This window comes from Lagenorhynchus albirostris, chromosome 1, assembly GCF_949774975.1.
Source record: "Lagenorhynchus albirostris chromosome 1, mLagAlb1.1, whole genome shotgun sequence".
Lineage (NCBI taxonomy): Eukaryota > Metazoa > Chordata > Mammalia > Artiodactyla > Delphinidae > Lagenorhynchus > Lagenorhynchus albirostris.
This window is the reverse complement of record NC_083095.1, coordinates 67546451-67834808: the sequence shown is the minus strand read 5'-3', so window position 1 is coordinate 67834808 and position 288358 is coordinate 67546451. Positions and strand designations below refer to the sequence as shown.

The window sequence follows — 288358 nt, the reverse complement described above, 5'->3', positions numbered from 1 at the left end:
TTAAGGATCAACAATAGTACATGAGTTTGAAAGATGACTGTGCTTGCCAGAAGCAAGAACTCAAGGAAAAAACATCACAGATCCAGGGCACTGCAAGTACTTTATCATAACGGAACACAGTAAGGAAGTGCAGAATAACAGAAAATGAGACTAGAAGAGTAGATGGGGCCAAAAAAAAAAAAATAATGCCCTTGTGAATTATACTTGATATACAAGTATTATATCTGAATTTTATTCTGTGGATTATGGGAAGTCAGTGCAAAATTTTAAGCAGGAGTAATGATCATATCTGAGTTTTTGAAATATCATTCTGGCTGCAGAGAGGAGAAGGATTATGTCAGAGGTTGGCAAACTTTATCTATAGAGGGCCAGATCATAAATATTTTGGGCTTTGTGGGCCAGGCAGTCTCTGTCACAACTACTCAGCTGTGCTGCTGTAGCATAAAAACAACAGTAAACAACAGGTAAATAAATAAGGATAGCTGTGTTCCAATAAAATATTTTTTTAAAAAACGGGTAACAGACTGGATTTGGCCCATGAGCTATATAGTTTGCCAATCCGTGAATTAGATGATTTGTCCCAAAGCAACAAGATCAGTTAGGAAGTGATTGCAGTAATCCAAAGAGTGATAATGAGAGCTTGAACTGAAGCAGTGGATATGAAATTGCAGAGAAGGACATGATTCCAGAAGCATTAAGAAGATAGAAATGTCAGACTTGATAACAAATTGGATGTTGTGGCTGAGGGGGCAGAAGTCGGGGAGGACTCCAGAGTTTATAGTTTTAGTGATTGGAAAGATCATGTTGCCACCAATAAAAATGGAAAAAATAAAAGGTCAGGAGATTCAGTGATGCAAAGATTTCACCAGGTCATGAGTTATAGTTTTTTTAATTGTTGCAATACAATAAGTATTTTTAATCACAAAATATGTAATAAACATGTTTAATATAAAATTATATTTTTTCCACTTAATCTGTAGACTATTCTGTTCTAGGAAATTAAGTCTGCTCACTTAAGCTGTAAATGAACTCTCTCCCCAGTCCTGTATAACTTAGGTTCCCTTGATAAACAGAAAACTTTAGACTCTCTTGGCCTAACTTTTTCTTTTCATACTGTTTGAGATAAAGAATACTTCTAGCAGTTTCAAATCTACTAAAAACGTGTGAAAACACTTTCTCCTACACCTTGTAGGCCCTGTTTACACAAAATGCTGAATTGATGGACCATAAATCTCACCCAGTTGGCAGTTCCCAAGTTCCTATATAACACACTTGATCTCTATTGCTTTAGTATGAATGAGTATCAGATCATGTGAGAGGAGAATATGTGTGGTGTAAAAACTCAGAGGATAGGGGCTTCCCTGGTGGCACAGTGGGTAAGCATCCTCCTGCCAATGCAGGGAACATGGGTTTGATCCCTGGTCCGGGAAGATCCCACATGCTGCAGAGCAACTAATCCTGTGCGCCACAACTACTGAGCCTGCGCTCTTGAGCCTGTGCGCCACAACTACTGAAGCCCATGCACCCTAGAGCCCGCACACTGCAGCTACTGAGCCAATGTGCTGCAACTACTGAAGCCCGCGTACCTAGAACCCATGCTCTGCAACAAGACAAGCCACCGCAATGAGAAGCTCACGCACCGCAACGAAGAGTAGCCCCAGCTCACCGCAACTAGAGAAAGCCCACGCGCAGCAATGAAGACCCAATGCAGCCAAAAAAAGAAATAAAATTTTTTTAAAAAATTGAAAATAGTACACTTGGTATTAAGAGGGATATGAAAATAAAGTAAGAATAGTGTTTTAAAAAATAAATAAAAACATAGAGGATAAAACTCAGAAAGAAATAAAGCTCTGGAAAATAAATCATTACCCTATGTATCCTACTTATAGTGATTGTAATTTATAGAAGTCAGTTGTCAGTAACTATAAAGCCAGCTGGTATTATGTCCATCCTCGTTTCTTCTCTTGCTTTTTTTTTTTCTGTTCTCTGTTAGTTCCTTTCTTATTTCTCTTTTGCCATACCTTTCTTCTCCTTTTCAAGTTTCACTCTCTCTCTTTTCATCTTCTCATCATCTTCCTTATTTCTAGTCCTATTTTTAACTCCCTTTCTTCATCTAGTCAAACACATGTTTTTGTGAGGAACTATCACAACTTTTTTTAAAGTTAACCTTCATTAACTAAGCGTTCCTTTTAAACTGGAGAGAGACAAAGACAGATTGATGGAGAGAATTGTTTTCTGATTTTTTAAACCTAAAGCATGCTATATAATGAGAATATACAATAGAATACTACTTTAAGTCATTTTATGAGTAGTATATAAGGGATACATCCAGGGTTGGTGGTGCCTAAAGCTAAATAGTACAAAATTAAGTATGAGAGTAAATAATTACTTTTAACAAAAGCAATCAAAACACACTGAAAAATTTTTAAAGATTACAAATACTATATACATCTCAAATACCAGAAAAATAATGTAATATTTTTGTGAATTAACTATGTGACACACCTCTATGATAATTTCCCACCCCCCCATCCTTTGGCTTCATATTCTTCGACTCCTTCTTCAAATGGCAATGAGTTTACAATATTCCCTGTAGAAAGAATAATAGTCCAGCTACAAGTTTGTGCCCTAAAACAGGAACATGAAATAAGTCCTATCTCATGCAATTCCTATTAATAAAGAAGAAAATGAGTAGTACATTTGCAACTGCCTCTGCTCCATTATCAAATACGTTCCTGACAAGAGAAAAACTCCATTTTGATTGGAGTCTGATTGGAGTGAGTAACAAATCCTATAACTTTTTACATACGATGATTGGAAGAATTTTCCTAAGATCAGTTCTAGTCGATACATTTCCAGCATATTACTGGTGGAAGACTTCCATGATAATTCCAAGCAGAGGGGAAACGTTGCAGGCTTAGAGATAGGGCACGGAAGGACTCTGAACAGTGCTTACTCATCTAATTAATATTTCAAAGAAAGTTGATAGCAAGAAATTGTACTGTCCTGATGATTTACTGAAAATAGTTTACCAGGAGCAACACGCTACTGAGAATCTACTAAACTTCTCAAAAAGCAAACCATTTTCATTCTGAGGAAGGTTTTATTTTTTACATTTTTTTAGAAACTGCTTTTTTTCCGTCAACCTATTTCCATTTTAAGAGTTTGTAGAAGAACAGCTTAAGACCACTCAGTGGCTGTTCCTACTCACTCAGTGGCCTGAGCAGTGGGAGCTGCAGACCAGTCTTCAGTGGGGAACTGCTGAGTAGGCACAGAGGGCACCTGCACACCTTCAGACCAGTCTGCCACTTCAGGTTGGGCAGCAGTGAACTCAGGAGCTAGAGCGATCCATTCACCCTGAAATTCCTCCTTGGTCACAGCCTTCTCAGCTGCCGCCTGCTCTTCCTTTTCAATCTCTTCAGGATCTCTGTAGAAGTAGAGATCAGACATGACCTCCCATGGTTGTTCACAGAAGATGGTGCCACGCATGCGCAGAACTTCCCAGGCAAGCATCCACCACATCAAGCCCACTGAGTGAGCTCCCTTGTTGTTGCTTGGGATGGCAATGTCCACATAACACAGAGGAGAGTCTGTGTTACACAGAGCAATGGTAGGCAGGTTAATGTAAGAGGCCTCTGTGAGAGGCTGGTGGTCAGCCCTGGGATCAGTAATCACCAGAAATCTTGGCTCCCGGAAGGCTTCCTGGATATGGTTCGTGAAGGTTCCAGGAGTGAAGCGGCCAGCAATAGGAGTGGCTCCAATGGCAGCAGCAAACTTCAGCGCAGCTCACTCGCCAGTATTCCTGGAGGATATGACACTGACATCAGCTAGGTTTTCAATGGCAACAATGGCATGAGCTGCCAACAGAAGCTTCTCCCAGGTTCTCTTCAGATTTATGATGTAGATGCCATCACTTTTCCTTTTGTAGATGTACTGTTCCATTTGGAAGTCAAGGTTGGTGCTACCTAAGTGGGTTTCTGCTGCAAGCAATATGAAGACATCCTCCTCCTTCATTTGCAGGACATCAAGGGCTCCAAACATTGTGAACGTTTCCATTTAAGTTACGACGGGAATCCAGAACAATGCCGTATGGACCCCTGTCTGGGTAGTGGGGAAAGGAACAAGTTTTTGTTTTTAGTGGTGTTCTGATGTCAGCAAGATTTGGGAAAACAGTCTCCAGTAATACCAGGTTAACAAACTTTGCCTATTTCCCCCCTTTCCTTTGAAAATCCTGCTGACAGGTAACAATTATCAATTAGTGCACACCAAACTCTAAATAACTGAGAAGAGCATTTCTCAGTCTGTGTTCCTTGGAACACTAGTTTCCAGCAATGTTAGTCATGTTATATGAAATGCTGCACGCTCTCTCTTCTTTGAGTGTCAAAAGACATATTTGTATGTTAAAGACTCAGTGAATTTTGCATAGATAAGCCTATTTAACATTGTTTAACGAGGTTTTTCCCAAATGTGTATGACTGTGGAATCACACACACACACACACACACACACACACACACACTTACTTGTGGGGTTAGGGGGGCAGTTAGTGAAATAGCTAAAAGAGTATTCTGTAGTTTGGAAAATGCCCTCTCCCAAAGAAATCAAAACCAGAGCTAAAAGAATGAGACTTCAAGCCTAGAATTTTAGGTGAATGGAGACAGTAGGCATTTTATAGCTCCTAAAATCGTATCAGTAGGCAGTCATTTGTCATTATTCAATATAAAGACCCTGATCAAGGCTATTGCTATGTCAGTAATTGTAAAAGGATATGTCCAGTAGTTCAGTCCATCTGATTTCCCAGGCCTTGTAAATATCTGCTTCAATGTGGTACACAGAAAAGCTGTAGCAGATTGGGCATATTTTGAGCCACAGGCAAAATATTCTAAGTTCAAGCATTTATTGAATTTTACTTGCCAGTTTTCATGGCATGTGTGATATTTTTAGCTGACTAGTGATAGTCATTCAATCCAACAATATTACACATTTTATATGAGAAATGAGCTAGTATATTGACAAAGACTCTCTCCTTGACCAAACTTTAGTCAGGCTCCCCAGAACTCTCTTCTTATGTAGGTCTAGACCTTTGGACTTCCCTGTCTATCTTTATATCACCCAATTTTAGCAAAAACCCTGTTTAGTCAGTTTTGCAGGAATCTCCACCCTCAATAACTGATCAAATTCCTTATTCCGCCATCTTCCCCCAGGGGATATCTGATCACCCTGGCCTACCTTCAGCAAGAATCCTATCAAGTCAGTTTAGCCAAAATTCTCCCTTACCTTGATGTTTCCTCTAAGTAATTTTCCATCTACTGACCCCCACCCTGCTCCTTGGTTATAAATCTCCACTTCCGCGTATTGTTTTTAGAATTGAGCCCAGTTCTATATTGTGGTCTCTTTTCCCATATTGCAGTAGTTCCTGAATAAAATCTGTTTCTACTGCCTTAAGTACTCTCCATCTCTGGTTTTTCCTTGACAATATGCAAGATTGTAATCATTAATTTGCAGCAAAAAGTAAAGAACACTTGCATTAACTTGGGAAGGCCTTATTAAAAGTACTAGAGTATGTTGAAAAATTAGACTGACAGCTTTGAAACACAAAGTCCTCTGTTTATCCATAAAACAGCTATATGATTGCCACCAGCAATTCTAAGCTTCCTTTATGAGTGAACCTCTGTCTGCCCCTTTAGAGAGTGAGAAAAGGGCTCAGACTCCAGACCCGTTCAATTTTTGGCTCCTCTGCTCAGACTGCCAATTAGAGCATCTTGTGATATGGACATCTGTCCACTGGACTGAGACCAGCTCATTTCACAAAGCAGTTGTCAAATGATAGCAACTTTCTGTGACAACCTGTGTTAGATTCAGACCCATGCCCTTGGAGGTTATGTGGCTTCCTCTCCTATCTCTAAATCCTTTAAATGCCCAGAACTTAGGCACACTAATTTTCAAAGCTAACTAACTATAAAATCAGAGTCATCCTCATTTCCCTTAATTCATGGAAATTTTACTGGTGCTTGCATTTATTGTAGAAAAATGATCTCCTAAGCAAATTTTTGTTCTTGAAAATCTTGGCATTATTTCAAGTCATTTTGAAAGAAATGTATATGTTTAACATTGTTTCAGTGAGTGCTTTTTGAGCACCTACTACCTGTTAGGCAGTGTGAAAATGCTACCAGTTTCCCTTTTTGTTCCTGAATATATCTACTGAATAGCTGAGAAATTCATTTTAGCTCTTCACTATGACTAGTTTTTTTGTTTTTCTTTTGTTTGTTTTTGTTTTTAATTTAGTACAGTGCAGGTTAAGAGGAGCAAAAAGTTTTATAAGGGGAAAGGTAATGTTTGAAATTATATTAGTTTGAATTTAGTTTAGTTCCTCAACTATATATAATTACTTTGAAGAGGAAAAATCATAAGAATAACTTTATTGTTATATTTTTGCCAGTGGGTGTGTGAAGTGATTTAACTTACAGGTAATGATTATGTAATTGTATTGATACAGGGCATACAGCCTACCAAGCTTAGTGAGTCATCCAAACTGACAAGAGGAGGTGTAAAAATTCTGCCTGCTTCTTTTCTGTTTCATATCCCTGTCTTTACAAAGGAGAGAAGTCTTTCTCACAAGTGAGGGAGGGCGGTGGTAAGTGAGGCATCAAAGCTCCAAGATCACAGATATAAATGCATCAAGACAATGTGTCAATTTCTTGTGGTATAATTTAAAAATTAATTGGGTGGTGGTGAAACTACCCAGCCCAAATGATGACTGTGCCGTAAGAGATACAATTCAAATGGCTGTCAAAAGCTACCTACCATTCAGAAATGAAGTTCTAAACTTTACAGAGCGGAATTAAGAGACAAATTAATCTCACTGAACTGTTCCATGTTGTTTGTCCCTGTTTTACCTCTTTAGGACACATTTGTTGCATAAACCCAACCATTTATTTGGACAGGAAAAAGCAACACAAAATATGAAGGTCTAGTGATAGCACTGTATCCTGAGGTAATTAAAATTTCTATTTTTGCAGCCAATGGCCCCTGTAGCCATAGCTGATTAAAAGTACAAAAATTTAGATCTGGAGAATAATTGTGCCAAGGACAATGCTTGACCAAATGTAATTAGCTGAATTTAGATAAATTCTCAGTCTGGCTTTCTCTAACTTGAATAGAAAAATCACACACTTCATTGAACATGAATAGATTTGAAAATGAACATTTGGATTATATGTGAGGATATTTTTCCCAGAATAATAGGCCCAAGATTTTTCGATATGCTAAGTGGAAACTCTCTGTTGACCCAAAGACTAGATCAGCCTTCTGTTTTTACTCTGTAGTTCTATTTGCTGATTTTTGTTAATATTTATCATAAGAGAAATAGGAGGCAAGGGAAAGCAGGAGAATAACAGATCCAGTTAAATCCTTACTCTTTGTTTTTTCAGTGCTTCTTGTTCTTTTTCCTAGAGAGAATTAGAGATAAATGGTATGGTATTATATTTGCTCAGATAGCAATACAAAAATGCCTATTTCCATCATTTTGAGTAATAGACTTTCAAGCTATATTTTCCTCAAACTTGATCCTCATTATTCCAGTAATATTTAAGCTATTAATTTCTCCAGAGAGTGCTTTTTGAAAATGGTAAATTATAAGACAAATCCCCAAATTACATTTTCTTTAATTTACAGTATTGTTCAAGCTCTACTGTTAGCATAAATGAATAGTCTGAGCTGCAGTCTGAAATAAAGCCTTGCACGTTAAACAGTTGGCTTGGAAACGGAAACATTAAGAATATGATTGAAATTTTTTACAGAAGATGAAATAACAGCATGCGTAAAAGCTCATTTATGATAATTCTAACATTTCTGCTAGAGTTATATAAAAGTAACAACATTTACCAAAAGAAAAAAAAAAAGGAAGAAAGAAAGAAAGGTGAATGGTTTCACTTCTAACCAATTGCAATGATATCAATTTTGCCCTTAGTGAAAAGTGATTTTCACAGTTATATACATTTCATTTTTTTCTAAGTTGTAAGTTTACCCTCTTGAAGGAAGAAAAAAGGCTTTTCAAAACAGAAGTCAATTGAAGCAAAAGTTGTCGTGTTTGATGTCTAAAATGCAGTCATATTACAAACACGCTAAAATAGCAATAAATACAGTCAAAGAACATGTTACCCTGAAAGACATTGAGGTCTACAAAGGTCTAGAAACATCAGTACATTTATCTTATTATAAAAAGACATTAATTATGCTAATGTGCAATGAAATCATGTGAAATTTCTCTCAGAATCTAAAGGTATATATATATCTATATATATATCTATATATATATCTATATATAATTTTTTTTTAATTTTTATTTTTTGCAGTACGCGGGCCTCTCACTGTTGTGGCCTCTCCCGTTGCGGAGCACGGGCTCCGGACGCGCAGGCTCAGAGGCCATGGCTCACGGACCCAGCCTCTCCGCGGCATGTGGGATCTTCCCGGACCGGGGTGCGAACCCGTGTCCCCTGCATCGGCAGGCGGACTCTCAACCACTGCGCCACCAGGGAAGCCCTAAAGGTATATTTTAAATCACTTATTTAGGCAATCTCGTTTCACCCTAGTAGTTATATCTGTTTGCTTTATTTTTGTTTTTCCTTTGTTAGGGGTGGGGTCTTGAGAAAGGAAGATAGAAAATACTTTTTATAAAATTATGAAGAAAGCTGGTCTTCTTAAAGATATTGATAATCTGATGAATTGCCAATGATAACCATCTGAGGTCTAAGCAAGCATTTGTAATTCTTCAAGTGAAAAACTTTAAATTCACTCAGAGACTAAGAAAATCACTTCCTCCATCTAGTGGTAACTGATTGCAATTTCTCCCTAATTCTAAAACACATTTCAGCTTCTTAAAAATGTCATTTTGTTCTTATACCCATGCTTGTGTCAGATCATTGTATTTATGCGGAAAATTAAGCTAAATTTTGTTAGTTTTCTGAAAGACTTTACTACCGTCTGAAGAGATGTGGCATTACTATCTGCAATATTTCACCCTTAAGCCAAAATAAGTAAAGCATAGTCCCTGTTTACAATGTAGTCAGGGAGACCTGACATATATGTATAAAGCGGCGGGGGGGGGGGGATGGATAAAAGAGAGCACTTACTAATTATCAAATGAGTGATAAAGGCAGATACTATTGTACAAGAACTCTGAGGAAGGTGTGGTTTTTGATGGTCACCATTGATTGGAAAAGGCTTTTCATCATGGGATGACGGAATACATGGAACTGAAATGGCCTTTAAAGAGATGGTAGGAATTACATAACCAGTTAATAGGCAAATTTTAAGGGTTTTGAACAGAAACCTGACATATTGAGCTTTGGGAAGATCCTCTGGCATTGGTGTGTAGGATAGTTTGATGTGGGCAGAGAACTTATTATATATATTTGAACCCATATTTTCCCCCAGCACAAGCAATACTAAGACATCTGCTGCCCTGGTTACATGGTACTTTGTTCCTCACCTCTCTGGGCACATAATACTTCCTTATGAGATGTTATAAGTCTAGAATTAGCTCTATGATAATTTAGACTCATATAAGTGATCCCTTCAAAAAATATTCATAAGCATGTCTAAAATGTAGGTTTAGTAAGTATATCTTCCTCAACACTGATGTCCATTCCAACTGCATTTATATTTGGGATTCAGACCTCACAATGATAGTAGTAATCATTAAAATTTCCATTTGTTGAGGATAATATGCCAGGCACTAAGTTAGGTGCATTTGTTCAGTGAATACTTACTGAGTGCTTATTAGGTGCCAGGTAGTTTGTTAGTAATTCTTAGGATCATCTAATGAGTTAGTTATTTTCCTCCAATTTTACAGATGAGAAAAATAAAGATTAAAGGGGTTAAGTATCATTCCCATAGTTGATAGCTAGTATATCTTTGATTTCAACCCAGATCTCTCTGATTCAGTAAGATGTGTCAGAGGTGGAACTGAAGAAGTATTTGGCCAGGATGCAAGATTTCTGAATGCCTGTATCTCATTCTTTCATAGCAATACCTTTCTTTTCCCTCCCCTTCCCTCCATCCAAACCCTAGCCCCCTTGCAAGGGTTATAGACACAGAGCCCAAAGCCAGGTAAATGTGACTTCCTTATTACTATAAAACTTTTGTCCAAAGCCTCAGAGTATGAACTAAGCAGGAACCAGCAACCACATCCTTTTTCATAGCTTGGTGTTTCTCAAACTCTCTTCCTAAGAAACAGTTTAAAAGATGTTATTTCATTTGCCATATTGAAGTATCCTGTGACCAAAAATATCATGGAATTACTGAATTGTATATTTTCCTCTTGGTGTTTAAAAATACACATTAACAGATTAAGAACTGAGAAGTCCCACAGGAAAACAAAGATTGGGTAAGTCTGCTAGAGACAGTTTTTCTCAAATTTGTTTAACCAAGAATTCTCTTACCATAAAACTAATAACACACTGCAGAACAGTGTCCCATGGCCCAGCTATCACAATGACAGACTTAAGCAAGCTAAAAATATGCTAAAAATTAATCCCCTCCAATCTTCCACTGGAATTAATGTAGCTCCTTCAGCACCTATAAAATTGAGTTTCTCTGACCCCAAACATTTCATGTGCTCACTTTTCGTAAATGCCAGTGATGCAGCATGGTGCATAAAGAATATGATGGCAAGCCTCACACTCACAAAAAAAATTACAAAACACACTTCCAGAATAAATATGACCACTGCTTCAGCAATTTACAGTGCAAGAATCAATTACTTTTAAATAGCATTCCCCAAACAAAACCAATGCAATCAAATCAGGAAATACTGAAATCTAGAACCATGTGATTCTTAACCAGCCATAAACTATAACAAAGAAAACAGAAGAGAGGAAAAGAAAAAAAGCTTCTTGGTTTCAGCTTCACTAGGATGCCAGTCAATCCATGTCACTTGTCTCAAGTCTCCCATCTGTGAACTTAAATTTCACTTGGGAGAAAGAGCCCATGAGGTTAACTCTGACCCTAGAATTCCATATCCTGAGGGGAAAGGGGAGCAGATGGGAAATCTATCATTTATGCACACTGCTGCACTGCTACTCTCAGAGAGTACTTGAAACACTCCTGTTTTCTTTCAAATTTTAGAAATTACATTTTGGGCACTACCACTCATAAAGTCTTCTCTGAAGCCCCATTCTCCACCTACCGTCGATCCTGTATATCTAAAACCTCAAATTTTCTCTTTCTACCTCTCCTTGGTCCCTGCATTCCTAGCACCCGAGTCTGAATTGACAGTGGTCTCCCTCTAGGAAACAGCTTCTGTGCTTTCTTATGAGCAAAGAGCACCACATTTATATCATGCAGTTCACACAGTCCTAATCTCCTGTACTTCCTCCTGTGTTTCTTCTCCTCAGTGAGATCCCACAATATGATGGCCTAGGGCTGCCAAGATGCTGCTGCCCCTGCCTTCTCCTCTTAAATTCCTCAGGCCAGTCCTTCCATCTTCCTAGCAGAGGAAGCCCTTTTTTCCCCCCACATTTGCCCCAGCTGAAAAGAATCGCTCAACAGTTTTCTGAACTGGACCTGCTGGTGGTGATGCAGCTTAAAGGGTCTACTGATATATAATATCCATGTGCTCATAATACAACCTAGACCTGAATTGCTGTTTTCACCTGAAGTCCATAACAGAAGTCATCTGGAGAAAGCAGATAGATCCGCCAAAAATGAAAGAGAGAAGCCTAAGACGAACTTCATGCTTTCAAGCTTATGAAAATATTTGTCAAGTTGCCTGGACAAACAAACATCTTTGTGGTGAGAAACTCTAGAAGGAATTTATCATGAGAGTATTTTTATTTACCATTACTTGGCAACTAATGAACAGTGCTTTGATTCTTATTTTGTAGGAAATACAAGAAGAGCTGATGAGGTTCTCAGCTTTAAAAGACATGGTCTCCCACCTTCCATAATTTATTTTGATACTTACATGTGTCCTACAGTATTTGCTGCTAACACTACATGATGAGTAGCAAGCTCAAAGTTACAATAAATTATGCATAATATAGTCTCTTGGAAGGTCTATAAATACAGTGTGAAGTGTTCAGCTTGTTATTTGATGCAACATCTGAAATCAGATTGCTTTGATGCAAATGTTTATCTCAATATTATGATTGTGGCATGAATTCTGAATTTATTTTGTTTGTAAAGAACATTTTATTAATTAGTTACACTAGTCTCAAGGGTATTCGATTTTTCTAAAGATATCAGTGTCAAAACTTCTGCAAATATAAAATAATAACTCATTTTTAAAAGAAGAGAAGTTTTATTAAGTGATTTTAAAAATACCATTTGGAGAATGTAAGTACTCCCAGGGGGTATATTTTCTAAACATTTCTAGGCATTGAGGAATTTACTAATTTTATTATTTATTGTTTCTCATTATCATCCCTTGTAATTTCTTTTGACAAAATCAGAGTACAAGGATCTTATCTTTGTGTTCAGTTGTTATGAACTAAAGTATCCAAGAAATTTTCCTTTATGTTCTGATAAAATTATCTGTAATTCTTGCTTCTCTTGCATTCATATATATTGTCAAACTATTGATTGGGATGAATCTTTGTATAGGACAATATTGCCTTCATTTGTTCCCATTTAAGGGTATGACTTTCAAGAATGAAATTGAACTTTATGTATGAACTTTATGTATGAAATTTATTTGAGACTGAATTTAAGGTAAGATTCTTTCAACAGATTTGGGTTTTCCTCTAAAAAATATCTGTGGGGACTATAACCTAGAAGCACTTTTAAAAAAAATTCTCACCTTGGATTTTGGGGGTGAGGGCACATAGATAGTAGGAATTCCTGCTCCACAACCCCACTCTCAAGATCCCTTGTGTCAGTTCAGGTCTTCCAAAAATCAAATGCCCAAACAGGATTAGACACATAAGAAATTTATGGGAAAAACAAACAAAAACGCCTGGGGAATGAGAACAGGGGTAAATAGGGAGAGCCTTCAGAACATATTATCGGAAGATTTCAGATTATAGTGTCATTCTGAGAAAGCATTGGCCAAACCAATGGTGTGTCCCTGAGCAACAGTTGCCCTTAGAGGAGTCCCATGTTTGGCAGAAATAGCTCAGCTCTAGTACCTCTGCCAAGCTCAGTCATTGACTAAAAGCACCTCTTCGGGAGTGTGACCTCATCATATATGCCACAGTGGATCCAAAGGTACAGCAGGTGGAGGCTGTAAGTCAGCTAAGCACCCAAACAACAGATTCTCTTGAAGGGAGATCTGAGAGGTGCACCTCCACGGGCACCTCACAAGTGCTGGGGAGAGTATTTTTCTTATTTCATCATGATGGTGTCTCCTTAATTTGAATGGAAGAGCAACTATGCCACCTTCAGAAATTTTAGAGTTGTCATCTCAGCATTATCATGGGAGCCCAATGAGGTCCCCATAACGGATGTGAAAAATCAAGAAGTGAAACATAAACAGGAGCTGTCTTCAAAAGTCTGTGCTCAACCCGGAGGCCAGTTCATGATATTGGTGAAAGCAGGGGAAGACAGAGACAATGCTATAGGGCAGATGTAGGTGATTACCACCATGTGCTAGGACACATGAAACAGCTAGGAATGATCATTGAACCAGGAAGGAACAATGTGAAGCTAGATTTCCAGCTAGTTAGATAAGCTCCAATTGTAAGTCTCTTGTTTGAATATTATTTTATGAACCAGGCTGTGGGCTAGGAAAACTTGGGCTACACATAGTTTTAAATGGAAACCTGTCATCTCCCCTTCAATGTCCCACTCAAGGACCTAGTATATAATACATATAACTGAAGAGATTACATCACACACCCACACAAAACAAAGCATACAAAACGTATCCTGACCACTGTATCTTCTATCTCATTCAATGGCGTAATCATCATAATCATTATTTAGTCACCCAGCTAGAAAACTAAGAAGTATCCTCTCTTTCACTTTTACTTTGCATAATTTAATCAAGTTATCAAATCTTATTAATTCTGCCATAAAAACTCTTTTGTCTGTTCTCTCTTCCTCTTACACCTCTAATTGCAACATTTTCCTGTGTAAAAACCTCATATAGCTCCATAATGCATGTAGGACACACTTCAACATTCTTTATATGGCATGAAGAGTCACAACCCAACATAAACCTCACTTTTCTACATTGACCATCCAACACTCATCCTTCATTCATTTATTCAGCAAATATTTCTTAAGTGCCTACTCCGTACCAAGGATGTATATTAGCCGCAGAGTCATCTGAATTTTCCATTCTCTTAGTCATGGTCTTTCATGCTTCTATGTCATTGCACGTGATGTTTCTGATGCCCCTGACTTCACACTCTCAATCATTCAGGACGTAACTTAAATGCCACATCCTCTGTGAAGCTTTCCATGACTCCCTTATGGTATGTTACTCCCTCTTCTGTGCTTCTTTATATATTTGTATATAACTTAATACAACACTTATTACAATAGAATATTCAACTACCCAATGTTTATTGCAGGAACAGTGTTAGACACTGATAATATGTGAGTGAGACATGGGGTCTTCTATTGAAGACCTCAGGATCTCTTTGTCTGTTTTTTCTTCATTTGACAATGAGCTCCATCAGGACTTACACTTCTTGGTTCCTGAAATATGACAAGGATTCAGCCATTTGTTGGGGAAACAAATTATCAAGTTTGGTTCTGATGCTTTTTTTTTTAACCTTATATTTCACATGCTTTTGTTCCAAAACTATGTTCTCTTAAAGCCAGGCAAAGAAACTTTGTCCTTTCAAGGCCTAGAGATATTATTTAGGACATCCAGTCTGCCAACTCAGTTTGCCTCAGAGTGTGATTTGACATTCTTCCTATCAAAAAGTGGTGACTAATTCTCCACCTCTTGAATATGGGCCGGCCTTACAAACTTGCTTCTAATGAATAGAAGGCAGCAGAAGGGATGCTGCCTGACTTCTGAGGCTAGGTTAGAAAAGGTGATATCATTTCCACCTGGTTCATTCTTGGAACCCAGCCACCATTGGGATGCTGGCTCTTAGAACTAAGCCACCACTCTGTGAGGAAGCCAGGTAGCTACATGGAAAGATCACATGTAAGCATTCTGACCACAACTGCAGCCAAGGACCCTTGCTGACAGACAGCCTCAAATGCCAGATGTGAGTGACCCAGCCTTAGATGATTCCAGCCCTCTTAGGTGATGCCAAGGGAAGCAGAGAAGATCTGAACTGATGAGCCCTGCCAAAATGACAGGTTTGTGAGCAAAAACAAATGTCATTATTTTAAGGGTGATATTTATTAGGGTAGCAGTGGATAACTGTAATGACAAAGAAATAAATTGCAACCCAAATGCTAAGAGAAGCTCCTCAGAGAAGCTGCCAAATGGATACAAAGGCCACTTTGCAGAGCTGCAAACCCAGAAAGCTACAAAGTTTCATGGGTTCAGTTACTTTTTAAATATGCACTTGAATTATATTACCAGCAGAACACAAGATACATAGAGTTGATCTAAAGCTTTTCAATGTCATGTTATTTATCTTTGTAACAAGTCTCCCTGCTTCTTCTCTTGACCTCCATGCACTCTATTCTCAACACAGCAGCCAAAGTTTTATGTTTAAAACATTAGTCATATAATGTCCCTTTCCTGCTCCAAACCCTTCAGTACCTTTCCATCTCACACAAAATAAAATTCATATCATTATTATAGCCAAAAAGTCTACATAATCTGACCCTCCAGCTACTTCATCTCCTCCAGCTCTGTCTCATTCACTCTATTTCAGCCAGTTGACACCCTTCCTATCCCTACAACACACCAAGCACATTTCTGTCTCAGGGTATCATTCCCTCACTTTATTCGTATCTGTTTAAATGTCATTTTATTAGAGAGGACGTTAATGATCTCTCAATTTAAAATAAAACTCCCTCCTTTCTATTAATTTGCTTTGTTATATTTTTCTTCACTGCACTTACCATCATCTGACATATTACCTATATATGTTTACTTGTTTATTTTGTGTCTCCTTCCACTAGAACATGAGCTCCATGAGAATAGGGACTTTGTTTACTACTCTGTCCTCAGGGCTTAGAATAATACCTGGCACTTAATAATCATTGTTGATTATATGAATGAATGAATATTTTTAAAGAGGAGAGCCAAGACATAAATGGCTTTAAATCATGAATTATTAGATTTTGCTCAGGCAAGGTTCCATTTATGCTCAGATCATTAGTAAATGATGTTAGTCATATGACTTATATTTCTGTTTATAGAAACACAAGGGCTTGTAAAGTGATTTTACTAGGAAACATTGACTATGAATTACATATATGAGATGAAAAAAATCACATACTTAAAAGACATAGCTTGAAAAAGCTGAGGCGTAGAAAAATTAATTGGCACTGTTTCAGAGGATATAATAGGAAATGTTTTTTCATTTATTTTATTTATCATAAATTTGTTCAAAGATGCTTTAACTGTACTATAGTTAAAGGCTGAAGAGACACAAGTAACGGACAGTTCATGGAAACAACTTATAATGCTGTGATCATTGTTGACATTGTTTTACACATTTCCAGAACTCTTCATCTCTGTGCATAGATCCAAATTTCCATCTGGTATCATGCTCATGTTCTTTCTGTCTGGGAGAAGTTCCTTTAACGTTTCTTTTTTTTTTTTTTTTTTTGCGGTATGCGGGCCTCTCACCGCTGCGGCCTCTCCCGCTGTGGAGCACAGGCTCCGGACGCGCAGGCTCAGCGGCCATGGCTCACGGGCCCAGCCGCTCCGCGGCATGTGGGATCCTCCCAGACCGGGGCACGAACCCGTGTCCCCTGCCTCGGCAGGCGGACTCCCAACCACTGTGCCACCAGGGAAGCCCCCTTTAACGTTTCTTATAGTTAAAGTCTGAAAAAGTTTTGAAATATCTTTATTTCTTTTTCACTTTTGAAAAAGTTTTCATGGGTATAGAACTCTGGGTTGACTGTTTTTGTTTTTGTTTTTCTTTCAGTACTTAAAAGATTTTGCTCCATTGACCTCTGGCTTGTGTAGTTTCTGTGGGGAAGTAAAAAGACAGAAATAGATGTGTCATGCTTACAGTAAGCAAACAAACAAAAAAGCTATAGTGGCTATATTAATATATTAATAGCATACAGAGCAAACTTCAAAACAAAGATTACCAGAGATATAGAAGACTATTTCTTAAAGATAAAAGGGTCAATCGTAAAGATGATATAACAATCCTAAACATGTATGCTATACCTAGTAACAGAGTTTCAAAATAAATGAAGGAAAAACTGATAGACCAGCAAGGAGAAATAGATAAATTCACAATAACAGAGATTTCAATACCCTAGTCTCAATAGAAAGTGTACACGGAAAATAAGTAAGGATATGGAAGACCTGAACAATATAATCAACTGACTTGACCTAACTGATTTTATAAAAACACTACCAAAGAACTGCAGAGTACATATTCTTTACAAGTACACATGGAACATTTATTAAGACAGACCAAATTCTGGGGCATGATAAAAATCTCAATGAATTTTAAATGATTCAAGTCATACAAAGTATATTCTCTGACCACAGTGGAATTTAATTAGAAATTAATAACAGATGGTACTTCCCTGGTGGTCCAGTGGTTAAGACTCTGTGCTCCCAGTGCAAGGGGCCTGGGTTCAATCCCTGGTTAGAGAACTAGATCCTGCATGCCACAACTAAGAGCCTGCAGACTCCAACTAAAAGATCCCACAGGCCACAACTAAAGAGCCCACATGCTGCAACTAAAAAGGATACTGCATGCCACAACAAAGGTTCCACGTGCAGCAACAAAGATATCACGTGCCACAACTAAGACCTAGCGCAGCCAAATAAATAAATAAATATTTCTTAAAAAAGAAATTAATAACAGAATAAGATTTCTGGAAACCCCCCAAATATTGGAAATTAAGTAGCATAATTCTAAAGAACCCATGGTCAAAGGATAAATCAAAAAAGAAATTAGAAAATATTTTGAATTGAATGAAAATGAAAACATACATATCAAATTTTGTGGGAAGCCATTAAAACAGTACATAGGGAGACGTTTATAAAACTAAACAACCATGTTAAAAAAAGAGAAATGTCTCAAATGGCCTCAATATCTACCTTAAGAAGCTAAAAAGGGAGATCAAAGAAACACAAAGTAAGCAGAAGAAAGGAAATAATAAAGAAAAGAGCTGAAATTAATGAAATAATAACAAACACAATGGAGAATGAAACAAAAAATGATTATTTAAGAAGATCAATAAAATTAACAAACCTCTAGCAAGACTGACAAATAGAAGAAAGAACACACATTTTACCAGTATCAGGATTATCTTTATGTTACATCACTAAAGATACTACATATATGTAAAGAAATGTTATGAACAACACTATGAAATAAATTTGACAATTTAGACAAGATGGACAAATTCCTTGAAAAATACAAACTACCAAAACTTATTCAAGAAGAGATAAATAGCCCCCAATTATCCCATATTTATTAAAGAAACTGAATTTGAGGTTGAAAATCTTCCCAGAAACAAAACTTCAAAGCCATCACTGGTAAATTCTATCAAATATTTTAGAAGAATTAATACCAATTCTATAAAAACTTTCATAAAATTGAAAAGAAGGGAGTATTCCAGAATCATTCTATCAGAGGCCAACATTACCCTGATGCCAAATCTAACAAAGACATTACAAGAAAAGGAAACTGAAAAGGCCAATATGCCTCATGACCATAGATGTAAAAATTCTAAATAAAATTTTAGCAAATTAAATTAAACAATATATAAAAGAATTATTCAAGTAAGGTTTTTCCTAGGAATGCAAGGTTGTTTTAACATTCAAAAATCAATCTAATTCAGTTAATTAATAAATTTAAGAAGAAAACCATTCTGTCATCTAAAGAGATCATGAGGAGGCATTTGATGAAATCAAACATACATTCCTGATCAAAACTATCAGTGAGGGCTTCCCTGGTGGCGCAGTGGTTGAGAGTCCACGTGCCGATGCAGGGGACACGGGTTCGTGCCCCGGTCCGGGAGGATCCCACATGCCGCGGAGCGGCTGGGCCTGTGAGCCATGGCCGCCGAGCCTACGTGTCCAGAGCCTGTGTTCCACAATAGGAGAGGCCGCAGCAGTGAGAGGCCCGCGTCCCAAAAAAAAAAAAAAAACTAACAGCAAATTAGGAATAAAGGAGAACTTCCATAACCTGATAAAAAGCATCTACCAAAAAAAGGTCATCTAACGTCATATTTAATGGTGAGAGACTGAATGCTTTTTGCAGGATACAAAATTGATACATAAAAAAAATTATCTCTCTAAACACTAGAAATAAACAATTGGAAATTAAAATAAAAACAATACCATTTATACTAACACCAAAAAATATGAAATACTAAGGGGAAAATCTGAAAAGAAGATGTGCAAAACTCGTACACTGAAAACTATAAAACGTTGTGAGATGTATTTAGTATCTAACACCCACATATGTAGAGATATCTACAGTGTTCTGTGTTCATAGTCAGAAGACTCAATATTGTTAATATGTCTACTCTCCTCAGTTTGATCTATAAATTTAATGCAATCTCAACCAAAGTTCCAACAGGCTTTTCTTGTAGCTACTAGCAAGCTTATTCTAAAATTCATGTGGAGGACTTCCCTGGTGGTCCAGTGATAAAGAGTCCTTCCAATGCAGGGAACGGGGGTTAAATCCCTGGTCTGGGAACTAAGATCCCACACGCCACGGGCAACTAAGCCTGCATGCCACAACTACTGAGCTCGGGCGCCTCAATGAGAGAGTCCGCATGCCGCAAGACTACAGAGCCCACGGCCTCTGCACCCTGCACGCCACAACTACAGAGCCCACGCGCCCTGGAGCCCACGTGCCACAACTAAAGAGAGAAAACTCGCACACCACACCTAGAAAGAAACCTGCGCACCACAACAAAGAGCCCACGCTGCAACAAAAGATCCCACACGCCTCAATGAAGACCTGATGCAGCCAAAAAAATAAAGAAAATTAATTAATTACAATTAAATTAAATTAATGTGGAAATGAAAAGATCAAGTAAGAATGGCCAAAACAACTTCGTGAAAAAAAGAACAAAGTTGGAGAACCAAAGCTGCAGTAATAAAGAGAGTATGGTACTGACATCAAAATAGACAAATAGATCAATGGAATGGAATACAGAGTCCAGAATTAGAACCATATATGTATTGAAAACTGATTTTTGACAAAGCTACAAAGGCAATTCTGTGGAGAAAGGATAATCTTTTACTGGAACAATTGAATATCAATATACAAAAAATGAAATTCAGTTCATATTTCTCACCATATATAAAAGCTAGCTAGGACTTCCCTGGTGGCGCAGTGGTTGAGAGTCTGCCTGCCAATGCAGGGGACATGGGTTCGTGCCCCGGTCCGGGAGGATCCCACATGCCGCGGAGCGGCTGGGCCCATGAGCCATGGCCGCTGAGCCTGTGTGTCCAGAGCCTGTACTCTGCAACAAGAGAGGCCACAACACTGAGAGGCCCACGTACCACAAAAAAAAAGCTAGCTAAAAAATGGATTACAGAAAAAATGTAAAACCTAAAACTATAAAATTTCTAGAAGAAAACATCGAAAAGAGGTTAGTGACCTTGGGTTAGACAAAGATTAATTTGATACAACACCAAAAGCACAATCTACAAAAAAAAAAATTGATGAAGTGGACAAGATCAAATTTTAGAATTCTGCTTTTCAAAAGACACTGCTAGGACTTCCCTGGTGGTACAGTGTTTAAGAATCCGCCTGCCAATGCAAGGGACACGGATTGGAGCCCTGATCCAGGAAGATCACACCTGCCGCAGAGTAACTAAGTCCGTGTGCCACAACTACTGAGCCTGTGCTCTAGAGCACACAAGCCACAACTACTGAAGCCCGAGTGCCACAACTACTGAAGCCTGCATGCCCATGCCCTGCAACAGGAGAGACCACCGCAATGAGAAGCCCGCGCACCACAAGGAAAATTAGCCCCTGCTCGCTGCAGCTAGAGAAAGCCCACGCACAGCAACAAAGACCCAACACAGCCAAAAAATAAATAAATAATAATAAAGTTAGAAAAAAAAAATGAAGCTTAGAAGCATAGCATTAAAAAAAAAAAAAAAGGCACTGCTAAGGGACTTCCCTGGTGGTCCAGTGGTTAAGACTCGACGCTTCCAGTGCAAGGAGCGTGGGTTTGATCCCTGGTCAGGAAACTAAGATCCCACATGCCACATGGCACAGTGAAAAAATAAAAACAGAAAAACAAAAATAAAATAAAAAGACATTGCTAAGAGAATTAAAAGGCAAGTTATATCCTGGGAGAAAATATTTGAAAATTATACATCTGATAAATATAAGTTCAGAATATACAAAGAGCTCTCAAAACTCAGCAATAAGAAAATAAGCAACTCGATAAAAATGGATGAAATATTTGAGCATATACTTAATCAAAGGAAGAACATACATGGAAAGATGATCCATTATTAGTTATTAGAAGTGAAGTTCAATACCACAATGAGATGCCATTACACACCTATTAGAATGACTAAGCTTTTAAAAGACTGGAGTAATTGGAGCTTTCAGTCTACACACCTACTATAATAGGTAATATTTAAAAGCTTGATCATACCACGTGTTGATAAAAATATGGAAGAACTGAAACTCTCATACATTGCTGATGAAATGTAAAAAAATACTGCCATTTTTCAAAATTTAAAAAGTTAAACATACACCTACAATATCCTAGGTATTTATTTTACAGAATGAAATCTTCTGTCCATACTCGTGACTTGCACATAAATGTTATAGCAACTATATTTCTAATAGCCAAAAACTGGAAAAACATAAATGCCTGTCAGTAGGGTAAATTGTATATACAGCGGAATATGCAAAAACAAAACAAAACAAAAAAAATAAACCGTGGATGCATCTCCAAATAATTATGCTGAGTGAAAGAAACCATACAAAAAAAAGAGTGCATACTCTATGAATCCATTCTTATAAAATTCTAGAAAACATAAAAAATCTGTAGTGACAGGAAGCAGATCTTCAGTGCGTTGAGACAGGGTAGGACAGTAGAACAGGGAGGAACAAAAGGGAGGGATTACAAAAGGGTATAAGAGGAAACTTTGGGGATGGTGGATATGCCCCTGCTGTGTTAATATCTTGATTGTGGTGATGGTTTCACAAGTGTATACATAATATGTACAGTTTATTGTATGTCAATTATACCTCAATAAAGCTGTTAAAAATGGATTTAACAAGACAAAATAATAGCTTGGATTTTTTTTTTTAATTTTCCAGATTTACTGAAATATAACTGACAGAAAATGCTTGCATGTTATTTAAAGAAATACTCTTTTTTAAAATGTATTTTACTTACATATAGTTGATTTACAATGTTGTGTTAATTTCTAATGTACAGCAAAGTTATTCAGATATACATATATTTTTTTCATATTCTTTTCCATTATGATTTATCACAGGATATTGAATATATTTCCCTGTGCTATACAGTAAGACCTTGTTGTTTATCCATCCTTATATAATAATGTGCCTCTGCTAACCCCAAACTCCCACTCCATCTCTCCTCCATCTACGTTCCCCCTTGGCAACCACAAGTCTGTTCTCTATGTCTGTGAGTCTGTTTCTGTTTCATGGTAAGTTCATTTGTGTCATATTTTCGATTCTACATATAAGTGATATCATATGGTATTTGTCTTTCTCTTTCTGACTTACTTTACTTAGAATGATAATCTCTAGGTCCATCCATGTTGCTGCAAATGGCATTATTTCATTCTTTTTTATGGTTGAGTAGTATTCCTTTGTATATATATACCACATCTTGTTTATCCATTCATCTGTTGATATACATTTAGGTTGTTTCCATGTCTTGGCTATTGTAAATAGTGCTGCTATGAATATTAGGGTGCATGTATCTTTTCAAAGTAGTTTTCTCTGGATATATGCTCAGGAGTGGAATTGCAGAATCATATGGAAACTCTATTTTTAGTTTTTTGAGGAACCTCCATACTGTTCTCCATAGTGGCTGCACCAATTTACATTCCCACCAGTAGTGTAGGAGGGTTTCCTTTTCTCCACACCCTCTCCAGCATTTGTTATTTGTGAACTTTTAAATCATGGCCATTCTGACCAGTGTGAGGTGGTGCCTCATTGTAGTTTTGATTTGCATTTCTCTAATAATCAGTGATGTTAAGCATCTTTTCATGTGCCTTTTAGTCATCTGTGTATTTTATTTAGAGATATGTCTATTTAGGTCTTCTTCCCATTTTTCCATTGGGTTGTTTGTTTTTTTGTTATTGAGTTGTATAAGCTGTTTGTATATTTTGGAAATTAAGCCCTTGTCAGTCACATCATTTGCAAATATTTTCTCCCAGTTTGTAGATTGTCTTTTCATTTTTTATAGTTTCCTTTGCTGTACAAGAGCTTGTAAGTTTGATTAGGTCCCATTTGTTTATTTTTGCTTTTACTTCTATTGCTTTGTGAGACTGACCTAAGAAAATGTTGATACATTTTATGTCAGAGAATGTTTTGCCTATGTTCTCTTCTAAGAGTTTTATGGTGTCATGTCTTATATTTAAGTCTTTAAGCCATTCTGAGTTTATTTTTGTGTATGGTGTGAGAGTGCATTCTAAAGTCATTGATTTATATGTGGTTGTCCAAATTTTCCAACATCACTTGCTGAAGAAACTGTCTTTTCTCCATTGTATATTCCTGCCTCCTTTGTTGGAGATTAATTGACTGTAGGTGTGGGGGTTTACTTCTGGGTGCTCTATTCTGTTCCACTGATCCATATGTCTGTTTTTGTGCCAATATCACACTGTTTTGGTTACTGTAGCTTTGTATTATGGTCTGAAGTCTGGGAAGGTTATGCCTCTTGCTTTGTTCTTTTTTCTCAGGTTTTCCTTAGCAATTCTGGGTCTTTTATGGTTCCATATAAATTTTAGGATTATTTGTTCCAGTTCTGTGAAAAATGTCATAGGTAATTTGATAGGGATCACATTAAGTCTGTGGATTGCTTTGGGTAGTATGGCCATTTTAACAGTATTAATTCTTCCAATCCAAGGTCATGGGATATCTTTCCATTTCTTTGAATCATCATCAATTTCTTTTATTAACATTTTCTAGTTCTCAGCATATAAGTCCTTTACCACCTTTGTCAGGTTTATTCCTATATATTTTTTTGATGTGATTTTAAAAGGGGTTTGTTTTTTTTTTACATTCCCTTTCTGATATTTCATTGTTAGTGTAAAGAAGTGCAACTGATTTCTATACGTTAATCTTGTATCCTGCGACTTTGCTGAATTTGTTGATCAGTTCTAGTAGATTTTGTGTGGAGTCTTTAGGGTTTTCTATATGTAGTATCATGTCAACTGCATATGACAATTTTATCTCTTCCCTTCCAATTTGGATCTTTTATTTTAAAGAAATATTCTTTAAAAGGATTTTAAAGGGATTGAAGATGGAATTTCTGAAATTAAGGTAATTAAAATGTGTTTGACAAAATAATAGTTATAAATATATGTTTATTATGTAATATAAATATTTATATAAATATATGTATAGATATAATATAAATGTTTATTGTATTCTATTATTTGTTTATTTTAAATTTTATGATTTATTTCTTTTCATTATATTGCCAGCCCACTAACAGAAAATCATGACGTTAATAATTAAAATTTTATCTTTGATTTCTTCCTTTCAGTCATGCCAAAATAATAACTTTACACATTTAAAAATGTTTGTTGTAATGAGCAATATATTTCAAGGAGGTTATAATATGTTTTCTTTAGCAGTTATCTCTTAGTCCTAAATCATTTCAGTTGACAATGTGCTAGAAACACTTGTGCTATGTGAGGTCAAGGGCTATGGCCTATTTCAGTTACACCTATTAGGTAGAATGAGATTGAGAAGTGGCAAGAGTCCAGGCCCTCAAACACCCTACTCCCGTTATGTCACAGCTACACTTCATTGCCAAACTCCCCAGGGATGAATATGCAGAGAGGATGATACCAGACAAATATATACTTTTTGCTCCCATGAGCCTTTTGCTACAAACTCAAAGTCCTCAGTTGAGATGGGCATGCCCCACTGATGTCTTCCTTTGCCTAGGCTAGAAGCAGACTGTTTGACATTGTGATTTATAGTAAGAAATATATATATATATATATATATATATATATATTTGGTGTTCCTCCTGTTTCTTGCATAGAGCTCCTAAAATCCTTAGAGTTCTCTAAGTGATGAAAGCTAAAAGGTATCTTATGTTATCTTAAAGAGGTGACTTTCAGACCCCCACCTAAGGATGAGGACTGACTGCCAGGAGATCCAAGTATATGATTAGAGGAAAGGGGAGAGGGACTGGAGATTGAATGGATTGATGCCTATGTAAAAAAAGCATCCATAAAAACCCAAAATGATAAGGTTTGGACAGCTTTCCAGTTGGTGAACACATAGAGATTCCCAGAGAGTGGCACCTGGGGAAGCATGGAAGTTCTGAGCCCTTTTCCCCATACCTTGCCTTATGCATATCTTCGATCTGGCTGTTCCTGAGTTACAACCTTTTATATAAAACAATAATCTAGTGAGTAAACAGGTGCCCTGAGTTCTGTGAGCCACAGGAACCTCTGATTTATAACCAGCTGGGCAGAAGCACAGGTGAAAACCTGGACTTGGAACTAGTGTCTGAAGTTGGTGGAGGAGGACAGTATTAAGGAACTGAGCCCTTAATCTGTGGAAACCAATGCTCTCTTCACGTAGATAGTGTCAGAATTGAATTGAATTGCAGGACACCCACCTGGATCTGAGAGTTGCTTGGTAGTGTTGGAAACCACCACCACCACATACACGCGCACATTGGAATTGGGTCCAGAACATTTAGACCCCTTTGGACATCCTTTATGTCTCATTTTACATCCTCCTGGCTCACTTTTTGGTTCCAAAACTGTTGCCACAACAAACTGTAGGAAGGCGTAGCCTGGCAGCTCCTTGTCTGGGCTGCAGCAAGGGTCTCTTTCTTTCTATGAGACTTTTCTTCTGTCACCACGTAGGATGCCTTTGGAAGCCCTCTCAGCCATTCTGGCACACCTGAAAGAACCCTTGATAAAAGGAGGACAGGAGTTTGAGAATAAATACCCTCCTCTTCTATCTCTCCAGCAGGTAATTTTAAGGCACATTCTCCACAGTTCTTATCTCACCTGCCACATGATGGAGAGAGAAAAATCTCAGAGAAACTACAGCTCAGGAAAAACTTAGGTGGAGTAAGAAATGAAGTTGAGGAAGAGGAGAAGAGCCTGGCATTCTCTCTAGGCTACACACAAACTTTACACATCTTCATTACCCTCCAATGTTCAGCTGAATGTAGCTGGTTAATAGCTGTGTTGAAAAAATGAGTATGTGTACTACAGTAGGGGAAAAGTAAAGAAATACTTTTCTGGCATATATTTGACTAAATTCCTATGGATAATATAATGTATTAGCACTAGAAAAATCAGCTCTAAAATTTTCATTTAAAATCAGGAGCCTTAAAATCCTGCAGCCTGTGAAAGGAAAATCACATTCACAGAAAAATAGATAAGATGAAAAGGGAGAGGGCTATGTACCAGATGAAGGACCAATATAAAACCCCAGAAAAACAACTAAATGAAGTGGAGATAGGCAACCTTCTGGAAAAAGAATTCAGAAAAATGATAGTGAAGATGATCCAGGACCTCAGAAAAAGAATGGAGGCAAAGATCGAGAAGATGCAAGAAATGTTTAACAAAGACCTAGAAGAATTAAAGAACAAACAAACAGAGATGAACAATACAATAACTGAAATGAAAACTACACTAGAAGGAATCAATAGCAGAATAACTGAGGCAGAAGAACGGATAAGTGACATGGAAGACAGAATGGTGGAATTCACTGCTGCGGAACAGAATAAAGAAAAAGGAATGAAAAGAAATGAAGACAGCCTAAGAGACCTCTGGGACAACATTAAACACAACAACATTCACATTATAGCGGTTCCAGAAGGAGAAGAGAGAGAGAAAGGACCCGAGAAAATATTTGAAGAGATTATAATCGAAAACTTCCCTAACATGGGAAAAGAAATAGCCATCCAAGTCCAGGAAGCGCAGTGGGTCCCATACAGGATAAACCCAAGGAGAAACACGCCAAGACACATAGTAATCAAATTGGCAAAAAGTAAAGACAAAGACAAATTATTGAAAGCAGCAAGAGAAAAACAACAAATAACATACAAGGGAACTCCCATAAGGTTAACAGCTGATTTCTCAGCAGAAACTCTACAAGCCAGAAGGGAGTGGCATGATATACTTAAAGTGATGAAAGGGAAGGACCTAAAACCAAGATTGCTCTATCCCGCAAGGATCTCGTTCAGATTCGATGAAGAAATCAAAAGCTACACAGACAAGCAAAAGCTAAGAGAATTCAGCACCACCAAACCAGCTCTACAACAAATGCTAAAGGAACTTCTGTAAGTGGGAAACACAAGAGAAGAAAAGGACCTACAAAAACAAACCCAAAACAGTTAAGAAAATGGTAATAGGAACATACATATTGATAATTATCTTAAATGTGAATGGATTAAATGCTCCACCAAAAGACACAGGCTTGCTGAATGGATACAAAAACAAGACCCATCTACATGATGTCTATAAGAGCCACACTTCAGACCTAGGGACACATACAGACTGAAAGTGAGGGGATGGAAAAAGATATTCCATGCAAATGGAAATCAAAAGAAAGCTGGAGTAGCAATACTCATATCAGATAAAATAGACTTTAAAATAAAGAATGTTACAAGAGACAAGGAAGGACACCACATAATGATCAAGCGATCAATCCAAGAAGAAGATATAACAATTATAAATATATATGCACCCAACAGAGGACCACCTCAATACATAAGGCAACTGCTAACAGCTGTAAAAGAGGAAATTGACAGTAACACATTAACAGTGGGGGACTTTAACACCTCACTTACACCAATGGACAGATCATCCAAACAGAGAATTAATAAGGAAACACAAGCTTTAAATGATACAATAGACCAGATAGATTTCATTGATATTTATAGGACATTCCATCCAAAAACAGCAGATTACACTTTCTTCTCAAGTGCACATGGAATATTCTCCAGGATAGATCACATCTTAGGTCACAAATCAATCCTCAGTAAATTTAAGAAAATTGAAATCATATCAAGCATCTTTTCTGACCACAGCACTATGAGATCAGAAATGAATTACAGGGAAAAAAATGTAAAAAACACAAACACATGGAGGGTAAACAATACGGTATTAAATAACCAAGAGATCACTGAAGATATCAAAGAGGAAATCAAAAAATACCTAGAGACAAATGACAATGAAAACATGATGATCCAAAACCTATGCAGTGCAGCAAAAGGAGTTCTAAGAGGGACATTTATATCTATACAAGCCTACCTCAAGAAACAAGAAAAGTCTCAAATAAACAATCTAACCTTACACCTAAAGGAACTAGAGAAAGAAGAACAAACAAAACCCAAAGTTAGAATAAAGAAAGAAATCATAAAGATCAGAGCAGAAATAAATGAAACAGAAACAAAGCAAACGATAGCAAAGATCAATGAAACTAAAAGCTGGTTCATTGAGAAGACAAACAAAATTGATAAACCATTAGCCAGACTCATCAGGAAAAAGAGGGAGAGGATTCAAATCAATAAAATTAGAAATGAAAAAGGAGAAGTTACAACAGACACCGCAGAAATACAGAGCATCCTAAGAGACTACTACAAGCAACTCTATGCCAATAAAATGGACAACCTGGAGGAAATGAACAAATTCTTACAAAGGTATAACCTTCCAAGACTGAACCAGGAAGAAATAGAAAATATGAACAGTTCAATCACAAGTAATGAAATTGAAACTGTGATTAAAAATCTTCCAACATGGACTTCCCTGGTGGCACACTGGTTAAGAATCCTCCTACCAATGCAGGGGACAAGGGTTCGAGCCCTGGTGCAGGAAGATCCCACATGCCGCGGAGCAACTAAGCACATGTGCCACGACTACAGAGCCTGCGCTCTAGAGCCTGCGAGCCACAACTACTGAGCCCTCATGCCACAACTACTGAAGCCCATGCACCTAGAGCCCATGTGCCACAACAAGAGAAGCCACTGCAATGAGAAGCCCACACACCACAATGAAGAATAGCCCCGCTCACCACAACTAAAGAAAGCCCGCGCGCAGCAATGAAAACCCAACGCAGCCAAAAATAAACAAATAAATAAATTTATTAAAAAAAAATCTTCCAACAAACAAAAGTCCAGGACCAGATGGCTTCACAGGGGAATTCTATCAAACATTTAGAGAAGAGCTAACACCCATCCTTCTCAAACTCTTCCAGAAAATTGAGGAGGAAGACACACTCCCAAACTCATTCTATGAGGCCACCATCACCTTGATACCAAAACCAGACAAAGATACTACAAATAAAGAAAATTACAGACCAATATCACTGATGAATATAGAAGCAAAAATCCTCAACAAAATACTAGCAAACAGAATCCAACAACACATTAAAAGGATCATACACCATGATCAAGTGGGATTTAGCCCAGGGATGCAAGGATTCTTCAATATACACAAATCAATCAGTGCGATACACCATATTAACAAATTGAAGAATAAAAACCATATGATCATCTCAATAGATGCAGAAAAAGCTTTTGACAAAATTCAACACCCATTTATGATAAAAACCCTACAGAAAGTGGGCATAGAGGGAACCTACCTCAACATAATAAAGGCCATATAAAAGAAACCCACAGCAAACATCATTCTCAATGGTGAAAAACTGAAAGCATTTCCTCTAAGATCAGGAACAAGACAAGGATGTCCACTCTCACCACCATTATTCAACATAGTTTTGGAAGTCTTAGCCACGGCAACCAGAGAAGAAAAAGAAATAAAAGGAATACAAATTGGAAGAGAAGCAGTAAACCTGTCAGTTTGCAGATGACATGATACTATACATAGAGAATCCTAAAGATGCCACCAAAAAACTACTAGAGATAATCAATGAATTTGTTAAAGGTGCAGGATACAAAATTAATGCACAGAAATCTCTTGCATTCCTATACACTAATGATGAAAAATATGAAAGAGAAATTAAGGAAACACTCCCATTTACCATTGCAACAAAAAAAATAAAATACCTAGGAATAAACCTACCTAGGGAGACAAAAGACCTGTATGCAGAAAACTATAAGACACTGATGAAAGAAATTAAAGGTGATACCAACAGATGGAGAGATATACCATGTTCTTAGATTGGAAGAATCAATATTGTGAAAATGACTATAGAACCCAAAGCAATCTACAGATTCAGTGAAATCCCTATCAAATTACCAATGGCATTTTTTACGGAGCTAGAACAAAAAAATCTTAAAATTTGTACGGAAACACAAAAGACCCAAAATAGCCAAAGTGGTCTTGAGGGAAAAAAATGGAGTGGAGGAATCAGACTCCCTGACTTCAGACTATACTACAAAGCTACAGTAATCAAGACAATATGGCACTGGCACAAAAAAACAGAAACATAGATCAATGGAACAAGATAGAAAGCCCAGAGATAAACCCATGCACCTATGGTCAACTAATCTATGACAAAGGAGACAAGGATATACAATGGAGAAAAGACAGTCTCTTCAATAAGTGGTGCTGGAAAAACTGGACAGCTACATGTAAAAGAGTGAAATTAGAACACTTCCTAACACCATACACAAAAAGAAACTCAAAATGGATTAGAGTCCTAAATGTAAGGTCGGACACTATAAAACTCTTAGAGGAAAACATAGGAAGAAGATGAACACTCTTTGACATAAATCACAGCAAGATCTTTTTTGATCCACCTCCTCAAGTAATGGAAATAAAAACAAAAATAAATAAATGGGACCTAATGAAACTTAAAAGCTTTTACACAGCAAAGGAAACCATAAACAAGACAAAATGGGAGAAAGTATTTGCAAACGAATCAATGGACAAAGGATTAATCTCCAAAATATATAAACAGCTCATGCAGCTCAATATTAAAAAAACAGCCTAATCTAAAAATGGGCAGAAGACCTAAATAGACACTTCTCCAAAGAAGACATATGGATGGCCAAGAAGCACATGAAAAGCTGCTCAACATCACTAATTATTAGAGAAATGCAAATTAAAACTACAGTGAGGTATCACCTCATACCAGTTAGAATGGGCATCATCAGAAAATCCACAAACAACAAATGCTGGAGAGGGTGTGGAGAAAAGGGAACCCTCTGGCATTGTTGGTGGGACTGTAAATTGATACAGCCACTATGGAGAACAGTATGGAGGTTCCTTAAAAAACTAAAAATAGAATTACCATATAAGCCAGCAATCCCACTACTGGGCATATACCCAGAGAAAACCATAATTCAAAAAACACATGCACCCCAATGTTCATTGCAGCACTATTTACAATAGCCAGCTCATGGAAGCAACCTAAATGCCCATCGACAGACAAATGGATAAAAACGATGTGGTACATATATACAGTGGAATATTACTCAGCCATAAAAAAGAATGAAATTGGGTCATTTGTTTAGACGTGGATGGATCTGGAGAGTGTCATACAGAGTGAAGTAAGTCAGAAAGAGAAAAACAAATTTCATATATTAACGCATATATGTGGAACCTAGAAAATGGTACAGATGAACCAGTTTGCAGGGCAGAAATTGAGACACAGATGTAGAGAACAAACGTATGGACACCAAGGGGGGAAAGTGGCGGGGGGGTGTGAGGGGTGGTGGTGTGATGAATTGGGCGATTGGGATTGACGTGTATACACTGATGTGTATAAAATTGATGACTACTAAGAACCTGCTGTATTAAAATTTTTTTAATAAAAAAATATTAGGAGCCTTAGATGCAAGAGGGAGGAGATATGGGGATGTATGTATATGTATAACTGATTCACTTTGTTATACAGCAGAAACTAACACACCATTGTAAAACAATTGTACTACAATAAAGATGTTAAAATAATAATAATAATAATAAATATATAGGAGCAGATATTCAAGGAAAAAAATTAGGAGCCTTGAAAAACACCATGTGTAGTATTTGGCTTCTGATCAGAATTTTTATTGGAATAGGCCTATTATTTCTTCTACAATGAAAATTTTTACTTACATCTTCTTTTTGCAAACAAAACGCTAGCAAGAGTTAGCGTGGGTTGATTGGAGGCAAGAGAAGGAAAGCAGGAGGGAACCTGAATAAATGCTGGCAAGGACTTCCTTCCTGCTGATTTTACTATTTTCAAAAGGCAGATGAGGAAGTATGGAATTTATTTAGTGGAATGTTTGATAGTTTTTAAAGAGCTTACTTTCAGTTTACAACATTGACAAGGGCTATTGACATTAATTTACTTGAATAGATAGAAACATACTGAAACTTTTATTCCAGAATGTTATAAACAATAAATTTCATGTATATTTATTGCAAAATCTACCAAATTGTAATTCTTTACAGTGTATTGTTCACCTAAATTTTCACTGTCATAAAGTCATAGCACATTAAGAGTCTGGAATGCCTGGTATAAATATTTACTAAATGAATTAGAATCAGGGGTAGTTTCCCAACCATTCTGACTCCCTCTGATTCCACCAGGGCTTCTCCATCTATACCATCACACCCAGAGGGACTCTAGGAGGTAAAGGACCCCATCTTCCAATACAGGAAGGACCTTACTGGTGTTTTGTTAACAAGAGGTAAGTGTTCATTCAGTGCATTAAATTGGATCCTCAACAAAGTCTCAGGGCAGAAGTAGGTGTCCTGAGGAGGTGGCAAGGGGCCTTGGAAGGGATCAAGTATATCTGTATATATTTTAGTCTCTTATCTTTGATTTGGCACTAATTATGTACGTCTATCCTTTCAGGACCCTAATATTTCATTCTTAAGAGACTTAGCTGAAGTCTTAAAAATAATAAAACCTGCATTGATTTCTGCTATTACAGTTTTAGTTTTCCCCCAAGGTAATAAAGATAACACTGTCAACTAGATAGAGAACAAGTTGGGAAGTTCAAGAAAGAAAGAAAAGCACATGGAAAGAATGGATAGGTCAGAGAATCATAAAATCTTAGTGTTGGAAGATGCTGTACAATAGTGGTTCCTAACTACTGGTCAGTGGGCCAATGCAGAAGAGTGAGAGAGTTTTTACCAACCTTTGGTTAATGAGAGAGAGAGGGAAAGAAATAGAAGGAGAGCATAAAGAGGCGTCTCTATTTAGAAGGTTTCTTTTCAGGAAATCACAATATCTTAAAAAATGGATTATAGTGATTTTTGAGCAAATCTGTAAATATACTGTCATTACACTTTTTACCTAACATGAGTAAATTTTACAGCATGTGAATTACTTTTAAAAATAAAGATAATTTTAAAAGTTAAAATAAAAAGAAGCAAAGACTGATAAATTCAAGAGTTTGCTAAGCACTGACAAAGTAGAGAAATGCATTGTTCTGCTGTCTGGAGAGATGAGTGGATTTTGAAGAGTTAATTTAGGGTTTTAGAGACATATTGACTAATAAAGAGACCCCCACTTGCACTAGCTTTGCTGGAATGCTCTTCCCATTCTTCCACCCACCCCCACCTCCATCTTCACAAGCCTGGCTCTTCTTTGTCATTTCTATCTCTGCTTTAATATCACCTTTTCATAAAAGTCTTCTCTGACTGCTTAATCCAGACTAGCTACCCATTCATTCTCTATCACATACTATATTTTAGTTCTTGCACTGCTGTTTTAACTATCTAATGCATTTGTGATTTTAAAAGATATCTATTGGTTTTAAAAATTGAAACCGTATACAGCCATAAGTTACCGTCTACATAAATATGACTTTACTATTCTGCCGTCTTCACTAACAAAACTGTGTTCCTCCATCTTCATTGACATGGTTTATTTTTTCAGGAAACTCTTATCCAAAAAGATAAAAGTTACAAACAATATTTGTATAGTGGCTTTATTGAGATATAATTTACATACCGTAAAATTCACCCTTGCTAGATCTATAATGCAGTAGCAGTTATATTTATAGACTTGTACAAAAATCGCCACAATCTAATTTTAGGATGTTTTGGTCACTCCAGAAAGAAACCTTGTGCCCAGTCAATCTCCCTCTCCTCGTGACAGCCTTAGGCAACAACTAATCACTTTCTGTCTCTATAGATTGTCCTATTCTGGACATTTCATGTAAATGGATTCATATAGTATGTGATCTTTTGTGTCTACCTTCTTTCATTAAAGATAATGTCTTTGAGGCTCATCCATGTTGCAGCATGTATCAGTGCTTCATTCCTTTTAATTGCTAAATAGTGTTCTTTGTGTGGATATACTAAATTTTGTTTATCCATTCACCAGCTGATGGACATTTGTATTGTTTTTACCTTTTCGCTATTATGAATAATATTGCTATGAACATTTGTGTAAAAGTTTCTATATGAGCATATAATCTCACTTCTCTTACAGAAATTCCTAGGAGTAGAATTGTCAGTAACTCTGTTTAACACTGTAGGAAACTGCCAAACTGTTTTCCAAAAAGCTGCACCATTTTACATTCCCACCAGCAATGCATGAGAGTTCTCATTTCTCCACGTTTGCCAACACTTGTTATTTTCTATTTGTTTGTTTGTTTGTTTCATTATCACTATTCTAGTGGCTATATTTCTTGTGGTATCTTTTGTGGTTTTAATCAACATTTCCCTGCTGCCTGATATTGAGCATTCTTTCATGAGCTTATTGGCCATTGTGTATCTTCTTTGGAGAACTGTTTGTTCAAATCTTTTGTCCATCTTTTAGTTGGTTTGTCTTTTTATTGTTGAGTTATAAGTTCTTAATATATTCTGGATACAAGTCCCTTATCAAATTATATGATTTATAAATATTTTATTCTAGTTTGTGGGCTTGTCTTTTACCTTTCTTGTGGTATTCTTTGAAGTGCAAATGTTTTTAATAATGATGAAGTTCAGTTTATCAAATTTTTCTTTTATGCTTTGATGTTGAATCTAAGAAATCATTGCCTAACCTAGGTAATTTTATAAGTTTAAATTTCTAATTATTTGTTGCTAGTATATAAAAATACAATTCATTTTTGTGTACGGATCTTATGTGCAAAGATCTTGTTAAAGTCATGTATGAGCTCTAGTTGCTTATTTATAGATGCCTTCAGAACTTTAGGCAATCATGTCATCTGCAAACAAAGTTTTACTTCTTTCTTTTCTATCTAAATGCCTTTTATTTTTCTTTAAAGCCCTTCTTCTTAATATTAGTTTCTGTGCGTTTAGTCACTTGGTATGAATCTAACACCTGGCTGCAATTTACTCGTGACTTGACTAAAGTATACAATCTTCCTGACTCTTAGGTTTGTACGCATTTTCCTTTGCGAGACACTCAGCTTTCCTTGGCACCAGTTTATTGTAATGAATCAGTTGGTTTCCTGGGCAACTGGACTCAATCATTATGTGAATATTTACATGGTAAACAACATAATAGGCCAGACAGCCATAAATCTAAAATCCCCCATCATACTGTCCCTATGATAGGAATGGAGTTTTGTATCTTTGCTGAAACAATTGGGGTGCTTTCTTAGGAGTTAGCTTTTGTAGTCAATTGTTTACAGAAAAAGAACTTCAAAGAGCTCTAGGAGCAAGGAGTCTACTACCTCTTTTTTGCTTTAGATCTATCTCAGCATCTTAGCACTACAAAACAAATAGCATTGCTTGGTACCAGACCATGAGTGATGCCAAAATGTTACCACAGTATTTGACAGTTCTTCTGGGTATTTTGCCAGAAGACAGATCATCAAGTGGCCCTCAATGACTGGTATAGGGTTTGTGGTACAGAAGCCTATGGGCTTTTACCTAATAAATGGACAGGCATTGTACCTTGGTAAAATGATGTCAGACATCATTTGGGGTTCATTTTAGACATCAATACTGCCTCTTGGAAAAGGAAATCTTTAGATAACAATTAAATGAAGAGAAAAACTGGGGCTTAATTTGAGATCCAAACCCTATCTAATCAAGAGGAATTCTGGACTGCTTTCTTTTCACCTCAATTCCCTTGAATATGTGCTTTAAAAAAGGCCAGAGAATTGGGAGGATTTTACATGCTATGAGTTGGAGAATAGTGAAAGTGTTAGACAATGCCATCTGGACTATTGAACTCCTCACTTGAGAGGTTCATAAAATTGGACAGGCAGTACTTCAGAATAGAGCCACACAGATATGATATTGGCCTCTCAAGGGGAAACAAGTGCTGTTTTAAGGGAAGAATGTTGTGCTTACATGCTTACAGATATCTCTTGAATCTTTAACATTACAAAAATGATCAAGGAAATAAACATACAAATCTGTGATATCTTCACATTAGGGATGAGATCTAGTCTCTTGGGTTAACTGTGGCACTTTTGATTCTTGATGAGAAGTGGACTTCAAGCACTGATCATGTGTTTATCCGTGATGTAGAGTTCATATGTGTTGTCTGCAATGTGTTAAATGATGCTGCATAGCCAATGTGTCATCAAATGATTCAATAAATAATCATGCTAAAACAAAACAAAAACAACAGGGAACCCAGGTATTTATGGAGATTGAAAAACCAAAATCACAGCAGAAACCTAATTTGCATGCATGACACCTCAAATAGAGTGGAAAGTGTGGACTGATTTGTCCCCAAATGTGAATGCTCTTCCCTTCAGCTTAGACTGAAAATGACCACAAGGGGGGAATATTGAGAACAGGAACCGTCTACCCAGCTTACTGTCTACATTAATAAGACTTCACTAATATAACTTAACTTTTCCACTGTCTTCTTCAACTTGATTTTACAATTTCAGGCATCTCTTGCCCAGGAAGACAAATATTACAAATGACTTTAATTTTGTTTCAGAAACTTGCCAGAAAAATACATCTAAGTGAAATCAAACTCTTCAAATTTTCAGTAGATAGCATCAAATAACTATTAACCCACCAAATCTATTTGAAACCCTTGCTTCAACATCATCGCCTTGCTTTATCCACCAGTCTTAAACTGTTACATTATGATCCTTACCGAATCTTAACCAAGTCTCCTCATCTCCATTAAAAAACCTCCTTTTTTGTTGTTTTAATATTTATTTATTTATTTATTTATTTATTTATTTGGCTGTGCCAGGTCTCAGTTGCAGCCTGCAGGTTCTTCCTTGTGGCGTGCGGAATCTTTTAGTTGTGGCACGTGTAATCTAGTTCCCTGACCAGGTATCAAACCTGGGGCCCCTGCGTTGGGAGCATGGAGTCTTAACTGCTGGACCACCAGGGAAGTCTGAAAGACCTCCTTTAACACATCTCTAAAACCTCTTGCTCTCTTCCTGTGGAGATGGAATGAAGACTCAGTCAAGGTTTTGCCCTCCCTTACTATGGTAAAAATAAATCCAGTTTTGTCCTATCAACAAGTTGTTTCGCAATATTTGACGAGAGCCTTTCAACAGTTTGAGCATAGTCTTTCTCTTTCACTATTATGTATCCATGACAGTAGAGGCCTTGCCTTGCTTGTTCATTCTGAATCTACAATGCCTAGAATAGGCCCAGCAAATAGGGGAGCTGACTACTGTATACATTGTTCATTTATATACTCATATTACTGTACTTGGGAATTAATGGGAATTTTTTAGAATAATGTTTACGACACTTAATCTTAACCTTCTGTGCTAAATTTAAAACCTAATTCTCTTATAAAATATGATTTCACCAAATTGAATTTCTGCTAAATGATAAGCATATCGAAGTGTGGTCTTCTTAATTCTTTACAACTTTTTTGATGGTAAAATACCCTATATTTTGTAAAAAATATGCTCCTGATAATGATGGAAGAAGTTTCTTAATGTTCTTACTTGGTGTGATGGGTGGAATCATATGCCCCCCAGAATGGTGTGTTGGAGTCCTAACTCCCCATACCTCAGAATGTGACTTCATTTGGAGCTAGGATCTTTACAGAGGTAATCAAATTAAAATGAGATCATTCGTGTGGGGCCAGATCCAACATACCAAGCGTCCTTATAAAAAGGGGAAATTTGGACACAAACAAGCACACAGGGAGAATGCCATTTGAAGATGAAGCAGAGGTGCTTTCACAAACCAAGGAATGCAAAGAGAGCCAACAAATCACCAGAAAAAGGGGTATAGTCATAGAAAAGATTCTTCCTCACAGCCCTCAGAAGAAACCAACTCTGGCAACACCTTGATTTCAGATTTCTAGCTACCAGAACTGTAAGACAATTAATTTCTGTCATCTGAGCCACTCAGTGTATGGTACTTTGTGAACCGCAGCCCTAGGAAACTCATAACACTTGGAAAAATAAGGAGTGTTGGCTCTCAAAATTTGGGAAAGACTTACTGCTTCTTTTTAGCTTGTGTTTATTGGCCCTAAAAATCGAAAGCCTAGAAATTATGCTTTAGATATTATGTAATTCTTCAGCTCTTAACCTTTTTAGATTTCTTTTTGCTTTCATAAACTGGGGGCCCCAAAAGTTTTTTGTTTATGTGGTTTACACCTAATGACATTTACCATATTAGAAATTTTAAAATGGGTGTTTAATTCATTTAATAATAGTAGTAAACCCATTACATGTTAATATAAATATTTTTATCTTCCAGAACAAAAATAATTTAGTGAGAAGCATGACATTGTTTTATATTTATGCATTAATGTATGACTTAATAAAAATAATTAGATCCTTATATCAGTTATTGCATTCAATCTGTCACAATATTACACCACAGGTAGCCTCCAGAAAACTCGACTGTACACTTATGACAAAATTCAAGTGAAAAGAAGCAAAAAATCTTAGCATTATTATGTAAATGGTTTGATCTCATGGACCACATTTTAAGAATTGCTCTAACCTGGTACTGAAATCTTCTCTGTACTAATATTAATAATGCTTTTACCTATATATAGATTGCTATTTATATACCTCATGGTAACCACAAACCAAAAATCTGCAATAGAAACAAGCACAAAAAAGAGAAAGGAATCCAAACATAACACTAATGATAGTCATGAAATCACGAGGGAAGAGAACAAAAGAAGAAAGGAGCAAAAAAGGACTACAAAAACAATTAACAAAATGCAATAAGTTTATACCTATCAATAATTACTTTAATTGTAAATGGATTAATGCTCCAATCAAAAGCACAGAGTGGCTGAATGGATACAAAAACAAGATCTATATACATGCTGCCTGCAAGAAGCTCACTTCAAATCTAAAGACACACACAGACTGAAAATGAGGGGATGGAATAAGATTTTCCATGAAAATGGAAACAAAAAGAAAGCCACGGTAGCAATACTTATACAGACAAAACAGACTTTAAAACAAAGACTGTAACAAGAGACAAAGAAGGGCATTACATAATGATCAAGGGATCAATACAAGAAGAAGATATAACAATTGTAAATATATATGCACCCAACATAGGAGCACCTAAATGCACAAAGCAAATATTAACAGACATAAAGGGAGAAATTGACAGTAACACAATAATATTAGGGTACTTTAACATCCAAGGCAATCTACAGATTCAGTGTAATCCTTATCAAAATACCAATGGCATTTTTCACAGAAGTAGAACAAATAATTCTAAAATTTGTATGGAAACAAAAGACCCTGAATAGCCAAAACAATCTTGAGAAAGAAGAACACAACTGGAGGCATCTTGCTTCCTGATTTCAAACTAGACTACAAAGCTACAGTAATCAAAACAGTATGGTACTGACACCAAAACAGACACATAGACCAGTAGAACAGAATAGAGAGCCCAGAAATAAACCCACATGCTTATGGTCAGTTAACCTACAACAAAGAAAGCAAAAATATAGAGTGGGGAAATATAGTCCCTTCAATAAGTGGCACTGGGAAAACTGGACAGCTACATGTAAAAGAATGAGATTAGAACATTTTCTCACACCATTTGCAAATATAAACTCAAAATGGATTAAAGACCTAAATGTAAGACTGGAAACCATAAAATTCCTGGAAGAAAATATAGGCATAACACTCTGACATAAATCGTAGCAATATTTTTGGGTCTGTCTCCTAAGGCAAAGGAAACAAAAACAAAAATAAACTAATGGGACCTAATTAAACATAAAAGCTTTTGCTCAACAAAGGAAACAAATGAAAAGACAACCTACTGAATGGGAGAAAATATTTGCAAATGATATGACCAATAAAGGGTTAATATCCAAAATATATAAACAACTCATACAACTCAATATAAAAAAATTAAACAACCTGATTTAAATATGGGTAGAAGACCTGAATAGACAAAGAGGACATACAAACGGCCAATAGGCACACGCAATGATGCACAACATCTCTATCATCAGAGAAGTGCAATCAAAACCACAAAGAGGGGCTTCCCTGGTGGTGCAGTGTTTGGCAGTCCGCCTGCTGATGCAGGGGACACAGGTTCATGCCCCAGTCCGGGAGGATCCCACATGCTGCGGAGCAGCTGGGCCCGTGGGCCATGGCCGCTGAGCCTGCGCGTCTGGAGCCTGTACTCCGCGGCGGGAGAGGCCACAACAGTGAGAGGCCCACGTACCGCAAAAAAACAAACAAACAAAAAAAAAAACAAAGAGATATCACCTCACATCTGTCAGAATGGCTATCATCAAAAAGACCACAAATAATAAATGTTGGCGAGGATATGTAGAAACGGGAAACCTCTTACACTGTTGGTGGGAATGTAAACTGTTTCAGCCCCTATGGAAACCGTATGGGGGTTCTTCAAAAAACTAAAACAGAACTACTCAGGATGTATGAATCAAAATATTGTGAAGGAAAAAGAGCAGGCTTTATATACAAACAAGCTGGAATTAAAATATCAGTTCTGCCTACTGTGGCCTTGGGCAAATTACTTAGTCAAATTAAATCCTGGTTTCATCACCTATTATATTAGTCAGGATTATGTAAATCAACTTTTGGATAGTTTTAGCACAGTGTTTGGAATACAGAGAGTATTGAACAAATGTTAGTTCCCTTTCTCTTTTCCAATTTCCTTTTGTTAGTTTACATTTACAAGAAATCTGATTGCCATTTATGATCACTGTCCACATACTGAAATTTAATATCTGTTACTGTACAAATATCAAAGAAGACACAAGCCACTTCTGAGATACTAGAGTTGCAAACTGAAATTAGTGAAAAGAGGAGGACATAGCAAACATAACATCTGACTCCCCCAAATTCTCACTATCTACTTGAGCTGCAGATATAGCTTGTTAAAGCTAATCTATTATTAGCTCTGTATATGAAGGTGGTTAAAATTTTCAGGTTAGCTGCAAAGGCGGAAAGTAGAGAGTGAGTCACTGAGGAATCTACTGTAGGCACTGAAGGGAAGAAGAAAGGAGTGAGGCTAAGATCCACTTGGGAGGAGAGTCCTGGGTGACTCTAAAGTGGACCACCAGCCGAAAGGAACTGGACGTGGAATGCCACATGCCACCAAGGGGAGAAGGAAGGGTAAGTTGACTGTATGTTTTGCCTAATCATAATTATCATTAAAAATATTCTCTCATTTAAAGTTCACAACATTGCTCATAAAAAAGAATGAAATAATGCCATTTGCAACAACATGGATGGAACTAGAGATTATCACACTAAGTGAAGTAGGTCAGACAAAGACAAATATCATATGATATAGCTTATATGTGGAATTTAAAATACGATACAAATAAACTTATTTACAAAACAGAAACAGACTGACAGACATAGAATACAAATTTACAGTTACCAAAGGGAAAAGGTGGGGGAGGGATAAATTAGAAGTTTGGGATTAAAATATACACACTACTATATATAGAATCGATAACCAGTAAGGACCTACTGTATAGCACAGGGAACTATACTCAGTATTTTGTAATAACCTGTAAGGGAAAAGAATCTGAAAAGGAATATATATACGTGTATGTGTGTATGTACGTATAACTGAATCACTGTGCTGTACACCTGAAACTAACACGATATTGTAAATCAACTGTATTTCAATAAAAATTAAAAAAAATAAAGTTCACAACAAACCTGTGAGGTAGTTATTATGATTTACATTTTTTTTAACCAATAGTGATGCTCAGAGGGTCAGGTTGGGTTCTTCATACTTAGCTTGCAGGTAATACTGTTAGCATTTAAATCCCAGCCTGTCTAGATCTAAAGTCCAGGTTCTTAACATTGTACTCTGGTGTCCTTGAAGAATTTTCCCTAAAGAACAGCCATAAAGGTCTAAGCCAAACTTTAAGCAATTGCCTGCTTCCTAAATGGTAATTCTATGTCCTGGACTTTTGTGAGAATTTGGTCTTTTTCCACCTTCATCAGGATATGCTGGTGAGAATCGGGCTCATTATAACTGAATCACTTTATCGACACACTTGAGAAGTCATTTTCCTAGAGTATTCTGGCAGGGATTAAAAAATCAAAGTACACAAAATAAACTGAAAACAGTTTTGATTGCCAGCAATTGTATCCAAGAATTTTTAAGATTCACTTCAAACATGTTGTTCATGACTTGATTTTTTTTCTGGGTGGCATTACCAACGTGTATGCTTACATTTGGAGTTACTCTTAACTGGAAAGAGGCTCTGATTTCTGTGTAAACACTTCAGGCCAAAAGACAGCAATTAAGAAAAGCAATCCGGACAATCATTTGTTTGAAACACCAACGTGGAGAGGAGGAAAGTTAACATAAACATATCATACCTTAGACCTATATTGGAACACCATGTTTCATATTGGCTACAGGCAATCTTTGAGCCCTTTTTGCTAAAAATCATGTAGTTACCCAGCAGGAACGGTATCATTCCAAACACTGCTGTTAATAAACCTGCTTATTATCCAAACAACCCTGAAACAAGAGACCTGAAATTGATGTTTTGGGTGGTGCTTCCTGCTGCCAGGAGGTGGTGTGTTTGATTTAAAAGACACTGAACCAGGGTTAGATTAAAAATTTAGATCAAAACATTCATGTGAATGGGACATTGAGAAAAAGAATTCTGTTTGGTAGCAAACAACAACCCACGTTTCCTAAAATCTTTTTTTTTTTTTTTTTTTGCGGTATGCGGGCCTCTCGCTGCTGTGGCCTCTCCCGTCGCGGAGCACAGGCTCTGGACGCGCAAGCCCAGCAGCCATGGCTCACAGGCCCAGCCGCTCCACGACATGCGGCATCCTCCCAGCCCGGGGCACGAACCCACATCCCTGCATTGGCAGGCGGACCCTCAACCACTGCGCCACCAGGGAAGCCCCCTAAAATCTATTTTGATTCAAGTTCAAAATTGATGTAAAAATACTGGTCAGGCAAACTAATATAAGGAACATTTTAGTATACACTGTGAAAACTCCATTCAGAAATTTATTAACACTGCTGATAGCATAGAATATGCTTGACAAATACTTCTTGATCATGGAGCCATACACTAATAATGGTCATATGCTTATTTTGTACAGTATTCTCATTATGACCTGTTCACGAGGTGATCAGTTAAATCGACTAATTTGTTTTGCAACCGTGGGATGAAAACTCTGTAGCACTAATGCCATAATTATAGATGTTAAATATATTCCAAAGTATTCAAATACTTTGCTGAGAAATAGAGAAGAAAGCTTAAGGAATAGACAAGGAGAGTGAGAATAGAGAGGGTAAGAAAAAAATTCATTAGAGGAGGAAGTGAAAAAAACAAATCTGAGGTAAATATGGAAGCAGTGACAAGATCATGGTAGAGTAGGAATAATTAAAGTTGGGGGAAAGATAATTACTTCTATTTCATGCTTTCAAATGTTTGTTAGAAGTTGGTGAAATAGAATTTTGGGAACAGAGTCCCATGGTAGTCTGTATTCTTAGAAGGGAAAAATTGTGACATATTTTAAACTGTGCTGACCAGTATGGTAGCCATTACCCATGTGTGGCTAATGAACACTTGAAATGCGGCTAGTACAAATTGAGATGGGCTATAAATGTAAAATATATACCAATTTCAAGACTTAGTACAAAAAAATGTAAAATGTCTCAATAATCTATTTGATTGCATGTTAAAATGATAACATTATAGACATATTGGGTTAAATAAAATATATTACTTCAATTAACTTCACCTATTTCTTTCAATTTTTTTAAATATGACTACTAGAAAATTGCAAACTATATATGTGGCTAACACTCGTACTGGGCAGTGATGGTCTAAAGAATTGCTGAGGGGAGACTAGATGGACTCTATTCTAGAGTTCCTGAAAGGAGAAACAGTCACCTTGCCTACCTATTGTTTTTACCCCTGTCCTTTAGATGTTTTAGCGCCATTGCACATAGTAGACTAGTAAGTGGAACAGAGAAAAACTGGCATGTAAGGGACAGGAGTAGGAGGGAGTAGGGAAGCTATTTGTTGCTCCCCTTGCATAGCCTCCAAAAGAAGTACTTTTTTGTAAGGCAGTATATTGACATTAGACTTAAGTCTATAATGATATATTAAAAGATATTGAAGAAAGATGTGTGAAAGCAAAAGTGGGAAACATAAAAGTGTTTTTACATGTTTGCTCACTTCCTCAACATCTACCAACAGCCCCCTCCCTGGCCCCCTTCCCCCTCCCAACACACACCCACATTCCATTTCTAGGTCAAGTATCATGAGAACCTGACTAGGCTGCTAATTAGACTTTTTGAATGCTCCCTTTTATTTTATTTTATTTTATTTATTTATTATTTTTTTCCGGACGCGCAGGCTCAGTGGCCATGGCTCACGGGCCCAGCCGCTTCGCGGCATGTGGGATCTTAAGATCTTAAAAGTTCTTAAGTCTGGATTTACTCAGGCTCCTTGAAATAGTCAGTGGGTATTTATTGCAGATCTTCTTTGTTCATGAAATACTGTCACATTACTTGAATACTGATTGTATTCAAATTCACCTGCACTCATTCTCAGTAAAAAAGGGAATAACAGTTTAAATATGCAAATAACTTGATATTCCATTCAATAAACACTAGCCCTAGGCAATTTATACATTAAGCCTGACCAGTCCTACGAGAAAAATATGTCAATGACTTTAAGGCGCTCTCTATTGCTGAGGAGAAATTAATCTCATTAGACTGATTGATGGCAGGGCTGCTGGGTGATGATAACTTTGTCAACATTTTGGTGGAAGAAACTAAAGAATTCATTAAGGGTCCTAAAGAAGGACTGACTAAAAAAAAAAAGAGGACAAACATTAAAAATAAACCAAAACAAAACCTGCTTATATAGTCATATTTTAAAAATCATATACCTAGGGCTTCCCTGGTGGCGCAGTGGTTAAGAATCCACCTGCCAAGGCAGGGCACATGGGTTCGAGCCCTGGGCAGGGAAGATCCCACATGCCGTGGAGCAACGAAGCCCGTGTGCCACAACTACTGAGTCTGTGCTCTAGAGCCCGCGAGCCACAATTTCTGAGCCCACGTGTCACAACTACTGAAGCCAGCGCGCCTAGAGCCCGTGCTCCACAACAAGAGAAGCCACCGCATGAGAAGCCCGCGCACCACAATGAAGAGTAGCCTCCGCTTGCCGCAACCAGGGGAAAGCCCGTGCGCAGCAACAAAGACCCAACACAGCCAAAAATAAAATAAATAAAAATTTAAAAAAAATCATGTATCTATCCATTCTATCTATATATACTATACATATTTTTATGATTGTTTGGGGGAGTTTTTCAAGGGCAATTTGAGTACATTTAACTTTTTTTTTTTTTTGGCTGCACTGTGCAGCTAGCAGGATGTTAGTTCCCCGACCAGGGATTGAACCCTGGCCATGGCAGTGAAAGCTCCCAGTCTGGACCACCAGGGAATTCCCTGAGTACATTTAACTTTTTTTTGTTTTGTTTTGTTTTTGCAGTACGCGGGCCTCTCACTGTTGTGGCCTCTCCCGTTGCGGAGCACAGGCTCCGGATGCGCAGGCTCAGCGGCCACGGCTCACGGGCCCAGCCGCTCGGCGGCATGTGGGATCCTCCTGGACCGGGGCACGAAGCGGTGTCCCCTGTATCGGCAGGCGGACTCTCAACCACTGCGCCACCAAGGAAGCCCACATTTAACTTTTGCTTGCAGATTAACTTGAGAATTTAATTCCTGTGAAGGATGGAACTTAATGGTGGGAAGGTGCCAAGAATTATGAAAAATATAGGAAAATATATGACATAGTTTCTGCCTTCAAGGAACTTGAAACAGCAATATATTTAATGGGGCAGTATTAAAAATGTGGGACATTAAATAATACAGCATATTATGAATGACAAAATGTGTGGTCAAACCATTACTATATAACTGCTGAATGAATTGATGAATGAATGAATGGACACAGATTATTCAAACATTATACATTTCCACATTTATTAAACCTGATTCTTCATCTAGAATATACTCAATTTCTAGCAATCTTTTAAAAGCAATTAAAATTGCAAGAGTAAAACATGCTTATTTTAAAAATTCAGCTGGTTATAAAGCAAAAGTTTCTTCCCATCCCCATTCACCAATCTGACTCCCACAGGTAACATTTTACAGTTTATGTATCCAAATTTTGTATGCCATACACATACACATACTTTAAAAGGATGCTATATATATATATATATATATGTATAGTCTTTCTGAAGCTGATTTTCAATTGAGTACCTACTGATCTACATCATTATTTTTAGTGCCTGCAGTGTCAGTATATCAGCTACTAAATTATCATAACTTACAGTATTTAATCATTTCCTTATTGGTAAACACGTAGGTTATTTTCTACTTTCCACTGTTAAAAACAGTACATCACTTAATAGCTTTACACACCCTTATGTCAGATTATCTATAAAATAAATTCCCAGAAATCTAGTGAATCTTTCAAATTTCAGTTTGATAGAATCTGAAGATGTTGTGTTATGGCTTGGTTTGAACTGATCAGTTTAGGTCAATCAATGCTTTTAGATGTGAGGATGATCTGGTGGTAACGTCAAGATCAGGGTTAGAGAGGTTTTTTTTGTTCGTTTGTTTTTGCCTAACAACATGTTGTCCTTCCTTTCCTTTCTGTAGACTTTTCGGATCAAGGATACATTGTGTGGTCCTTGGCAAAGGAAAATGACACTGTTGTCCCAAGAATCTCATAGGACAACCACATAGTAATCTTGTAAAATGGTCTGTCAGAGGGGGAAAAAAAATTTGTCGCTTTCTAACACTTATCCTCAAAAATGTTATTTGGGACCAGGAACTTTTCCGACCACTCCATTTTCAATCTGTTGGTGGAATAAGGTGATTGGCGCACTTGGCTTTTTGTTTCCCTCAAACGGGGGAAGGAAAGAGGTTAAAAGTCCTGACTGCCGCGACAGGTCTCTGGAGACCCAAAGAAACCCCGTACTAAGTATGCGGAGGGTTCGTTTCTTCCTTCCGGCTGTAGCTCGTGTTTAGGCGACGGCGGAGGGGTAAAAACGTCCGGGCTCGGTTAGTGCTTTTATTTTCTCCTTTCCTGGAAGTGAAGAAAATTCAGCATGTCTCGATCCATTTAAGAAACAAGAGGATCCTCTCACGAGCCACCCAGCAGCAACACCAACCCCGCTCCCGCACTTCTCTCTGGACCTAAGTAGGGAGAGAGACAAAAGAAACAGAACGGAAAAAGACCGAGCAGAGAGGAGACCCCGCGGAATAAAAGCGCGGGGGTGCCTCTCCCTTCCCCAACTCCCGCGTCGCCGCGGGCCCCGCCTTTCAGGGGGCGGAGCTGAGCCCTCCTTCCGGGTTGCAGGCGGAAGTGGACGAATTTGAATTGTGTGGGCCGTTGGATGGGGCCGTTCCCGGATGGCGTGTGGCGCAGCGCGAGAAGGGAAAAGTGACACAGCCGCTCTGGAACTTCTGCCCAGCGCGCCTCGGTGAGTGGATGGCGGACGGGAAGGAACTGAGTATTCCAGGGGGAGAAGCGGAATTGTCGGATGGCACAGGGGGTCGGGAGGCGGCACAGTATAGCGGGGGCCTCGGAGTGCCTTTGGGGGTGTCGGGTGGGGGGGCCGGACGTGGGGACTTTGAGAAGTCGGGGCAGACGGTTGGTGCATACATGCCAACCCTATAGAGTACTGACGATTCAGAAGCCAGACCGCCCCCGAGATTAAACCTTGTTTAATCTCTGACTTTCTGGTAATCGCAGTTCAGTATTTACGCTAATTCGTTTCGAACGCTGAAGCTTCAAAAGTAGTTATTGAGAAACCTTTACCGTAAGCAAAAGAATCTTTCTTTATTAAAGATGGAAGGTTGGGGGCAGGTTTAGAATGAAGAGATGCTCTGTAGGGATCCGAGTTCCTCCTAAGAGGAGTAGTCTTTATTACTCTGGACCGCAGGGAATTGACAGTCTTTGAAATGCCTGGTGGGGATTTAAACTGAAATCTGAGTATCCTTTGTGTTCAAAACCCGGGTATTTTTCTTTCACGGTTGTCATTTTTCAGGTAACGCAAAAATCCGAGACTCTTGCTCATTTAAACTGGACATGTTGTAACAGCGGTGATTAACAGGGGTCTTAGTTTGCTAACAATAGGGATGAGTTTTAGTTCCACAGACCTGCCTTTTCACCCCCTTCATTCGTTGTTGAACTGGGTTATTGGGGAGTCATTTTGAAGGTACTCTACTAATGTTTCCAGCATCGGGTTTTCTCTGTTTCGGTTTTTTGTTTTGTTTTTAATGACTAACTACCTCAGATATCAAACTCTAACCTTCTAACAAAGTCATGCGTTCTGGAATAATTTAAATGTGTACCCTACATATAAACTATAAGTGAGCATTTAAGTGTGTAGAAATTTTATATCTTGCCTTATTGAAAACTTGCAGAGTAATTTTGTTGCTTTATAGGATCAAATATTTTATGCTTCTTTTAAGCTTTTAACACCAGAGTATCTTACCATATAAATGTATAAATTTCTTTTTAAAAGTAGGACTTAATAATATTCAGAATAAAGATTCCTTCATCCATGCTGGCTACTCCTACTCTCCCATCCCTGGTAATGAACTTTTGTTTCGTTATTAGCCAGGAAAAATAAATTTAAATATTCAGTAGTTATCGTTAAAAATTTAAACATTTTGTGTAGGACTGCAGTAAAGATATAAGCTATACTTTGTTAAGCTTTGCTTATTCAAACCTTAAGGTTCTGTTTATTTCATATAAGCTACCAGCAAATGGTAATTTCCAAAAAAAGTTAGTCTCTACATTTTAATCTGTTCCTTTTCCTTACCTGGACTCTTTTCTTTGGATTTTTGCTCTATCTACCTAAGTCAGTGAGTTTCAACTTTTATTGTGCACACATTACCTTGTAGGGTTTGTCAAGTGCTGATTCCTGTATTTCCGGTCTCAGAGATTCTGATCCCATAGGTCTGGAGGATGGAGTTCTGTAAATTTAACTTGAAGGTTAGAAAACTTGACCAGAATTTTTAAAACACTGACTTGATCTTTCCTAGAGAGGCATTGTAATATGTTGGTTAAGGGCAAGAAACTGGACCCAGATTGCTTGCATTTGAATTTCATCTCCATGACTTGGTAGTTGCCTGACCCTAAGGAAGCTGCTTAACCTTTCAATGCTTCAGATTCCCTCAACTATAGTGGAGATAATAACAATACCTATCTTGTAGGGCTGTTGGGAGAATCAAATGAATCAGTACTTATTAAAATCTTAGAATAGTGTGTGACACATAGTAAATGATACATGTATCTCCTATTATATTGAGTAAGCATTGTGCAGTATTTACATACATTATCTCATTAATCTTCACAAATAACACTGAGATATGTACTGGAATTTTCACATAAGAAAACTGAGGCTAAGAGGGGTTCTGTAAATTTGTTCTCACACAGCTAGTAAAATGTTTGAACTGGGGTCAAAAACTAGATTTAGTTAGAAAATTTATAACTCTTACTGATTGATTGTAATGCTTCCTGCCTCTATCTGCAATCTCTCCTTCCAAATATTTCTCTATAAAAATCTCTGATGGCTTCCCATTGTCTACCATATATATTTCAAATTTTTTAGCTTTTTCTTTTTTTTTTTTTTTTTTTTTACAAAGCCTTTCTCAATCTCGTTCCACCCTCTCTTTTTAAGAATCATCTTCCTGGGGGCTTCCCTGGTGGCACGTTGGTTGAGAGTCCGCCTGCCGATGCAGGGGACACGGGTTCGTGCCCCGGTCCGGGAAGATCCCACATGCTGCGGAGCAGCTAGGCCCCTGAGCCATGTCCGCTGAGCCTGCGCGTCCGGAGCCTGTGCTCTGCAACGGGAGAGGCCACAGCAGTGAGAGGCCCACGTACCGCAAAAAAAAAAAAAAAAAAAAGAATCATCTTCATAATTTTCCACCATTTTTTTCCAACCTGTGATGTTCTGTCATACTACCACAATTCTCCAAATCTATCCTCTGTCATGTTTATGCATATTTAGCCATTGACCTTTTTTATTTCTCCTTAAAATTTTATCCAGTGGGTTTCACATACTTTCCTAGACTTCCCCCAGTAGAGTGCTTCTTCCTCAGTGCAGTTTAGTTCTAAACAAAATAGCACTAGACTGAGCGCTCCCATCTTCTTTGTCTCTGTATCTGCAATTCTAGGTGCAGAACAGTAATTAAGTATCCTTACAGTCTGAAACTGTGTGTGTTCAGGGAGTGTAACAGTTTTAACACATTGTATCTTATTAAGCTGAAAAAGTTAAAAATTAAAAGATGACAATATAATTCTGTGTAGGTTAGTAGAGGGATTTTAGTGATAGCACATAGTTTGTAAATTTCACAACTATGGAAAAATAAGTATTGAAATTGTAGGCTCAGAAGACATGTCATATGGGAAAAAATTTAGAGCAGTATTTACTAATATTCACAGAACTCCAAAGGCTTTATACATATTTGTCACTTCACCTTTACAACCATTTTATTATTATCCCTATATTAAGGTGAAGAAACTGAAAGATTTAGTAACTTTAAAAAAAAAGCTTTTTTTGTCTGTTTGTTTTTGGGGTTTTTTTGCATTTCATTTCCTGTGCAGGATTTTTTTTATTATTATAAGAATGATATATGTTAAGTGTAATTTAAGAATTAACTTTATAACAGAGAATTAGCCTCATTTGTCCATGAGTGTTCACTTCTACAGTAATTCAATTCTCTCTCTCTCTCTCTCTCTCTATTTTTTGTTGTTGTTTGTTTGTTTGTTTTGGCCACGCCACACAGCATGCGGGATCTTAGTTCCCTGACCAGGGGTCGAACCCGCACCCCCTGCAGTGGAAGTACGGAGTCTTAACCACTGGACTGTCAGGGAAGTCCCAACATTAATTCAATTCTAAATTAAGGAAATATTGGGAAATTAAAACCAGAAAAGTTTGCCTTTCCTTTTCAGTTTGAACAGTTAAGACGGTTACCTGACCTCCTTGCCCACAACCTTTTCTTTAAAAACCTGCCAATGTTGTAGGCACATCATTCTAAGGACCAGTGGGCAGTGGGTAAGGGGTTGGGCTAAGGAGCAGATGATCCTAATATGCTCTCATCCCACATACCTTCTCCAGCCAAAGTAGCACCATGTATTTGAATCAGAGCTGAATATCTGATGCAGGCTAAACCATTCACATTGTTTCTTCTTGAATTTGGAATTGTGATACCAAGAAACTATTGGTAACCAAGCTGGAAAGGTCTTTATGTGCTGAGATGACAACGGAATGCTGAAGAAACATGAATAGTGGGCATAGGGAGCCAATATATAGAGAGGGAGGGAGGGAAAACCTATTTCTGGAGGACTAGCTATAAAGTAAGTCAATATAAACTTATAACTTGCTTTTACTTTTTCTTAAGACTATATTTTTATTTTTTATTTTTTAAGAAAAAACATATAACTTTTGAATATTTTTTTATAAACACATTTTACATGAAGCAAAAAAGTTTAGGGCTTCCCTGGTGGCGCAGTGGTTGAAAGTCCGCCTGCCGATGCAGGGGACACGGGTTCGTGTCCCGGTCTGGGAAGATCCCACAGGCCGCAGAGCGGCTAGGCCCGTGAGCCATGGCCGCTGAGCCTGCGCGTCCGGAGCCTGTGGTACGCAACGGGGGAGGCCACAACAGTGAGAGGCCCACGTACCGAAAAAAAAAAAAAAAGATGGACAGAAAAGTTTATTCATAACTGTATTAACTAATTAGGGTTTTCAACTTTTTTTTTTTAATTAATATTTATTGGAGGGCTTCCCTAGTGGCTCAGTGGTTGAGAGTCCGCCTGCCGATGCAGGGGACATGGGTTCGTGCCCCGGTTCGGGAAGATCCCACATGCCGCGGAGCGGCTGGGCCTGTGAGCCATGGCCGCTGAGCCTGCGCGTCCGGAGCTTGTGCTCCGCAACGGGAGCGGCCACAACAGTGAGAGCCCCACGTACCACACACACACAAAAAATATATATATATAGGAGTATAGTTGCTTTATAATGTGTGCTAGCTTCTGCCATACAACAAAGTGAATCAGCTATATGTATACGTATATCCCCTCTTTTTTGGAGTTCCTTCCCATTTAGGTCTCCACAGAGCATTGAGTAGAGTTCCCTGAGCTGTACAGTGGGTTCTCATTAGTTATCTATTTTATACATAGTATCAATAGTGTATTTATCGCAATCCCGATGTCCCAATTCATCCCACCCCCTTTCTTTCCCCCCTTGGTGTCCATATGTTTGTCCTCTACATCTTTGTCTCCAGTTCTGCTTTGCTAATAAGAAGGAGTATATTTTTAAAGGAGCAGTTTTAGGTTCACAGCAAAATTGAGGGGAAGATGGTAGAGATTTCCCGTGTACCCCACCCCCACACATGCATAACCTCTCCCATTATCAACATCCCACGCTAGGGTGGTACATTTGTTATAACTGATGAGCTTACATTGACACAAGGTAATCACTCAAAGTCTATAGTTTAAATTCTAGTTCACTCTGGGTGTTATACATTCTATGGGTTTGGACAAATGAATGATGACATATATCTATTATTATGGTATCATACACAGTATTTTCACTGTTCTAAAAATCATATGTGCTTCACCTACTAATCCCTCCTTTGCCCTTTGTAACCACTGATCTTTTTACTGTCTCCATAGTTTTGCCTCTTCCAGAATATCATATAGGTGGAATCATACAGTATGTAGCCTTTTCAGATTGGCTTCTTTAACTTAGTAATATGCATTTAGGTTTCCTCCTTGTCTTTTCATGGCTTGATAGCTTTTTTTTTTCTTTGCACTGAATAATATTTCATTGTCTGGGTGTACCATAGTTTGTTTATCTGTTCATCTACTGAAGGACATCTTAGGTGCTTCCAGGTTTTGGCAATTATGAATAAAGATGCTGTAAACATGTGTGAAGGTTTTGATGTGGACATAAGTTTTTACCGCCTTTGGGTAAACACCAAGGTGCCTGATTGCGTAACTGAGGTAAATCCTGCTTGGTCGTGGTATATAATTCTTTTTATACATTGTTGAATTTGATTTGCTAATATTTTATTGTGGCATCTATGTTCCTGAGAGAGATGATCTGTGATTTTTTTTTTTTTTTCTTGTGATGTTTTTGTCCGGTTTTGGTATTAGGGGAATGCTGGCCTAATGGAATGAGTTAGGAAGTAGTCCCTCTCCTTCTATCTTCTAAAGAGGTCATAGAGAATTGGTGTAATTTCTTCCTTAAATGTTTGGTAGAATTTTCCAGTGAACCCATCTGGGCCTAGTGCTCTCTGTTTTGAAAGATTATTAATTATTGATTCAGTTTCTTTGATGCAGATATATTCAGATTGTTTATTTTCATTGTGTGAATTTTGGCAAAAAATGTGTCTTTCAAGGAATTGGTCCATTTTATCTAGATTATCAAATTTGTGGGCGGGGAGTTGTTTACAGTATTCCTTTATTATACTTTTTGTTGTTTTTTTTTGGCCATGCTGCACAGTTTATGGGATCTTAGTTCCCCAACCAGGGATGGAACCGGTGGCCCTGCAGTGGAAGCACGGAGTCCTAACTACTGGACCGCCAGGGAATTCCCTCCTTTATTATACTTTTAATATCCATAGGATCTGTAGTGATACCACTTTTTTCAAATTAATTTCTTTTGGAGTATAGTTGATTTACAATGTTGTGTTAGTTTCTGCTGTACAGCAAAGTGGATAAGTTATACATATATCCACTCTTTTTTAGATTCTATTCCCATGTAGGTCATTACAGAGTACCGAGTAGAGTTCCCTGTGCTATACAGTAGGTTCTTATTATCTATTTTATATGTAGAAGTGGGTATATGTCAATCCCAATCTCCCAATTTATCCCTTCCCCCTTTCCCCCTTGGTAACCATATGTTTGTTTTCTACATTTGTGATTCTATTTCTTTTTTGTAAATAGGTTCATTTGTACCATTTTTTTAGATTCCACATGTAAGCGAGTGATATCATTTTTTTTGTTTCTGATATTCAGAAGTTGTGTCCTCATTTTTTCTTAGCTTGGCTGGAGGTTTACTGATCTTTCTATAGAACCAGCATTTGGTCTTGTTGATTTTTCTCTATTGATTTCTTATTTTCATTTTCATTGACTTCTGCTCTAATTCTTTTTACTTCTTTTCTTCTTAATTTGGATTTAATTTGCTCTTCTTTTTCTAGTTTCCTAAGGTAGAAACTTAGCTGATTGATTTCTTTTTTTTTTTTTTTTTTTTTTTGCGGTACGCGGGCCTCTCACTGTTGTGGCCTCTCCCATTGCAGAGCACAGGCTCCGGACGCGCAGGCTCAGCGGCCATGGCTCACGGGACCAGCCGCTCCGCGGCATGTGGGATCTTCCCAGATCGGGGCACGAACCCATGTCCCCTGTATCGGCAGGCGGACTCTCAACCACTGCGCCACCAGGGAAGCCCAACTGATTGATTTTATATCTTCTTTTCTAATATATGCATTTAATGCTATAAATTTGCCTCTAAGCATTACTTCCACAGGATCCCCCAAAATTTTGATAACTGTATTTTCATCTTCATTTAGTTCAAGATATTTTGTGTTTTCTCTTAAGATTTCTTTGACCCTTGTGTTATTTCATCTCCATATATTTGGGGATTTTCCAGTTATCCTTCTGTTATTGATTTCTACTTTAATTCTGTTGTGGTCTGGAGGCAGACAATGTATGATTTCTATTCTTTTAAATTTGTTAAGGTCTGTCTTATGGCCTAGAATGTGGTCTCTCATGGTGAATGTTCATGTAAGCTTGAGAAGAATGTATTCTGTTGTTGTTGGATGAAGTAGACCATTATATCTAGTTGATTGATGATGCTGAGTTCAGCAGTGTCCTTACTGATTTTCTTTGTGCTAGATCTATCCATTTCTGATAGAGGGGATGTTGAGGCCTCCAACTATGGCTGTGTATTCATCTGCCTCTCTTTGCAGTTCTATTAGTTTTTGCCTCATATATTTTAACATTCTGTTGTTAGGTACATACATGTTAAGTATTTTATACCTTCTTGGGAAATTGTCCCCTTTATCATTATGTAATGTCCTTCTTTATTCCTGATAAATTTCCTTACTTTGAAGTCTGCTGTTTCTGAAATTAATATAGCTACTCCTGCTTTCTTTTGATTAATGTTAGCATGGTATATTTTCTCCATCTGTTTACTTTTAATCTATGTATAAAGTGGACATCTTGAGACAACATATAGTTAGGTCTTATTTTTTTATCTACTCTGACAAATCTTTTTTTTTTAACATATTTATTGGAGTATAATTGCTTTACAATGGTGTGTTACTTTCTGCTTTATAAGTGAATCAGTTATACATATACATATATCCCCATATCTCTTCCCTCTTGTGTCTCCCTCCCTCCCACCCTCCCTATCCCACCCCTCTAGGTGGTCACAAAGCACCGAGCTGATCTCCCTGTGCTATGCGGCTGCTTCCCACTAGCTATCGGTTTTACATTTGATGCTGTATATATGTCCATGCCACTCTCTCACTTTGTCCCAGCTTACCCTTCCCCCTCCCCGAATCCTCAAGTCCATTCTCTAGTAGGTCTTCGTCTTTAAATCTGTCTTTTACTTTTTTTTTTTTTTTTGCACTACGCGGGCCTCTCACTGTTGTGGCCTCTCCCGTTGCCGGAGCACAGGCTCTGGACGCGCAGGCTCAGCGGCCATGGCTCACGGGCCCAGCCGCTCCGCGGCATGTGGGATCTTCCCGGACGGGGGCACGAATCTGTGTCCCCTGCATCGGCAGGCGGACTCTCAACCACTGCGCCACCAGGGAAGCCCTAAATCTGTCTTTTAATTGGTGCATTTAGACCATTGACATTCAAAATGATTATTGATATAGTTAGATTAATAACTACCATATTTGTTACTGTTTTCTATTTGTTACCCTTGTTCTTTGTTCCTATATCTGTCTCTACTCTTTTTCTGTCTTTCATAATTTTTTTTTAAACAGGATCTGTCTTTTCATTTATTTATTTTTATTTATTTATTTTTGGCTGCATTGGGTCTTCGTTGTGGCATGTGGGATCTTTGTTGCAGCATGCAGGATCTTTTTTTTTTTTTTTTTTTGCGGTATGTGGGCCTCTCACTGCTGTGGCCTCTCCCATGGCGGAGCACAGGCTCCGGACACGCAGGCCCAGCGGCCATGGCTCACGGGACCAGCCGCTCTGTGGCATGTGGGATCTTCCCGGACTGGGGCACGAACCCGTGTCCCCTGCATCGGCAGGCGGACTCTGAACCACTGCGCCACCAGGGAAGCCCAAGAATCTTTTTTTGTTGTTGCGGCACGTGGGCTCTTCGTTGCAGTGTGTGGGCTTCTCTCTAGTTGTGGCCTGTGGGTTTTCTCTCTCTAGTTGTGGTGCACGGGCTCCAGAGCGTGTGGGTTCTATAGGTTGCGGTACCTGGGCTCTCTAGTTGAGGTGCGCATGCTCAGTGGTTGTGGTGTGCATGGGCTTAGTTGCCCCGCGGCATGTGGCATCTTAGTTCCCCGACAAGGGATCGAACCTGTGTCCCCTGCATTTGAAGGCGGATTCTTTACCACTGGACAACCAGGGAAGTCCCTGCTTTTTGTGATTTTAACTGAGCATTTTATATGACTTTCTCTCCTTAAGATATCAGTTATACTCTTTTAACTTTTTTTAGTGGTTGCCCTAGAGTTTGCAGTACACAACTAATACATAATCAAATACATTGGTGCTATTGTTATTTTGAATAGACTATTAACTCATTATTAAGAATAAAAAAAATAAAAGTTTATTTTACCTTTACTTATTCTTTGCCTGATACTTTATGTAGATGAATTTCTGATCTATATCATTTTCTTTCTCTCTCAAGAACATTTAACATTTCTCGCAAGGCAGGTCTACTGGCAAAATATTCCATCAGTTTTTGTTTGAGGAAGTCTTTATTTCTCTTACATTTCTGAAAGGTAATTTCACAGGATACAGAACTCTGGGTTGGTTTTTCTCCTCCCTCCCACCCCCCAATGCTTTAAATATTTCACTCCACTCTCTTTTTGCTTGCATTGTTTCTGAGAAGTTGGATGTAATTCCTGCCTTTGTTCCTCTATAGGTAAGATTTTTTTTTCCCCTGTAGCTTTTTTCAGAATTTTTTTCTTTACCATTTATTTTCTGTAGTTTGAAATGATAGACCTAGGTGTAGTTTTTTGGCAGTTATCCTGCTTGGTTTTCTGGAACTTTCTGGATCTGTGGTTTGGTGCCTGACATTAATTTGTTATTGTTTCAAATATTTCTCCTGTTCCTTTCTCTCTTCTGGTATTCCTAGAACACTTTTGTTACACTGTCTGTGGTTGTCTTAGTACAGTCCTTGGATATTCTGTTGTTTTTTTCAGTTTTTGTCCTCTTTGCTTTTTAGTTTTCAACGTTTCTGTCGAGTTATCTTTAAGTTCAGAGGTCTCTCCTCAGCCTTGTCCCATCTACTAGTAATCCTATCAAACAATTCTTCATTTCCATTAGTATTTTTGATCTCTAGCATTTCTTTCTTAGAATTTCCATTTCTCTTCTTACATTGCCTGTCTGGTCTTGTGTATTGTCTACTTTATCCATTAGTGCCCTTAGCATATTAATCATAATTTCAAATTCCTGTTCTGATAAATCCAACATCCCTGCCATGTTTGGTTCTGATGTTTGCTCTGCCTTTTCAAATTGTGCTTTTTGCTCTTTGATATGTCTTGTAGGTTTTTTCTTGATAGCCAGACATGAGGTACTGAGTAAAAGGAATTGTTGTAAATAAGCCATTAGTACCATGTTGGTAAGGTGTGGAAGAAGGGGAAGTGTTTTATAGTCCTGTGATTTAAGTCTCAGTCTTTTTGTGAGCCTATGCCTCTGGACTTTGAAGTTTACAAGTATCTCAGCTTTTTTCTCCCCTCTTATGTGGGATGGCTACATTATGCTGGAGTTGGGTGTTTCCTTTTCCTGGGTCATTTAGGCTCTGATAATACCCCAGCAGCTTAGGCTCTGGTTAACTAGTTTCTCTTGAGGGCAGGCCTTAGTAAGAAGAACAGAGTGCTTTGATGTATTTCAAAATGGCACCTTTTCCCCTCCCCTTGCCAAAATCACAAGGGGATTTTTCTCTGATATTTACTGTGGACCCTCGAGTTCCTGGTGATAAATCTCACAGTATTGTGAGAGGCCCCATGATTGGATGCCCCTTGAGTTTTTAATTCTCAAAGTTTTCCACACTGAGCCTCCAGCAATCAATTAGTCAATTATAGTTCAGGTTTTCCCACTGCAGTGCTGGATCCAACAGCAGTTTCAGCTGGTAACTGCTCAGGTAAGCTGTGACTCCCTGTATTCACCTTTCTCTTCAGTCTTGGAGGCAGTGGCTTGCTGTGTCCTCCCTTCTTACAGATCCAAGAAGTGTTGTTGGTTTTTCAGTCTTTTCAGCTCTTGCTGTTAGGATGGAGGGGTGACTTACAAGCTTCTTACCTGGTGCTTTTCCTTTTAATTTAAATAAATATTTTTATTTTTTAATGGTGGTTAACTTTTAAACATCTGTCTGGTAATATAATAGTATAGAATAAAATTAACCCATTTTAAGAGTATATAGTTCAGTGGGTTTTAGTAATTGTATTTCATTATATGAATATTTCACAATTTGTTTTATCAGTTGTCTGTTGATGGGCATTTAGGTTGTTTATGTTTTTGGCTATTACAGGTAAAGCAGCTATGGACATTTGTGTACAGTGAACATATGCCTTTATTTCTCTTGGTTGCATCATATGGTAGATGTCCATTTAACTTTTTTATTGTAATAAAATTCACATTCATAAAATTAACCATTTTGAAGTATACAATTCAGTGCCATTTAGTACATTCACAGTGTTGGGCAACCATCACCTCTATCTAGTTCCAAAACATTTTCATCACCCCAAAAGGAAAACTCATACCCATTAGGCAGTCACTTCGCATTTCCCATTTCGCCATCCCTAGAAACCACAAATCTGCTTTATGTCTCTATGGATTTACCTATTCTAGATATTTCATATAAGTGTGATTATAAAATATCTGACCTTTGTTTCTGGCTTCTTTTACTTAGTATGTTTTTAGGTTCATCCATGTTGTCGCATAAATCAGTACTACATATTTTTTAATAGCAGAATAATATTCTATTGTATGGATATACCACATTTTGTATATCTGTTAATCAGTTGACAGATGAGTTGTATCAGTTTTTTAACTATTGTGAATATGCTGTTATGAACATCTTTGTACAAGTTTTTGTTTGAATACCTGTTTTCAAATCTTTTCAGTAAGTACAGGTTTCCGCAGCCATCTGAAAGTAGAACATTCCTGTGGAACCTTTTGTAGGCTGAAATGGCATAGAGTGAAGAAGTAATTATCTTTTTTTATAAAGGTGAAAATCTTTTTTTTGATTTCTTTGGTTAGCAAAAACAGGTATTAACATAGGCCTTTTGTAAAAGTGAAGTGGCATAAAGGGAACTTTCGACAAGTGGGGAATACCTGTACTTAGTGTGATTGTTGGGTGATGTGGCAACTCTCTGATGTGTTGAGCAACTGCCAAACTGTTGGTCCATAGTAGCTGTACCATTTTACATTCCCATTAGCAATGTATGAGGGTTCTAATTTCTCCATATCCTTTGCAGTGCTTATTTTCCTTTTTTTAAAAAATTATCATCACCTTAGCAGGCATCAAGTGGTATTCTCATTGTTGTTTTCATTTGCATATCCCTCAGGAGTAATGATGTTGAGCATTTTTTCATGTGCTTGTTGACCATTTAAATATTTTCTTTGGAGAAATGTCTATTCAGATCCTTTCCCTATTTTTAAGTTCTGTTATTTGTCTTTTTGTTGTTGAATTCTAATAGTTTCTTACATATTCTGGATATTAGATCCTTATCAAGTATATGATTTTCAAATATTTTCTTCCATTTTGGGGATTGTGTTTTCACTGTCTTGATTACGTAGTCCAGCTTATTTATTTATTTGCTGCTATGATTTTGGTGTCATACATAAGGAACTGTTGCCAAATCCAGGGTCATGAAGATTTACATAATACTATGTTTTCTTTTAAGATTTTTATAGTTTTGACTCTTACATACTAAATCTTGGATCCATTTTGAGTTAATTTTTGTATCTAGTGTGAGGTAGAGGTCCAACTTTATTCCTTTACATGAGGCTGCCCACTTGTCACAGCACCATTTGTTGAGGAGACTCTTCTTTCTCCATTGAATGGTTTTGACATCCTTGTTGAAAATTAATTGATCGTATATGTATGCGTTTATTTCTTGACTCTTAACTTTTTCTCTATGTTTTTCCTTATGCCAGTCCCATCCCACCTTTTTTAAATTACTGTAGTTTTGTAGTAAGTTTTCAAATTGGGAAGTATGATTCATTCAACTTTTTCTTCTTACATTGTTTTGACTATTCAAGGTCTCTTGTAATTTCTTATGAACTTTAGGATCAGGTTTTCCATTTCTACAAAAATGGCCATTGGATTTTGATAAGGATTACATTGAATCTGTAGATTGCTTTGGGGAGTATGGCCATCTTAACAATATTAAGTCTTTCAACCATGAACAGAGTTCTTTCCATTTATTTGGGTTCTTTAATTTCTTTTTGCAATATTTAATGGCTTTCAGTGTACAAATTCTTGCACCTCTTTGTTACATCTATTCCTAAGTAGTTCTCTTTTTGATGGTATTGTAAACGAAATGGATTTCTTAATTTTCTTTATGGATTGTTCTTTGCTATCGTGTAGAAATTTGTCTGATTTTTTGTGTGTTGACCTTGCATCCTGCCACTTTGCTGAATTTGTTTATTAACTCACAGTGTTTTATGAATTCATTAGGATTTCCTGCATATAAGATCATGGCTTCTGCAAGAAGAGCTGCTTCTTGCTTTAAGTTTGGATGCCTTTTATTTCTTTTCTTGCCTAATTGTTCTGGCTAGAACTTCAAGTACAATGTTGAATAGATATGGTGAGAGTGAACATCATTGTTTTGCTCTGGATCTTATGTGGAAAGTTTTCAGTTTTTCACCATTGAGTTTGATGTTAGCTGGGTTTTTCAAAGATGCTCTTTATCATGCTGAGGAAGTTGCCTTCTATTCCTAGATTGATGAGTATTTTTTATCATGAAAGAGTGTTGGATTTTGTCAAATGACTAGTCTAGCTAAAGGTTTGTCAATTTAGTTCATCTTTTTAAGGAACCAACTTTTGATTTTACTCTCCTGTTTTTCTTTTCTTTACATTTATCTCCACTCTAATCTTTATGAATTCCTTCCTTCTACTAGGTTTGGTTTTAGTTTGCTCTTCTTTTTCTAGCTCCTTGAGGTATAAAGTTAAGTTATTGATTTGGGATCTTCTATTTCAGTGTCTACATTACAGATATAAATTTCCCTCTGATCACTTTTCGCTGTATACTGTAGATTTTTAGTATGTTATGTTCTCATTTTCATTGGTCTCTAAGTATTTTCTAATTTCCCTGTGGTTTTTTCTTCCCTCTTTTTCTTGTTTAAGATTGTGTTGTTTAATCCCTACATTTTTTTTTTAATCCCTACATTTTTGAGAATTTTTCAGTGTTCCTTCTTTCATTTGCTTGTTGGCCATGTCCTATTTCTTTTCTGAAGTGTATGTTCAACTCCCAAGCTCATTTTTTGAGGCCAACATTACCCGGATACCAAAGCCAGCTAAAGGCACTACAAGAAAAGAAAACTATAGGCCAATATCCCTGATGAGTATAGATGCAGAAATTCTCAGCAAAACACTAGCAAACTAAATTCAGCAGCACATTAGAAGGATCATACATCATGATCAACCAGGATTTATCCCTGTGTGCACACTAATGGAAGGAGAAATAAAAATCAAAGTCATCTCAAAAGGTGCAGGAAAAACGTTTAACAAAATTTAACATCCCTTCATGATAAAAATTCTCAACAAATTGGGTATAGAAGGGATGTACCTCAACATTATAAGGGCCGTACATGACAAGCCCACAGCTAACATCATACCCAACAGTAAAAGGTTGAAAACTTTTCCTGCAAGATCAGGAACAAGATAGGGTAGCCACTCTCTCCACTCCTGTTCAGTATAGTACTGGAAGTCCTAGCCAGGGCAGCCAGGCAAGAAAAAGGCATCCATGTCGGAAAAGAGGAAGTAAAAATGTCTGTTTGCAGATGACATGACCTTATTTATTGAAAATCCTAAGGATCCTACCAAAAAAACTGTTAGAACAGCCACCCAGCTAGAATGAGAGGGAGTTTGGCTTACTTTATTGTGTTAGTTATCTATTGCTGTGTAACAAATCACTCCAAAACTTGGTGCCTTAAAACAACAGACATTTATTATCTGACAGTTTCTGTGGGTCAGAAATTCGGGAGCAGCTTAGCCTTGGGGTGTCCCATGAAGTTGCTCTCAGGCTGTCAGCCAGGCTGCAGTCTTATGAAGGCCTGAGTGGGGTTGGACAATTTACTTCTAAAACGGCTCACTCGTGTGACATGGGTAAATGCCTCAGTTCTTTGCCAAGTAGACATCTCCAAGGAGAACCTTAAAAGAAAGCATTAATGACGTGGCAGCCAGCTTCCACCAGTGCAAGTGATCATGACAGAGAGCAAGGAGGAAGTTATAATGCCTTTTATGACCTAGTTACACTTTGTCATTTCTGCCAGGCTTTTTGGTGGAAGTTACTAAGCACAGCCACAGTCAAGGAGAAGGAAATCAGGCTCCACCTTTTGAAGGGGGAGGAGTATCAAACTGAGTGTCACTGACCAAGTGGAGGTAAGCAGTGCAAGAGACTCAGAATACCTCTTGATAGTGGCTTCCTGGAGCTTTCTTCATTAAATTATTAATGATTTCTCAAGGAAGAGGGGAATGCTTTGATATTATTTCTAAGACCAAGACTGTTGTTAAGACTTGGGCTGTTATTGAGATATATACTTACCTAGCATTGTTTTCCTTCTTCCACTTAGGAAGTCTTAAAATTCATGTACTGGAAAGAAAAAAAATGATAAAATCCAACTAAAAATATGTGAATTTTTTTTTCCTGAAGTTTTGTTTTGGAGACTGTTGATTGAAATAAAGAAATTCATCACCAGGATTTAGCAACAAAAGTTTTATTTCAGATGCTGTGGATTAGTAAGAAAGCTGATGTGAACCAGTCAAAAATATGAATTTTGTAATATCTTTAGAACATTATCTGATTCGGGGATAACTTTTTTTTTCTTTTAATTAATTAATTTAATTTATTTATTTTTGGCTGCTATGGGTCTTTGTTGCTGTTCACAGGCTTTCTCTAGTTGTGGAGAGCAGGGGCTACTCTTCATTGTGGTGTGCGGGCTTCTCATCGCGGTGGCTTCTCTTGTTGCGGAGTACGGGCTCTAGGTGCGTGGGCTCCGTAGTTGTGGCTCTCGGGCTCTAGAGCCCAGACTCAGTAGTTGTGGTGCACGGGCTTAGTTGCTCCAGGGTATGTGGGATCTTCCCAGACCAGGGCTTGAACCCGCGTCCCCTGCATTGGCAGGTGGACTCCTAACCACTACACTACCAGGGAAGCCCTCAAGGGTAACTTTTAATTTGATGTAATCTTTTTTAAAAAAATTAATTTATTTATATTTTTGGCTGCGTTGGGTTTTTGTTGTGGTGCGTGGGCTTCTCACTGTGGTGGCCTCCTCCACTGTGGAGCACAGGCTCCAGGCGCATGGGCTTCAGCAGTTGCAGCACGCAGGCCCAGCAGCTATGGCTCGCGGGCTCCAGAGCGCAGGCTGAGCAGCTGTAGCACATGGGCCCAGCCGCTCCGTGGCATGTGGGATCCTTCCGGACTAGGGCCTGAACCCGAGTCCCCTGCACTGGCAGGGGGACTCCCAACCACTGTGCCACCAGGGAAGTCCCTAATTTGATATAATCTTAAACTTAGAAAAAAGTTATATGAATAGTGAAAGGAACTCCTATATACCCTTTAAACAGGTTCACTGATTATTTATGTTTTGTGACATTTGCCGTATTCTTTCACCTCTCCTAGCCTAGTCAGCCTAAAACCACCGGGGATAAATCTGTAATCTGATAAAGTTAGGTTTGTTGACTCATTGCAGTGAGAGAGGTTCCTGACCCGAGGAACCACAAGGCTTCGCACGGAGCAAAGGGTAAAATAGATTTCTTATAACATGTTGGAGAAGGGTGGCATTGATGTGAAATTTAAATGAAGTAGTGTTTTAATGGGGTCAAAGCGAAGCCAAGGCTGTGTGTGAAAGAGGCAACATCAGATCTGAGCTACGAAGTGGGCCTAGGGTGTTTCCTTGAAAACTACAAAAGGAAGAAGAGGAATGTTGTGTTCAGAAAGCTCTTATCTGTAGTTCTGTACCTCCGTTAGAAACCGAGATTTCTTCTCTCTATCAAAGTTGCTTACTTACATCCTCTTAGCAAAAGTAGGATATTTCGGAAAGTTTACTTAAGTCATTTCCAGTCTTCTTCCCACTTGAGAGACAAGCACTGTTCTAATATTTTTCATGATAGATTAGTTTTGCCTATCCTAGAACTTCATATGAATGGAATGATGTGGATAAGAAGAGTGTACAGTTTCTTTCACTTAGCATATTTATAAGATTCATCTGTTTTGTTGCATCTTGCAGCACTTGTTACCTTTTCATTGCTAAGTAGTATTGCATTTTATTAATATACTTCAGTTTGTTTATCCATTTTCCTGTTGATGGACTTCTAGGCTTCCAGTTTTGGAGTATCATGAAGGTGGCTACTATGAACTTTTTTGTATAAAGTTTTTTGTCTATATATTTTTTAATTTTTCTTGGATGTATACCTGGGTGTGAAATTCCTACATCAAAGGCTAGGTTCATGGGCATATATGTTTAACTTCTATGAAACTACTAAAACTTTTCAAAATGATTATTCCATTTTGATTATTGTTGATTATTCACATCAACAGTTAATGAGAGTTCCCCGGTTGCTTCATATCCTGTCCAGTGTTTCGTGTTGATAGTCTTTTTAATCTTAGCCATTATTATAGGTATAAAATAGTCTTTCATAGTCTTTCATTTTTATCATCCTAATTACTAATGATGTTGAACATCTTTTCATTTGTTTATTGGCCATTTGTATATCTTCCTTTATGATGTGTCTGTTCATGTCTTTTGCCCATTTCTTTAAATGTTTCCTTTATATTATTGTAAAAGTTCTTTATGTATTCTGGGTATAAGTCTTTGTCAGACACATCTTTTACAAATATTTTCTCCCAGTGTGTGGCATACATAATTCACTTTTTTTTTTTACATCTTTATTGGAGTATAATTGCATTACAATGGTGTGTTAGTTTCTGCTTTATAACAAAGTGAATCAGTTATACACATACATATGTTCCCATATCTCTTCCCTCTTGCGTCTCCCTCCCTCCCACCCTCCCTATCCCACCCATCCTGGCGGTCACAAAGCTCGGAGCTTATTTCCCTGTGCTATGCGGCTGCTTCCCACTAGCTATCTACCTTACGTTTGGTGGTGTATATATGTCCATGCCTCTCTCTTGCTTTGTCACAGCTTACCCTTATCCCTCTCCATATCCTCAAGTCCATTCTTTAGTAGGTCTGTGTCTTTATTCCTGTCTTACCCCTAGGTTCTTCATGACATATTTTTTCCCTTAAATTCCATATATATGTGTTAGCATACAGTATTTGTCTTTCTCTTTCTGACTTACTTCACTCTGTATGACAGACTCTAGGTCTATCCACCTCATTACAAATAGCTCAATTTCGTTTCTTTTTATGGCTGAGTAATATTCCATTGTATATATGTGCCACATCTTCTTCATACATTCATCCGATAATGGACACTTAGGTTGTTTCCATCTCCGGGCAGTTGTAAATAGAGCTGCAATGAACATTTTGGTACATGACTCTTTTTGAATTATGGTTTTCTCAGGGTATATGCCCAGTAGTGGGATTGCTGGTTAATATGGTAATTCTCTTTGTAGTTTTTTAAGGAACCTCCATACTGTTCTCCACAGTGGTTGTATCAATTTACATTCCCATCAGCAGTGCAAGAGGGTTCCCTTTTCTCCACACCCTCTCCAGCATCTATTGTTTCTAGATTTTTTGATGATGGCCATTCTGACTGGTGTGAGATGATATCTCATTGTAATTTTGATTTGCATTTCTCTAATGATTAATGAAGTTGAGCATTCTTTCATGTGTTTGTTGGCAGTCTGTATATCTTCTTTGGAGAAATGTCTATTTAGGTCTTCTGCCCATTTTTGGATTGGGTTGTTTGTTTTTTTGTTATTGAGCTGCATAAGCTGCTTGTAAATTTTGGAGATTAATTGTTTGTCACTTGCTTCATTTGCAAATATTTTCTCCCATTCTGAGGGTTGTCTTTTGGTCTTGTTTATGGTTTCCTTTGCTGTGCAAAAGCTTTGAAGTTTCATTAGGTCCCATTTGTTTATTTTTGTTTTTATTTCCATTACTCTGGGAGGTGGGTCAAAAAGGATCTTGCTGTGATTTATGTCATAGAGTGTTCTGCCTATGTTTTCCTCTAAGAGTTTGATAGCTTCTGGCCTTACATTTAGGTCTTCAATCCATTTTGAGCTTATTTTTGTGTATGGTGTTAGGGAGTGTTCTAATCTCGTACTTTTACATGTACCTGTCCAGTTTTCCCAGCACCACTTATTGAAGAGGCTGTCCTTTCTCCACTGTACATTCCTGCCTCCTTTATCAAAGATAAGGTGACCATATGTGCGTGGGTTTATATCTGGGCTTTCTATCCTGTTCCATAGATCTATCTTTCTGTTTTTGTGCCTGTACCATACTGTCTTGATTACTGTAGCTTTGTAGTATAGTCTGAAGTCAGGGAGCCTGATTCCTCCAGCTCCGTTTTTCGTTCTCAAGATTGCTTTGGCTATTCGGGGTCTTTTGTGTTTCCATACAAATTGTGAAATTTTTTGTTATAGTTCTGTGAAAAATGCCAGTGGTAGTTTGACAGGGATTGCATTGAATCTATAGATTGCTTTGGGTAGTAGTGTCATTTTCGCAATGTTGATTCTTCCAGTCCAAGAACATGGTATATCTCTCCATCTATTTGTATCATCTTTAATTTCTTTCATCAGGGTCTTATAATTTTCTGCATACAGGTCTTTTGTCACCTTAGGGGGGTTTATTCCTAGATATTTTATTCTTTTTGTTGCAATGGTAAATAGGAGTTTTTTCTTGATTTCACATTCAGATTTTTCATCATTAGTGTATAGGAATGCCAGAGATTTCTGTGCATGAATTTTGTATCCTGCTACTTTACCAAATTCATTGATTAGCTCTAGTAGTTTTCTGGTAGCATCTGTAGGATTCTCTATGTATAGTATCATGTCATCTGCAAACAGTGACAGCTTTACTTCTTCTTTTCCGATTTGGATTCCTTTTATTTCCTCTTCTTCTCTGATTGCTGTGGCTAAAACTTCCAAAACTATGTTGAATAAGAGTGGTGAGAGTGGGCAACCTCTTGTTCCTGATCTTAGTGGAAATGGTTTCAGTTTTTCACCATTGAGGACGATGTTGGCTGTGGGTTTTGTCATATATGGCCTTTATTATGTTGAGGAAAGTTCCCTCTATGCCTACTTTCTGCAGGGTTTTTATCATAAATGGGTGTTGAATTTTGTCGAAAGCTTTCTCTGCATCTATTGAGATGATCATATGTTTTTTCTCCTTCAATTTGTTAATATGGTTTATCACATTGATTGTTTTGTGTATATTGAAGAATCCTTGCATTCCTGGAATAAACCCCACTTGATCATGGTGTATGATCCTTTTAATGTGCTGTTGGATTCTGTCTGCTAGTATTTTGTTGAGGATTTTTGCATCTATGTTCATCAGTGATATTGGCCTGTAGTTTTCTTTCTTAGTGACATCTTTGTCTGGTTTTGGTATCAGGGTGATGGTGGCCTCGTAGAAGGAGTTTGGGAGTGTTCCTCCCTCTGCTATATTTTGGAAGAGTTTGAGAAGGATAGGTGTTAGCTCTTCTCTAAATGTTTGATAGAATTCGCCTGTGAAGCCATCTGGTCCTGGGCTTTTGTTTGTTGGAAGATTTTTAATCACAGTTTCAATTTCAGTACTTTTGATTGGTCTGTTCATATATTCTATTTCTTCCTGATTCAGTCTTGGCAGGTTGTGCATTTCTAAGAATTTGTCCATTTCTTCCAGGTTGTCCATTTTATTGGCATAGAGTTGCTTGTAGTAATCTCTCAGGATCTTTCGTATTTCTGCAGTGTCAGTTGTTACTTCTCCTTTTTCATTTCTAATTCTATTGACTTGAGTCTTCTCACTCTTTTTCTTGATGAGTCTGGCTAATGGTTTATCAATTTTGTTTATCTTCTCAAAGAACCAGATTTTAGTTTTATTGATCTTTGCTATCGTTTCCTTCATTTCTTTTTCATTTATTTCTGATCTGATTTTTATGATTTCTTTCCTTCTGCTAACTTTGGGGTTTTTTTGTTCTTCTTTCTCTAATTGCTTTAGGTGCAAGGTGAGGTTGTTTATTTGAGTTGTTTCCTGTTTCTTAATATAGGATTGTATTGCTATAAACTTCCCTATTAGAACTGCTTTTCCTGCATCCCATAGATTTTGGGTCGTCGTGTCTCCATTGTCATTTGTTTCTAGGTATTTTTTGATTTCCTCTTTGATTCCTTCAGTGATCACTTCGTTATTAAGTAGTGTATTGTTTAGCCTCCATGTGTTTGTATTTTTTACAGATCTTTTCCTGTAATTGATATCTAGTCTCATAGTGTTGTGGTCAGAAAAGATACTTGAAACAATTTCAATTTTCTTAAATGTACCAAGGCTTGACTTGTGACCCAAGATATGATCTGTCCTGGAGAATGTTCCATGAGCACTTGAGAAAAATGTGTATTCTGTTGTTTTTGGATGGAATGCCCTATAAATATCAATTAAGTCCATCTTGTGTAATGTATCATTTAAAGCTTGTGTTTCCTTATTTATATGGTATCTTTTGATGAGTGGAAGCTTTTAGTTTTGATGAAGTATAATGCATTACTTTTTCTTTTAAAACTTTTATAGTTTTAGCTTTTGCAGTAAGGTCTGTGATTCACTTGAAATTAATTTTTATTTATGGTGTAAAGTGTGAATCTCAAGGTTCATTTGTTTTCCATTTGGAGATCCATTTTTTCCAGCATCATTTGTTGAAAAGACTTTTCTTTTTCTCACTGAATTGCTTTGGTACCTTTGTTAAAAATCAAGTGACTGGAAAAGTCTGGGTCTGTTTCTAGGCTCTTTATTTTTGTTCCATTGGTCTATGTGGAATACTGTATATTAGTACACTTTGCAAAACTATATAGAATACTTATTAGATTGGTACAAATAGGAAAAACCTTTTCCGTTCACGTTTTGATAGCACTGGAGAGCGTTCGTATGATCATCCTGTAGCTGGTGATATTTGGAGCCTTTTCAGCATGGTACTTTATATATTCCTATGTTACTTTTTTTGTGATATGCGAGATTGATTTCACTTTTATTCTCTTCTGTTGTAAAGATGAGAAAGCACTTGTGTAGTACGGAGTTCTGAGGCTAGTAAGTAAGAAACTTCAGGTACCTTTCTTTAAATAGCATAGGTGTCTATACATATATTATAAATATCTAGACAGAACTTCATTTCACTGTGCAACCAAGAGAGATGCCTTGGGTCCTTGTATCGATAGTTTGAAGGGAAAGAGGAGGAGAAGACAGAGCCCCATAGAAATTGTGATTTCCTTATAAAGCAAAATTAGTCTATAACCGTGTAAGTTACCTATATTTTGGAACTCAATCATTATTCTGAATTACAGTAAACTTAAAAGTAAGCAGTAGTTGCAATTCATCCGCACAGGAGAGAGGGGTAAGAAATTAGAAGCTGGAGAGATTGGATCTCAAATACAAATCTGTGTTGTTGGGATACTAACTAAATATTATTTATAAGTTAAAATGTTTATGTTTACTCTAGGTGAAGGACTGTTATCGTGTGTTTATGGAATTTTCTTCAATAGATTTGTGAAACTGCTAGAAATTAGAAAGTGTAGGTCTCTGTTCCTGGTATGTTCTGCAGTCCTGGCTTCTTTCCAATATAAATGCCAGTAGTCATCTTAATCTTTTTGATAACTAAAAAACATTCCCTCCAATTTCAACACTGTCCCCAGAATTTACCACCCTTGTTGAGAATTACTGGTCTTAGATTTGGAAAGGTGAGGAAATTAAGTACTAGAGTAAGAAATGATGCAACGTATTTGTAATCATACACTGCCTAAATCTAATTAAAATGGATAATTTGAGAATTTTAAAATTAAAATGGCTGATTGTATATTCTTATTTTTCCTAGTAAAATGAATGAAAGTAAAACTGGAGGCTCACAGAATCCCAGTAAGTAACCATATTTAAAATATTTTCAAATTTATTTTAAAATGTTAAGATATTTTACTCTTGCTTTTTTATTACAATAAATCTTTTTAGACTGGTACTCAAACAATAGGAATGAATTTCCTGATATTCTTAGTTCATGTTTCTGTATACTAAAATAAAATGTTGTGTGTATTCATTTCAACAAAAATCTGCTAGAAAAGGATAATTTGCCGAATATTATTTGTATTCTCTGTGTATTTATCAAGTATGGTTTGTGTCTGAATAAAACAGTATTACTTATTTAATAAATATGATTCTTTTACCTTTTTGTGTGATTTTTTTCTTCTTACAAAAGATAAAATGCAGATGAGAACAGTTTAAACAACATATGGAAGTTTAACATGAAAAGGAAAACTTGCCTGTTAGCGCTCACAGCAGTCTTCTCAAACAGATGTAGACCTTTGCTTTTAGTTGTTTTCATTTATTAGTTATAAACAGTACATATTGATTAGCTACTATGGAAGATGGAAATTTTAAATTGTTACTTTATACTCCTTTGCCACTACTTCTCCCTGACCTACCCTTTATAAAATTTATTTTTTGATTCCCTCTCAAAGTATTACAGTTAAAACTCTGTATCTTGACTCTCACTTATAGAGTATCTGATAACTCCATATCATGTTGGATATGGAAATTTGTGCTCTTAAACCTCCTCTACTTTGCTTTCCTACTTTTACCTACAGACTTCTATCAACTGTGCTAATAGTTCTGAAACTTAGTAATTCATGAACTACCTTCACATATTTGCCAAATGGAAATACTACCTATTACTGTTATTTACTTAATATTTTTCTTAAGATTGACTCAGTTTTTTACTTACATGAATATGTTCATTTTATTATTGTAACATAACCAGTATCATTTGCTGGAGTATAATAGAAGATGGTCTTAATAAATATAATGAAGTCAGAACAATTTTACTGAATTTTAAACATTAAAATTAAACAACAGCAAAGTACAAATAAAAGAAATAAATAAAGTACAAATAAAATAAATAAAAGGTAACCTACTTATAAAAATGCATGCCTGAAACCTAGTCTGTTCTGTGTCCAAGGGTCTCGGTACTGGGCAAAGAGAGGAGGAGAACAGATGGAAAGCACAGGTCCACAGCATATAGCAGATGCAGCTCCATCCAGCATTCACCTTAAGGACTCCTCTTACATAATCTCAGCTAATTCCTTGTATTCCTCTTCCTCTTGATAGCTGCATGCACACTTACAGCTGGAAGTATAGGCACTGGGGATGAAGAAGTTAAGGCAGGAGCTGCTGGTGTAAGAGGTCCAATAAACAAATGGCAATTTGCTGCAATTGATGTGGTCAGGTACTCTGTATGGGGGAGGAAGGGGATCCGAAACCTTTTAAAAGATTGAGGGAAGGGCCTTTCAGTTACTGCTTATTAAGCTGGAGTGAGGGAGGACAAATATGGGGGGATGTTTCACAATACTAAGTATTAGCTCACGCTGTTTCTTTCCAGTCCTGCAGTCTATTTTCTGAGTAGCCTATTAAGAGATACAGTATATTTTCAACACATAACATCCATTCTTGATTACATGTATTAGTTAAGGTAAATATGATTAGCTGCTGCAATAGGTAAACCCTAAAGTTTTAATGGTTAATACAGTAAACGTTTATTACTTGGTCAAGTTACAGTTTAACGTGGATTGGTTAGGGGAGATTGGACAGATAGGGAGTTTCTGCTCCACGCAGTAACTTAGATTCACGTTCATTTCATCTTTTATTGGTTTGCCGCCTTGAGATGCTCAGAGTCTTTGCAGCTAGTGATTTTCTTATTGTTTTATTAGTATGGTATTAGAAATTTGCTGAACAGGTAAATATCATAAGATAGAAAGGATTGGTAATTATAGTACTAACATTCAGTTCTATCTGTGTGCCATACCCTTTTAATTATATTGCTGTATACTCTCTCATTTAATCCTCATTAAGGCATAGTTTGAGGTAGGTGCTGCTGTTGTCCTTATTTTTTTTTTTTGCGGTACATGGGCCTCTCACTGTTGTGGCCTCTCCCATTGCGGAGCACAGGCTCTGGACGCGCAGGCTCAGTGGCCATGGCTCACGGGCCCAGCTGCTCCGCGGCATGTGGGTTCTTCCCAGGCCGGAGCACGAACCCGTGTCCCCTGTATCGGCAGGCGGACTCTCAACCACTGCGCCACCAGGGAAGCCCGTATTATTTTTAAGATGAGGAACTGGAACGATAAAGTGTTTATGTGACTTGTTCAAGGTTACACAGCAAGAGTGTGGAGCCAAGTCTTAACTCAGATCTCCCTGACTCTACAATTTGCCTTAAAAAAATTTTTTTTATTATTGTGGTAAAATACATATAACATATCAATAGAATTCATCATCTTAACTATTTTGAAGGGTACAATTTGATGGCACTTCATACATTCACAGTGTTGTGCAACCGTTACCACTATCTAGTTCCAAAACATTATCATCCCCCCAAAAGAAAACTCTGTCCATTAGGCAATCACTTCTCATTTCCCCTGTCCTCAACCCGTGGAGACTACCAGCCTGCTTTTTGTCTGTCTCTGTGGATTAACTATTTTGGATAATGCAATCTATTGTATAAATGGAATCATATAATATGTGACCTTTTGTGCTTGTATTCTTAGATTTAGCATAATGTTTCTAGGCTCATCCGTGTTGTAGCATGTATCGGTATTTCATTGCTTTTTATAGCTGAAAGATACTCCATTGTATGGATATGGTATATTTTGTTTACCCATTCAGCCATCCATTGATGGAAATTTGATTTGTTTTCCTTTTTGGCTATTGTGAACAGTGCTACTGTGAACATTAGTGTACAAGTATTTGAACATCTGTTTTTAATTCTTTGGTATTATATATACTCAGGAATGGAATTGTTATATCACATGGTAATTGTGTTTAACTTTTTGAGGAACTGCTGACTATTTTCCAAAGTGGCTGTACCATTTTACATTTCAGCTAGCAGTATATGAGGGTTCTGATTTCACCAGCTCCTTGCCAGCATTTGTTATTATCTGACATTTTTATTGTAGCCATCTTAGTGGGTGTGAAGTGGTATCTCATTGTGGGATTTGCATTTCCCTGATGACTGATGATATTAAGCATCTTTTAATGTGCTTATTGGCTATTTTATATCTTCCTTGGAGAAATGTTTATTCAGATCCTTTGTCCCGTTTTAAAATTGAGTTGTGTGTTTATTGTTGGGTTGTAATACTTATATATTCTGGACACTAGACCCTTAAAAGGTATATGATTTCCAAGTATATTTAACCATTCTGTAGATTATCTTTTCACTTTGTTGATGGTGTTCTTTGATGCACAAAAATTTTAAACTTTGATGAAGTCCAATTTATCTATTATTACTTTTGCTTTTGGTGTCATGTGATATCTGAAAAACCATTCCCAAAGCAGCGTTTTGAAGATTTACCCCTGCATTTTCTTCTAAGAAAGAGTTTTATAGTTTCGGCTCTTATGTTTAAGTCTTTGATCTATTTTGAATTAATTTTTGTATAAGGTATGAGATAGGGATTTAATTTATTATCTTGCATGTGGCTATCCAATTGTCCCAGCCCCATTTGTTAAAGAGTCTATTCTTTACCCATGGAATGATCTTGGAATACTTGTTCAAAATTAATTGACCGTAGATGTATGGTCATTCTGGATTCTTTTCCATTGATCTATATGTCTAGCTGTATGTCATTACCACACTTTTGATTTGTGTAGCTTTGTTAATAAGTTTTGAGTCTTCTCTCTTTGTCTAGCTGAAGGTTTGCCAGTTTTGTTGACCTTTTCAAAGAACCAACTTTGTTTATATTTATTCTACTGTTTTCCTATTCTCTATGTCATTTATTCTAATCTCTATTATTTCCTTTCTTCTGCTAGTTTTGGGTTTAGTTTGTTCTTTTTCTGGTTCTTTAAGGTTAAAATAAAGTCATTGATTTGGGATCTTTCCTTTTTCATATAGGCTTGCTATATGAGTCTACAAGCCTAAAGATCAGCCAGAGGTGAAAGCTTGGAGTTTCTAGGGTCATTTCTGAGTATGCATCCAGTCCTGGGCATGTGGTGTCCTTCTAGATTCCCTGGTATATTTGGGAGCTTTTCAAAGCCCTTATTTTCCCATGTATCTTCCTTTTCCAGACTCTTCTTTCCTAGCCTTTTTGGTCTGTGACCTGCTTACCCTGTGTGTTATCCTTTGCTTCAAGCTGCTGCCTCTAGTATATTTGTCTTAAATGTTTTTGACAGTCAGACTCCAGCCCTGAGAAATTTCTGAGGCAGGTGAAACAAGGGCAGGCATTTGAGCCGGTCCCTTGGGGAGCCACCATACAGGTCAGAACACACATTTCTTTGACAAGGTCCATATTACCTCCTCTTAGACAATCCACACCAGGAACATGGCCCTAAGGAACAATACACATTGAACATGGGCCTAAGGCCATTGCCCAGCTGGAGAGTGGGGGATGGTTGGCAGGTAAGTTAAAATGCCACAAATCTCTCATCAAATTTTGGCAGCTTGTTTCTTTATGAAGCATTCTTCTGATTATTTTAAGTTTTTAAATCAGATTTCAGATTTTCTGAAAAGTTGATTCTGATGGTTTTGGCAGCATAACCAAATGCACAACCAGCATTTGGCAGGTTTTATTGCTTTAGAGAGATGGAGTTTCAGAGTTTCCTAATCTGTTGTTTTCAATGAGTTGCCATTTAAACAACACACTGGGATTCATCATTAAAGATTAATGAAAAAAATGTAAAGTCACATTATTGTTTTAGAAGTACGTATTGGAAGTTTTAATTTACTGATAACAATATAAAGTGATTTGCTCTCTCAAAAAGAATTGAACACATCAATTGAGAGAAGCACCAATTCCATAGGGTTTTTTTTTGTTTTTGTTTAAAATTTTTTTATATCTATTACTTTTTTCACTGTTAGCTTGTGTTTTCTGTCGAAAAAATGATGACTGTCCTATTAAATATGGAGAAAAGAAAACTAATGAGAAATGGAATCTCACTGTACATTACTATTGTTTGGTGAGTATAATTTTTAATTAAATCCTAGCAATCTGATATTCTTCTAAAGAAGAGAATTCGATCCTGATGGCTGGTTTCTGAGAAATGGATAAGTCATTTAACTTTTCTGGATCTCCTTTTGCTTATATGTAAAAATAAGATTTTTCATTTATCAAATTCTAAAATTCTGAAATTACTTGGTACGTAGAAATACCTGTCATCATTACCTGCTTATTTTTGTCTAACCCTTTAGGGCCTCAGTGGAAAAAACGAGAAAATGGTTAGGTCTCTAAGGGAGTTGTTCATTTTAGTACTTTGTTTTCATTGTTGCTAGTGATAAGTCTCAGAAAAGACTTGTTTGAAGGTTTAAGAAGTAAAAGAAAAGTATTTTATTTCACAGAGAACCTGGAAAGAAAAGTTCTGACTAAAGGTAATAAATACTTGTGTAAAAGGAAATAGGTTAATTTATGTGTCACTCAGAAGAAGAAAAAATGTCATATTGAGAATTAGTCTCTCATTTGTTCCCCATTCCCTCCACCAGCTTCTCACCTCACTGAATCTGCCTTAAGATATTAGTGGCACCATCACTGCCTTAGCATGCTAAGGTTGCATGAGCACATGCAGCATTTCTTGGCACTTGTATTAGTTATATATTGCTGCTTAACTATTTATCCTGAAATTTAGCAGCTTAAGCAACATTTATTGTCTCAAATGGTTTCTTTTTTTAAATTAATTTTTATTGGAGTATAGTTGATTTACAATGTTGTGTTAGTTTCTGCTGTACAGCAAAGTGAATCAGTTATACAGTGAATACATATATTCACTCTTTTTTAGATTCTTTTCCCATATAGGTCATTACAGATTATTGAGTAGAGTTCTCTGTGCTATGTGGTAGGTTCTTATTATCTATTTTATATATAGTAGTGTGTATGTGTCAATCCCAATCTCCCAATTTATCCCTCCCTCCCCCCCACTTCCCCCTTGGTAACCATAAGATTGTTTTCAACATCTGTGACTATTTCTGTTCTCAAATGGTTTCTGAAGGACAGGAATCTGGTATTGGGTGAGCTGGGTGGTTCTGGCTCAGGGTCTCTCATGAGGATGCAATTGATATGTCAGCCATGGTTCAGTCATCTGAAAGCTTGACTGGGCTGGAGTATCCATCTCCAATGGCTCACTCACGTGGCTTTTGGCCTCAGTTCCTCCTAACTGTTGGCAGAAGGTCTCAGTTCCGTACTTCCTGGGCTATAGGGCTGCTCACAGCATGGCATCTGCCTTCTCCCAGAGGAAGTGATAAAAGAGAGAGACAGAGGGATAGATATACACCAAGATGGAACCATATGACCTAGTTTTTACAGTTGCATACCACTGTTACTTTTGCTTTATTCTGTTAGAGGTGAGTCGTTAATTCTAGCCCACACTTAAGTGGAAGGAATTAGTTCCAACCACTTTAAGGAAGGAGTATCAACAAATTTGTGGACATATTTTTATACCCACAACAGCATCCATGTTAAAACTCTTTAGATGTTTCCTTGAGAAATCATCTAACATAAATTCTTGGTGTTTCTCTAAAATTTGTAGACTGGTCTAGGAACCTACTTACTTTGTACCAAGATTTAAGGGACCATGAAGTTGACATTCCAAACATATTTGTAAGTTAGAGCCTTATAGTCTGCATCACAAAAGAAAACCTTTTCATTTTTCTAAAGAGTGTGTTTTACTTTTTATGTAGTAGAGTTAAGACAACTATTTTATTAGTCAGTGGGTTATTTTTTCATAATTCTTAAGTAACATATATCACTTTTGGGTTTTTTTAAGGATATATTATACTGATTAAAATAAAACTCTGATCACAAATCTGAAGTATGTTGGAGTTATTTAATATGCTTAAGTTGGTCATATCAAAATTTCCCTTGTATTCTTTATTTTATTAATGAGTATAGTAATCCTGAAACATACTGACCCTAGGCTTAACACTTAAAAGATTCTGTTTCGTTGTGAACACGAAAGTATAGTAATGTTATAAATGGTAATGGAATGTTAGAGCTGAAAGAGACTTGGAAACAACCTAGTCTATTGTTTTTATTTTTGTGTTTAATGTCAGAAACACTAAATTACTTGCCTAGGCTTTCAGAAAGTTGGAAACAGAGCCTGGTTTGCAAAGTCAGGATTTCTTATTCACAGTCTCATGCTTTTTCTTGATTCATGCTCCTTTAACATATTTAAATTAAAGTTAAAACAGATTTTTTAAAATTCATTTGCATTAACTACAATTCAGTAGATTCCCTATAAATATGTCTTCTATGATTCAGAATCCAGCGAGATTTAAAGTTAACCTAAAATATCACTGATAATTATCTCCATAGTATTCATTATTATTACATATACGCCTTTAGGTATATGCCACTTTTTTTCCCCTAAAGCTTGATTGTAAGTGTTTTTTGTTGTTTTTCTTCCTTTCTTTTTCTGTTATTTTCTGTAATACTTTTTAGAAACCAGTTTGGTTACATGAACTGTTAATATACAGTGTCTTCCAAATCAAAGAATGTGAGTAGCCTCTTACTTTGACCATGAAAAATAACTATTATAGGTAAGAGATACTTAAAATTTGAATTGTTTTATGCCCATTTTTTATTGGAATATTATAGGTATATATTTTTTATTCCAAACTAGTTTCTTAGAGTTTATTTTCTAATTGAGAATATATTCATAGTTGATGTCAAGTGGAATTTGGCAGAGGGGTAAAGAAGAAGAAGGAGTTTATGGTTTTCTAATAGAAGATATCAGGAAAGAAGTGACTAGGGCTTCGAAACTGGTAAGTAAATTATTTTACTCATTACACCTAATACCATAAATATTGTCAATACTAAGGAAGTCTATTCTATCACTTTCTCTACTAGAAATCTGTAAGATATTGTTTTTATGTTCCAATGCTTATTTTTGTCAAATACAGTAAATTTTAGAAGAACATTTTGCTAAACCAACCCTGGATAAGATATGTGACGATACTGATTTCACTTCCTTATCTTCTTCTGACTTACCCATCATTTCATCCACTCTTACCATCAGAATTATGACCATACTTCCACTCAGCTGTTCTTCAGACCTCCAATCCTGAGGCAACCCAACTATTAACTTTCATTCTTATATCTCATTTGTTGGGTTGGAATGAAAGATTGACATGGAAATTACACAACTATACAGACTAATAATTTATGATCTCAACATCTCTTGTGGCTCTTCTGTGACATGGTGTTCTTGTGTTCCATGCCTTTTGTTCTCCAAGATAGATATTCTAAACCTTAACTCCTTATTCATTCAGTTATAATTTGTGAATCTTTTGTGTGATAGCTTACTATGTTATGCAATGAACAGACTGTAGGTCTCCATGTGGCCTGAGTAGAAATAATGAGAGTTAAGAGAATGAGAAGATTGGAAGTACAGGGGTTTCTGTTCAGAGAATGTGATAATGGAATTGATGATTTCCATGGTGGAGCAGTTTGGGGTGATGAGAGGATTCTTCATTACACTGGAGTGGTGATGAAGTGCATTGACACATTTTAGTTGAGGAAGTCAAAGAAAGGTTGTCCCATCAGTGCAGAAGTCATTTAGAATGACAGCAAGAATTAAAATACAGAGAAAGGTGCCAAAGTCTGGAGGTGGAGAACTGACCAGGAAATTATTAGATGGCAGAGAGTAGATGTCATTAGGTTCAAAGGACCATATCTTTTTAAGTCTGATAGAGTAGTGGCCTACAATCTGCCACACAGAACTAAAATAATGTTCTGCTTGTCCTCCTTCCTGCCTCTATCCATATCCCACTCCCACTCCTTGCCAAGTCTGGAAATTAAGGAGGCTGGAAAAATAAGCAGCTTCATTCAAGAGATTCTATAAGGGAAGCATGCAGAGACCTTTCTCTTAGTTGAGACAAAGAAATGGAAGCAATTATTTTTAAAGATGTTGAAGATGCAGAGGAGTTAACGGTAAAATAGAGGTTCTAAGGTACAAGGGAAAACCTTGGGAAAAAGGTTAACAGTGGCATTTATCTAAGGGCCATGTGGAAGTATTAGTATCAAAATTTCTCAATCTTCTGGTGATAGTGAACTTGTCATGAAACATGACCTGTATAGGTCCCCTTGCAGTTTGGAAATGTTTTCTTAAGACATCTGTAACCTCTCTGAGTATATTGTGAACCTTTGAGAATATCTTGATACTGAAGAGGTGTCCGTATTTGTGACCTTACAGTAGAATTCCATACGTCAGTTTACAGGGAGAACCTCAGGTTGGCAAAGTATACAACCTGGTGTTGTTTGACGGGTCAGCAGTATAATCTCTCCATCAGTGGCCATTATAGTTGTCATCTCAAGGGTTCCAAGATATTTTAGGTACTGTTCTGTATTTTACTAATGATTGATTCATCTAATAGTCTTTCTGTTTATATACCACCGTTATATTTAAGTTAGTGGCAGTGGTATTGTATTTGTTTGCTAGGGCTGCTGTAATGGATTACCACAAACTGGGTTGCTTGAAACAGAAATTTATTCTCTCACAATTCTGGAGACTGAACGTTCCAAATCAAGCTGTTAAAGGGATTGATTCTTTCTGGAAGCTCTGAGGGATAATCTGTTCCATGCTTCTCTTCGAACTTCTGATGACTGCTTGGCAACCTTTGGCATTCCTTGGTTTGTGGCAGCATAACTCCAATCTCTGCTTCCATCTTCATGTGGCCTCCCCCTGTGTGTGTCTCTTAAATCTCCCTCTCCTTTTACTTATAAGGACACCAGCCTTTTGATTGAGGGACCACTCTAAATCCAAGATGAACTCATCTTGAAATCTTTAGCTTTCAAGATACTTGTAAACTAAAGATAGCTTTGTAGATACTTGTAAATCAAGTATCTACAAAGATCTTGTTTCCAAATAAGGTCACATTCAAAGGTACCAGGAATTAGGACTTGAACATATCTTTTGAAGGAATCACTACTTAACCTACTGTGGGTATCTAACACTTTCTCATTTGGTTAGGATAGAGTGATCCTAGCCAATATTTTACAGATTGGTTTTTAGTATTGTTTTGCTGTTGTCCTTAATAAATATTTCCTAACTATGTGTTTTCTATTGAAATTTGAATGACACTTTCATGTATAACCATTATGTTTACAAACCCTTCCGTTTAAAATATTTTAGCAGATACGAAGGAAATGAAGCTTCTCTGGTTAGAGGTGTTTCCTTTACCAGAAATTGTTATGGGAGTGAATCTTTAGTCCCTTTAGATTGTTTCTGGGTAGAACAGGTTTTTTCAGGAAATTTCTTTAATATACTATCTTCACAGCTGTTGTATGATGAAAATAATTTTCAGACTCTCCACAAAGAATATTCATTTATACCTCGGTCTTATCTATAGTACTCAAGTTTTGTACGTGTTATAACTCCTATTTTTATACTTGCTTTTAGAAATGCTGTATTTGCAAGAAAACCGGTGCTTCAATTGGATGTGTCACACCCCGATGTAAACGAAGTTATCATTTCCCATGCGGACTTCAGAGAGAATGTATTTTCCAGTTCACTGGCAATTTTGCGTGAGTTAATTAACTGTTGAATATGAAAGAAAATGTAAAAGAAAAATGGAAAGTGGATCTCCCAATTATATAATTCCTTTGTCAAATTTCTTTTCAAAGCTGCATTGAGGTTTTATGTATACTTTAGATATGTGTGTGTGGGTGTGTGTACATATATATATAATTTCTCTCCCCTTCCTTTATGATCATTTCTATTTGCAGAGTCTAGAGAATTGCAATATCTGTAATGGGCTTAATGATTAATATTCATCTCTAGCTTTCAGCTCTAGAATGTAATATGGAACTGTTAATATACTCATATTCAGTGAAAATTTCCAGCTTACATAATTCTAGATTTTATTTCATTCTTTAGATTTAATAGTTTACTTTTTTTTCACAGGGACATATGTGTTTCTCATTGAGTAAAGTGAAGGCATGTAAATTTGGTGGAGTCCAAAAAATAAATATTATGCCCTGGGATGCCCCTAAAAATATTTGCTTCTTGACTTTAGCTCTAAACATCAAGATTTTATGAATTTTGGTATTTGGTATCATGAGTGTTTTATTTCTTTTAGTCTTTGTGCTCTTGACCTATTTAATGGATTGTTTTCTATGAGAATTGCAGTTTAGAAAATACAAATGGAAATACATTTAGTGGGTTAAGAATAAGTTATTATTTGCATTTTATTTGTTATATTATTAATATATTATTTTTAAGTTTAAGTTCCTTCCTTTGATTTTGTGCAAGGTTGAGTACAATGGTGTGTATACTCTGTTGCTAACAGTATTACGTAGGATTCTCAACATAATATTAGTTACTGAAATTCTGTGAAGTAAATCTCACCAGCAAAAGGTTCACATTTTGAAAATTCAGCTCTCCTTAGTTATGGATTATGAGACTGATTTATAGTGCCGTTGTTCCAGTCTGTTGTAGGTTAATTACGAGAGAGACGAATGAATTTTCCCTTATAAATATGAATTGTAAAGCTAGTCTAGTTGTGCTGTATAATTTATTAGATGTTTTAAAATAATATACGTTTTTAGGTCATTTTGTTGGAACCATCGACCTGTTCAGATAATTACATCTAATAATTATAGAGACTCCTTACCATGCACCATTTGCTTGGAATTTATTGAGCCTATTCCAACTTACAGCATATTACGAAGTCCTTGTTGTAAGAATGCTTGGTTCCATAGAGACTGTTTACAGGTAAGATGTTTTGTCAGCTTTTTCTGGTATAAAATTTGTTGCTTGCTAATTTGAATTTTAAATTAGAAAAAATTGATGTGTATTTTAGCTCTTACTACTTGTAACTTTTTAAAACAGCTTTATTGAATCAAATTTTACATATAAAATTCACCCTATTGAAGTGTACAATTAATGTTTGTTTGGTTTTTTTTTTTGCGGTACGCGGGCCTCTCACTGCTGTGGCCTCTCCCGCCGCGGAGCAACAGGCTCCGGACGCGCAGGCTCAGTGGCCAATGGCCCACGGGCGCAGCCGCTCCGCGGCACGTGGGACCCTCCCGGACCGGGGCACAAACCTGTGTCCCCTGCATTGGCAGGCGGACTCCCAACCACTGCACCACCAGGGAAGCCCTACAATTAATGTTTTAATAAAAGTTTAGATACTACCTTTTAAGGTATATTTACACTTTTAAAATTTTGTTGTTTTTACCTAAGGATTTTGTTTGTATTTCACAATGAATAATACACAAATTTTAATTCCCAAGTTCATTTATATATTTAAGCTTAGAAAACAAGATATGTGAAATAATTAACTGTAAGCTAATTTAATGTTAAGAGGTCTATTTTTTTAGCTGTAGTAAACACTATCATAACTTTTTGACAGTAAACTGATTACTATCTAATGAATTGATACTAATATTAGTTCTTTGAGAGCCACTTTGTATGTCAAACCTGACGACAAGTTTTCAAGTAAATGAAATATCATAAAACACACATTAAACAATTTAGTTTCTTCAATTCAGAAGATAATTTAAAATTTTTAAAAGATCCCAGTTATTAATAATGTCCAATATATAGTATAAATGTGTGAAAGTGCCAATTGTTAGACAGTTATAGTTGATAGAATGCCAAGTGACACAGGGTTTACTTAAGTTTATACTGTTTTTTAAAGCTTGGCTTTTATTATTGTTTAGTAAAATGAAATGTTATTATTGATTACAAATTAACTACAAAAGTTCTTTTTTTTAAGTTAGGAGATGTAAATCCTCTTATATTTCAACAAAATCTTAAAAGTACTAACAGTAGTCAAAGTAGTAAAGCTTGATTACTTCCTGGTTTTTTTTGTATGAGCCTTGAACTCTTATTCTTAGTATTAGTTAGTTATTATTAGTTATCAGTTAAAAGTGGCAGGATGGAGCCTATTTTGTTGGGTAAATATTAGAAATCCTGTTCATTCTTACAAAGAAGTGTTTGTAAAGGGATCTAGCGTGCAGTTCATAAACATCATGAAGTGCTATCTTTACCTATTGAGGAAGAAGTTCACATTATGTGAGAATCTTTAAAAGGTAATTTATCTTAATTCAGGGTTTGTATTTGAATGAATTGAATGTAATTGCTGCCAAATGTATCATCTTGTTAACTTTGTATAATTTGTAATAGTATGTTATTTTTCAGGACAAATAAGATTTGCCTCATTATGCATTAATAATGAAACAGAGAGAGGTTCTCAAATTTGACCTAGTATTCATAGGACTTTTTGTGAACTCCGAAAATACCACGTTTCTAATTCTGTCATTAAAAACTAGAAGTAGTACTACTAACAAAAATGTAGGTCTACTTTATGCAGATATAAGGTCATGGCTCCATGGACACCTGTCTGTGATATAAATATTAACAAGCAAGCAATTATTACTTGGTTAGAGCACACCAGGACAGAGCGCATTCTTGAGTCATTGTTCCTTAAAAGAACTCCAGTGGCTTTTCCACTCTGATACAAGTCTTAACTGAAATAGTAAATGGAGTCTACCCTGTTCAGGTAGCTATAATAATACCCAAATAATTTTTTTTAATCTCTGAACTCCATTAATATAAAAGAGTTGAAGGAAGAACAAACCTATGCAGTAGGATGAGAATTGTATGTGGTTAAGCAAATTTCATTTGTGACCACTACAAATGCTATATACATTGGGATTTTGTGAGGAGAGACTATAGATTAATATCAAAGAAATTGACTTTTCACTCTGTATGCAGAGAATTGTCACTATTCTTGTTCAGTTTGGATTTCTCACATCATTGCTGTGGTCTTGTTGGTATCATTCATATGTCCTATGCTGTTTTTCTTTTCTCCATGCTAGACAGTTCTTGTATCATATCCTATACTTAGTAAGATCTTGGTATCTGTGTACAATTGCTCAAAGATCCTTTAGGTTAGGCAGAGATTTCATTAACTTGTTGCTTCCCTCTCACATGTTGTGTGTGTGCTACCTGCTAGTTGTTTGAACCTGGATTCCTCTTTGTCCACTTCTTTCTTCACCATCCACAAATCATTCTCCAAGTCTGTCAGATCTGCTTAATATTTTTGGTGTATCCTTTTTTGTTGCTACCCTCTACCTTAAACCCTTTGTGATTTCACTTCAGACACTTTTTTTTTTTTAACTAGACTTTTGCCGGAGGCCACTAACTCCTGCATGCCTTATTCTCTGTCAATTCTTCACACTACTAACTTTAATTTACCTGTCTATTTTAATTACTTAGTTCAGTATGATCAGCGTGTAATTTCTAAGTATATTATTATTATTTCCCCAATCACATGTACTCTTTTGCTATTCCCTCTCCTTGTATTGTCTTTTGTCCTATTTTCCTGGCACACCCCTACTCCTTTCATACTTAACTTTGACCGTACCATCCCTGTGACATTTTTGTCAGGCTCTTACATAAACTTCAGTACTTCTTCCTTTCTCTTCTGTATATACTTTTTATTTATTTGTTTAGTTATTTTTAAATAAATTTATGTATTTATTTTTGGCTGCGTTGGATCTTCATTGCTGCGCACGGGCTTTCTCTGGTTGCAGTGAGCAGGGGCTACTCTTCTTTGCAGTGCGTGGGCTTCTCATTGCGGTGGCTTCTCTTGTTGCAGAGCATGGGCTCTAGGCACGCAGGCTTCTGTAGTGTGGCACACGGGCTCAGTAGTTGTGACTCGTGGGCTCTAGAGCACAGGCTCAGTAGTTGTAGCACACGGGCTTAGTTGTTCTGCGGCATGTGGGATCTTCCCGGACCAGGGCTCGAACCCGTGTTCCCTGCATTGGCAGGCGGATTCTTAACCCCTGCGCCACCAGGGAAGTCCTAAAAGTATTTTTTAAAAAGTATCTATGGAAGAGAGGGAAGATCCCACATGCCGCGGAGCAACTAAGCCCATGTGCCACAACTACTCAAGCCCGCACGCCTAGAGCCCATGCTCCGCAACAAAGAGTAGCCCACACTCGCTGTAACTAGAGAAAGCCTGCATGCAGCAGCGAAGACCCAACGCAGCCATAAATAAATAAATGTATTAAAAAATAATAATACTTTTATAGTATATGCCTACTCACAAGAATTCCTTGAAATAGGATCTAAGTCATTTTATGTTTCTATTTTTGGTACTAGCATAGTGTTTGGCGCCTATATAGTAGGGATTAAATATTTATTAAGTGAGTGTGTGCTACTAGCTTTTGAAACTGGTGATTGGCTACGCTTTCTCTCTCTTTCTGCTGCTTCTGTATTTTTATTTGCTGAAGCAGTGAGAATAGGTTTTATGCTTCTCCCCCTTAGGAAGAAAACTTACAGAGATTGAGTTAAAAACAGAACCAACGATGCTTTATATGTAACATTTATTTAAACATCCTTCCTAGATGGAGTAACTAAAGATGTTTACTGTTTTATTCACAGAGAGTGATGGACAACACAATATTTGGGAACAGAAATGACATTAGATACAAAGGGTTGAGAAACACATATTGGTGATAGATGTAAAGAACAGTCAATTCATTAGCTTAATTTTTTTTCCCATTGGGAGAAATATCCCCAAGTTTTAGCACTAGGGTAACTTAGTTTATCAAAGTTTATGAACCACAAACATAAAAAATAAGTTTCCATAATATATATGTGAAAAGTAGCACACATGTTCTGTTAGCTATCTTATTCATAACCTGATAACCTGTTAAATTATTAATCATATATTTTCTATTTTCCACTATAGGTTCAAGCAATAAATGCAGGAATGTTTTTCTTTAGGTGCACAGTATGCAATAACAGTGATATATTTCAGAAAGAGATGTTGAGAATGGGAATTCATATTCCTGAAAAGTGAGTAACATTTAGCCTTTTGATGAAAAGATGTTTTAAATATAGGATTTAATAACAATGGAAATAATCATTGATGTCTGATTAATTACTCATGGACAAGCAGCCATTTCAAACAGGGAAATGTAAAACCGTCCCCGCCACCTTTCCTCCTCCTCCCCAGATTGCTAGTTCTTGAGAACCAGGTCCTGACTTAAATGTCTCATTAGTTGTTTATAGTCTCTTAATAATTGTACACCTCACTTGTGTACAATATTGATTGATTGATTGATACACAAGTATAATAGGCTTCAAAATGGTATGTATAAATTATTTGAGAGAATCAAGATGTGGTTTAAAATGTATAAGAATTTTCTTAATACTTAAAGGTGAGGAATCCAGAAATATGGTACTAAACTTGAAATTCAAAAAATTGGAAGTGAAATATTAGGAAAAATGTAAGTTTCAGAAAATTTCTACTTAATTTTTCATTTAGCATTTGAAATTCACTGTGAGACTAATTAACTGTAGGATAAAATGACACTAAGGGATTTATATATTGAAGTGAATGATTAATCGTAAAAAGAACAAGTTTCATCCTTGTTCCTAAGTTTGTGAAGAGTTTATAGTTTTAGATTCATTATCAGTCCTTTTATGTAACATTTTAGGCCAAAGTATATTTTATATCTTGCTTCATTTACAGAGATGCATCTTGGGAATTAGAGGAAAATGCTTATCAAGAGCTTCTGCAGCACTATGAGCATTGTGATGTCCGAAGATGTCGTTGCAAAGAAGGGCGAGACTATAATGTGCCTGACAGGTATATGGGGAAGTTCAGTTGAGCTTAGTGTCCTTTTTTCTTTAACATCTTTATTGGAGTATAATTGCTTTACAATGGTGTGTTAGTTTCTGCTTTATAACAAAGTGAATCAGTTATACATAGACATATGTTCCCATATCTCTTCCCTCTTGCGTCTCCGTCTCTCCCACCCTCCCTATCCCACCCCTCTAGGTGGTCACAAAGCACTGAGCTGATCTCTCTGTGCTATGCGGCTGCTTCCCACTAGCTATCTAGCTTCCCACTAGCTATTTTACGTTTGGTAGTGTGTATATGTCCATGCCACTCTCTCACTTTGTCACAGCTTACCCTTCCACCTCCCCATATCCTCAAGTCCATTCTCTAGTAGGTCTGTGTCTTTATTCCCATCTTACCCCTAGGTTCTTCATGACATTTTCTTTTTTTCTTAGATTCCATATATATGTGTTAGCATATGGTATTTGTCTTTCTCTTTCTGACTTACTTCACTCTGTATGACAGACTCTAGGTCTATCCACCTCATTACAAATAGCGCAATTTCGTTTCTTTTTATGGATGGGTAATATTCCATTGTATATATGTGCCACATCTTCTTTATACATTCATCCGATGATGGACACTTAGGTTGCATCCATCTCCTGGCTATTGTAAATAGAGCTGCAATGAACATTTTGCTACATGACTTCTTTTGAACTATGGTTTTCTCAGGGTATATGCCCAGTAGTGGGATTGCTGGGTCATATGGTAGTTCTATTTGTAGTTTTTTAAGGAACCTCCATACTGTTCTCCATAGTGGCTGTACCAATTCACATTACCACAAGCAGTGCAAGAGTGTTCCCTTTTCTCCACACCCTCTCCAGCATTTATTGTTTCTAGATGTTTTTTTTTGTTTTGTTTTTTGGTACACGGGCCTCTCACCGTTGTGACCTCTCCTGTTGCAGAGCACAGGCTTGGGACATGCAGGCTCAGCGGCCATGGCTCACGGGCCCAGCCGCTCCGCAGCATGTGGGATCTTCCCGGACCGGGGCACGAACCCGTGTCCCCTGCATTGGCAGGTGGACTCTCAACCACTGTGCCACCAGGGAAGCCCTGTTTCTAGATGTTTTGATGATGGCCATTCTGACTGGTGTGAGATGATATCTCATTGTAGTTTTGATTTGCATTTCTCTAGTGATTAATGATTTTGAGCATTCTTTCATGTGTTTGTTGGCAGTCTGTATATCTTCTTTGGAGAAATGTCTATTTAGGTCTTCTGCCCATTTTTGGATTGGGTTGTTTGTTTTTTTGTTATTGAGCTGCATGAGCTGCTTGTAAATTTTGGAGATTAATTGTTTGTCACTTGCTTCATTTGCAAATATTTTCTCCCATTCTGAGGGCTGTCTTTTGGTCTTGTTTATGGTTTCCTTTGCTGTGCAAAAGCTTTGAAGTTTCATTAGGTCCCATTTGTTTATTTTTATTTCCATTTCTTTAGGAGGTGGGTCAAAAAGGATCTTGCTGTGATTTATGTCATAGAGTGTTCTGCCTATGTTTTCCTCTAAGAGTTTGATAGCTTCTGGCCTTACATTTAGGTCTTCAATCCATTTTGAGCTCATTTTTGTGTATGGTGTTAGGGAGTGTTCTAATCTCGTACTTTTACATGTACCTGTCCAGTTTTCCCAGCACCACTTATTGAAGAGGCTGTCCTTTCTCCACTGTACATTCCTGCCTCCTTTATCAAAGATAAGGTGACCATATGTGCATGGGTTTATATCTGGGCTTTCTATCCTGTTCATTGATCTTTCTGTTTTTGTGCCAGTACCATACTGTCTTGATTACTGTAGCTTTGTAGTATAGACTGAAGTCAGGGAGCCTGATTCCTCCAGCTCCGTTTTCCGTTCTCAAGATTGCTTTGGCTATTCGGGGTCTTTTGTGTTTCCATACAAATTGTGAAATTTTTTGTTATAGTTCTGTGAAAAATGCCAGTGGTAGTTTGATAGGGATTGCATTGAATCTGTAGATTGCGGAGTAGTGTCATTTTCGCAATGTTGATTCTTCCAGTCCAAGAACATGGTATATCTCTCCATCTATTTGTATCATCTTTAATTTCTTTCATCAGGGTCTTATAATTTTCTGCATACAGGTCTTTTGTCACCTTAGGGGGGTTTATTCCTAGATATTTTATTCTTTTTGTTGCAATGGTAAATAGGAGTTTTTTCTTGATTTCACTTTAAGATTTTTCATCATTAGTGTATAGGAATGCCATAGATTTCTGTGCATTGATTTTGTATCCTGCTACTTTACCAAATTCATTGATTAGCTCTAGTAGTTTTCTGGTAGCATCTGTAGGATTCTTTATGTATAGTATCATGTCATCTGCAAACAGTGACAGCTTTACTTCTTCTTTTCCGAGTTGGATTCCTTTTTTCTCCTTTTCTTCTCTGATTTCTGTGGCTAAAACTTCCAAAACTATGTTGAATAAGAGTGGTGAGAGTGGGCAACCTTGTCTTGTTCCTGATCTTAGTGGAAATGGTTTCAGTTTTTCACCATTGAGGACAATGTTGGCTGTGGGTTTGTCATATATGGCCTTTATTATGTTGAGGAAAGTTCCCTCTATGCCTACTTTCTGGAGGGTTTTTATCATAAATGGGTGTTGAATTTTGTCGAAAGCTTTCTCTGCATCTATTGAGATGATCATATGTTTTTTCTCCTTCAATTTGTTAATATGGTTTATCACATTGATTGTTTTGCGTATATTGAAGAATCCTTGCATTCCTGGAATAAACCCCACTTGATCATGGTGTATGATCCTTTTAATGTGCTGTTGGATTCTGTCTGCTAGTATTTTGTTGAGGATTTTTGCATCTATGTTCATCAGTGATATTGGCCTGTAGTTTTCTTTCTTAGTGACATCTTTGTCTGGTTTTGGTATCAGGGTGATGGTGGCCTTATAGAATGAGTTTGGGAGTGTTCCTCCCTCTGCTATATTTTGGAAGAGTTTGAGAAGGATAGGTGTTAGCTCTTCTCTAAATGTTTGATAGAATTCGCCTGTGAAGCCATCTGGTCCTGGGCTTCTGTTTGTTGGAAGATTTTTAATCACAGTTTCAATTTCAGTGCTTGTGATTGGTCTGTTAATATTTTCTATTTCTTCCTGATTTAGTCTTGGCAGGTTGTGTATTTCTAAGAATTTGTCCATTTCTTCCAGGTTGTCTGTTTTATTGGCATAGAGTTGCTTGTAGTAATCTCTCATGATCTTTTGTATTTCTACTAGTGTCCTTTTTTAAACCTTCAGCTTGAGAAAGTAGGTTTTCTATTTAGTGAAATGTACTTTTGCTCTTAGGATGTTAGAAATTTTAACTTGAGATGAGGTATATTTATTAAATGCATATTTATATCTGTTTACAGAAATTATTGCAGTTGGCATAATTGGGACTTTTGTGGTATGTTTTCATGAGGCTCTGTTTTCTAGAACTCTACTGTGGTAGCCAGTAACCACAGGTGGCTATTGAGCACTTGAAATGTGGCTATTCCAAATTGAGAGGTGTCGTAAGTGTAAAATACACACCGAAGATTTATATGTATCTTAGTTTACTAGGACTGCCATAACAAAATACCACAAACCAGGTGGCTTAAACAACAGAAATTTTTCTTCTCAGAAACCTAGAGGCCAGACGTCCAAGATAAAGGCATTGGCAGGTTTGATTTCTCTTGAAGCCTCTCTCCTTGGCTTGCACATGGCTCCCTTCCAGCTGTGTCCTTCTGTCTGTGCCTTAATCTTTTTTTCTTATTAGGATACCAGTCATATTGGATTAGGACCCACGCATATGGCCTCATCTTAATTATCGCTTTAAAGGCCCTATCTCCAACTACAGTCACCTTGTGAAGTACTGGGTGTTAGGTCTTCAACATACGACTTCTGGGCATGACAGAATTCAGCCCATAACAGTAAGAAAAAAAGACCTTAAAATATCTTGTTAATAATTTTTTAAATTGATTACCTGCCAAACAAAATGACTATATTTTGGAAATACTCAAATTTATTTCACCTGTTCCTTTTACCTTTTAAAATCTGGTTACTAGGAAAGTTTAAATTACATATATGATTTACATTATATTTCTATTGGATGACACTGTTCTAGAGGTTAAGAAACTAGGTTAATCTATCAGTGTTTGTTTTGGATCACTATAAGAAGGATTTGGCATTTGAAATTTATTGATTACTCTTTTGTAATATCCGTAGACGTTGACTATAATGTTAACAATCGTTTTTTGCCTTCTCTGTACACTATACTGTGTGGGGTATTAGAAATCAAGAGTATCTTTATTTTTTAAGATGCAGGATAAAAAGTAACAAATCTAATTTTGTTGCAATTTTGATAAATTTTTATCCCTGTTATGTAGTCTTAATTAATATGACAAACTTAAAGTGCTGAGCAGAATATTGGGAGCCTTATCTCTTATGGAAAGTGATTTGGCTAGGTGAGCTACAACTTATTTTGGAAGACTCAGCTGAAGTCTTGCAAGCTTTGGAAAGTTTCCCCTAAGAAGCTCTTACTATTCCTGATTCCCTGTTCTGGGCTGGATTTTCCCTTCATTGTGCTTGTTACAATAGAGTTGACAATATTTAAATTTGTCTTTGCCATTAGACTAAAGATTCATTAAGGGCGGAGGTCTCATTGAAGATGTCAAGTAATGTGTATTCTTGCCTAAGTTACTTGATCTGGTGACCCTGATTATTCATCTGTAAATACTAATAATACCCTGCTCAAGGGTTGTGCTGAGGTAGAGATGAAATTAATGTATATAAAGTGCTTTGTAGACAGTAAAGCACTTTACAGTTCTAAGAAGCAATATATTCATTAATAATGATATTTTCTAAATTCATTTTAGGCTATTTTGATTAACTAATATACATATTCCTTGTATACCTCTGGTCACCTAATCATTTGCTACCAAACTCCCTTTTCTTTCTGGCAGCTACTTTGCCTTTTCTCCTAGGACACAGAATCCTGCTATCTGAATGCTTTCTTTGCAGTCTCACTCCCTCTCATCCTAGTGATAGGAAGGTAACTTGCTGAAAGGCAGCATGATGGAGTGGTTAGGAGCATGGGTCTGAAGCCAGGTAAACTGGATTGGAAGCCTCACTCTGAGACTTACTAACAGTGTGAACTTGTTTGGGCAAGCAATTTACCCCTCTATGCTTTGGTTTCCTCTTCTTCAAAATGGAGGTAACTGGTTTTTCCAACCTTCTGAAATTTTTCCAACCTTCTGAAACTTTACATGTAAAGAGTGAGAACTGGGCCTGGTGTATAAGCACTCGTTAGCTGTCATCTTTCTTCCTCTTCATCATCAGTTGGCAGAACTATCTGGGGAAGAGAGGGAGACACAGAGAGGACATACCCCTACACACCCAAGTCCACACAGAGGGAGATTCGCCCACACCTACAAGAGGTGAAGTTACGCAGCTAAGTCTCTTATCACCCACATATCCACACACTCAGGGAGTATATCCATTTCTGTACAGACGGACGTATTCATAACCAAACAAAGAGGAGGCTGCACGCTATAACCCACACCCGTACAGAAAATGTGAATGCTGACTGGTACATGTCACACAACACAGTGGGGAAACATTGGGAGTGGGGGATTGAGGGGAAAAGATGAGAGAGAATATGAATGCGGATCACGTAGTAAGTCTGGATCCTGTTGAGCTGCACAGTACTTGGGGTGTCTGAGCAAGCTTATTATAGGAAATAATTCCTCACCTTGAATGGGAAAGATAGTATTTTAGGTAAGATAATGTATTTACTGAATGCTTCTTCCATATCAGACATACTTTGGGTATATGTGCATGTACATGCTGATATTTAGTTTAGTATTTTAAGATAGAGAATGTTTAAAGGAGGAAGTTACAAACATAATAAATGAAATGGGGGGGGAAAACAACTTTAGGAAAAAGTAATGCAGTATCAAAGCAGATAATTTATTTTCCTTCCTTGGGTAAAAGGGTTGGCTGTGTGTGTGAGGTGGACAGTGAGGTGTGCAGTGGTGCTGGTGGTCGGAATTAGACTAAGTTAATACCACATGGAAATAATCTGCTTCTCTTTATGTCCTCAGCAAATGGGAAATAAAGCGCTGTCAGTGTTGTGGTTCTCGCGGAACACATCTAGCCTGTTCCTCACTACAATCATGGGAACAAAATTGGGAATGTTTGGAATGTAGAGGTATTCTTTACAATTCAGGTAATATTTTGTGATTTTGAATAAAGATGTTTTTATTTAAATGCATATTATTCAAAAGTTTCTACCTATATTCCTATTATACTAACATTGGGTTTTAAATCTGTAGGCGATTTCCAAAAAGCCAAAAAACACACATTACCCAGCACTAATGTGGGAATAACTGATTGTTTGTTGGAGGAATCTTCACCTAAATTACCCAGACAGTCTCCTGGAGCCCAGCGTGAAGACCTGCTGAGGTGTGTATTTTGAATTGGAGAAAAATATAAAACTCTGTTTTGAGAAAATTAGAACGGGAAGTAGCTATATACATTTAGAGTATTAGCTGTTCTCAGAGTAGTTGGGAAGGGTATTTTTCAAACTGCAGTCCCTAATTTGACGTATAAAGAGGATCCTTGGACATTGCCCCTAACAGGATTATTTTGAGTACATTAATTCCAATTACAGATGGAGAAACTGAGGCAGGGAATAATTGAGTTAGTCCAGATAATTGTCTGGAGGTCTTGTTAGGGCACTGGTTGCCTGGCCTCATGCTCAGAGGTTCTGATTCTGTTTATCTGCTGCGGGGCTTAAGAAGCTGCGTTTCTAACAAGTTTCCAGGTGCGGCAGCTGCTGCTGTTGCTGGTCTGGGGCCACACTTTGAGAATTAATAGTGTAAACTGAAAAGTACTATTTAAAGGAGTGTGAATTCTGCTTAAAATATGTAATCTCTTAAAAATATAGTTCTCTCATACAGTGAGCAGAGATTACATTTGCTCTATCTTTAAAGGATCTAGTGAACATGAAATAAGATGCAGTTAAAAGCAGAAACTAACACACCATTGTAAAGCAATTATACTCCAATAAAGATGTTAGAAAAAAAAAAAAAGATGCAGTTAAGCAAGTATGTCCAGGGAGGTAAGAGTTTGAGCTTTTGACTCTTATACCTAAATCCAGTGAATTGTATAACATTAGATGATTTTAATTTGGTAAAAGATTGGGTAGAAGGAATCAAGAATTTAGAACTAAGGTTATCAAATAACTTTTTTGTTCCACTGGCGGCCATTGTTTGCTTTTGGGTGGGAGTTGGGGAAGAACTTCTTTCTATTCTTTTTTTATTTGGCTGTGTAACTGCTGTGACACCTAAAGTACTTTAGAGTACTTACCTCTATGTTTAAATTCATGTTTTATAGGCAAGGCAGCAAATTTAGAAGAGATATTTCAACTCTAATAATAGAGCTAGGATTCCAAATTAAAAAAAAAGCTAAAAGATTATTTATCAACAAAGCCAATATCTGGAATAGTGCCTTAGATGGATTCAGAAATCACAACTTTAATCCTTCATATACAATTGAAATAGCATATGTTAATGAAAATGATCATTTTGGAAAAGAGCAGCCTGGATCAAAGCAAGAATTCCTAAGTCTCTTAATGCAGCAACTTGAGAACTCACCATTGTTTGAAGGGTCCTTGTCAAAGAACTTGTCTCTCAATTCTCAAGGTAACTATTTTATTATTGTACATACTGAATATACCATGTATTAAGAAAGAGATAGCAGGTTAGAATTGATACTCAATACCTGTCAAAATGTATAATCACTTTGTTACTAAAATAATGATAGAATCACAGAAAAGGGGGGAAGTGATGTTTTTTAAAATAAATTTTGTAGTGAAACATTTTTTATTTTAGAATATCCTTAATTTCTTTATAGCAAAATCCTACTTAAAGTGATTCTATAATTAAGTATAACTTCTGAAAAATGTACTTAATTTTAATTCATTTGAATAGAGTGGCCAAATTGGATGAATGAGTTTTTGAGCTCTTCTTGTTCATATATTTGAAATTTGCAGTTGGCATGTTTCTTCACAACCTAGGATTTTTATAACATAATTTTTTGGTTCACATATAACAGATTTTTAGCATACTTTTGCTTTCAAGAGTTTTTTAAATTTATTTAACAGAATTATTTATATGATACTTTTCTGTCTTTACTTCTGGTAAGGAATTAATGTGATTAAAACAGGCATCTCAAAACACTGGTTAATTCTAGCATTCTTTTTTTCGGAGCTTTTATAACCGCTTTTGCTGTAATAGGAATTTGAGAGAGAGTGAGAAGACATATCATCCCATTTGACTTCCTTCTATGTTTTCTTTAGAACTTCCTCACCATTGCCTGAAGTATCATTGAAATAATTGAGAAACTACCAAGGATCATTAGTACTATGTATAGTACACACAGTTTAATTCTACACTCCCTTTTAAAAAAAACAAAAACGCTCCAAGTAATCAGTATGTTATTAATTCATGGCAGTTTTGGTACAGTGGAGAGAGTACATGGAATTTAAGTCACAAAATCTGAGTTCAGTTTGTACACATCTATTTCAGTAGCTTTATTTCCCTAGATTAATTGCATAGCCCCTCTGGATCTCAGTTTCTTCATCTGTAAGATGTGACTACTAATATGTAGTATATAAGGTTATTGTTGAGGAGATTTTATTATTATTTCAGGTATTGTTAATGTTACTTATTAATAAATTACTTTTAATTTTTAGAAAAAATAAAGGAAAATTTACATAATATCTTTTTGAGTTATCGAAGTAGCTAAAACATTTTTAATGACACATTGAAAAATATTGTGATGATATGGTAAGATAGCATATAGTGTTGAGAGTTAATTTGTACCATTTTGTATATCAACAACCTTAAAATTGTTCATATCCTTTGAACCACTAATACCGTATGTAGGAATCTATCCTAATAATCAAAGATATATAAACAAGAATGTGTAAATAGATGTTGACTGTAACATTGTGTCTCATGTAGTTGAAACTGGGCTAGCCAGTAATAAGGGGGTGGTTTACATTGCAGCACATCTGTAAATTAGTTTGAATGCATTCATTAACTGTATATTTGAATAATTTCAAGTAATATTTTAAAAATTTATAATACAGTAAGTGGAAAAAGACAGAAGTCAAGCTATTTATGTATATATTTATATGCATATGAGACATATTATAAATACACCAAAGTGTGTACACTGGTTATTATGGTGGTAGGATTATAGGTTATTTTATAAAAAGACTTTCTGTATTTACATATTTTTCTATAATAGATTGTTACTTTGAATTCAGAAAAAAATTTGTAAAATTGTATATTTTGGTTGAAATTTATATTTTATACATTATTATACCTTCTATGAATTAGGTTATTATACATTTGTCTAAAGCTTGGATTTTAAAATTTATTATATATGTATTAATTACATATGATGGTTATATAATAATAAAAGAAGTGTATTTGATATATTTTGTTTGTATTTACAGCTCTGAAAGAGAATCTTTACTATGAAGCTGGCAAAATGCTTGCCATTTCTTTGGTTCATGGTGGTCCTTCACCTGGTTTCTTTTCTAAAACCTTATTTAACTGCCTTGTTTATGGACCAGAAAGTACCCAACCAATTTTAGACGATGTCTCAGACTTTGATGTGGCACAGATTATAATCAGGGTAAGAAATGTACCTGTTTGTTCAGATGTAGACTATGTTCTAGGTGTATTTGAATATAAATGATGGATCTGCAATAGAATAATACTCTTTGTGGAGTAGTTAAGGGGTGTCATTATTTTTGTTTACCAACAAAGTTAACAACCATTTAATAGACAGATGTAAAGGGCAGGCAGCTAGAGATCAAAGTGCCATGTTTAATGTTGATAAAACCAGTTGGATAATGTGACTTAGATCTGTGGTCAGAATGGCTTGCTAACACTCCTCAGAACTAGGTGGATTTATCTGCCCTGCCAGGGACAACATAAGGCAGGTTCCTTGTTGCATGCTCAAGAGCAGATGAAAGTGCACTTTCCTATCGTCAGGTGGAGCTGAAGAAAGGATGGTTACCAGCAGAAAATTTATCCTTCCTCCTACAGGGAGATATGAGTGATGGGTGGAGAGAAAGACCAGGCTGAATTTCTTCTCTGTGGAAACAGTTGGGGAGACTCAGTGTTCCTCCCCTCAAAATATTACCATGGGCTTCCCTGGTGGCGCAGTGGTTGAGAGTCCGCCTGCCGATGCAGGGGACACGGGTTCGTGCCCCGCGTCCGGGAAGATCCCACATGCCGCAGAGTGGCCGGGCCCGTGAGCCGTGGCCGCTGAGCCTGCGCGTCCAGAGCCTGTGCGTCCGGAGCCTGTGCGTCCGGAGCCTGTGCTCCGCAACGAGAGAGGCCACAACAGTGAGAGGCCCGCGTACCGCAAAAAAAAAAAAAAAATAGTTACCATTTATTAAGCCCTGTACTACACATGTTATCCGTACAAACTCAGTTTACTTATCATAAGTAACATTGCCCAAGTGTTACTGATTTAGAAAGTAATGAAACAGTTGAGACAATGAAATCCAATTCAACTTTTCTTCCCTTAACTTGTCCCATACTTAAGCCTACTCTATCCATTGTCTCAGTTAATAGGCAGTATAGTTTAATGGTTAAAAACAAATGCTCAGAAGTCAGATTTTAGTTTGAAATAACTGATATAAGCTATGTGACCTTGGGCATGTTGGGTTAATCTTGTTAAACCTCAAGTTTCTAAACCAGAAAGTAAGAAACCTGGAAATGTGTATTTTGCCCAAGACTCCTCATTCTAAAATGGTATTTTAAACTGACCCTTTAACCCTTCAATTTATTTTTTCTTTTCTCCTCTTTATGAGAAAAAATGTACTTTAACTTCATTGTTTCCACTTCCTCTTTCCTACTCATTTAACTTACAGTCAGACCTCTGTTCCCACCACTACTCTTCTGAGTTAGCTAGTTCATTGCTGATATGCAGGGATCTAAATCTCCACATGCAAAGGCCTTTCTTTTCTAATTCCTCATCTCCTCTGACTTCTGCAACCACCACTGTATTTGAATTCATCTCTATTGTTTTCTTTAATATCTACTCCCTCCTACTTTTGACTATTACTGTCTTTTTTAATGCTTCTTCTTCCTACCCCTAAAACTTAGGTAATTTTTAGTGTTGTCTTAACAGTCCTCCTTCTATACTATTTGGAAAGAGTCTCCTCATCTATAACCTTTCTGATGATTTCCAGACCTGTATTTTTGAGCCCCTAGATGTTTATATCCAGATAAGATCTGGGTCTTCCTACCAAATTGAGCACAGCATGTTTAGGACAGAAATAATTTTTTGCCCAGAATTTGGTTTTTTGCCTGATTTTCCTTTTCTTTTCAAGAGATTTCTTATTTCCAAGTTATTCTGGAGACAGGGTTGTTTTCATTCTTCCATACTCCATTTATCAGTTTGTGTCAAGTCATCCGTCTCTAACAGTGGCCTTTCCTTCTTATTTCTAGTATGCTTACTATACCAAACTCAGGTTATATCTAAGTTTAAACAATTAAGATATTATTCTAATCATCTTCTTCAGGATGATTCTTTCACAAGTACAGGTTTGACCACATTGCTTTCTTCCTCAGGAATCCTAATGGATTTTCATTGCCTATTGAATGGAGTTCGAGTTCTTCATTAGGGCACTTGGAGCTCTCCTCATGGCTTTACTAACTCCAGACTCCTAGCCAGTGTTCCTTCACTGATTTAGTCAACAGATACATATATCTACAAGGTGCTATGTACCCCATATGGTTTTTTGTTTGTTTTTATTATTTATTTGGTTCTGCCAGGTCTTAGTTGTGGCAGGTGGGCTCCTTAGTTGCAGCTGGTGGGCTCCTTAGTTGTGGCATGCGAACTCTTAGTTGCGACATGCATGTGGGATCTAGTTCCCTGACCAGGGATCGAACCCGGACCCCCTGCACTGGGAATGCGGAATCTTAACTACTGTGCCACCAGGGAAGTCCCTGTTTCCCATACTGTTTTATCACTGAAGATAAAGTAGTGAACCAAACAAAGCCCCTGCCTTCTTGGAATTTACATATTAGAGGAACGACAAGATAAATAAATATATAATATACTGTCATGTTGTAAAATATATTATAAAAATAGAACAGAATAAGAGGAAGGATATCTTTTCCAAGATAATGCTTGGGGTATAGTAAGTTAAAGCATAGGCTAAGCTTCTGTAACAAAGACACCCAAAAGACAATGGCTCAAAAAAGGCAGATATTTATTTTTTTCTAAAATCTAGATTTTAGAGTAGGAGTTGGCAAACTATAGCTGTAGGCCAAGTCTTGCCTGCTGCCTTTTTCAAGTTTTATTGGAACACAAACACACCCATTTGTTATGTGTCTGTGACTGCTTTTACACTACAGTGGTGGAGTTTAGTAGTTGTGACACGCACCATATGGCCCACAAAGCATAAAATGCTATCTGGCCTTTACAGAAATGGCTCCTGTTTTAAGGTACAATTGTGATACACCAAGTCACCCAGAGAATTGGATTCCTTCCTCTTGTTGTGTAGTCATTTAGGATATTGTCTTCATAGCTGAAGCTTGCTGTACAGGGAGAAAGTGGAAGTAGAGTGCAGGGAAATTTGACACATTTTCACTCATGTCCCATTGGACAGCTCTTAGTCACATAAGGCCACACTAGCTTTAAGGTAAGTTTGGCTATATGCCTAGCTAAAACTTAGGGTGATGGGTTTGGGAGGATGAGAACATATACGCAACTATTAGAGTGTGAAGGTAGTTTGAACAGGGTAGTCAGGAAAAACTTCTGAGGTCACAGGAGAGATCTGAAATAAATGAGGGAATCATGTAAATACCTGGAAGAAGAGTTTTTTGGAAGAAAGAAATAGCAAGGAGATTTTCCATTCAAATGGACTTTGCCTCCTAATTTTATCTTTCTCCCTCTGTAACTTTGTTCAAGAGCTAACCTATGTGAAAGTGTCTGGCACATAAATGGTTAAGTATATCTTTGTTTATGTTGTTCCCTCAAATACTCTTGAGTGTATCCATTTTTTTAAATCTCAGCTATTCTTTCTTTCATGAAATCTCTGCAGGTCCTCTTTCTTGCCTCTCTAGTGCTATGTAACTGTTCTATATCAGTTACCGCCTTTTATGGAAGTAATTTCCTATATTAAAGTGGCATTATAGTCTAGATTTCTTAAAACCTAGGTTTTGGCAGAAATATACAGTATTTATTAAACTGGATTATCAGACATTTATTCTAGGAAAATAATTCTTAGTATACTTTCACTTCACCCAGGTGTACTCAAGAATTGAGTATAAAGTAATGTGTCATTTGAAATGTAAATATCTTTCACAAGTAAATGAGTAAACTGGGTGTATTTTCTTCTTCATTACAGATAAATACTGCAGCAACTGTGGCTGACTTAAACTCTTTACTAAATGAATATTATAATTACCTAGAGCTTATTGGATGCCTAAGACTTATAACATCATTAAGTGATAAATATAGGTTGGCAAAAGACATACTTGTTTATCATGTAATTAAGAGAGTCCAAGCACCTTTTGAAAGGTAAGTTGTTCATATGTTAAGGATTCTCTCAAATTACATGTATAAAGTGGTTAATTGTCTTACAATGTGAGATATATTTGATAAAATGTAAATGCTATTTTAAACTAATGCTTTCAAACTAACCTCTTAAGGATGAATACTGTTCTTACATTCTACACAGAATTGCTTAAATGTGTACTGTTTAGGTAGGAAAAGTAATCGTTATCTCAATTTATAATTAATTTTTCTAAATAAAAATTATTTTTATGTTCTTACACGCTGCTGTTCTTTTAATAGTGGGAAACCTAAAATATATATGAAAGTAGGCAGAGTGATACACCATGTAATCACCACCCAGATCTAACAGTTATCAACCAACCAGTGGCCAGTCTCGTTTAGCTAGCCTTCCCTTGTTACTGACTCCAGTTTTATTTTCAAGCAAATTTTAAAATTTCAGTATCATTAATCTATGTATTTAATGTATTCAAAACTGTTATAGTTGGCTATCCTTACTGAAGTTAAGATTGTCTCATCTTTAACCAGTATAAACCTCTTTATGTTGTTTCTTTTGAGTTCTTTTGATGTTGACCCTTAATGGTCTTTGATAGCCTTCTTGCTATATGGTATGACAAGGTGTTTCATGCTCCTTTTGTACATTCTGGCCTAATGAGCTTTGTTTCTTTGAATGGGAAATGGTATTTCAAATCCACAATCTGGATGCTAGGGATGCTTGTTTTTGCCACGTTGGTCATAGTTTCTAGGCCTTTTCAGTGGACTAAAAGAAGAAATATAGGGGTTTTTTGTTGGGTTTTTTTTTATTTTTTTAAGATAAAATACATCATAGGTTTCTACTGATACTTCAGATTCACTACTACAAGATTTTTGACTTTTCCTTTGTCCCATGTTCATAATCCCAGTTCTCAAAGACATTGATGAATTAGAGCATGAAGTAATTCCTTGATTTAATCCACATTTCGTAAATAATAGTCACAGAATGATAATGCCAACATTATCATCAGTAACATAACATTATTGAAAATAGGTTAAACTTGTTTTTCTATTTCTTTTTGTTCTAGGGCTATGCAGTCAAATTACTGTGTTTTAAAGTCATTTGGCATAGTTATTTTCTTTGTTGTTATATTACTAACTGGGTATACATTTTATTTTCATTTTTATCTTATTTTTTCTTTTTATTGACTTTTATTAAAGTTTGATTTTATTTTAAAATTATATAAAATGTTTGCATGATTCCAAAGTCAAATCTATAATGATAGTACATTGAAAGGACTCAGTTCTGTCATACAGATTATATTAAGATAAGTATAGCTTTCATCCTTATCACACCTACCTTCCATCCCCTATGAAGTAATTATTTTAGTGGCTTATACTGTTTATCCTTCCATTATTTTTTTTAACTGATAGCAGATAAATATATGAGTATATGTGTGTGTGTATATTCATTTATTTTATTACATAAATAGTAACATACCATCCACCCTTTTTCCTCCTCATTTTTTACTTGACAGTATATGGTCCTCATTCCTTTTTTAGAGCTCTACAGAACTTAAGCACTCTTCCAAATTAAAATTTAATATGATATCATAAGCTTAAACAGTTGTAAAGGATATAATTTCCAATATATATATATATTTTAAATAAATTTATTTATTTATTTATTTTTGGCTGCATTGGGTCCTCATTGCTGCACGCGGGCTTTCTCTGGCTGTGGCAAACGGGGGCTACTCTTCGTTGCAGTGTGCGGACCTGTCATTGCGGTGGCTTCTTTTGTTGTGGAGCATGGGCTGTAGGCGCGCGGGCCTCAGCGGTTGCTGTGCACGGGCTCGGCAGTTGTAGCTCGCGGGCTCTAGAACACAGGCTCAGCAGTTGTAGCACACAGGCCCAGCTACTCCACAGCAATGTGGGATCTTCCCAGACCAGGGCTCGAACCCATGTCCCCTGCATTGGCAGGTGGACTCTTAACCACTGAGCCACCAGGGAAGCCCTCCAATGTATTTTTAATACTGTAATTAAAGTAACACTGTTACATAACTGTTTAAAATGTATCCAGTGTCTGACTATAAGACTCTTACATAGCAAAATTTTCTTACAGTTAGAATTACCATTCATAATTATGATTAATACATAGAATAATCCAAATATATTATAAATTTTGATAGTTATTTAAAAACTTATTTGAAATGTATCTCTTAATGACATAGATGTACGAAATATTTTTTTCCCAAGGAATTCATATGTCTACAGATGGATTTTTTCTCATTGCTAAGTTAGATAATTCATTGCTGTTTGTTTATTTTGTGTGTGTGTGTGTGTTTATAGGTATGAGTAGTCTAGTTGTCAGGAAAGGCTTCCCTATCTGTATAAGTGGTGTTTAAATTAAACCCTGATTTATAAATAGGAGTTAGGCAGATCAAGATGAAGAGGGCAAGAGAAAAGAAGCTGAAGACTGATCCCTCCTTTTATGTGAAAGATAAATCATATAGCAAAAAACAATATTTTAAAGCTCAAGAGTCCTGTAGATGTCAGAAATAACAAGGAAATCAAAAGCCATAGTACCTCTTTATTCCTGCCCTGCAACTAGGTTCATCATGGGGTAGGAGGGCGAAGTTGGGGGGAAGTGAGAGTAGCATCGACATATATACACTACCGAATGTAAAATAATTGGCTGGTGGGAAGCTGCAGCATAGTACAGGGAGATTGGCTCAGTGCTTTGAGATGACCTAGAGGGGTGGGATAAGGAGGATGGGAGGGAGGCTCAAGAGGGAGAGGATATGGGGACATGTGTATGCACATGGCTGATTCACTTTGTTGTGCAACAGAAACTAACACAGTATTGTGAAGTAATTATGCTCCAGTAAAGATCTATTAAAAACAAAAAAGCCATGGTACCCTAAATGTCATATGAAATCAGAACCCTCAGTTTGCCCCAAACTTGGGTTTGGCATTCTGAATGGACCCCAATCTGAACCAAAGACATTAACAAGTAATTGGTCTTAGGATTTGTAGTACTTACAGAGTGCCAGGCAAAAGCAAATACGTAACAGTGTTTAGGGAAATTTCTACAGCCTGAGCCTGATGGGAATGCTAAAGTTACATTGCTAAAGAAGAGGAGGTTCCAATAAAAGACAAAACACAACCATCCTAAACAGCAAGTATTGGGAATAGCACATCAAGGATTTAAATAACAGGACAAACTGAGACATAAAAAGTTATTACAGTGATTTAAAAGAAAAAAAAAACCCAAACATAAAATGTGAAATGAATCAAATAGTGCTTCTAAGCTGAAAAATGATCATAGACTTCCAGTTGTGGATAACGTGGAATAGACACTCTTCTCTCTATCCTTCCTGATAAGCACAGTTAAAAACCCTGAACAGTGTTTATAAAACAAACTTAAGAAGACTTTTGAGAGGTAGAGAGATGAAAGCAGACCAGCTGGGGATCTCAGCAAGGACACAGCTGAGAGAAGTCTAGACATTCTTATTTGAAGGAAAACTAAACGATTTGTCACCAGCAGATCTACCCTAAAAGAATGCCTATGGGAATTTTTTGAAATAGAAAGCAAATTATTAAAGGTAGAATCTTGTAACATCAGGAAGGAAGAAAGAATAATGAAAAGAATAAAAGCATGTCTCCTCTTGTGTCTACTAAATTATGTTTGATGGCTGAGGCAAAAATTATAACATTCTCTAATGTGATTCATAATGTATATAAAAGAAATACTTAGGAAATTATAAACAGCAAAAGGCAAAGGGACATGAAGGGAAGTAATGTTTCTATACTTGAACTGATAAAATGTTGGCAGCAGTAAATTATTACATTTTAAAAAAAATCTTCACATAGAAATACACTCAAAACACTATAGATAAAAATGGAATCCAAAAAAATAAGCAACCAACAGAAAAACAAGGAAAACGAAACAGAAACAAAAATGATCATGGAAATGAAACTTGGTGGTTGTTAAATGCTAGGCCATTGAAGAGAAAGAGAGAGAAAAGGACTGAAACAAGAAATGTCATGAAGGTTAGAATAAGAGCACCCACACATATATTTGACAAAAGAGACAGAGGCTGGGCAGTATTATAGAAAATGCTGCTTGAGAAGTTCTTCAGGTTCACAGGGCTTAACATGCTGAAGTATAGTGTACTTTGTGATGAAATTGTGTTCTGAGCAAAAAGACATTATTGTAAAAATGAGCATCAATTATATTGGACGCCTTTTTTTCAGTGACATCAACGTTGAAAACAGACAGCCAAGATAGTAACTTCACAGAGCTAGTTACGTTATCATTCAAGAGAGAGGAGGAAATAAAGACATTTTGAGACAGGTTTACTTCTTTCCTGGAGAGATTAATAAAATACCTACTTAAGGAAGAAAGAAATTGAACCCAGAAGGAAAAAGTAAGATACAAGCACCAGGAGTAAGCAAAGAAATGAAAAAACCTGAATAAATAAAAACAAGCATTGGCCATTTAAAAGACAACTAAATTTTGGTAAGAAATGGTTAAAATAATTAAAATACTAGCTAAAGGTTCATCTGTAAGAAGAGAATGGACATTGTATTTATTGTTTTAAGGAACTTGTATTCTTGAGGTAGTAGTGGGGAAGTATTAATTACCTTAAGATTGTTAAGCCAAGTATGTATATTTTAAGGGAAAACTCTAAAATAACAGGAATAGAGTGTGTAACTTCCAAACCAGTTTGATGGGGGTGGGGATAGAAATAAAGAAAACATATTTAATCATATAGTGAACAGAAAAAGAGGGATGAAAACAAGCAAGGGAAAACACATGCTCAAAGAAAACATAAGATAGAAAACATATAGGTAATTATATTACATGTAAATAGCTTATATTCGTATTTAAAAAACAGAGGATCTTAAATTGCATTGCAAATAAATGACTTTAAAGCAAAAAAAGAAAGAAATTCTAATAATCTTTTTAAAAAGCCTTGTCCTTAAATGACCCTAATAGTGTTAAAAAGAACAAATTCTTTAGGATTCAGCAGTCTTGAATATATTTGTATCTAGCAACATGGCCTCAAAATTTACTAAAAGTTCTGAGGACTGTTTATGAAAGGAAGCAAGGCAGGTAGAACATCAAAAAAAAAAAAATCTTGCTTTAGTGCACTCCACTAATAGATTAAAAGAGAAAAATCAAACAATCTTCATACAGTTATACATGCAAAAAAAGCAATTGGTACATTTAAGCATTTATACATAATTTTAAGCTAACAATTTGAAATATCCTTATAAAGATTAGCTAGTAAAGATTCAGCAAACATTATCCTTAATGAAGTGTGATAGACGTTCCTCTTAAGGCCATGACAAGCCTGGGATACATATAATTACCCCCTTCATTTCTACAATATGCTGGAGGTCCTAGTAGAGCAACAAGACTAAATGAATAAGTGAATGTTATTAAGGATTGGAAGAATTAAAATTATCATTGGTAGTCTAGATGACTGTCCAACTAAAATAATCTTAGAACTGCTTCTGTAAAGAGTGTAGCAAGGTTACAAGAGGTAAAGGACACTAACAGGGAGGTGTGCAAGTGAGAAGGAATGGTAACGAAAGAAATTTGTTAATTTTAGAGTAAACACTGATTGTACAAAAAATTAATGTTTACTTTGGGGATTTATGATACAAGGTGGAACAAAATGTTTAAGTAGCATAGGAAGAGAGAGCTACCAGAGTTGCAAGTGTTCTAAGGTCTTTGTATTGTTCAGGAAGAGGGTAAATACCTGATTCACTTTAGATTTCAAATATGCCGATTAAAATTTTGAGGTAACCATTTAAAAAATAAGAATTAGTATAACTTTTTAAATAGAAGGTAAATTGGAATTTTGTTTTAAAAATACAAAAATCGGCAGGAAGGAATAAAAAATTTTTTTGTAATTCAGTACAGTTGCCCAAAATAAAGTGACAGAACTAGTTTCCTAAATGTAGTAATAACTATTACTATATAACAATTAGAAAAAATTACTCTCAAAAAAGCAAATTGCAGAAAAATAAGTATACAGTATGGTACCATTATTGGAAAGTTTTAAAACAAGCAAACCAATACTAGTTATTTTTTAGGGATACATATATAGTGAAACTAAAATGAAATGCAGGCTATAGTAAAAATTTCAGAATAGGTAAATAGCAGTTTCAGATAGTTTTCTTTGTAAAAGGAGAGAAGGGAAACTGATGAATGGGCAGATTTAGTTGAGTGAATAGAATATTTTCTTAAAAATAATCTGAGCAAACATAAAATGTTAATGTCTTTCAAAATCAAGTTTGCAGTCATGGTTTTCTGTTATTTCCTGGATTTTTATATAAGCTTGAAATATTTCATTTTAATTAAAAGTAAAATTATAAAGGTGAACTTAAGTTTGGCTGAAATTTGCTTCAAAGGTAGGTGTAAGGTGAAAGTTAAAAGCAAGCAAGAAAGGCAGCAATTGTATTGTGGAGGACCTTAAAAGCCATGTTAAGGAGTTTGGACTTTATTTCATGTGCAGAGTGTGTATTATTAGTTTCCTATGGCAATTGTAAAAAATTATCACAAACTGAGTGGCTCAAAACAAAAGAAATTTATTCTCCCATATTTTTGGAGGCTAGAAGTCCAAAGTCTCGGTGTTGGCAGGGCTTCATTCTTTCTGGGAGTTTAGGAAGAGAATCCATTCTTTGCTTCTTTTAGCTTCTGGTGGCTTGTGGTTGCATAACTCCAATCTCTGAATCTATATCACATGGCCTTTTCCTCTCTATCTTTTATAAAGACAGTTGTCATTGGACTTAGGGTGAGCCCAGATAACCTAGGTAGAATGATTTCAAGATCGTTAACTTAATTACATCTGCCTGGACCCTTTTTCCAACTAAGATCACATTCACAGGTTCCAGGGAATAGGATGTGGACATATCTTTTGGGGGCCTCCATCCAACATACCTAAGGATGAATGACAGTATGGGGGTTTACATGGAAAATCAACTTGGAAGCTTACATACCTGGTACAACAGTTCCACTGGTATATGGAGAAATGAGCAGATAAAAGGGATTTCAAAAAAGGAAATTCATAGGATTTGTAATTAGGAGTGGCAGAGGGAAGAGTTAAGAATGACTTTCAGATTTAGCTGTACTAATAGGGTGAATAATGGAGGTATTTGTTGTCACTTACGGTTCTGATTTTGGTAGTAAGATAATTAGCTTTCTTTTGGACTTAATAAGTTTGGGTGCTTGGAATATGTGGTACCCAGCAGTCTGTTGGGTATATATTCTGGGCTGAAATAATAGATTTTATAGTTAATGAACATAAACCTGCTTAAATAAAGCCATGGGATATGGTAAGAAAAAAGAGAAATTTGCCTTGTTACAGATCCATGAGGGACAAACAGTAGCATTTAAGGCAAAGCAAAGAAAGAATAAGCTTTGTAAGAGACTCGGAAGGTTTGGCCAGAGATATAAGGGGAAACCAGGAGACTGATCCCATACATCATTCATGCACTTAGGGCAGTTATTCCTGAGATGTAGAAAGGAGTGGAGGGAAAGTGAATAGGAAATTAAGAAAAGGAGACAGTAAATGTAGGTAAGTCTTTCACATAGGTTGTCTCAAAGGAAAGCAGATGGGATTGAGTGAATTTTTTCCCTTATTCAAAGATGGGAAAGATAAGCATATTTTTGTGCTCTTGAGGAAGAGCTAATAGAAGGGAAGATGAGTCAGTGTAGCAGGGTACCTGAGGACGTGGATAGGGAATCCAGAGCCACAGTTAGGGTTAGTCAGTCTGGTAGGCAAAAATGGTATCTTCTTCATTCTTTGCTTATTAGTGAGAATGTGCATTTTTAAAAATTCATTTGTTACTTGTATTTTCTTAATGATGCATTCATATTTTGTATTTCCTGTTGAGTTCTTTTAGAAAATGATTTGTATTTTTGTTATATTAGAGAAATTAGTGTTCTATCATGTATCAATATTTTCCCACTTTGTTTTGTCTTTGTTAATTTCTTTTTAGCAATACATAAGTTTAAAATTTTTATGTGGCTCAAGTTTATGATTCTTTTTCTTTGCAGTCTTTCATTTTATACTAACTAGCTTTGAAGTGTAAAATTTTAGATATCTACTTTTTTCCTCTTAATAAAAAATTGTTAGCTTAATTTTAAAACTATTCCATAAAGCCAAATAATGTAGGCATGGAAAATATTCATTTTATATTAATACATTTGCTTGTTATTGATTTGAAAATACCATATCACATAAAGTGTATCCATATTTTTCTTTGTTTTTCCTCACCTTTTTTTTCCCACATCTTTTTTTTTCTGTCTTTTTCACACATATATGTGATAGTAAATTAGCTAGAAATGTTCATTCCAAACACATGTGTATGAATGTTGGCTCATTGTTTTTCTTCTCTTAAGTTTTAAACAGGGTCTGAGAACTCTTGGTGTTTTGGAGAAAATTCAGACTTATCCAGAAGCATTTTGTAACATCTTCTGTCATAAACCTGAGAATCTTTCCACAAAAATTCTTAGTGATCTTTTTACAGTACACACATTATCTGACGTACAGGCTTTGGGGTTTTGGAACAGTTACTTACAGGCTGTTGAGGGTATGTAGATGTTTTATTTTTATTTAACTGTCGTAGAAATTTTGTTTTGGGATATTTATTTCTTTGAGTTTTGCTTTTTATAGTAAGACTTTAATCTAACTACTTATTTACAAAACTTGTTTCAAAACAAGTTTATATGACTGAGTTGAAAGTGATAGGAAAGGTTACATAGTAAAGTTATATTTTTCGGTTGTTTTCCTCTAGGTAATTTGAAGTGAGAGGCATTCTTCCTAGAAAACTTTAAATATACGGGTGATTGCCACAGCACAGGATAGTCTCAAAGCTAGTCATTTACTTCACCTTTTTAAATTTTAAGTTAAATTGAATTATTCCTCATCCATTGATCAGAGCATGGTAATGATATTTATCATTGAGCCTTAGCAATGTAAATTCATTCTGTTTAATATGTTGTAAAACAATTTAACTTTTAGTTGAAAATTTTTTAGCTAGGTTGTTTGGATGTTTTATACCATCTTAGTTTTTCCTTTGTTGAAATAGTTTATCAAATAGCAATGGTCTAGAATTGGTTTAAAATTGTTTGTAGGATCATATCCCCGAAAGATCAAGTTTCAAAACCTACTGAACCTCTTGGACTATATGATAATTTTATATTAAGGAAGACATTTAAATATACAGTGAGTAGGTCAACCAAATTATTGTATGAGTCCTACTTTGAAATTCAAATAAACATGTATTCAATATACCATTTTCCTATTACTACACTTAGTGATTTAGTTTTCCTCTTATGCATCTCTGTTAATGTGGGTGTCTCTGCTTTTCAACATGTCTAGTCTAGTTGGGGAAGAGTCTATGATGGTAGCAATATATAACACGGATTTTTTTTCTTTTTTTCCTTTTTTGGTATTCTTTTCAGATGGTAAATCTACAGTAACAATGGAAGACATTCTTATTTTTGCTACTGGTTGCAGTTCCATTCCACCTGCTGGATTTAAACCCACTCCATCAATTGAGTGCCTTCATATGGATTTTCCTGTTGGAAACAAGTGTAATAACTGCTTAGCTCTTCCTATCACCAGTACCTATAAAGAATTTCAAGAAAATATGGACTTTGCCATAAAAAACACTCTAAGATTAGAAAAGGAAGAAAATTCTCACTTCATTGGACATTAACTGTTTTGAACAAAGAGATGCTTCTTTAAAAGCTGCTTTAAAAGTTGATACTTTTTGTTTCAGAAATCTGTCCGTCATCACTTTTGAGCAAACTTGGCCCAATAAAATATATGATATGAACATAAAGGAATATTTTGGCCACTTAAGCTAAAAAGTTTTTTGTTAAGGTGTACCAAAGTTGATACTTTTCTATTTTCTTAATATACATGCTTCATAAACCTCAATACAAATACTTTTAGAATGGCTGTACAGACTTTCTTCAACTATAGTAGCATGCTATATATAATAAGAAAACTTGTACTCACTGTTTTTGTAAATTGGGATTAGCTATAGGATGCCACAGTGATTTTTCTAGTTTTATTCAATTTTCAAATTATTACTTATTTTATTTTAAAGCATTAAATAGGAAAGCTAAATGATAAATCTTGTATAAATCAAAGTCATATTTTGGGGGGTGTGTTATATGTATCCTTTTCTGGGATGGCACTAAATTAGTTAAAAATGTTTTTAGATTATTAAGTTATGTTAAAATAGATCCACACTGCAATTAGATTATGCCTAAAGGGAAGTATTATATTAAAAAGCAGAATTGCACAAATATTCTAGAATCTATGGACATTCCATAGTCTTAAAACACTTCTGAGGTGGATTAAAATACAGTTGAAAATCCCTAAGTAAGTGTCTTCTTTAAAGCCTTTGGCTTTAATCATAGGATTTTTTTTTTTCATGTATCCCATGTGTGGTATTAGACCACATTATGTCTTATCCACATTTTAGGTTATCTGAATAGAATGATCTCTGTGGATTGCCATTTGGTAGGTTTGGCTATTTGACAGTTATTTATTATCAAGATGGTTGTATGAAAGGTAAGCTGGCACCATTGCATTATATAGTTATCTTCTTTGCTTTTGAAAGGTACCTGTTATATAAACAATGTAGAAATGTGTAAGAAAGAATTACAAATAGAATGAAAAACCCACTCTAATCTCAACCATGCAGAATTAACTGTTATCCTTCTATAAACTCTTCCATTTCCTTTTTTAAACTTTATTAATGCTACTAAAAGTCAAAGAATACCTAGAAGTAACAAGAGATTATGTAATAACAATTTGAAGATACCTAATCCCATAGTTGTGTCACCATATTTGTACTCTTGCAAAAGAAACTGGAAAAGTCTAATGTTCCTAATCTGTTATCAAATATAAATGGGTTTTTCACCAGAATAAATCGTATGAGAGGTAAAATGCTTGGTTTTAAGCACATTTTTCTTGCTACATAAAGCAGGTATCAGCCATATTCTCATCCTCTCCAAGAAGCATCCTTAAATTATTGATATTTTTAAAGACAAATGACAGGATTGGTTTGATACTGGTAATTAATCTGTTATTAATACCAAAGGAAAACTAAAACATAATCCTAGTAAAATTTTGTTACATTTTCTAACAGACCCAGCAAATTAAAGTTTAACTTTAACATGAAGGTTTTAAAACATTAAACAAGGCATTTCTTTGTCTTGTGTTGAATTCTGTTAAATTATCAAAAGTAATTAAAGGAGCAATTATCAAAAAAGAGGTTTAACCTCACCATACAGCTTTTATTCCAAATGTGTTGATAAACTGGATATTTTATTTCTTAACCTACCTAGTTTTTATAAAATTTTAAAAGCCATTAAACCAATACAAACCAGAAAACCTAATTAAAGCTATTTTCTGGTTATTTGTAGTTTGAATTCATTTAATTACAGTGGTAATTAAAGCTGTTAAAACTCACATGCTTTTTGGGTGGGGAGGGCTGGTGGGGAGGCAGTGTGCTTGGGTTAGCTACAATTAAAAACAGTGTTTCAATTCTTTTATGTGTAGACAGGGCCTTAGGGATAAAGTGATGTAAATAACTTAGTATATTCACGTTTTAAAGTGAAGTATAAATATTCATATTGCAAAATATTTTCTGGCTTTAAGAATGTTCCATCAGTATGATTTTAGATTAATCTTTACAGTCAAGATACGTCAGAGAAACCTGACATAGGTTATTTTCTGCATTGTTACTATGTCAAATGGTTGGTATTATGTTTGTTCTTTTTCTGTTCATTGTTATAGCCAATGCATAGTTCCTACTGACATTGATTTTAAAAAGGAATTATGCTATAAACCTTTATAAATGTGTATATGTATTTCTTAAATATTTCAGTTGTCTAAATGACATATATTTCAAGTTTGTTTTCTGTTACTCTCATTATCAAGAAAAAGCATAAATTCGCCTTGTATGCATCTACTGTTAATGGTCTTAGGTTAGTTTTATATTCATTTTTTTTAATAATTTAAAATTTTTTGGTGTGAGAACTTCATCTGAAGGCATTTATGCAATTCTCTACTATTCTCGTACTTAGTCATTTTACTATTTTAGTATTTAAGGTAAAGATTCTTTAAAATATCAGAAACTAGCTCATGACTTTATACTTTGTAATATTTGATTTCCGTATTACAAATTAGTCATTATTTGTTTGGGTGAAGTAAAAAGCTTTCATTTGATTACTAACTTGAGAATTTACTTTGGCTTCTGCTTTATTCCAAACTTCTTATAATTTTTTCCCCTAATTATATGGAAGCTCTTGGAACTTTTGTACTCAATGCTAAATGTGCAGTAAAGGAGAGTGTAATATAATAGGTAAGTTTTCTCCGTGACTTTGCCTTTTACATTCAGTCATTATAAGAAAATGATTAGAACAAGATTCTATTTATAAGTGTGTAATTCTTATATATAGTGCTTATCACAGCTTTGTTGCTAATTTTACAATAAGCTATTAAACTAGTTTTATGCTCTACGTGATGCAATGTAAAGCATAAAAACACATTGATGGATTACTTGAATGTGTATTACATATAGTTTAGGAAAATTTGCATTGCTTTGAAGAAATCCTATTTTAAAGTTCTCATTTTGACTGTTATCTTTTCAAATTGCCAAACATATTCCAATATCTACTGTATGCCAGGTATTATGTTAGGTGATAGTTTATGTCAGCCTAGTTTCCCTTTTTTTAAAGACTTCAGATACAACAAAAAAAAATGACACTTATAATGAAGTTTTCTAAATAAATGTGTTTCTGCTACTAAATGTGAAGTGCTTATATAAACTAAATCAAGTAACTTGTTAGGATTTAACAAGGTTAAAATTCTGACAATACTGTGTAGATAATAGATCCTTTCCCCATTTGAGAGATCCTGCAAGCAATTATCGGCTGACAGGTAGGAACCTCTCTTGAATGAGCTGTTCTGAGGTATTCTCTGTTAAAACTATCTATCCCCTAATGTAAAATAATAGTTTGCCAGAATAATTATATTATTTTAGCCCAACATCTGGATAGGTAGAGTCAGTTAAACCACTAAAAAAGTTAGGTTAACTAACACTCTAACAGCCATAGTTTAATTCTTTCCTTATTCTAAAAACACATTACAAATACCTACTCAGTCTTAGCATTACAGGGACTGTTTGTTTACTGCCACTGTTCTGTGGGACATATATTTCCTATACATTTGTTTGCCCACACTGTGTGCACTCCTTGGTCAGGACAGTTTTTATCATTTCAAATGTATATACTGTACACAAATGTTAAACATGCCTTAGTGTTCTATGTCAAATGAGTCATATATTTTGGGAGGTCTATGCTGGAGCTCTGAAATGGTTAGGTAGATTTGCATTTGAAAGTAGAAGTAAACAAATGAACAAGATTGGGCTCTCAGATGTTGACAGTGGGAAAGCCTGTTTATTTTATATTCCATGAAGACAAAAAATTAAGTAGAACTTTCCCATAGGGCAGGAACTGTCATTTCTGTTTAATCGCAACACACCTAGTTCATTGGTGATTCCAGTTTTCTTTTTTTTATTCCACATATAGGAAGCAGTAAAAAATCAGCTATAAGATGAGTATGGTCTGAGGATCTAATATATAACGTGACTGTAGTTAACTGTACTGTATAATTGAAATATGCTAAGAGAGTAGAACTCAAAAGTTTTCACCAAAAAATAAATATATATGTGAGATGATAAATGTGGTAAATAAGTGGGGGGAATTCTTTCACAATGTATACATATATATCATATCATCACAATGTACGTTTCAGATATGTTGCCAAATTTATCAATTATACCCTCAAAAAAGGTGAAAAAAATTTACACAAGGAAAAAAAAGAATGTAGGTCCAGTTCTAGGGTGTTCCCTAATGGCATTAAGAATGAGATCACCTGTCAAGTTTCATAAAAATAAACTTTTGTGTTTTGTTTAAAAATTTTGCTCTTTATGTAATCGTTGGGGTAACTTAATTTCTCATAAATTCGAAAAGTTAAGTTTTCAAACCAGTTTTTGAGGCACAGGGTCTCTAATTTCATTTCAGAATTTGGTGAAGCTTCAGAATGAACATATTCAATAACTAATGCAATATCCTAAGTGAACTCTGTTGACCATACGGGAAATGAGTTGTGTCCATTTTTGACATCCAGTAAAATATGGATTAAATTAGAAATCATTAATATTGGATACATTTTGTCATCATATGGCTTTAAGTGTACATTAAGACACCTGCACTATCCACTTACACCCCCTGCCAAAGTAATGTTTTGTGATTTTGCAGTTACTAAAAGGAGGAAAATACAAACTGCCATTTTGCGCCTTCCTGGCTTCTGTGTCCATGTAGGCAAAACAACCCCATGCAGCTAGACCATTTTGCCTAACAGATGAGATTAAGAAACCTGCCTGATTAGAGCAATGCTCCGAAGCTGCCTGTTTCCCAGAAAAGGAGCAAACGGGAGACCCCTCCTGCTGCACTGGGGAAACAGAAAAGGGAGCTAGCATTGAAGTGCCAATTTTGTTCCAGGAGCTTCATTTACTTTAGTCCTGTGATCCTTAAGCTCCTAGATTATTATCACCACAAGAGATCTGTAGACGACCAAACTAACAGTTCAGTATTTAGGTTCTTAGCACTACAACACGCTCCTGCCCTAAAGAGCTCACTTTAAAGCAGCTACCCTTTGAGAAGCTGTGGCTTGATTAGACAGGATAAAAATTCCTACTATTACGCCGCTGGAAAGTAAACACTGCCAGGTGTTCGGGTATTATTCCCACGTTGGGTCTCTAAGTTTTGTGGAGAGAGCTGAGAGAATGGGAGGGTCACCCTGGAGGAGGCGGGGTTCGGCTTTCTATGGTCCCGCCCCTCCGATTTTTGCTTCCGGGGCGGTCGGGGCGGCCACGTCATGACCGGGCTCCGCTCTCCAGCCGGGCAGTGTATGGTGGGAGCCAAGATGGCGGCGGCCGCAGCAGCCAGTATTCGAGAGAGACAAACAGGTACCGGCTTATTCCCTTCTCTTTCCTGCGGTTTTGTGCTTGCCGTGAGGACATATTCCTCTTCTTGTCGCCCTCACTCGGTCGCGGTGCGTGCAGTTCGGAGACGGACCTCCAATAGCTTAATCCCGTTCTCAGACCATCGAGAGACCTTCCCCTTTTGAGTTTTTAGGGAAGAGATGCCATTAGCTTGAGAACTCGGCTCTCAGATGTGCCGGAGAAGGGGCTTCAGGGGTGAGCGGGTTGCTGCGGTCCTGCTCTTGTCTCTTTCCTACTGGGCCTCAAAAGGCCATGGCGACCAGATCTGACACCTGGCATTTCCAGCCCTTGCCACTTACGAGGTCTTCGGGTTTGTTTCTGCGCGTGGTTAAGTTCTCTCCCATTTTAATGTTGAGAGTTTCATTTTCGGCACTTACACCACAGTTACAAATTTAGATGCTCTTTTCAGAGCAGATTACATTCTGCCATTTGTCTCTTGTGGACCAGTCTTTGGGGGTACCTGAAGAGAAACGCCTTGTGATAAAGATTTCCGTCTTCAGCATGCGGGAATGGGATATAAGAATGGCAAAACGAATGAATTAATACCTTTCCCATTTTAATTATTTGGTAAATTAGTGTTTTTAAACTACGCCTTATTAGTTTCATGTTTAACAGAGCATGGTTATATAGCTTCCATTTATACCGTGAAGTATGGTTTTAAAAAATACATATTCTTTCCCTTGAACTTTGATATTTTTTCCACCTTAGATAATTTTAGTTTTGCCTTATTTTTTGGAAACTTCTGATGGCAACTTGGTTTATACCTGTTAGCTAATTGTCTTGAAAGTTGGCATACTATTAATTCTGAGAAGCTAATAGAGATAAGCCATTAAGAATTTGCATATTTGGAAGTTCTGTCTCTTTTAATTATGTTATTTTGCATATAAATCGGAATAGGAATATAACTGGTTATAATTAATATGACCTACAGAAAGGATTTTGGCTGTACTTGATTCTTTCCTTTGCAATTCAAAGAAAAATTAATGATAGACTTCAATCTACTAACGACACAGTGCATAATGAGTTGTGTTCTGCATTTCCCCAATAGATAATGTAGTGTAAGCTATCAGATGAAGTCAGGTGTAACTTAAATATATGAAAGTCCAAATAAAATTTGGGAAATAACTGCCATTCATTTTATCTGTGTAAGCAAATAGAAGCCCCACTTGTCTTTGCAGTATGGTTCTGACAGCTTAATGAACCTCAATGAATTAGGTCATACTACATATTAAAATAAAAACATGTTAAGGGAGACTCTGTACCAATACAAAGGAGCTTTCTGAAAAATGAAATTTGGATGGTAATTTTTATATGCAGAAACTTTGTAGAATGTTAAAGTCTAGTAGTATAATATGGATTTCTGCAGAAATAAACTTCATTGTAGCAAGATTTCACATCATTACTCCATAGGTTATGCCAGGTTTATCAAATTAGTACTCCAGTTGAGTTCTGTCTTACTTTGAGAGAAAGGTAAACTATGTGCTATAGTAGGACAAGTAAACATTTCCCTGATGCCTATTGAGAATGTTTTGGGAAATAAATCACAATTGAGTCTTAGGCCATGTACTTTATTAACAAATCCATTGTGTCAGAATCCCTGTTAACAAGTTAGCCAAGGCTCAGAAATGGGGAAATTCACCAAGATGGAGCTGAGAAGGCAAACGTGGGAATATCTGCTGATATGGGCTTCTTTCAGTTAGCGAAGCTCTGGAGAGCACCATGTACCTGGAACTCATATGCACCACAGGCTGTGATTCTTCCTAGGTGTCCTCTGTGAACTATTGTAATATCTGTGAGCTTCTGAAGTAGGTCTAAATTATGGGCGAAGTGTATATATATATATATATATTTTTTTTTTTTTTTTTTTTTTTTTTTTTTGCTGTACGCGGGCCTCTCACTGTTGTGGCCTCTCCCGTTGCGGAGCACAGGCTCTGGATGCGCAGGCTCAGCGGCCATGGCTCACGGGCCCAGCCGCTCCGCGGCATGTGGGATCTTCCCGGACTCAGGCACGAATCCGTGTCCCCTGCATCGGCAGGCGGACTCTCAACCACTGCGCCACCAGGGAAGCCCTGGGCGATGTATATAATTGGCTGGACATTAGGTACTAACATTTTACCAACAAATCACCTCCGTATCTCTATGTATATATAAATATATTACTGATGTGCAATCTCTTATTATTTTAATCTGCTTCAAGAAATAAGCATTTAATAGAAGTTTTTCTAGTGAGTGAATATGCTGTAAATTGATACGCAGGTGATTTGAGTATTATAATCTTCTCTGGTAGGTGTTTAGCTTGTAGATTATTCTGTATTACTTAATAAAACCTAATCCAAATGCTTTTTAAAAATCAACCAAGGGGGCTTCCCTGGTGGCACAGTGGTTGGGAGTCCGCCTGCCAATTCAGGGGACACGGGTTCGTGCCCCGGTCTGGGAGGATCCCACATGCCGCGGAGCGGCTGGGCCCGTGAGCCATGGCTGCTGAGCCTGCGCGTCCGGAGCCTGTGCTCCGCAACGGGAGAGACCACAGCAGTGAGAGGCCCGCGTAACGCAAAAAAACAACAACAACAACAAAAAAACAACCAAGTAGATTTTAGGATTACCAATCATTTAAACATTTAATCAGATAACTACTACCCTCCCTTGAATATTTGGCCATCTCAACTTCACATAAAAGTGTATCAAGATTTTTATTTCCCTTAGAAAATATTTCTGAGTCTTCTGTAACACATGAACAGATGAGCAGTAAAAACCACAAAATACTATAAGACATAGAGCGTAACTGCTATGATTATAGAATTGTGTATTTTTTAAGCAGGAGTTATCAGTTACGTACCACATCTATAGGAAAGTCTCACTAGTGAATCTGACAGGATAATTGGCCGTAGAATGCACTCCAGGATAACTAAAAAATAGATCTGCTGTATTTAGGTTTTAAACCATTTAAATATGAACCAATTAAATATATCATAGAGGATTTTTGTTTTTAGAAAAACTTAAAAATCTATGCTTTCAGCCACACAGTAAATAGACAACAGCACCAGTTATCTATCGAGGCCACTGCAAGGTCGTAATTGACGATTTCTTTTTGCATCTATATAAAACGTAGTGTGGTATCATCAGGAGACATGGAAAAGGCTTCTTCCTGAACATTTTTCACATTTTAATCTGGGCAAAGATGCTTAAATTAGAAAATCTCCCAGACAATATCCCTTTAGTTGTTGATGAAACTGTCTTACAAAGTCTGACCCTACTTCTACATATGCATTAATATTGATTAGTCAGTTTTACTAGAGTGATTTGTGCATTTTGTTTTGAGGTAATAAGTAATAAGTGTGGTGGAAAAGTGAAATCCTAAAAACATTGGTAATATTTAATAAGACTGTTTTCATTTCCAGTGGCTTTGAAACGTATGTTGAATTTTAATGTGCCTCATATTAAAAACAGCACTGGAGAACCAGTATGGAAGGTAAGAGACTTTATGTTAATGGGGATTATTTTCTTTCTCTCGGCCCTTATTGGTGGTGATTAGAGGGAATTTCTTGTTAATACTGAACAGTAGCACATTTTAGTTGTAATGCCTGAATATTTCACTTTTACTTAGCATGGCTTATTAATGTGAATCTTCTTTTTTTAAACTGAAGTATAGTTGATGTACAATATTGTGTTCGTTTCAGGTGTACAGCAAAGTGATTCAGTTATACATATAGAATTTTTTCAGATTATTTTCCATTATAGGTTATTACAAGATATTGAATGTATTTCCATACGTTATATAGTAAATGCTTGTTGTGTATCTATTTTACATACAGTAGTTTGTTAATCTGTACTCCTGATTTATCCCTCACCCCCTTCCCTTTCCCATTTGGTAACCATAAGTTTGTTTCCTATGTCTGTGAGTCTGTTTCTATTTTTTATATAGATTCATTTCTATTATTTTTTAGATTCCACATATAAGTGATATAATATTTGTCTTTCTCTCTCTGACTTACTTAACTTAGTGTGATATTCTCTAGGTCCATCCATCTTGCTGCAAATAGCAATATTTCATTCTTTTTTATGACTGACTAATATTCCATTGTCTATATATACCACATCCTCTTTTTTTTTTCCCAGTATTGGGAAAAATTTGATTTTATTTTTGAATTTAATTTTATTTATTTGTTTTTTATATAGCAGGTTCTTATTAGTTCTCTGTTTTATACATATTAGTGTATATATGTCAATCCCAATCTTCCAATTCATCCCGTCACCACGACCACCCCCCTCCCCACCCCGCTTTCCCCCCTTGGTGTCCATACGTTGGTTCTCTACATCTGTGTCTCTATTTCTGCCTTGCAAACCGGTTCATCGGTGCCATTTTTCTAGATTCCATATATATGCGTTAATATACGGTATTTGTTTTTCCCTTTCTGTCTTGCTTCACTCCCTATGACACTCTCTAGGTCCATCCACGTCTCTACAAATGACCCAATTTCATTCCTTTTTATGGCTGAGTAATATTCCATTGTATATACGTACCACATCTGCTTTATCCATTCGTCTGTCGATGGGCATTTAGGTTGCTTCCATGACCTGGGTGTTGTAAATAGTGCTGCAATGAACATTGGGGTACATGACTCTTTTTGAATTATGGTTTTCTCTGGGTATATGCCCAGTAGTGGGATTGCTGGGTCATATGGTAATTCTGCTTTTAGTTTTTTAAGGCTGTCCTCCATAGGGGCTGTATCAGTTTACATTCCCACCAACAGTGCAAGAGGGTTCCCTTTTCTCCACACCCTCTCCAGCATTTGTTGTTTGTAGATTTTCTGATGATGCCCTTTCTAACGGGTGTGAGGTGATAACTCGTTGTAGTTTTGATTTGCATTTCTCTAATAATTCGTAATGTTGCGCAGCTTTTCATGTGCCTGTGGCCATTTGTATGTCTTCTTTGGAGAATTGTCTATTTAGGTCTTCTGCCCATTTTTTGTTTGGGTTGTTTGTTTGTTTTTTATATTGAGCTGCATGAGCTTTTTATATAGTTTGGAGATTAATCCTTTGTCCATTAATTCGTTTACAAATATTTTCTCCCATTCTGAGGGCTGTCTTTTGTCTTACTTATAGTTTCCTTTGCTGTGCAAAAGCTTTTAAGTTTCATTATGTCCCAATTGTTTATTTTTGTTTTTATTTCCATTACTCTAGGAGGTGGGTCAAAAGGTTCTTGCTGTGACTTATGTCAGAGAGTGTTCTTCGTATGTTTTCCTCTAAGAGTTTTATGGTGTCCAGTCTTACATTTAGGTCTTTAATCCATTTTGAGTTTATTTTTGTATATGGTGTTAGGGAGTGTTCTAATTTCATTTTACATGAAGCTGTCCAGTTTTCCCAGCACCACTTATTGAAGAGACTGTCTTTTCTCCACTGTATATTCTTGCCTCATTTATCACAGCTTAATTGACCATAGGTGCATGGGTTTATTTCTGTGCTTTCTATCCTGTTCCATTGATCTATATTTCTTTTTTTGTGCCAGTACCATACTGTCTTGATGACTGTAGCTTTGTGGTATAGTCTGAAGTCAGGGAGCCTGATCCCTCCAGCTCCGTTTTTTCCCCTCAAGTCTGCATTGGCTATTCAGGGTCTTTTGTGTCTCCATACAAATTTTAACACTTTTTGTTTTAGTTCTTTAAAAAATGCCATTGGTAATTTGATAGGGATTGCATTGAATCTGTAGACTGCTTTGGGTAGTATAGTCTTTTTCACAATGTTGATTCTTCCAATCCAAGAACATGGTATATCTGTCCGTCTGTTTGTGTCATCTTTGATTTCTCTCATCAGTGTCTTATAGTTTGCTGAGTACAGGTCTTTTACCTCCTTAGGTAGGTTTATTCCTAGGTATTTTATTCTTTTTGTTACAGTGGTGAATGGGATCTTTTCCTTAATTTCTATTTCTGATCTTTTGTTGTTAGTGTATAGTAATGCAAGAGATTTCTGTGCATTAATTTTGTATCCTGCAACTTTACCAGATTCATTGATTAGCTCTATTAGTTTTCTGGTGGCATCTTTAGGATTATCTATGTGTAGTATCATGTCATCTGCAAACAGTGACAGTTTTACTTTTTCTTTTCCAATTTGTATTCCTTTTATTTCTTTTTCTTCTCTGATTGCCATGGCTAGGACTTCCAAAACTATGTTGAATAATGGTGGCAAAAGTGGACATCCTTGTCTATTTCCTGATCTTAGAGGAAATGCTTTCAGTTTTTCATCATTGAGAATGATATTTGCTGTGGGTTTGTCACATATGGCTTCTATTATGTTGAGGTAGCTTCCCTCTATGCCCACTTTCTGGAGAGTTTTTATCAGAAATGGGTGTTGATTTTTGTCAAAAGCTTTTTCTGCATCTATTGAGAAGACCACATGGTTTTTATTCTTCAGTTTGTTAATATGGTGTATCACATTGATTGATTTGCATATGTTGAAGAATCCTTGCATCCCTGGGCTAAATCCTATTTGATCATGGTGTATGATCCTTTTAATGTGTTTTTGGATTTTGTTTGCTAGTATTTTGTTGAGGATTTTTGCGTCTATATTCATCACTGATATTGGTCTGTAATTTTCTTTTTTTGTGGTATCTTTGTCTGGTTTTGCTATCAGGGTGATGATGACCTCATAGAATGAGTTTCGTAGTGTTCCTTCCTCTGCAGTTTTTTGAAGAGTTTGAGAAGGATAGGTGTTAGCTCTTCTCTAAATGTTTGATAGAATTCCCCTGTGAAGCCATCTGGTCCTGGACTTTAGTTTGTTGGAAGATTTTTAATCACAGTTTCAATTTCATTACTTGTGATTGGTCTGTTCATGTTTTCTATTTCTTCCTGCTTCGGTCTTGGAAGGTTACCTTTCTAAGAATTGGGCCATTTCTTCCAGGTTGTCCATTTTATTGGCATAGAGTTCCTTGTAGTAGTCTCCTACGATGCTTTGTATTTCTCCGGTGTCTGTTGTAACTTCTCCCTTTTCATTTCTAATTTTATTGATTTGAGTCCTCTCTCTCTTTTTCTTGATGAGTTTGGCTAAAGGTTTATCAATTTTGTTTATCTTCTCAAAGAACCAGCTTTTAATTTTATTGATCTTTGATATTGTTTTCTTTGTTCCTATTCCTTTTATTTCTGCTTTGATCTTTATGATTTCTCTCCTTCTACTAACTTTGAGTTTTGTTTGTTTTTCTTTCTATAGTTCCTTTAGGTGTAAGGTTAGATTGTTTATTTGAGATTTTTCTTGTTTCTTGAGGTAGGATTGTATTGCTATAAACTTCCGTCTTAGAACTGCTCTTGCTACTTCCCATAGGTTTTGGACCGTCATGTTTTTGCTGTCATTTGTCTCTAGGTATTTCTTGATTTCCTCTTTGATTTCTTCAGTGATATCTTTGTTATTTAGTAATGTATTGTTTAGCCTCCATGTGTTTTTGATTTTTACGGGGTTTTTTTTTCCCCTGTAATTCATTTCTAATCTCATAGCGTTGTGGTCAGAAAAGATGCTTGATATGATTTCAATTTTCTTAAATTTACCAAGGCTTGATTTGTGAACCAAGATGTGATCTATCCTGGAGAATGTTCCATGTGCACTTGAGAAGAAAGTGTAGTCTGCTGTTTTCTGATGGAATGTCCTACAGATATCAATTAAGTCTATGTGGTCTATTGTGTTATTTAAAGCTTTGTGTTTCCTTATTAATTTTCTGTCTGGGTGATCTGTTCATTGGTGTAAGTGAGATGTTGAAGTCCCCCACTATTATTGTGTTACTATTGATTTCCTCTTGTATAGCTGTTAGCATTTGTCTTATGTATTGAGGTGCTCCTATGTTGGGTGCATATGTATTTCTAATTGTTATCTCTTCTTGATCCCTTGATCATTATGTAGTATCCTTCCTTGTCTCTTGTAACATTTTTTTTGTTTTTTTTTTTTGTTTTTGCGGTACGTGGGCCTCTCACTGTTGTTGCCTCTCCTGTTGGCGGAGCACAGGCTCCGGACGCGCAGGCTCAGCTGCCATGGCTCATGGGCCCAGCTGCTCCACGGCATGTGGGATCTTCTCGGACCGGGGCACGAACCCGTGTCCCTGCATCGGCAGGCGGACTCTGAACCACTGCCCCACCAGGGAAGCCCCAACATTCTCTATTTTAAAGTCTATTTTTGTCTGATATGAGTATTGCTACTCTAGCTTTCTTTTGATCTCCATTTTTATGGGATATCATTTTCCATCCCCTCACTTTCAGTCTATATGTGTCCCTAGGTCTGAAGTGGGTCTCTTGTAGATAGCATACATATGGGTCTTGTTTTTGTATCCATTCAGCAAACCTGTGTCTTTTGGTTCGAATATTTAATCCATTCACATTTAAGGTAATTATCGATACATATGTTCCTATTACTCTTCTCTTAATTGTTTTGGGTTTTTTTGTAGGTCCTTTTCTTCTGTTGTGTTTCCCACTCAGAGAAGTTCCTTTAGCATTTGTTGTAGAGCTGGTTTTGTGGTGCTGAATTCTCGTAGGTTTTGCTTGTCTGTAGAGCTTTTTTTTTTTTTTTAACATCTTTATTGGGGTATAATTGCTTTACAATGGTGTGTTAGTTTCTGCTTTATAACAAAGTGAATCAGTTATACATATACATATGTTCCCATATCTCTTCCCTCTTGCGTCTCCCTCCCTCCCACCCTCCCTATCCCACCCCTCCAGGCGGTCACAAAGCACGGAGCTGATCTCCCTGTGCTATGCGGCTGCTTCCCACTAGCTATCTACCTTACGTTTGTTAGTGTATATATGTCCATGCCTCTCTCTCGCCCTGTCACAGCTTCCCTGGTGGCACAGTGGTTGGGAGTCCGCCTGCCAATGCAGGGGATGCGGGTTTGAGCCCCGGTCCGGGAGAATCCCACATGCCGCGGGGCGGCTGGGCCCATGAGCGATGGCCGCTGTAGAGCTTTTGATTTCTCCTTCGAATCTGAATGAGATCCTTGCTGGGTTGAGTAAACTTGGTTGTAGGTTCTTCCCTTTCATCACTTTAAATATATCGTGCCACTCCCTTCTGGCTTGTAGAATTTCTGCTGAGAAATCAGCTGTTAACCTTATGGGAGTTCCCTTGTATGTTATTTGTCGTTTTTCCCTTGTTGCTTTCAATAATTTTTCTTTGCCTTTAATTTTTGCCAATTTGATTACTATGTGTCTCAGCATGTTTCTTCTTGGGTTTATCCTGCCTGGGACTCTCTGTGCTTCCTGGACTTGGGTGGCTATTTCCTTTCCCATGTTAGGGAATGTTTTTGACTATAATCTCTTCAGATATTTTCTCGGGTCCTTTCTCTCTCTCTTCTCCGTCTGGAACCCCTATAATGTGAATGTTGTTGTGTTCAATGTTGTCCCAGAGGTCTCTTATGCTGTCTTCATTTCTTTTCATTCTTTTTCTTAATTTTGTTCTGCGGCTGTGAATTCCACCATTCTTTCAGGTCACTTATCCATTCTTCTGCCTCAGTTATTCTGCTTGATTCCTTCTAGTGTATTTTTCATTTCAATTATCATATTGTTCATCTCTGTTTGTTTGTTCTTTAATTCTTCTAGGTCTTTGTTAAACATTTTTTGCATCATCTTGATCTTTGCCCCATTCTTTTTCCGAGGTCCTAGATCATCTTCACTATCATTCTGAATTCTTTTTCTGGCAGGTTGCCTATCTCCACTTCATTTATTGTTTTTCTGGGGTTTTATCTTGTTCCTTCATCTGGTACATAGCCCTCTGCCTTTTCATTTTGTCTGTCTTTCTGTGAATGTGGTTTTTGTTCCATAGGCTGCAGGATTGTAGTTCTTCTTGTTTCTCCTCATACCACATCCTCTTAAACCAGTCATCTGTTTATGGGCACTTGGGTTTTTTCCACATCTTGGCTATTGTAAATAGTGCTGCTATGAACATTGGGGTACATATATCTTTTCAAATTAGAGTTTTCATCTTTTCCAGATATATACCCAGGAGTGGGAATCCTGGATCATATTGTAGCTCTATTTTTAGCTTTTTAAGGAACCTCTGTACTGTTTTCCATAGTGGCTGTACCAGTTTACATTACCACCAGCAGTGTAAGAGGGTTCCGTTTTCTCCACACTCTCTGCAGCATTTATTTGTCAACTTTATGATGATAGGCATTCTGACCAATGTGAGGCGATACCTCATTGTAGTTTTGATATGCATTTCTCTAATGATTAGTGGTGTTGAGCATCTTTTCATGTGCCTGTTTGCCATCTGTATGTCTTCTTTGGAGAGATGTCTATTTAGATCTTTTGCCCATTTTTTGATTGAGTTGTTGGTGTTTTTGATATTGAGTTGTATAAGCTGTTAGTATATTTTGGATATTAACCCATTGTTGGTCGCATTATTTGCAAATATTTTCTCTCATAACGTTTTTCACAGAACTAATAATCCTAAAATTTATATGGAACCACAAAAGACCCAGAATTGCCAAAGCAATCCTGAGAAGAAAGAACAGAGCTGGAGGTGTAACCCTCCCAGACTTCAGACAATACTACAAAGTTACAGTAATCTAACAGCATGGTATTGGCACAAAAACAGACAAATAGATCAATGGATCAGAATAGAGAGCCCAGAAAGAGACCCACACACCTACGGTCAATTAATCTGTGACAAAGGAGGCAAGAACATACAATGGAGAAAAGACAGTGTCTTCAACAAGTGATGGACAGGTACATGTAAATCAGTGAAATTATAACATTCCCTCATACCATATACAAAAATAAGTTCAAAATGGTTTAAAGACCTAAATGTAAGACATGACACCATAAAATTCCTAGAAGAGAATATAGGCAAAACATTCTCTGACATAAATCATAGCAGTATTTTCTTATCAATCTCCCAAGGCAAAGGAAATTAAAAAATTACCAAATGGGACCTAATCAAACTTAAAAGCTTTTGCACAGCCAAGGAAACCATCAACAAAATGAAAAGACAACCTGCAGAATGGGAGAAAATATGAATCCTCTTTGATAAATATTTTATGGAATGGCACAGGCAGTGATAATAATATTCATCTAGAGAATTCAGCTGATTTCTTAGGTGGGGCCTCACTGATAGGTCTTTACTCCAGTTGAAGTTTTGTTCCTTAACTTTACAAATCCAGAATTTTGATCTTGCAAGCTTTCTTAAGGTTACTCAGACTTAGGGATACTGGTCCATTTTAACCAACTAATGAGAGAGTGATCTGTAACCCAGAATGCCATTTCATTAATTTATGATATATAAAACTGTCAGTAAAAATGTTAATTGGACCAGAAAGCAATCTATAATCTTTTTCCTTTGAGAAATGCTGGAGAATCTTTTAAAATTCCTATTCTTTGAGCTCCTTCATTCTAAACCTCATGCTCACTGTTTCTTTTTCTTCAAAGAGATTATAATACAGTTGATTAGGTCTAAACTTGTTAGATTATCGTCAGTTTATACTTCTCTCTTTGTAAGAATCAAGAACAGACCAACTTGGTTACAGTTTGGGATGTTTTGAAAACTCTCATGAGTCCTGGTAAGTCCTTTGGGTTAACTCTAAAGGTGATTAAAGTCATCTGAAAAATGATTTATAATTTAAGCTTTAGTGTGTCCCCTCATTTTCCTCTTCCTTCCTGTTTATTTGTAGTCATCTTCTTATTGCCCTTTGCATAAGCTATACTTGTTTATTCTTTCTAGTGCCTATGTTCAGCATTTGAATTAAATAACTTGAGAATTTCTGGGGTGTAGATTTGTGTCAGATGCTTTCCCTACCCATCACTTCTCTATCACAAGATTAATAATACAGATATATTGAGGTGTAAGGAAGGAAGATTTTTGAAGGATATAACATCCAGCCTTTTGTAACTGGAGCAGGAAGATTTTTAGCTTTTCTAAAGGAAATGCTGGCATTCAAACAAATCATGTTTTTGTATGACAGCATGTTTCATCCTCTCATTAGCAATTTCTTACTCCATTAAGAATTATTGATGTAGTAGTGGAAAACACCTATTAGTTGAAGTGTCTCTTTTATTTGCCTTAACTCTAAAACTAATTCTGAGTTAGAAGACCCAGTTGGAATACTTACTACTCATCAGAGGTGTCAGTTTTAACACTTTCACAATGTGAGGAAATGCATGAGATGCTTAAATTACTAAATTTTCTTTACAGTCTTGGAACTTGTTAAGCATTAGTTTTGAGAGTGACTAATTTTTACTTCTCTTTTTAGAAAGGATATATGTGAATGGGATAGGGGAGTGTAAGTGAGTCTGCTGTATGTTCCAAGTCCTTTATTATAACCTAAGATGAAGATTTTATAGTCTCTGGTATGTTTTTTAACTTAGAAAAAGTATTTTATAAGAAAAAATTTATGTAATAATTTATTTTAGCCCAAGTAATAATGCTTTTAAGAATGGATTACTAGATGAATGGACATTTTGGTAAATAATTATGGAAAATATTAAATTGAGGTAAGTATAAGAATTCAGTATATTAAAATAAAATGTACTTGAACATTATCTTAATATTGGGTTCTCTGTTGACTGTTCACTGATAATAATGTTTAAACAAACGCATGACTTTTGTTTTGCTTCTGCTAGGTGCTCATTTATGACAGATTTGGCCAAGATATCATCTCTCCTCTGCTATCTGTGAAGGAGCTGAGAGACATGGGAATCACTCTGCATCTGTGAGTTTTAACGTGTTTCTAGTAATGGCATCTGTTTTCAAATACATTGTTTTCTTTTGTTTTAATCAATTTATTTGTATCTTATTTATTTTTGGCTGCATTGGGTCTTTGTTGCTGCGCACGGGCTTTCTTTAGTTCTGGCAAGTGGGGGCTACTCTTTGTTGCAGTGTACAGGCTTCTCACTGCGTTGGCTTCTCTTGTTGTGAAGCACAGGCTCTAGGCGCGTGGCTTTCAGTAGTTGTGGCTCATGGACTCTAGAGCGCAGGCTCAGTAGTTGTGACGCACGGGCTTAGTTGCTCTGAGGCATGTGGCATCTTCACGGACCAGGGCTCGAACCCATGTCCCCTGCATTGGCAGGCGGATTCTTAAGTATTACGCCACCAGGGAAATCCCTCAAATACATTTTTTAAAATGTCTTTAGCCACCCTGAAATCAAATTACTAAGGAACATTTATTAAGAAAATAGTATTAGGTTATAGTACTTGCATATAGAGAACATTTTTTCCATTATCTTGTTTTATTCAACCCTTTATTTCTGAAGTTAAAAATAATCCTCAGTCTTAGAATTTAAAATTTCATAATTTAAATTTTCTCTTTTGTGTCTTTTCCTACAGACTGGTTTACTCTCTTATGTAAAGGAAAAGAACTGGTTGTTTCAAGTTCTCGTTCAGCTCTGAAAATTTTTTATTTCTTTAATTCAAATACACTTTTTAAAAAGAGGAATATCTAAATTAGTATATCATTAATATGAAAAATTTAAGTAATTAGGAAGTAATGACTTAATCACCATAGGGAGCTATCTATGTTGTCTTCCTAACTACTAAATTTATTTGATTATATTCCTTATGATATGTCTGATGAATAAAACAAATTGCATTACTTTGTAGACTTGGCCTAATAGAACAATAGAACATTTAAAGAGGGGCTGTATACATGAATAGCTACTAATACTTTTATGTACTGAAGGAGTCCAGTTTTACAGTGTTCTAACTTAGTTGCATTTTGTTTTTTGATGATGTTATAATCAGTTTTCATTCTGTGATATTTTAATATATTGAATTATAGTGTGCTCTTTTATTGGGAATGTGGTTTTAGATTTCCAGTGAGTAGGGTATCAGAATCTTGTTAAACTCTTAAATTTTATATTGAATATTTGTTTTAAATTAATAGAATATTGCATTAATTCTAAAATATACTTTTTAATTTAGTATTTCTGAAATTAAGGTCTATCTCCTTAATAATGCCATGACATAGTTTAATTGGCAGCATTTTCTGCCTGTTTTAATAATATGTTTTAAAATTGATAGCACCTTAGGTTTGATGAAACGTGGTATTTGGCAGGTTCTTCCTCTTGTTTTTATGTCAGACTTAATCTACAAATTTGTTGGTGGTGACATGTTAATGCTTATGACCTAAACTGGAGTTACCCTTGATGCCATCCTTGAAAATGATGGTTTATTATAAGCATTGGTTACTATTGCTACCTTACTCTTTAACTCCTTTATTTTATTTTACTAATAAAAAGACTAAAGTTTGTAGAGTTCGAGTGATTGTCCCATGATTGTACAGGTAATTAATAACAAAGTTGTGGCCAGATTGCTTGACCACTGTTTCTGGGCTGTTTGTCTACTGAACCATAGTGGCTCAGAAACAGTGACTAATAAAAGTGAGGCCTCAGTACTTCCTTAAGGAGTGACAAGGTATTCTGCCAGTTTGAGAGTTGTGCATTCTTGCTGCCCACCTGTTGCTATTGCCATCAGAGCATGAAAGGATTACACAGCTATTCTGGTAAATTCCTGTGCACCATGCCTCTGACTGTTCTTCCTTTTTTGCTGGAGAATACTTCATCAGTTACTTTATATTCTGCAAGCTGGTTTAGGCTGATTTGTAGGAAACAATAATTACAGGTTTCCAGAACATGAAATGGTGGTTGTAGCCCTTTAGGTAGTTGGACAGCCAGTGTAAGAAGACAACAAACAATGGCTGCCAGCACATTATAATCCTTCTTGTGTTAGCAGCAGCCAAACAGAGGGAAAAAAGTTATCAAATGCAGACTCATTGGCAGCATGTGCCTCTTTGACTCTCTCCTTTATAAGGATGACTGAAATAATTGTATGTATAGAAGGATGTATGTAGATTGTTTATGGAATATTGCGTACAGAAGGATGACTAGAATATTGTAGAAATAGAACATTTCTCATATTTCCTGATATAAGCATGGTGAAATCTTACAATGGAGCATAAAGATATTTTCTCAGTTGATATTGGGATATTTGAATGAATATACTTTCTGAATTGTAAAAGAGAAAACTATCAAGTGGTACAATCAATAAGATGCTTAGCTGATCCCTTATGCATTCTCTTATGAAGCAACAGGTAGAACAATATAGATGGTCTTAAAGTTTTAAGGAAGCATTCATATACCTTTCATTTAAAAAATATATTTTATTTTATTTATGGTTAAATATTTTCATTGCTTCTAAAGATAGTTCCAGCTTTCTGTTTTCCCTCTCAGAGAACTGTACTTTCCTCCCACTTACCTCCCCCCCACCATATTTCTATGAAAAATGGGAATAAAATTGATTTTGAATGTGCTTTAGTTCTCATTCAAGGAGAATATTGGTAGAAGAGACTGACCATAAGAGGTATGAGAAATAAGGTGATTGGAGTAGAGGAAATGAAGACTGAGATTAGGATCTTACTAATAAATAATATTAACATTGATATAAGGAGAAACCTGGGTTAAATAATTAATTGCAGCAAGAACTTTTAGAGTACTGGTCACTGTCCTTGAACTGGTGAACTAGTTTGAGAAATACTATAAAATTTTTAGCTATCTTTTTAGATAAGTGACTAAGAAAAAAGTGAGTTTTATATTCTTTATGTGTCCTAGGCTTTTGCACTCTGATCGAGATCCTATTCCAGATGTTCCTGCAGTGTACTTCGTAATGCCAACTGAAGAAAATATTGACAGAATGTGTCAGGTAATATGAGTTCTTATTTTCCTTATTCTTGAAGGTGGAAACAGATTTTTTTTCAAAAAAAAAAAATCTTAGATGTCCAGTGTGAAATATCAGAAATTTTCTTAACCCAATTTCCCACTTCGATTTTTTTTTTTTTTTTTTTTTTGGTGGTACACGGGCCTCTCACTGTTGTGGCCTCTCCCGTTGCGGAGCACAGGCTCCGGACGCGCAGGCTCAGCGGCCATGGCTCACGGGCCCAGCCGCTCCGCGGCATGTGGGATCTTCCCGGACCAGGGCACGAACCCGTGTCCCCTGCATCGGCAGGCGGACTCTCAACCACTGCGCCACCAGGGAAGCCCTCCCACTTCGATTTTTGAGACTATCTTTGAATTTTAAATAGACTGAAAGATTTAAAATTTTTTGGCTGAGGAAGCATTATTTTGATTGAGACTGAGTCTGGCTTTAAAAAACAGAAAACCTAACTATATGAGCTTTTAAAAATAAGGTTTTATTTTTCTAAGATAATAGAAAGTCTGAATAGGAAGTCCAGCTTGGTATAGCAGCTCTTTAAAGTAATCAAAGATCCAAGCCCCCTCTGTCTTTTTGAGCTGTCATCTTTAGTTTGTTGTTGTTCACTGTCTTGCTCCTTGCTTCACGGATGCAAGATGGCAGCTGCAACTTTAGACATCACAATATATGTTCAGGGTAAGAAGAAGGGAGAAATTAACTATGCCAGTCCTGACTGTTGATTTTGGTCAGGAAAGCTAAGCTTTCCCAGAAGCTCCCAGAAGACTTTCATTTATGTCTCACTGGATAGAATTAGCGTCAGGGGAGGCCACAAAAGTTAATATTTAGTTTAGTGTATTGTCACCCCCAAATAAAATCTGTATTCTTTTAGCAAGGAAGAAGGGGAAAATAGATATTGGATAGGTAGCTAACGGTGTCTGCTGTTAAGTCACAAGCATCTTTACTTGTTATTGACTGTTGAATCAAATTACTTTGTTTGTTAGTGAAGGTCACATATTTTGTGTCCTATAGAGCTAATAATGCCCAGCTTTCTCTTTTACCCTGCATAAACCCAACAACTATGCCATTTTTAAAAGAAGTACGATTTACCAATCCCTTCTTCTTTCCTTGTTTTAAAACATCTTTATTGACATATAATTTACATACCGTACAATTTACCCAAAGTGTACAAATTATGCAATTCATTGGTTTTTAGTATATTCGCACAAGTGTGCAACCATCACCATAATGAATTAAAGAGCATTTTCATCACCTTAACTATTACATCCCCAACCCCTGAACCCCCATCCCTAAGGTACTATTTGTTTCTGTATATTTGCCTGTTCAGCATATTGCATATGAATGGAATCATATACATGGTCTGTTGTATCTGGCTTCTTTTTCTTAGCATAATGTTTTCAAAATTCATCCATACTGTAGATGTTATCAGTACTTCTTTGCTTTTTATTGCTAAATGATATTCCATTGTATGGATATACCAAATTTTGTTTATCCATTTATCATTTGGGTTGTTTCCACCTTTTGGCTGTTGTAAGTAATGCTACTATAAACATTTGTGTACAAATTTCTGTGTAGGCATATGTTTTCATTTCTCCTGTGTCCATGAACACCTAGGAATGGAATTGCCACATTAAATGATAACACCATGGTTAACCTTTTGAGGAATTGCCAGACTATTTTCCGAGGTGGTTGCATCATTTTGTATTCCCTCCAGCAGTGTTTGAGTGTTCCAGTTCCTCCAGATCCTTGCCAGTACTTCTTACTATATGACATTTTGATTGTAGTCATCCTACTGGGTGTAAAATGGTATCTCGCTGTGGTTTTGATTTGCATTCCCTGATGACTAATGATATTAAGCATCTTTTCATGTGTTTATTGGCAGTTTGTATCTTTGGAGAAATGTCACTTCAGATCCCTTGTCCAGTTTTAAATTGGGTTGTCTTTTCATTGTTGTTAGAGTACTTTATATGTTTTGAATACTGGACCTTTATCAAGTATATTATTTGCAAATGTTTTCTCCCATCCTGTGGGTTATCTTTTCACTTTCTTAATAGTATCCTGTGGAGTACAAAAATTTTTAATTTTGGTTTTAAACTTAATTTCATTTTTTCTTTAGTTGCCTGTGCTTTTGGTGTCATATTTAAGAAACCATTGCCAGCTCATAATTGCTACTGAACTTGTATTGAAAATACAAATAAATGTGTATTTCTTAGAAAAAGAAACCATTGCTAAATCTCTGTTTTATTTGAAGATTTTTATAGTTTGGGGGCTTGTATTTAGGTATTTGATAGTTTTTGAGTTAATTTTTATATGTGCTATAAGGTAGGTATCCAACTTCATTCTTTTGCATGTGGCTATCCAGTTCTCCCAGCATCCTTTTCTTTTTTTTTTGATGTTGGGGGTAGGAGTTTGTTAATTAATTTATTTATTTTTGCTGTGTTGGGTCTTCGTTTCTGTGCGAGGGCTTTCTCTAGTTGTGGCAAGCGGGGACCACTCTTCATCGCGGTATACAGGGCCACTCTTCATCGCAGTGCATGGGCCTCTCACTATCGCGGCCTCTCTTGTTGCGGAGCACAGGCTCCAGACGTGCAGGCTCAGTACTTGTGGCTCACAGGCCTAGTTGCTCCGCGGCATGTGGGATCCTCCCAGACCAGGGCTCGAACCCGTCTCCCCTGCATTAGCAGGCAGACTCTCAACCACTGTGCCCCCAGGGAAGCCCCTCCCAGCATCCTTTTTTGAAGAGACTGTTCTTTCCCCAATGAACAGTCTTGGCAGCCTTGTCGGAAATTAATTAAGAATAGATAAATTGGTTTATTTCTGGACTGTCAGTTCTTTTCCATTGATTTCTGTGTCTGTCCTTATGCCAGTACCACCCTGTCTTGCTTTGTGGCAAGTTTTTTATTTTTTTGTTTTTGTTTTTTTTAGTGTGAGAGAAAACAGATGGAAATAGAAAATCAGAGGTTAAGAAATAACCCTATACTCTTAAACTTGAATTGGAAATATCAGTATGAACTCATGATATATTATCTCCTTAAAAAAAAAAAAAAAAGGATTTCCTTACTCTGCCCACTGAAAAAGCATAGAAACAGTGACTAACCCATTAGCAGTGCACGTGCTAGCACATAGACTGCTGTTGACCTGAGACAAAAACACTGCCAAATATTTCTCCAGCAAAGATGGGTTTATTCAGTATTAGCAGAGAATTGCAATTTGGGGTCTGCAACCATGCCAAACCACATGCAAGTCCCAGCATGGCAAAGGAAGGAGAACACTTATATAGAGAGGAAAAGGACTTGTCAAAACACCTGGCCAGTAAGATGGGTACTTCAGAGTTCTAGAGGAGTTCCCCAGGTAAGGATAACCTTTTCTAAAAAGACTTTAGCCACAAAAGAGGTAGTCTGTCTTCAAGGAAAGTCATCAGTCCAGTGTGAAAATATACAGACCATAACTAAAACAAAGAGCTCATGGCTTTGCATTGGCTGAGTCCTTGCCAGGCAAGGAGTGTTTCTTCTTCCTGTTAGGTTCTATCATCAGAGGGTGTGAGAGCTCACCCTTCTGGTCTCCCAACTCTATTTAATTGAGATTTTTGTTTATTAATGTATTACATTTTCCTTTTTTTAAATTAAATTAATTTTTTATACAGCAGGTTCTTATTAGTTATGTATTTTATACATATTAGTTTATATCTGTCAATCCCAATCTCCCAATTCATCCCACCAGCACCACCCCCCACCCCACCCCCACTTGCCCCGCTTGGTGTCCAAAAGTTCTCTACATCTGTGTCTCTTACTTCTGCCTTGCAAACCGAATCATCTGTACCATTTTTCTAGATTCCACATATATGCGTTAATGTATGATATTTGTTTTTCTCTTTCTGGCTTACTTCACTCTATATGATGGTCTATAGGTCCATCCAAGTCTCTACAAATGACCCAATTCGTTCCTTTTTATGGCTGAGTAATATTCCATTGTATATATGTACCACATCTGCTTTATCCGTTCGTCTGTTAGTGGTCATTTAGGTTGCTTCCATGACCTGGGTATTGTAAATAGTGCTGCAGTGAACATTGGGGTGCATGTGTCTTTTTGAATTATGGTTTTATCTGAGTATATGCCCAGTAGTGGGATTGCTGGGTCATATGGTAATTCTGTTTTTAGTTTTTTAAGGCTGTTCTATATAGGGGCTGTATCAGTTTACATTCCTGCCAACAGTGCAACAGAGTTCCCTTTTCTCCACACCCTCTCCAGCATTTGTTGTTTGTAGATTTTCTGATGATTCCCATTCTAACCGGTGTGAGGTGATACCTCATTGTAGTTTTGATTTGCACTTCTCTAATAATTAGTGATGTTGCACAGCTTTTCATGTGCCTGTGGCCATTTGTATGTCTTCTTTGGAGAATTGTCTATTTAGGTCTTCTGCCCATTTTTGGATTGGGTTGTTTGTTTTTTTCATATTGAGCTGCATGAGCTGTTTATATATTTCAGACATAATCCTTTGTCCATTGATTTGTTTGCAAATATTTTCTCCCATTCTGAGGGCTGTCTTTTTGTCTTATTTGTAGTTTCCTTTGCTGTGCAAAAGCTTTTAAGTTTCATTATGTCCCAATTGTTTATTTTTGTTTTTATTTCTATTACTCTAGGAGGTGGGTAAAAAAGATCTTGCTCTGATTTATGTCAGAGAGTGTTCTTCCTATGTTTTCCTCTGAGAGTTTTAGAGTGTCCAGTCTTAATTTAGGTCTTTAATCCAGTTTGAGTTTATTTTTGTGTATGGTGTTAGGGAGTGTTCTAATTTCATTCTTTTACATGTAGCTGTCCAGTTTTCCCAGCACCGCTTATTGAAGAGGCGGTCCTTTCTCCACTGTACATTCCTGCCTCCTTTATCAAAGATAAGGTGACCATATGTGTGTGGGTTTATCTCTGGGCTTTCTATCCTGTTCCATTGATATATATTTCTGTTTTTGTGCCAGTATCATACTGTCTTGATGACTGTAGCTATGTGGTATAGTATGAAGTCAGGGAGCCTGATTCCTCCAGCTATGTTTTTTTCCCTCATGATTGCGTTGGCTATTCAGGGTCTTTTGTGTCTCCATACAAATCTTAACATTTTTTGTTCTAGTTCTGTAAAACATGCCATTGGTAATTTGATAGGGATTGCATTGAATCTGTAGATTGCTTTGGGTAATATAGTCATTTTCACAATGTTGATTCTTCCAATCCAAGAACATGGTATATCTGTCCATCTGTTTGTGTCATCTTTGATTTCTTTCATCAGTGTCTTATAGTTTTCTGAGTACAGGTCTTTTAGGTAGGTTTATTCCTAGGTATTTTATTCTTCTTGTTACAGTGGTGAATGGGATTGTTTCCTTAATTTCTCTTTCTGGTCTTTCGTTGTTAGTGTATAGCAATGCAAGAGATTTCTGTGCATTAATTTTGTATCCTGCAACTTTACCAAATTCACTGATTAACTCTAGTAGTTTTCTGGTGGCATCTTTAGGATTACCTATGTGTAGTGTCATGTCATCTGCAAACAGTGACAGTTTTACTCCTTCTTTTCCAATTTGTATTCCTTTTATTTCTTTTTCTTCTCTGATTGCCATGGCTAGGACTTCCAAAACTATGTTGAATAATGGCGGTGAGAGTGGACATCCTTGTCTATTTCCTGATCTTAGAGGAAATGCTTTCAGTTTTTCACCATTGAGAATGATGTTTGCTGTATATGGCCTTTATTTTGTTGAGGTAGGTTCCCTCTATGCTCACTTTCTGGAGAGTTTTTATCATAAATGGGTGTTGAATTTTGTCAAAAGCTTTTTCTGCATAAGTTGAGAAGATCACATGGTTTTTATTCTTCAGTTTGTTAATATGGTGTATCACATTGATTGATTTGCGTATGTTGAATCCTTGCATCCCTGGGCTAAATCCCACTTAATCATGGTGTATGATCCTTTTAATGTGTTGTTGGATTCTGTTTGCTAGTATTTTGTTGAGGATTTTTGCATCTATATTCATCACTGATATTGGTCTGTAATTTTCTTTTTTTGTGGTATCTTTGTCTGGTTTTGATATCAGGGTGATGATGGCCATGTAGAATGAATTTGGGAGTGTTCCTTCCTCTGCAACTTTTTGGAAGAGTTTGAGAAGGATAGGTGTTAGCTCTTCTCTAAATGTTTGATAGAATTCCCCTGTGAAGCCATCTGGTCCTGGACTTTAGTTTGTTGGAAGATTTTTAATCACAGTTTCAATTTCATTACTTGTAATTGGACTGTTCATGTTTTCTGTTTCTTCCTGGTTCAGTCTTGCAAGACTTATACCTTTCTAAGAATTTGGCCATTTCTTCCAGGTTGTCCATTTTATTGGCATAGAGTTCCTTGTAGTAGTCTCTTATGATGCTTTGTATTTCTCCGGTGTCTGTTGTAACTTCTCCCTTTTCATTTCTAATTTTATTGATATGAGTCCTCTCCTTCTTTTTCTTGATGACTGGCTAAAGGTTATCAATTTTGTTTGTCTTCTCAAAGAACCAGCTTTTAATTTTATTGATCTTTGCTATTGTTTTCCTTGTTTCTGTTCCATTTATATCTGCTTTAATCTTTATGATTTCTTTCTTTCTACTAACTTTGGGTTTTGTTTGTTCTTCTTTCTCTAGTTCCTTTAGGTGTAAGGTTAGATTGTTTATTTGAGATTTTTCTTGTTTCTTGAGGTAGGATTGTATTGCTATAAACTTCCCTCTTTGAACTGCTCTTGCTACATCCCATAAGTTTTGGATCGTCATGTTTTCATTGTCATTTTTCTCTAGGTATTTTTGATTTCCTCTTTGATTTCTTTAGTGATCTCTTGGTTTTTTAGTAATGTACTGTTTAGCCTACATGTGTTTCTGATTTTTATGTGGTTTTTTCCCTTGTAATTTATTTCTAATCTCATAGCGTTGTGGTCAGAAAAGATGCTTGATATGATTTCAATTTTCTTAAATTTACTGAAGCTTGATTTGTGACCCAAGATGTGATCTATCTTGGAGAATGTTCCGTGTGCACTTGAGAAGAAAGTGTAATCTGCTGTTTTCGGCTGGAATGTCCTACAGATATCAATTAAATCTATGTGGTCTATTGTGTTATTTAAAGCTTGTTTTTCCTTATTAATTTTCTGTCTGGGTGATCTGTTCATTGGTGTAAGTGAGGTGTTAAAGTCCCCCACTATTATTCTGTTACTGTTGATTTCCTCTTTTATAGCTGTTAGCAGTTGCCTTATGTATTGAGGTGCTCCTATGTTGGGTGCATACGTATTTCTAATTGTTATTTCTTCTTGATCCCTTGATCATTATGTAGTATCCTTCCTTGTCTCTTGTAACATTCTCTATTTTAAAGCTATTTTGTCTGATATGAGTATTGCTACTCCAGCTTTCTTTTGATTTCCATTTGCATGGAATATCTTTTTCAGTCCCCTCACTTTCAGTCTATATGTGTCGATAGGTCTAAAGTGGGTCTCTTGTACATAGCATATATATGGATCTTGTTTTTGATTCCATTCAGTGAGCCTGTGTCTTTTGGTTGGAGCATTTAATCTATTCACATTTAAGGTAATTATCGCTACGTATGTTCCTTTTACCATTTTCTTAATTGTTTTGGGTTTCTTTTTGTAGGTCCTTTTCTTCTCTTGTGTTTCCCACTCAGAGAAGTTCCTTTAGCATTTGTTGTAGAGCTGGTTTGTGGTGCTGAATTCTCTTACCTTTTGCTTGTCTGTAAAGCTTTTGATTTCTTCATCGAATCTGAATGCAATCCTTGCCAGGTAGAGTAATCTTGGTTGTAGATTTTTCCCTTTCATCACTTTAAATATATTGTGCCACTCCCTTCTGGCTTGTAGAGTTTCTGCTGAGAAATCAGCTCTTAACCTTATGGGAGTTCCCTTGTATGTTATTTGTCGTTTTTCCCTTGTTGCTTTCAATAATTTTTCTTTGTCTTTCATTTTTGTCAATTTCATTAGTATGTGTCTCAGAGTTTATCCTCCCTGGGACTCACTGCGCTTGGGTTTATCCTGCCTGGGACTCTCTGTGCTTCCTGGACTTGGGTGGCTCTTTTCTTTCCCATGTTAGGGAAGTTTTTGACTATAATCTCTTCAAATATTTTCTCAGGTCGTTTCTCTCTTTTCCTACTGGGACCCCTATAATGCGAATGTTGTTTCGTTTAATATTGTTCCAGAGGTCTCTTAGGCTGTCTTCATTTCTTTTCATTCTTTTTTCTTAATTGTATTCCGTGGCAGTGAATTCCACCATTCTGTCCTCCAGGTCACATCCATTCTTCTGCCTCAGTTATTCTGCTATTGATTCCTTCTAGTGTAGTTTTCATTTCAGTTATTGTATTGTTCATCTCTGTTTGTTCTTTAATTCTTCTAGGTCTTTGTTAAACATTTCTTGCATCTTCTCGATCTTTGCCTCCATTTTTTTCCGAGGTCCTGGATCATCTTCACTATCATTATTTTGAATTCTTTTTCTGGAAGTTTGCCTGTCTCCACTTCATTTAGTTGTTTTTCTGGGGTTTTATCTTGTTCCTTCATCTGGTATATAGTGCTCTGCCTTTTCATCTTGTCTGTCTTTCTGTGAAAGTGGTTTTCATTCCACAGGCTGCAGGATTGTAGTTCTTGCTTCTGCTGTCTGCCCCTGGTGGATGTCGCCGTCTAAGAGGCTTGTGTGAGTTTCCTGATGGGAGGAACTGGTGGTGGGTAGAGCTGGCTGTTGCTCTGGTGGGCAGAGCTCAGTAAAACTTTAATCTGCTTGACTGCAGATGGGTGGGGCTGGGTTCCCTCCCTGTTGGTTTTTCGGCCTGATGCAACCCAACACTGGAGCCTACCTGGGCTCTTTGGTGGGGCTAATGGCAGACTCTGGGAGGGCTCATGCCAAGGAGTACTTCCCAGAACTTCTGCCAGTGTCCTTGTCCCCATGGTAAGCCACAGCCACCGCCCGCCTCTGCAGGAGACCCTCCAACACTAGCAGGTAGGTCTGGTTCAGTCTCCTCTGCGGTCACGGCTCCTTCCCCTGGGTCCCAGTGCGCACACTACTTTGTGTGTGCCCTCCAAGAGTGGAGTCTCTGTTTCCCCCAGTCCTGTCGAAGTCCTGCAGTACAATCCCACTAGCCTTCAAAGTCTGATTCTCTAGGAATTCCTCCTCCTGTTGCCGGACCCCCAGGTTGGGAACCTGACATGGGGCTCAGAACCTTCACTCCAGTGGGTGGACTTCTGTGGTATAGGTGTTCTCCAGTCTCTGAGTCACCCACCCAGCAGGTATGGGATTTGATTTTACTGTGATTGTGCCCCTCCTACCGTTCCATTGTGGCTTCTCCTTTGTCTTTGGATGTGGGGTATCTTTTTTGGTGAGTTCCAGTGTCTTCCTATTGATGATTGTCCGCCATCTTAACAGTATTAAATTTTCTGATCCGTGAGCATGGGATATCTTTCTGTTTATTTCAGTCTTTTAATAATATTTTGTACTGTGCAGAATGTAAGATTTACACTTCTTTTGCTAAATTTATTCCTTTGTATCTTTTTAATGCTATTGTGAATGGAATCGTTTTCTTAATTTCATTTTTAGGGTTACTCATTGCAAGTGTGTAGATACCCAGTTGACTTTTATGTATTGATCTTACATCCTGCAACATTGCTCAACTTCTTTTGAAATGTCTCCCGCATTCTTTGATCACTTCCTTACTTTTTTCCATAATAAGCTATTCCAGTCTCATCTTGTACTTTCTCTGTCCGAGTCCAAGATTCAGCCATTTGTCTAAGGAGCGCTGGTTGCTTTTTGTGGAGAATGGTGTTTAGAAATCAGTGTCTGAGCATTAGGTACTCATTGCTGCTAGGATGTCACAGTTCTTGGGTCCTCTGAATGGACAGAACTAAGAAATACATGTATATCAATATTTATACCAATATTTAATGCTATAAATCTTCCTGCTTATCTCTCTATTTAGACAAAGATAGATAACCTCTGAAATTGTTTCAATTCAGAAATACAGGATTCATTCTAGCTTTTCCTTCTCCATTTACAAATTTATAATTTCTTTCGCTGACAGTGAGAAACATGGCTCCCAACATCCTCAACATAATTACTTATTTATCAATTCTCAATTCCTTAACCAATCTCCCAGTCTTTGTTGAAACAATGCTCTGCTCAGCCACCTTCCTCACACAGGCTTCAGACCCCCAGTTTTTCACATTTCAGCATCTTTGAAATCATATGTATCTTAAAATTGATGGTGTGTTATAGAATTTTATTGACAACATTCATTCTTCCTTAGTGCTACATAAAATAGCAGTGCCTGTTATAATGACATCATCTTAGATTTGAAGAAATATGCTTATTTAGATATCTATTTGCCTAGAGTCTAAGAAGCTAAGTAAATTTGATTTAAGAATTAACATAAGTTTAAATGACACTGTTTTTGGGTGATTGAGAAGGAATAGTTCTAGAATTTGTCATTTGAATTATAACATGTCTGTGTACAGTGAAGGAAATATTTGTTGTATCATCACATGACTACAAACAGTATAAGGTAGTGTCTGCCCAATATAATAAGCATTTAAGCTATATAAGAGAGCCACTTCTGGATTTTTTTTTAACATCTTTATTGGAGTATACTTACTTTACAATGGTGTGTTAGTTTCTGCTTTATAACAAAGTGAATCAGTTATACATATACGTATGTTCCCATATCTCTTCCCTCTTGCATCTCCCTCCCTCCCACCCTCCCTATCGCACCCCTCTAGGTGGTCACAAAGCACCGAGCTGATCTCCCTGTGCCATGCGGCTGCTTCCCACTAGCTATCTATTTTACCTTTGGTAGTGTATATATGTCCATGACACTCTCTCACTTTGTCACAGCTTACCCTTCCTCCTCCCCATATCCTCAAGTCCATTCTCTAGTAGGTCTGTGTCTTTGTTCCCGTCTTACCCCTAGGTTCTTCATAACCTTTTTTTTTTTCCCTTAGATTCCATATATATGTGTTAGCATACAGTATTTGTTTTTCTCTTTCTGACTTAGTTCACTCTGTATGGCAGACTCTAGGTCCATCCACCTCACTACAAATAACTCAATTTCATTTCTTTTTTATGGGTGAGTAATATCCCATTGTATATATGTGCCACATCTTCTTTATCCATTCATCCGATGATGGACACTTAGGTTGCTTCCATCTCCTCGCTATTGTAAATAGAGCTGCAGTGAACATTTTGGTACATGACTCTTTTTGAATTATGGTTTTCTCAGGGTATATGCCCAGTAGTGGGATTGCTGGGTCGTACGGTAGTTCTATTTGTAGTTTTTTAAAGAACCTCCATACTGTTCTCCGTAGTGGCTGTATCAATTTACATTCCCACCAGCAGTGCAAGAGTGTTTGCTTTTCTCCAGAGTCTCTACAGCATTTATTGTTTGTAGATTTTTTGATGATGGCCATTCTGACCGGTGAGATGATATCTCATTGTAGTTTTGATTTGCATTTCTCTAATGATTAATGATGTTGAGCATTCTTTCATGTGTTTGTTGGCAATCTGTATATCTGCTTTGGAGAAATGTCTATTTAGGTCTTCTGCCCATTTTTGGATTGGGTTGTTTTGTTGTTGTTGTTGTTATTCAGCTGCATGAGCTGCTTGTAAATTTTGGAGATTAATTGTTTGTCACTTGCTTCATTTGAAAATATTTTCTCCCATTATGAGGGTTGTCTTTTGGCTTGTTCATGGTTTCCTTTGCTGTGCAAAAGCTTTTAAGGTTCATTAGGTCCCATTTGTTTATTTTTGTTTTTATTTGCATTTCTCTAGGAGGTAGGTCGAAAAGGATCTTGCTGTGATTTATGTCATAGAGTGTTCTGCCTATGTTTTCCTCTAAGAGTTTGATAGTTTCTGGCCTTACATTTAGACCTATAATCCATTTGGAGCTTATTTTTGTGTATGGTGTTAGGGAGTGTTCTAATCTCATACTTTTACATGTACCTGTCCAGTTTTCCCAGCACCACTTATTGAAGAGGCTGTCCTTTCTCCACTGTACATTCCTGCCTCCTTTATCAAAGATAAGGTGACCATATGTGCATGGGTTTATATCTGGGCTTTCTATCCTGTTCATTGATCTTTCTGTTTTTGTGCCAGTACCATACTGTCTTGATTACTGTAGCTTTGTAGTATAGACTGAAGTCAGGGAGCCTGATTCCTCCAGCTCCGTTTTCCGTTCTCAAGATTGCTTTGGCTATTCGGGGTCTTTTGTGTTTCCATACAAATTGTGAAATTTTTTGTTCTAGTTCTGTGAAAAATGCCAGTGGTAGTTTGATAGGGATTGCATTGAATCTGTAGATTGCTTTGGGTAGTAGAGTCATTTACACAATATTAATTCTTCCAATCCAAGAACATGGTATATCTCTCCATCTATTTGTATCATCTTTAATTTCTTTCATCAGTGTCTTATAATTTTCTGCATACAGGTCTTTTGTCTCCTTAGGTAGGTTTATTCCTAGATATTTTATTCTTTTTGTTCAATGGTAAATGGGAGTGCTTTCTTAATTTCATTTTCAGATTTTTCATCATTAGTGTATAGGAATGCCAGAGATTTCTGTGCATGAATTTTGTATCCTGCTACTTCACCAAATTCATTGATTAGCTCTAGTAGTTTCCTGGTAGCATCTTTGGGATTCTCTATGTATAGTATCATGTCATCTGCAAACAGTGACAGCTTTACTTCTTCTTTTCCAATTTGGATTCCTTTTATTTCTTTTTCTTCTCTGATCGCTATGGCTAAAATTTCCAAAACTATGTTGAATAATAGTGGTGACAGTGGGCAACCTTGTCTTGTTCCTGATCGTAGTGGAAATGGTTTCAGTTTTTCACCATTGAGGACGATGTTGGCTGTGGGTTTGTCATATATGGCCTTTATTATGTTGAGGAAAGTTCCCTCTATGCCTACTTTCTGGAGGGTTTTTATCATAAATGGGTGTTGAATTTTGTCAAAAGCTTTCTCTGCGTCTATTGAGATGATCATATGGTTTTTCTTCTTCAATTTGTTAATATGGTATATCACGTTGATTGATTTGCATATATTGAAGAATCCTTGCATTTCTAGGATAAACCCCACTTGATCATGGTGTATGATCCTTTTAATGTGCTGTTGGATTCTGTTTGCTAGTATTTTGTTGAGGATTTTTGCGTCTGTGTTCATCAGTGATATTGGCCTGTAGTTTTCTTTCTTTGTGACATCTTTGGTTTTCGTATCAGGGTAATGGTGGCCTCATAGAATGAGTTTGGGAGTGTTCCTCCCTCTGCTATATTTTGGAAGAATTTGAGAAGGATAGGTGTTAGCTCCTCTCTAAATGTTTGATAGAATTTGCCTGTGAAGCCATCTGGTCCTGGACTTTTGTTTGTTGGAAGATTTTTAATCACAGTCTCAATTTTAGTGCTTGTGATTGGTCTGTTCATATTTTCTATTTCTTCCTGGTTCAGTCTTGGTAGGTTGTGCATTTCTAAGAATTTGTCCATTTCTTCCAAGTTGTCCATTTTATTGGCATAGGTTTGCTTGTAGTAATCTCTCATGATCTTTTGTATTTCTGCAGTGTCTGTTGTTACTCCTCCTTTTTAATTTCTAATTCTATTGATTTGCGTCTTCTCCCTTTTTTGCTTGATGAGTCTGGCTAATGGTTTATCAATTCTGTTTATCTTTTCAAAGAACCAGCTTTTAGTTTTATTGATCTTTGCTATTGTTTCCTTCATTTCTTTTCATTTATTTCTGATCTGAATTTTATTATTTCTTTCCTTCTGCTAACTTTGGGGTTTCTTTCTTCTTCTTTCTCTAATTGCTTTAGGTGCAAGGTTAGGTTGTTTATTTGAGATGTTTCCTGTTTCTTAGGGTAGGATTGTATTGCTATAAACTTCCCTCTTAGAACTGCTTTTCCTGCATCCTGCAGGAATGGGTCGTCGTGTCTCCACTGTCATTTGTTTCTAGGTATGTTTTGTTTTGTTTTGTTTTGTTTTTTGCAATACGCGGGCCTCTCACTGTTGTGGCCTCTCTCGTTGCGGAGCACAGGCTCCGGATGTACAGGCTTAGTGGCCATGGCTCACAGGCCCAGCCGCTCCGCGGCATGTGGGATCTTCCCAGACCAGGGCACAAATCCGTGTCCCCTGCATCGGCAGGCGGACTCTCAACCCCTGTGCTACCAGGGCAGCCCTGTTTCTAGGTATTTTTTTTTGATTTCCTCTTTGATTTCTTCAGTGATCACTTTGTTATTAAGTAATGTATTGTTTAGCCTCCATGTTTTTGTATTTTTTAAAGATCTTCTCCTGTAATTGATATCTAGTCTCATAGTGTTGTTGTGGAAAAGACACTTGATACAATTTCAATTTTCTTAAATTTACCAAGGCTTGATTTGTGACCCAAGATATGATCTATCCTGGAGAATGTTCCATGAGCACTTGAGAAAAATGTGTATTCTGTTGTTTTTGGATGGCATGTCCTATAAATGTCAATAAAGTTCATCTTGTTTAATGTATCATTTAAAGCTTGTGTTTCCTTATTTATTTTCATTTTGGATGATCTGTCCATTGGTGAAAGCGGGGTGTTAAAAGTCCCCTACTATGAATATGTTTCTGTTGATTTCCCGTTTTATGGCTGTTAGTATTTTTTTTTAACATCTTTATTGGGGTATTATTGCTTTACAATGGTGTGTTAGTTTCTGCTTTATAACAAAGTGAGTCAGTTATACATATACATATGTTCCCATATCTCTTCCCTCTTGCGTCTCCCTCCCTCCCACCCTCCCTATCGCACCCCTCCAGGCTGTCACAAAGCACCAAGCCAATATCCCTGTGCCATGCGTCTGCTTCCCACTAGCTATCTACCTTACTACGTTTGTTAGTGTGTATATGTCCATGACTCTCTCTCGCCCTGTCACAGCTCACCCTTCCCCCTCCCCATAACCTCAAGTCTGTTCTCTAGGAGGTCTGCGTCTTTATTCCTGCCTTACCCCTAGGTTCTTCATGACATTTTTTTTTCTTAAATTTCCATATATATGTGTTAGCATACGGTATTTGTCTTTTTCTTTCTGACTTACTTCACTCTGTATGACAGACTCTAGGTCTATCCACCTCATTACAAATAGCTCAATTTCGTTTCTTTTTATGGCTGAGTAATATTCCATTGTATATATGTGGCTGTTAGTATTTGCCTTATGTATTGAGGTGTTCCTATGTTGGGTGCATAAATATTTACAATTGTTATATCTTCTTCTTGGATCGATCCCTTGATCATTATGTAGTGTCCTTCTTTGTCTCTTGTAATAGTCTTTATTTTAAAGTCTATTTTGTCTGGTATGAGAATTGCTACTCCTGCTTTCTTTTGATTTCCATTTGCTTGGAGTATCTTTTTCCATCCCCTCACTTTCAGTCTGTGTGTGTCCCTATGTCTGAAATGGGTCTCTTGTAGACAGCATATATATGGGTCTTGTTTTTGTATCCATTCAGCCAGTCTGTGTCTTTTGGTGGGAGCATTTTATCCATTTACATTTAAGGTAATTATTGATATATATGTTCCTATTCCCATTTTCTTAATTGTTTTGGGTTTGTTATTGTAGGTCTTTTCCTTCTCTTGTGTTTCTTGCCTAGAGGAGTTCCTTTAGCATTTGTTGTAAAGCTGGTTTGGTGGTGCTGAACTCTCTCAGCTTTTGATTGTCTGTAAAGATTTTAATTTCTCCATCAAATCTGAATGAGATCCTTGGTGGGTAGAGTAATCTTGGTTGTAGGTTTTTTTCCTTCATCACTTTAAATATGTCCTGCCACTCCCTTCTGGCTTGTAGAGTTTCTGCTGATAGATCAGCTGTTAACCTTATGGGTATTCCCTTGTGTGTTATTTTTCCCTTGCTTCTTTTAATATGTTTTCTTTGTATTTAATTTTTGACAGTTTGATTAATATGTGTCTTGGCGTGTTTCTCCTTAGATTTACCCTGTATGGGACTCTCTGTGCTTCCTGGACTTGATTAACTATTTCCTTTCCCATATTAGGGAAGGTTTCAACTATAATCTCTTCACATATTTTCTCAGTCCCTTTCTTTTTCTCTTCTTCTTCTGAGACCCCTATAATTCGAATGTTGGTGCATTTAATGTTGTCCCAGAGGTCTCTGAGACTGTCCTCAGTTCTTTTCATTCTTTTTTCTTTATTCTGCTCTGCAGTAGTTACTTCCACTATTTTATCTTCCAGGTCAGTTATCTGTTCTTCTGCCTCAGTTTTTCTGCTATTGATCCCTTCTAGAGTATTTTTAATTTCATTTATTGTGTTGTTCATCGTTGCTTGTTTCCTCTTTAGTTTTTCTAGGTCCTTGTTAAATGTTTTTTGCATTTTCTCTATTCTATTTCCAAGATTTTGGATCATCTTTACTGTCATTATTCTGAATTCTTTTTCAGGTAGACTGCCTAGTTCCTCTTCATTTGTTAGGTCTGGTGGGTTTTTATCTTGCTCCTTCATGTGCTGTGTGTTTTTCTGTCTTCTCATTTTGCTTATCTTACTGTGTTTGGGGTCTCCTTTTTGCAGGCTGCAGGTTCGTCGTTCCCGTTGTTTTTGGTGTCTGTCCCCAGTGTCTAAAGTTGGTTCAGTGGGTTGTGTAGGCTTCCTGGTGGAGGGGACTAGTGCCTGTGTTCTGGTGGATGAGGCTGGATCTTGTCTTTCTGGTGGGGAGGTCCATGTCTGGTGGTGTCTTTTGGGGTGTCTGTAACCTTATTTTGATTTTAGGCAGCCTGTCTGCTAATGGGTGGGGTTGTGTTCCTGTCTTGCTAGTTGTTTGGCATAGGGTGTCCAGCACTGTAGTTTGCTGGTCGTTGAGTGAAGCTGGCTGCTGGTGTTGAGATGGAGATCTCTGGGAGATTTTTGCCATTTTATATTACATGGAGCTGGGAGGTCTCTTGTGGACCAGTGTCCTGAAGTTGGGTCTCCCACCTCAGAGGTGCAGCACTGACTCCTGGCTGCAGCACCAAAAGCCTTTCATCCACACAGCTCAGAATAAGAGGGAGAAAAAGTAGAAAGAAAGAAAGGAAGGGAGGGAGGGAGGGAGGGAGGGAGGAAGGAGATAAAATAAGATAAAGTAAGATAAAATAAAGTTATTAAAATAAAAAATAATTAAGAAAAAAATTTTCCTTTTAAGTAGAAAAACAAAACAAAAACAACAAAAAGGACAGATAGAACCCTAGGACAAATGGTGAAAGCAAAGCTATACAGACAGAATCTCACACAGACACATATACATTCAGAAAAAGAGGAAAAGGGGAAAAAATAATATATCTTGCTCTCAAAGTCCACCGCCTCAATTTGGGATGATTCGTTGTCTATTCAGGCATTCCACAGATGCAGGGTACATCAAGTTGATTGTGGAGATTTAATCCGCTGCTCCTGAGTCTGCTGGGAGAAATTTCCCTTTCTCTTCTTTGTTCGCAGAGCTCCCGGGGTTCAAATTTGGATTTGGCCCCGCCTCTGTGTGTAGGTCACCGGAGGGCGTCTGTTCTTAGCTGAGACAGGACAGGGTTAAAGGAGCCACTGATTCAGGGGCTCTGGCTCACTCAGGCCGGTGGGAGGGAGGGGCACGGTGTGCGGGGCGAGCCTGCGGCGGCAGAGGCCAGCATGACGTTGCAGCAGCCTGAGGCGTGCCATGTGTTCTCCCGGGAAGTTGTCCCTGGATTCCGGGACCCTGGCAGTGGTAGGCTGCACAGGCTCCTGGGAAGGGAGGTGTGGATAGTGACCTGTGCTCGCACACAGGCTTCTTGGTGGCGGCAGTAGCGGCCTTAGCGTCTCATGCCCGTCTCTGGGGTCTGTGCTGATAGCCACAGCTCGCACCCATCTCTGGAGCTCCTTTAAGCGGCGCTCTTAATCCCCTCTCCTCGTGCACCAGGAAACAAAGAGGGAAGAAAATGTCTCTTGCCTCTTCGGCAGGTTCCGACTTTTTCCCTGGACTCCCTCCCGCTAGCCGTGGTGCACTAACCCCTTCAGGCTGTGGTCACACCGCCCTGCGATCCCACCAAAGCCGAGCCTCAGCTCCCAGCCCCGCCCACCCCGGCGGGTGAGCAGATAAGCCTCTCGGGCTGGTGAGTGCTGGTCGGCACCGATCCTCTGGGCAGGAATCTCCCCGCTTTGCCTTCTGCACGCCTGTTGCTGTGCTCTCCTCCGCGGCTCCGAAGCTTCCCCCCTCCGCCACCCGCAGTCTCTGCCCACGAAGGGGCTTCTAGTGTGTGGAAACCTTTCCTTCTTCACAGCTCTCTCCCACTGGTGCAGGTCCCGTCCCTATTCCTTTGTCTGTGTTTATTCTTTTTTTCTTTTGCCCTATCCAGGTACATGGGGAGTTTCTTGCCTTTTGGGAGGTCTGAGGTCTTCTGCCAGCGTTCAGTGGTTGTTCTGTAGGAGTTGTTCCACGTGTAGATGTATTTCTGATGTGTCTGTGGGGAGGAAGGTGATCTCCGCGTCTTACTCTTCCGCCATCTTTCCCCTCTCCTGGATTTTTTTAAGAAGTATGCTAATATACAAGTATGCTAATTCAAAGCAGTTTTGTACACTACTGTAATTAATAGGATTTTATTGATAATATAATTATAGTATCATAACTTTAATTATTAAAATACATGTCAATTATATCTGGTAACCAAGTAACCAGTACCTCTTCATAACTTTATTCTCCTGGGATACTTTTTTGTATCATTTGTATAACCTGTCTTTTAAATATGCATATTATCCTCTAAAACCTTGCTCTATTGCATCTAAAAGATTTGCATTGGTCATTATCCTTTATACTATCCTATAAGAATGAAGTATTCATTGTATTCATAGGATCTTCGAAATCAACTCTATGAATCATATTATTTAAATTTTATTTCTGCTATTTCAAGAAGTAAACTGGAAGATATTGCAAATGCAGCATTAGCAGCTAGTGCAGTAACACAAGTAGCCAAGGTAAGAGGTTTTGGTTGGCTGATAACATTTTGTTAAATGTAAAATTCAGTAATATTCTGAAATCTATAAATAGACATTGGTGTCTAATTTACAAAGGACTGGAACAACCTAAGAAATATTTAGACCCAATACTTCTAGAAAGAGTTCTGATAGTGTAAATTATCTTCAACTTGGACTAGGCAAAATAAACCAAACTAAAGGAACTTATTACTCAGTTAATTTGAAAGACAAAAATAAGAAGCTGAATCAATTTTTGTTTTGGGCTGGGATTTGTATAATTTTTTTAGCTCAGCTTAGAAATAGTTTGACAGTTGTATTGTCATAAATTATACCCAGTATATTTTGGCATTGTTTTATCAGTGATCACTATAGTCACCATACTATCTTCAGATATTTTTTTAGTTAGGAGAGAGAATCCAAGGGGGCTATATTGCATATTATAAGAAAGAAGGCCAGCAATTCTATATCATAGTCACTTTTAGTCATGTTTGGCTTAATTATAAATAAATCTATAAAATATATTCTTGGTTGTAGCCCTGTTTTGCCCTTTGTTTCTTGAATTTGGACAAGATATAACTGAAAATTCTACAGAATGATATAGGGCGAATAAAAGACTAAACAACCATGCATTTAATTCCCATTCTTTCATTCTAATAGATTTTTCATTCTTAGATTTAGATAGTCCACTACTACTTCTGATTAGTTTTTAAGGCTTACGTCTTATTCTTTCTCTTCCAAAATTTATCATTAGTTTTACATGAAATAATATGAACAGTTTTCGATTTAACTACGTTTAACGTATCTCAGATAGTCTTCTTCATTTTTCTCCTGATTTACACTTCTAAAGAACTAGTGTAACTTTTCCCCGCCTATAAATATAGTTCACAGTGTAAAAACAGTTACTATGACTTTCTTAGAGAAGTATGATTAAAATGAATATAAAAATTAAAATTGTGGTTTTTCTTCATATTTGATATCCATTCCCATCCCAACCACAATTTATTTTAAAATTTTATATCTTCTTAAATTTTGTTTTCTGAAACTGTTACTCTCCTTGATAATTTATTGCCCAGAGTCTTGGTTTTTTTATTGCTTTTTTATGTTACTTTCTCATTCTTGTCCAATTTGACAATCTACATGCTACATGGTATAACTTTTAGTTATTGAATATAATTATAATTTTATTCATTTTATCATTAGTAGATTAAATCAAACTAAAAATGCATTCAGTATTGTAAAATTGATTTGAAAACCTTTTCTTTTGTTTCTAGGTTTTCGATCAGTATCTCAATTTTATTACTTTGGAAGATGATATGTTTGTATTATGTAATCAAAATAAGGAGCTTGTTTCATATCGTGGTATGTAAAAATAGGAATTTTATAATTCATTGTTAACAAAATGAACAGTGTACTGTAGAAAAACAATAGTAAACATGTTTAGTGCACTCCAGAACCAGCTTTGTTTACAGCCCATAAAGAAAACAAGTCTCAGACTTGAGTTCTGTCACATGTAGACAACACTTACTAAATCTGTTTTGTAAGCTCAATGAAGGACCAATTATCTGACCTTTTAGTTACCCCACAGCAACTTGCACGAGTGGTTCACTCATGGTGTGTAAGACAGTATTTTAGTAGTAAGATTCAGTTAATCTTTTAGTACTTTGATCCTTGGACAAGAACAAGTTTACTTTGCTTCTCTGTGCTTTAGTTTCCAAATCTGTAAAACGGGAATAATAATACTATCTACCTCAGAGTTTTTAATGGGAGTTAAATGCATTCGTGTATGTAAAATGCTTGGAAAAGTTACTGGCATATCGTAAGCACTCAGAAACGGTTGGTTAATGTTGCTATTTGTCAAGATCAGACAACAACAAAGAGTCAGCAGCTACTAATGTCCTGTTATGGAATGAAGTATTGATATAAGTACCATTCTCAAATATAGGTTGTTAGACACCCTTGATTCTTACACCCTGTTCATGCAGTGGTAGGTTTGAGTATTGGTATTTGATCAAATGCTATCTAACCACCTCTGAAGTTTGTATTCCTAGCTTTGATAAACTGACCATTCCTTGGATGTAGATTAAACTTAACAGACGCACACGCATACACACAGTTAACAGACACATATACATACACACATACACATGCACACAGGAACATGGACACCCACACCATGTTTTATTGTCTATGCTGATTCTTTTTCTTTGTAAAAACACTTAACATGAGATCTACTCTCTTAACATTTTTAAGTATATAATACAGTATTGTTGATTTAGGTACAATGTTGTATGGCAGATCTCTAGAACTTATTCATCTTGCCTAACTGAAACTTTGTGCCCATTGATTAGTTATGTCAAATATTTTAAAGAAAATTGCAGACTACAAAAGATGTAATTAGCCAATTCATAGAAATAATTATTAATTTGATACCTAAGTATTGAGATGTTTGGGAATGACTAGAGTTTCAGAGGTTCTAAAGTAGGGGCCTCCCATGGGGGCATTTGGAAATGTGTAAGGACATTTTTGATTGTCACAATTAGCACTAGCAGTTAGTGAGCAGGGACTAGGGATGCTAAATCTTCTGCAGTGTGTAAACCATACTCACATAGAAAATCGTTCTGCTCAAAATACTAGTGGTATTCTATCATAACACACTGGACCAGGTGGTAAGCTCCCAAGAGAAGAGAGCATGAATCTTTTGGTTTCACTGAGCTCCATAGTATGCCTTCTTGCTGAAATTAAGCAACATCTCTAAATGGGTGTAAGTATTTGCTGAATTGCCCATGTAAGAGATTTTTGACAGTACTGTAGTTATTTACAGAAGTCTGTTTACATTTAATTGACCTTTAACTTAATTAGCTACTTAAGATACATGTTTAAAACCTAGTTTCCCTTAAGCCTTTAAACTAAACTTGTAAATTTTATTTTTAAGTCTGTTTATTTGAAAACAAGCACCTTTACTTTTTCTTTGATTAACTCAGATTGAACTGACTAAATTATAATCAGTCTCATTTAACAAACTTAGTCAACAAACTTAGTTTGTTAAATTTCCTTAAACAGTTTAAGTTGCGTTTATAAGTTCAACCTATTCATTTTTTAATTATTTGTTTTTTAATTGATGTATAGTGAATGTACAATATTATGTAAGTTACAGGTGTATAATATAGTGATTCACAGTTTTTAAAGGTTATATTCCATTTATAGTTATTATAAAATATTGGCTGTATTCCCTATGCTGTACAATGTATTCTTGTAGCTTATTTTATACATAATAATTTGCACCTCTTAATCCCTACGCCTAGGTTGTCCCCTCTTCCCTCTCCCCACTGGTAACCACTTATTTGTTATCTATAGCTGTGAGTCTGCTTCTATTCTGTTACATTCACTAGTTTGTTGCATTTTTTAGATTCCACTTATAAGTGATACCATGCAGTATTTGTCTTTCTGTCTGACTTATTTTACTTAACATAATACTCTGCAAGTCCATCCATGTTGCTGCAAACAGCAAAATTTCATGATTTTTTATGGCTGAGTAGTTTTAAGTACTTCAAATACCAGACCAGGCAACTTTATAAATCTAACAAACAAAATCTGCCCAAATATTTAAATAATTATTAAAAATAATTAAATTTATAGGGAATCTAAATTCATTAAACATTCAAGTGTTTATAAATTTGTTTTCTTATATCTCTCAACTTAAAAATCACAAGTCTGAAATTAATAATTATTGAATTAAAAGTATAAATTTAATTTATTAATTTTAAAGTATAATCACATGCTTAATCGCCCAGATTCTCAATAGTATAATTATAGTATAATAATAGTAGTAGATTGCCCTATACACATTTTACAATATAAGCTCATTTACTCCTCAGAATAACTTAATGAAGTAGGAATTAATATTATTTCTGTTTTCTAGATGAAAAAACTGAGGCACAGATACTAAGTAACTTGATAAGGAAATGGCAAAACCAGGTTACTAAATCCAGGCACTCACTCCAGAGTTAGTGCTCTTAATTATTATGTAATTATGTGGCAAATCCTCTCAAACATTGCAAGTGCTTTAATTAATAATCTTAAACAGATTATTCAAAACATAAATCAACCATATTGATACCATGGATTCAATTTTTATCACCTGTTTTCCACGGATTGGGAATTTATCCAATAAAGGACGCGGAGGTGTCACCTTAGTTAGACTTATGCTAATGTCTCAGACAAACCAAGTTGTTTTTGAAAGTGAGTTGAAGTTAGTGATGGACAGTGTTTTGACTGTTGAGGTCAGTGTTTCAGAGGTGTGGGACTGAAGGGTATGGACCTGAAGGGTGGAGGCTTCATATAGATTTTACCTGAACCAGTGATTGGCAGAATGAGCTGAGTATTTCACTGGATTGGTATCCCCTGAATTTACATAATTCACGTTGTATCCTTATGCCATTTCTGTCATCTGATTTGGATAGATGGCAGTCTGAAGTACTGAATAGCAGCACGTTTCCTCATCCAGATTATGGTTAAAGTCTTTGTTATTTTTATGTTCTCTGCATGTACCATACTTTCTTTGAACACTCTGTTGTATCCAGTTGGATTCTGATTTCCTCTTATGCTGATCACAAGTTGTATTGAATTTTATATTTGTTTTCACATTCAAGATGCTAGGAAATTAAACATATTATATAGATAATATTTTAGTCCAACCAGTCTTTTAACAAATAGTTACTGAGCATCTACTTGTCAGACACTGAGCCTAGGTACTCTGAGAGATAGGAAGATGAATAAGGCAAGGTCTTTGTCAAGAAAAGTCTTCACACCAATGTTTCTTAAAGTGTAGCCCCAACAACCTGTTTTTCAAATGTGGAAGCCATCGTGTAGTAGAGCAGCCAGGATAGCAAAGTCACTGGTTGTCAGCCTAGTGAGTAGGCTTGCCACCTCTCCATTTATTCTTCCCTCCTGGCTAGGGACCATTATTACTCTTACCTTTTAAAAACATTTGACATGTTGGTTCTTAAAGTTCCAGGAAAGAAATGGGACAGAAAAGAAAAAAATGTGTAGCCCCAAGTATCACCTGAGGTGTTTGTCAGAATTGCAGATTACCTAGAATTATCCCAAATCTATTGAATTGAGTCCCCGAGGGAAAGGGCTAATAGTCTTTCATTTTTAATAGCTTCCAGAGAAACTTCTTTCTCTTCTCTCCTATTCTTAGAATGAGTCTTCTGTCCACTGCAGTTTGAGAACCACTTAAGCACAGTCTAGTAGATCAGAAAAGAAATTTATATGATTTGTTATAATACAAAGAAAATGTATGTGATGTTGGTCTTGCCGTAATTGATTTATTGATACATTGTCCTTTTCTGGCAGTATTTGGATAGTAAGATCAGTAGTTTCTTGAGGCCATTTAATGTTTGTGAATAAAATTACGGAAGTCGATATTTCCTATTTGCTCTGGCAAAAATTTTGTATAATTTATGTGGTGGGTTTTTTCTTATTATTACTGCTCTAATATTGATACTACTCATTACTACTACTGATATTGAGGTGGTATTTTTTTTGAAGTATAATTTTTGTGGATACTTGTTCACTTAAAATTTAAAGCATAAAAAATTTTACTTCTTTAACTATTACAAGTATTATCAAACTGAATATTGATAGGTGTTGAGTAATAATTTGAATAAAAATAAGGGATAAATTTTGGTCACTTTCTTCTCTTTTATCTATGTCATTTTAGCCATTAACAGACCAGATATCACAGACACAGAAATGGAAACTGTTATGGACACTATTGTTGACAGCCTCTTTTGCTTTTTTGTTACACTGGGTAAGTTTTCAAACCTTTGTTTATTTCTTGAAAGTAAGTTATTTAACAGCTCATTTTAACTTGTTACACTGCAATATGATCCCTTATTATCTATCTGGATCTCTACAATCCCTCTCTCCAGAGTTGAGATAAAATATACATTCTGTACTATATAAAACCACAATTCTTCTAATAATTTGATGAAGTTAGCATTTAGCAGCTCTCTTGAGTTGTCACCTTAGATGTCTTTGGTAATTGTAACTTCCTAATATATTGTTTGAATGTTTGCTGGTGGCTTCACCTATGTGCCTGCTAATTTTCTTTTAATAGTTCATTTTGAAAAATTTCAAATGCACTTCTAATTAGAGAGATATATGCCTGGTAAGTATTAAGGCAAACTCCCAAGGCTCCAGGAAACAGTAACTTTACGTAAAACACTTATCCAACATACTCTCAAAATTTTAAACATTTCTTTGGAGTATCTAAATTTACTTACAGCTACATTGTGTTTAATGTCTAATGTATGATTTTATTCGTTACTATTAATAATGTATATGTTTAGAAATCCTCTAATTGCGATTTTAATTTTGCAGACACTGAAAACTTTTCAGTTAAAATGATCCTCACACTACATTAATAAAATTTCTCTCTTTTTCACAAATGAGAAAATTGAGAGATACATGCATAGTTTAGGATATAGACAAAAGCTTGAGGAGAATTTGCATACAGATTTTGCAGGTCCCTCCTTTCAGGGATTTTTCCCTTTAATTTCCAGCCCTGAACTCCAGGCTTTGATTTCCCAGCTCAGTGAGTCTTCTGTTTTCTGCTTGAGCTCTTTCTCCTCTGTGCCATGCAAACTGGAAAGTACCCTCAAGAGGAAAGCTGGTTAAAAGTATCTCTCACTGTTCAAGTATTTCTCTTCTTTCAAGAGTTTTACCCTCCTCCACTTTCTGCTTGCTTTCGATTGCTCTCAGTACCTTCAAATGGAGTTGTTGTTGGGTTGTTTGTTAAAGAACGCACATGTATACCACTTTTAGTCATTAAACAGACATAATTAATCTTTCTATTTTTGCACACAGTCTCCAGAATTTTGCTGAATGCTAGAGTTATTGTGGACATTAAGGTTATTTTTGCTTGATGATAACTATATTTTCAAGGTTAAGGTAGATTGAAAAAGAAGTGTACAGACCACTGAAGTGTTAGAGCCACTTTTATTATGTAGAGTATCAGAAAGTGATTTTTCTTAAAGGAAAAGTTGAAATTACTACCAACCTGACATAGAAAGATATCAATAATAAATTAAGTGGAAAAAAAGCAAATTTAAGGATGGTATGCAAAATATCCTGTTTTTGTTTTTTATGCACTCCACACACACACTTATTTAGACTATATGTAGAATATAACCTGGAAACATTCATATCTAATTCTTAATGGGGTTATTTTGGGATGCTTGAATCAAGAGGATTAACTTTGTACATTTCTAATATTATTTGGATTTTCTTAGGACAGACATGTATAGCTTGCCATCAGAAGAAAACAAAGTTTTAAAAAATGTACTAATATTTCACATTTTTACTTTTACAAGTGACTGAGCATGCTTTGTATAGAATCTAAAATGTAAGAATTTCAGCATATAAGTATTACAATGTTCTTTGTTTTATGAGATTTTCAGTGCAGTTTAATTTTTTTTTCTCATTTTAGGATTTCAGCCTTCAATAAAACTTGGAATAATAGAGAGAAATTAAGAAGTCTAAAATGAGTTGATTTGATAATAAACTGAGGCCAACTTTTAGGAGTATTTTACATTGTGCAAAGAATGTGTTTTCTATTGATATTATCTTTTAAATTAGTCAAAGTGCTGATTTAGTCAGTCCATTGAAAAAATATGGTCACACTGATTGACCCACACAATATAAAAATCATGTTTTTCTGACTCCCTTCATGTTGTCTTTATAAATGGTAAGGTCTATTTCTGAAACCTTGCTTTTATTTTCAAGATTATAAATCCTTTTATGTTTGTAGCCTGAAATTGTATATATCTATTGTATGTTATTATTTGAGGCTGATGTATTTTATAAGTATCCATTTTAATTATTAAGAGCTGAAATCATTGCTAACATCTGTTGTTAAAATAGGTGCTGTCCCTATAATCAGATGTTCAAGAGGAACAGCAGCAGAAATGGTAGCAGTGGTGAGTTCATGCAAATATCCATTGGGGATAAATAATGTGTCAGTTGTTTTCCCTAAATACCTCAAGTATTTTTGTTAATATTAAGTATTTATACAGTTGTTATGGGTTATATATTAAGTGCCAAAGGCAAATATTTTTATTTTATAACATTGGGATTACACCAAAAATAAAAAGTAATCATTGTGATCATGTGATGGAGTAAAATGATCTATTCCAATGTGAATGTGCTATTCCAGCCCTGTTTCTTTTTTACTCAAATAAATATTCCTCATTTAGCTTTGTCTCTCTAAGTAGTATTTTACACTTATTTGATTCCTCAAATCATTTAATATTTAACTTCATTTAGCAAACATTTATTAACAGTTATAATCATTTTTAACATGATGAAGTGTATTTTGCTTTCCCATAATACTGGAGTAGAACATTCTGTGTAAAATGAGCATTCAAATATTTGCTTTAAAGATTAAAAAATAAGATATTAGAGAAATTACAGAGTTACTGAAAAGAAGGTAAATGGTATGGGAAGATGGAGGAAGATACACTAACATTTTTGAGTTTTAGTAGCCCGAATGGGTCACTGACAGATAGAGGGCTAGTTTCTTTCACATATTCCATTTCTATTCTGGAGCCTCTTGCAACCACCACTATTGAGATAGCTTCCTCGGTGCAGCAAGTTATGCTTTGGGAGAGAGTGTGGGTTATTACTGCAAAACGTTTCCCATACCTAAAGTAAAAATAGTCAACAAAAAGTGATTATTAGTGAAATCAGGTCTGAGTCACAATAGAAAAAGCATTGGTCTTTTCAAGTCCAAGTTAGGATAATATTGAATAGTAAAGAAGCTAAAATGTGAGAATTGCTGTTTTGTAAAGGAATTCTAAATTTCTTAGTTCCAAAATTAAGAATACAATGTGTATTACCCTATGCAAAGTTGTCTGAAACTGTTCTTCAAGAGTTCATGTAGCACAGGGAACTCTACTCAATATTCTGTGATAACCTATATAAGAAAAGAATCTAAAAAAAGATGAATATATGTATATGTATAACTGAATCACTTTGCTGTACACCTGAAACTAACACAGCATTGTAAATCAACTATGCTTCAATAAAATTAAATTTTTTTTTAAAGAGTTAATGTAAAATTTCATTTTTCAGAAACTAGATAAGAAACTTCGGGAAAATCTGAGAGATGCAAGAAACAGTCTTTTTACAGGTGACACACTTGGAGCTGGCCAGTTCAGGTATTATGTTAGTTAATACACCTTATATGCTTGAAAATGAAATATTTGTAGAGTTTTTTGGGTTGTTTTTCCTTGTCTGATAGAATACCCTTATACTGGAAAGTCTAGATCAGGGTTTTGATTCAAATCGTTCTTAAAAATACAAATGGAATATTTTATTTAATTTACCTTCTTTTGTTAGAATTTTTTGTTTTTCATTTTTATCATCTGTAGGATAAATTTTTCTGTTTATATGGCTTTTTTTTTTTTTTTTTTTTGCGGTACGCGGGCCTCTCACGGTTGTGGCCTCTCCCGTTGCGGAGCACAGGCTCTGGATGCGCAGGCTCAGCAACCATGGCTCACGGGCCCAGCCGCTCCGCGGCATGTGGGATCTTCCCAGACCGAGGCACGAACCGGCGTCCTCTGCATCAGCAGGCGGACTCTCAACCACTGCGCCACCAGGGAAGCCCTGTTTATACGGCTTTTGCAGTAAGAAGCCACTTCCTTTTAATTATCATTAAGCCTCTTGGTAATGAAAAAAAGTAAGTTGAATAACTTGTGATGCCTATGTCTATTTCTACCTGTCTATTAACTGGTTTCCATTTTTACATTAAAATACCGGCAAAGTATTTTTGTCTTTTTTACCATGTCTAGTATAAATAGATAATGCCAAAGTTACTGACTGCTCAATTATTATTGAATAGAAATTTTTTTTAAAAAACTGTCCATTATAGTATATTTAACTTTTGTTTATTAAAAATAATGGACAGGGCTTCCCTGGTGGTGCAGTGGTTGAGAGTCCACCTGCCGATGCAGGGGACGCGGGTTCATGCCCCGGTCCGGGAAGATCCCACATGCCACGGAGTGGCTGGGCCCGTGAGCCATGGCCGCTGAGCCTGCACGTCCAGAGCCTGTGCTCCACAATGGGAGAGGCCACAACAGTGAGAGGCCCGCATACCACACACACACACACACACACACACACACACACACACACACAAATAATAATAATAATAATAATGGACAGTATTGGGGTGAGGAAGTAAAGAAACCCACACCAATGGCTGAAAATTATTTCAAGGGGAATAGGCAGTATTTTGGAAAATTAATTATTATCCCTAGTTTTAGGTGAATTAATAAATAAAGCCTGTGAAAATAAACTGATACTCAGTATAACGGCCTTCCAGGAATTATACTCTTATGGTAACCTTTCATAGACTTCATTTTAAGTCAATTTGATGGCTCTTACAGTTTTATATACTATTCCTATAATTTGCAGTTGATACTAACATTGTGTTTCAATTGTTCGTTCAACTGTTTCACCTCCCATGTTACTTTAAACTGTTTTGCAATTTCATCGCTGGTCTAAATATTCTTCTAAATAATGATATTTCTTATTAAGTAGAGCAGAGATATCAAATTCTCATCTGATTTTATTTTTCAACAGAAGCAACCACTATGTCATACCTTACTGAACAGTTCCTTTTTTATTGTGCTCTTGTATAGGCCTTAGAAACCAATATAAAGGCACTGTTTTATTTAGATAAATTTTTTTTTTAGTGTATTCACATGATCATAATATAGTTGTCTTACTTTTAGTTTGTTGTATGCATTTCTAAATTATTTGAATTAGGGGTCAGCAGCCTTGTCAGACTATTTATTGTTAAATGTATTTGAATCCAGTTGTAGGCTAATGATTCTCAACGAGAATTTGGTAATGTCTAGAGACATGTCAGTTGTCACAACTGGGTAGTTGCTACTGGAATCTAATGGGGTGCATTATGGGATGCTGCTACACATCCTACACTTCACAGGACAACTTCCCATAATAAGAAATTATCCAGCCACAGATGTCAGTAGTGCTGAGTTAAGAAACCCTGCCGTAGGCTATCCTCCCTACCTTCCACCTAGCTCTGGAATAATGAACGATGGTAGGTGGTGGTAAGCGTGCCACTCCTACCTTTTTATCGCCAAGTCTTATAATTAATGCAGTTGGGAGTTCACTGTCTTACACCCAGTAGGGTGTAATGAGTTACTGAAATTGTCAGAGGTCTTTCAGGAGAAAATACATATAGTAAATAAAATCAGGTAGCAATGCCTATTGAAAATTGACGTGTACTCTTGATACAGTAGTGCCTCTAAAGTGAAATCTCTATGCCTTTTGGAGACACATGGTAACCAGATGACTTTGTACCTCAATTTGCTTTAAATGTAGTTTATTTCATATCTAAATGATAGTGATGGAGTTAAACAATATATGACATGTCTGGTAAGTGAGTAATTATATAATTAGTTACTGTTGTAGTATAATGTTTTGGTTTCATATATTATAATGGGATAGGGTTTTGTGAGCCTCTTCTCTTGAGTCTGCTTTTTTGAATTTGTGTTTTCAGGAAAAAATTGGAATTTGTAATTTATGAAACGATTGAACATTTGTATAAATTTGTAAGATCCTACTCTCTGTAATTGTTTTCCCTGAACCTGGCAATGGGTTTTCTTTTTTTCCTTTTATTCAAAAATGTAAAATATAAATCTGAGCAAAAGCAACTTATTCTTACTTTGATAACTATAAAAATTATTCTGTAGGGCTTCCCTGGTGGCGCAGTGGTTGAGAGTCCGCCTGCTGATGCAGGGGACATGGGTTCGTGCCCCGGTCCGGGAAGATCCCACATGCCGCGGAGCGGCTAGGCCCGTGAGCCACAGCCGCTGAGCCTGCGCGTCTGGAGCCTGTGCTCCGCAAGAGGAGAGGCCACAACAGTGAGAGGCCCACGTACCGCTAAAAAAAAAAAAAAAAATTATTCTGTAGAAGTATTTGTATAGATTTTTTCCTTTAAGAAAGTTCCCTAAGTAAGACGTATAATCTAGCATCATACACAGGCTCTAGGTAGTACAAAGCATTGCTTTACTTGATTGTACTAGAAAATTTTTTAGAAAGCAAAGTATTATGGAATATCAATATTAGTATACTTATTGTTCATATGAAAATGACATATACTGAAAGTAGTAGAAGAATGTAGATGTATACACAGGTGTTAAGAGTTACATAACTTTTTTTTTAATATATTTACAGCTTCCAAAGGCCTTTATTAGTCCTTGTTGACAGAAACATAGATTTGGCAACTCCTTTACACCATACTTGGACATATCAAGCCTTGGTGCATGATGTACTGGTAAGAGGCTAAATATACCACTTTTTGTTAAAATGTAGTAACATTCAATGGTCTTAATTTAAAATTAACATCATGGCTACAGAAATACAGATGAGAAGGATGGAGCTGAGAAATAGAAACAAAAAAGGTGATGGAATTTGGTATCACTAGATTGTGGATGCTGGAGAATAGTGAAGCCTTGAGGTTTAAAGTTCCAAATTTATGGTCTTTAAATTACAGGATAAATCAGTAGTATTGTTGGAATGATGGGGAACAAAAGAATGGAGGAAAATGAGTGGCTGGTTTTTTTTTTAATTTTTCATACTGAGTAAGTAAATAAATTTGTTCTCCTTGGGGAGAAAAGATGTAATTTCTCCTTTTTTTCCTGGGAATCTGTTAAGCCTCATTTTATGGTAAAAATAAATAGTATTTTTTATATTACATCATATGTTTTTTGAAGTAATTCCACATAGGTAATTTCATGCTTAAAACTAAAATCTGTTTTATCTATGCATATATTGATCTACTAAACATTGTAAATAGCATGTGATATACACAGATAAATAAAAACAGCCCCAATCTTCAAAGGCAATGGAAAGAAAAGATGTATACAAATAATTTCTATAAGACACTATGTAAAAGGGCCAGAATAGTCCCCATTTGTAAGATAGAAAAACTGAGACACAGAAGTTAAAGGATATGAACCTAAATTACTGGCTTTGCCAAGACCAGCACTCTAATTTACTAAATCTTAGCCCAAGCCTCTAGGGATTATAGTATATAATAGCATCATTATTGCAAAGATTGCCTGAAATGTCATACAGAAAAGAAATGAAAGACATGCAATAGATAGTTTTGATTTAATGGTTTATTTCTTTAAAACACAGACTCTAACTGTAAAGTATCTTTTAATAAATCAGATTTTAGGATTACTGATGGAAATTGGCAGTTCTGCACACTTCTCTATCCGAGAGTCCTCTGTGATTCTGGACTCGAAGATAAGTGTCAATGATAGTAGTCAACTCTGATTCAGTAGAGAGAGTGAGAAGAATCAAAGGGACACTGGAGAGTGAGAAGAATCAAAGGGACAATAGATCCAACCCTGAGTAACAGAACATGGAAAGTAGTTTTCATAGGTCAATAGAGGCTGAAGAACCACTATTGGAGTGCCTACTCTTTGACAGAACATTCTAGACCCTGGCTTTAGCAATAAAAAAGTCAATGAAAATATTCCTTTCTTCCTGTATCTTACATTCTAGTAGGAGAGACAGGCAATAAATAAAATAAAATATGTAATATTTCGTACAGTGAAAAATACTCTGGAGAAAAGTAAAGTAAGTAATGGTGAACAGGATTGCAATTTTAAAATAGGGAAGACCTCACTGAAAAAGAGACATTTGAGAAAGATCTAATGGAGAGAAGGTAGTGAATTATGTAGCTATTTGGGAGAATAGCATTCCAGGCAGAAGGATGCCTGATATGTTTAAAAGATGGCAAGGCAGCCAAAGTGGCCAGAGCAAGTAAGGCAGGGAAAAGTAGCAGGAGATGAAGTTAAATAGAACACGGGATGCAACGTAGCATAGGACATTAAAGGCCACTGTAAGGATATTGATTTTTAATTTGAGGGAAGCAGAGAGCCTCACATAGTTTTGAGTAAAGGAATGACATCTGATACACATTTTAAGAGTATCATCCTAGCTACTGTATTGAAAAAGACTCTTTGGGGGCATAGGAAGAGTCAAGGAGACCAGTTAGGAGTTGCAGTTATCTTAGCAAGAGATGATGGTGTTTTACACCAGGATGGAAATGGTGAGGGTTGTGATAATCTATTGAATGTAGGGTATAGGATTGACTGATGAATTGGATGTGAGATGTAAGAGAGAGAAGCCAAAGAAGACTCCAAAGTTTTGGCCTTTGCAAATGGACGGATGTTCTTTATTGAGATGGGAAAGACGTGGGAGAAGCAGTTTTCGGGGGAAAACCAGAGGTTGAGTTTTGGACGTGTTAAATGTGAGATGCCCATTAATATATTCAAGTATAGATATCATTAGATAGTTAGATATATGAGCCTGGAGTTAAGGAGAAACATCTAGTCTAGAGAAATAAATTTAGAAGTAGTTCATATATAGATGGTATTTAAAGCCAAGAGGTAAGATGAGATCACCAAGGGAGTGAGTATAGATAGAAGAGAGAAGAGGTCTGAGAACTGATCTCTGAGGAATTTCACCATTTAGATATTGAGGTAGTGAGTAGGAATGAACAATATAATATAGGAAGTAGCAGCCAGTGAGGTATGAGAACTAGATCTGTGTTGTTTTGGAAGCCAGTGAATTAAATGTTTCAAACAGGAGGCAGTAATTAACTTGTACAAATGCTGAGGACTAAGAAGTCACCACTGCATGTGGCAGTGTCACGGTTATTAGTGAATTTCGTAAGAGTGGATTCTGATCACTCCGATACCAAAACCAGACAAAGATGTCACAAAGAAAGAAAACTACAGGCCAATATCACTGATGAACATAGAAGCAAAAATCCTCAACAAAATACTAGCAAACAGAATCCAACTGCACATTAAAAGGATCATACACCATGATCAAGTGGGGTTTATCCCAGGAATGCAAGGATTCTTCGATATACGCAAATCAATCAACGGGATACACCATATTAACAAATTGAAAGAGAAAAATCATATTATCATCTCAATAGATGCAGAGAATGCTTTCGACAAAATTCAACACCTATTTATGATAAAAACCCTCCAGAAAGTAGGCATAGAGGGAACTTTCCTTAACATAATAAAGGCCATATATGACAAACCCACAGCCAACATCGTCCTCAATGGTGAAAAACTGAAACCAATTCCACTAAGATGAGGAACAAGCCAAGGCTGCCCACTCTCACCACTATTATTCAACATAGTTTTGGAAGTTTTAGCCGTAGCAATCAGAGAAGAAAAAGAAATAAAAGCAATCCAAATTGGAAAAGAAGAAGTAAAGCTGTCACTATTTGCAGATGACATGATACTATACATAGAGAATCCTAAAGATGCTACCAGAAAACTGCTAGAGCTAATCAATGAATTTGGTAAAGTAGCAGGATACAAAATTAATGCACAGAAAACTCTTGCATTCCTACACACTAATGATGAAAAATCTGAAAGTGAAATTAAGAAAACACTCCCATTTACCGTTGCAACAAAAAGAATAAAATATCTAGGAATAAACCCCCCTAAGGTGACAAAAGACCTGTATGCAGAAAACTATGAGACACTGATGAAAGAAATTAAAGATGATACAAATAGATAGAGAGATATACCACGTTCTTGGGTTGGAAGAATCAACATTGTGAAAATGACTCTACTACCCAAAGCAATCTACAGATTCAATGCAATCCCTGTCAAACTACCACTGGCAATTTTCACAGAACTAGAACAAAAAATTTCACAATTTGTATGGAAACACAAAAGACCCCGAATAGCCAAAGCAATCTTGAGAACGAAAAATGGAGCTGGAGGACTCAGGCTCCCTGACTTCAGTCTATACTACAAAGCTACAGTAATCAGGACAGTATGGTACTGGCACAAAAACAGAAATATAGATCAATGGAACAGGATAGAAAGCACAGAGATAAACCCACGCACATATGGTCACCTTATCTTTGATAAAGGAGGCAAGAATATACAGTGGAGAAAAGACAGCCTCTTCAATAAGTGGTGCTGGGAAAACTGGACAGCTACATGTAAAAGAATGAAATTAGAACCCTCCCTAACACCATACACAAAAATAAACTCAAAATGGATTAAAAACCTAAATGTAAGACCAGGCACCATCAAACTCTTAGAGGAAAACATAGGCAGAACACTCTATGACATAAATCACAGCAAGATCCTTTTTGACCCACCTCCTAGAGAAATGGAAATAAAAACAAAAATAAACAAATGGGACCTAATGAAACTTTAAAGCTTTTGCACAGTAAAGGAAACCATAAACAAGCCGAAAAGACAGCCCTCAGAATGGGAGAAAATATTTGCAAATGAAGCAACTGACAAAGGATTAATTTCCAAAACATACAAGCAAGTCATGCAGCTCAATATCAAAAAAACAAACAACCCAATCCAAAAATGGGTAGAAGACCTAAATAGACATTTCTCCAAAGAAGATATACGGATTGCCAGCAAACACATGAAAGAATGCTCAAAATCATTAATCATTAGAGAAATGCAAATCAAAACTACAATGAGATATTATCTCACACCGGTCAGAATGGCCATCATGAAAAAATCTACAAACAATAAATGCTGGAGAGGGTGTGGAGAAAAGGGAACCCTCTTGCACTGTTTGTGGGAATGTAAATTGATACAGCCACTATGGAGAACAGTTGGAGGTTCCTTAAAAAACTAAATATGGAACTACCATAGGACCCAGCAATCCCACTATTGGGCATATACCCTGAGAAAACCATAATTCAGAAAGAGTCATGTACCAAAATGTTCATTGCAGCTCTATTACAATAGCCAGGACATGGAAGCAGCCTAAGTGTCCATCAGCAGATGAATGGATAAAGAAGATGTGGCATATATATATAATGGAATATTACTCAGCCATAAAAAGGAACGAAACTGAGTTATTTGTAGTGAGGTGGATGGACCTAGAGACTGTCATACAGAGTAAGTCAGAAAGACAAAAACAAATACCATGTGCTAACACATATATATATGGAATCTAAAAAAAAAAAAAAAGGGTCAGAAGAACCTAGGGGCAAGATGGGAATAAAGATGCAGACCTACTAGAGAATAGACAAGAGGATATGGGGAGGAGGAAGGGTAAGCTGTGACAAAGTGAGAGAGTGGCGTGGCCATATATTCACTTCCAAACGTAAAATAGATAGCTAGTGGGAAGCAGCCGCATAGCACAGGGAGATCAGCTCAGTGCTTTGTGACCACCTAGAGGGGTGGGATAGGGAGGGTGGGAGGGAGATGTAAGAGGGAAGAGATTTGGGGACATATGTATAACTGATTCACTTTGTTATAAAGCAGAAACTGACACACCATTGTAAAGCAATTATACTCTAATAAAGATGTTAATAAATAAATAAATAAATAAAAGTGTCATGTACCAAAATGTTTGTTGCAGCTCTATTTGCCATAGCTAGGACATGGAAGCAACCTAAGTGTCCATCAACATATGAATGGGTAAAGAAGATGTGGCACATATATACAATGGAATATTACTCAGTAGAAAAAGGAACAAAACTGAGTTATTTGTTGTGAGGTGGATGGACCTAGAGACTGTCATACAGAGTGAAGTAAGTCAGAAAGAGAAAAACAAATACCGTAGGCTAACATATATATGGAATCTAAAAAAAAAAAAGAAAAAATGGTCAGAAGAACCGAGGGGCAGTATGGGAATAAAGACGCAGACCTACTAGAGAATGGACTTGAGGATATGGGGAGGGGGAAGGGTAAGCTGGGACAAAGTGAGACAGTGGCATGGACACATATACACTACCAAACGTAAAATAGATAGCTAGTGGGAAGCAGCCGCATAGCACAGGGAGATCAGCTCCGTGCTTTGTGACCACCTGGAGGGGTGGGATAGGGAGAGTGGGAGAGAGGGAGATGCAACAGGGAAGAGATATGGGGGCATATGTATATGTATAATTGATTCACTTTGTTATAAAGCAGAAACTGACACACCATTGTAAAGCAATTGTACTCTAATAAAGATGTTAAAAAAAGTGGCTTCTGTAGTATAGGGGTTAAACACTGAAGTAGGTATAGATTGGAAGAAGTGGCATAGGTGAGAGAATATAGACAAACCTTGAAAGAGTTTTGCTGTATAGGAGAGCTGAGATAAGGGGTGACTGCTGGAAGGGGATGTGAAATCAAAAAAAGATTTTTAAATGAGAGAAAGTACAGCATGTTTGTGTATTCCCTATTGGGGAATGATCAAAAGAGAAGAGTTGGTTGTGGAGATAAGAGTGTCCTGCAGGTCTGTATGAGGCATTAGTGACCAGGATGACTACAGACCAGGATTTCTCAACCTTGGCATTATTGACATTTTGGGCCTGATAATTCTTTGCTGTAGGGGGCTGTCCTGTGTATTGTAGGATGTTTAGCAGCATCCCTGACCTCTACTCTCTAGATACCAGTAGCAACCCTTAGTTCTGGACAACCAAAATGTCTTCATTGTCAAATATTCCCATGGGGTAGAGAGGGGTAAAATTGTCTCTGATTAAGAATTACAGTTATAGGCTGATGATGGGAGTTTCAAAGCTGGAGTTGTTTTAGGGAAGAGGACAAGTGAAGAGTCTGGGAGTAACAAGGAAGACACCTAGCCCAATCCTGGGTCCAGTGGTTTGAGATGTGTGTAAAAAAAAAAAAAAAAAAGAGGTTGTGGTCTGAGAAGGCTACAGGAGATAGCCAGTTGGTGTTCAACTAGAGCAAGAAAGTGTTCAGTGGAAGTTGAGAGTAGATGTTCAGAATAGGAGATTTTGCTGAGTACGAGTTCCAGAGGGTAGGCAGAATGGTTTCAGGAATCCAGTAAGAAAGAGAGATGGAATCTGAAAAGGGGTGGCATGATGAGTTAGTTTTGATAGTCTCAAATTAGATTTGGTTGGTGGGTCCCTGCCTGTTGGGTGGGAGCAAGGGTCTTAGTAAGAGCATACAGATCAGGGGTCACCTCTTCACTCCTGCCAGTGGTGTGTGGAGGCCATATAGCACATCGAGATACCGGGATCCTTTCTAATTCCTAAACTTGAAGAGTTCCTAGAGGAAATTAAAGTACATGATGCTTTGAGTGCAGGCGATAAGATGTGTGTACAGGTAATTGCAGTGTAAAGGAATATGCTGAGTCCCCATTGTCAGAAGAGAAATTGGGAAACACAGGTTATGGCAGACATTCCCCAAAACTAGACAAGGCTAATACTGATTTTGAGGGTTTTACTATTGCACAGTGAAATGAGAATAATAAGGAATATGAAATGAGTTTTTACAACTGACCTTGTATCCTTATGAGATATACTAATTTTTATTTTCTACTATTTGAAGTTAAAATATTATTTTAAAAATACAAGACAGTAAAAGTATATGGTAGGGGTTTGGGGGGCTTTGTTCTAATCTTCTTCACTTCCCAGAATAAAAAGTTGGAAACCATGTGTTTCCAAGGAATTCAATTCAACAAATATTTATTAAGTGCCTCCGCTGTACCAGGCACTGCTGGTCACTGGGATACAAGGTAAACAAAGGAGACATGATCCCTGCTTGCATGGAGGTTACAATAGTGGATTCCTGTGGACATTTGGGTTATTGTTTTTTTTATTTTTTGTTATAAATAATAGAGCAATGCACATCTCTAGTTAACTTTCTTAGGCGAGGTTCTCAGATTCCATATTACCCTTTAAGCCGTCTTTTCTCAGTAACATTATTTTTAAAATATTTAGGTCTTGTGAAAATAGTCTCTGAGAAAATTGGTTATAACAACCTATACAGCTTATATTGAGTTAATCCTGTTCATTAATTTTAATACACTTTCTAGATGTGAAAAAACTACAACTGAGATATCATAACCAACTGTAAGCAAGCCATTTTTTGTTGATTGTTAAAACTGCAGCTTTTGAGGTTTCTTCCGAGCTTTCAAAATTCTTAATAGTTATACCCTCCACCTCCACAAGATGGAGTAAAAGTTGTAGATGGGAGTTTCAAGTTTAACTTGAAATTGGAGCTTGCTTTTTATATTAAATATCTTTGCCTGAAAATCCAGAACATTGATAATATTTATATATCAGGCCCTGGAAACTGCTGTGAAAATTCACACAGCCTCTCTGTGTGTCAGAAAGGTGATTGTTGTCCTTTAACATGGCAGATACACTCTTCTGATGAAAAACTTTGCAGTGTCCCTTTCGTTTTCTCAGGATATAAGAAGCAAAATTAGTAATTAGAAAGTCGTGATTCCTTTTTGTCGCGTCTTGGTTGCAGGGGCTGTGGATTTGATTGTTCAACTGCAATGAGTAGTTTTAGGCAAAGGGTGGACATTATTTCATTGCCGTGTCTTGTCCTTTAGTTGGCCTTTGTTTTTTTGAATCTTAGGTGCCCTTGTTTGTGCCTTTGGCCCTCTGCTACTGACTCTCATTATTTAAAATATTAAATCAGAATCTGTACTAATTACATAAGGACTTCAGTAAAGTTTATTTTGTTCTTGCCACTCAAGAAGAGAAAAGGAAGTCATTTCCAAGTTAATATATACTTTTAAAAGGTTATTAGAAAAACATTTTAGAAGAACTCGTTTTCTTAAAGATATATGACATTTCTGCATTTGGTTGATTGTATCTTTGTGGGGTACAATTTGACATTATTTCTCTTTTTCCAGTATTTCCTGTAAACTGATCGATCTAGAGACTTAATTAGATTTGGCGCAATTCCTTGCCAAAATAAACGTTACTTTTACTTTGTTTGGCTTTTTTTCTCATGTGAATATAAATCTTAGCTCTGCATAAATAGGTGTTAACCTATATTACCCAAATGTAACTTTGTTAATATTAGCTCTGTCTGCCTCCCCTGGTCTGCTTTAACTCATGGAAGGAAAACAAGACTGCTGAAGACTTACCCATGTTTTCCCAGTGGGATTTACTTATATCTGGTGATTTGGCACACCATTGTCCAGTTTTCTAAGTCAGGAAAGTGTGAATATCAGTGGAAATAGATTAGACTTTACCATGTGAAAACTAATTCTGTTGTCTTCTATACCCATGTCTTCAGTTCCTTTAACATGATTGAGTACAGCACAGAATGTTCTGATTTCCCAATTTTCAAGACTGAAATTATTTTTCCTTATTTGCCTGGCTATTAGTGCAAACAAGGGGAACGTTTCTTGCCGCTATTATGTTATTTCTGAAAACTCTTAACATCTTTGATTCCTTTATCATTTTGTGTTTTAAGTATTCCATCAATACTTAGGTATTAACATTCTGTCCTATTTTTAGAGCAGTAATTTTGCTAACAAGTTACTTGTGTTTTGAATGAGCTGTGTGTCATCACCATGGAAATAGTACTTCACTAGAAATTCTAGTTAATAAAGCTTAACTATTTAAAAATGTTTCTTTTCTTCAGTATCTTTGTTTTGTTAGATAACTTTTAAAAACAAAGGTTCTTCTCAGATGTAGCTGTTAACACCTGTTTATTGTACTTTCTTCCTATATGGATGATTTGCTGTGCCAAGGTGAGGTTAAGGTATGGGATGGGAAAAGGGATTAAATAGGGTTATATTATGTTATGTTTATCCTATGATAATATAAGGAGCCCATAGGAAAGACATAATACTGACAGGTTGAAATACAATATAGTACACTCTTCTTTGTCAAGAGGCTTGTTACTCTACTGGCAGTTAGACATCTATATATTTTGCACTCTTTTTTTTTATGTCATGGGGGAAAATGACAAGGAAGTAAGCTATTGTAAAGGATTTATTTGAGAAAGTTACAGGGTATGGTCTAAGGATCCAATCTCAGTATTAATGACCTTTTCCTGTCAAGAGGAAATTAAATTATATTCGGTACATTTAATTTGCTAAGACCTAGAAGTTTAATCATTAAGAACTTATATCTTTGAACGAAGATGATTGTATCACAGTCATGCTAGATAATTTCTCCATATAATTTCTTTTGCTCATCATTCATTTGCTTATTGATATCCATATTTTATCTCTAGCTCACTATTCTTCAGAGTAGAGTTGAACCATAAAATACTGCTATTACATAAAGGAACCCACAAGTCTAATGCAAGAAGGAGGGAGAAAGAATAGAAAAGATAGCTCACTTTTGTTTTTTTGTATGTTTGTTTTTTGGGAAAGGGCAAAAAAAATCAAGCCTCACGTGAGTAAAATTATGTCTACGCAGAAAAGCTTAGCAGCTATTAGTATAATTGGCTCTTAGCATTTATTTGAAAGGGAGTGCTGTTATTATTGTAGCTTCTGTTGTAATTTTTTTTTAATGCAATCCATCAAGTAACAGGTCAGACTGTTAAGACTCTCTAAGAGTTTAAAAATTACATTTAAGGTTATGTTTGTTACTGGAAACAATTAAGCATCAAGAGACGTGGTCAAATAAATGTAGCCAAATATTTGTCTACTATGTAGACATGATAAAAATGAGGTAGATATGCATATTCAAATACAGGAAGAGCTCAAAATATTGATACATTATTAAATGAGAAGATTAAAGTACAAAGTATGTATAATGTAATCCCATTCTTTAAAATTTAAAGGATATGTTTGCTGACATATACAAAAATATTTTTCTAGAAGGATACACAAGAACCTAAACATGGTTTTATGGGCTTTCTGAAATTGTAATCATATGTATCTACTACTAAATTAAAATACATAAACAATTAAAGGTACCTTTATGTAACGAAACATTGGAAGGAGGTCTTAGTTTCAGATCTGTATTTTGTCCTTGGAAATAGTAGAAAAGGCAGTAAGAATCTGTGTTATATTTCTTATTGTAGGCAATGTTCTTAAATTCAGAAAACTGTTATTTAAAACAGAATTACTTTTTCCTAGGATTTCCACTTGAACAGAGTTAATTTGGAAGAGTCTTCAGGAGTGGAGAATTCCCCAGCTGGTGCTAGACCAAAGAGAAAAAACAAGAAGTCTTATGATTTAACTCCAGTTGATAAATTTTGGCAGAAACATAAAGGAAGGTAAATAAGAAAAACAATAAGTAAAAGATTCACCCCCTAAAAAGATATGCAGATGTCATATGACTTAATGGGTTTATAAAAAAAAAGCCAAAACAGGTCACAGTGGTTCATCTACACCATGAATAAGACCTGTAATTAAATAGTCTATGGAGCTCTGTCTTTATTGTTTAATTTCCTAGTTCTTATGTTGCTTTTGTTAGTTGTTTTGTGGGAGCCACTTCCCTTTTCAATAAGTTCACACCATATGATTTTATAGATTTTACAGATAGTCTTTCTCAATTTCATTTCTATCCCCATTGACCCTCTGCAGCACCATTTCTACCTTTCATTAAAATTGGTTTTTGTGATAGGGAAACATGAAAGTGTGATTTTCCTTTTTTGTTCCATGTTTGCCTTCATACAAACCCAATTTTAGATACCTGTGGAGAAAATACCTAAGCCTGAAAACAAGATTTATTCAAAGTACATTAGAAATAATAGGTAAAAAAATTTTAACAATTTGCCATGTGATTTATTATAGGTAGATATACAGATCCATGTGTTGCTATGACCCCTTAAAGTTGAGGTACTTCATGAGCTTAGTAACTGCTATAAAAGTTATCTAGTGGTCATTATGGCTAGAGGAATCATTCTAAAAAACAAACAAAAAAATCATTCCTCTGAGAGAAAAAGAATGTTGCTCATCAACAATTATGGAAATACAATGTTATTTATTGTAATCTGGACTATTTCAACAGTTACTGTATCTATCTGTCTGTATATATATATGTATATCTCCCTGATATGGCTGTTATTTTTGGTCTCATTTATGTTTAAAGAGAAGTAGGATATAGACTTGGTTCAATACAATTGGTTTTTTTGTATGCTTTATCTTTTTTTATTTATAACCTTTTTTTTTAAACACTGGAAAATCACATTGCTATAACAAAGAATTGTAGTTTCTCTGCAATGAAAAGTCACTATCTTTCTCTCTCTAACTAATGCAATTTTGGGTATTTTAAATTATTTTCTTCTCTTTGGAATCCTATATATAGTCTACATTTCCTTTTAGAATGGTAAAGTATAAGAATTTACATTATTTATAGAGGATGCAGGATATTTTAAAGTTAATTTTAAATTTCACATTCCCTAATAGAAAAACAAAAGCTTAAGAAAACAATTTCTTTATTCATATATGGAAATTTTGAATATTTTATTTAGACCATATGTTTAGGAACAACTTAAGAGGTCAGTTGAATAGTAAGAACTTTAATTTTTTGTTTGTTAGGTAGGAATAGCCCTCACTCTGAATGTCATGCTACAATAGCAATGTGGGCACAGATGCTGGGAGACAGCATAGAGTTAAATAAGCTACTTAAATCTCTCTGAGCTTCATTTTCCTCATCAGTGAAATGTGGGATGATACTTCTACCTATTGTCCTATTTCAGGTTGTTGTGAAGATTGACATAATGTAAAGTAACTTGCCCCAAATCATCCAGCTTTCATTGGTAAAACCAGGTATAAAAACCAGTTCTGGCAGATTCTAAAGTCCCTGGTCTTAGCTGGCAGTAGTGTATATGTACCCCACCAAGACTGTGGTCAGAATTAAATGAGACAATAGAGACAGATTCTTAGCATAGTGTTTGTCATACAGTCAGCACTCAATAAATATGAGCAGTTATTATCGTCTGTTAGCCCTGAGACCTAAAGACACTAGAGATTTTAAGGATCATTTAGTTCAACCAGCACATTTTACCTGCTCACTGCTGTTTTCTGACAACATAGACTCTGCTGGACCTCCGTTAGGGCCTGCAGTTGTCATGTAAAACTGGACTGTGTTTCTCAAAATCCTTTCAGGAGCTTTTGTCATTTCTGTGCTGATCATTAGTGAAGTGTTATCAAGTGTCAGCGTGGAGGAAGGGGGACGTGACCCTTTCTTTCTTAAAGGAGAAGAAGCTGGCCTCCCCTAAGGCTGTAGATGAAAAATACTCATGTTATAGCACAGGGAGATCAGCTCGGTGCTTTGTGACCACCTAGAGGGGTGGGATAGGGAGGGTGGGAGGGAGATGCAAGAGGGAAGGGATATGGGGATATATGTATACATATAGCTGATTCACTTTATTATGCAGCAGAAACTAACACAACATTGTAAAGCAACTATACTCCAGTAAAAATTAATAAAAACAAAACAAACAAACAAAAACTGGGCCCATGTTCTATTTTTACCAATGGTGGTCTAGATATTGAATTTACAGAATTAAAAGATTTTTTTCACAGTTACAGTTTTTTTCACAGCATGTAATATTTTTTAGTACATCTTTGTAGTTACATGGACCCTTTGACACTATATGTTAATTTGCCTGGTAATATTTAATTGATGTTTGATATACTGTGGTTTCTCTTACTTCGTTTTTCAGTCACTTAAATGTCTTTTTATTTTTTCTAATAATGTATAGGTGAAGAGAAAATGATACAGTTAATGAAAAGAATAGAAATAAAATTTAAATTTGTTTATATATATAAGTATTATGCATTTTAAAGAAATAGTATTTACAATGTAAATAGATATCACAAGGATATATAGTAGTATTTATCCTAAATGTTTTCTGCCTGTGTTATATATAATATACATTCAAATTTAAATGAATACATTTGAAATAATAATAAATCCTCATTGTATATATTTCAAAATTCACACAAAAATCAATCTTCTAATCTCATACTTATAGTTCCTCTTGTGCAATACTGTTTCAGTCCATTCCCAGAAGTTGCAGAATCAGTTCAACAAGAACTAGAGTCTTACAGAGCACAGGAAGATGAGGTTAAACGACTTAAAAGCATTATGGTAAGATTCTGTTTACTTTCTTGGAAATATAGGGAAGCAGAAGGACATCTGGAGGGGGAAAGAGGTTAACTTTTTTTCCTTACAAAAATTCAAGGCCATTCATTGCTTTAATAACAAAAAAATATATTCCCAACTTACATAAAAGATCTTTTTTAAAAAGAAATCTAAGTTCTAAGGAGAAGAGTGGACTCTTTAAAAAAGTAATATGAATTTATGATTTGAAAAAATATATAATGTGAGTATATTTTAGAGATATATGTTCCGGTGCTGCTCATTTTACTATATTTTTGATCTAGCTTCAAATTTCAGCTGTACTGTTAATTACTGTGTGACCTGTGGCAAGTCTCTGGGCCTACTTCTCTTTTCTTTTTTTTAATAAATTTATTTATTTTTGGCTGTGCATGGGCTTTCTCTAGTTATGGCGAGCAGGGACTACTCTGTTGCGGCGCACGGGCTTCTCATTGTGGTGGCTTCTCTTGTTATGGAACACGGGCTCTAGGCGCATGGGCTTCAGTAGTCATGGCACGTGGGTTCAGTAGTTGTGGCTCGCGGGCTCTAGAGCGCAGGCTTAGTAGTTGTGGCGCATGGGCTTAGTTGCTCCGCGGCATGTGGGATCTTCCTGGACCAGGGCTTGAACCCGTGTCCCCTGCATAGGCAGGTGGATTCTTAACCACTGTGCCACCAGGGAAGTCTCTGGGCCTATTTCTTTATCTGAAAATGCCAGCTGGTCCTTTTTTTAGTCATCCAACCATTCATTAGATTGGTGGTGACTAGAACTTTTCTATAACTGTCAAAAATGCAGATGCTTGCTCCTTAGAAGGGAAGAATTATTATCCTGGGTGACCAGAATCATACTGTTTATCAGTGATCTTAGGAATATATTGATTTTCATGCTTGGGCTTGGGATTTCTGAGTAGTTACTGGGACCGTTTTTTCCTTCCAGGGACTAGAAGGGGAAGATGAAGGAGCCATAAGTATGCTGTCTGACAATACTGCTAAGTTAACATCAGCCGTTAGGTAAGTAGGCAGTTTATCCTCTTTGAAATCTTTCTGTTGATAAGAATTTATTTTGGAGGTTAAAAAATTGATTAATATTTTTCATGATAGGAAATAATAGTAATAGCATATACCTTTAGACTAAAGAACTAAATTGTGTTTTTAATATGTTCAAGCTGATTTAAGTTCCCTCCTTTTCATATAGCAGATCATTTGTTCCTTTTACTAGTTAGAATTGTATAATGGGGGTAATTTTGCCACTGAGATAGTATCGCTGATAAAGTAAGGTGAGTTATTGTTAATTTTATCATTGCTGCTATTACTTTATTAGCTAAAGTTTAAGCGGTATCTTTTTCATACTTTAAATGCCATCAAGGAGAGAGAGTTTTGTGTTTTAGAAATTTCACATTAATCTGATTTTATTCTAAACCTCCAAATTTTGGAATCAGAAAGTTAAATGGTAGAATAATGATATTTGGGAGGCAGGTTATTTTAAAATAAGAAGCATTTCAACTGTATTAAAGTGGTAAATACTGTATGTGTTCAAGCCTGGAGATTAAGTTCAGTTGATAGTTTAACATGTAATTTTGTCCCTGTTTTACTGTTCCAAGTATCCTCAGAGGAAGCAACCAGGTGTGTGTTTTATTAAAATTTATGTCATTTCCTTAGAGAATTTAATGGTTAATTTTCAATTTTTTGATACTTGTAGTTCTTTGCCAGAACTCCTTGAAAAAAAAAGACTTATTGATCTCCATACAAATGTTGCCACTGCTGTTTTAGAACATATAAAGGTAAATTTAGCTTTTCCTTCCCCACAATATAGCTACTATTTTTGTAGGGTTTTAGACTTTGTAAGATTCTTTCATATTCATTGTCTTGTTGAGCCCTCACTGTAATGTTAAGAGATATAATTATTGAAGGCAGCATTATTACCTTCATTTTTGCAAATGAGGAAACCCATCCAGGAAGATTAGTGATTTGTCCAAGGTTACATGTTCAGTAAAGAGAAGTTAGCATCTGTGATATTTTTATTACGTTTTATTGTATTACTTTGTTAATAGTAGACCTGTATCTAAACATCAGTAATACAGATTTAGACATCCCTTTTACTATAGTACTATCTAAAATATCTATTAATAACATCACTTCATTATGTAACTTGGTTCTGATCTTTTTAGTTTTAGATTAGTCTGTTAGCATTATTGCTTCTTACTGTTACCTGCTATACTGTGATTTTGAAACAAATGTATTGGATATTCTGTATGTTGTTATCATAGTTCTTTTTTCTCATTACTTCATTCATGGTAACTCTGTATCAGCTGGACTTAATCCATTCTTCAGTATTCTACTGTCATTTATTCTCTGGACATGGAACTGAATTCCAGTGACAGATTGATGATATACTAGAATGTGGCTATTACTGACCCCTACTTTCCATTTGAGATGATACATTTGAAAAAGCAATGTAAAAAAGCTGAATATGCTTGCTTCCTGTCCAAAGTATTGATAACAACTTGGATTTATGGAAAAGGGGATTAAACATTTTTCTTTCTTAATGATTTAAAAAGCCTTAGATCATTAGAAAGGAGCTACTATAGATAGATAATGGACATTGTACAGCATAGAATTTAAACCTGCATAATTTCTGTTAAGCTGACAGCCCGATTTTTTTTTCCCCCACATCTTGATAGTGATGCTTGCTATTTTCATGTACCTACAGGAATAGAAACATAATTGAGCAGTCTATAGATGATTTCTGCTGCTGATATTTTCACTTCCATATGTTGCATCTCTGTAAAGTGGGAAAATGCTGATCAAATTTTTTTACCTGAGATCATTGTCTCCTGTGGAGATAATACATATAACCGGTAAAATGCAACAAAGAGCTATATTGAGAATTTACTTCACTAGGAAAGTAAAGGCTTTGCTTACAAGGCTAAATATGAAGACTGTGAATCTAATATAAAAAGTTAAACAAAAATGTATTGCATTAAAACAAAATATAGGTTCTGCTTTACATCTACTGAACTATACTTATGTAATCAAGATCTTATGATCCATTAAACAAATGTTTCTTGATTACATGCTGTTTATGACAGTTGTTAATAGTCCTGTATGTACCTTGAGATTTAAACTGTTCCGTGGATTTTTTTGACATATAGTTTTTTCATTAATTTTTTTCATTATTAAATGTTTATTAATACTTACATTTTACTTTCTGACTTCAGTTCTCACAGTTGTAAAACCAGGAAAGTGCCAAGCTTAGCTTCTACTTCCAGACTGAATTGTGTAACCCAAAGTAACTAATTATCATACCAATGGAAAGTGCACAGTTTCATCTTATTCATAAAACTTTACAAACAGTATCCTGCCCCAAATTTATATGAATATACTCTAGGTCAGAGACTAGAGCTTATGGTTTGAGAAAATTCTGGTTAAAGTAATTTACTTACTCAATTATGTTAAGTGGCTCTGTAGGTGTTGTGCTGGGCCCTAGAGATTCTGTAATAAACAGGACAGACAAGTTCTTTGTTCTCTTGGAGCTAATATAGTAGCGACAACAAACAAAGTAAGCAAATTAGAAAACAGGATAACGTCAGGCATTTAGGTGATATGAAAACACCAAATTAGGGTGATGTGATATGATAGACACTGGCTCAGAGGGCTGTTCTAGAGTAAGTGAAATCACCATCAAAGGAAATCACCTTTGATAAGGTGATGTTTTAATTGAGACCCAAATCACACGAAGGAGCCAGTTAGTGAAAATTTCAGGGCCACGTATTCCAGGCAGAGGGACTAATATGTGCTGCAAAGGCCTTAAGGCAGGAACAAATTGCTTTGGAAGACCTAGAAGAAGTCTAATGTACTTATAGTGAGGAGAGAAAGAGTGATAGACTATGGGGTCAAGAGAAATAGGGATTTAAGTATGAAGAGGTTAATGCCATGATCTGATTTATGTTTTAACAAGAGAATGGTCTGAGCTGTGTGAGGGATGGGTGAGTTCTGGAAGTAAGTGGAGAACTGGAAGATGGCTATTATACATGACTAGGTGAAAAACGGTGTTTTTTAAGGCAAAATTTAAGGCATAAATTAAATGCTTATTTATGATTGTATATGAGTTTTTGAGAATCACTTTGTCCTAATAGATGCCGTCTGTCTGAGATACTTTAATAAGCCACCATGCCTGACCCAAAAATTCTGCTTTAAGACCTGGTTGCTTGGCTCTCTTTATAAAGGAACTTGTTTCTTCCAGGGCTGCTAATTGTGTGGCAGAGCATCTTATGCTAAGAAACTAATTTGTCATTCAGGGTGTTAAATACTTGTATATAAAATCTACATATTTTGGAATAATTTTTGTGCTGTAACTCAAGGAAGACACCATATTCCTAGTAGGATCTGATATAAAGAAACTATAAAGGACATTATATATAAGGTCATTCACTTGCAGAGGGAAAATAATGTCATGTATAGAACACAGTATTCCTCATTGGATCATTCTAGGAAACCCAATTAATAGTAGAAGTTTTTTTTAAATCATAGATAAAGGAGCATATTTATTTTAAATATTTACATATAAATTATAGTTGTATTTAATAAGCCACATACTCTGAGTTATTCTGATATAAGAAATTCTATTAGGGCTTCCCTCGTGGCGCAGTGGTTAGGAATCCGCCTGCCAATGCAGGGGACACAGGTTCGAGCCCTGGTCCGGGAAGATCCCACATGCCGTGGAGCAACTAAACTCATGCGCCACAACTACTGACCCTGCTCTCTAGAGCCCGTGAGCCACAGCTACTGAGCCCGCACGCCTAGATCCCATGCTGTGCAACAAGAGAAGCCACCCAGTGAGAAGCCTGCGCACCACAACAAAGAGTAGCCCCCGCTCACTGCAACTGGAGAAAAGCCCGCGGGCAGCAACAAAAGACCCAATGCAGCCAAAAATTAAATAAATAAATAATAATAATAAAAAAGAAATTTTATTAGTATAGAAAAATTGGGATGTCTTCTGTGAAGAGTCCTGTTTTAATGTTAACCATCTTTCTTAAGTTATTCTCCCTTGACAAAACTAGCACATAAATGCTATTGTTTCCATTTTTTCTCATTACTTCTAGTTATAAAATTTTTTCTTAACGGTTTTTCATAATTATTAAATTTCCAGTTTTAAAATATTTACTTTTAAGTGGCATGTTTATTTGTGCCATTATTATGTTACGCCATCTGCCCCTGGCTATATAATGTTAATAATAATTAAAGAAGTATTTTTCTCCATTATCTCTTTTTTTTATTTTTAATTTTTATTGGAGTATAGTTGCTTAACAATGTTGTGTTAGTTTCTTGCTGTACAGCAAAGTGAATCAGTCATATGTATACATATATCCCCTCTTTTTTGGTTTTCCTTCCCATTTAGGTCACTACAGAGCATTGAGTAAAGTTCCCTGTGCTATACAGTATGTTCTCATTAGTTATCTATTTTATACATAGTATCAATAGTGTATATATGTCAATCCCAATCTCCCAATTCATCCCACCCCCCCATCATCTCTTATCTTTTCATTAGAATTTGTTGACCACCTGAGCTTTATTTACTTCTTTGTAAACATTTATTCACCTGAGTAGTAAATACTTATTATTAGCAAGAATATTATGACTTTTAATGCAGAGATCTCAGAACACTTCTCTTGGTATTTGTCTTTATTGCAATTTTGCATATTCTTTTGGGGTGTTTAGATTATAGCTGCTTCTTACATTTCTTTAGATGGTTTTCTGAAGCAGAATACTAGAAGAGAAGTCCTGGCAGTTATCCAGTAGTTGATGTTTCAGTGGAAAGATAGAAGGAGCACAGCAGTTTGTAACAAGTTTGGCAAATATTATCATGTAAATGTATTGATATTCTAAGGATTTTAGTGGCTTGGGTAGTTAACATTGGTCTAATAGATTAAATTGTTGAATCCTCATTTGTTTAAAGTAAACCTTATCTTTTGCAACCTCTTTAGCAATTTTTTCATTTCTAATACAAATAAGATTTTCCCCCACTTGCTGGTTATTACAGAATGGATTCTGAGATTACTTAAATAATTTGTAGACAAATTTTAATTTATTTTAATTATTGTTGTCTCACCTGCATAATCACACTGAATTAATTACTCTCTAGCTTCAGAAACCTAAGAAAAGGAAAAGTTACCTAGCTGTAAGTCACAGTAGATGAGAGAGAAATGGCATTATATGCTCTTTCCCCTAATGCTCTTACATCTGAATGCTCCTTCCTAAGGTAGCCAGCAAAGAATTAGCTGTTAATAAGCTGTTGTGGATCAAGGCTTCATTGGTGCTGAATCTTAATTTTTGTTCCTCTTGTGGAGAAAGTTAAGAGGTACTGAATTAGATCTAAACACATAATCTGGTCAAGCAAACATGTACTGCCTTAGGTCTACACTCTGAACAAGGTTTAGCCCTTGCTAGCGATGCTAGCTTTTAACTGGAGCCCCTCCTTCAGGGGACTAATTTTTCTTTGGTTCAACTTCAGTATCTTTCTTAGGGGAAAATAAGCTTTCAAAATAAAGTAGAAACTGAACTGATCTTCACTAGTCAACACATCAAATTAGCTGATGCCCTTTATTCCCTTGGTAAAACAGTGGTTGCTGGCCACATTATTGACATGCTGACATTTGACAGCTAGTATGTTTGTAAGTTGAATTTTTTGCTTACCAAAAAGTTATTTGTATTTGATTCCAATCTGTTTATGTCAATGGTATGAGTAGGAAAAGAGGATTGTTTCTATAAAACTAAGTTACATGCCTTAGACTCAATGAAGATGGTGATTTAATTATTGCTTAACTTAGTAGCAGGTAAAAAAAAAAACACAGAAAACCTGTAAGACATTAGAAAATCTTGAAAAACACTAAAATTGCTTTGTAAATGTTTATAAATTTTTTTATTTCACTTCAAAGAAACAAACTAGAAGTTGTAGGTGATCCCTTATAGGTATGCATTATGCAAGAAAGAAAAAAATTTCAGTCAGTGCACCTCGGTACTCAAGGGAAAGGTCTTGGATCTACGTCAAGATTGACAGACAATTATACATTTTAGACCTTAAGTTAAAAGGTAGTGTTTAAAATGTTTATATACAACACAGGTCCTTTTTATTCTTTACATTAACTGACTTTGATTAACTGATCACTACTCTCCTGATCACAGTAGGGAAGAAATTTTACTGTAGTATAAATCAGAACATTTCTCTGGCTGGATTTTGACTGATCTCTTTTAAATGATCTCTTGTCCAGTACACATACCAAGTGAATGTTCATATGACCTTGGTGTCTGTTCTTCAAAGCAGGGAAAAATATATCTTGTAGCAGGAAGTCCCCAATGGACATACTGTCACTATCTTCTACCTCTTTTCATCCCAATTATTATTAGTCACTATAAGAACTTAAAGTTTTCTTTACTCCAAGTATGACCAAAGACAGCTCTTGAATGAGTGAAATATCCTTCAGTTTCTTACTCACTATGAATTTCTGGAGGCTACTTCCACATCCTCAAAAAACAAAGTATGAAATTACCTTTTCCTAGCTTTTTGCTCTCACTTTTCTGCCATCTGTTTTCATGAAGATGAAGCATTGTCATTTAGCAGGACTCAGTTTACTCAGATTCGTAAACGTTAAATTCATAGAAATAAAGACTTCTCAAAACTCAATAAAGGGGGCTTCCCTGGTGGCACAGTGGTTGAGAGTCCACCTGCCGATGCAGGGGACACGGGTTCATGCCCTGGTCCGGGAAGATCCCACATGCCGCGGAGCGGCTGGGCCCATGAGCCATGGCTGCTGAGCCTGTGTGTCCGGAGCCTGTGCTCCACAACGGGAGAGGCCACAACAGTGAGAGGCCCGCGTACCGCAAAAAAAAAAATAAAAAAAAATAAAAGGAAAATGAACAACCCAATTTTTAAAAGGGTAAAAGATTTGAATAAAGATTTGACTAAAAAAGATACACGGGTGACAAATAAGTTCAGTGTCAACAATCATTAGAAAAATACAACTAAAACCATAGTGAGATACCTCTATACATCTATTAAAATGTCTAAAATTTAAAATATTGATCCTGCCAACATCTGGCAAGGATGCAGAAGAACTAGAACTCTCATATATTGCTGGTAGGAATGTAAAATGGTACACCCACTTTGGAAAACAGTATCTCTGTTCCTTAAAATGTTAAACACAAACCCATTATATGCTCCAGCCATTCTACTCTTAGGTGTTTACTGAAGACAAATGAAAGCATATACGTTCATTGTACATGAATATTTATAGCAGCTCTTTGTCATAGCCCAAAACTGGAAACAACCCAAATGTCTATCAACAGGTGAATTGAATGAACAAATTATGGTATATCTATACAATGGGATATTCTACAATTAAAAGTAAGGTACTATTAATACATACAGTATGTATTATTGGATGAATCTCATAGTAATTGCACTGAGTGAAAGATGAATCGATGAATCTCAGAGTAATTACACTGAGTGAAAGAAGCCACACACACAAAAAAAATACGTAATCTATAATTGCATTTACATAAAATTCATTAAAATGCAAGCTAATCTATAGTGACAGAAAGCAGGACATAGAGAATTGTGTTGGAGGGCCAAAAGGAAAGAAGTACATTGAGAAAATTTCCTTGGGTGATGAATGATATGTTCAGTGTTTGGATTGTGTTCATGGTTTCATGGGTATATACATATATTAAAACTTAACAGATTCTGTGTATTGTATGTCATTATACCTCAATAAAAGTGAAAAATTCAAACAAGGCTTAGTGGTCATCTATTTCAGGTCTTTTACAGATAAGAAAACAGATTTTAATTAAGTCATTGAGAAAGCCAAAGACTAATTTTGGTAATGTGGATTTTTGGCATTGTGTTTTAAGTGCCATAGAATATTAAGAAACAGAATATGCTACATAATTTGTGAGTGGGTAAACCTGGGAGTTTTTTACAGACTTTTCCCTTATAGGAATATGCGGTAGGTTAAATGCAGAGAGTAGAAGCAGAGTTGAGATGAACAGTCAAATGTTTAAAATAAAAGGAGAGGACAGATGCATTCCTTACTTTTTTAAATAGATTTCTCACATTTTATTTATTTATTTATACCTTGACTTGTTCTACAGAATTTGAGGTCACTTACAATGACAACACATAGACTAGCAGAATAGAGAATAATTCATGAGCACCAGGGATATACAAATCAAAGTAGAAAGTAAAAAATCAAACATAGCCCTTATAATTCCTCAGTCCTGTAGCACCCACTTTCCAAAGTCCTTCACGAACCTCCTGTGGAACTAGGATTTTCAAGATAGAAGGAACCGTGGGACAGAGTTTTTAGTAGATTCCACAAATTAGTGAGGTTTCTTCCTTGGTGAAATAAGGTTAAAAATAAAATTTACTGTATCCCCCTCTTGGAGATTCATAATGCAGTATAATATACACATTTTATTTTGTTTTTTAAAATTTATTTATTTTTGGTTGCATTGGGTCTTCGTTGCTGCACGCGAGCTTTCTCTAGTTGTGGCAAGCGGGGGCTACTCTTCATTGCATAGCATGGGCTTCTTATTGTGGTGGCTTCTCTTGTTGCGCAGCATGGGCTCTAGACGCGCGGACTTCAGTAGTTGTGGCTCACGGGCTCTAGAGCACAGGCTCAGTAGTTATGGCACGTGGGCTTAGTTGCTCCACGGCACGTAGGATCTTCCCAGACCAGGGCTTAAGCCGGTGTCCCCTGCATTGGCAGGTGGATTCTTAACCACTGCGCCACCAGGGAAGCCCAATATATGCATTTTAAAAACTTATTTAGCCAATATTTCTCAAACTCCGTTGACTTTGGAACACCTCTAGGGATTATTTCTTATAACCAACTCTGAGAACTAGCATTCTGCAGAACATGTTTTGTGAAATATTCTTCATTTAATCAGTGAAGGAAATAAGAAAAGAAAAGGTTAAATGTTCCCTAGTTAATGGCAGAGTTGGAACTCAAACCTGGAACTTTTTGTATTTTGTCTTGTTATCTCTTTACCATACCATTTATCATTGTTATTCAGTTTCAGTCTGGTTCAGTTTATCAAGTAAAGTCAAGAAATGTTTCATTTAAAGAAATGCCTTAAAGAATTTTGCATTCTTTTACCTGACTCCTTCTGATACTGCCATTTTTGCTTTCTTTTCTCTATACTTATCGATCACCTACAATGTACAGTTCTGTAGATGGTTCTTATTTTAATCGAGTGAAAATATTTATACCCTGATTATGTGAGTACTAGAGTACCTTTAAAAAACATGTATTTTAAGATACTATGTAAATGAACGTGTTTTTACTACAGTGCCTTATAGAGTGCTTTACACTTCACAAATATTTTATTATCAAACGTAGCATCCTCAGATTATGATTGTTGGCTGAAAAATATGAACATATGATGTATTTTTTTCCTTTTAAAGAGAACAAACTTCTTTTGTGCACTTGTATATCAGATAATTTAACATAATAGATATGTTCTCTCATTCTGCAGAGGAACACGAATCTCAGAGTTACTGAGTACATGACTTGAGACCAACTGCCAGAGCCTGAACTTGAACTTTGGCTTTTGACTTTTCAATCCCGTACTCTGTCTACCGTGCTGTAGTTCCTTAAAACATAATCACCAAAAATGTAATGAGAATGGTTTTGCTCTTTTATAATCCCTTTAGAGTAACCATGGGTTCAAAAGTAATGTAAACAAGCAAAAATTAGAAGTAGGGAACCCCAGTTGTCTTATTAAAATATTTGACCATTCAATGTGTTTATTCATTCATTTTAAAAATACTCAGTTGGCCTAGTCTTTTATGTCCATGAATGCTTAAATTGGAAATGAAAATTTAGTGAACTTTTAAATTGTTTCATAAAACAAGTATACTTTTTAAAATAACGGATTTGTTTTAAAGGTCAGTTATGTTGAAATACCAATAAATACCTCAAGAAAAATTCCATGCTAGGGTTACTTATTGACTAGTAGCGAACATGAATACATACCAATATATGTATGTATTATATACTTTGTGTATTCATTGTCAATGTAAGACTACACTCCTAAAGCTATCTTTTTTTTGAAGCACATGCAAAATCATATCTCTGTTGTTTTCCTTTGGTTTGAGTTATTTTATATAATATCTATGGAGAAGTAAAAGTGAAAGGTGTTATTATTCAAAGCTACACAAATCTTCCCAAGGTATTGCAAACACTCTTTATTAAATGTGCCCCTTTCTTTTGTTTTACATTAGATGCATGTCTTTTTTGGCTTTAGTTTTTTTTAATTAATAGACTATTTTTTTAGAGCAGTTTTATGTTTGCAGGAAAATGAGTGAAAAGTACAGAGGATTTCCATGTATCTTCTTACCCACCTGTCCCCAGTTTCCCCTGTTATTAATCTCTTGCATTAATGTGGTACATTTGTTACACTTGATAAGCCAATATTAATACATTATTAATACCAACTAAAGTCTGTAGTTACATTAGGGTTCACTCTTTGTGTTGTACATTCTGTGGGTTTTGACAAGTGTATAATGACATGTATCCATCATTACAATATCATACTGTTCAACTGCTCTAAAATCACCTGTGCTCCACCTGTGTATCCATTCTTCCCTCCCCCCAAATCCCTGACAACCACTGATTTTTTACTGTCTCCACAGTATTGTTTTCCAGAATATCAGATAGTTGGAATCATACAGTATGTAACTTTTTCAGAGTAGTTTCTTTTATTTAGTAAAATGCATTTAAGACCGTTCTGTGTCTTTTCATGACTTAATAGCTCATTTCTTTTTATTGCTAATTAATATTCCATTGTCTGGATGTACCATAGTTTATTTATTCATTCAGTTATTGAAGGGCATCTTGGTTGCTCCCAACTCTTGGCATTTTTGAATAAAGCTGCTATAAACATCCATGTGATGGTTTTGGGGTGGACATAAGTTTTCAGCTCCTTCCGGTAAATATCTAAGAGCATGATTGCTGGATCATATGGCCAGAGTATGTTTAGAATTGTAAAAAACTGCCAACTGCCAAACTGTCTTCCAAGGTGGCTGTACCATTTTGCCTTCCCATCAGCAGTGAATGAGAGCTCCTGTTGCTTCATATCTTCACCAGCATCTGGTGTTGCCAGTGTTGGATTTTAGTCATTCTGATAGGTATGTAGTGTGTCTTTTTTTTATATATGATGTCCTGTTTTTTATACATACTTTATTTTTATTGAAGTATAGTTGATTTATATACAATGTCATTTTAGTTTCATGTGTGCAGCACAGTGATTCAGTTATATACACACTGTTTTTCAGATTCTTTTCCCTTATAGGTTATTACATGTACATACTTTTATTATTTACTTAATTTTATTTATTTATTTATTTTATTTTTGGCCGCTCCGCAGCAGCATGCGGGATCTTAGTTCCCCGACCAGGGATCGAACCCACGCCCCGTGCATTGGAAGGGTGGGGTCTTAACCACTGGACTGCCAGGGAAGTCCCAAGTGTGTCTTATTTTAATTTGCATTTTTCTGATGTCATACAGTGTGAAGCATCTTTTCATACACTTACTTGCCATCTGCCTATCTTCTTTCGTGAAACGTCTGTTCAGGTCTTTGGCCCATTTTTAAATTGTATTTTGTTTTCTTAGTGCTGAATTTTAAGAGTTCTTTGTATTTGTTGGGGGGTGATTAGAATCCCTTAATGGATGTGTCTTTGCAGTTATCTTATCCCAGTCTATGGCTTGTCTTCTCATTCTCTTGGTAATATCTTTCACAGAACAGAGGCCTCTAATTTTAATCAAGTCCATCTTTTTAATTATTTCCTTCATGGATCGTGCCTTTGGTGTTCTATCTAAAAAGTCATCACTATACCCAGGTCATCTAAATTTTCTCCTGGTATCTTTTAGGAGTTTTAGTTTTGCATTTACATTTAGGTCTGTGATCCATTTTGAGTCAATTTTTCTGAAAGGTGTTGGGTATGTCATATTTTTTTTGCATGTGGATGTCCAGTTGTTCCTTCACCATTTGTTGAAAAGACTTTCCTCCTCCATTGAATTGCATTTGCGCTTCTGTCAAAGATTAGTCAACTGTATTTGTGTGAGTCTGTTTCTGTAGTATCATTGATATATTTGTCTGGGTTTTTTTCACAAACACCACACTGTCTTAATTATTGCAACTTTTAAGTTAAGTATTAAAATCAGGTGTTGTCAGTCCTCCATCCTTTTTTTTTTCCTCCTTCAATAATGTGTTGACTATTCTGGGTCTTTCCTGTCTCCATATAAACCTTAGAATGAGTTTGTCAATATCCACCAAATAACCTGCTGAGATTTTGACTGGAATTGTGTTGAATCTATAGATCAAGTGGGAAGAACTGACATCTTGACAATAATGAGTCTGCCTATTCATAAATAAGAACTATCTCTTCATTTATTTTTTGAGTACTAATGAAAATGGTATTTCCTTTAATATCAAAGTTCAATTGTCCATTGCTAGTATATTGGAAACCGGTTGACTTTTGTACATTAACCTTGTGTCCTACAATCTTGCTATAATCACTTATTAGTTCCAGGAGATTTTTTGGTGTTTCTTTGGGATTTTCTACATAGACAGTAGTGTCATCTGCAAACAAAGACAGCTTTATTCTTCCTTCCCAATCTGTCTGCTTTTTATTTCCTTTTCTTGTTTATTGCATTAGCTAGGACTTCTAGTACAAGGTTGAGTAGGAGTGTGAGAGGGAACATCTTTACCTTGTTCCTGATCTTAGCAAGAAAACATCTAGTTCGTTTGCATTGTATTTTCTGGAAGAGATTGTAGAGATTTGGAATGATTTCTTTCTTAAATATTTGGTAGAATTCACTAGTAACTCACCTAGACCTGATGCTTTCTATTTTGGAAAGCTATTCATTATTGATCAATTTCTTTAATAATATAGGCCTATTCATTCCATAAGTGAGTTTTGATAGATTGTGTCTTTCAAGGAATTGGTTCATTTCATCTAGGTTATCAAGTTTATGGGCACAGAGTTGTTTAAAATATTTTTATTATCCTTTTAATGTCATGGGATCAGTAATGATGGCCCCTCTTTCATTTCTGATACTATTTATGTCTTCTCTTCTTTATTCTTAGTTAACCTGGCTAGAAGTTTACCAATTTGATTGATCATTTCAAAGAACCAGCTTTTGGTTCCAGTGATTTTTCTCTAGTGATTTCTTGTTTTTAATTTCATTGATTTCTGCTCTGATTTTTATCATTTCTTTTCTTCTGTTTACTTGGATTTAATTTGCTGTTCTTTTCCTGGGTATATCTTTTGAGAGTTCAACACATTAGTGAGATAAAACTAAATGCTTCTGAGAGTTATGATAAAATAAGACATAATAGTTTACAGGTGCCATATAAACCTCTGTTTTCTCCAGAAATATTATAGATAAAGCACTTCTTTGTATTTCATTATAATAAGGTTGCTAATATTAGTATTTTAATATTTGTCATCTATGAAGATCATTTCATATACATTTAAAATTTCTTATTACATAGATCATTTTTGTTAGAATTTAAATTTTTTAGTAGGAGTCAATATATAAGATAAATTTATAGATTAAATAAACTTGTTTTCTTATTCTAAAACAGATTTAAGTCAGCTTCCACGAATAGCACATACAGCAAAAATCATGAAGTAGAAACTCACAATTGTTTCTATATAGTTATAATTATAATTCTCAAGTTTGGCTTTGAATTTTCTGGCAACCACAGTAAAGAGATACAATTAAATTCTTGAAAATTTTCTCAGAAAGAATTTGTTTTTTATTCTAAGCAAAGTGTTCCTTAATATTATGTTACAAAAGACATTGTTCATATTGGGCATTATCTAGAGTAAATTTAGTGATGTAACAATGCAATATTTTAATATCAGTTACTGTCATGGATTTTACATGGCAACTTAATGAACGTTAAGGGCATAATATTAAAATATAATTCATTGAGAGCAGTTTTATGAGTGACCAATGTAATAAAGTCTAAGTTTATACCATTCTAGTGTTTTTTTTCTTACACTAAGAATAGAATTTTTAGTATCTAAAGTGGAAATATTTTGCATTCTTTAAATAATGTAATAATATCACTTTTTTAAATAGGCTGGATTTAGATAGCAGAGAAGTTGAGGTTACACCTTCTGATTTGGGCCCGGAATGCTAGAAAGTCAGTGTTCTTGGTAGAGAGAAAAATGCATATATTTGGAAATGAGATAACTAACTAGTAAGGTTGATAACCTATTGTAGAAATTGAAGATCCTAATCAGGTTCCTCACCTTGACAGTATACTGTCCCATCTCTGCACAGAAGTGAGGTAGAAGTATAATGATGAATTTTATTCAAGATTTCTAAGTCACTGTGGCATATGAGCAAATGCTCCAGAATAAATATTTTCAGCCAGCTGTGCTATAGAACACCTTAAATATTTTCATGGAACATCCAGTTTTAGTGCAACATAATTTTTCACGTTAGCAAACCCATATAAATCCACTGGCATGAAATGCAGCAAAAAATACACCTAAATAACTAAAAATATATTAACATGCTATTGTGTTATATTATGAAAGGCAATTGAGTTTTAGAGAATTCCAGTCATCTTGTGGGGCACAAGCCATAAAGTAATGAACAAATAGCTTAGTATAATCTAGACTTTATACTCTAGTGACATACAGACCACAGACTATTATAATACAGCATACAGAGGCCACTCACCTGGAGGAAGAATTATCCAAAACAGCCTTGAATGATGATAGGAACTGCACATTTAAAAAAGAAAGTAGAAACAAGAAAAGGCTGGAGTATAAAGGATCTTCAACTTAAGATTAGGTTATATCCTAAAAGTATAGTTCTAAGTTCATTTTAGCTTAAGGATATACTTTCCTATAGACATTAACATGGCAGATAGGTCCCTGTCCTACAAACCCTATTTAATTCATAATCTGGAATGTTTCACATGTTGTGTTGCAGCAAAGAAGAGTTTATCATACCCTCTCTCTCCTGTAAGAAGTACTGGTAGAAGAATATTGGGATTCTTAGTAGTGAAAGGAAGTAATAACTGTCTAATCCCTTCTTGTCTTTACTTTTACTGCTGACTAGGGAATAGAACTGGCGCTTGGAGAAGAAGGAAGGCCAAGAAATACCACTCTAGTCTTTGTTATCACCTCAGTCTATGACTGAGGCTGTAGCTAGCAGTGAATAGGGAGTCCAAGAATGGTGGTGCCTGTAGCTAGGATAAACAGAGGAATGGTAAAAGAGAAGGAAAAAAATCCCCCACAATTGTAGGAAGGAAAAAGGAATTCCTTTCATGTCCTGTATGGGTCATCAATAAATCTTCCTACGTAATGGGTTCTCAAAAGGCAAGAAATGCATACTACTTACACATCCCGAATGACTTGAGGGTTTTTAGAAGTGTCCCTTCTTTTGTTCTTTTTAAACCCAGTAGACTATTGGCTGTCACCAGTCAAAAAATGCTATACCCACAGACATATACATAACACTTTATTTCAAATTAACAAAATTATAAACACAGTTACAGGTAAATGACAATTCAGTACATTTAGTTGGATAATATATATAAAATGCATATATGTGTGGTTAATTTGATGTGAATGTTGACACAGTGCACTGAGAAATGAAAAACATCATGCTGATTGTCCACTGATAACTCTGAAATTGGGAGAAAAACACTAGAATTTTTTTTTTTTAAATCAGATTCTTCTCTTACCTCTTCTAAAGGGATTTTTAGGAAATTCATAGCTCTCAGAGTTTATATTCACTAGATATAATTTGTATTCCATATATAGTCCTTTATTTTTCTGTAATATTCCCTTCTTGATAATTTATTCTTGATATTTATTGAAGCTACCAAAAATCTGTTTATTATCTTGACCTTGTTATTTTGTTTTATATTTTTAATTTGTCTATTTTCCATGTAACTCTTGTTATCCAATTTTTGTCCTCCTTTGAATCCATATTGTAGAAGAATAATGGATCTTTGGGACAGAAGTTGTTTCTCTTAGTATTTTCCCTTATTTCAAGAAAGTGAAAAAGGACCGACCTATAGATATTATGTCTCTGGACAAAGTAACCTTTTACCACATATATGTAAATTATGTGTATTACCAAAAAACCCCAAATATATACTAATTGACACATATACTTTCTTCCATAAAGCATATACAAAGGAAGCAATAAGTTGTTCTTGAGGAAAATGTAATTTTCCCTACTCTTTATCTGTGGTGTACATTGGAGTCTGACCTGGATTTGAATCTCAACTCTCTACTACTTCTACTCTGGTAACCTTGAATAAATTTATGTTTCTTTGTGTCTGTTTCTTCATCTTTAAAACGGGACTAATAATTCCTAGCTCATAGTGTTATCTGGAGAATTAAATGAGATAGTCTAAGTTTGTAGTTTTTAAACACTGTTCTCTGGTACCCTAGAGCTCAATAGAGACATTTAATGGGTCACTTGTATCTTTATGTTTAGGGTTCTACAGAAGATTTGGTTTGAGAAAGAGGGTCCTGAGGTTCTCTGTTTAAAAACATTTGAGGGCTTCCCTGGTGGCACAGTGGTTGAGAGTCTGCCTGCCGATGCAGGGGACACGGGTTTGTGCCCTGGTCTGGGAAGATCCCACATGCCGCGGAGCGACTAGGCCCGTGAGCCATGGCCGCTGAGCCTGTGCGTCCAGAGCCTGTGCTCCACGACGGGAGAGGCCACAACAGTGAGAGGCCCGCATACCGCAAAAAAAAAAAAAAAAAAAAAAATGTTTGAAAGCCACAGCTGTAAGTAAAGTGCCTTGCACATAATAGATACTGAACAGATACTAGTTCTTTCATGTAGGTTAGAAAATCTCCACTCCTTTCTCTCCCACATGAGGCTCCCTTCCAATCAGTATATTGAAATGCTATGTTGTTTTTCTTTAACTCCTTTTGAGATATAATTCACATACCATACAATTCACCTATTTAAAGTTACAATTTAGTGGTTTTTAGTATATTCACAGAGTTATGCAGCCATAATCACAATGCAATTTTAGAACATTATCATCACCTTCAAAAGAAACTCTACCCATTAGCAGTTGAATTAACTTGTTTTTGAATTGTTTCCATTGTTAATTAGAAGTTAAACTAGGGGTAAGTTAACACATCAAGAAGAGCAAAATGAATCTAATGTCTGTACCTCCATAAGTCAGTGAACCATGTTTCTTCATTGATTTATGTAGGTACAGACATTAGATTCTATTATGGCATTTAGCCTACTTAATTTTATATATTAAGTCACTAAAGACTTGATTCTTTACAGTTTTCACTTCTAGAAGTTCATTTATCTACTTTTATAACTTTTAAAGATGAGTACTTGATCTGTATATCCTGATCTTAGCTTAGACATTCAACAAATATTTTATCAAGTACTTGTTATGAGCCAGGTGCTGTGTTAGACTCCTAGGGTTAAACAATTAATTAGACACACTTTAAGGAGTTCACAGTTTTAGAAGAGTAACAGGTAAACCAAAGACAGTAATGTGGTGTGATTATTATTATGGAGAAGTGTACAGAGTGCTGTCAGTACACACTTAAGGGATTAATAAATTCTCCCAGTGAAGAAGATTGGGGGAGGGGCAGGAAAGGGAAAGAACAGAGACTGAAGAGTTACAGAGACGCTGCAAAGAGGCTGGACCTTGAAAAATGAGTAGAATTCACTGAGCAGGTAATGGAGGAGAAATACATTCTAAAAAAGCTAAGAGTATATAACCCAAGCCTAATCCTTGAGGATTAAAAGCATACATTACGTTTAATGAAAGTCAGTGAGTTAATTGATGTGACTAGAGGGAACTGAACCTAGTGAATAGTGATAAAACAGAAAAGTTGGCTGGAGCAGATTGTGAGGGCCCAAAAGTCAGCCTAACACCTTATTTTATCACCTTCCCCCTTCCATTCCTAGCTTTACTCTACAGATAATTAGCCTTTCCCAATCGAATATTTATGTTAACATAGTTCCTACTACTATTATCCTAGTTCCCCAGGAGTTATCTTTGACTTTTTTCACTAGCTTCCTTCCCATATACATTCTCATGTTAATTATTAAGTATCTGTCTCTTCCTTTCCATTCACACAGTCACCACCATTTTCTCTTTCCTAGGATCTCCTTTCTATTTCTTTTGTTCATTTTTGATATTACATTTTCCCATTCCTAGGACTTTACCTCTCATCTACTTTGTTATTCAAAGTAGCTTTATACAGTAGTTAAAATGGTTCCTGTATCAGGGAATCTGAAGAGTATGAAGAGCCATTTATAAAAAGGAAAACTCTGACAGAGTTTATTAACTCTTATCTAGACTTCACTAATAAGGAAGTTCTCCATGTACTGGTTATATCGAGTGAAAACAAGGGACAGAAGAGTATAGTATATTACCTTTTGTGGCAGAAAGCAGAGGGATCTTAGGGTATAGATACTATTTGCATAGAGAAAGTGAAAAACTATAGGAGAAATAAAGAATATCCAAAGAAGCAGGTGGAAATTGGGTGGAAAAGGACAGGAGTGAAGACAGGTTTCAATGTATTTACCTTTTCATGTTGTTTGGATTTTCAAACGGAATATTTCATCTGTTTAAAGCTCTGGCCTTGTGTGCCACTGCAGGGGAGTGGGATTGAGGGACTCTGGTTGATTGCCTGTTGCCTCATATATGAAATCACTCCTGAGTCTGCCACTCAGATCTGTCCACTCTGATTATGCCTTGGTATGATCCCTTTAACTGAAATGAACTCTGTCTATCCATGTCCCCAAACCACTTTCAAAACAATTCAGAACTCATTGCTTCCTTCTCCACAATTGGTTAATTATTTCATTCTATCATCTGAACTTAATATATTTATTTATATTCTATATTTACATTTTGGTTCTTTGTTGGTATCTCATAAGTATTCTCATTTATTTCATGAATGGTTTCTACTTAGATTGGTAATACCTTCAGTAGTAAAGCATGTTCTTTTCTCTCTTGTCTTATTTGAAGCATAATTTAATAGATACTCGGTAATTTTTATTTACCTCGGATTATCCTAACATGTTAATTTCATTTGGATAATTTTAATCAATGAATTTTAAATTAGAAAAGCTGCCATACAGAAAAACTAAGTTTGACTACTTTTCCATTATCTAAACTTCAAAGTATTAAGTAGGAAAATATTTTATTTAAAAACCATTGAAAATAATTAGGGTAACTTTCTGGTTAAGATGAAAATATCTGAATTTACTCACTAAAAAAGTAAACGTAACACGACCACTTGATATTAATTTGCATGGAATACAGTGTTATTTGTATGCTAGTTACTAATTAATACAATAATTGAGATTTGTGTGGTTTTTTGTCTTTGCTAATATATGACATGCAGAGTTAGTTCTGAATTTATAAGTAAAATATGATAAATATAATAGTCAATCTATCTTTTTTTTATATTAACAATGTCAAAAGTAAGAAACTTTAAATTCTACTAGGAAATGAACATTTGTTTTTCAAATTGATCATAGAAACTTGTAAGCTGAGGGTCCTTTAGTATGTTTTTATTACTTGATGTATTCTAATCAGACACTTATTTTGAAACAGGCAAGAAAATTGGATGTATATTTTGAATATGAAGAAAAAATAATGAGCAAAACTACTCTGGATAAATCGCTTCTAGATATAATATCAGACCCTGATGGTATGTACCATGAATTTGAGGTTAATGTAAGTTTTACTTCTGATGAATCCAGCATTTTCAATTTGAGTAAAATCTGAATAGAATCATTGTTTTTCTCACAATCTTTGCTATTAATGAGATAATTAAATGAGCTATTTCCTGTTGAGAAATTTGTAGCATAGCAGTTACTAAGGTAGAAAAATCATTTACATTTTATTTTATTGAACTTTTCTTTGATGGTATGTAAGTGCTTTTTTGGGGAGAGGGAGGTATTTAAGCACTTTTTATATTCATTTGTTTAAAGTGATACATTTGAAGCTCAATTTCTGCTGGCTCCAGGAAGACTTGAAGGTAAAATATTCAAAGCCAGCATCTCTAAGTGATGCAGTTTCTAATTACTTTGGTTTCACCCTAAAGGATTTCCTAAAACGATGTATCTAAAACTGAATTTTGTTTTAAATATTTAGGGAATTCACTTTTTTTTAAACACCTTTATTGGAGTATAATTGCTTTACAATGGTGTGTTAGTTTCTGCTTTATAACAAAATGAATCAGCTATACATATACATATATCCCCATATCTCCTCCCCCTTGCGTCTCCCTCCCACCTTCCCTATCCCACCCCTCTAGGTGGTCACAAAGCACCGAGCTGATCTCCCTGTGCTATGCGGCTGCTTCCCAATAACTATCTACTTTACATTGGTTAGTATACATAAGTCCATGCCACTCTCTCACTTTCTCCCAGCTTACCCTTCCCCCACCCCGTGTCATCAAGTCCATTCTCTACGTCTGCGTCTTTATTCCTGTCCTGCCTCTAGGTTCTTCAGAACGTTTTTTTTTTTTTTTAGATTCCATATATATGTGTTAGCATACAGTATTTATTTTTCTCTTTCTGACTTACTTCACTCTGTATGACAGTCTCTAGGTCCCTCCACCTCACTACAGATAACTCAGTTTCATTTCTTTTTATGGCTAATATTCCATTGTGTATATGTGCCACATCTTCTTTATCCATTCATCTGTTGATGGACACTTAGGTTGCTTCCACGTCCTGGCTATTGTAAGTAGAGCTGCAATGAACATGGTGGTACATGACTTTTTTTTTTTTTTTCATATATGGCCTTTATTATGTTGAGGTAGTTTCCCTCTATGCCCACTTTCTGGAGAGTTGTTATCATAAATGGGTGTTGAATTTTGTCAAAAGCTTTTTCTGCATCTATTGAGATGATCATATGGTTTTTCTTCCTCAATTTGTTAATATGGTGTATCACATTGATGATTTGCATATATTGAAGAATCTTTGCATCCCTGGGATAAATCCCACTTGATCATGGTGTATGATCCTTTTAATGTGTTGTTGGATTCTGTTTGCTAGTATTTTGTTGAGGATTTTTGCATCTATATTCATCAGTGATATTGCTCTGTAATTTTCTTTTTTTGTAGTATCTTTGTCTGGTTTTGGTATCAGGGTGATGGTGGCCTTGTAGAATGAGTTTGGGAGTTCCTTCCTCTGCAATTTTTTGGAAGAGTGTGAGAAGGATGGGTGTTAGCTCTTCTCTAAATATTTGATAGAATTCACCTGTGAAGCCATCTGGCTTTTGTTTCTTGGATGATTTCTTGCATCTTCTCGATCTTTGCCTCCATTCTTTTTCTGAGGTCCTGGATCATCTTCACTGTCATTATTCTGAATTCTTTTTCTGGAAGATTGCCTATCTCCATTTCATTTAGTTGTTTTTCTGGTGTTTTATCTTGTTCCTTCATCTGGTACATAGCCCTCTGCCTTTTCATCTTGCCTATCTTTCTGTGAATGTGGTTTTTGTTCCACAGGCTGCAGGATTGTAGTTCTTCTTACTTCTGCTGTCTGCCCTCTGGTGGATGAGGATATATAAGAGGCTTGTCCATGACTCTTTTTGAATTATGGTTTTCCCAGGGTATGTGTCCAGTAGTGGGATTGCTGGGTCGTATAATAGTTCTGTTTTTAGTTTTTTAAGGAACCACCATACTGTTCTCCATAGTGGCTGTATCAATTTACATTCCCACCAACAGTGCAAGAGGGTTCCCTTTTTTCCACACCCTCTCCAGCATTTATTGTTTGTAGATTTTTTGATCATGGCCATTCTGACTGGTGTGAGGTGATACCTCATTGTAGTTTTGACTTTCATTTCTCTAATGATTAGTAGTGTTAAGCAGCCTTTCATGTGTTTGTTGGCAATCTGTATATCTTGTTTGGAGAAATGTCTATGTAGATCTTCTGCCCATTTTTGGATTGGGTTGTTTGTGTTTTTGATATTGACCTGCTTGTAAATTTTGGAGATTAATCCTTTGTCAGTTGCTTCAATTGCAAATATTTTCTCCCATTCTGAGGGTTGTCTTTTGGTCTTGTTTATGGTTTCCTGTGCTGTGCAAAAGGTTTTAAGGTTCATTAGGTCCCATTTGGTTTTTTTTTGTTTTGTTTTTATTTCCATTTCTCTAGGAGGTGGGTCTAAAAAGATCTTGCTGTGATTTATCTCATAGAGTGTTCTGCCTATGTTTTTTTCTCTAGGAGTTTTATAGTATCTGGTCTTACATTTAGGGTTTTAATCCGTTTTAAGTTTATTTTTGTGTATGGTGTTCGGGAGTGCTCTAACTTCATTTTTTTACATGTAGCTGTCCAGGTTTCCCAGCACCACTTATGAAGATGCTGTCTTTTCTCCATTGTATATTCTTGCCTCCTTTATCAAAAATAAGGTGACCAGGGCTTCCCTGATGGCACAGTGGTTGAGAGTCCGCCTGCCGATGCAGGGGACACGGGTTCGTGCCCCGGTCTGGGAAGATCCCACATGCCATGGAGCGGCTAGGCCCATGAGCCATGGCTGCTGAGCCTGTGCGTCTGGAGCCTGTGGTCCGCAACGGGAGAGGCCACAACTGTGAGAGGCCCGCGTACCGCAAAAAAAAAAAAAGAAACAAAGAAGGTGACCATAGGAGCGTGGGTTTATCTCTGTGCTTTCTATCCTGTTCTATTGATCTATATTTCTGTTTTTGTGCCAGTACCATACTGTCTTGATTACTGTACCTTTGTATTGTAGTCTGAAGTCTGGGAGCCTGATTCCTCCAGCTCTGTTTTTCTTTCTCAAGATTGCTTTGGCTATTCAGGGTCTTTTGCGTTTCCAAACAAATTGTGCAACTTTTTGTTGTAGTTCTGTGAAAAATGCCATTGGTAGTTTAATAGGGATTGCATTGAATCTGTAGATTGCTGTGGGTAGTACACTCATTTTCACAATGTTGATTCTTCCAATCCAAGAACATGGTATATCTTTCTCTCTGTTTGTATCATCTTTAATTTCTTTCATCAGTGTCTCATAGTTTTCTGCATACAGGTCTTTTGTCTCCTTAAGTAGGTTTATTCCTGGGTGTTTTATTCTTTTTGTTGCAATGGTAAATGAGAGTGTTTCCTTAATTTCTCTTTCAGATTTTTCATCACTAGTGTGTAGGAATGCAAGAGATTTCTGTGCATTAATTTTGTATCCTGCTACTTTACCAAATTCATTGGTGACCTCTAGTAGTTTTTTGGTAGCATCTTTAGGATTCTCTATGTATAGTATCATGTCATCTGTAAACAGTGACAGCTTTACTTCTTCTTTTCCAATTTGGATTCCTTTTATTTCCTTTTCTTCTCTGATTGCCGTGGTTAAAACTTCCAAAACTATGTTGAATAATAGTGGTGAGAGTGGACAACCTTGTTTTGTTCCTGATCTTAGAGGAAATGGTTTCAATTTTTCATCATTGTGAGCGATGTTGGCTGTCCGTTTGTCATATATGGCCTTTATTATGTTGAGGTAATTTCCCTCTATGCCTACTACCTGGAGGGTTTTTATCATAAATGGGTGTTGAATTTTGTTGAAAGCTTTTTCTGCATCTATTGAGATGATCATATGGTTTTTATTCTTCAATTTGTTATTATGGTATATCACATTGATTGATTTGTGTATATTGAAGAATCCTTGCATTCCTGGGATAAACCCCACTTGATCATGGTATATGATCCTGTTAATGTGATGTTGGATTCTGTTTGCTAGTATTTTGTTGAGGATTTTTGCATCTATGTTCATCAGTGATATTGGCCTGTAGTTTTCTTTCTTTGTGACATCTTTGTCTGGTTTTGGTATCAGCGTTATGGTGACCTTGTAGAGTGAGTTTGGGAGTGTTCCTCCCTCTGCTATATTTTGGAAGAGTTTGAGAAGGATAGGTGTTAGCTCTTCTCTAAATGTTTGATAGAATTTGCCTGTGAATCCATCTGGTCCTGGGCTTTTGTTTTTTGGAAGATATTTAATCACAGTCTCAATTTCAGTGCTTGTGATTGGTCTGTTTACATTTTCTACTTCTTCCTGGTTCAGTCTTGGAAGGTTGTGCTTTTCTAAGAATTTGTCCATTTTTCCACATTGTTCATTTTATTGGCATAGAGTTGCTTGTAGTTATCTCTCATGATCCTTTGTATTTCTGCAATGTCAGTTGTTACCTCTCCTTTTTCATTTCTAACTGTACTGATTTGAGTCCTCTCCCTTTTTTTCTTGATGAGTCTGGCTAATGGTTTGTCAACTTTATTTTCTCAAAGAACCAGCTTTTAGTTTTATTGATCTTTGCTATCGTTTCCTTCATTTCTTTTTCATTTATTTCTGATCTCATCTTTATGATTTCTTTCCTTCTGCTAACTTTGGGGTTTTTTTGTTCTTCTTTCTCTAATTGCTTTAGGTGTAAGGTTAGGTTGTTTATTCGAGATGTTTTTTGTTTCTTGAGGTAGGATTGTATTGCTACAAACTTCCCTCTTAGAACTGCTTTTGCTGCATCCCATAGATTTTGGATCATTGTGTTTTCATTGTCATTTGTTTCTAGGTATTTTTTGATTTCGTCTTTGATTTCTTCAGTGATCTCTTGGTTATTTACTAATGTATTGTTTAGCCTGGTGTGTTTATGTTTTTTACAGTTTTTTTCCTGTAATTGATATCTAGTCTCATAGCATTGTGGTCGGAAAAGATACTTGAGACAATTTCAGTTTTCTTAAATTTACCAAGCCTTGATTTGTGACCCAAGATATGATCTCTCCTGGAGAATGTTCCATGAGCACTTGAGAAGAAAGTGTATTGTGTTGTTTTTTTGGATGGAATGTCCTATAAATATCAATGAAGTCCATTTTGTTTAATGTATCATTTAAAGCTTGTGTTTCCTTATTTATTTTCATTTTGGATGATCTGTCCATTGGAGAAAGTGGGGTGTTAAAGTCCCCTACTGTGATTGTGTTACTGTTGATTTCCCCTTTTATGGTTATTAGCATTTGCCTTATGTATTGAGGTTCTCCTATGCTGGGTGCATAAATATTTCCAATTCTTATATCTTATTCTTGGATTGATCCCTTGATCATTATATAGTGTCCTTCTTTGTCTCTTCTTTATTTTATAGTCTATTTTGTCTGATATGAGAATTGCTACTCCAGCTTTCTTTTGATTTCCATTTGCATGGAATATCTTTTTCCATCCCCTCACTTTCAGTCTGTATGTGTCCCTAGGTCTGAAGTGGGTCACTTGTAGACAGCATATATACGGGTCTTGTTTTTGTATCCATTCTGCCAGTTGTATCTTTTGGTTGGAGCATTTAATCTATTTACATTTAAGGTAGTTATCAATATTTATGTTCCTATTACCATTTTCTTAATTGTTTTGGGTTTGTTTTTGTAGGTCTTTTCCTTCCCTTATGTTTCCTGCCTAGAGAAGTTCCTTTAGCATTTGTTGTACAGCTGGTTTGGTGGTGCAGATTTCTCTTATCTTTTGCTTGTCTGTAAAGATTTTAATTTCTCCGTCGCATCTGAATGAGATCCTTGCTTGGTAGAGTAATCTTGGTTGTAGATTTTTCCCATTCTTCGCTTTAAATATGTCCTGCCACTCCCTTCTGGCTTGCAGAGTTTCTGCTGAAAGTTCAGCTGTTAACCTTATGGGGATTCCCTTGTATGTTATTTGTTACTTTTCCCTTGCTGCTTAATATTTTTCTTTGTACTTAATTTTTGATAGTTTGACTAATATGTGCCTTAGCCTGTTTCTCCTTGGATTTATCCTGTATCGGACTCTCTGTGCTTCCTGGACTTCATTGACTATTTACTTTCCCATATTAGGGAAGTTTTCAGCTATAATCTCTTCAAATATTGTCTCAGTCCCTTTGCTTTTCTTTTCTTCTTCTGGGACCCCTATAATTCGAATGTTGGTGCATTTAATATTGTCCCAGAGGTCTCTGAGAGTGTCCTCAATTCTTTTCATTCTTTTTTCTTTTTTCTGCTTTGCAGTAGTTATTTTCACTATTTTGTCTTCCAGGTCACTTATCCGTTCTTCTGCCTCAGTTATTCTGCTATTGATTCCTTCTAGAGAATTTTTAATTGTATTTGTTGTGTTGTTCATCATTGTTTGTCTCTGCTTTAGTTTTTCCAGGTCCTTGTTAAATGTTTCTTGTAATTTCTCCATTCTATTTCTGAGATTTTGGATCATCTTTACAGTCATTATTCTGAATTCTTTTTCATGTAGACTGCCTATTTCCTCTTCATTTGTTTGGTGTGGTGGGTTTTTACCTTGCTCCTTCATCTGCTGTGTGTTTCTCTGTCTTCTCATTTTGCTTAACTTACTGTGTTTGGGGTCTCCTTTTCGCAGGCTGTAGGTTCGTAGTTCCCGTTGTTTTTGGTGTCTGCCCCCAGTGTCTAAAGTTGGTTCAGTGGGTTGTGTAGCCTTCCTGGTGGAGAGGACTAGTGCCTGTGTTCTGGTGGATGAAGCTGGATCTTGTCTTTCTAGTCAGCAGGACCATGTCCGGTGATGTGTTTTGGGGTGTCTGTGACCTTATTATGATTTTAGGCAGCCTCTCTGCTAATGGGTGGGATTGTGTTCCTGTCTTGCTAGTTGTTTGGCACAGGGTGCCCAGCACTGTAGCTTGCTGGTCGTTGAGTGGAGCTGGGTCTTTGCGTTGAGATAGAGATCTCTGGGAGAGCTTTCGCCGTTTGATATTACGTGGAGCTGAGAGGTCTCTGGTGGACCAGTGTCCTGAACTCAGCTCTCCCACCTCAGAGGCACAGGCCTGACACCCCACCAGAGCACCAAGACCCTGTCAGCCACACGGCATGTGGCAGGCAAAGAGTAATGGTCCCCCAAAGACACGGACATCCACATCCCTGGAACCGCCTGTCTGGTGTGGCCATGGGGACCTGGAGCTGCCGGAGGGACAGGGCGGTAGCCTGAGGTGCACAGGGTGACCTAGTGTCCTCGGGGTCAGAGCCGGGCCATCTGCACCACCCGCACCACCCAGCATGCCAGGGATTCTGCCTGGGCTTGACAGGCGTCTGCACCCCGGATTCACATCTGAGGCCCCTGGGAATTCACTTTTAGAGAAACTCTGTAGACAATCCCTTTATATTTATCTAAGTATATGTTTGTTAGATTTTCTTAAAACAAGATATAACTATTTGTACTTAGGAAATATAATCTAATCATTGTTTTCAATCATAATAATCATAAGATCTTCACAGGATTTTAGCCACTAAAATTCTCTAAACTTTACAGGCTTAATAATTTCAGAAGAGTTTTCAATTCAAATCTCAGCTGTTTTGAAAAATGAATAAAAAGCATATAAGCTCTTTAGCTTATATTTTACATACAAGCTCTTCGAGTAAATAATAGTGTTTTTTGAGTTATAGTTTTGGTGTGACTTTTAGATTTTATATCACGTTGGAAAGTAAGTTTAAAATTTTTTTTTACTTGTTTGTAATTAAAGGGTTCTATTCATAAAAACTTCTGAGAAGGCATAGTATTTCTCACACTTTTAAAAATTTAGATTTGTGGGGAGAACATAACATTTTGAAGATATGTGTACTTTACAATTAAAAATATGAAAGATACATATAAGTTCATCACTTCTGAGCTATTCCTTGTTATTTACAATAAGTTTTGAGTAAAGTTGAAGCAATTAAGTGTGTTGATTAAAAAAAGCAATGATAACCTTTCTTTTTCCTTTCCCTTACTTTCTCAAACCATTTATTATTAAAGACATTAAGTAGAGCAGAGCAAGGTAGGCATTCATGCAAAGTAGCAGTGTAGTACCACTTCAGCCCAGAACAAGATGTCAGAACCTGAGCAGGATGAGAAGGGCATCCACATATCCGGTAGAGGGAGGGTTGGTAATTCAGCATGAAGTGTCAAAGTCCAAGTGTAGTGAGTGGAGTGTCCACATGTAGGAGCAGTTATAAGGGTATAAGAGTCCTATCAGATTAAGGGGGGTGACCCTGCATAGGACAAACCAAACATTGGCTCAGGTGGGGTGAGAATTATAGCCAGGCATGTGGGTGGGTCCATTGTAGAGAATCAGAGCCCAAGTGGAGGAGATAACGTCCATGCAGGCAGGGGGACAGTGGCAGAGATAACATATTTGTTACATACAGGGGACTGGATAAATAAGTAAATATATTGGGTAATAAAAAGGGAGCCAGGTTTCCCACTGTCAGAAATGGAAGTTATAACTATGGAAATGAAGAAAACTACAATGAACCCTAGTAATATTGGATTGGAATTGGAGGTGCTGATGTAGACTTGGTGTTTTTGTTAAATACTTGCCAAATAGAGAAATAAATGTAGATATGCATGTGTGTGTGTGTGTGTGTACACATATATATGTATTCCCTAACTCTGCCAACTGAGCAGGGCTAGGAGCAACAGTTCCCCAGTAGTAAAAATTTTAGCCTTATATATTCCACTTTCCACTAGGACTCATTGGAGTATGGTTGATTCCAGGGAGAGAAAGTACAAAATGAGCCTGAAACATTTTCTTGGGTCAGAAAGCAAGAAAAGTACTTAAAACATGATGGAACATGTCCAAAGGACCCAGACGTCATCTTGAAGAGGCTATGCCCTGTGCTGCGGATATTAAAAGCACCAGCAGGAACCCACAGGCCCCTAAAACTCTGAGGGAGGGGAACCTGTCTCTCGTATCTTAGGAGCCATTGTTCCAAGAGCCTACAGCAAGCCCCGTTCCTCTTTTTCTTTTTGTCCTCTAACTGCTTCGTCATAATTGCAGGAAATACACAATGGAGCAGTGTACCTAAAGCCAAAGCTTTCTGGCTGGAGCACTAAAAAGGGAAGGCCAAGGAAACTGGAAAGTACCAGGGAGATTGCAAAAGGAAGGAGCTCAGGAAAGCAACCCCATAAAGTTGTTTATGAATTCCTGGGCTCACCTCTGAGTTGTACGTGCATGAATCTGATCCTAAACAGCATTCCAAAGACTGAGAGGTGAAGGACTAGATGACCTCCAAGTTCCTGTACTGGCTGCTGGGCAGTGGGACAGATCCCAGTAGCACTGCAAACATTTTAAAAATAGAATCCATGATGGAAACGGCTCACAGAGGCTGGTAGGAGCTTTGGCCTGAACCCGTTGAGGCTAATTACCTGCTAAAACAAAAATATCAGCTTTCTCCTAGTATTTAAACAAAACCCTGAATCCAGTAACCTACTTCAGTATATCTAAAATACAATATTTATTTGTAAGCATGAGAATGTTGGAGAACCTGTCATTGATCTTTATTACCAGTCTTTGTCATATTTAGGGAGTAAGGATAATTTGAAGATAGAAAATCAATGGGTTATCAGTCAATATGTTTTGAAAAAATTATTCTTGTTTTTATTCTATAATAAAGTATAACAATTCTGAGTTCTTACGTATTGGGACACACTTTGAAGTGAGAATACATATTGGTATTTGTTGAATAGTGAAACTGAGTTACCCATGACCAGTGCCTATCACTTTGCATCGAAGTACACCCAGTACTGAGGGGAAAATAAAAGGATTCTCTGGACAGTCTCGGGCTTTGGATAATAGAAGTAGTAGCTCAAAGGATGCACTGCAAGCAAGAAATTTCTCTGAAATCTTTTGTTTTGTCTTAAAATTTCAGGCAGGTATAATCTGCATAATATAATGGTGTTTATTATACTATAGACATATGGTTTTTCCAAATCTTCATAGACCCTTCAGAAAGGGGAGAAACGTATATTTAGTGGCTCCAATTTCAAAAGTATGACCTTAGGCTCAGTTAGATGATTTTAGCCAGCAGGTTTTCATAACCCAGTACCTAACGGGACCATGCAACTGGTTTCCCAGGATAGTCCCATTTATATACCAGTTGTCCTTACATACTTATTACTAGCATCCCCCTTTTTAATCTCAAAAGTGTACTATTTTAGAATTGTATGATTATCCTACCTATACCTTTTTGAGTTTAGATCTGAAACATAAATCACAACACTATAGACAGTTTGGAAGATAGAATAGAGATGCTTCCATAGCTTATCCCTGTAATCCCATAGTATTTAATCTTTTTCCGTATCTGTGTTTTACATGGTTGTAATTTAGTGCCTATAACGTTAAATCATTTGAATCAAGAACCTTAGTTTGTCTTGTCACATTTATGTATGCCTTGAGATTATAGTGTTGACTATAATACATAACAACCAGAATTATGAAAGTCTTTTTTTCCTTATCTATTTTCCCCTTTGTAGCAGGAACTCCAGAAGATAAAATGAGGCTGTTTCTTATCTATTACATAAGTGCACAGCAAGCACCTTCTGAGGTATGTCCTCTGTATGCAGTTATTGGGAGGAAGGGAGAATACTCACTTGTTTCAGAAAATAGAAGTAAAAATCACTGTAACCAAGTAATTACTTCATTCCTTCCTTTAAAAGAAAAACAATTTCGTAAGGCTAGTTCTATTTACCACTGAATATTATAGCAGTATTTATTGTCACCAAGAGAACTATTCACTCATGAAATATCTCACCACTTTTAAGTTGTTAGAATATGAACTGAATTCATGACCACAATTCTTATTTCTGGAAAATAACTATTCTAAACTAAGTTAACCAAGTTTGCGCTGCCTTTTGAAAGATTGATCTTATCATTTCTCATGATGTGATGATCCTAGAAGTTCCATTTCTTTGAGCTATAGCCACTAATACTTATTTTCCTTACAAGGAATTTCGCTTTAACCTAAAGTAAAAGTTTGGTAATATTTTGCTGTTGTTTTAAAACTAATGTCGAGGGACTTCCCTGGTGGCATAGTGGTTAAGAATCCGCCTGCCAGTGCAGGGGGATATGGGTTTGATTCCTGGCCCAGGAAGATCCCACGTGCCGCAGAGCAACTAAGCCCGTGCGCCACAACTACTGAGCCTATGCTCTAGAGCCCGCGAGCCACAACTACTGAGCCCTCAACTACTGAAGCCTGTGAACCTATAGCCTGTGCTCCACAAAAAGAGAAGCCACCACAGTGAGAAGCGCCCGCACCGCAATGAAGAGTAGCCCCCCTCACCACAACTAGAGAAAGCCCACGTGCAGCAATGAAGACCCAACACAGCCAAAAATAAACAAACAAATTTAAAAAAAAAAAAAACTAATGTCCATTATAGAATATAGAGAAGTCACTTGGAGGAAAATATCTAAATTTCCAAAAGTTATATAAATATTGTATCAATAATTTCCTAAGATTAAACTTCAGATTCACATCTATCATTTGATCCATATAAAAATAAAGTTGAGAGACTGTATTGCAGTAAAAAAGCTACTTTTTATATCAGAATAAATTTCTAAGAATGATTGGAAAATCTATCTTCCTTTCTAGATTTTTTTCTCACTGGAAGAGTAGATTGTGGGATATTTTGTTGTTTTCTTTTTCTTTAATAAGCCATCAATTACTTTTGAGGAAAAAAATTTTTTTAAGTATGTAGAGGTAATACTGTGAAGGAAAACAGTGATTTTGCTATCCGTCTTGTTGCTGGGTTAGAGACCTGTTAACTCTTTCTAATGTTAACTTCGTATAATTTTACTGGATGAGCAACTAGCATAAGGAACTTGGGAATGACACCTAGAATGATATGGCTGTTGTAAACTCCTTTCCTTTGCTGGTAGCAATTATTTTTCTAATGTCAGTAGATTGTAAGGCTTCTTTTTGTTTGGCATGTTAAAACAGCAAAGTAAACCCAATATTTGCTTTAGATCAATTCTGCTTTATCCTAAGAATACATTTCTTGACTTTTATTTTAATTTAGTAAGGAAGTTCAGTAGTCCCCCCTTATCCAAGGGAGATATGTTCCAGGACCCCCAGTGGATGCCTGAAACCATGGAGAGTACCAAACTTCCCCCCCCACTACCATATATACTGTTTTTTTCTATACATACATACATACATACCTATGATAAAGTTTAATTTATAAATTAGGCACAGTAAGAGATTAACAACAACTAATAATAAATTAGAATAATTATAAAAATATGCTATAATAAAAGTTATGTGAATGTGGACTCTCTCTCTCAAAATATATTGTACTGTAGTCATCCTTCCTATGATGATGATGTGAGCTCATAAAATGCCTGCATGATGAGATGAAGTGAGGTGAATGACACAGGCATGGTGATGTAGCATTAGGCTACTATTGACCTTCTGACTGAAGGAGAATCATCTACTTCAGATGATCCTGTGTCCTCAAGCCATGATGGTGTCAATTGTTAGATGTCAGGAGCAGATGATGTCAATGGTTGGGGCAGGACTGATCAGGAAAGCACAAGTTTTCATCACACTACTCAAAACGGCACACAATATGAATTGTTTATTTCTGGGAATTTCCATTTAGTATTTTCAGACCTCAGTTGACCACAGCAACTGAAACCATGGAAAGCAAAACTGCTGAAGGGAGGGGATTACTGTATAGTTTTCTTTCTAGAAACATCTCTGTCATTAATGGGGGTGTTCCTTTAAGGGATTCTAATAGCCTATTTATATTTTCTTAGGAATATATGATTTTAAAACTTAATGCAGTTTCCCTTAATTTGACCACATTATTTTATTTCATTTATTTTTGGTAAGAATTATGTCTTTTCATAAGTTTAAGTGGTCATTAAGTGGCTTGACGCAAATTTTGACTACTGATGTAATAGCCCCCAAAATGCAAAGTAGTGAACATCTCTGATTTGATGGTGAGCTTAAAATTTTCTTTCTTTTAAATTTTTAAAATGGAGTCACTGTGATGATAGGCTCCCGTGACATATCTGAATTCAACTAGACTTTACTCATCAGGAAATAAAAAAAGAATAAGAAAGAAAACTATTTAAAAAGTGTAGGACACCTGCTGTTCAGTTAATAAATTTGGACCTCTGCAGTGAATATGAGATGGGATAACCTGAATCTGCAGGTCCCCTAAGTCAACGTCATTCCCCTCATGTTTCCAATTTTGGAATATTCTTGATCAAGCCAGATCTTTCATTTAATGCTTATCCTAAGGACAAGCAATCTGTGTCAACAGTGGAGGAAAAACTGTGTTGGGCTTACTGAGGGATGACAAAATACTGTACTTTATAGGTGATTTGGGAGCCTATCAAAGGTAATTTTCATTATACATGATTTTTATCTCATGCTCATTTGGGTACTCCCTTAAGATACCACTCCACTCTACTTAGGTGCTCATGCCTTTAGTCTAACTTTCTGATTAATCCAATGATAACAAACAAAATGGTCTCTTTCATGAAAGTAAAAGTTTTTGTCATATGATTCTTTTCTTATTTCAGGCTGATTTGGAGCAATACAAAAAAGCTTTAACTGATGCTGGATGCAACCTTAATCCCTTGCAATATATCAAACAGTGGAAGTAAGTTTTATTTTATTCTTCAGTTCTTACCATTTAAGAGAGTACAATGGAAGTTGAGTTCCCAAGAAAATGGGAATGTTACTAAGAAAACTGAACAGTGCCTTGGTATTTTTTTTTTATTCAGTGGCATAAATATTTCCTTATCTCCCCCACCCTTTCCACAACTTTATATAAAATAGTGATGCCTTTCTTTCCTAGACATATTTTTTCCTATATTTTCTTCAAAGATGTGAGATGAGAAAGTCAAAGACTGAAATGTTGTGGGTCAAATGTCTCAAAAACATTTTTTAAATGTTTTAATTTCACTAATAATCAGAGAAATGCAGATTAATATAATGCAAAGATTTCGAAAATATTGTGCCAAGGATCCAGGAAAATTAACTGATGCATTTATACTCTACTATTAGAAATATAAATTGTCAAAATTTTGCTGGCTGGCATAAAAAGTTTTTTAAAAGAATAGCTTTGACCTAGCACTTCTCTTAAGAATTAATCTCGAAGAAGAAATTGGAGTTGTAAAATCTTAGAAGCGATTGTAATAATCAAATTTTGAAAATCAACCTGAATGTCAAGGATTGAAATTATGTCATTTCCACAGGAATGCAACTGAGTCATTAAAAATCATGTTGTGGACGACTTACTCTAATGACCATTGAGAAATGGCCATGTTATGTTACAAAGTGAAATATAGTTTACTGTTCAATGATTTGTTTGATAAATAACTTCCTTTGTCTCAGTGACTAGGGACTCTTCTAGACATTAAGAATACAATAGTGGAGGGCTTCCCTGGTGGCGCAGTGGTTGAGAGTCCACCTGCCAATGCAGGGGACACTGGTTCGTGCCCCGGTCTGGGAAGATGCCGCGGAGCGGCTGTGCCCGTGAGCCATGGCCACTGAGCCTGCACGTCCGGAGCCTGTTGCTCCACAACAGTGAGAGGCCCGCGTACTGCAAGAAAAAAAAAAAAAAAAAATACAATAGTGGGGCTTCCCTGGTGTCGCAGTGGTTAAGAATCCGCCTGCCAATGCATGGGACACAGGTTCGAGCCCTGGCCCGGGAAGATCCCACATGCTGCGGAGCAACTAAGCCCATGCGCCACAACTACTGAGCCTGCGCCCTAGAGCTCACGTGCCACAACTACTGAGCCCACGTGCCACAACTGTTGAAGCCTGTGTGCCTAGAGCCCGTGCTCTGCAACAAGAGAAGCCACTGCAATGAGCAGCCCGTGCCCCGCAACAAAGAGTATCCCCTGCTCGCCACAACCAGAGAAAGCCCATGCACAGCAACAAAGACCCAACGCAGCCAAAAATAAAAATAAATAAATAAAATTTATTTTAAAAAGAATACAATAGTAAACATGGTATGGAAGGCTCCTACTTTCACTGAATTTACATTTGTGTTGAGGGAACAATAAGTCAACAAATAAGCAAACAAATGAACAGAGTTCTGTTAAACCATATTCACCATATTAAGTGATATAAAGAAAATAAAACTAAGTGATAAGATCTTAATTTGTTGAGGTATTAGCTAAATTTGTTGAGGAGATCAGGATAAGCCTCTGGGTAGGTAACACTTGAGCCAAAACTTAGATGACATTTTTTACATTACGATCCCTATTATCTAACCATTTATCCATCCATTTGTGTGTGTGTGTGTGTGTGTGTGTGTATGGACATACACATATATACATATAACTGCATAGCTAAAATTCTGTTCACTTAAATGCTAATAGTGGGTAACTCTGAGTAGTAGAATTTTTTTCCTTTTGGGTTCTTTATTTCCAAATTTTCTACAACAGTATATTCAGATTATTTCTTAAAATAATTTTTTTTAAGACTAGAGGATGGAATATGCTTCTGATCTCAAGTGTATCAAAAAAATATGCATAGAAGAGAAATATACCAAGTTGTTAACAGGTATATCGCTGAGTTATGATTGCATTTTATTATCTATATTTCTGTTTGGTTTTTTTCCAATTTGCTTTTATTTCACTGTTTTCTTTTTTTTGGAATTTTATTTTTTATACAGCAGGTCCTTATTAGTTATCTATTTTTTACATATTAGTATATATATGTCAATCCCAATCTCCCAATTCATCCCACCACCACCACAACCCCCCTCCACTTTCCCCCTTTGGTGTCCATACGTTTGTTCTCTACATCTGTGTCTCTGTTTCTACCCTGCAAACCAGTTCATCTGTACCATTTTTCTAGGTTCCATATATGCGTTAATACACGATATTTGTTTTTCTCTTTCTGACTTCACTCTGTATGACAGTCTCTAGATCCATCCACGTCTCTGCAAATAACTCAATTTCGTTCCTTTTTATGGCTGAGTAATATTACATTGTATATATGAACCACATCTTTATCCATTCGTCTGTCAGTGGACATGTAGGTTGCTTCCATGACCTGGCTATTGTAAATAGTGCTGCAATGAACATTGGGGTGCATGTGTCTTTTTGAATTATGATTTTATCTGGGTATATGCCCAGTAGTGGGATTGCTGGGCCATATGGTAATTCTATTTTTATTTTTTTTATTTATTTATTTTTGCTTTTTTTTTTCTTTTTGCGGTACGCGGGCCTCTCACTGTTGTGGCCTCTCCTGTTGCGGAGCACAGGCTCCGGACGCACAGGCTCAGCGGCCATGGCTCACGCTCCTAGCGACTCCGCGGCATGTGGGATCTTCCTGGACAGGGGCACGAACCTGTGTCCCCTGCATCGGCAGGCAGACTCTCAACCACTGCGCCACCAGGGAAGCCCCTATTTTTAGTTTTTTAAGGAACCTCCATACTGTTCTCCATAGTGGCTGTATCAATTTACATTCCCACCAACAGTGCAGTAGGGTTCCCTTTTCTCCACAACCTCTCCAGCATTTATTGTTTGTAGACTTTTTGATGATGGCCATTCTAACTGGTGTGAGGTGGTACCTCATTGTAGTTTTGATTTGCATTTCTCTAATAGTGATGTTGACCAGCTTTTCATGTGCTTCCGGCAATCTCTATGTCTTCTCTGGAGAAATGTCTATTTAGGTCTTCTGCCCATTTTTTGATTGGGTTGTTTGTTTTTTTTAATATTGAGCTGCAGGAGCTGTTTATATATTTTAGAGATTAATCCATTATCTGTTGATTCTTTTGCAAATATTTTCTCCCATTCTGAGGGTTGTCTTTTCGTCTTGTTTGTAGTTTCCTTTGCTTTGCAAAAGCTTTTAAGTTTCATTAGGTCCCATTTTTTAATTTTTGTTTTTATTTCCATTACTCTAGGAGATGGATCTGAAAAGATCTTGCTGTGATTTATGTCAAAGAGTGTTCTTCTTCCTATGTTTTCCTCTAAGAGTTTTATAGTGTCCGGTCTTATATTTAGGTCTCTAATCATTTTGAGTTTATTTTTGTGTATGGTGTTAGGGAGTGTTCTAATTTCATTATTTTACATGTAGCTGTCCATTTTTCCCAGCACCACTTATTGAAGAGACTGTCTTTTCTACATTGTATATCCTTGCCTCCTTTGTCATAGATTAGTTGACCATAGGTGCATGGGTTTACCTCTGGGCTTTCTATCCTGTTGCATTGATCTATATTTCTGTTTTTGTGCCAGTACCATATTGTCTTGATTACTGTAGCTTTGTAGTATAGTCTGAAGTCAGGGAGTCGGATTTCTCCAGCTCCGTTTTTTTCCCTCAGGACTGCTTTGGCTATTCGGGGTCTTTTGTGTCTCCATACAAATTTTAAGATTTTTTGTTCTAGATCTGTAAAAAATGCCACTGGTAATTTGATAGGGACTGCTTTGAATCTGTAGATTGCTTTAGGTAATATAGTCATTTTCACAGTATTGATTATTCTAATCCAAGAACATGGTATATCTCCATCTCTTTGTGTCATCTTTCATTTCTTTCATCAGTGTCTTATGGTCTTCTGAGTACAGGTCTTTTACCTCCTTAGGTAGGTTTATTCCTAGGTATTTTATTCTTTTTTTGCAGTGGTGAATGGAATTATTTCCTTATTTCTCTTTGTGATCTTTCATTGTTAGTGCATAGGAATGCAAGAGATTTCTGTGCATTAATTTTGTATCCTGCAACTTTACCAGATTCATTGATTAGCTCCCGTAGTTTTCTTGTGCCATCTTTAGGATTATCTATGTGTAGTATCATGTCATCTGCAAACAGTGACAGTTTTACTTCTTCTTTTCCAATTTATATTCCTTTTATTTCTTTTTCTTCTTTGATTGCCATGGCTAAAACTTCCTAAATTATGTTGAATAATAGTGGTGAGAGTGGGCACCCTTGTCTTGTTCCTGATCTTAGAGGAAATGGTTTCAGTTTCTCACCATTGAGAATGATGTTGGCTGTGGGTTTGTCATATATGGCTTTTATTATGTTGAGGTAGATTCCCTCTATGTCCACTTTCTGGAGAGCTTTTATCATAAATCAGTGTTGAATTTTGTCAAAAGCTTTTCTGCATCTCTTGAGATCATATGGCTTTTCTCCTTCAATTTATTAATATGTTGTATCACATTGATTGATTTGCATATATTGAAGAATCCTTGCATCCTTGGGATAAATCCCACTTGACCATGGTGTATCATCCTTTTAATGTGTTGTTGGATTCTGTTTGCAAGTATTTTGTTGAGGATTTTTGCGTCTATATTCATCAGTGATATAGGTCTGTAATTTTCTTTTTTGTAGTATCTTTGTCTGGTTTTGGTATCAGGTTGATGGTGGCCTCATAGAATGAGTTTGGAAGTGTTCCCTCCTCTGCGATTTTTGGAAAGTTTGAGAAGGATGGGTGTTAGCTCTTCTCTAAATGTTTGATAGAATTCCCTGTGAAGCCATCTGGTCCTGGACTTTCGTTTGTTGGAAAATTTTTAATCACACTTTCAATTTCATTACTTGTGATTGGTCTGTTCATATTTTCTATTTCTTCCTGGTTCAGTCTTGGAAGGTTATACCTTTCTAAGAATTTTCCATTTCTTCCAGGTTGTCCATTTTATTGTAATAGACTTGCTTGTAGTAGTCTCTTATGATGCTTTGTATTTCTGCAGTGTCCATTGTAACTTCTCCTTTTTCATTTCTAATTTTATTGATTTGAGTCCTCTCCCTCTTTTTCTTGATGAGTGGCTAAAGGTTTATCAATTTTGTTTATCTTCTCAAACAACCAGCTTCTGGTTTTATTGATTTTTGCTCTTGTTTTCTTTGTTTCTATTTCTTTGTTTCTATTTATTTCTGCTCTGATCTTTATGATTTCTTTCCTTCTACTAACTTTGGGTTTTGTTTGTTCTTTCTCTAGTTCCTTTAAGTATAAGGTTAGATTATTTATTTGAGATTTTTCTTGTTTTTTGAGGTAGGCTTGTATTGCTATAAACTTCCCTCTTAGAACTGCTTTTGTTGCAGTCCATAGGTTTTTCATCATCATGTTTTTGTTGTAATTTGTCTCTAGGTATTTTTTGATTTCCTTTTTGATATCTTCAGTGATCTCCTGGTTATTTAATAGCGTACTGTTTAGCCTCCATGTGTTTGTGTTTTTTATGGTTTTTTCCCTGTAATTGATTTCTAATCTCATAGCATTGTGGTCAGAAAAGATCCTTTATATGATTTCAATTTTCTTATATTTACCAAGGCTTGATTTGTGACCCAAGAGGTTATCTATCTTGTCGAATGTTCCATGTGCCCTTGAGAAGAAAGTGTAATCTGCTGTTTTTGGGTGGAATGTTCTATAAATATCAATTAAATCTATCTGGTCTATTGTGTCATTTAAAGCTTGTGTTTCCTTATTAATTTTCTGTCTGGATGATCTGTCCATTGGTGTAAGAGAGCTATTAAAGTCCCCCACTATTATTGTGTTACTATCAGTTTCCTCTTTTATAGCTGTCAGCAGTTGTCTTATGTATTGAGGTGCTCCTGTGTTGGGTGCATGTATATTTATAATTGTTATATCTTCTTCTTGGATTGATCCCTTGATCACTATGTAGTGTCCTTCTTTGCTTCTTGTAATAGTCTTTATTTTAAAGTCTATTTTGTCTGATATGAGAATTGCTACTCCAGCTTTCTTTTGATTTCCATTTTCATAGAATATCTTTTTCTATTACCTCACTTTCAGTCTGTTATGTGTCCCTAGGTCTGAAGTGGGTCTCTTGTAGATAGCATATATATGGGTGTTGTTTCTGTATCCATTCAGCGAGCCTGTGTCTTTTGGTTGGAGCATTTAATCCATTCATGTTTAAGGTAATTATCAATATGTATGTTCCTATTACCATTTTCTTAATTGTTATGGGTTTGTTTTTGTAGGTTCTTTTCTTTGCTTGTGTTTCCCACTTAGAGAAGTTCCTTCATCATTTGTTATAGAGCTGGTTTGGTGGTGCAGAATTCTCTTACCTTTTGCTTGTCTGTAAAGCTTTTGATTTCTCCGTTGAATCTGAATGAGATCCTTGCTGGGTAGAGTAATCTTGGTTGTAGGTTCTTCCCTTTCATCACTTTAAATATATTGTGCCACTCCCTTCTTGCTTGTAGAGTTTCTGCTGAGAAATCAGCTGTTAACCGTATGGGAGTTCCCTTGTATGTTATTTGTCATTTTTCCCTTGTTGCTTTCAATAATTTTTCTTTAATTTTTGTCAATTTGATTACTGTGTGTCTCAGCATGTTTCTCCTTGGGTTTATCCTGTATGGGACTCTCTGTGCTTCCTGGACTTGGGTGGCTATTTCCTTTCCCATGTTACGAAAGTTTTTGACTATAATCTCTTCAAATATTTTCTTCAAATACTTTCTCTCTTCTCCTTCTGGGACCCCTATAATATGAAAGTTGTTACGTTTAATGTTGTACCAGAGGTCTCTTAGGCTGTCTTCATTTCTTTTCATTCTTTTTTCTTTATTCTCTTCCACAGCAGTGAATTCCACCATTCTGTCTTCCAGGTCACTTATCTGTTCTTCTGCCTCAGTTATTCTGCTATTGATTCCTTCTAGTGTAGTTTTCATTTCAGTTATTTTGTTGTTCATCTCTGTTTGTTTTTTAATTCTTCTAGGTCTTTGTTCTTTAATTCTTCTAGGTCTTTGTTAAACATTTCTTGCATCTTCTTGATCTTTGCCTCCATTCTTTTCCTGAGGTCCTGGATCATCTTCACTATCATTTATTCTGAATTTTTTTTCTGGAAGGTTGCCTATCTCCACTTCATTTAGTTGTTTTTCTGGGGTTTTATCTTGTTCTTTCATCTGGTACATAGTCCTCTGTGTTTTCATTTTGTCTATCTTTCTGTGAATGTGGTTTTCATTCCACAGGCTGCAGAATTGTAGTTCTTCTTGCTTCTGCTGTCTGCCCTCTTCACTGTGTTCTTACGATAAGAAAAAAGTAGACAAACCTTAGTTTAACAAAAGAAACCGAAGAAGAAAGAAGAAACCGAAAACTGTCTTTTCTAATTTTTATAACATATACACTTAAATATTTGGCTGTGTCGTATATGTCATTGTGTTTTACATTATGATTTATGTGGAACTCCCTAATCAAATATTTGGTGTTAAAAGAGGAAAGGCAGTCTTGGGCATTATTTTACATGGTTACAAAGTATTCAATATATAATTTCTAATTTGTAACATTCTTTCTAATTATAAGGGTTATATCAGTTTATTGAAGAAAATTTTAGGAAAGTCAGAAAGGTATAAGGAAAGTAAAAATTTACCTGTAGTCTCCCCATTCAGAGTCTACGGTAAACCGTATTGTTTATCCTTCTATATGCATATTACATATTTATATTTTTAATCAGGAAATCATTGTTATAGATGCAGTTTGTATTCTAGAGTTCCAATTCCTTTCATTATGCCAGTTTTTCATCGTCTTAAATACAGCTGACCCTAGAACAACTTGGGGGTTAGGGACGCCAACCCTCTGCACAGTTACAAATTAAAGTATTACTTTATAGTGGGCTGGCCCTCTGTATCCCTGGTTCCACATCCATGGATTCAACCAACCACAGATCATGTAGTACTGTAGTATTTATTGATACAAATATGAGTATAAGTGGACCTGCATAGTTCAAACCCATGTTGCTCAAGGTTCCAGCTGTAGTCTCCAATAGTAGTATTTAGTGTTTCCATGATATTCAGCCATATAAATGTAATATTCTTTATTTAACCCTTTATTACTTAGAGATAGTTAGATACATATTATTTATATTTAGATACTACTATTTCTGGTGAAAAATAAATTTTTGTTAAAGACAAAAATTCCAGCCTACTGCTGAAAACAGCTGATTCAAATCCTGCTTTCAGAACAAAATTGTGATTTTTGTGTTTGGGATTTCTCTAATGGTATCAGCAAATTTTGTCCAGGTTGAAATAGAATATTTAAGCATTTCATCTTCCACATCTTAGTGATTCCCATTCTTTTTTTACTCTCATAATGTTTTCTTGTATTTAGGTAGGGTTTTTTTCCATTTACAAAAGCATTTGGAATGATAAGGAATTATAAAAGAATATTGATTCACATAAAAATGTTTATGGCATGCTATTATTAAAATGTTATAGAACAGTATGTACAATATGATACTAATTTTGTTTTTAAAGTATATATGTTGTGTATGCATATGTTCAAAGATTAGAAGAATATATGCCGAAATCCTAACAGTGGTTACTTCTTAGTGGTAGGGTTCTTCTGGGAGCATTCTGTTTTCTGGATTCTCTACAGTGAACATATTCCCAGAAGGAAAATATTTTTTAAAACATAGCTAAGTGCCATATTTTTGCAGAGCCGTCAAGAATTCTATAGTTTAGTTAAAGACATTCTAGACATTCATTTAGAAAGATTTGAAAATAAATGACTATATGCAATTCAGTATAAAAGTGTATATGTAACTATAAGGAAATATCATTGAGCAGTAGAATTAGAATAGTGTTAATGAAGAAAGTGGTGGTTTTGAGCTGAATCTTAAAAGGAAATGTACAGTTTTTTATTGGAGAAGACAGTGAGTTTATACCCTCAAAGGACAGCATCCCAAAGGCATGTGTCTGGGAATGAGAGAATATAGAAATGTGGAGAATAGTAAAGAGACTAAACTTAATCAGTATGTGATTGTTCTTTTAAAACAGAAAGTCTCTGTTTCATGTTAATGATCAGATATTTAAAAAAGAAAAGAGAAATCCTGAAGTTTGGGGAACTAATGCATTTGTGTTTTTTAAAGAATTTCACTGTTTTAGTACCAGTTGCTCTCTACTTGAACATTATTTTTCATGGTTACAAATTATATAGTCAATGTTTGTATAATTGTTTCAGTGTTAATTTTACTGAAACACTGTATTAGTTGAAAAATTTCTTTTCAAAAACTGCATAGTAAAACTTATGGTTAGTCAGTAGATATTTTAATGCCATGATACTAAATGTTAGCTCAAATAATCAGTGTTTAAATACAACTTTCTTATGTCATAGGGCTTTTGCCAAGATGGCTTCAGCTCCTACCAGCTATGGCAACACTACCACTAAACCAATGGGGTAAGTATTTTTAATAATTCTGATTGAATAAGTCTGGTACTTCAGACCATAATTGGACTTTTGTGCCTTAAAAACACAGTGTGACACTTTGGATACAGAAAGTTTTCATTGTGATACAGAACAAATGTCAGCATGCCTTTAGCTTCCATAGGTAGTTTAAATTCTGTATTTTACCTGGTATGGCTTTGTATGCTTCCTTGTTCTTAAAACATTATGTTTGGGCTTCCCTGGTGGCGCAGTGGTTGAGAGTCTGCCTGCCGATGCAGGGGACATGGGTTTGTGCCCCAGTCCGGGAAGGTCCCACATGCCGCGGAGCGGCTAGTCCCGTGAGCCATGGCCGCTGAGCCTGCGCATCCGGAGCCTGTGCTCCACAATGGGAGAGGCCACAACAGTGAGAGGCCCGCGTACCAAAAAAAAAAAAAAAAAAAATTATGTTTTTCATTTTCAGAAGATACATGAAGTTTAAAAACTGTTTTTATATCAATGTTGATAATATAGACTTGAAGCTAGACACTCAAGACCTAGCTTCAAGATGGAACTAGGCATACTGCTAAATGATAGAGAGGAAATCCTCAGGGCTGGGTATGACTTCTGACTTCAGAAAATCCTGTACAGTATGTGTGGTTTTCAGGGGAGCTAAACAAAGTGATTCTAACTGCTGTTTTCCATACCATACTAGCTTCAAAATTCCTAGCTTATTTTTTGGAGCTTAGAACAAAAGCATGAAACTGGAGGAAAACCGGTTTACCTACCCCGAGCTGCCAGTTTTAATGAAACAGTTTCCAAAAAGTAAAAGTACTTGGCCTAAGGCAGGGCCTTGTAAGCGCTTGGCAAAATGAATCCATTTGGCCTCACCTTCAGACAGTGCTGTGCAGGTGAGCCCACTAACTCCCTGAGAGTTACCTGGTACCTGGGAATTGCCTCAGAACTGTCCACTCCAACAGAGATTACTTTCTTTTGTTTTTGTTAAAGAAATGATTTCCATCCTGTCCATCTCTTCATTTCAGAGGGGAGTAGGACAAGATAGGAAAAATGAAAATATATTTGGAAAATTACTCTCATGCATTTAATGAAACAGACTTTCCAGTTCTTTGTCTTAAAATCTTGCTGAATCTTAAAAGCCTATTAGATTTCTTATGGATTTTGTAGTTGAGGATTTTAATAAAATGTGTTATAAGAAAACCTTGGATGATTTGAAGGCTTTCCCTAGCCTTCTTTTTTTAAAATTAATTTTTATTGGAATATAGTGCTTTACAATGTGTTAGTTTCTGCTGTGCAGCAAAGTGAATCAATTATACATATACATATATCCTCTCTTTTTTGGATCTCCTTCCAATTTAGGTCACCACAGAGCATTGAGTAGAGTTCCCTGTGCTAAACAGTAGGTTCTCGTTAGTATCTCCCTAGCCTTCTAATATCAAAATGCAAGATTACCATTCTGTCCCACAAAGCATCCTTTGATTCCGTGTGAGAGACTTTTTGAACCACAAATATAAAACCAATATGGCAAGTCATTTGTGTTATTTTTGTTGTTAAAAATTCAGACACTAAACAGTCTTCTGAGTTGAGGTAGAATTCATCAAGTATGTTGTGCTTCACATTTTTATATGATAGGTTTTGTGTATGAGGGGAGAAAGTATACAATTGCAGGATTAGGTCTAGCAGCTATGATATAGAGAACACAGTAACTTTTGACCTATTCGTAATACTTATAGACATATATGTTTTGAATATGCCAGTGTGTTTTGAACTCCTAAAGTGAGTCATCTGAATTACTATCTTTTTTTAATTGAAGTATCGTTGATTTACAATACTGTGTTAATTTTTGCTGTACAGCAAAGTGATTCAGTTATACATACATACACATTTTTTAATACTCTAGATTACTGTCTTTAATTTATTGTTTTAACATTAAGACAATCAGGAAAGCAAGTAATTCTCTTCAGTTAATAATTTGCTTAAATACTATAGCTAAGGCTTAGCAATTAAAATGTTTACATTGAGGGCAGCTCTCAATTTTTATATTTTATTAATATCGACTAGTCAGAAAGTTTTATTACTGTTTTATTACTGTTTTATTGTTAAATAAAATTGTGGCAGTGATGTCCATGGAAGCAGAAATTCTCAGGTCACTTCTGTTTAGTAAAAACAAAGGTGGTAGGCACATAGAGCATCAGCATATATTGTGTAATCAGACAAGTATTCTGTCTGTAACTGGAGAGATAATTTGTACTTAGTGCAGTCCTCTTCTTTTGCACCTAGTCTCTTATCACGAGTCATGAATACAGGATCACAATTTGTGATGGAAGGAGTGAAGAACCTGGTATTGAAACAGCAAGTAAGTACAATTGTTAGAAAACACACTGGTAACTTTTGAATATAAATGTTGGCAGGTTGATTGCTCAGATAGAGCAGCTTCTACATATATTCAAGTACAAATATTAGGAATAAAATAAAATCAAGGCATCCTTTACTGGTATATTTAAGGATGTGAGGGTGTTTTACAGGTATAGTTCACAACTCTGTAATTTTATGCTTTTTTTTTTTAATTCGCTAATTGGACTTTACTGACATTTTGATTTCCTTTAACTATTATCAGGTTTGTGAAAGTATATTAATTGAAAAAAAATGAACTTAACCTTAGAATAATGAACTGTTACAAAAATGCATATCATGTAAGTTTTGACATATATTAGGAGAATATTAATAAACTAATAGCCTTAATAGTTTAAAAGCCTGTGTAAATTAAAATAAAAATATTTTAAGTAGAATATATGTTTTGAAATAATGTAACTATAGCTTGATTTCATACTTCATTTTGGAATAACAGTCTTAGTTTTAAATATAAGACTTTTTTTAATGACTTTTGTATTTTTGTTGTTTTCCTGTTATTCTTATATATAGATATTTCTGCTTCAGAGTCATCATTAATTGATTTGGTTTCAAACTGGACTTGTTTTTAACTTTTTGTTATGGAAATTTTCAAATACACGTTAGTATGTCAAATACTCCTGAGCCCTTCACCAAGCTTCAATACTCAACATCGTGCCATTCTTGTTTCATCTTCCCCACTTATATTTTTTTATTTGATTTATTTTTAACTGGGATATTTTAAGGCAAATCTGAGATATAATATTTCACACATAAATACTACAGTTTGTAGTGAGAAGGATTTTAAAGGCCAAATTAAGAAAAGAAACAGAGTTAATTATCTGTTATTCAGATCTGAATATTAAGTGTTTACTTACTTGTTTTCAGAATAAACTAGATCTTTTGTTTCTCTGAACTTCTTCCACACCTTTTATCTTTCTTATGATGTTTACCTGTGATATTTTGTATTAACATTATTTATATTTTACTTCTTTTTTTTCCAGTTTTATTGAGATACAATTGATATATATTGTTTTACTTATTGATGGCAAAGAATTTTTTTCCCCATCTTTGAATTTTCCATAGCAGTTTGAAGAAAGTAGGTATTCAATTTTTGTTTGAATAAGTGAATAAGATTTTATTGTAAAAAAAATGTAGTGTTAATAAAGAACAGTGAAAAATCCTAATTTGCTGTCTTTAACTAAAAGGCTGATTACTTCCTAACTTTCCTTCAGAGAGATTCCAGATTGCTTTATTTCCTAAGTACTTGGGAAGAATTTTTAGCTTCATTATCACTCTTAGGAATTATTTTCAGTCCTTCCCATTCTGTCTCTCTTCTGGTAAGAGGCTACTACTAAATACTTAATCCACTTTTTTACTGGTTCACGGTACTTTCCTAAGTCAGTTTATCTTTGCTCTCTTAGACTACTGAAGGTGAAGAGACATAAAAATAGGAGGTTGGGCACATTAGTGACCAACATACTGTACTTACAGTTTAACCTAGCACCTGTTAAAGAAAAAATTACTCATGACACTCATTAAAGTACAGTAAGGCAGACTTTATTCAGGGGGACCATTGAGAAAGATGTTGGGACCATCACAATGGAGTTTTGAAGTCTGGGAGAGAGATTGGGCTTAAGTACAAATACAAAAGTGGGAATTTATAGCCAAGGAGCAGGGTGTAGGGAATCAGTGGTTGGAAAATTACCAAGAGGAAATATCAGGGATAAAGGGGGATCCTGGCCAAACCAACCTAACAGGATTCTTGCTGAAGGCAGGCTAGTGTGATTGGACATCACCTGGGAGGTGGTAGAAGGTGAGGAACCCGATGAGATACCGAGGGTGTTTAGATACCGAGGATGGAGGTGCTGGCTATAAACTGACTTTAGCAGGATTCTTTCTAAAATTGGACAATGCAGAGATGGACACAGAAGTCCACAGGTCGAGGCCCAGTTGAAAAAGTTCAAAGAGCCTGAGTAGAATCTCGTCTAGGAGAGAACCTTTGTCATAGCACTCTATTTATTATCAACTATGGACAAGATGATTTCATATGTGAGACAAAGAGGGAACCACCAGTTTCTAAGACTACGTCTGCCTTTTGCTAGATAGACTGGCTATTGTATAACTACGTATAGTTAAATTTAGTTTTAAGGAAAAGTACATATTTTACTTAACATGTCACTGTTAGAAGGAAATCCCAGTAGTAAGATTCCCTAAACAAAGGAATCCTTGTCACAAATAACTGATAGCATTGAGCAATTACAGGCTTTAATCTTTATTTATTTATGACTGCGTTGGGTCTCCGTTGCTGCGTGCAGCCTTTCTCTAGTTGTGGCGAGCGGGGGCTACTCTTCGTTGTGGTGTGCGGGCTCCTCATTGCGGTGACTTCTCTTTGTTGCAGAGCATGGGCTCTAGGCACACGGGCTTCAGTAGTCGTGGCACGTGGGCTCAGTAGTTGTGGCACACAGCCTCTAGAGCACAGGCCCAGTAGTTGTGGCGCATGGGCTTAGTTGCTCCACGGCATGTGGGATCTGCCCGGACCAGAGCTCGAACCCGTGTCCCCTGCATTAGCAGGCGGATTCTTAACCACTGTGCCACCAGGGAAGTCCTTGTAATCTTTTAAATGATCAAATTTACTTTTTGAACTTATTACCTTAGTGTCACATGATATACATCCCCAAATGATGCCTGTAAGAAGGGTCTAAAGTGATCGACTTAAATATTTTATTGTGCTAACACAACAGTGTGTTTTATTTAAAGTTAAGTTTATAAAATATAAAACAGATTATCCTCTGTGACCTCAAATCCTTTTGCTTTTCTTAACATTGCAAATAACATACTGCTTTGATATAGGCAGTTTCTCACTTACAGAAGTAAAATTTGAAATGACTGGTGGTTACCTCTTTCTATATCACATTTCTATCACCACTGCTAAGAGAGCCAGGCCAGTTTTTTAAATAGATGTTAATAAGACTTTTTAGGAAATATTTATTGATTTGGGGGACACTGGTTACTGATTGGGGGATAGTGGTTCATTATATATTGTGAAGTAAAAATAAAAGTCATTATAAAACAGTAAATTCAATATGATCTTTTTGTTTTTGTTTAAAAAAAGAAAAAAAATAGAAGATACTCAAGGATATATAACTAGGTTTTAAATGTTAGTTTTTCTAGGTGAGAGTATTCACCTCTGATTAATTCCATATGATAAATTATTAGACTTCAATTATGGAAGCAAAGAGTGAACATTTCTAATTGTTCTTAGTAAATTTACCAATGTTGCTGTCCAGAAAAGTTGTACCAATTTGCAGTGATTTACAGCACCTGTTTCTCTATATCCCGCCCAAACTTGGACCTGTGTGTATGTGTATGTGTGTAATCTTTGTAAATTTAATACTTTTAAAAAGTCTCTTGTTCTAGAAATATTTAAACTCATAGAAAGCCATTTTTAAAGTTACACAGTCCTAACGTTCTAAAATTTAGAGGAACTGCTACAGGTAGATATAGGGCAGGTTGGGAACTGAAAAAAATGTCAGAGAAGAGACTGGAAAAGATGAATTCTTTGTTTCACACTTGTAAAATTCTGTTTAATTTATGCCTCTTAAGTCTCTAAGTATTTGTTTCAATTTTTTATCTGAATAAACATTTTAAGCTATAAAAACATTAGATAGAATAGGATGTCTTGTCATGTCCAGTTTTCTAGGTCACTTATAAGAGCCTTTTATACTTTTTTGTTTCTTGGGCAGCATAAGTTTTATGTATCACAAGTATTAGCTATCACATAAAACCATTTGAATGATATTCGCAGATTTGAAATATACTTACGTGAGGATAATTGTATAAGAACGTGATGATGAATAATGTAGTACTAAGTTGCATAATTTAAAAGTCTTCTATTTCACTTTCTTTGGCTTGTTTGCTTAAATAATCACTCTTTTAAAAATGAATTAACAACAAATAAATTGCAAGCAGTGGAATTCAGTAGATTAAAAAAGACTTAAAAGATATATCACCTAATTGCAATACATAGCCCTTATTAACATTATAATTTGAACAGTGAAACTGTAAGAAATAAATTTATGGAGCAGGAAAATTTTGATACTGACTAGATATTGAGCTGTATTAAAAATATTTGCTGATTATTTTAGGTGCAATAATAGTGTTATAGGGGTTTTTTTTTCTTTTAGGAGTTCTTATATTGTGGAGATATATATACTGAAATATTTATTGCTAAAATGATTTGATACTGGGAACTTGTTTTAAAACAGCCTAGGGAGTGGGGAGTGAGAGTATAAATAAAATAAGAATTTGCCATGAGTTGATAATTGTTGAACCTGAATGATGGAAATTGATGTGTTTTATTGGGTCCAGGTAATCCTGTTTCTTGATTTTATTGCCATTAATATGCTATGGTTTGGGGAAAAAATACCACTTCATATATTTTATTCTTTCCTCATCTGTAAGATGTGGATGTTGGATTCACTCTGTAGATCCCTTCTGATTTATAATTTTTAAATTTTGGAAATAGATGATCCATCCTATTCCCCTTCCTCCTCTCTGCTTCACTGACAACTTTCCAACATCCGCATACTCCATCTTATTCTTTACTTGGCTAATACAGTCTTCCAGATAAGTATTCTCTTCAAGAAAGTACACATACTGCTTTTCATTCTTCAGGACTTTGATAATCAAGACAGCAGCGACTCTTGTCCCAACTTCACTGCCTAGTTCATCGTCAGAGTATCATCCCAAATCCAAGGCTACCCAGGGTAGGGCAGGGGCGGCGGGGTCGGGGGGGAGTTGGAAATAGTCACCATAGACCAGATGGCAATACAGGGCAACAAGTGGCTAATCCTAGGAGAATTAGAGGGGAAAAATGTTTTTAACTGTTTTGGATATAGGCCTGTATTATGTTTTTTAGATTGTCTGTTTTTTAATTTCTTTGCATATTTTATTTTAATTTTGTTTTTAAGCAATTATGCCATCAGAGACAAAAATTAACATTGTTTTTATTTAAACTTTTCCAGTGACTAAAATCATAAAACGTGACTATGGTCATAAAACTATTAAGGATTTCTAGAAATTAATTTCTCACTGTATTTTTTTTCTCCCAGTAATATTTCTAGTTCATATATTTGAAATTTGAACATCTTGGAAATAGTGATCCTTAATTTAGGATATTCACATGTATGGGATTCTGTCTCTCAAATCTAAATAGATATAGAGGCTTTCTACTAATAAAAATTTAGTTAGTAACCTAGACAATAATATTTTTCATTTTATTTCTGAAACAGTTTCTAAAAACAATGAAATATATGCTTGGGAATTTTTAAAATAATGGGCTTTCATTTGATTAAATTTCATTTATACCTCTGTTATTGAGGTACACAATTTTTTTGTGTCTTTAAAGATGAGTGAACAGACCATTTGTTGAGTGAAGAAAATGGTATGGTTTTGTTCTGCTGTTTTCTCTCTGTTAGCTGCCACAGTTCAGTTTTTTCAATTAGTAGAACTTAGTTATCTTAGATATAAATTATTATCAATATAAAATTCATTTTAAAATGATTAACTTAAGTCTTCGTATAGGCCAGATAGAGCATTAGTTGATGACAGAGCTCTCAGAAGTTGTTTCCTGAAGTACTCTTTCTTAGGCCTTTAAAGACATTATGTATTTCCTTTATCATTCTCTACACTGCAAGTTTTCCTTAATGTGTGACAGTGTGTGAATTATTGTGTGGTGTGGCACTGGTAGATGACTCTTTTGGTGTTATCTGTTTGTAAAGACCAAACAAAAACATAAAGAATCGTCTCTGGGCTCTTAAACTTCTGAACTGTACTGCTAGAAAGAAATTTTTCTCGTGTTATTTAATGACCTATTCACTAGCAGGCTTATCTTCAGATACAGCAGAGATATGAAATGCCAAGTAAAATTTAACTACCTTTTAGAAAAATCTTATTTTTATACTAAATGAAATATTCAAATTTCCAGTTATTCACAAATACAATAAAAGTAATATGACTCATATGGCTTTATCAATTATATAAAATCTTTTCTGAACTTTTCTCCATTGCACATATCTAATACCATAGTACAATTCAGAGAGCTAAACGGAGAATTCAAAGCAAATAGAGGGGCTTCCCTGGTGACGCAGTGGTTTAGAGTCCGCCTGCCGATGCAGGGGATACGGGTTCGTGCCCCGGTCCGGAAAGATCCCACATGCCGCGGAGCGGCTGGGCCCATGAGCCATGGCCGCTGAGCCTGCGTGTCCGGAGCCTGTGCTCCACAACGGGAGAGGCCACAACAGAGGCCCGCGCACTGCAAAAAAAAAAAAAAAAAAAAAAAAAAATGTAAATAGAGAAATGGATATAAAATTAATTTTAGTAAAATATTATAATTTATAATGTTGCCTTGCTCCAGAATTCTTTTTATTGTTCCTGTTATGTTGCAAAGTACTTCATCTTTTGTTGGTGTTACTTAGAACAAATTTGTAACTGTAGTTTTTTCTTTTGAAAGCATTTTTATAGATTTAAATCTGTACCCAGTTATTCTTTAGAGAAAGTTATGGTTTAGACTTACATTCTTAAGTGAACAAACTCAAGTTTATTTGAAACAAAACTTAAAAGGTAAAATTTTGAGCTCTCTTTTTCAAATTCTAAATAGAATTCAGGAAGTACATTCAGTCAGCTTGAACATTTGGTGCTTGTGTTTATATTAAGAAGTTCCTGGCCAACAAAAATATCAGAGAATAATGAAATAACTTTAATTTTACTTGCCTAAGATTATCTTGAAAGATTTTTACTTGCCGATCTAGAGAAAGGAAAAGGAAGAAGAAATGCGTATTTTCTGCCTGGGCAAAGCAGCATTTTCCTTAGTGATGGTCCATTTTAGTAACAATAAAATGTTTTATGACCTACAGAAAGTAAAACTTGTAAAATAGTAATGTGTTATCTACAGTTATTTGAATAATGAGATTTAATGTTGCCTCTGTTGTATGAAATCTCTAAGATACAAAACTATTCTTTCCAGAATATTCTGTACAGTTCACAAAGGAAATATCAGTTCAAAGTGGGCAGAATACCATCCCAGTAGGAAGGTACTTTGAATAGGCATAATAGTCACTTAGTAAATTTTCTGTACCCAATGTGTTGTTACGTTCAAAATAATGGTTAAAATGGTCAGATTGAAACATAGCAATAGTATTTCATATCCCCATGCATGTAAGCATGTCAAGGGGCAATCTTCTGTCAACACCAGTGTTATACATTTTATGTTCAAAGTGGAATGTGTTTTGTAAGAAGATAATATAGTATGTCATTGAAAATTTGGAATTTATCCCAGGCAAAATTAAAGCGGTCAGTAAAGTTGTGTGTGCATCCATTTCCCCATTTTTTCAAAGAACACAAGTATCTTATTGGCTAGAAGAATATACATTAGAAATTAAAAAACTCTGTTAGGTCATTTAATATCATATATTTCTGCAAACTTAAAGTACTATTTTTTAAATAAATCTGCAGAAAGGAAATGAAAAAAAGGGGGTGGGGATTCTTACTCAATTAAAAGCTTACAATTACGGGTGTTAAAAAGCAGACATCCAACAAAGTAAAAAGCCCAAATATGTATTTGTACTAAAACCTGGATACACCTACACATTTTTAAAAATTACGTTTTTTCTATGGAACCTTGAATAATGCCAAGGGTATTTACAACTATGACACCATTCACAGAATACTTAATCTTCGAATGTGTTTAATTGAAAGGTAAGCATACTGAACTATAGAATGATTAGGTTGTTTTGCTACTAGAGAAGAATTTTGGTTTGTTATTTCTTCTAATATTTAACAAAATACTCACTGATCTCTTCCACAGAATCTACCTGTTACTCGTATTTTAGACAATCTCATGGAGATGAAGTCAAACCCTGTGAGTAGCATATAACACTGTACTTGTAAGTTCTTGAACATACCAGACTATATACAAAAAGTGATAAACTCAGAGTTTGTTGTGGGCTTAATCACAGCAGACTACATGCTGGAAAGGAAAGAGTCCATGTTCTCAAACAGCCTTTTTTAGCCATTACCACAGATAAATGGGAATTGGTTTCTCAGCTGCTACATCACTCTGGCCAGCTTTCATCCAAAGTAAATGTAGATTATATCCTATATATGTCCTAAGGAGCAAGTTTCTATAAATAAAAAAGAACTAGTGAGCATCAGTTGGTGTACTATAAAGAGTACCAGATCAGTTTAATTTTATGAAATTAAATTAGGAGAGGAGTGCATAGTAAAAATTTTAAGTGCATGTATTCAGATGGCACCAAGTTTTTTGGGGCTGAAAGGTAAATTGAGAGAGAAATTGTTTGATGAAGAGCTAAATGGGTAAATAAATATGAGCATTTACTTAAAGAATGGGTTTTCAAGCTATCTGTTTATAATTCAAGAAAGGAATGCAAAAATCATCACAATCTGTTTCATAAAAGAGCCCATCCTGTTACTGTGGCAACTAGAAATAGAGTGGTTATCTGGAATAGAGAAAAGCCGCATGATCAAAACCCTCATCTGGGTTGATCTGAATCACTATAGACTTGGCATCAAGACTTAGGATACCAGGCTGAGAGAGAGAGTGAGAACAGAATCTTCCGTTAAATATGTCATTATTTTGTAATTGTTAAAACATTATTATAACATTAAAGGAAATTAACAAAAACAAATTTTAAAATCTGTCCATGTGAAAACAAAGATATAGTGTTATAAAAAAGCCCAAAAAGGGGCAATTACAGTTATGAAAGGAATGAGAGAATTGTCTATAATGATAAGCTAAAAAGGATTGGATTCTTCTATCTGGGAATCAATATAGAGAAAGTGGTATACAATGTAGTAAAAATAGATTTATTACTACATCCTAGAATATATGAAGAAGGAATGCTTCTTGAAAAGCCTGAGAGAAGTATGATTTATGATTAATTGTCTTATAGACTACTACTTCATAATAGGCAGTAAATTTCTGGAAGATATTACCCCAAACAATAATAAAGATTAAAAATATAAACAAATGCAAAACTTTAGACACCATATCCACAAGGGGTTAGGCAAGTTCAGGATATTTTGTTGCTGTCCCTAATCTAGAAGTCGAGATGATGGATAAGGACAGTAATAATGATAATAGCTAACATTTATTGTGCATTTCTTTAGCCAGGAACCAGTCAAAACATTTTTCATATAGCTCATTTAATCCTCATTCGAACCTTCTAAGAAAAATACTATTTTTTTAAATTATTCTCATTTTATAGATGAAGAAACTGTGGCACAATTAACTTGCCCAAGGACACACAGCTAATAAATGGCAGAGCTGAACAGGCCACATTTTTCACCACTGTGCTATATTGATTAGGGCAAGAGCCATGCCCTTCGTAGAATCATAGAACTTTAGAGTTTAATGAAACTGTAGAATCTTAACTGTGAAGGAGAGGAAACCAAGAGATATTGTGACGTTTCCCAAGGCACACTATTTTTAATAACAGAATTGGAACCAAATACCCACTACTTCTGAATTCCTGCCTACTACTCATTCCAGCATATACACACCTTCCACATATCTGTCATAGACATACAGATGGCTAAATTATAGGTCTTATGTTTCTCCAAGTTCTGTAAGTTCATTTATCAGTTCTATTGACTTGGACTTTATAACTGAAGGCACATTACTACAGACAGATATTTTTTAATTAATTATAAAAAGTAAAATTTTTCAGCTTTGAAAGCATTTTTTCATCCATCTGCTAGATGAGACAGATGCCTGCTTCCTCTCTTATCCCTGTCTTGTTCCCATATTGACAAATTGATTTGGAGGCTTTGAAGAGATTAACAAAGTGTACTAAGTTAGACCTGACTAGTCATCTTGAATATATCGTATCTCAAAGGCTTTAAGATGCTATAACCTAATTCTAGATGAATTCTTATCACTAACGTTTATTAAGTGTTCTTTGATTTGTCTTGATTGGATATAATGAAAGAAAGGGATTAGGCAAGATACCAGGTAAATTTCATCTTCCCTTGTACATCTGGCTAGTAGCGGTTTCCTAGAGCAAAGTGTTGAAGGATTATGGCACTGCCTTTGGGTTCAGGGAGAGTTCTGTGATTGATTAGCATCGTCCACCATTGAATGCAGGACTAGGTAGTGGCAACAATGCATGGTTTGTCATTGATCACGTTTGGGTAGGTTCATCCAGAAAAGAACCAGATAACGTTTCAGAAAAGAATGAGTTCCTTTGGCTGATTGTACCATGGAGGGCAAAGGAGGCAGAGATTAGGAAGTGACTACATTATAAACAGTAAAGCAGTACTTTCCAGCTCCTTTAATATCAAGAAGCTAGTTTCCAATGTAGTATGGAGGTCAGCAACCCCTTATCCACAACTTCTGAAGTCCAAAGAGTTCTGAAAACTAAGAGATTTTATATAACTCATTTGGTGGCAAAACCTAACCTTAACTCAAGTTGAGGTTCTTCGTACTTTTGATTTATCCTACTTTATGTTAATATTCATCTGTTTAGCTCCAGAAATATTAACGTGTTAGATGATGGGGTGCTGCCCTCTAGGAATATTATATATAGTTTATGCATGATATTATCTATATGCAATTTTTTAAATTCAAAATTCCAAAATACATCTAACTGCAGAGGTTTCAATTATGAGAGATTGTGAACCTGTATTAGGTATTCTGGACATTCAGTAAAATCATAGACATATAATAATATAATAAATTCTAAAAGCAAGAATATTTAAGTACATTAGGTTATAAAACAGGTATATTATTTTTCTTACTTTTTTTTGAAGTATAGTTGATTTTACAGTGTTGTGTTAGTTTCAGGTATACAGCAAAGTAATTCAGTTATATATATATATTCTTTTTCAGATTCTTTTCCCTTATAGCTTATTGCAGAATATTGAATATAGTTCTCTGTGCTATACAGTAGGTCCTTGTTGGTTATCTATTTTATATATAGTAGTATTCTTTTGTTAATTCTAAACTCCTAATTTATCCCTCCGCCCCTTCCCCCCCTTGGTAACCATAAATTTGTTTTCTATGTCAAAACAGGTATATTTTTGAGAAGCAATATGCATAGTGGTTAAGAGCTGGGGCATTGAAACTAGACTACCTGGGTTCAAATCCTGGAGTTCCCACACTTACTTGTCATGTGACTTTAGGAAAGTTAAAATAAATAACTTCTCTGTACCCCAACTTGCCCATCTGAAAAATAGGGATAATAATAACTACCTCATAGGTGATAGGGGATTATGTAATTTTACTTAGAACAACGTTTAACACATAGTAATTGCTCGGTAAATGTTGATGGTGGTTACCCACTCTACCAAATTAATAGATTCATTAGTAGATTCATCAAATAGTCTTAAAATAAGCCAAACTTGAACTTTTTAAAGAAAAATTCCATAGTCATGGTAGAGTTCTCTTTTTTTTTTTTTAATAGGAAACTGATGACTATAGATATTTTGATCCCAAAATGCTGCGGGGCAATGACAGGTAAGCAGCTCTTGTCTTGTATAATTTGTTGTAGGTTTCCCCACCCCCACCAAGAACGGAAATAACTTTACTGATTTTTTGTTATACATCAGTAACTGCTTATTATTAAAAATTCAAACTATATAGAAAACTGGTAAGTAAACAGTATGTATAATCTCTTTACCCAGAAGTAATCACTGGTAATTATACCTAACACTTTGATGCTTTTCCTTCCAAGTGTAACATGCAAAAAAAATACATTTAGATGTTTGTTGTTTTTAATGAAATGATGAGGGTATTACAAACTATGTGTGGGTGAAGAGAATTTGGATAATCTGTGTGTTTTTAAATGACTATTCTTATTGGACCAAATGAAAAGATGGGAGCTTTATGTTGGATACCAGTTGTTGGCTTTTTATTTAACTGGTCCATAAAATCTAAGCCCCTGGGAATCATTGCTGTGAATACTTCCTTATAGCAATGAAACATTCTGCAAATAATTTATATACTTTATGACAAACATGGTATGGTAAGGTATTTGTTAACTTTATTTTGGATATTATTTTTTAAGATTTAATCCATGGCGGTATGAAGAATAGCCTACAAGATACAGAAAAAGAATAGGCAGAATTAGGAGGGAAAAAACCTTCCTGGAGGGATGGTCTTTAGCACCAAAACTTGGGTGAAGCTTCTTTATTGCCTACACCCTACGTTTGGGATCTTTAGAACTTTGTCTTTGCTCTATCCCAAGCTTTCACATCTTTGTAGGTAGTCAGAACAGATAATCGAGTCACTAGAAAGTTGATTATTGGATTGTTTTGGTAACCTAAAAGATTATTCTATTTTGTGAACTTATCAGAAACACTACCAAAGTTACAAAAGAAGCTGCTGGTAGCAACTGCAGCTGGCAAGAAAGAATTTGACAAAGAATAAATTATAGAAGGGAGAGAATGAGGAGTGACAACTAATGGGTATGGGGCTTCTTTGGCGGGTGATTAAAATGTTCTGAAATTAGACAGTGGTGATGGTTGTACAACTCTGCAAATATTCTAAAAACCAGATTGTACACTTTAAAATGGTGGATTTGCAACTCTTGATGTTCTCGAGCTTACAATTTTTCCTTCCTTGTGTTTGCATCAGTAGATATATTTTGCATTTTAGAAACTTCTGAGAAATTCTTTTAATCTTCCCTATAGTTTATGCATGATAATGAGCAGGAATATTAGCATTGATAAGACAGTGAAACACAGTTTCATTTTTTAATAGACTCAGCCTTCTCTTGAGCCGTCTCATCACAATTAGATCTTGGTTTTTAATAACTAGTAATGCTGTGCTATTTAAGTCTCACGTCTCCTCATCTCATGTCTACTCTTAGAGGAACTTAAAGCACTCTAGAAGGAAGTTTGTGAGGCATTTCTGTCAGGGCAGCTACTGGCTCCTTCTTTGGAATATTGACACAGGCCACAGAAATGAGGAAAAGATGGAACTGTGGAATCAGCCTGTGAATAATTGAGAGGTTATAATAGCTCTCTCCTCTTGGTTGAGATTTTCAAAAATGGCTTGTGAGGAAAACCTAAGTTATCTTTGTAAAGCCTATTTTAGCACTCAAAACAAATATATATTTGACTCACAAAAGCTTTGAAAATTGTGTTTATTAAAAGATCTCTTTGACACCAAGAAAGTATTTTTGAAATATATTACAAATATATAAATATGTAATTAATATATAAATATTAAAAAGCTATAGCAAAATACACATCCCTTCTTCCATCCCCTCTTTGCTTCCTAAACTGTTATCCTTCCCATACATGTGTTTGCATAGTTTTTTCACAAATGTAGATACCCACAAACTGTAATCTGTTGAGTATGGTAAAAATTTTACATAATTTACCACTAAAGTATATATTTTATTAATTCACCTTATACCCAGATTTCCACTCCTCGTGGGAACTGTTGCTCAGTCTTTCCTTTTCCCTCTCAGTCTTCTCCTAGAATTTTATTTTGAAGTCAACAAGTTGTCCCATTCCCTTTTAGACACTGAGATATGTACTTCATCTAGCTGTTCCTCTGAATCCCACTTCACTACCTGGCTCAAAGAAGGTGAAGGAAGAAGAATTGTAAATACATAGCTAATAGTGTGTGCGTGTGTCTGTGTGTTTCCCATGCCTATTTTATCCTTAAGTGAAGCTTTGGGTGAAATTTTCGTGTGTGTTTTTTGTTGTTGTTCTTACAGCTCAGTTCCAAGGAACAAAAATCCATTTCAAGAGGTAAGTTCATATAAAAATCCTCTGTCCCTGAAATGGAAGGATGAAAGGTAACCAAGCAGTCTTGAAGAATATCTTTGTCCTAAACATAGCTTTATGATGATTACTGTATGGCAGTCTTGATAAATCCAATTCCATGTACCTAAGATTCTTTATAAATGACAAATTCAAAAATAACTTTTGGAAAAAGCCCTTTGGATTTATTTGGTATTGTTTAATTGAAGGATGAAGTTTATTTTCCTCAGAATTGTTTCTGAAAAATCTCCACTTCATTTTACTACTCGATAGAAATTAGAAATTTATAAATTTATAGACTTTTCTAAGAAATAAATTTCTTTATAATTGAAGTAGCATCAGGCACTTAGGTAAAAAAATACTAGCCAGCAAGGGATCACATCCTAAGTTGTGGAATGGGCTCCAGACTATACCCCATGTTTGAGAGTTAAAATACTGTTTTAACTATTTCTTTTAACTTAACTATTTTTATTCTGTTTGCATTTTTAGGCAATTGTTTTTGTGGTGGGAGGAGGCAACTACATTGAATATCAAAATCTTGTTGACTACATAAAGGTACATTTGACCTTTATATTCTTTTATCATTTGAGGTTTCACAGTTGTTCCATGTCTTTAACATACTAACATTCTCTGGTGGCTCCCCTGATTCTTACATAACCCCTTTTCTAGAGGTAGTTTAAAAATCCAGCAGATAGGGAAAAATGCCCATATGTTCATCGTTTTCCTGTCACATTTCTGGCCTAAAATTTTACTTGATTTGGAAAATAATGTACCTTATTGATGTAATGTACTTTGCAGCTATCTTATTTTGACTTTAAATGTTTAGATACCTCAAATAAGCCCCTGTTCTAAAAATGTCTCCCTTGGTGAGATGATTTACCGAACCCCATTTACCTGAATAATAAGCACTTTTCTCTCATCTTATTGACCTAAGTCAGCAACATACTTGGAACAAACTTGGAATGTCTGCTTTTTCAGCAAACAGGTGCTTTAGAGGTAGCACGTTAGAAGTGGTGTGCTATTCAAACCTGACAGCAGCAGGGAGTGACAGACAACTAAGCAAAAGAATATGAAGGGAAGGGTGTAACTTGAAGAGCAAAAACACCATTTAAAATGTAGAGGCAACAGAACTAGTGATTGTTGCAATGACATTTTGTAATCTTCATTTAATTCACTTAATATTGAATAATGATTATTCCTTATGTCCTGTATTACATAAGACTTCAATAAAGGTAGAGGTTTTGGTACAGCAGTAGAAAAAAATACATAGGCAGATGTCACAGAGCTTCAAAACCACCAGGTACCTCCAAGGATCCTAGCTCAGTTGCACATAACATGCTTCAGAATGTGAACCACCACTAAGATCTATACCTTGGTCTCAGGGGAGCATCCATCTTATACTAGGAGAGGTCTTTTATACCCCTCTCTTCATATAGCCAGAATCGGGCTGCATGACTAGGCTCAAAGGCAAAAACCAAGGGAACATAACAGAAACCAGGTGTAAACCATCAATCTGTACAATTTTTAAACAGTGCTGACAAACTAGTGCAAGTTGTCCCTTGGTCTATCTGTGAACCTTGGGCAGGACTATATTAATCTATTTCATTCAGATTTGGCCAAGGGTCAACAACATGATTGGTTCCAGGTGTGTTCCCAAGGATAAACACAGGGTTACAACAGACCAGCTGAAATTAATCCTGTACTTATACCCCATCCTTGGTTAAGCTTTCTTAATTACATTTGTCAGCATTCTTTCTGCTTTTTTCTTTTACATTATAGGACAGAAAAACAGGAAGGATAAAAACCAAAATACTAACAAATACTAACCATTTGTTACACCTGAAATGCAGGTATAACTTTAAAGAAACATTGCAGTTTACCAGATATTCCAGTGCAAACTTGTTTTTAATCATGTATAGGCCTCACAACTCTTACCTCTCTCCACCACAGAAATTTTAACTTTGTGAAATGTATTAATAAGTTGAATCAATGTAACAATTAATTGTTTATTAACTAAGTCTAGTTCTTTCTCTGATCAATCACCTCCATCAGAACAACATCAGGGTTATCAGTGGTAGATATGTAAGCCCACCAAGTTATTCTTTACTTGGTTTCAGGTTACAAAATATTTTTTTTACCTTGATTATTACCCTCCACCCACCAAAACATGGTGTATAGGTAGTAGGGCACATGATACTATGACTCATCAGGCATGTAACAGGTATTTTATGTCCCTGTATCCAGGCACCTTTCTTAACAGATCATCAATCAGGTTCATATTTACACAATGGTCTTTGGCTCTTTTGTTGAACAGATTCTTTTGTATGCCTTTGAGCAGCAACAATATCCTAATTTTGCCTCCCAAAAGGGGTCCTCTGAAATATATAAAACCTGTAAAATGAGAATACGTAAAACAAAAGGAAGCATTAGAATTATTCTAGGTGTTTATCCCCTAGATGTTATTGGCATCATCAAAACATAGCACGTGAATAAGCCCAGATTAAATCTTTCATAAACCTCCCAGAACCCATCTTGGACCTTCAGCTTCAAATAAAGGAGGCTATTTCTGCAGGTGTTATGGGCATCTATAAATATAGGTAAGAGTATTATTCTCTTGCTCTCAGCCTCTTGCAAGGTACCAAGATAATATTAGCTTTTTTTTTCTTTTTTTGGTATTTACTTATTGGTTAATTCCTGAGAATCAAGACTTCTCCATCGTCCATGTGTCATTAATTCTTACCCAGAATTTGGCCCTTGGTTTAGAAGACGATCAGATTCAGCAAGACGCCTGATCCATAGAGCTGGCAACAGTATGAGATTGGCCAGTACTTTCCCCTTTCTTCATTCCCAGTCATAGGAGGCAGGTTGGATAAGTGCGAGTTTATAGGACTGTGTTATCCACTGGTTAGTACAGATGCAGAAACTATTAATCCCAGTTTACACAGATGAAAAGAAACATCCCATTCCATCATTCCTCAGACAGATTTAGAGGTATTGTCTTGATGTCTTGTTTGCAGTTAATCCTTTCTTCAGACCTTATAAATGTGATTCATGTCCCTGTACTACAGGATCAGGCAGAGAAAAAGAAACATTTTTAGAAATGCAGGAGAAATTTTTAGTGGTTTCTGTGTTACTACCCCACTTCCTCCCTCCCCTGTTTCTCCTACGGTATCTCAACAACCTCTTCGCTGTTGATTCCCCTTTTAGTTAAATGCCTGTTATGTTTTAACACACATTCTGTCATGCAAGCCACTCTTTCTGTCTCTTATTAGAAAGAGATGTGCCTAATTTAGAAAGTAGATGTTTCAAATGTCAGTTTCAGTTTTCAGTCAGTCCACTACTTTGTGTTTGGTAAGGTATATGATGTCGGTCTATTGTGTACGCTTCTTAGCATGCTGTTGAACTGCACCTGCAGCAAAATGGGTTTCTTTGTCAAGTGATGTATATAAAGGAAGTCCAAATTGAAACAGTTTCTGCTGTGATGTTAAAGGTGTTAAAGGTATTTGCTTTAGTCACCAGGTGTGTAAGTCCAAATCCAAAATGAGTGTCTATTCTGGGTAAAACCTATTGCTGTCCACCTGGAACCATAGGTAATAGGCCAGTGTAATTCTATGTAAACATGTATTTGGAATTGCTGGGTCATAATAACAGTGTTTAACCATGTGAGGAACTGCCAGATTGTTTCCAAAAATAATGTAAAATGCATCATTTTACATTCCCACCAGCAGTGTATGAGGGTTCTGATTTCTCCACATCATTGCCAGGACTTATCTGACTTTTTGATTTCGGCTGTACTAGTGGGTGTGAAGTGGTGTCTCATTGTGGTTTTGATTGCATTTCCATGATGACTTAAATGATGTCAAGCATCTTTTCATGTGCTTATTGGCCATTTATATATCTTCTTTGGAGAAATGTTTATTGAGATCCTTTGCCCATTTTTTAATTGGGTTATTTTGCCTTTTTACTACTGACTTGTAAGAGTTCTTTATATAATCTAGATACAAGTCCCTTATCTTGATATATGATTGCAAATATTTTCTCCCATTCTTTGATCTTTTCTCCTTCTACCTGGTGTCCTTTAAAGTACAAACCTTCATTTTTTTCTTTTGTTGCGTGTGCTTTTGGTGTCGTATGTAAGAATTCTTTGCCAAAGCCAAGGTCATGAAAATTTACTCCTGTGTTTTCTTCTATAGGTTTTATAGTTTTTGCTCTTACATTTAGGTATTTGATCCATTTTGAGTTAATTTTTGTATATAGAAAAAAGTCCAGTTCATTCTTTTACATATGGCTATCCAGGTTGTCCTAGCACCATTTATTGAAAAGACTATTTTTCCCCACTGAGTGGTCTTGTAATAGAGGGAGGCAGTATGCAGCCCTTAGCACGAAGCCTTTGCTGGGTGCTGTTACTGGGCAACCCATTACCAGGCAACAGTTACTGAGAGACCACTAACTAGAGCCGGGGTTAGGAGGTCCCGCTCAGTCATTGGTCGGCAGAGTGGTGGTCAGGCGGAGCGAGGTAAGAGGCAGATCCTGGCCTCCTCCCTGGGGCCCTCCAGCTCACCTAGCCTCAGGCCAGTGGATGAGCTGGAGGGCCCCAGGGAACAGGCTGGGGGCTGTGTCCTGCAGGGCTCTAGAGCCCTCGCCAAGGCCACCCACTGGCCAGGCACAGGCCTTGAGGCGGCGGTGAACCTCTCCCCCATCCCTACCTCCATGACCTGATGGCGGTGGCAGTCTGCATGGGACACAGTCTGCGGGACCTGGCCCCCGCCATATGGGCGGCCTGAGGAGCCTGAGGGCCAGTTGAGTCCTGGGTGCCTGGCTCCCTCAGTGATGACAGCTGGGCAGGGTCTGGGGACCTGGCCCTGAAGGAGCCACCAACTGAGATCTGCCTCCTCTTAGCCAGGACCTGGACCTTGGAAGGTGAAAGTTGTGCCTTGGGACCTTGCCCTTTCTTGTCAGAACAGAGAATAACATTTGTTTGGTGGAGATTTACAGGAACATGGTTACCTAACCATGACCTGACCTCAAGAACAAAGGATCTGACACCAAGAAGTTTGCAACAACTAACCAAGCCCTCCCTCACTTCTCCTATAAAAAGGTCTTCGCTGAAAGCTTTCAGGGAGTTTGCGGTTTTAAAGGCATGAGCCACCCATCTCCTTGCATGGCCCTGCAATCAACCTTTCTCTGTTCCAAACTTCGACGTTTTGGTATTGTTTGGCCTCACTGTGCGTCAGGCACATGGACTTGTGGTTTGGTAACAGTCTTGGCAGGCTTGTTGAAAATCAGTTGACCATACATGTATGGGTTTATTTCTGGACTCTCAACTCTATCCCATTGATCCATAGGTCTGTCCTTGAGCCGGTACTACACTGTAGTGAGTTTTGAAATCAGGATATATGAGTCTTCCTACTTTATCCTTTTTCAAGATTGTTTTGGATTTTCTGGGTTCCTTGCAATTCCATATGAATTTGAGGATCAGCTGTTAATGGCAGTTGGATTCTGATAGGGATTGCGTTGAATCTGTAGATAAGATGAAAATACTCCCCAAAACTTAACACTATTAAGTCTTCTAATCCACGACGTGGAACGTTTTTCCGTTCATTTAGATCTTTTTCTTTCAACATTTTTTGGTTCCTTTGCAGTTTGTTGTTATTTTCAGAGTTTAAGCTTTGTATTTCTTTGAGGTTTACTCCTATGTATTTTTTTATGCTATTATGGATGGAATTGTTTTCATTTCATTTTTGCAACTGTATAGAAATCTGATTGTTATATATTGATCTTGTGTCTGGCAACCCTATTGAACTCATTTATTAGTTCTGATGGTTTGTGGGTTTTTTTGGATTTTTAGGATTTTCTATATACAAGATCATGTTATCTCTGAATAGAATTAGTTTAACTTCTTCCTTAACCTATCTGGAATGTTTTTCTTGCCTAACTACCCTGGCTAGCCCCTCCAGTACAATATTTAAGAGTCCGGAGCAGACCTCTTTATCTTCTTCCTGATCTTAGGGACAAAGCATCCAATCTTTCACCATTAAGTTTGCTGTTACCTATGGGTTTTTCATACAGCCATTAATGTTTAGTAGCTGCTAAGCCATGTAGTTTAATTATCCTGAGAATTCTTTGTTTTTTAATCCTGTTTGGTTTTACTGTTTCCTTTGTTCTGAGTAATCTTCATCTTCATCTTCTTCCTATCATTCAGCCCCATTCAGGGGAAACTGAGCTAGTAGGTCTATGACAGCCTCCCTCATGACATCGGAAACCCATGTTAGTGCAACCTTGTAGTATGAAACAAAACTTACGGCTTATGCCTACAAGAGACTTGTAATTGAGAATGTATCTAACATGGCACTTGATTTATACCAGTTCACAAAACATCGGGCAAGTGCCATATTTGTTGGGAAGGCAAAGAAAATACTATAATGATTCTAGGTGATTTATTTAGTAATGATGTTAGTCTGACTTACAATGTAACTGCTATTTGGTATAACACTGATGTATTTGATAAAAATTAAATGGATTGATTTTTAACAAGACATTTGATAATACTGATATCAATGACCAAATGTATTGGGAATTTTACTTAAAGCCACCACAAGTTGTTCTTTTGATGGAAGGTGATTGGCTAGAGAATTAACTAGATTTAGTTAATAATTAATAATTACACTGAATCAAGGTATTAGTACATTAGTTCAATTTTTTATGGCAGGAAGAAATATCAAATTTGTGCATAATTAAGTATAAATTTACACTGAAATATTACTAAACTGAGGTGTTAAAAATTAAAGCTATACCTACCTTACTGGATGATCAAAAGATTAGAATTTTTGTGTTTATCTTTGTTTTTGTATTCTATAAATGCTATAAAAGATGAAAAATGATGACAAATAATTAGAATTAAGCAAGCTTGTCAAGGGTGGAGAGGGAATGTACTTATATAAGCACAAGATTAATCTCAGCTAGTTAATATACCCTGTGCTAATGTTAGGCCAACCCTGAATGAAATGTATTAACTAGTGTTTAAAATAGGCCTGTGCTAGGATCCAAGCTAGACTAGGGGGCAACTTGCACTCGCTTGTCAACATTCTTTAATGGAAAATGTAAAGATTGATTTGCACCTGGTTTCTGTCATGTTTTCTTGTTTCTGCTGTTAAGCCTATTCACGCAGCCTGATTCTGGCTATGTGATCAGAGAGGTATAAAAAAACCCTTCCTTGGACAAGACTGGGGCTCCACTGAGACCAGGGTATCTCCACTGTATCTTGGTGGTTCACAGCTGAAAATGAAATGTGTCATATTACTGAGATGGGGTCCTGGGAGCTGTGCCTAGAAGTTTTGGACCCCTCTAATGTTTCCCTATGTACTGTGACCTCTACCCTTTTGTGAGTATAGCCTCAAGAATCCCAATTATATGACCCTATTTTATGGCTGCACGTACCATCTCATTTTGAAGAAAAGGAGAGTGAGGTGTGACTCTCGTTTTACTTGTTCTCAGAGAAGGTCAGCTAGAACATTTATTCAGCCAGCGATGTTATTCGGCTCATACATCACAGAGAAATGTCCTTATCTTGTATTACAAAGCTGTAATTCTTTTTGTTCCTGATTAATTAATCATATTTGCTTTGTTATGGAATAAGCTTTTTACTTTACAAAAAAAATCTTACAAATTTACATTCAAGTTCACAATACATGTAAGAATTTCAGCATTAAGAACTTACCAAATTCTCCATCAAAAAGTTTGACTGCTTGTAATTGGGTTCCAACATTCTGTCAAAATTCAGAATGAAATTCATAGAGTTACAGAATGGAATAGGGTATATTAAGACATAAATACTGTATTATCACAAATGAGTCTGAAATGACAGTCCATGCGACTCACACCATATCCTACTTTCAGCGTAACAAAACTTGAAGAATACTTTCTTCAAGTAGTTACAGATCTTACATTGGAAGAATGTTGGTCTAAGATTTTATAAATAATTGTGGCTCCCATGAAATGTGTCAGTAATCACATTCCTTCTATTTTCAGTGTAAATGGCACTAGAAGTGTACCTACCACCTATATTTTGAAGAAAAAAAAAAACTATGCCCATCTCACTCCTTTATTCCATGTAATTTTAGGATAGACATGTGTACACTAAAATCCAATACTCCCCCCCCAAAAAAGTAAAACTTTTAAGAATAACCAAAAGTCTTACTAGGTTTAACCCCTCTTCTTGGGAATATTGAAAATATTACTTGTTACTTGTATCTGAGTTCTGTATCTGATTTTTTTACAGGGGAAACAAGGCAAGCACATCTTATATGGCTGCAGTGAACTTTTTAATGCTACACAGTTCATAAAACAGGTAAAGTGTACTTTTTAGTTTGTTTCCGTTAACATACCCTAAGTTGCTGTTGATATTTTTCAGAAGAGAGCAAGATAATCATGTTCATCTGAACCAGCTGAAACTAAAAGCCATAGAGCTAAAAGAATGTAAGGTTGTACCATGGACAACTATAAAGGAAACTCTTATAAGTAACATTATTTACATTATCCCAAATCTATGAAAAGGTAAATTTAATTCAGAAAAATTTTAATTGGAGTAGTGTTACTCACTTAGGCTAAATTCATTTCAGCATTTCCTTGACATACTGTCCACATTTCTGACTTTGCCGAGCTGAGAAATTAAGTAACCTTATTAAGGGGTTGTATGTGCTCAGTTGATACAGCAGAATTACATTCACCTTGAAAGTTAATGACAGCAGTAGCTGAGGTGTACAGAGTCTTTACATTCTTTTACTATTGTTTCCATGACTGTTCTCAGTAATTACATTAACTTCAACTTTTTAAAGCTTAAACTACCTGAGAGGCTCAATAGGCTGACCAATAATATCCATTCACCCTTACCTTGGCTGCCATAAAAATCATAACTGTACCCTGTGCTCGTTTTTAGCAGCTCTTCCTAGCATCTTTTTCTAGCACAAGTTTCTTACCCACATTATATGGTTCTTGTATTTTTAACCTTAATGAGGTGGCCCAGTGGTATTGTGAGAATTTCAGACATACAGAAAAACTGAAGAGAATTTGCACTGAACACGTGCATACTCCCCATTAACATTTTATTGTACTTGCTTTATAAGATACCTATCCATCTTTCCATTCTTCATTCTATTCCTTGCTCCACCTGTATTAATTTCAAAGTAAATTGTAGCTATCAGTACACTTCCCCCTTAATACTTCATTGCCAATATCATTAACTAGATTTCATTATTTGTTTAGTTTGTTGTTGTTGTTGTTTTACCTTTGGAGATAAAATTTACAATAGTGAAATACACGTATCTTAAGTGTACATTCCTAACTTTGTCAGATGTTTCGTTCACCTGAGTATAACCCAAACCCCTATCAAGATACAGAACCATTACACCACAGAGTTCCTTTATGGCCTTTGCCAGTCAATCCTTGCTCCTAGTCAAAGCCTGCTCCCAAAACACTGTCTTGATGTTTTTCCACCATAGATTAGTCTTGTCTGTTTTAGAACATCATGTAAATGGAATTTTTCTTCGTTAGATTAACTAGAAGATTCTCAATTTTATTAATTTTTAATGAAGCAGATGATGTTAATGCTAATTTTCTCTATTTGTTTTCTTCTTTTTAACCCTTGAATTTTATTTTATTTTTTTTGAATTTTATTTTTTTTTTACACTGGAGGTTCTTATTACTTATCTATTTTGTACTCTATTTGTTTTCTGTTCCTTGGTTTCTACTTTTTATTATTTCCTTTGTGTTGATTACTTTGGGTTTACATTGTTCTTCTTTTACTAGCTTCTGATATTGGATAATCATTAAGTCATTAACTTTAGCTTTTCTTTTCTAAAATAAACATTGAAAATCATAAAATTTAAACTCTTGCCAAACACTGCTTTAGCCACATTCTACAAATGTTGATGTTATGTTTTTATTACCATTGTTGGAAATATTTTAATTTACCTGGTAGTTTATTCTTTAGCCCATGTATAGAGATCTATTGTTTCAAGTATTTGTGGCTTTCTAGATATCTTACTCATACTGATTTCTAATTTAATTCCCTTTTTGTCATAGAACATTCTATACGTAAGTTCATTATTGCAGAATTTATTTAAATTCCTTTTCTGGCCCAACATATGGTCTATCTTGTTAAGCACTCCATATGCACCTAAAAAAGAACATGCATTATGCAGAAGTTGAAGGAAGGGTTCTATAAACATTAATTTGGTCAAGGTAGTTGATAGCATTACTTAGATCCTCTATGTCTTTATTTTTATTTTTTTTGGTCTAGTTCTATCAGGTATTGAAAGATTGGTATTAAAATCTCTGACTGTGATTGTGGAATTGTCTCTTCCTTTAGTTCTGTCAATTTCTGCTTTTTGTGTTTTTAAGTTCTGTTATTAGGTACATACAGACTTATTAATGTATATTCCTGATGAATGGATTCTTTTATATGCAGTATTCCTCTACATATCTGGTAATGCTCTTTGTCTTGAGGTCTGCTTTATCTGACATTAATATAACCACCCTAGCATTCTTACACTTAGTTTGCATCTTATAACTTTTCCGTCTGTTTACTTTCAACTTGTCTATGCATTTATATTTAAAGCATATATCTTGTAGGTAGAATATAAGTGGATCTTGTGTTGTTTTTTTTAAACCATTATACAGTCTCTTTTAATTGGAGTCTATTGGTCTATTAACATCTAATGTAATTATTAATATGATTAGATTTAGGTCTAGCACTTTACTGTTTCCTCTTTCCTACCTTTCTTTGTATTATTTGAACACTTTTTAGAATTCCACTTTAATTCATCCATAGATTTTTTTTTTAGCTATATCTCTGCATTACAAATTTAGGGTTGCTCTGTTATGCCACTTGCGTTAAATGTAGAAACCTTGCAACCATACATACCCTCAACATTTATGCTGTGATTGTCATATTTTACATCTACATACATCATTAACCTCACAAGACAGTAGACAGTGTTACCATTTGTGCTTCAGTCATGTTTATAACAAAGACATAAATCTTTGCATTTATATGGATATAAATTCCAGTGCTCTTCATCCCTACTTATAGCTTCTCTTTTTTTTTTTTTTTTGGCTGCATTGCTGCATGTGGGCTTTCTCTAGTTGCTGCGAGTGGGGTCTACTCATTGTTGCGATGCACAGAAATTCTCATTGCAGTGGCTTCTCTTGTTGCAGAACACAGGTTCTAGGTGCGTGGGCTTCAGTAGTTCTGGCACGCAGGATGTAGTGCACAGGCTCAGTAGTTGTGGTGCACGGGCTTAGTTGCTCCGCAGCATGTAGGATGTTCCTGGACCAGGGCTTGAACCTGTGTCCCCTATATTGGCAGGCAGATTCTTAACCACTGTGCCACCAGGGAAGTCCCCCTACTTATAGATTTTAATTTCCATCTGTTGACTGAAAACCTTTTAGCATTCACTGTAGCTCTGGTATGCTAGCAGTGAGTTCTCTTAATTTTTTATCAGATGAAAATGTCTTTATTTCACCTTTATTCTTAAATAATTATATATATATATATATATGCACACACACATCTGTACATATATACATATATATAAATATTTTTTCTGGATACAAATTTCTGATAGTTTTTCAGCACTTTCAAGATGTCAGTCCGCTGTCTTCTGTCTTTCATTGTTTCTTATAGGAAGTCAGCAGCCATTCAGATCAGTGTAAATTTTTTTTAACATCTTTATTGGAGTATAATTGCTTTATAACAAAGTGAATCAGTTATAATTTACCTATATCCCAGTATCTCTTCCCTCTTGCGTGTCCCTCCCTCCCACCCCTCTAGGTGGTCACAAAGCACCTAGCTGATCTCCCTGTGCTATGAGGCTGCTTCCCACTAGCTATCTGTTTTACGTTTGGTAGTGTATATATGTCCATGCCACTCTCTCACTTTGTCACAGCTTACCCTTCCCCCTCCCCATATCCTCAAGTCCATTCTCTAGTAGGTCCGTGTCTTTATTCCAATCTTGCCCCTAGTTCTTCATGACCTTTTTCTTTAGATTCCATATATACGTGTTAGCATACAGTATTTGTTTTTCTCTTTCTGACTTACTTCACTCTGTATGACAGTCTCTAGGTCCATCCACCTCACTACAAATAACTCAATTTCGTTTCTTTTTATGGCTGAGTAATATTCCATTGTATATATGTGCCACATCTTCTTTATCCATTCATCTGTTGATGGACACTTAGGTTGCTTCCATGTCTTGGCTATTGTAAATAGAGCTGCAGTGAACATTTTGGTACATGACTCTTTTTGAAGAGTTTTCTCAGGGTCAGATCAGTGTAAATTTATATGTAATGCGTAATCTCTCTCTGGTGCTTTCAAGATTTTATCATTATCTTTGGTTTTCAGCAATTTAATTATAATGTATCTATGCATGACTTCTGTGTATCTTGCTTGGGGATCACTGAGCTTCCTGAGTCTATAAATTTATACCTTCACCAAATTTAGGGAATTTTCAGCTGTTAGTTCTTCAAGAATTTTTATGCCCACTTTTGTCTCTCCTTTTGGGACTCCATTTACATTTATGTTTAACTGTTTATAGTGTCCCACAAATCCCTGAGGATGCTGTTCTTTAACGTCTATAAGTTACTCTGTCTTCAGATTCAATAAGTCTTTCTTCTCCTATCTCCATTCTGCTGTTTGATGTATTTACCAGTTCTTTAATTTTCACTTGGATTTTTTTTAAATGTAGTTTATATTTTTATGTTGAGATTTCCTTTTTTCATTCATTGTGAGCCTATTTTTCATTATTTCATTGAAGATATTGTCCTAGCTGCTTCTAAAACGTGGTCTACTATGGGCCCACTCTTGGGGTCCAGTGGTTAAGACACTGCACTTCCAATGCAAGGGGCACAGGTTCGATCCCTGGTCAGGGAAGTAGGATCCCATATGCCATGCGGCATGGCCAAAAAAAAACCCTGTTCTATTAATTATTACACATGGATCATCTCACTGTTGGTTTCCATTGTCTTTCCCCCTAGAGAATGGCTCCATTTTCCTGTTTCTTCATATATTTACTAATTTTAGATTGTATCCTTTACATTTTGAATGTTGTATTTTGGAAACTGAATTCTATTTCTCTGAAGAGTGTTGGTCAAACCCAAAGTTCAAACTCTGTCTCTTGGGTAGCAGTTCAAATCTCACCTGTTTGTTAGTCTGTACAGTCTGTTGCCCCCAAACTCTTTCCTCTGGTTTTTCAGTCCAGAAAGACTGCAGGTTTTCTGTCAGTTTTAGCTGCCAGTATAGCACCAACTGTGGCCTGCCTTCAGGCTAAGAGCCACAGAACCAGAGAACTCAGTCCAGGCTATTCCCTCCTTCCAAGTGTTGATTCTGTTCCAGAAGCCACCTGCTTTCAGTTGCTCCCCATTGCCTACAGGTAGTTGGTTTTTGTATTTGTTTAAAGTTTATAATTTCTATCTCTCTGTCATAGACTTGGTGCAATAGTTTACCCAGCCTTCCAGAATTGAAAGCCTTTTCCCTTCCTTTTAATGATCTTTAGAAATATATTAAATATATTTCTAATTTCTTTTAGAAATAATATAGAAAAGTGAACTGTCAGCAGTAAAGTCACACATGATGTTGTTTTTCTTTACATTTTCATAGTGAATTAATATTAATTTTTTATTCTCAGATTTTTGTTTTCCATTACTTGAATTTACTCCTATATAATGTTTACACATCTTTTTGCCATGACAGTTTTTAAATATCTATGAATCTTAAACATTTGAGTTAGTGGTGAATATTGAATGAAAATGTATTATTCTAGAAATGCAGTGCATGAAATAGAAAGCCTGGATTTTACCATGATAAAAGTGTGCATTTAAGGTGTTTACAAATATAATTCAAGCCCAAGTTTCTTTTGTGATTAAAAACAGTAATATTTATGATTTTTATGTTTTGTTTTAGCTGTCACAACTTGGACAAAAATAACACAGAAGAACCTTAACATGAGAATCTATTTAGAACTTGGATAAATGTAAAAAGTCAAAAGAGCCAGATGTTTCCTTTCTTCATATCAATGTCCTAACAGTGAAACTTAGAGTTATTTGTTAATTTTTAAGGAAATTCTATACTTAATATAATGTGTACTGATTAAAACAATAAAGCATTTCAGAAATAAATTTTAACATTGTACATTATCTCTCCTGTTATGTTTGACAAATGAGAAAGAAAGTACTTTGGAAGGAAGGAAAGCTGTCTGAATATAATGTTAAAATATTAATATAATAACCAATATATTATGATTGAAGCTAGTAAAAGTTTAAGAATGTAATATACAAGTGTTATTTCATTGGTTCATGAATCTCCTACATCTCCTAAATTGTAAGCATTTTAATTGTAAAATTACCTTCCCATGGTTTGTTTCCCATGTTGCCTCTAGATTTTATAGCCACTTTAATGTCTCTTCTCTGTCTGGCACAGCTACGTACATTTTATCACATAAAATCCCTCCTTTATATAATGTCAAAAGTCAAATATTAACAACATCTGGAACAGACAAATACAAAACATTTATCCTGTAAAGTTCTAAATAATATGTAAAAGTAAGTGTTAAATTTGATTCTAACCTTCCTATCTGCCTGGCACATAGCACTAAAAAGGAATGTTGATCAGTCATATATCTCAAGGCAGTCATAAGATAAAAGCAAACCAATCGCTCCAGAGAAAAGAACTGTTCCTATTATAAAGGCCAGGGAGCTTTTCCTCCTAATGAGCCTCATCAAGAGAAATCTGTAGTGTTACAGACAACATCCTGATAATAGATAAAACAACAGATTAATTAACAGAACTGCTTCTTTCCACACCCCCACCTACCATGAGTCAATGCTATCGTACCAAAGCACAGGTCAAGAAAAATAATTCTAGGTGGGTAGTGGTTGATTAATGTGACTTATTCCTGGGATGAAATTCAAAGCATGTTTGGACTGCTATAACAAATTACCATAGGCTGGGTGGCTTATACAACAAAGTACTCCTCATAATTCTGGATGCTGGGAATTCTAAGATCAAGGTACCAGCAGATCCACTGTCTGGTGAGAACCTTCTTCCTGATTTGCAGACAGCCATGTGTCCTCACATGGTGGAGAGTACAGAGCAAGCTCTGGTCCCTCCATCCCCTTTTAAAGGCACTAATCCCATTGTGGGGACTCCACCCCATGACCTCATCCAAACCCAGTTACCTCCCAAAGACCCTACCTCCAAATACCATTACATTGGGGAAAAGACAGTCTCTTCAATAAATGGTGCTGGGAAAACTGGACAGCTACATGTAAAAGAATGAAATTAGAACATTCTTTAACACCATACACAAAAACAAACTCAAAATGGATTAAAGACCTAAATGTAAGACCTAATACTATAAAGCTCTTAGAGGAAAACATAGGCAGAACAATTTTTGACATAAATGGCACAATATCTTTTTTCATCTGTCTCCTAGAGCAATGGAGATAAAGACAAAAATAAACAAAAGGGCCCTAATTAAACTCAAAAGCTTTTTTGCACACAAAGGAAACCATAAAAAAAATGAAAAGACAACCCACAGAATGGGAGAAAATATTCGCAAACATTGTTACCGAGAAGAGATTCATTTCCAAAATTTACAGACAGCTCATGCATCTCAATATCAAAAAAACAAACAACCCAATCAGAAAGTGGACAGAGACCTGAATAGACATTTCTCCAAAGGAAACGTACAGGTGGCCAACAGGCACGTGAGAAGATGCTCAACATTGCTGATTATTAAAGAAATGCAAATCAAAACTACAATGAGACATCACCTCACACCAGTCAGAATGGCCATCATCAAAAAGTCTACAAACAATAAATGCTGGAGTGGGTGTGGAGGAAAGGGAACATAAATGTCCCTAAGTGCAACCTAAATGTCCCTCAACAGAGGAATGGATAAGGAAGACGTGGTACATACATACAATGGAATATTATTCAGCCATTAAAAATAATGAAATAATGCCATACTGCCATTCACAGCAACATGAATAGACCTGGAGATTATCATAATAGGTGAAGTAAATCAGAGAAAGACAAATATCATATGATATTGCTTATATGGGAAAGCTAAAAAAAAAATTATACAAATGAACTTATTTACAAAACAGAAACAGACTTAGAAAACAAACTTATGGTTACCAAAGGGGAAAGGTGGGGGGGGAGGGATAAATTGGGAGTTGGGATTGACATATACACAGTACTACATTTAAAATAGACAACAAACAAGGATTATATAGCACAGGGAACTCTGCTCAATATTCTGTAACAACCTAAATGGGAAAAAAATTTGAAAAAGAATAGATATGTGTATATGTATAACAGAATCACTTTGCTGTACACCTGAAACTAACACAACATTGTAAATCAACTGTACTCCAATACAAAACAAAGATAAATACCATTACATCGGTGATTAAGACTTCAGCATTTGAATTTGTGGGAGACACATTCAGTCCATAGCACTACATCTGTCAAAGTGGCTGGCACTCAGCGCTTCAGGAGAGACCATTATGCAAAGACAATAAGGCTAATCAAGGTGATAAGCTACAGAGGAGAAAAAGCAATGTCCCTGTCTCCTTAGAAATGGAGAAGTCAGAATCTAAATAAATGTACAGAATGCTCTTTTCTTGTTACCTTTGCATTTTAAAATGAGGGTCAGAATGGCCATCATTAAAAAGTCTACAATTGAATGCTGGAGAGGGTGTGGAGAAAAGGAAACCCTCCTACACTGTTGGTGGGAATGTAAGTTGGTACAACCATTATGGAAAACATTATGGAGGTTCCTCAGAAAACTAAAAATATTGAATACAATTACCATATGATCCAGCAATCCCACTCCTAGGAATATACCTGGAAAAAACTCTAAGCTACATGCAAAAGAATGAAATTAGAACACTTCCTAACAACATACACAAAAATAAACTCAAAATGGATTAAAGATCTAAATGTAAGGCCAGACACCATAAAACTCTTAGAGGAAAACAGAGGCACAACACTATATGACAAATCACAGCAAGATCTTTTTTGACCCACCTCCTAGAGTAATGGAAATAAAAAATAAATGAATGGGACCTAATGAAACTTAAAAGCTTTTGCAAAGGAAACCATAAACAAGATGAAAAGACAACCCTCAGAATGGGAGAAAATATTTGCAAATGAAGCAACTGACAAAGAATCAATCTCCAAAATATACAAGCAGCTCATGCAGCTCAATATCAAAAAAAAAAAATCCAATCCAAAAATGGGTGGAAGACCTAAATAGACAGTTCTCCAAAGAAGACATAAAGATTGCCAACAAACACATGAAAAGATGCTCAGCATCACTAATCATTAGAGAAATGCAAATCAAAAGTACAATGAGGGATCCCTCACACTGGTCAGAATGGCCATCATCAAAACATCTACAAACAATAAATGCTGGAGAGGGTGTGGAGAAGAGGGAACCCTCTTGCACTGTTGGTGGGAATGTAAATTGATACAGCCACTATGGAGAACAGTATGAAGGTTCCTTAAAAATCTAAAAATACAACTACCATATGACCCAGCAATCCTACTACTGGGCATATACCCTGAGAAAAACATAATTCAAAAAGATACATGTACCACAATGTTCATTGCAGCACTATTTACAATAGCCAGGACATGGAAGCAACCTAGATGTCCATTGACAGATGAATGGATAAAGAAGAAGTGGGACTTCCCTGGTGGCGCAGCGGTTGAGAGTCCGCCTGCCGATGCAGGGGACACGGGTTCGTGCCCCAGTCTGGAAGGATCCCACGTGCCGCGGAGTAGCTGGGCCCATGAGCCATGGCCGCTGAGCCTGCGCGTCTGGAGCCTGTGCTCCGCAACGGGAGAGGCCACAACAGTGAGAGGCCTGCATACCACACAAAAAAAAATAAAAGTGGCACATATATACAATGGAATATTACTCATCCATAAAAAGGAATGAAATTGAGTTACTTGTAGTGAGGTGGATGGACCTAGAGTCTGTCATACAGAGTGAAGTAAGAAAGAAAAAAACAAATACTGTATGCTAACACACATATATGGAATCTAAAAAAATGGTACTGATGAACCTGGTGGCAGGGCAGGAATAAAAACAGACGTAGAGAAGGGGCTTGAGGACATGGGGAAGGGGAAGCTGGGACAAAGTGAGAGAGTAGCATTGACATACATAATATGTCAAATATAATATGGATGGCTAGTGGGAAGCTGTTGCATAGCACAGGGAGATCAGCTCGATGCTTTGTGACCACCTAGAGGGGTGGGATAGGGAGGGTGGGAGGGAGGCTCAAGAGAGGGGATATGGGGATATATGTATACATATAGCTGATTCATTTTGTTGTGTGGCAGAAACTAACACAACATTGTAAAGCAATTATATTCCCATAAAGATTAAAAAAACTAAACAACAACAAAAAAACATAATCCACTGTTTGAAGCAAATATAAAACAGTATATTAAAAAAAACAAAAAAAGCAAAAAGATACATGCACCCCTGTGTTCATAGTAGCACTAGTCACAATAGCCAAAATATGGAAACAACCTAAAGTCCATCAGCTGATGAATGGATAAAGAAGATGTGGTACATATACACAATGGCCATTAAAAAAGAATGAAATAATGCTATTTGCAGCAACATGGATGCAGCTAGGGATTACCATACTAAGTGAAGTAAGTCAGAAAGAGAAAGACAAATACCATACGATATCACTTATATGTGGAATCTAAAATATGGCACAATGAACCTATCTACAAAACAGAAACAGACTCACAGACATAGAGAACAGAATTGTGGTTGCCAAGGGGGAGTGGGGGAGGGAGAGGGGTGGACTGGGAGTTTGGGGTTGGTAGATGCAAGCTATTACATTTAGAATGGGTAAACAGCAAGGTCCTAATGTATAGCACAGGGAACTATATTCAATATCCTGTGATAAACCATAATGGAAAAGTATATAAAAATATATAAGTATGTGTATAACTGAGTCACTTTGCTGTACAGCAGAGATTACCACAACACTGTAAATCAACTCTACTTCAGTTTTTAAAATTGAAGAAAAAAATGAGTTAGGAAAATAGTCTTGTCAATGAATGTAAAATAATTTCTTTCAAGCTTGCCTTAAATTCATATAAAATATTCTGATACAGAAACCTTTTTGTGGGACTATAAAGGTTTGGGGCCTTTTAAAGAAATCTCTGGGGAAACTTTGGCCTTTCTCAAACTATCCAAGCTTAGTCCCATCTGTCCTGGTGTGCATTACCTAGCATGGTCATCCACAATATTGCCAGGGTCACAGTTGCTGGTATCTTGGGCTAGGGAGCCCAGCAAGTCTGAACCAGCAAGGCCAGAGCTTGACTGATTCAGAAACCAGTTTCATCTGTCTCCACAAGGGTTATTCTCTTCAGAGGAATTGATTCCTGCCCCGAGAAAGCTCAGATGAGAGGCAAAGATCAATAGGAAAGGGAACTGCTCTGCCAGGTGATGTACAAAAGTTGCATGCATCAATTAATCCTCACAACAGCACTGTCAAGTAGGTGGTACAGCTCCAATGTTATAGATGGAAACAAAACTCAGAGGGTTAAATACCCTGCTCAAAGTCATGGCTGGTACATGGTGGAGCCAAAGACAGCATGCACATCTCTCTGCTCCAAGTCCCACTGCTGAAAATCTCCTGGCTGAGGAAGCAGGAAGCTTGGAGTCTTGCCAAGCCACTCCTCACCGATCAACCTGAGTCAGTCACTTTACCCCTCTTTTTCCTCCTGTGCATAATGAGTGGTACAGAGCAGGGGCATCTAACATGGGGCCCTCCAGGCAATGCAGCTCACCTGAACCAGCCTTCTCAGGGTGTTCAACAAAACAAACACCTTACCGATGAGCTCACACACAGGAACTGGCAGGCTCAGCCGCCTGTCTGGAAGAATTTGAGTAGTTTGGCATAAACATGGGAAAGGTCAGATGGGGCTCTACAATGAAAGGGAAAGGCAAAATTATAAAGGACTGAGAGGAAATTCAAGTCAAGACGGAAGTTTGCCCTGAAACGGAAGCTTCTGTTTCCTCACCATTGGGTACTTTGTGGTGAGACAAACTGTAAGACAGACCCCATTGCAGTGTGATCTAAACTCTGAATTTTCAACTCATGCTCTTAAAATTCACAATTTTTAGGTACTATTCAAAAGAAGGTGAATAGAAGTTGTGTGAAGACTTTTAAACTTACTTAAATAGACCCAGATCATCGCACCATAGACATTTGGAGAAATTTTTTCACGATTTTTTAAGATTGCAAAGCACAGAGCAACCTGACTCCAGGGGCTGATGAGACTGTACTGAGGTGACATGTGACTAAAGAAAACTGGAAACTGAATTTCTGATTTCTTATAGTGACCACATCAAAATAGACATAGACTTAGCAGAGAGAACTAGGGACTATTCAACTTCGCTTTGTTGAATTGCCCTGGGTTCAACAGAATCATAAATCTCAAAAGTTTATATCCAGCGTTATTTACAATAGCCAAGACAAGGAAGCAACCCAAGTGTCCATCAACAGGCGAATGGACAAAGAAGATGTGGTACATATATACAATGGAATATTACCCAGCCATAAAAACGGATGGAATTTTGCCATTTGCAGCAACAGGGATGGACTTGAAGGTTATTATGCTAAGTGAAATAAGTCAGACTGAGCAAGACAATACAGTATGATATCACTTATATGTGGAATCTAAAAATACAACAAACTAGTGAATATAACAAAAAAGTAACAGACTCACAGATATAGAGAACAAACCAGTGGTTACCAGTGGGGAGTGTGAAGGGGAGAGGGGCAATATAGGGGTAGGGGATTAAGAGGTACAAACTATTAAACTATTATGCATAAAATAAGCTATTTTATAATAACTATAATGGAGTATAACCTTTAGAAATTGTGAATCACTATACTGTACACGTGTAACATATAATATTATACATCAACTATACTTCAATTTTAAAAAGTTTTAAAAAGTTTATATCCAAAGAAGTTTCTGGATGTTGATGAGTGTGTACCAGGCTTTAAATGTTTGTAGCTGCTTTTATCATGGAAACCTCAGGATGATTCTAAATTATCAATCATCAACCCCATCAATGTGGCTCAGTTTCAAGAGGAACAGCAGATTTTGCTAAAAGAAAGCTCTATGTATGAAGATGACACAGTATCCTAAGAATCCAGAGACAGCTACATCAACTCCAGGACTCTCCTGAAGGACCATGGCTAAGTGGCTGTAATAACATGTTGACTTTTCTGCCAGTATCCTTTTCCCTGATTTTTGTCACCCCAATCTTTTCTTCCTCTCCTTTCACCATGTGACTCAGGTGGAGCTGACACCATTCCTGACAAGTAAATGGTTAAGGGATAGATAAGTAAACAAATCCAGCCAAGGAGAGGCAATTAGATTCCTGCTGAGACAAAGCAGGGCCACTCTCTTTTCTGCTGGACTTAAACTGGAGGGCCTTAAATATGAGGTTGTCGATATTGCCACAAGATGCATGAGAATGAAACCAATGCAGAGCCCAGAGATGTCCTAATGACATCATTTGAACCCGCTGGGTTCAAATCTGAGTGTTGGAGCCAGAGGCAGACACAGTAAAATGCAACGGATGATTGCAACATCCTTTGAAAGCCAAAGAAATGTAAACCAGACAAAACATAAGAAACAGTGATTTTTCAGACAATGGATGTCAGGAAGCACAGGACAGGGATCCCTAAGAGAAGAAAACAAACAAGATGAGCCCTACAATTGCACCAGCTTACTTCCTGGAGAGACTTTTTTCAGGGTGCAGCACAGGCAGAGCTGGTCCAGAGGAGACAGAGTTGGACATCTGGGAAGGTTGAGGCAGCTTGAGGTCATAGGGTAGAATAATGGAAAGAAGAAAGCTACACAGGTAGAGAGTTCTAGAGGTCTTCAGAGGGTCAGATGAATACTGATCAGTACCTGTGTGTGAAGAAACTACCCAAGGTAGGGAAAGAACTACCTAAAAGAGTTATACAGGGAGCAGGAACAATTGTCTTTGCTCATGTGGGGTCAGAAATAGTATCTGTTCCCATCAACCAATTACCTCATAAATCATGCAGGGATTGGCAAAGTACTCAAAAGGGTTTTGCCTCAGTAGTGGGGAAAATTAGCCTGACTAAATGCTATTGTGGTCCCATCTAACAAACCTTAAAAGCAAGATTCAAAAGGATTGTTTCTAAGTAACTTAACCTTGTGCAAAAAAGCTCAAGAATAGAGAAATACAAACATATCTAAGCCACCAACAAGATAAAAGTTACAGCATCTAATAAATCATACTAATGTTTTCTTAGGTCAGTCTACCAAAGCAATAGAAATAAAAGCAAAAATAAACAAATGGGACCTAATCAAACTTATAAGCTTTTGCACAGCAAAGGAAAGCATAAAAAAATGAAAAGAACCTACGGACTGGGAGAAAATATTTGCAAATGATGTGACCAATAAGGAGTTAATTTCCAAAATATACCAACACCTCATACAACTCAACAACAAAAAACAAACAACCCAATCAAAAAATGGGCAGATGACCTAAATAGACATTTCTCCAAAGAAGACATGCAGATGGCCAACAGGAATATGAAAAGATGCTCAACATCACTAATTATTCATGAAAATCAAAACTACAGTGAGGTATCACCTAACACCTGTCAGAATGGCCATTATTAAAGAGTCTAAAAATAATAAATGCTGGAGAGGGTGAGGAGAAAAGGGAACCCTCCTACACTGTTGGTGAGAATGTAAATTGGTGCAGACACTATGGAGAACAGTATGGAGGTTCCTCAAAAAACTAAAAATAGAGTTGCCATATGATCCAGCAATCCCACTCCTGGGTATATATCTGAAGAACACTCTAACTTGAAAAGATACATGCACCCCAATGTTCATAGCAGCACTATTACAATAGCCAAGACATGGAAACAGCCTAAATGTCCATCAACAGATGAATGGATAAAGAAGATGTGGTGCATATATACAATGGCTTACTACTCAGCCATAAAAAAGAAATAATGCCATTTGCAGCAACATGGATGAACCTAGAGATTATCACACCAAGCAAAGTAAGACAGAGAAAGACAAATATCATATGATATCACTTATATGTGGAATCTAAAATATGACACAAATGAGCTTATCTACAAAACAGACTCACAGACATAGAAGAACAGACTTGCAGTTGCCAAGAGGGAGGGGAGTGGGGAAAGGTTGGATTGGGCGTTTGGGGCTAGCAGATGCAAGCTACTGCGTATAGAATAGATAAACAACAAGGTCCTATTGTATAGCATGGGGAACTATATTCAATATCCTGTAATAAACCATAATGGAAAAGAATATGAAAAAGAATATATATATATGTATAACTGAATCACTTTGCTGTATACCAGAAACTAACACAACACTGTAAATCAACTATACTTCAATAAAAAATAATTAGTATCTAAAATCCAATCAAAACTTATCAGATAAGATTATAGGACAATAAAGCACACAGTGAAGAGAAAAATTCTCAATAGAAACCTACCCAGAAATGCCAGGGCTGACAGAATTAATAGACAAAGACATTAAAACAATTATTATACTACATTCCATATATTCAAGAAGGTAGAAGAAAGTTTAAACATTTTCAAGTAGCGATGTAGAGGATATTTTTTTAAAAGACCCCAATTGAACTTAATAGAAATAAAAAATTCAATGTCTCGATTAAAAAGTTGCTAGATATATTTGTAGAATAATCATATTTATAAATTGAACTTAAAGCTCAAGAAGACCTGGGCTTTTTCAGTTTGGGGTTTAATAAACCAAAAGTCAACTTTTTAAACAAAAGTGTTTTCTATAACCAAAAACTTACAGTGACAGCCTTAAGACATACCTGAAGCTCTTTTATGCCAATTACCTGAGTCAATAAATTCACTTTTTGGCTTAAGACAGTTTGGGAGGACTTTCTGCCATTTGCAAAACAAAACGAAACACAAACAAAAACGTCATGAAATAGTTGCCAAATTCTGGAAATTATATCAGTCTAACTGATTCTGGGAAAACACATTCTCTTTCACAGAACTGCTAAAGCCAATGCTGACACCTACTATCAACAGAAACGTGGATGTAGATTCAGAATTGAGATGTGTCTGCAGAATACAAGCCATAAATCAAGAACTCCCTAGTCTGTTAGATATAAGAATTCTCGTTGATTTTCTTTTTTTTTTTTTTCTCATTGATTTTCATATTTGGCCAGTTACTTACACTAGGCCTAAAACTATGAACCTTTGTGAGAATAAAATTGATTAAACTGTTTATGGACTACTTTCTGTTTGTGCTGCTAAAATGTTTTTAATTGTTAATTCTGTGAGTAATTTTTTACATTATGCAGTTTACACACAAACAAATTTCTGATCATGTATCCTCTACTTAAAATACAAAAAACGACTTGGATTAGACAATCCTCAAGTGCCCTACCATAATTAATATTCTAAGATTACAACCAAACTTACAGAAAACTGATTTATAAACCTGTATTCCAATTTATTGATAAGTTAACATACTAAAAATCAGCAGTGGTCAATTGCATGGGTCATACCTTATGAGAGGCAGAAGACCAAAGAAGAGGAAATTAACAGCTTTAAACTTCTGTTATCAGACAAGGACTTTCTTAGGTGTTTTAAATATTAGCTCATTTAATCCTCATAAAACCCCTAAGAAAATAGGTAATACTATTCCTGCTTTGCAGATGAGGAAATATAAGTTCAGAATTCAGCCAGTATACAAGGTCGCTCAGTTAGTAAGTGGTGGAATTTGTACTGCTCAGATCTGAGTCTAGAGCCTTTTCTTTTGAAATGAGGAATTAGAGGATATTAGGAAAATTAGGATATTAGAAATTAGAGGACACAGAGGTTAGAGATACTTCTACCAAGTTATTTCAGCCTGATGACTTGTCTAAGTACAGTTGTCCCTTGGTATCCATGGGGATGGGTTCCAGGACCCCCATAGATACCAAAATCCATGAATCCTTAAGTCCCTTATATAAAATGGTATAGTATCTGCATATAACCTAAGCACATACTCCTCTATACTTTAAATCATCTCTAGATTACTTATAATACCTTATACCATGTAAGCGCTATGTAAATAGTTGCCAGTGTGCAGCAAATTCAAGTTTTGCTTTTTAGAACTTTCTGGAATTTCTTTAAAAAATATTTTTGATCCACAGCTGGTTGAATTCACAGATGCAGAACCAGAGGATATGGAGGGTCAAATGCATATGTTTGCTTTATAACCAGGACTGACTAGCAGAGGCTGGTACTTACAGTAAATGTTTGATGGGAGGTTAGATGATAGATGAATGAAAATTCTAGCCACAAACCCTCATTCACTGACTCTGTTTCAGAAATCCAGTGTCGCCCTGTGCCCTCATTCATTCATTCAAGTAAACAAACATTTATTAAAAGCCTCTCATGTGCAAAATACTCTGGGGATGCTAGAGTTACAAAGTCAAAAAGACACAATTATAACTTCCCTCATTTCCCAGAAGATTGGAGACAGTATCTTGACTTCTTCTAGCCAGTGTATAAGGAGTTACACCATTTTCAGAAATGAAGTTTCTAAATCATAGTGCAGGGTGGTAGGTTGTAAGAAAACCCTTGAGCAATAAGCTAGTTCTTGTTGGGTTCAATTAGACCTGGTACAGGCAACCCTTAGCACGTGAATCGTCCTCAGTTCTATCTACTTCCTTCAGATAGTTGCCTTTCTGTCCTTGAAAGAGAAAGTCCTTTCCAGTATCTCTCCTAGTTGGTGCTTTTTCAGGGCAAGCTGAAAACATATCTTCATTAAATAAATGAGAACACATCCATACCGTGGAACCCTGTGCAGCTGCAAAAAGTAATAAAGAAACTCTTGCTGTACTATTATGGGATAGTCTACAAGAATACAGATATATTGTTAAGTTATTAAAAAAAAGATGCAGAACACTGCATATAGTATAATATTCTATGTGTACAAAAAGAGAAAAGAAAGTATGTACACTTATTATATGTCTATAGAGTAGCTCAGGAAGGATACACAAGAAATTGATAAGTGTTTGCTTCCTGGAAAGGGTGCCTGGGGTACAGGTATGTGAGGGAGACCTAGAGCTTTTCATTGTCTACCTTTTATATATTTTGAATTTAGTACCATATGTGCATTATGTATTTCATTAAAATTGAGCAGGGGAGAGACCCTTTGTGGTATACCAGGAGACAATAGATTGTTTCAGCTCCCAAAATCTAATCGCAAATCTGATAGGATCTCTTAAGTTCCCATTTTACTTTCTGTCTCCATAGCATTTAACATTGTTGTCTACTCAGTTCTTAAAATTCTCCTTCTTTAGCCTCCATGACTTAAAAATACCATTTGATTTGCTGTCTGTTCCTGTTATTCCTGAGATTCAGACACCCTGGATAAGAATCAAGGGAAGAAAGTATCATTGGCTTTGTCATAGAATACTTTGTATAGGAACAGCTGGTTTTACCACATCTTGCCACTTGTGAAAAATCAAGAACAGCTATGCAACACTACACAGGTTGATATTAACATCTATATTAAAAAATACTAATCTACAATGAGCACGGGAGCCAGACTGTCTGAATTCAACCCCAGCCTTATCTCCTCTTACCTGTGTGGCCCCAGGCAAGCTCCTTAATTTCTGAAAGCTTCAACCTCCTCACCTCTACAAAGGGGAAATAATTTTACAATGTCATAAAATTGTTGTGCAGATTAAATGACATAATCCATGAAAGTGCTAGTTACAAGGTCTGAAGCTCGGTCCATGTCAGCTATGACTAAGTCCCACGATGTAAGTTTCTCGAGGGCAGGACTCTGTGATCCACTCGGGACAGCTAACTGGTCCAGCAGAGACCTTTCCTGCCACAAGGTGCTATGAGTACCTTGGGAGTGGTTCTCAACAAACAAGAACCCAGGAGCCACGCCCTCAACACTGCAACTTTTGGGCTCCACATGGCTACATCAGGGACGTGCCTGAGACCTTCCTAAAGACTCTGGTGTCACTCTGTTGTTCAAGAAGCCTGCTGTGGCCAAGACACAAGCCCTCGGGCATAGGAACAAGATTATATAGACAGCAAAGCAAATTTCTCTGCCCCATTCTACACTTCTCTCAGCTGCTAAAAGTTGGTGTCAAAGATGCAGCCCTCCTCTGTGTACACAATCCTATTCCTCCAGTCAGGAAGGCAAGACCCTCACTAGCCTCTCTGTAGACAGGCATCTGTTCAAATATCTCCTCTTGGAGAACAACAAAATGTCCCAAGTTGTCCCCCATGCTGTAGTAACAGGAAGGAAAGGAAATAAATCAACCAATTTTCTCATTCCTCAGATGTCATCTGTGATTTGCTCTGCCTCTTTCCTGGCACCGTGTCTAATGGTGACACCAACATGACACCAAGAGGCTGCTCCTGCGTCTCAACAAAGACCAGGATTCAGCCTCACGATCCCCGGCATTCAGATGCCCTGAATTCAGAGAAATGTTTGATGGCCCAAGACCCTGATGCTGACATCAGAATCCAACCCTGGAAACAATCCTTTGGCTCCAGAGTGCTTGGTACTCAGGTTTCTAATAAACTGCTTGTGTTTAGAAGGAAAGCTGTCCAAAGGTGAGAGTGAAAGAGACCACTTTGATTTTGAAGTTGGTAAAAATAAGGATAATAGTTTACAAAATGTAGAAATAAGCTCCCACTTCAAGGAGACCTTTGTCCTTTGTCCGCTTTAGGCAAACGCCCTTCTCAGCTGATGTGTTCTTTCCTTCTTCCACCTCCTCACAAACCCCACCTTTCATATCAATAGGGAACTCCAAGGTTGATAGATTTAGCCCAAATATATCCAGAAAATAGATGCCCAAGGATAAGAAAAATTAAAGAAGCTTTTCCCAACTGCTTTTAAATATTCCAATTTAATTTACCTTCTAACTCCCATGTCCCTGTGCATGCTTACTAAGGAGCTAGAGCATTGTATCATCTGACCTCAGGCTATGTCCTCATCTCTGCCCATGGGGACTGGATGTCTTGTTTTCAAAAATTATAATGAAATTATTTCATTTTAACAGAAGGAAAAAGAGAGGATGGGTAATAAGTGAATAGACAGCATTGGGGTTTGGGAGCCATTGCCTTATTCTCTCAAATGAAAACTTCTGGAACTGTAGGGCAGAAGAAGCTCAGGATTGAAGGGGCCTCCAAGTGGCCCAGTCTAACTGTTCAAATCCCCTCTATTACACCTGCACCAACACGGCCCCCACCCAGCCCAGCTGTCCTTCAGGGTCAGGGCTGTACCTTCTTTCTGAGGCAACCAGACACATCCTTAGACAACTGAGCCAGACTACAGAAAAGCTCAGGAAATTCCACCTTCACACATGCACGAACAGGTCAAACTTCTGACACCATGCTTCTTTTCATCACCTGATTATAAAGGTACCAACCTGTCTTGAAGGAAATGCTTATCAACAGCCATCAGAGAGCAGGCAATCTGAGAACTGCTGGTGCACACATAAGCAGAAGTCTTCTTAAAGAGAGAAGCCTCACTAATTCTCCGAAAGTCTTCACTTTCGAAGCCACCCTAGATCCTGACACAGTGTTTATGAGTTCCATGTACTAAAAGCATCTCTTCTGAAGAGTAACACGGGTATACACAAAGAATAGCATCCACCATATTCATATAATAAATAGGTCTGCTGGCATCTTCCCAGATGAAAGGCACCCACCACGAGGAGGCAAACATTAGGAAGGCTTTGTCAGCACAGTAAAACTCAGGCATCAGATTGAAGCCAGCCTTCCTTTTGCCTGTCTTTTGTTTTCTGTGGTGCACCTATGTACCTAAAGAAATGGGCCTTGTGAGGGGCTTCCCTGGTGGCGCAGTGGTTGAGAGTCCGCCTGCCGATGCAGGGGACACGGGTTCGTGCCCCAGTCCAGGAAGATCCCACATGCTGCGGAGCGGCTGGGCCCGTGAGCCGTGGCCGCTGAGCCTGTGCGTCTGGAGCCTGTGCCCCACAGTGGGAGAGGCCACAACAGTGAGAGGCCCGCATACCGCAAAAAAAAAAAAAAAGAAAAGAAATGGGCCTTGTGGTCATCAGCAGGCAAAGACCACGGGAGGCTCAGCATTTCACTCACTTTCAGTTTCAGTGGAGATGTTCAGTTGTGTATAAAGGAGAAAAGAAAGAGGAAAATCCAAATACCCTGGAAAAGTTCTGCCTATTCTAAACTCTAAGGTTTCTGTCACAAGAAATTATATCAGCTAGACACACATACACACACAAAATAAATGATGAAGATCTTTCACTTAATTCCTCCTTAAGAAATTTATGCCTCATATAAGAGTTGCTAAAGTAATAAAAGCTTAATATAGACCACCTACAAAGCCATGAAATACACCAATGGACAGATCACTGAGACAGAAAATAAATCAGGAAATACAGGCCTTAAATGACACATTAGAACAGATGGACTTAATTGACACTTATAGAACATTCCATCCAAAAGCAGCAGAATACACTTTCTTCTCAACTGCACACAGAACATTCTCCAGGATAGATCACATCTTGGGACACAGATCAAGCCTTGGTAAATTAAAAAAAAAACTGCAATCATATCAAGCATCTTTTCCAACGACAACACTATGAGATTAGAAATAAATTACAAGGAAAAAAACACAAACACCTGGAAGCTAAACAATATGTTACTAAACAATGAATGGATCACTGAATAAATCAAAGAGGAAATTTAAAAATGCCTAGAAACAAATGAAAATGAAAGCACAATGATCCAAAACCTATGGGATGCAGCAAAAGCAGTTCTAAGACGGAAGTTTATAGCAATACAATCTTACCTTAGGAAACAAGAAAAATCTCAAATAAACAACCTAACCTTTCACCTAAAGCAACTAGAGAAAGAAGAACAAACAAAACCCAGAGGTAGTAGAAGGAAAGAAATCATAAAGTTCAAAGCAGAAATAAACAGAGATGAAGAAAACAATAGAAAAAATCCATGAAACTGAAAGCTGGTTCTTTGAAAAGATAAACAAAGTTGATGAACCTTTAGTCAGACTGATCAGGAAAAAGAGGGAGACGGCTCAAACCTGTAAAATTAGAAAAGAAAAAGGAGAAGTTACAACTGACACCACAGAAATACAGAGGATCATAAGAGATTACTGCAAACAACTATATGCCAATAAAATGGACAACCTAGAAGAAATGGACAAATTCTTAGAAAGGTACAACCTTCCAAGAATGAACCAGGAAGAAAGAGAAAATATGAACAGACCAACCATTCGAAACTGTGATTTTAAAAATTCCAACAGGAGAGAGACCTTCAAGATGGCAGAGGAGTAATACGTGGAGATCACCTTCCTCCCCACAAATACATCAGAAATACATCTACATGTGGAACAACTCCTACAGAACACTTACTGAACGCTGGCATAAGACCTCAGACCTCCCAAAAGGCAAGAAACTCCCCACGTACCTGGGTAGGGCAAAAGAGAAAACAGGAACAAAAGAATAGGGACAGGACCTGCACCTCGGGGAGGGAGCTGTGAAGGAGGAAAAGTTTCCACACACTAAGAAGCCCCTTCACTGGTGGAGATGGCAGGTGGGCGGGAGGGAAGCTTCAGAGCAGTGGAGGAGAGCACAGCAACAGGGGTGCAGAGGGCAAAGCAGAGAGATTCCCACACAGAGGATCACTGCCAACAAGCACTCACTAGCCTGAGAGGCTTGTCTTCTCACCCTCTGAGGTGGGGCAGGGCTGGGAGTTGAGGCTCGGGCTTCGGAGGTCAGATCCCAGGGAGAAGACTGGGGTTGGCTGCATGAAAACAGCCTGAAGGGGGCTAGTGTGCCACAGCTAGCAGGAAGGGAGTCCGGGAAAAAGCCTGGACCTGCCTAAGAGGCAAGAGACCATTGTTTCAGGGTGCGCAAGGAGAGGGAATTCAGAGCACCACCTAAACAAGCTCTAGAAACGGGTGTGAGCCACAGCTATCAGCACGGACCACAGAGATGGGCATGAAATGCTAAGGCTGCTGCTGCAGCCACCAAGAAGCCTTTGTGCAACCACAGGTCACTATCCACACCTCCCCTCCCAGGATCCTGTACAGCCTGCCACTGCCAGAGTCCCGTGATCCAGGGACAACTTCCCTGGAAGAACACATGGTGTGCCTCAGGCTATTGTAACATCATGCTGGCCTCTGCCACCGCAGGATCGCCCCGCATTCCGTACCCCTCCCTCCCCACGGCCTGAGTGAGCCAGAGCCACCTAATCAGCTGCTACTTTAACCCCGTCCTGTTTGAGCGAAGAACAGACACTCTCAGGCTACCTACATGCAGAGGCGGGTCTAAATCCAAAGGTGAACACCAGGGTCTGTGTGAACAAAGAAGAGAAAGGGAAATTTCTCCCAGCAGCCTCAGGAGCAGCGAATGAAATCTCCAGAATTGACTTGATGTACCCTGCATCTCTGAAATACCTGAATAGACAACAAGTCATCCGAAAATTGAGATGGTGGACTTTGGGAGCAACTATAAACTTGGGGTTTTCTTTCTGCATCTAATTTGTTTCTGGTTTTATGTTTATCTTAGTTTAGTATTTAGAGTTTATTATCATTGGTAGATTTGTTTATTGATTTGGTTGATCTCTTTTTTTTTAATATATAGATATGTATGTTTCTTTCTTTTTCTCTTTTTTTGAGTGTGTATGTGTATGCTTCTTTGTGAGAATTTGCCTGTATATCCTTACTTTTACCATTTGCCCTAGGGTTCTGTCCATTTTCTTTTGTTTGTAGTATACTTTTTAGCACTTGTTATCATTGGTGGATTTTTTTTTTTGGCTTGGTTGCTCTCCACTTTCTCTTTTATTACTTTTTAATTTTTAATAATTATTTTTTTATTTTAATAACTTTCTTCTCTTCTTTCTTTTTTCCTTCCTTCCTTCCTTCCTTCCTTCATTCATTCATTCCTTTCTTTCTTTCCTTCCTTCTATCCTTCTTTCTTTCCTTCTCCCTTTTCTTCTTAGCCGTGTGGCTGACAGGGTCTTGGTGAACCAGCTGGGTGTCAGGCCTGTGCTCTGAGGTGGGAGAGCCAAGTTCAAGACCTTGGTCCACAAGACACCTCCTGGCTCCACATAATATCAAATGGCGAAAGCTTTCCTAGAGATCTCCATTTCAATGCTAAGACCCAGCTCCACTCAACAACCAGCAAGCTACAGTGCTGGACACCCTATGCCAAACAATTAGCAAGACAGGAACACAATGCCACCCATTAGCAGAGAGGCTGCCTAAAATCATAATAAGGTCACAGACACCCCAAAATATAACACCGGACACAGTTCTGCCCACAAGAAAGACAAGATCCAGCCTCATCTACCAAAACAGAGGCACCAGTCCCCTCCACCAGGAAGCCTACACAGCCCACTGAAAACACCTTAGCTATTGGGAGGAGACACCAAAAACAACAGGAACTAAGAATCTGCAGCCTGGGAAAAGGAGACCCCAAACACAGTAAGATAAGCAAAATGAGAAGACAGAGAAACACACAGCAGATGAAGGAAAAATGCAAAAACCCACCAGACGAACAATGAAGAGGAGATATGCAGTCTACCTGAAAAAGAATTCAGAGTAATGATAGTAAAGATGATCCAAAATCGTGGAAATAGAATGGAGAAAATACAAGAAATGTTTAACAAGGACCTAGAAGAACTAAAGACCAAACAAACAATGATAAACAACACAATAAATGAAATTTCAAATTCTCTAGAAGAAATCAATAGCAGAATAACTGAGAGAGAGGAATGGATAAGCGACCTGGAAAACAAAACAGTGGAAATAACTATCACAGAGCAGAAAAAAGAAAAAGAATGAAAAGAACTGAGGACAGTCTCAGAGACCTCTGGAACAACATTAAATGCACCAACAATCGAATTATAGGGGTCCCAGAAGAAGAAGAGAAAAAGAAAGGGACTGAGAAAATGTTTGAAGAGATTATAGTTGAAAACTTCCCTAATATGGGAAAGGAAATAGTCAATCAAGTCCAGGAAGAACAGAGAGTCCAATAAAGGATAAATCCAAGGAGAAACATGCCAAGACACATATTAATCAAGTTACCAAAAATTAAATACAAAGAAAAAATATTAAAAGCAACAAGGGAAAAACAACAAATAACATACAAGGGAATCCCCATAAGGTTAACAGCAGATCTTTAGGCAGGAACTCTGCAAGTCAGAAGGGAGTAGCAGCACATATTTAAAGTGATGAAAGGGAAGAACCTAAAACCAAGATTACTCTACCCAGCAAGGACTTCATTCAGATTCAATGGATAAATTAAAACTGTTACAGACAAGCAAAAGCTAAGAGAATTCAGCACCACAAAACCAGCTTTGCAAGAAATGCTGAAGGAACATTGCTAGGCAGGAAACACAAGAGAAGGAAAAGACCTACAATAACAAACCCCAAACAATTAAGAAAACGGTAATAGAAACATACATATCGATAACTACCTTAAATGTAAATGGATTAAATGCTCCCACCAAAAGACATAGACTGGCTGAATAGATACAAAAACAAGACCTGTATATCTGCATCTAAAAGAGACCCACTTCAGACCTAGGGACACATACAGACTGAAAGTGAGGGGATGGAAAAAGATATTCCAGCAAATAGAAATAAGCTGGAGTACCAATTCTTATATCAGACAAAGTAGACTTTAAAATAAAGACTATTACAAGAGACAAAGATGGAGACTACATAATGATGAAGGGATCAATCCAAATAGAAGATATAACAACTATAAATATTTATACACCCAACACAGGAGCACCTCTATACATAAGGCAAATGCTAATAGCCATAAATGGGGAAATCGACATTAACATAATCATAGTGGGGAACATTAACACCCCACTTTCACCAATGAAAGATCATCCAAAATGAAAATAGAAAAGGAAACACAAGCTTTAAATGATACATTAAAAAAGATGGACTTAGTTGATATGTATAGGACATTCCATCCAAAAACAACAGAATACACTTTCTTCTCAAGTGCTAATAAAACATTCTCAAGGAAGGATCATATCCTGGGTCAAAAATCAGGCCTTGGTAAATTTAAGAAAATTAAAATTGTATCAAGTATCTTTTCTGACCACAACGCAATGAGACTAGTTATCTATTACAGGAAAAAATCTGTAAAAAATAGAAACACATGGAGGCTAAACAATACACTACTTAATAACGAAGAGATCATTGAAGAAATCAAAGAGGAAAACACAAAATACCTAGAAAAAAGTGACAATGAACACAAGATGATCCAAAATGTATGGGATGCAGCAAAAGCAGTTCTAAGAGGGAAGTTTATAGCAGTAAAATCCTACCTCAAGAAACAAGAAACATCTCAAATAAACAACCTAACCTTACACCTAAAGCAATTAGAGAAAGAAGAACAAATAAACCCCAAAGTTAGCAGAAGGACAGAAATCATAAAGATCAGATCAGAAATAAATGAAAAAGAAATGAAGGAAACCATAGCAAAGATCAATAAAACTAAAAGCTGGTTCTTTGAGAAGATAAACAAAACTGACAAACCATTAGCCAGACTCATCAAGAAAAAAAGGGAGAAGATGCAAATCAATAGAATTAGAAATGAAAAAGGAGAAGTAACAACTGACACTGCAGAAATACAAAGGATCATGAGAGATTACTACAAGCAACTCTATGCCAATAAAATGGACAACCTGGAAGAAATGGATAAATTCTTAGAAAAGCACAACCTTCAGAGACTGAACCAGGAAGAAACAGAAAATATAAACAGACCAATCACAAACACAGAAATTGAGACTGTGATTAAAAATCTTCAACAAACAAAAGTCCAGGACCAGATGGCTTCAAAGGTGAATTCTATCCAACACTTAGAGACAAGGTAACACCTATCCTTCTGAAACTCTTCCAAAATATAGCAGAGTGAGGAACACTCCCAAAGTCATTCTACGAGGCCACCATCACCCTGATACCAAAATCAGAAAAAGATGTCACACAGAAAGAATATTAGAGGCCAATGTCACTGATGATCATAGATACAAAAATCCTCAACAAAATACTGGCAAATAGAATCCAACAGCACATTAAAAGGATCATACATTATGATCAAGTGGGGTTTATTCCAGTAACGCAAGGATTCTTCAATATAGGCAAATCAATCAATGTGATACACCATATTAACAAATTGTTGTGTTTTTTTTTTTGTGGTACGCGGGCCTCTCACTGTTGTGGCCTCTCCCGTTGCTGAGCACAGACTCCAGACGTGCAGACTCAGTGGCCATGGCTCATGGGCCCAGCCGCTCCATGGCATGTGGGATCTTCCCAGACCAGGGAAGACACAAACCCGTGTCCCCTGCATTGGCAGGCAGACTCTCAACCACTGCACCACCAGGGAAGCCCCATATTAACAAATTGAAGAAGAAAAACCATATGATCATCTCAATACACGCAGAAAAAGCTTTCGACAAAATTCAACACCCATTTACATAAAAACCCTCCAGAAAGTAGGAATAGAAGGAACTTACCTCAACGTAATAAAGGCCATATATGACAAACCCACAGCCAACATCATTCTCAATGGTGAAAAACTGAAACCATTTCCTCTAAGATAAGGAACAAGACAAGGTTGTCCACTCTCACCACTATTATTCAAAATAGTTTTGGAAGTTTTAGCCAGAGCAATCGCAGAAGAAAAAGAAATAAAAAGAATCCAAATTGGAAAAGAAGAAGTAAAGCTGTCACTGTTTGCAGATGACATGATACTATACATAGAGAATCCTAAAGATGCTACCAGAAAACTACTAGAGCTAATCAATGAATTTGGAAAAGTAGCAATATACAAAATTAAGGCACAGAAATCTCTTGAATTCCTATATGGTAATGATGAAAAATCTGAAAGAGAAATTAAGGAAACACTCCCATTTACCATTGCAACAAAAGAATAAAATATCTAGGAATAAACCTACCTAAGGAGACAAAAGATCTGTATGCAGAAAATTATAAGACACTGATGAAAGAAATTAAAGATGATACAAATAGATGGAGAGATATACCATGTTCTTGAATTGGAAGAATCAACGTAGTGAAAATGACTCTACTACCCAAAGCAATCTACAGATTCAATGCAATCCCTATCAAACTACCACTGGCATTTTTCACAGAATTAGAACAAAAACTTTCACAATTTGTATGGAAACACAAAACACCCTGAATAGCCAAAGCAATATTGAGAAAGAAAAATGGAGGTGGAGGAATCAGGCTCCCTGACTTTAGACTATACTACAAAACTAAAGTAATCAAGACAGTATGGTACTGGCACAAAAACAGAAATATAAATCAGTGGAAGAGGATAGAAAGCCCAGAGATAAACCGACGCACATATGGTCACCTTATCTTTGATAAAGGAGGCAGGAATATACAGTGGAGAAAGGACAGCCTCTTAAATAAGTGCTGGGATAACAGGATAGTTACATGTAAAAGAATGAAATTGGAATACTCCCTAACACCATACACAAAAATAAACTCAAACTGGATTAATGACCTAAATGAAAGGCCAGACACGATAAAACTCTTAGAGGAAAACATAGGTAGAACACTCTATGACATAAATCACAGCAAGATCCTTTTTGACCCACCTCCTAGAGAAATGGAAATAAAAATAAACATATGGGACCTAATGAAACTTCAAAGCTTTTGCACAGCAAGGAAACCATAAACAAGATGAAAAGACAACCAACAGAATGGGAGAAAATATTTGCAAATGAAGCAACTGACAAATGATTAATCTCCAAAATTTGTATGCCACTCACGCAGTTCAATATCAAAAAAACAAACAACCCAATCCAAAAATGGGTAGAAGTCCTAAATAAACATTTCTCCAAAGAACAGATACAGATTGCCAACAAACACATGAAACGATGCTCAACATCACGAATCATTAGAGAAATGCAAATCAAAACTACAATGAGGTATCACCTCACACCAGTAAGAATGGCCATCATTAGAAAATCTACAAACAGGGCTTCCCTGGTGGCGCAGTGGTTGAGAGTCCACCTGCCGAGGCAGGGGACGCAGTTCATGCCCTGGTCCGTAAGGATCCCACATGCCACGGAGCGGCTGGGCCTGTGGGCCATGGCCACTGAGCCTGTGCGTCTGGAGCCTGTGCTCCACAATGGGAGAGGCCACAGCAGTGGGAGGCCCACGTACCGCAAAAAAAAAAAAAAAAAAATCTACACCCAATAAATGCTGGAGAGGCTTTGGAGAAAAGGGAACCCTCCTGAACTGTTGGTAGGAATGTAAATTGAGTCAGCCACTATGGAGAAAAGTATGGAGGTTCCTTAAAAAATAAAATTACAACTACCACATGACCCAGCAATCCCACTGCTAGGCATATGCCCTGAGAAAACCATAATTCAAAAAGTGTAATGTTCCACAATGTTCATTGCAGCTCTATTTACAATAGTCAGGATATGGAAGCAACCTAAGTGCCCATCAACAGATGAATGGATAAAGAACATGTGGCACATATACACAATGGAATATTACTCAGCCATAAAAAGCAACGAAATTGAGTTATTTGTAGTGAGGTGGATGGTCCTAGAGTCTGTCATACAGAGTGAAGTAAGTCAAGAAGAGAAAAACAAATACCGTATGCTAACACATATGTATGGGATCTTAAAGAAAAAAAAAGGTTCTGAAGAACCTAGGGGGAGGACAGGAATAAAGCCGCAGATATACAGAATAGACTTGAGGACACTGGGATGGGGAAGGGTAAGCTGGGATGAAGTGAGAGAGTGGCATGGACATATATACACTACCAAATGTAAAATAGATAGCTAGTGGGAAGCAGCCACATAGCGCAGGGAGATCAGGTCATTGCTTTGTGACCACCTAGAGGGGTGGGATAGGGAGGGTGGGAGGGAGACATAAGAGGGAGGAGATATGGGGATATACGTATATGTATAGCTGATTCAGTTTGTTATAAAGCAGAAACTAACACACCACTGTAAAGCAATTATACTGCAATAAAGATGTTAAAAAAATAAATGAATAAATAAAAATAATAACTTCCAAGAAACAAAAGTCGAGGATCAGATGGATTCACATGCGAATTCTAACAAACATCAAGAGAAGAGTTAACACCTATCCTTCTGAAACTATTTCAAAAAAATTCAGAGAAAGGAATACTCCCAAGCTCGTTCTACAAGGCCATGATCATCCTGATACCAAAACCAGACAAAGATAGCACAAAAAAAAGAAAAGCACAGGCCAAAATCACTGATGAACACAGACGCAAAACTCCCAAACGAAATACTAGCAAACTGAATCCAACACATTAAAAGGATCATACACCATGATCAAGTGGGATTTATCCAAAGGATGCAAGGATTCTTTAATATAAGCAAATCAATCAACGTGATATACCATATTAACAAACTGAAGAATAAAAACCATATGATAATCTCAACAGACGCAGAAAAATATTTTGACAAAATTCAACAACCATTTATGATAAAAACTCTCCAAAAGTGGGTAGAGGGAACATATCTCAACATAATAAAGGCCATATATGACAAACCCACAGATAACATCATTCTCTATGGTGAAAAACTTAAAGCATTTCCTCTAAGATCAGGAACAAGACAAGGATGTCCACTCTCACCACTATTATTCAAAATAGTTTTGGAAGTCCTAGCCATGGCAATCAGAGAAGAAAAAGAAATTAAAGGAATACGAATTAGAAAAGGAGAAGTAAAACTGTCACTGTTTGCAGATGACATGATACTATACATAGAGAATCCTAAAGATGCTACCAGAAAACTGCTAGAGCTAAGTAATCAATTTAGTAAAGTTGCAGGATACAAAATTAATACACAGAAATCTCTTGAATTCCTATCCACTAAGAAAAGCTCAGAAGGAGAAATTAAGGAAACAATCCCATTTACCATCACATCAATAAGAATAAAATACCTAGGAACAAACCTACCTAAGGAGGCAAAAGACCTATACTCAGAAAACTATAAGATGCTGATGAAAGAAATCAAAGATGACACAAACAGATGGAGAGATATATCATATTCTTAGACTGAAAGAATCAAGATTGTGAAAATGACTATACTACCCAAAGCAATCTACAGATTCAATGCAATCCCTATCAAATTACCAATGGCATTTTTCACAGAACTAGAACAAAAAATTTCACAGTTCATATGGAAACACAAAAAGACCCTGAAGAGCCAAAGCAATCTTGAGAAAGAAAAACTGAGCTGGAGGAATCAGGCTTCCTGACTTCAGACTATGCTACAAAGCTACAGTCATCAAAGCAGTGTGGTACTGGCACAAAAAGAGAAATATAGATCTATGGAACAGGATAGAAAGTCCAGAGATTATACCCAAGCACCTATGGTCAGCTAATCTAAGACAAAGAGGCAAAAATATACAATGGATTAAAGACAGTCTCTTCAATAAGTGGTGCTGGGAAAAGTGGACAGCTACATGTAAAAGAATGAAATTAGAACACTCCTTCACCCCATACAAAAATAAACTCAAAATGAATTAAAGACCTAAATATAAGGCCAAATACTATAAAACTCTTAGAGGAAATCATAAACAGAGCACTCTTTGATATAAATCACAGCAATAACTTTTTTGATCCTCCTACTAGAGTTATCAAAATAAAAACAAAAATAAACAAATTAAACGTAAAAACTCTTGCACAGCAAAGGAAACCATAAACAAAATGAAAAGATAACACACAGACTGGGAGAAAATATTTTCAAACAAAGCAACCAACAGGGGATTAATCTCCAAAATATACAAACACCTCATGCAGCTCAATATCAAAAAAACAAACAATCCAATCAAAAAATGGGCAGAAGATCTAATGTTTAAGTAGACATTTCTCCAAAGAAGACATACAGATGGCCAGAAAGTACATGAAAAAATGCTCAACCTCACTAATTATTAGGGAAATGCAAATCAAAACTATAATGAGGTGTCACCTCACAAAAACCAGTCAGAATGGCCATCATCAAAAAATCTACAAACAATAAATGCTGGCAAAAGTGTGGAGAAAAGGAACCCTCCTACATTGTTGGTGGGAATGTAAGTTGGTACAACAATTATGGAGAAGAGTATGGAGGTTCCTTAAAAAACTAAATATAGGAGATCTAGGGAAGATGGCAGAAGAGTAAGATGCGGAGATCACCTTCCTCCCCACAGATACATCAGAAATACATCTACACGTGGAACAACTCCTACAGAACACCTACTGAACGCTTGCAGAAGGCCTCAGACATCCCAAAAGGCAAGAAACTCCCCCACGTACCTGGGAAGGGCAAAAGAAAAAAGAAAAAACAGAGACAAAAGAATAGGGATGGGACCTGCACCAGTGGGAGGGAGCCGTGTAGGAGGAAAGGTTTCCACACACTAGAAGCCCCTTCGCGGACAGAGACTTCGGGTGGCGGAGGGGAAACCTTCAGAGCCACGGAGGAGAGCACAGCAACAGGGGTGCAGAGGGCAAAGCGGAGAGATTTCTGCAAAGAGGATCGGTGCCCACCAGCACTCACCAGACCGAGAGGCTTGTCTGCTCACCCGCTGGGGTGGGCAGGGCTGGGAGCTGAGGCTCCGGCTTCGCTCTGGGAAAAAGGCTGGACCTGCAGAAGAGGGCAAGAGACTTTTTCTTCCCTCTTTGTTTCCTGGTGCACGTGGAGACGAGATTAAGAGCTCTGTTTAAGGGAGCTCCAGAGACCAGCGCGAGCCACGGCTAACAGTGCAGACACCAGAGATGGGCATGAGATGCTAAGGCTGCTGCTGCCGCCACCAAGAAGCCTGTGTGCGAGTACAGGTCACTCTCCACACCTCCCTCTGGGGAACCTGTGCAGCCCGCTACTGCCAGGGTCCTGGGATCCAGGGACAACTTCCCTGGGAGAACGCACGGTGCGCCTCAGGCTGGTGCAACGTCATGCAGGCCTCTGCTGCCGCAGGCCCGCCCCGCACTCCGTACCCCTCCTTCCCCATAGCCTGAGTGAGCCAGAGCCCCCGAATGAGTGGCTCCTTTAACGCTGTCCTGTCTGAGCGAAGAACAGACGCCCTCCAGGCGACCTACAGGCAGAGGCGGGGACAAATCCAAAGCTGAGCTCCAGGAGCTGTGCGAACAAAGAAGAGAAAGGGAAATCTCTCCCAGCAGCCTCAGAAGCAGCGGATTAAATCTCCACAAAAACTTGATGTACCCTGCATCTGTGGAATACCTGAATAGACAACAAATCATCCCAAATTGAGGAGGTGGACTTTGAGAGCAAGATTTATTATTTTTTCCCCTTTTCCTCTTTTTGTGAGTGCGTATGTGTATGCTTCTGCATGAGATTTTGTCTGTATAGCTTTGCTTTCACCATTTGTCCTAGGGTTCTATCCGCCCGTTTTTAGTTTTGTTTTTACTTAAAAAAAATTTTTTTTCTTACTAATTATTTTTTTATTTTAATAACTTTATTTTTACCTTACTTTATTTTATTTTATCCTCTTTCTTTCTTTCCTTCTCTCTCTCTCTCTCCTCCCTCTCCCTCTCCCTCTCCCTCTCCCTCTCCCTCTCCCTCTCCCTCTCCCTCTCCCTCTCCCTCTCCGTCTCCCTCTCCCTCTCCCTCTCCCTCTCCCTCTCCCTCTCCCTCTCCCTCTTCCTCTCTTTCTACTTTTTCTCCCTTTTATTCTGAGCTGTTTGGATGAAAGGCTCTTGGTGCTGCAGCCAGAAGTCAGTGTTGTGCCTCTGAGGTGGGAGAGCCAACTTCAGGACACTGGTCCACAAGAGACCTCCCAATTCCACATAATATCAAACGGTGAAAATCTCCCAGAGATCTCCATGTCAACACCAGCACCCATTTTCACTCAACGACCAGCAAGCTACAGTGCTGGACACCCTATGCCAAACAACTAGCAAGACAGGAACACAACCCCACCCATTAGCAGAGAAGCTGCCGAAAATCATAATAAGTCCACAGACACCCCAAAACACACCACCAGACGTGGAACTGCCAACCAGAAAGACAAGATCCAGCCTCATCCACCAGAACACAGGCACTAGTCCCCTACACCAGGAAGCCTACACAACCCACTGAACCAACTTTAGCCACTGGGTACAGACACCAAAAACAACGGGAATTACGAACCTTCAGCCTGCAAAAAGCAGACCCCAAACACAGTAAGATAAGCAAAATGAGAAGACAGAAAAACACACAGCAGATGAAGGAGTAAGATAAAAACCCACCAGACCTAACAAATGAAGAGGAAATAGGCAGTCTACCTGAAAAAGAGTTCAGAATGATAGTAAAGATGATCCAAAATCTTGGAAATAGAATAGAGAAAATGCAAGTAACATTTAACAAGGACATAGAAAAACTAAAGATGAAACAAGAAACAATGAACAACACAATAAATGAAATAAAAAATACTCTAGAAGGGATCAATAGCAGAATAACTGAGGCAGAAGAACGGATACGTGACCTGGAAGATAATATAGTGGAAATAACTACTGCAGAGCAGAATAAAGAAAAAAGAATGAAAAGAACTGAGGACAGTCTCAGAGACCTCAAGGACAACATTAAATGCAGCAACATTCAAATTATAGGGGTTCCAGAAGAAGAAGAGAAAAAGAAAGGGACTGAGAAAATATTTGAAGAGATTATAGTTGAAACCTTCCCTAATATGGAAAGGAAATAGATAATCAACTCCAGGAAGCACAGAGAGTCCCATACAGGATAAATCCAAGGATGAACACGCCAAGACACATATTAATCAAACTGTCAAAAATTAAATACAATGAAAACATATTAAAAGCTGCAAGGGAAAAACAACAAATAACACACAAGGGAGTCCCCATAAGGTTAACAGCTGATCTTTCAGCAGAAACTCTACAAGCCAGAAGGGAGTGGCAGGACATTTTTAAAGTCATGAAGGAGAAAAACCTACAACCAAGATTACTCTACCCAGCAAGGATCTCATTCAGATTTGATGGAGAAATTAAAACCTTTACAGACAAGCAAAAGCTGAGAGAGTTCAGCACCACCAAACCAGCTTTACAACAAATGCTAAAGGAACTTCTCTAGGCAAGAAACACAGGGGAAGGAAAAGACCTATAATAATAAACCCAAAACAATTAAGAAAATGGGAATAGGAACATACATATTGATAATTACCTTAAATGTAAATGGATTAAATGCTCCCACCAAAAGACACAGACTGGCTGAATGGATACAAAAACAAGACCCATATATATGCTATCTACAAGAGACCCACTTCAGACCTAGAGACACATACAGACTGAAAGTGAGGGGATGGAAAAAGATATTCCATGCAAATGGAAACCAAAAGAAAGCTGGAGTAGCAATTCTCATATCAGACAAAATAGACTTTAAAATAAAGACTATTAGAAGAAACAAAGAAGGACACTACATAATGATCCAGGGATCGATCCAAGAAGAAGATATAACAATTGTAAATATTTATGCACCCAACATAGGAGCACCTCAATACATAAGGCAAATACTAACAGCCATAAAAGGGGAAATCGACAGTAACACACTCATAGTAGGGGACTTTAACACCCCACTTTCACCAATGGACAGATATCCAAAATGAAAATAAATAAGGAAACACAAGCTATAAATGATACATTAAACAAGATGGGTTTAATTGATATTTATAGGACATTCCATCAAAAAACAACAGAATACACATTTTTCTCAAGTGCTCATGGAACATTCTCCAGAATAGATCATATCTTGGGTCACAAATCAAGCCTTGGTAAATTTAAGAAAATTGAAATTGTATCAAGTATCTTTTCGGACCACAATGCTATGAGACTTGATATCAATTACAGGAAAAGATCTGTAAAAAATACAAACACATGGAGGCTAAATAATACACTACTTAAAAACGAAGCGATCACTGAAGAAATCAAACAGGAAATCAAAAAAAAACCTAGAAACAAATGAAAATGGAGACATGACGACCCCAAACCTATGGAATGCAGCAAAAGCAGTTCTAAGAGGGAAGTTTATAGCAATACAATCCTACCTTAAGAAACAGGAAACATCTCGAATAAATAACCTAACCTTGCACCTAAAGCAATTAGAGAAAGAAGAACAAAAAACCCCCTAAGTTAGAAGAAGGAAAGAAATCATAAAGATCAGATCAGAAATAAATGAAAAAGAAATGAAGGAAACCATAGCAAAGATCAATAAAACTAAAAGCTGGTTCTTTGAGAAGATAAACAAAAATGATAAACCATTAGCCAGACTCATCAAGAAAAAAAGGGAGAAGACTCAAATCAATAGAATTAGAAATGAAAAAGGAGAAGTAACAACTGACAGGGTAGAAATACAAAGGATCATGAGAGATTACTACAAGCAACTATATGCCAATAAAATGGACAACCTGGAAGAAATGGACAAATTCTTAGAAATGCACAACCTGCTAAGACTGAATCAGAAAGAAATAGAAAATATAAACAGACCAATCACAAGCACTGAAATTGAAACTGTGATTAAAAATCTTCCAACAAACAAAAGCCCGGGACCAGATGGCTTCACAGGCGAATTCTATCAAACATTTAGAGAAGAGCTAACAGCTATCCTTCTCAAACTCTTCCAAGACATAGCAGAGGGAGGAATATTCCCAAACTCATTCTATGAGGCCACTATCACCCTGATACCAAACCAGACAAAGATGTCACAAAGAAAAAAAACTACAGGCCAATATCACTGATGAACAGAGATGCAAAAATCCTCAACAAAATACTAGCAAACAGAATCCAACAGCACATTAAAAGGATCATACACCATGATCAAGTGGGGTTTATTCCAGGAATGCAAGGATTCTTCAATATATGCAAATCAATCAACGTGATACACCATATTAACAAATTGAAGGAGAAAAACCATATGATCATCTCAATAGATGCAGAGAAAGCTTTCAACAAAATTCAACACCCATTTATGATAAAAACCCACCAGGAAGTAGGCATAGAGCGAACTTTCCTCAACATAATAAAGGCCATATATGACAAACCCACAGCCAACATCGTCCTCAATGGTGAAAAACTGAAAGCATTTCCACTAAGATCAGGAACAAGACAAGGTTGCCCACTCTCACCACTCTTTTTTTTTTTTTTTTTGCAGTACGTGGGTCTCTCACTGTTGTGGCCTCTCCCGTAGTGGGGCACAGGCTCCGGATGCGCAGGCTCAGCAGCCATGTCTCACGGGCCCAGCCGCTCCATGGCATGCAGTGTCCTCCCGGACTGGGGCTCAAACCTGTGTCTCCTGCATCGGCAGGCAGACTCTCAACCACTGCACCACCACGGAAGCCCTCATCACTCTTATTCAACATAGTTTTGGAAGTTTTAGCCACAGCAATCAGAGAAGGAAAGGAAGTAAAAGGAATCCAAATTGGAAAAGAAGAAGTAAAGCTGTAACTGTTTGCAGATGACATGATACTATACATAGAGAATCCTAAAGATGCTTTAGGAAAACTACTTGAGCTAATCAACGAATTTGTTAAAGTAGCAGGATACAAAATTAATGCACAGAAATCTCTGACATTCCTATACACTAATGACGAAAAATCTGAAAGTGAAATCAAGAAAACACTCCCATTTACCATTGCAACAAAAAGAATAAAATATCTAGGAATAAACCTACCTAAGGAGACAAAAGACCTATATGCAGAAAATTATAAGACACTGATGAAAGAAATTAAAGATGATACAAATACATGGAGACATATACCGTGTTCTTGGATTGGAAGAATCAACATTGTGAAAAAGACTCTACTACCCAAAGCAATCTACAGATTCAATGCAATCCCTGTCAAACTACCACTGGCATTTTTCACAGAACTAGAACAAAAAATTTCACAATGTGCATGGAAACACAAAAGACCCCGGATAGCCAAAGCAATCTTGGGAACAAAAAACGGAGCTGGAGCAATCAGGCTCCCAGACTTCAGACTATACTACAAAGCTACAGTAATCAAGACAGTATGGTACTGGCACAAAAACAGAAATATAGATCAATGGAACAGGATAGAGAGCCCAGAGATAAACCCATGCACATATTGTCACCTTATCTTTGATAAAGGAGGCAGGAATTTACAGTGGAGAAAGGACAGCCCCTTCAATAAGTGGTGCTGGGAAAACTGGACTGGTATATGTATAAGTATGAGATTAGATCACTCCCTACACCATACACAAAAATAAGCTCAAAATGGATTCAAGACCTAAATGTAAGGCCAGAAACTATCAAACTCTTAGAGGAAAACAGGCAGAACACTCTATGACATAAATCACAGCAAGATCCTTTTTGACCCACCTCCTAGAGAAATGGAAATAAAAACAAAAATAAACAATTGGGACCTAATGAAACTTCAAAACTTTTCACAGCAAAGGAAACCATAAACAAGACCAAAAGACACCCCTCAGAATGGGAGAAAATATTTGCAAATGAAGCAACTGACAAAGGATTAATCTCCAAAATTTACAAGCAGCTCATGCAGCTCAATAACAAAAAAATAAACAGCCCAATCCAAAAATGGGCAGAAGACCTAAATAGACATTTCTCCAGAGAAGATATATAGACTGCCAACAAACACATGAAATAATGCTCAAGATCAGTAATAATTAGAGAAATGCAAATCAAAACTACAATGAGATATCATCTCACACCAGTCAGAATGGCCATCATCAAAAAATCTAGAAACAATAAATGCTGGAGAGGGTATGGAGAAAGGGGAACACTCTTGCACTGCTGGTGGGTGTGTGAATTGGTACAGCCACTATGGAGAACAGTATGGAGGTTCCTTAAAAAACTACAAATAGAACTACCATATGACCCAGCAATCCCACTACTTGGCATATACCCTGAGAAAACCCTAATTCAAAAAGAGTCATGTACCAAAATGTTCATTGCAGCTCTATTTACAATAGTCAGAAGATGGAAACAACTTAAGTGTCCATCATATGATGAATGGATATAGAAGATGTGGCACATATATGCAATGGAATATTACTCAGCCATAAAAAGAAATGAAATTGAGCTATTTGTAATGAGGTGGATAGACCTAGAGTCTGTCATACAGAGTGAAGTAAGTCAGAAAGAGAAAGACAAATACCGTATGGTAACACACATATATATGGAATTTAAGAAAAAAAAATGTCATGAAGAACCTAGGGGTAAGAGAGGAATAAAGACACTGACCTACTAGACAATGGACTTGAGGATATGGGGAGGGGGAAGGGTAAGCTGTGACAAAGTGAGAGAGTGGTATGGACATGTATACACTACCAAACATAAAATAGATAGCTAGTGGGAAGTAGCCGCATAGCACAGGGAGATCAGCTCAGTGCTTTGTGACCACCTAGAGGGGTGGGATAGGGAGGGTGGGAGGGAGGGAGACACAAGAAGGAAGAGATAGGGGAACATATGTATATGTATAACTGATTCACTTTGTTATAAAGCAGAAACTAACACACCATTGTAAAGCAATTATACTCCAATAAGGATGTAAAAAAAAAAAAAAACTAAATATAGACCTACCATATGATCTAGCAATCCCACCCCTAGGCATATATCCGGAGAAAACTCTTAATTTGAAAACATACACACACCCCCAATGTTCATGGCAGCACTATTAACAATAGCCAAAACATGGAAGCAACCTAAATGTCCATCAAGAGACAAATGGATAAAGAAAATGTGGTACATATATACAGTGGAATTAGTCAGCCATAAAAAATTACAAAATAATGCCATTTGCAGCAACCTGAAATGGACCTAGAGATTATCATACTAAGTGAAGTAAGTCAGACAAAGACAAATATGATATCACTTACATGCGGAATCTAATTTTTAAAATGACACAAATGAACTTATTTACAAAACAGAAACAGACTCATAGATTTTGAAATCAAACTTATGGTTACCAAAGGGGAAACATGGGGGGAAATGATAAATTAGGAGTTTGTGATTAACATATACACACTACCATATATAAAAAAGATAACAAATATGGACCTACTGTATAGCACAGGGAACTCTACTCAATATTCTGTAATAACCTATATGGGAAAAGAATCAGAAAAAGAATGGATATATATAGATAGCTGATTCACTTTGTTGTACACCTGAAACTAACACAACATTGTAAATCAACTATACTCCAATAAAAATGTTAAAAGTTAAAAATTAAAAAAAGAAAGAAAGCCATGAAAATACCAAGTATGATGAGGAGCCAGCAGAAGTGGCAGTATTTCAAAGAAAAACTGATTACATGTAGATGTGTGGGCGTGTAGCCATTTATGTGTGTGTAAATATATATATATAAAATATGTGTGTGTGTGTATTCTTGATATATATATATATATATACACACACACACAAACCAGATATCATGATGGCATGATGGTTAATTTTGTGTCAACCATGGGGTGTCCAGATTAAACATTATTTCTGGGTATGTCTCTGAGGGTGTTTCTTTTTTTTTTTTTTTTTTTGGCGGTACGCGGGCCTCTCACTGTTGTGGCCTCTCCCGTTGCGGAGCACAGGCTCCGGACGCGCAGGTTCAGAGGCCATGGCTCACGGGCCCAGCCGCTCCACGGCATGTGGGATCTTCCCGGACCGGGGCACGAACCCGTGCCCGCGTAATCGGCAGGCGGACTCTCAACCACTGCGCCACCAGGGAAGCCCTCTGAGGGTGTTTCTTGATGAGATTAGTATTTGAATCTGTGGGATCAGTAAAGTAGATTGCCCTCCCCAGTGTGGGTGGGCAATGGTGTTGACTCTGTTTCCTGTTCCCCTGGATAACTATAGTATAGGTAGATGATGGATGGATGGATGGATGGATAGATACATAGACAAACAGACAGAAAGAAAGATATAAACAGAGAGCAATACTTACAAAGCAGGACTGAGGCATCATTAAAAATAATGATTGTAACAACCACTGACTTAGCATCTCCTATGCGCCGGGAACTGGCCAAGCATTTTACATATGCGCCCTGGGGTTGCAGCTGGGCAGGAGACGATTTAAAGTCGCTGGCTGTGAAGTTAAAGCATCACCATTCAAGAGTTCTGGGTGCACAACACAGCCAAAGACTCTTTGCCGGTATGGAGCACCTCACTGGTTTTCCCTGAGCCACGTAAGAGAAAAATGAATCCCTGTCCATTATTTGAATTCTGACATGGGTAATGAAGAAGGGTGAGAGCCAAGAGAAGTAACTTGAGGAAGGAAATCACCATTAAATGAGGAAGAACTATCGGGAAAACAGTCCTCTGGGGACTATCTGGGGGTCCTGGAAAGGAAGGATCCTGGAGTAAAAATAAACTATGCCACTAAAGCCCAACCCATGCTGTTGGAAGTGCCCCATTCCAAGGAGGTGAGGTGGGTGATAAAAGCTGCTACCACTATGGGTCCTGCTATCTCCCAACTAGAACTGGACAAAAGCGGGGACAGGTATTTTCCTTCTGGTTGGAGAGAAGGAGTTCAGTGGGAAGATGGTCAGGTGGCTGGAAGAAAGACCCTAAAAAACTATCATGTCAAAAGAATTACAGATTCACAGGAAGTAGCCTAGACACAGTGGATGACCACCTCAGGCCCACTGGGGACTCCCAAATGGCACAAGCACAGGCACAAGGATCTGCCCAGGTGACATTAGAGGCATTGAGCAGCAGACCATATGTTTTACACTCTGCTGGGGAGCCCGTAACATTCAAAACACATACTTTCTCTCCTCTGGCCTTACTACAACTCCATGAGACAGGTACTCATGTCCCCACTTTACAAGTGAGAAAAACTGAGGCATAGAGAAGTTTTCTAGCATCACAGGTATAGAAAGGCAAGTCACAGTGCTGAGATTAGAAGCCAAGACTATGATTCCAATGACTCTGCCCTTCACCTCACTTTGCTGCCCATCCTCTTAGCAGCATTCGGATTATCTGGATGAAGGCCCAGACGTGTGTAGGGAGACAAGTGATATATTAGTGTGAATTCTGTGCTATCATAGCTTATTTATGAATAGCAGGGTCTGACATCCTGGCCGTCCCTGACCGCTTGTATGTGATCTCCTTCACCCTATCCCGGGCATGAGATGGCTAGATGCCTTCCAGTCACAGTGAAGTGGTTCCAGTAGGAACCTTGAGCACCTAACTCTTGTTTGGCTCTTTCTGAGGGAGACCACGATATTTACAGGCCCTGCTACCCTACACACGTTCTACAGCACACGACCTACCACCCTGGCCATCGGTGATCAGACTGGAGTGGCCTCAACCTGTAAGCTGGTGTGGAGACATCTCAGCTCGAGAAGAGAATCCCATACTGGACGGTGGCTGAATCAAACGATCTTCTCTCTTAAGAGGTTTGCAGAAGAAGCAGCAGTTGGTAGCAGGTGCAAAAGCAGAAAGACATTCAGAGGCAGTCAGAACAAAGAGCACTAGAGTGACAACCCGGGTGACGGCGGGCAGCTAGCTAATCTCGTGAAGTCCGGATGCTGAAGGGAAAAGAAAAGACTCTGCCACTAGAGTCACGGCCATCCTGATTGACCTTCTGGTGACTGAACTATTTTCCAGACTCAAGAGGCCCAGCTGCAGGACGGTTCCTGGGTGTCCATGGGCCTGGCAATGTGACTACAACCTGGGTCTGTGTGAATCCTTGGGGAGAAGCCATCCAGTCTTTGAGTTAGTCTGTGTGAGTCTCCAATCATGCAGCTAGCAACCATCAAAAGAATTATACTGTTAAAACAACAATCAACCAGTGTCACTTTATATTTCAATAAAAATATTTTGGGAATGGTCACTTCTTCCAATATAACCTCAAGACCCAGCAGTGGCAAAGCCAGACACAGACAATAGCTGCAGACAGCATGATTTATGGGGAGCACATCTGGCTTTGCTTTTCCATGCTGTTTTCGCCTTGTTAGTATTCCTGGTCCTCGTCCTAAATTAGCCCCCATATCTCCATCAACTTATCCACACTCATGACCTTGTTCTCTATCTGACAATGAGATTCTGATACTCCTGGGAGTTGGGTAGCAAAAAAACACTGAAAAAAAAAAAAACCCCATTACATTAGCTGGAGTCTTCTACTGCCATCTCCTTCTTCAGAACTTTGCCCTGTCTTTGTTGGTTTTTGTCTACTTCCTTGGGCCAGTCAACAACCAAAGGCAACAGTGTTCTGGCCTCCTTTCAGGCACTGCAGAACACGACATGCTAGTCAAGGTTTACCACTGATGTGTTTATTTTCTTCTGAATTTTAACAAACATGACTGCTGTCCTACCTTCAAGGCACACAGCTGTCCTCAACACATCACA

At 36.6% G+C, this 288358-nt stretch overlaps 2 protein-coding genes and 1 pseudogene across 13 annotated transcripts; 2 read left to right on the top strand and 1 right to left on the bottom strand.

Annotated features, from left to right (window-relative positions):
• Positions 1-3180: 3180 nt before the first annotated feature.
• On the bottom strand, positions 3181-4053 carry LOC132530603 (small ribosomal subunit protein uS2-like; annotated as a pseudogene).
• A 43854-nt stretch (positions 4054-47907) lies between these two features.
• On the top strand, positions 47908-115225 carry G2E3 (G2/M-phase specific E3 ubiquitin protein ligase). Of its 5 annotated transcripts, none has more exons than XR_009539663.1 (15): positions 47908-48030; positions 70927-70967; positions 75943-76040; positions 78733-78834; positions 81471-81595; positions 82619-82784; positions 86776-86882; positions 87562-87678; positions 93769-93893; positions 94000-94129; positions 95063-95370; positions 97194-97375; positions 101112-101284; positions 105509-105773; positions 110736-110866. XR_009539663.1 is itself a non-coding variant. In XM_060144154.1 (15 exons), exons 1-15 carry the CDS (start codon positions 47960-47962, stop codon positions 110990-110992), a joined length of 2193 nt encoding a protein of 730 aa, XP_060000137.1. In that variant the 5' UTR covers positions 47908-47959; the 3' UTR covers positions 110993-115225. The 5 variants fall into 5 exon arrangements, 3 of the variants coding, with proteins under 3 accessions (XP_060000137.1, XP_060000160.1, XP_060000145.1); XR_009539662.1 differs by lacking the exon at positions 110736-110866 and adding an exon at positions 109671-109803; XM_060144154.1 differs by lacking the exon at positions 105509-105773 and adding an exon at positions 109671-109861 and having other exon boundaries at positions 110736-115225.
• Positions 115226-116243: 1018 nt separating this feature from the next.
• SCFD1 (sec1 family domain containing 1) lies at positions 116244-251057 on the top strand. Of its 8 annotated transcripts, XR_009539671.1 has the most exons (26): positions 116258-116326; positions 119761-119831; positions 128944-129032; positions 131926-132016; positions 150835-150957; positions 152229-152316; positions 156680-156769; positions 158884-158939; positions 160093-160178; positions 163228-163327; positions 173863-174002; positions 176737-176827; positions 177771-177844; positions 178533-178614; positions 197486-197582; positions 208109-208179; positions 211164-211243; positions 220646-220708; positions 222971-223046; positions 230946-230999; positions 234562-234614; positions 235453-235564; positions 236628-236710; positions 236827-236860; positions 237362-237427; positions 245151-245173. XR_009539671.1 is itself a non-coding variant. In XM_060144189.1 (25 exons), the coding sequence occupies exons 1-25, from the start codon at positions 116269-116271 to the stop codon at positions 250851-250853; spliced, it is 1926 nt and encodes a 641-aa protein (XP_060000172.1). In that variant the 5' UTR covers positions 116244-116268; the 3' UTR covers positions 250854-251057. The 8 variants fall into 8 exon arrangements, 1 of the variants encoding a protein (XP_060000172.1); XM_060144189.1 differs by lacking the exons at positions 235453-235564; positions 236628-236710 and adding an exon at positions 250830-251057 and having other exon boundaries at positions 116244-116326; positions 245151-245219; XR_009539670.1 differs by having other exon boundaries at positions 236628-236860; positions 245151-245200.
• Positions 251058-288358: the final 37301 nt, after the last annotated feature.

Coding starts and splice junctions, on each gene's coding strand:
- SCFD1 (XM_060144189.1), top strand. CDS start 116,269: ATGGTGGGAGCCAAGATGGCGGCGGCCGCAGCAGCCAGTATTCGAGAG. Junction 129,033..131,925: donor ATGGGAATCACTCTGCATCT/GTGAGTTTTAAC, acceptor TATGTGTCCTAG/GCTTTTGCACTCTGATCGAG. Junction 220,709..222,970: donor ACTACCACTAAACCAATGGG/GTAAGTATTTTT, acceptor TTTTGCACCTAG/TCTCTTATCACGAGTCATGA.
- G2E3 (XM_060144154.1), top strand. CDS start 47,960: ATGGCGTGTGGCGCAGCGCGAGAAGGGAAAAGTGACACAGCCGCTCTG. Junction 48,031..70,926: donor CTTCTGCCCAGCGCGCCTCG/GTGAGTGGATGG, acceptor TATTTTTCCTAG/TAAAATGAATGAAAGTAAAA. Junction 70,968..75,942: donor TGGAGGCTCACAGAATCCCA/GTAAGTAACCAT, acceptor TTTCACTGTTAG/CTTGTGTTTTCTGTCGAAAA.